General features: G+C 50.0%; 1 protein-coding gene and 1 long non-coding RNA gene across 4 annotated transcripts; one reads left to right on the forward strand and one right to left on the reverse strand.

The window, feature by feature from the left end:
- Window positions 1-36,447: 36,447 nt before the first annotated feature.
- RXRA (retinoid X receptor alpha) lies at window positions 36,448-231,597 on the reverse strand. Of its 3 annotated transcripts, none has more exons than XM_090021405.1 (11): window positions 231,310-231,597; window positions 104,089-104,354; window positions 93,964-94,114; window positions 93,198-93,377; window positions 74,608-74,664; window positions 67,618-67,787; window positions 57,380-57,509; window positions 52,165-52,297; window positions 50,815-50,906; window positions 46,821-46,926; window positions 36,448-43,056 (listed from the first exon to the last, which is right to left on the reverse strand). In XM_090021405.1, exons 1-11 carry the CDS (start codon window positions 231,335-231,337, stop codon window positions 42,909-42,911), a joined length of 1,461 nt encoding a protein of 486 aa, XP_089877531.1. In that variant the 5' UTR covers window positions 231,338-231,597; the 3' UTR covers window positions 36,448-42,908. The 3 variants fall into 3 exon arrangements, with proteins under 3 accessions (XP_089877531.1, XP_089877533.1, XP_089877532.1); XM_090021407.1 differs by lacking the exon at window positions 231,310-231,597 and adding an exon at window positions 124,175-124,253; XM_090021406.1 differs by lacking the exons at window positions 74,608-74,664; window positions 231,310-231,597.
- LOC149855309 (uncharacterized) lies at window positions 140,719-148,351 on the forward strand. Its single transcript, XR_016438479.1, has 3 exons — window positions 140,719-141,799; window positions 145,832-145,978; window positions 147,190-148,351. It is a non-coding gene; the product is annotated as an uncharacterized LOC149855309 (long non-coding RNA).
- Window positions 231,598-288,358: the final 56,761 nt, after the last annotated feature.

The raw sequence follows: 288,358 nt of genomic DNA on the forward strand, positions 1-288,358 counted from the left end.
AACATTTTACAAGGACCAGCTTGTTGGGAAGAGCGATCCTCCACGTTCAGGGACCAGCACTCATTTGCTCTTCCTTCTTCCAAGGCTCTTCTGGAACTACAGGAATTTCATATGGTATAGTGTGTGATGCCCTTGTTTTAACCCTACATGTTTAATATCCATTTGTGATTTAGGAAGATTAGTTCTGGCTGCCAGCACTGAAGCAAGAGCTGTAATGTGAGCTGAAATAGCACAGAGGTAATAGCCTGTGTAAAGAGGAATTGTAGAGGAATAATATTTTCTTCATCTGGCGATTAGGAAAGCAGAAAGGATTCCAGGGCTTTTTGGTCATCTCCACATAGGTGGCAGTATTGCAAGAAGGATTATTCAGAATTACACTAAAAATGCTTTGATGATGTGATGCATTATTTTTCATGACATGTACAGGCTGCTTTGGACCAGAGATGTTATAGTTGCCGTCGTTCCTTTAGTTTATTAGATCCTTTTAGTTCCTAAGTTCTAAAAATTGCCAAAACTGTCTAAATTTAGTAAGTTCTTAGTTTAATTTAATAAAAAACTTTTATTTCTTATATTACAAGAGGCCACATCCTCATAGCTTGATCCCCAGCATTATCTTCCTTGTCAACCCATAATCATACCCACTTTAGACCTCCTTTTCAGTACAGGGAGAAACCTAGTGAAACTAGAAGTAAAAATACCAGTCGCCCCTAGTAAAAATAATACTTTATTTTTGGACTCTACATAAAATTACCCCCACATCTCTGCTGCAAAGCCCACGTTGCATTTTTCTGGAAGGGAAGCGGCTTTGAATTGGGCTCAGGAAAGTTGGAGAGAGGCCTTAAAATAGTTTTGGTAGATAAAATATGACCTAAAACCAGTATTATCTACGCTAGGGCTGCAACTGAAATAGTAGTAGGCACTGTTGGGAATGCTTGGCGTTTAAGTGATATGCAGATTGGGGCCTTATTCAGACAGCTTCCCGTTGCAGATGACCATACCATGCCTCAGACCTCACATGCGTGTTATGTCTATGCCTAACATAAAGTATATGAGTGGTGCTACCCAAACCCACTGCAGTTAAGCACCTGTGTAGGTGTTTTCAGGGCCTTCAGTTCTGGGTACAGCTACTTCAAAAACTTCACACTCATTGTCAACAGAGAGCAAATACAATACTAGGATGACAAGCAGTAGGAATATTTTTTAAATAGGAAAAAACATTTCTATGTGTATATAGTTAAACCCCCAAAGGAAATGTTAATGTGCTTAAGTCTGCAACCATGATGTGTTCACTTGCCAGGAACATTAGAGCTTTTCTTCTGTCAGAGCTCCTGAAAAGCAAGGTTTTATCCTACATATTTCGGAAAAATGGCATTGAACCTGTTCCTTCAATTAAAGCATGATCAAAAGCCCTTTGGAGTCCATGAAAGACTCATGTTGACCCCAGTGAGCTTTGAACGACTGGTGCAACACATGCACACTTCACAAATGGGAAGGGTATCTTTGAATATGGAGTTTGAAATTCGTGCTGCATAGATCTGTTAAGTTAGGTACACAGCAGTCTTTACTTGTATCATTTGCAATTCACAGTCCAAGGACTTAACAAGGCTGAAATCCATGAATAATTATGACTAAGTCAGCTTGAGAAGACTCCATGCCAACCACAGACACAGCAAAAACATACAAGAAAAGGCAAAGATCATTGCACTAAAATATAAATTGTGAATTATTAATGAATTGCACAATTGTGGACACGGAGCTGTGAATCAGGGAACCTGGAGTCTGCTTCCATCTCTGCCAGTGCCCTGCTGAGTGACCTTGGTAAGTCATCTCCCCTCTCTGTGCCTCAGTTTCCTTTCTCACCTTTGCTTTTCCTTTTTCTATTCAAATTTCCAGATACGCGGGCCAGAGACTTTCTCTGGCTTCACCCCTGGGACCTTGATCTTGGCTTACTGTACTAATAATTCCCAATAAAACCTCGTTCTGCACAGGACAGAGAGAAGGTTTGCAAGGTGCCATGGGAACCTTGTTCTGGTTTCATTCCAGTTTGGACATCCAACTCCGGTTTGGTGCATTCAAGCCGCCAAGCAGAAGCCAATCCAAAGTTCCAAGATTTAGCTCAAAACGACAGGAAGCCATTGTATTTTACAGTTTCCACCTGAAACGGTTGTTGTGGCGAAGGCGAAGTCAAGCTTTCAGGCTAACCCACCAGGACAATAAATAGGTCTTTAAAATTCTCAAGGCGGACGTCAGCCATGTGAAATACTCAGTGCAGTGAGCAGGGTGTGAAATACCCAGCTGGGACAGTAGGCACTGCAAGTTCAAGAGGACTGTTTCCAAATGCGGTGGAGAGACATCGGATGCCCCTGCTTGGGTGAGGATTCTTTCCCTCAACTCTTTCCAATAAGTCCCCATAATTTAAGCAGATGAAGAAATCTCACTAACCTTCCCGTGTCCAGTAACCAGCACACCTCACTTGCTGGCTCGGGGGAGCTCACCTGGGAATTGCATGTGCAAAGGCATTTTTCCATACATGGAACATAATTCACAGCCAGACCGACACCTCAGCAGAGCCCTGGTTCAGCGGGGAGGGACAGGGGTGGGATGTTGGAAGATTCACAGAGCTTTTTGCAAGGTTAAGTGACAGGAAGCCATGCATTTCTTCAATGCTTGCAGATTAAAGGCTGCTATGGGATTGCCCTTGGAGAAACCACATTGTCGGACTGCTGGTCAAATCAACTGGGTGCACAAGAGAAGCGTTTCCAAGGCTCCTCTGGACAACCTTCCCCTATTCTGGAAAACCCAGAGGGCGGAAACACCAGCAAAGCAGAGAGATCTTTGCCGCAGAGCAACTTCCAGTGTTAGCCATTCCACTGCGATCACAGATAGGCCCCAGCTCTGTTCAGAAGAGCCCTGCACCATGAAGCCCAAATCCAGACCCAAGCATTGCAACCTCAGTCTAGTTTTGCATACTAGAAGCCAGTGAAATTCTGGCTTTCCCAGTTCTGGGGAAGCTCCTCTAGATCTATATTTTGCAGCTCCCCCTTCTTTAAACTAAAACTAACCAAAGGAAATTACTTCTTGTCTCCCTGCTCCTGACATGGGGAAGAGATAGAGCCTTGTCAGACCTTATGCTGTAAGCGGAACAAATGTTAATTAGCTTAGTGCTGTTCAGCTTAGTGGAGCAGTCACACATTAAGGCAAAAAACCTGCTCTGATTTCCCTGCACCTGCACAGCTATAACATGCCACTAAAGACTTGCTGAGCAGGGGCAGGGCAAGGAGCTAGGGGAAAGGCAGGCTTCCCGCTTCCTCAAGTCAGAGTGAATGTTGCAGTCCCAGTTCCTGGAAGCCACAGTGCCTCCCACCACTGCTGTGACCTGCTCTGTTCCCACAGGAAGCAGAACCAGCCAGACTGAACCAGGGGTGGAAACCATGTCACTCAGACCTGGCTCTGCTCCCTGCAGAACCAGCTGCATCTGAGCCGGGGAGGTGGGGGACACACCGCATTGTGCAGAGTTGGCTCCCCACTGAAACCTGGCTGGCTCTGCTCCTGGAGGAAGCGCAGCCGGTCAGACCAAGTGGCAGCGGGAGGAACAGTGGGCCCACTGCCTCCTGGGATATTGGAGGACTTCAACTTGGGCATAACAGCTGCAGAGAGTGGCCACAAATTAATAGAACAGGAGCAAAATTAGGTGGATTTGAGATAAGCCTGCCCTGGCATGGGGTACCATTAAGCTGTATAAAGAGTGCTTTAAGCCACTTCAAAAGGTGTTAATAACATGCACCAGGGGTTAAGAGCTTCACAAGGCTCCTAAAGTTACCGTGTAACAAGGCCCATATTAGCAAGTCAAACACAAACTGAAGGCTCTTTGGGCTAAGAAATACCAGCGTCTTACCATGCAAGGAAGAATGTGGATCCCATTAGTATCTCACCTGTTGGCTCAAGACAGCAGATCACACAATGGCATGTGGACAAAGGATGCTTATCAGCAGGGTGAAACCAGATAATGGGACTGCAGAAATCTTAGAGACGCCAGTCCGACAGGGCAAAGCTTGGGCAATGTTTACTAAAGACACCATTAGCTCAGACAAACTCGTATTTGCTAACTTAGGCAAACTATAAATGCAAACAATGCTTATTAGCAGGGAAGTGCTATGTAAGATGTTAACAATTAATGGAGAAGAGGCCAAGGCAAGGCCATGTACCTTTGTAGTTGAGTGCCCATTTCTCTCTCCTTAGGCATGGCACAAACAGGTCACTTTGTGGGAACCTAATGAAGAGATATACTTGCTTTCAAGCTAAGCCTTGTTGCCTGGTCATTGCAGCAAGGGTAGAAGAAAAGACTGAGGGTGGAGGTGCATTACCTCTTCTGACTCTCCAGCCTGAACCACCCACCTGCCTGTTTACATCTGGGTTGACTTGGGGGCAGATGTCAGCATAGGTGCAGAGCCAGAGTCAAACTCATACCTCTAGCTCAGCGGTCCTCAATGTTTTAGGCCTCAAGCACCCCTTGTTAGACTCAAGCCTCCCCACCCTCAGAAAATGCCAGCTCTGAACTTTCACTCAGTTTTTTTTTTGACTGGGGAAAAATACCAGAGCAATTCTTCTCCTGCAAAGCACTCAGGAAGACCACAACATGCCAGGATGTTTTTGACACTCTGGATTCCTATTTAAAATCTATAATATTAACATTAACCTTCCTTGATGAAGAAGCTGGTTACACTGAATAATTTAAAAATGTCATTGTTAGAGTCTCTTAGTGATTGCTCCAGGGCCCAGCTCTCCTCTCACTTAAATACCTTCAGTAGAATGATTCCTGATTAAAAACCCTCAGAGTCAGAGAAAGATGAGGCATGCCTCTCCTGTCAGCCTCACAGCAAATCATAATTCAGGGTAGGGACAGACATTGCACATAAACCAGTTTAAGTGATCAGACACTGATTTAAACCTGAAGCAGAACAAATGTTCAGCGCACATGAACTGAAACCGGTCTGAGATAAACCTGGTTGAATGTAGTATCAGAGTTAACTGATTTGGCTCAAACTGGTTTATGCAATGTCTGTCCCACATGCGTTGCTGGTTTAAGCTAAACCAGATACCCCCAGCATCCCAGCATGCTCTCTGGGCTCCACTGCAGGGTTGGCACCTCCCCTCTGCTCTCCCCTGTGCCTCCCCTCCCCTGACCACTCACTGCTGAAGCAAAGATCCCTTCCTCGTCTCTCCCACAGCATGGACTGTAGCCAGCATGTGGTCTGCTAGCTAATGCTGCGTAAGGCAGATGGGGCAGTGTCCACTTGGACCTATTTCAAGGTAATCAACAGCTCAGCTAGTCTCTGCCTTCCTTCCTTTGCCAAAAGCTGTTTAAGAAGAGCTTGTAATGAGCGAGGCTTTGTTTTCCGATGGGGTGCTAAATGCTGATAACAGAGGTAATAAATGCTCTGTTATCAACAGGGAGGGGGACCTGTCCCTAATCACAGTGTCCTGCTGGGGCCTGGCCATGCCCCGCTCAGCTCAGCACTAAAAGAGGAGGGAGGGCTGCTCAAGCACCCCCTGGCTTCCAGCCTGAGCCACTGCAGGCATATGCCTGCATTTCTGGGATGTCTGTCTGGGTAACAATCTGACTTAGCCTAGCCAGGTTAGACTAACCTGCAAAGATTGAATCAATCCAGGCTCAGGATTTTTGAATGTCTGTCCCTAGCCTCACTGGCTTGCCTCAAGTGGCATTCAAAAGGGACAACTTCCCGGCAGCTCTCTCAATTGATCTGCGTTAATGTCCAGGAAGTATCTAAGGGGAATCTTCCTCAATGTATGTGGGTATCCACTGAATGCTCTAGAGTTGTGGGAGCTTGCTGGGATACAACACAAAAGCACAGCCTTCTATCCCATGAGCTAAGGGAAAACTCCATAAGCAGCAAAGATGAGCAAGTATGAATGTATGCAGTCGAGGCAGACAGGACACGTATAAACCAGTTAGTACATGACTAGTTAGAGCAGCCAAGGGTGAAGGGAAGCATGAGGAGAAATGGTTATAATATTTCCATGAAAAGCAGATTTTTGGGTGAAACATAACTATATTTAGAAAAGTTTATTTAATGACAAAATATGTTTTTTCCTGGTGTTTTTCAGGGAAACTAGAAAAAAATTACAAACCCCAAAGGTCAGAAAAGTGATGAGTTGCAGCTGAATATTGTTCAGACACTTGTGGGGGGGTTTAAAGAAAAAAACTCAGAAGCTGGTGAATGAATATCATTAACCTCTGGGAAAAACATGGAGGTTCTTTTTTCCTCCCCCCACCTCAAGTTTTATTTGGAAATGACTCTTCAAAGAGCTACCCAAGAACATAGAGTGCTTTAGCAGCCACCAGTGACTCAGGAAGCTCTTCATTACCACCAGAGCTTTCCCAGACGCTCAACCTCCCTCAGAGACGCGTTCCCGTCCATCCCTGTGTGCTCACTCTTCCCCAGGCATAAGAATGTGGAGTATGAATCACCATGCACTCAATACCACAACCGTGCAGCCTACTGGAGAACTTGCAAAGCAAGAGAGCTCTGTGCAAAAGGGAAATGAGGGGGAGAAAAGCAGGGGACCATCTTCTAAGCTATTTATATCCCTCGGTTGTGGAATGGGTCAAGTCAAGTCAAGTTACTCCTGAGGCTGCTGCAACCATCTGGGCACCTTAGATGCTGTAACAAGCCTCCTCCACTCTGCCTTTGTGCACTCTCTGTTGAAACCCCTTCCAGTCCTTGATATTGGTTCTCCAGCTCTTCTTGGGTCTCTCTCTTTTTCTCTTCCCTCCACAGTGCCCTGCATTATGGTGTTGGCAAGGCTGCCCGGCCTTCTCATGACGTGTCCCAACCATTGTAGCTTCCTTTGTCACTCAACTTCCAACAGCAGTTCATGGGTTCCAATTTCTTGACCCGCTGCTTGACAGACTTATTGGTCCGGTGCTTAGTGTACAAAACATGCAGCAGTCTCTTAAAGCAGTGCATATCAAATACCTTGGTTCTGTTCTCTAAGGGCATATATACACGTTCATTAATGTGCTTTAGTTAATGCACATTAAATCTAGTACCTCCAGTGTGAAGTACTGTAAAAGTGTGCATTAGCCTATTTTAATGCACATTAGCAAAACAGCATGTTTCTGTGACACTTTAATGCACATTAAAATAGACTAATGTTCATTAAAGTGCAAGTGTAGATGCTCCCTAACTTCTTAATTGTCCAGGCCTCCCAGCCATAAAGCATCATAGAGATGACCACAACATGCAGCAGTTGTGACATTATCTGGAGTGTAATTGCTGCTTGTTCAGATTTTCTTTAGCTTTGTTAGTTGGCTGGTGGCAATTGCTATTCTGGTCTTGGCTTCCTTTTCAGGTGTTAAGTCATCTGTGATGGTGGCTCCCAGATACTTAAACTTGTTACTCTTTCTAGTTTTTCACTGCTGATCTTCACACCAACATTGCTGTTGGTGATCTTGGAGGTTATCATCACTTTGCTTTTCTTGTGCAATGAGACTGCAGCTTTATAGTGACTCTGGCCCTCACTCTCCTAGTCTCTGTCCATTGTGGACACTCAAAGGCAGCCCCAGGAGAAAACCCTCATTCTCACTGCATCTAAGGACAAGGTCTTGGTACCTCCACATGTTCATGTTCCATTTCAGCTAAGGGCATTCAGGGAAAAGCCAGCTCTCCCCTCTCACTTTTCAGAGGCATGGAGAAACTCTGTCCAGTCTGCCTATCTGCAGTTCTTGGGCTCATGAGCCTCTCCTTTGAATAACGTTCCCAGGGGATTTCTCCACTTCATCTCTACCCAGCACCGCTCTCTTGCTTCCAACATTTGGCTGGAGGAAAAAAAATCAAGATAGGGCCTTGGAAAGCTCATTCTATGTGCAACTCCACCAAGAAATTTTCTTTATTAGTATGGGCCATGCAAGTGTCTTATGACTGGCTCCAGGCCAACAAGGAAGGATGAGCAAAGTGGGGAAGCTGCTAATAGACAAAGAGAAATGAGATCTTAGCAGAACAACACATCTGTCTGCAGACAGCTGGGCAGTGGCAGATGTTCAGTGCAAGGGAATAGGGATGGCGAGGGGCAGGCTGCCACCATGGCTGCACGAAGGGTATGGTTATGAGAACACGCTCTTGCTAGGAATATTTTGCTCAGATTTTGGAATCCGTTCTTGACCCCAGCAAATCTGTTGATGTTCAGCAAAGTGAAAAACCAGGCTCCAAAACAGGAAGGGGAAACAAGAGGAGAAAGACACAGACAGAAAGAGAGTGTCTAGGGATGGCAGGGGGTCTCACAAGGGAGGGAGGGGTTTCTATTTGTCACGCCTTCTTGCCTGGCATGGATGGCTATGAGATGTGGATAAATAAAAACTATGTGGGCGCCCCAGCTGCACCAGCCCCAGCATGTCTCTTCTTCCAGTCCTGGCAGCAAAGCCGGAGAATCTGGGGACTGGATTTTTCCAAGGAGACGAGATCTGACTCAGGCACAGAAAATGCACTGCATTCCTGAGGTCACCCCAGCTCAGCGCTCATTCACTGTGCAACGTGGGGAAATGTCAGAGAAGCTCCCTGCCTTCAAATTTGCTCTCTCCCCTTTGGCCTCATGCAATCAGAAGCTGCCTATTCCCAGAAGACCCAACCCCTGCCGCTCATTCCCCATCCATTGGGCCAAATCTCTGAGGCTGTCAGTGACAAAGGTCTGTTTTTCATGCCATTGAAACCATGCCCATTGACACCAGCTGAGATTTTGTTTCTCTGCATTTTGGTGCATTGCCACTGGCCAATTGTATTGCTATGGCCCATTTAACCGCATCTGCTGCCTGGAGATATTTTGGTGTCAAACCAACAGATAAATCACTAGAACTGATCACAGTGAGGTTGTTAGGCCATAGAAAAGAGCAAGTCAGCTTGGATGCTTCTCTCTGTATAGAGGGATGACAGTGGGGGTAGATGGCTCCAATACATGCCAGCTCCTCAGAGCAGGGAGCATTAAAAGCTCTCTGGCTACTGCTAATGTTCAGGCACGGATGCTAAATGAAGCCTCTGTTTTGTAGGAGTGGTTTTCGATGGGAGAGTACACACATGTTCTGTACCCTAATCTGGAGCTGCCTGGAAACAAGGGCGCTAGTTTTGATGAAATCCTGCAGAAACACTTTTGCTGGCCCTTTTCACAAGAGTGCACTTCACTTCACCTATCCAAACAGGCTTATTCCCATTTACATTTGCAGAGTGGCCGAACCTCATTCAAATGCCTCTGCTCTCTTACAACTGCTCACAGTTTCTCTGTCCAGTTCACACATGATGGCTCTTGCTCAAACTGCTCAAGAAAGGTTTTTTTTTTTCTTCCTGTGGCAAATGTCGATGAAACAAAAGCATTTTTTATCTTTGGCAATATGTTTTTTATTGGGGTTTTATAATAAAACCATTTTTTCCCCCCAATATTCAGCAACAGAAGATCGAAGTTTCCTCCAAAGTCTCCAAGCTTTTCAAGTTTTAGTTGCCAAAATGTGGGAAGCATGAAGTTTTCAGCCCAAAGGGTTTAGGCTTCCCAATGCTGAAAAATAAACACACCTTTGTAGGGAACCCCCCCCCACCACCCTGAAGAGCTCATTCACATAAGGCGCTCATAGAAATGTCTCTTTTAATACAAAAAAGTCATGTTTAAATCCAAAATCTTTACACTGAATGAAAAACACCAGGTGGCTCGAGTTCCTGATCCTTTCCATGCCACGTCCCTATGTCATGGCAGGAAATGTTTGATAGTCTCCATCTAATCCCAAAGAAAAGAACAAGAATGGGCAACCCATTGTTGCAAATTCGAGAAATCATAGAAAATACAAACCTTGAGAGATCTTCTAAGTCCACCCGTCTGCCCTCAAATAGGATCGAGAGTATCTACCCTTCCTGACTGATGTCGGCCAAACCTGTCGTAAAAACCCTTCCGATAATGGAAAGCCCACAGCTTCCCTGCATACTCTATATCCATGCCCAATTACACTTGAAATTAGATAGCTTTTCATGGCATCTAATCTGCATCATCCTTGCTGCAGTGCAAGCCCATTGCCTCTGTTGTATCCTCAGTGGATTTAAAGAATGGTTTATTACCTTGTTCTTGGCAAGCCACCTTTTACATATTTGAAGACTTGCGCTATCCCTCCTTCCTCTCTTCTCTAGACTAAACAAGCCCCGTTCTTTCAATCTTGCCTCATAGGTCATGCTTTCTAGACCTCCAGTCACCGTCTTTGCTCTCTTCTGGACACCCTCCATTTCATCCATGCCTTTCTTTAAGCACGGTGCCCAAATTTGTACAGTGTCCACTCCAAGCCCCTTCCAATACTGAGTAAACAGAAGGAGCTTTTCCCATCTCTCCATCATGTTAAAAGACCTTGTGAATTAATCGCATTTGTAGCTTGACCTAAAACCAGTCTTACCATTAGCTGCCAGTGGTTTTCGGGAGTTTAATGGGCTAGGGACAGAAATTACACATAAGTAGGTGTAAGTGATTGGAAGCCGGTTCAGATCTGTAACACAACAGAAGCTCAGTGCACATAAACAGCTTTAAACTGGTTTAAGATGAACCTGGATGGATGTAGTATCAGACTGAACTGATTTAGGTTAAATCAGTTTATTGCACTTCTATTCCCAGACCATGAAGTCTTTACAGATCCCACCTCTCTAGCCTCTGAGCTACTTTGCTGCCTTATTATAAAAACAAAGGTAGTCTTGCCATTTGATCATCACTGCTCTACATGGGAAGAAAGGTCTTTCCGAGCTCCGCATCCCACATATTAGGGCCAGAGAACCAGACAGCTACACTCATCTTCTCCAGAGCTATTAGTCTAAATTACTACAGCTTTCTTTAATGACAGCAAGCTGCAGACATGATTGTATCCTTCATGTCAGCAGTTTAAATACATGAGATGCCATTGGTAAAAACAATCACTTCTTTCTTCTGGACAGAAAAAGACCCCAGGAAATTCAGGTTTGTGGTTCCAGGAGCATGTGAGCAAATTCAAATTGCAGCAGAGGACGTACATCATTTTTCTAATACCTGTTATCCTCATAAAGGGTTGCAAAGCATTCTGTAAATGATGGCCTCAACTGTATATTTGTAGTCCCATTGAGTTCATTGGGTTTCACTGGAAGCCTGCTTATACACCACTGAAATGTGGCCAATTTTAGGGAAACCTGGCTAATGATTAACAGGGCACATAGCAACACTGCACAATAGCTTTGAACTACAGTGAAGCGAAGATGACAACTGCATTGGGTGCCAAAAACAAAAAGAAACTCTCAACTCGGGAAGACAGCCCGAAATCGGAAGTTAACCTCCTTGCAAAGAATCCCTCAAGATTCTCAATTATCTGAATTTGTTATATTGTGTATTTAGATTAGGGTTGTGCCTACATGCCCCAAGACAACAGGCGTTACGCAAACCAATTGTTTTCTATCCGTTCCCCTCACCCACTGTCACTCTAAGATGGCTCGAACGCCATCAAATAAAGCTTCAATTCATCTGCACTCTCCTGACTTTTTTCAATGGAAAAGCCTGTTACATATTTCCGACAATACGATTAGTTCCTTATCAGCTCCAAGTCGCTCCCTACCCATTGCCGACCGCCTCCACTCCTGCCCTGGCCCCAGACCAAATCATTACATAGCCAAGACTCCCAAGTGCAAGAAATTGTGCTGGACGTCTCCTACGCAGCAACACCAGAAAATGTTAGACAGAGGACACGTTACAAAGGGAATCGCCGCAGCTGTGAAACAGAGCAAGGGAATCATTCAACCTAGAGCCTCAACTGCGTAGCTCATTAAGCGCTTCACAAAGGTGGGCAGTATCCAAATTCCCCCCTAGCAGCAAAGGGAAACTGAGGCACGGAGCAATGATGCAACTAACTTCAGATGCAAAGGCTGCAGTAACTAGCCTCCGATCACCGATAGTCTCTCAGCTGAGCCAGGAACAAGATCGAGGACTCCCGAGTCCCTGACTCACAAAGGAGATAGATATCAGGGCGTTCTCTCCTACCATCCCCTTGCCCACGCAGCAGTACAGGGCAGTGAGGTCGGGGCTCTGCAGGCCCCCTCGACATTTTGTTTGCTCGTTTGGTAAAAGGAGCTGGTTTTTCACACAGTGAACCTGTTCCACCTCCTAAACCCCAGGCCACATCCTCTGTTGCTGAAAATCTGCATTAAAAACTTTCACTAAAACCTCTGGCCCCCGAGGGTTAAGAGATGGCCCCGTTTGGAATAAGCACATCTCCCAGCTAGACTCCCAAGCCAGAAGTTCACCTCCTTGCTAATAGTCCCTGCTTGCCTAACAGCCTGTTCCCAACACCAGTGCCTGAAAAATGGTTATGGGTGTTGTGGGGTAACCCAGCAGAATATGATGTTTCTAACCAGCACCACGGTCGCTACACTCAGATCCGCCCGTCGGAAGTCTTCATGGGTTGGGAGAGAGGTAATCAGCCCACAATACTCCATAAAAGTCCTCCGAAGGAAGCAGTAGACTCTGACTTGGCCCTTCGACAGAGATCAGCAAGACGCAGCCAAAGTCAGAAAAGCAATAAAGAAAAAGCCCATCTGGTCGGTTCTCTTTTCTTGATTCATAAAGTTAAATAAAATGCCAGAAAGTGCCTTTTTTTTTTTGAAACAGCCAGTAGGTCCTTCATATTTTCCCACTTACATCATCCAACATGGTTTGAATCTACAGTGACTGGTAAAGCCTCAAAGGCATAATTGCAGTTGTCTTAGGAAAGTGAAATCATATGATGTTCCCAAGAATCCCTTCCCCTCCCCCTTTGCTTTTTTTTTTCTTTTTAATGTTTCTTGTGCAGCTTCCAGATGTTTCCTGAATTAAAAAAAAAACAAAAAAAAAGGAGCATGGATAAGGCTAGCTGAGCAGAAAAGGCTGCGTGGCAGCAGGAACCTGGGGTTTGGGGCCGTGGTAAAATGAGGGCACGCTGGCTGCACTGCATAGCAGAGAAATCCCCACACTCGGGCAAATTCCTATGCACTGCAATGGGATTTCTACCAGCATAAAGGACTTAAATGATTCAGCTTCCCCTTTCTGCCCCTCTACCAACCCCTCCGGGACTGGCTAAAGGCTGCACTATGCCTCCACCAAATCTAGGGGCTTCCCAAACATGGGCTGGTTTGCACAGGCTCTGTGTAGGCTGGTAGGTGAGCAAGGACTATTAGCTGAGCTGGGTTTCTTAGGGAAGGTGCAACACTACATGAACACGGCTATGCTGGGTCTGGAGCTAGCTTGTCTAGGGCTATCTCATCACGGTCCTGTCTTGTGCAATGCAGACAGCAGGACACAGTGGGCGTTGCTGGAGCTAGGTGGGGAATCTCTGCACAGCGCTGCATCGGGCCATGTGGCCTTATCCTTCATATGGCTGTGCAGGGCAGGAGTAAGAAGAGCTAGCTAAGTTAGCTTCAGATAAATCCTCTGTGCTGCAGGAGTATCATTGAAACACAGGAAATTAGGGCTGAAAGGGACCTCAGGAGGTCACATCTAGTCCAACCTCCCATTCAAGGCAAGACCAGCCCCAACTACTTCATCCCAGCCAAGGCTTTGCCGAGTTGGATCTTCACAGCCTCCAAGGATGGAGAGTCCACCACTTCTCTGGCTAGCCTGTTCCAGTGTTTTATTACCCTCCTAGCAAGAAAAGTCTTACTAATATCTAACCTAAATTTCCCTTGCTGCAACTGAAGACCGTTGCTCCAGTAGCAGCATGGGGCTTCCCATTTTAGACTAGATGTAAGGTCCCTGGGTGCCAGTTTGGACCTGCAAATGGCCCTCATTCCCTGCTAAAATCCATCTCACATTCCCGCCTTGGTGACATCAGTGTGAATCCAGAATAAGACCATCAACAGCAGTGGAATGACTCCAGATTTCCTTGAGTCTAACAGAGCAGCATGCTTGCAGTGATCATGAAGATCAACAAAAAGAGAGTTGCTCTCCCCCTGCCACTGCTCCAACCACCTATAATCAGGGTTTGGAGACAGTCATTCCCAAACTCTTATTTTAGGCATCTGCTGAATGTGCAGTCTGAGTCACGCCTGTGCTAGTAGTCACCCCCGTCCTGGTGTTAGCAGCCTTTGCATAACGCTCCCTGTAAAAGGACACACTTGCATCTCCTTTTCTGGGAGTTGCAACTTTCCCTTGCTTGTCCCTCAGCTTCTCCTGATGCTGGATGAACTAAATCAATCCTGAGAGGAAGCTGCCTGTGGTCTGGCATGTGAAGTGCAAAGACAGAAGTTGGGCCTAACATGTCAGGTACTCTAGGAATTAGAGGCCAGAGAGGGGAGACTTGATCCTGGATCCTCAATGCCGGGTACGGGGAAGCTGTGGCGATGCTGACTGTCAGGGTGTAGCCACGGCATAACTTGGCAGGACTCTGTATGCAAGGGAAGACCCTATTTTGTATCAGATGTCCATGACCCAGTACCATCTCCTCATAAATCCAAGTGAAAATCCCTTCTCTTATTTATAAACCTCCCACCTCCCAGCCCTTTCCAAGCAAGGAGAGCTTTCCAAAAACACCCTGTTGGAACTGGCTACTGGAGCATACTGCTCCCAGAAGTCCTCTCATTTTTCCCTCAGGCTGAGATTCCCATCCACAGGGTATGCCCAGCTTCAGATGGTCAAGTATGATCCAGATTCCCTCTCAAATACTCGAATTGGTTTAAACCATATTAATACCCAATGTTGGGGTCATCTTAATTCCTGGAGGGTTTCCTGAGCCATTAGGGAGCACCTGGTCAACACTTTTGTGCTGTTTTCCACAAGCACAAGGCAAAAAAACTTTCACTTTCTAAATCTAAACTACAGTGAATTTGAATCTGCAAGATATTTATCCTGACTCCGGGAGTCATGAACACTGCCCATGCAGTTCTCAAGACCCTTGCATGCTGCAGTATGCTAGGGTTACCTAGGCCAGCTGCTGGGACTGACCTTGACATGTATGTATGTCTTATTGTGCATAGTGTCACTCACTACTGCTTTTAATCCCAGACCTCAGCGCCAGCCACACGGCCCCCAGGTGGTTCATTACCTCCAAGCACCTCCTTTCACCAATATCTGCTTCCTTGCAATGTAGGCTGAGCCTCCCACTCAAAGTGTCTGCCATCTCATTATGGAAATGATTCATTCCTGCTTGGGATATCCCAATGAGGCCTTGTGCCAGAAACTTTTAAGACAGCTAGCCTGGTAGAGCTTTCCATTTTGAGAAGCTCTGGTTGGAAAGCTGACTTTGTACACTTTAACATACAGGAGTCATTGGGTAAAACTCACAGCCATCTTTTGGGGAGACCTTATTTAGCATCCAGGAAAGCAACACTTGGAGGCACTGGGGTGCACGTCACTTGTAGCTGAGTGGACTTGCCTTCTGGTCAATGCGCTGGAAATCCCTCAGGGCCTTTGTACACACCACACTTTTTGCCCTTCCATGTGCTGCAACCGTGTGTCTGTTTGCACAAGCAGGATGTCCAGATACTTTAAAAGTCTGTCTTGTGTATTAAAGTAAAACTCCTCAGAGGTAGTTTAGTTTGGCTCACTGGAAATTAAAGCATCTTGTCCATGGATTTGTTGTGTGCAAACACAAAGCCACTCAAAGATGTGTAATGAGCCTCTTTGTCCACCAGATAGCTGCAACTTTTTTGTAGTTCACCCCTTCAAATTGCTTTCACTTTTAATTGCTTCTGCTTTTTTTTTCTTGTGCAGTTTACCAGCTCCCTGTGGCACGGGGCACGGAGTGCGAGGTGCAAGGCACAGGGTGGGGGGCCCTGGGCCAGGGACAGAAGGGACAGGACAGGGGATGGACACAGAACTGGGCCATCCTGCTCTCCTGCAGTGCTGGCCGGAGACTGGGTTTAATTTGTTTAAATGCCTAGTACATGCAAACACTGATGCAACGCTCCAACATAAATGAGTTTAAATTTTATAAACCTATTTAATTTAATGAGGATTAAAATTTGTGGTGTGTATAGGCACCCTGTCTTTGCTCCAGAACCAGTTGCTGTTTTGGTCTCAGATTCAGCTTCCCGTGAAGTTCATACATGCTAAAAAAGGGAAGGAGTCAGAATGGGATAACCAGAGACTTAGAACTTGAATGGACTGTAAGACATAGTCTTCTCCCAGATTTCCCAACACTATTTCATATTCTAGATGCTTTCAGTTGGGTTGAATCCTGAGTAAGTTAGACCCCAGGGAAGTCACTCCAGATTTCCACCCATGTAACCCCAGGAAAAATTTATGGAATGGTTTCTCCTTTCACGTTGGCTCAGGCCTATATTATCCCACTGGTTTCAATGGAGCCACTGTGATTTACATCACTGAGTGGGTGAATCATGCCCTATGATCAAGGTTTGGCCCCTTCACTAGAAGCATGAGCACATCTTTTCCCAGAGCAAGACAGAGAGTTATGCATCGGGATACGGGATCATGTTGTGGAGACGGTGAAGATCCAGAGATGGCTCCAGTCTCGAATGGAGTTCCCTGCTCCTCTTGGAAAAGGTTTAAGGAGCAGGCTGAGCCCAAGGATAGCACTGGGGGAAGCCATTTGGCATAGGGAGATGCTTCCCCTGGACAGCAACAGTGGCTGGCTGGCTGCATCTGTCTAGGACAATCAAGCTCTGATATGAATGTCTGACAGCTACAGGATTACTGTTTATCCTGCAATAAACCCACAGCTTGGTGCCAGGTGAATCCATCTGGTAATGTCATAGAGAACTAATACAACAAGCAGATCTGGCCTGGGATGTGCACAGGCTGAAATGATCCACTGAGAGAGAAAGAAAGGAAAAGAAAAGAAAGCTATGGAACAGGCAACCTCACTCCTGTTTTTAAAAAGCTTCTGGGTAGAGCAGTCTTGTGGCTTAGTGTTCAACACTTTTCTCTACCTGGCATAAAACTAAGGTTCAACCTGTATATTTTCAACCAAAGGTTGTATATTTACCCTGTACGGTTTTGGGGCCCCCGCTACAGAAATGATGTGGACAAGTTGGAGAGGGTCTAGCAGAGGGCAATGAAAACGGTTGGGGGGCTGGGGGATATGACTGGTGAGGAGAGGCTGAGGGAAGTGGGCTTGTTGAGTCTGAAGAAGAGAAGACTGAGACGGGATTTAATAGCATCCTTCAACTCCCTGCATGGGGGCTGCAAAGAGGATGGAGCTGGGCTGGTCTCAGTGGGGGTGGATGGCAGAATAAGGAGCAATGGGCTCAGGTTGCAGCAAGGGAAGTTTAGGTTGGATATTAGGAAAAACTTTCTGGCTAGAAGGGTGGTGAAGCATTGGGTTACCTAGAGAAGTGGTGGAGTCTCCATCCTTGGAGGGCTTTAAGATTACACAGAAGAATGCACATCAGCAAAAACGCATTAATGAATGTATAGACATGCCCACTGACTGTCAAACAAGACTGAGGGTAGGATTTTCCAAGGTGCCTAAATTACTTAGGAGCCTAAATAGTAACTCCCCTCCTTGCTATGTTGACCTCATCAGTTATGACAAGCTGCCTCCACAAAAATGCTCATCCAGAGGTTTACGCTCATTTGGCCCGAGCCAGAGCTGAGAGAAGGTGGTTTTGGTTAAGACCAAGCTTGCTTGGAGGCGTGTCATGCAGATGCAAAGCTGGTGCCTGTGCCCTGGCCTTCTCCCTCTGCTGCAAAGGAGAAAGAAAATGGGTAGCATCCTGCCAGAAATGGCTGTCTGCCTCTGCCACGAGGTTAGCTAACCCTGGCTTGCAGGGCCCGGTCCCCTTGGTTCTCCAGGGGTGAAGCGGCAGGCTGGCAGATTATTTTAGTGGTCAACAGGGAAATCACTGCCTTATCCTAAAAATCCACCAATTCCTCCCCGCCCCAGGAACATGGGAGAAGCAATGCTGCCAACACATAAGTAAGCGAGGGGTGAGCCCAGCCCCGCAGGAAACGGTCCCTGTTCTAAATAAACCAGCCGACGTCCTCGCGGCTCCCCCTCCTCCAGAGAGAAAATCCCATTGCACAAGCTGCTTTCTGAAACTCTTGCAGCACATGGGAGGAGGGAGCGATTCTCCCGTGAGCTACCTTGTCTCCCTCCGCGACCACCCACCCGGCCTCCTGGCGCCCAAGGAGAGACGGATGCCACGGACGAGGGCCAAGGTGCGGATGCCTTTCCCTGGCAGGCATCCTAACGTTCAATCCCCAGCAGGCAGGCAAGGGAAGGGGAGACGTCACTTCATCATTGGGCGAGAGAGTGGTTATAAAGAGAGACGGAGGCAATTTAGCAAGAGTGAAGCAGATGGTTCTTCAAGACCAGAAGAACAAGCGTGGGCTGGAGGTGTGGGCTGGGAGAGGAAGGGCTGGCAGAGTCCAACTTCTGCCTACTTCTTGCATAGCCCTCTTGATTCAAGTATCACAGCACTTGAGAAGGGGTTGGCATCACTCACCTCTGCGTGCAAGAGCAAAAAACGAGGGTCGGAGAGGCAATGCAATCCGCCCACTGAACAGTCAGGGCAAGGACCAGGAACTGATCCTATGGAGCGGACGTGGGTGTCAGGAGTTTTGCACCGGGTGTCAATTGGGTGATCCCGATTTTGGAAGTCACCCGGCAAACAGTCTGAATGCGGCTTGCGTCAAGATGGAGACACCACAGAGTTTGTCAGAGAGGGGAAAAAAGGAAGCAGAAGGGTGCAACTATATCAGCCTGGAAGCCATGGAGAGGCCAATAAACAAAAGGGAATAAAATATTCTCTTAGGGTGAAATTCATGAGGCCTAGGAATAGCTGATATCCTCACAGCGGGTCGCGGGCTAGACCTCTCAGTTCAGTCCCATGCCAGAATCTGTCTGTGTTTTCTTTTACAGCCTCATTCCTCGCTGTACATCTCAATCCACGCACTATATATTGCATGGGCATTTGTGCAAATACACACATTTGCCAACACGGGTTTTTAGATGCCATGGATAGGAAGAATGAGGATAGAAAGAACAAGGAAATCTATGGCATTTCGAGATCTTGGAGCTGTAAGACTGCATTGGATATGCTAGCAACACACCCCGAGTTGCACAATCCGTCTCATCTTACAGTTCAACTGCGTTTTGGCAGCACTTCTCCCTGGTTTCCATTCTGCTTTTGTATAAGCAGCTCGTGGAAATATGGTGGGATTCGTTTAATTAGAGGTATCATATATGGCAACAGATTAAATGACTGGAAACCATGTGTCGCCACCAGGACGTGTCTGCTCCACGTAGTTTCATAGTTTCATGCATTCATCCGTCCCTTGGTCTGTTGATGTGACTTGCAGGGGAGAAGGAAGGCAACGGGTGGGAAAGGCAACCGTGATATCTATCCTCCTTCCCCAAGGTGAGAGTCTGTTGAGACTCTCTCCATTGCTTCTTTGCCCGTAAGCTCAGCGGGGCTGCGGATGTGTGCGTGCGGGGCCTAGCATCCTTGTGCTTTGAGGCTTGATTAACTTTTCTTGTTGTAGCTGTAATACAAGCCGACGACGAGGCGACATTTGTATACCGGGCCATGCCAACGAAATGAGTGAAACCGAACCAACGGGCGGGGGAGGCACAAGGGCTAAACCTAGCTGAACGTCACATCGTGACCATTGCACATGGTTAAAACACGCGAGTTTTTGAGAAGAACTGGGGGTGGGAAGGAGGGAGTCGGGGTAACCATTGCCAAAAGACGGCGTTACTAAGGAGATGTTCCCCGCCAGCCAATGAGAACAGGGTCCCTCGTTACCTTGGCAGCGGGCTGCGTGGTGCAATGGTGCCATCTGCTGGCCGGGTTTCTGCGGAAAGACGGAAGCAAAGTGCACGGCAAGAGTTTTAAGAATAAAAAAGGGTTTGCAAGAATAAAAAAGGGTTTGCAAGAATAAAAAAACCACTCTGCCGATCTGTATCCCATTGTGCGTTAACAGAGCCTGTGGTTTGCATGTAACGGGATTATTTCTGGAGCGGGCAGAAGCATCCGAGTGCAAGGGTCAGATCCTCTGCTGGGTTAATTCAGTGTATCCCTCAACACCAACGAGCCTGCATCCACTGAGGGCCTCATACATGCACCTACGGAGGGTTACCTGGTGAAGACAAGTTACCGCCAACAAACAGCAAGCCGGTCTATCGTGCTGGAGCCTCCAGTTTGGTTTCATGTGCGTGTCCAGGAGGTCTGTCTTCTTGACAGATTTATTTATTATTATTTTGCTGGCCCTGTTGGGAAGCTACACTGGAGGAAAAGCATCATTTACAAACAGACACTCATCCCACATTAGCAAGCCACAGGCTTTTCTTCCCACCACCACCTCCTGCCTTGAAGACTGTTTCAATACAGCTGTGAACTCTAACTTGTTTATGCTGGGAAAAGAAAGCCAGCGAACGACAGATGCGCCGACAAAGTATGCATGAAAAAAAAATCTTCTCTCGTACTTCCCGAGAGCTGGCTCCAAAGAGCAGTCCACCTCCCCTCGCTCCATTCGCCCTCTCAAACCATCGGCGTCCTGAGGTTTTATTTCCATCTCTACCATTTGAATTTTTTTTTTATATCTTGTTTATAATGTTCCCTAGGAAACTACCCAAAAAAAGCTAAGCTACTCTGTTTACACTACACTGTCCAGAAAAGCAATAGATGACCCCACTCATTGGTGAGACAGTCTACTCAGTTCACAATTCGGCGACAAACACCGACCATGGGATTGTCCACAAAATCACCTTAAAAAAAAATAAAGTCTTAATAAAAATAAAATTCTGGGTGGTCAGTGGGAGCCAGCAGTCCTCACTGCCACTGTAGCCCAGCCTCGCAGCCTGCCCGGGGGGTGGGAGAAGGCACCAGCTGGCAAGGTAGCACAACAGGCACACAAGATGACAGGCTTTATCCCTCCTCTTCTCTGCCAAGGCCTAGATGCCTACCTTAAAGGATGGCTTTTTATTAAGATAAGCATAAATTAGCATTTCTAAACTTTTTGTACCACTCTACATATAACTGTCTACCTAGGAACCCAACACCAAAGACTGGGCAGGATTAAACCTGATTGATTGTACAAGGATTGCAAAAGACCAGGAAGAACGGAGGAAAGTTATTGCTGCATCAAAGTGGCAGCGAGGACTGCTGGCTCCCATTAGAGAGCCAGCATTTTATTTTTATTAAGTTGGTTTTGTTTGTTTTTTAAGGTGATTTCACAGACAATCCCATATTTCACTTTTTCCACAGGCTTGTGAATCGAGTAGACCCTCATCCACAGTTGGGGTGGCCTCAGGACTGACTTGACTACATATAATTGACTGTGGTGTATATCGTATATCGGAATTTGATATGTATGCCATGACCACCCTGCAAAAATTGTTTGGTGTCTCCATGATTTAAGTAGACCCCCTATTCGTTGGGTTGCTGGAAGCAAAGCTGCAGTGAGACCGTGCACCCTGGTTGGCCTGGGTCAGCTCAGGAGCTTGGCAGGGCAGATATGGGCTCTTGTAGGTGCTCTGAGGGCGACACTGGCTGGTGCCCACCACTGGCATATCTGTGCTCCCTGCTCCTTCACCGGGCTCCCTCCACTTCCTTCATCATTACAGCTAGAAAATGCAAAAAATACCTTGAAGGGCCCACTTCTCCTGACTTGCTCTCTCCTCTTCCAGTAGGTGCAAGCTCCTTGGCTTTCTGGTGTCTTCCTAGGCCCACCTTACACCTGCTCACACCTCTGTCCGCTCCTCTTGTTCAACCTGCTTGCTCCTACTGCTCCTCAACAGCCTCTGCCGCTGCCATCTCCCCCTCCTGGCTCTCTGCCTTCCACACCTCACATGCCAAGTGCCCTCCGGTCAGAAAAGAGACTCCTAGTTTGATTTACTTGCCTCTTCCCAGCTTTATACATGTCTATTTTATCTGACCTCATGAAGGTTTAATGCACGCATTTGCAGATTCACCCAAGTTTCGGGCTGGAACGGACCTCATGAGATCATCGGGTCCAGCCCCCTGTTCGGGACAGGAAAGACTGCTGGAGTCAAATAACCCCAGCAAGGTGTGCAATGCATCCAGTCTCCTTTTGAAGATCTCCGGGGTAGGTGCCTGAGACACCACTGTTTAATGATGTTGGGACAGTTATTCCTATAGCTCCTTTCCTTTTGATATCTTCTAAAGATTTGCCATGGCATCACCTCTGCTCCTGCACGATGTCACATCCACGGATGCTGATTTTGGGGTTGTAAACAGCATCTCTGAAACCCCTGTCTGAACCTCCCTTTCCTCCATAGCTAAGTATGTGGGGAAGGGTTGCAGAAGGGACCCTTAGACAGTACATTCCTCGGGGCCTGAATCCTGATGTTCAGAGACTTCAACAAAGCTCGGTATACATAATGCTCTTCAGCCTTCATGCACCGGTCCATGTTAACACAAAGAAAAATCCTCCCTGTTGCCTGGCAAGGAGGCCTGGCTGGATAAGCCAGAGAGAATGATTTATAAGAGGCACCATATGGGAAGCTTGTATAAGAATTATAATTGATTAGAGAGGCAGAAATATTGCCTCATTACAGAAGGCAGATTGCTCAAAGGATTAACTCTTAACAGGACCTCCTGTTGCAAAGATCCGGCCATTAATTCCACGCCAGAGCATCTGGTGGTTTGCCCTGCCCTGCCCCCATGCAGCAGCCATCTCTCTTTGGCCCTGGATTTCCCTTTTCCCTAGGGTCAAGTCAGAAGCCACAGCACTGAACACTGGTTCTCCACTGGTCACACAAGGGCAGCTTGTTTCGATGGGAAGAGAAACAGCGCTTGCATCTCCACTGCTTGTAAGGAGCTAATATCCCAGCTCTGGGATCCTATGACCCCAGCTGACTTCCTGCCCTCTGGGCAGGGGGCTGGACTCGATGATCTCCCGAGGTCCCTTCCAGCCCTGATGTCTATGAAATCTATGAAATATTTGATGGGGAGTCACTGAGAGGGCAACAGAACCTGAGCTGTGCAGGGCGCTGTACAGATGTGCAGTAAGAGACGGCGCCCCTTGGCGCTGTACAGATGTGCAGTAAGAGACGGCGTCTGCCGAGTTTGCTTTACTATTTATATAGAGAATCGAGACAGAGTGCGGGGGAAATGAAGCAGTTTCCTCCACTTTAGGTGGGGCCTTCAGACACCGAGAAGCTCAGACTCAGGGTCCAAGTCAACCAGGTGCTGCAGCTACCTCTTAAATGATCTCCCAACTCCCAGCTATAGAGATGTAGCCGCTTGACAATCCTTCCTCACTATGGCCTCAGACCTGCAAAGGGAAGTTTGCAGCAGCTTTCTGTGCCCAGGCAGCAATCTGCAGAATCAAGGCCTGAATTCTGTGGGTGACCAAGAAGATACAGAAGAAAGACGTTAAGCAAGAGCCATGGGTCTTCATTAGACCCATACAGATGTTTCCAGCCATTCATGAATTGCGGAGCTAATTAGAACTGTATATTTGATACCCAGCATGAGCAATGCCCTGAACACTTTGAGGGTTTAATAACTGCAACTTGCTTGCACATTAATTGATTTGTAATTTATCTGCACATTAATTCCCCCTCTTCCAGTGCAAAGCCAGGAGCCCCCCACATGCACCTATATATACACATCATGCAACAGAGCAAACCCGCTCTCTATAGCCAGTTCACTCACCGAGCCGTCTTCAGGGTGATACACTGGGGCAATGCGCAAGCTGTAATTAGTTACTTGCTTTATAGGTTTTTTATGGGTGATCATGTGCCTCCAGAGGAAGATTAACAAAGGGCTTATTTCCTCTCCACTCAGGGCAGATGTCAGCAAAACCAAGACTCCAGAAATTATTGATTTGATTTCCATACAGTTTTGCATTCATCGAGGCTGTTATGAGTAATTGTCATCGTTCCCATTTGTGCCTCATTCCCCACCTCGCAGAAATGGCTTTTACCTAAACATGCTGAGCGGCATCAGGTCGAGCAAGTGACTCGGGCACTTGTGCTGATGTCGTGACCCCATGTTGTAGCAACAAGAGACGCTGTCGGACCTCTATCAAGTATCTCACCTGTAAGGGACAGTGGCTGTGATACCCCAGATTTAATGGCTGTAGTACTCCAGAACCAATACTGATCACATCCACCAGAATGAGACCCCATGGGTTTAGGTATTTCAGTGTGATGAGCAATTCCCATGGGATTCTGGAGATTTTCCTGGCAACCGGATGAGTGACAGAGCACCCAAATGGCAAAGACTCTTGTAGCACCTTTGAGCAACCAGCCATACTAGCAACCCCAAGCAATCAAAGGCATGAATCAAGCCCCTGAAAAGCATGAAGTTGGCTTAAAAATTATGAAATACTAAAAGAAACCTCATCCATGCTCTTTTTATTTGCCATCTGGATCCAGAGCCATTAAGGTGTACCCTGGTTACATGCTTGAGTTTTTCCCTCCAGCTATACAGGCCAAAATTGCTTTTTCCCCTTTAAAGAGAAGCTGAGATTCTTCCCTAATAAGACTGGAAGAGCAAAACCCCAAACACCACCCGTGCAGACAGAAGTTACAGAAGACGCTCAGGTTTGAAGCGTCTCCATCTAACCCCTCGTGCAGATTTTCACCCAATCGGCCATTTTTGAAGCTGTCTGCAGCCATGCACGTGTGTTTGGTCATGGCTATAGACTGCTTTCTGTGCAACCAATTGTCTGAGCCCCCTGAGAGTTGGAGACAGTGCAAATGGACACCAGGGTAAGTGTCTAAGTACCAAGGCGAGGGAGAATAGCAAGGCACAAGTAGTTGTCAAGTATTTTGAATGCTGAGTAAGGCAAACACCAGAAATGGTGGTTTATGTTTTACTGGGAAATAAATGGGGCAGCACAGTCCATCCTGGCCAGTAGAGGAAATGGGAGTGGTGTCAACATGTGAATTCCTCCAGTGGGATCTAATGGGGAGAATGACATAGGAACAAGTGCATCATGGCTATTCCCCTGGAGCTGAAAGACACGCTGGCTAGAGCCCATGGGAAAGGCAGTGAGCGCTACAGACTCATCAGCCCAGCATGGGACGCGGAGCGGCAGAGCCTGGCATGTAAAAACTCACGTTGCCTTGCTGCTATAAATAAGAGTGAGGAATGGGTTGCCATAAATCACGGCACTGCTGGCGTCCCCACACAGTTGCCACCAGCAGGGATGTTCATGAGCCTTGCTGCTCTCCCACTGGTCCCAGTTCCTGGCATGGGAAGCGGAGGGATTAGTCATTCTTTGTGTCGACTAACACCATCGCCGTTCCCGAAGAAGCTTCTCGCAGGGAGCTGAAAGCATTGAAGGTCCCTTGGAGGCTGCCCAAGGGCTTGATCCAGAAGTCAGTGGCAAGAGACCCCAGCACTCTTCCCTGCCCGGGGCAGGGGGTCAGACTCGATGATCTAATAGGGCCCTTCTGACCCTAAAATCTATTAAATCTAGGAGATTTCAGTGTGAGGCAAAGCAAGCTGTCCTCTCATATCAGAGTGGATTTGACTGGCTCCAGTGAGGTTATTCTTCACTGAGACCGGTGCAACCGCCAGGATATATCCCCAGATTGGAAGAGTTCACAATCGCAGCAAGATAAAAAAAGGTGCAGGAAGGGAAACAGAGACTCAGGGAGTCCCTTGAAGAAGCTCACACAACCACAGGTCCTGACGACAGGCTGGGGCTCTGACCACCCGGCTGGTGCAGCGTGCTGCAACTCCAGAAGTGAAAAGGGGCCACGTCCCTTTCTTTTACACTGGTCCAACTCCCCTGACTTCCAGGATGCACAGCAGCCTCGGCAAGAGCTCCCAAGGCCCCCTGTTCCTGCCGAGTGTCAACCAGCAAAGCTCCCTGACTCCAGTACAGCTATTTTCAGGGGCACTGGCTGGAGATCTGGCCTCTCGCCGTGCAGCTTGCCCCGGCTGTGAGCACGTTCTCCGCTCTTAAGTCCATCTTGTAGCTCTGAACATAAATCCCCCTGCTTTCTTCCAAACTGTTGAAAGTCTGCTCCTGGTTGTATTTTTAGATTTAAAAAAATGCAGCTGTCAAAGCCTTTGAAGGCACCCAGGTACTTTAAGAAACAAAACATAGCACCTCGCTGTCAATCATGCCAGCCACAAATGGACTCCCTGCAGCCCCAAAATACTGCTAAATTATTGCCTTTTACAAAAATGGTGGTTGGCTGCTTATTATTGGCTTTCATCTTTATTGCCTCTTCAGGCAAAATGGCTGGAATGACAACAGCAAATAGGTCCAGGTCATCTGCACCCGCCATGGACTCGTTAACAGACTGGGGTGAACCCCCAAATAAACATGATGGGGCCAGATAGTAAAATAGGGTTCAGTGGAGAAGCAGGCCAAGCTGTGCAGGATTTCTCCTGCAAGATTAAAGGCAACACTTGCAATAAGAGAGAAAACATTGCCACCAGAAAATGAACATCAAGTGCATACTTTAACAAGCTGGTCTGTACAGGTAGGGCATCGTCTGAGGAAGTCCATTAACTCGACCAAAAGGAATTTTATGCAGCAATCCGGGGAAAAGCACCAAGGTACCAGCCCAAATCTCAACTGTCTGTTCACTCGAGGTTTTTAAAATGTACCGTGATCTACAAGTGACTTTAGGGCATGCTCTAGCCTGCCAGCAAACTACTCACACAGCCCTGGGTTGAGCAAAGAGGGCAATAAATCCTCGGCCCAGCACATCGCTTTCAATGAGGAAGGTCAGTGGCCAGATCTCTATATCCACACAGGTGGTTATGGGTGGCAGGCCACTTATTCAGGAGAGCTGCTCTGCCTTGCTGCTTCCTATCTGCTCTGGTATTTTTAAGTGAGCAAAAATGCTACAATGCTTAGCAGCTTTGCCAACTCACCACGTTTTAGCAGGCCTTTTGCTGTGGGTGGTGTTTTCCTAAAAGCCCCAGCCCCTGGAGTCCTGTGGTTGATTTTCTGAACAAAAAGCAGAGAGTTGTGTGCAAAGAGAGCTTCTAGCCCTCCTGGTAGTGTGGAAAAGTTGGAAAATAAGACCCAGATATAACCCCTGGAAGATGCAATGAAACCTGTATGTACCCCAAATCCAACACGTAGCTTCATGGCCAGCAGCAGTGCCACACAGAGCTTCCCAAGTCTCATCCTTAGTGGGCATCAAGGCTTTCCATCTTGAAAGAAGGACTGTGTAAGGACTAGCTGGGGTATACACCAGTTGGCCCTTTGAGAGAAGCCATGACAAGCAGGAGAGTCAGGTCGTAAGAACAAAGCCCTGCCAGAGAGGTAGGCAGGGGCACGTGTTTTCTGATCAAGAGGATCGCCTGCATGCTGCTTGTAACCATCTCTTCTCAAATCAGTATTTTGGGGTCAGTAAGTAGGGCACTTGGGATTTTGATAGGTATAATATTTAAATGTCTCGGCCAGCTGTTCTGCTGCACAGTTAGACCTAGAAAAAGCAACCAGAGGGCTGAACCCATAGTGCTTTGATATCCTCTAGTCCTGAAAACACCCTGCAATCCCCTGTACCTTCCTTAGGGATCACCAGGCACTGAATCTCTTCCAGGAGACAGATGGGGTTCAACAGAGCAGGGGTATTTCCCATATAAAACAGCAAGCGAACTCTCAGTCCCCTTAACATGACACGAGAGATGACTTTCCAGCACTGGGAAGTCAGCAGCCCTCAAAACCAGGGTTAATCTGTACCTAGTCCCAGGTGACCCCGCTCCAGGTAGAAGTCCTGCGCATCCTGTTCTCTGCACTAATAAAGTAAACACGTCTGTGAGCAGGCACAGACAGGCCGGAGCAAGCATAGCTCGTCCCTCTGGAGTCTGACAGGTGGGTCTTGTTTCAAAAGATTAAGGAACAGCTTCAGCACCGAGAGCCTCAAGTCTTTGTCCTGCCTATGCAGCCAGTGAAGGAGGGATAGGAAAGAGCCCAGGTGTGTCTGATTGTGAATGCACTGAAGGGGTCTTGAAAAGGACAGTCTCTGCCCTTGGATTTGCATTTCTGGTTCTACAACTCCAGGAACAGGCACTGGAGAGAGAAATTAGCTAGAACAGATTTGAGGCACATGCAAGGAGAAGCCAGGCAGCCTCCGTCACAGCATCGATGCCATCCATACCAAGAAAGTACTTGCAGCTGGTCGCACCGCTTGGCTCTCTGTCCATGAGTGAATAATTGATAAGCTGACTCCAGATCTTGCAACTGTACTCGCTCTTTAGCTATCCGGATCAGAGAAGACTTACAAAGTTTGCAAACTGTCCGTGGCTACCTAAGCTCTGGAGAGGATTTCCTGTTCCCCGCATTGTATTAGCAAGATTTTTTTTTAAATCAAAAGGATGCCCAAATAATTCAACAGGGCGCTCTGAGACAAAGATTCAAGAGAAGCAAAGGGTGGGCAGATACTTGCAAAAGCGTCAGGATTCACAAGCAGCTGAACTAGGAAACACGGAGGACGTGAGTAGGCAGGGCAATAGCCTTGACGGCGGACATAGGGATTATCCCCATCTCTGCCACTGACCTTTCTCTATGACCTTGGGCCGGCCCCTTTCCCAACCCTGCTTCCTCTCCCATCCTTCGTCTGCCTCATCTGTTTAGACTGCAACTCTCTGGGGCACAGGCTTTCTGCTGGGCTGTGTGTGTAGTTAGGGCCTAACACAGGGCGTGTGATCTAGGTTGGACACTACTGTAATACCAGAAGACCAAATAAAGGGAACAAATAGTATGATCCCAGGAATCAGTGAGTTCACTAGTGTTTAAAAAAAAACAACCTTGATTGAGGTGTTTTACTTATCCACTTCAGCTTAGCAATAATCCAAGAATTACGCCTGTCTAAACTAGGTTCTCTCTGGCATGTTTTTGGTACGATTTTTTTTTTTTTCCAAAGTAAGGCTCATCTATAAAGCTCTTCTGATGACTTGGGTGAATTTCCATTTCACCCTCCCTGTGGGTTTGGGTTTTGGTGTGGAGTGAGCTTGCCTTAAAAGCATCTTTTCACTTCTCCTTCCGCAGCAGAAAATCACTGCGCCAAAAATCATACCTCACTTTGTCAGTAGAAAAACAAAATGTGAGCTTAGTGGAAGTGAGCTACTTTGGAGCGCAGGATGGAAAATGTTGCTTATAAGGCTGAACAAGGGTGTGCTGCCAGTTTTGAGAGGGGGAGAGATGCTCGATTTTTATGGCAAATATTTTTCTCCTGCCTTAGGATCTCAAGTCCTTCTGGAATATAACAAATACTCGTTTTAGGCAGCACGAAACTCAAAACTCCTTTCTTTAACCCTTTCCCAGATGACACAAATAAGACGACACTCAATCGATGTGAATGATCATACAAGGCTAAAATCAATAGGGAGTGCTATTTGATAATAGCGGCCGATGGCCGGTGAAACTCATTGCTACGGGAAGCTACTGACTTGCGTTCGGGGACTCAGAGGAATAATAGTGACTGTAACCCAAGCACAGGCTGCAGGGAATAAGCTGATCTGTTAGAAAACTTCCTAAAGGTAGACACCGTGCTGCAAGGCAGGCAGGTTATCTTGGTGGCTGACAGGAAGGTTGAGATTTTTGCAGACCGATACAAAGAAAGACGGATAAAATGCTCGCAGGCCAAAGCAAGGCAAGAGGATTGCCAAGACCTTGCACGCCCAGCGAGTGGTGTCCGCGGACACCAACGCCCCAAAGGGTGACCCCGCAACCCAGCATGTTTCAGGTCACCCGGGAGCATTTACTAGTTTAAAGTGTTTCCGATTTTTTATGCTTCTCCCTATAAAGGCAGCAGCACCGACTAGCCCAGAAGGTGGCAGCAACATCTTGCTACTAGAAACGGGGATTTCTCACTGCCTGAGGTCTCTGTCAGCTGCAGAAACTCACGGCGACTTCCAGTTGCAGCATATTTCCCCGATCAAGAGAGAAGTTGCTTTTTCTTTAAGGAGCTCCCCTACCCATTGCCTCCTGTAGAGACAGAAGCAGCTGGATAAGAGCTAGGGGAGAGGCAGAGCTGGCCTGATGATTTGGTGACAGCCAGACTATGCAGGTCTCTGGACAGCTGGGCCCTGCTATTAAATGTCTGTCTGCTTTAATGGGAGTGCTAACAAACTCAGGCACTTAGCAAACAAGAGCTTGACACCGCTTCTCCCCTTTCAAACAGCAACACAGATTAAGCGGCTTATCGTTTATCCACTGCTATACGTGGGCCAAGTAATGGCTCCGAGCTGGGAGTCCTGTTGAATATGGCTTCACTGATCTGAGCACAGTTATAAAGAGGATAGTAGAGGGCAGAAGAGATTTAATGTACTGGCTCAATCCTGTATCAGTGCTAAAATCCACAGGACAGATAAGGTTCTTGTATTAAACCAACTAAAAAGTTGGAAAAAATGTTCTTTGCAAGCTTTCAGGCACAAAACACCCTTCTTTGGGCATAGAGAGTCTGCTAGTGAATTATGCACTTTCCTGGGTAGAATAGAAGCCAAAGTGCAAGTCTGTGAAAATGCAAATGCACGGCAGTAAGGATCAAAGGGATGGGAGACAATAGGTGAGACAGATGGGAGGGGAAATGTTGATGGAATGTAGCTGGTAAAATGCAGACAGGTTACCTGGGGTTATCAGATGGCAGGCAAGTTATAACATCCCATAAATCCAATGTCTATATTTAATCCATGATTTTTCTGTATCTGGTAGATTTATGAAGTGAAGTTCATGGGCTCGTCTGCGAAAGGTGTTTTGTAAATTCCCTGTGAGAATTAGATCTGAGAGGCTGGAAAGAGAGCAGTTTTCTTGTGCAACCAACAACTCCACGGGGATAATGCAGCTGGCACAACCCAGCCCAGTGCTGAGATGTGCTGCAGGCCAAAGCTCCCTTGGTGACCTGTGGACCTCCTCACAACCTAGGACACAGTGCGTCTCATTGTACAGTTCTTCCTCAGTTCAGGTTAGGCCTTTTGGCCCCATTCACTCTGTTTCCAGTCCCCAGTACTGGAGATCTCCCTGAAGGGTGATAGCTGGTGGCACTCCAATGGAAGAGAAGCCAGCCGGGTCCTATTAGGAATATGCCTAGGCACCCATCCTTATATTAGTACCTAATTAGCCCCTGGGATTAGTGTTTAAACTAGTGTAGCTACAGGACTTTAGAAGCAGCATGCATGGCAGACCCTCCAGGCACTCTTCTACACTTAGTCATTGTCATTCATAGGTGTTAGGGGCTGGAAGGGACCTTGCAAGATCATCGGGTCCAGCCCCCTAACTTGAGTTGTTGCTTGGTAAAAGTTAGTCCTCGATCGTTGCAACTGATTTTTTTTTTTTAGTTATTTAATGCAGTTACCTTAAACTTCACTTTTTCACTCCTAATTTAATCTAATGTCTAACAACTTCTAATTTTTGGAGCTCTTGGCTGGCCCCAGAAAACATTGTTCCCCTATCCCTATCCAATATCTTTTCCATTCATAGCTTTAGTATATTGTGGTAAGTCCAGGAGAACTAGGCTTGCTCGCACAGTCGGGGCAAGACACTTAAGTGCCTATATACTTCTGAGAACTTGAGCCTTTGTCTTTTGAGTCTCAAACCCAGTCTGCAACATGTGGGTAATTACAGTGATCTGCTTCATGAGAGCATTGAGAAGATAAGCCCTCCGGAGACTGGCTGGCTCTGATGCAGCGCTGGTAGGACTCGCAAACAGGAGGGATATTGCCAGGGCATCTTTTGCTGCTCATTGATTGACTCAAGTGAAGTTACCAGAGAAAGACTAATTAGGCCCAAGCACTTATGGATCCTTGCCTGGCAAACTTGGCTATTCCAGTGTCTCTGCACCAAGGACAGGAGTCACTTTGGATAACAAAAGAGGTGGTGAGGCCAGCAGATACGTTTCCTGGCAAGGCGGTGCAGAAGGTGAAGGTCCCCTCTGAGGCCAAAGGAGTGGAGCACAGAGCAAGGTCTGCGCCCTCCCAGGCACCATGTGAGTGGGTGATGATGCTGAGGGGGTAAAGGGGCATTCAAGAAGGATCCCAAGGAGGAATTAGCCCATTTCTCCTTGGAGAGGTATCAAGTGACAGATTCTCAAAGAGATAAATGAGTAGTCTCTCTGCACTCGCAAAGTACCCATCACTGTAATCCTGAGGCAGGGGAACAGTGAGCTGTGTCTTCTCTAAGGCTCTCAAAGGACTTTCTAAACTTCAGTGACTGATGCCTCGCTTGCCCCTGGGTGCCAAGGACATGCATTCACTGACACTTTCCATTTGGCTTCTGTTTTTTATTGCTGCAGGCCTCTCTGTTTGGGAGAGGAGTGAGTCCTGGGTCAGGACTGTAAATGCCAAGATACATCCAACCATTGGCGAAGCGTAAGGGGTACACACAGGTGCACATGCACCCCCCGAGATCAGCCATGCACCCCCTGGAAGTGCCAGCCGTGAAACCAGAAGTGCACTTCCAGTTTCACCACTGGCTTGGCAAGCGGCCTCTGGGGGACCACCCTCATCGGCAATCTGGTGCCCCCCCCCCACCGATTCGGGATGCACCATTTGCCCAGGCATCCAACAACACCTGCTCTCACTTGGCCTGTTCTCAGAAGACCGGTCAGCATCCTACATCTGGATGCAGATCTGATTGTAGTGTTGCCAACATCATGAATTCAAAAACCAGACGTTAAAACACCAAATCATGATTTTGGTTTAAAACTCACAAGAAGGGTCAGAATAATATATCTGGGGGTCTTCTGGCTGCACCTTTTGAAGTGTTAGGATCCTTCAGGTGACATTTTCATCTGTAGCCACAACCAACAGGAACACCCTTTTATTTTTAAGTGAAAACAAAGTTCTTGCCTATTCATATGCCTCCAGGATCTAAGGCTTTAGAGAAAACACCCGATATTCTGAGACACTCGATAAATTTTGCAAGAATTGACCACATTATGAGCTGATACTCAGTTATGTTTAGATTCATAGAAAATCATACAAAATGAGGGTGTGAAGGGACCTCAGGAGGTGACATCTAGTCCAACCCCTGCTCAAAGCAGGACCAGCCCCAGCTACATCACCCCAGCCAAGGCTTTGTCGAGCCAGGTCTTCAAAACCTTCAAGGATTGCTCCATCCTAAAGTGCAGGACTTTGCACTTATCCTTATTGAATCTCGTGAGGTTTCTTTTGTTCCAATCATCCACTTTGTCTAGGTCTCTCTGAATCCTGACCCTACCCTCCAGGGTATCAGGTTCTCCCGATGTTCATCAACACAGAGTATAGCTCCTTGCCACCCACTACCACCCAGGCATCAGTGCTCCCAGTTCCTCATCTCTAGGCAAAAGGGAGCTTCCAAAATGAAATGTAGAAGGACAAGGCCCTCATTTCTAGGGCCCAACACCAGAGAGAAGAAAAGCCCCAACATGTGGCATTATGCAACAGATTTTATTACATGAAACAATAATCAACTGATACCAACAAATCGAGAGAAGTTCAAACCGGGCGCTTTGATCCCTGCAGAAGCCGGAGAAATGCCAATGGATTTTCCAAGCTCCAACACCTCTTGCTGTCGCCATATGCCAAGGCTGTGAGAAAGCAGAAAAGTGAACACAAACCCTCCCCACTCGGCACTGGGGAAAGGGAAAAAAAAAAAAAAGAGGAGAGATGGAAAAACTAGAGCAACTTCACAATCGAGATTGCATCACATGTGGTGTTGATCACCAACAAGCTGTGAATTGTGGGAAGAGAGAAAGAAGCAATGGTCTGGTCTGAGTGGGTGGGTGGGTTTCTTTCTTTCTTTAGATAATTGCATTTTATTTTTAAAAAGCAAATGCTTTTTAAAAACCAGTGAGCAGCTGTAGTCCAGACGTCGCCCTGTGTCGTAGGCAAAGAGCAAGCATCATGTTAAATAGGACCATCAGCCCTACCCTCCTCACTCCACCCTGGGAGAGGCAAAAAGTACAGGAAGGGGGCGTAAATATTTACTCTCCAAACACAAACTGCTGCCGGGAGGTTAACAAGGCAAATAACCAGCCTCTGAGATGGGAGCCAGGAAATATGTCAATTCAACAGCCTCTGTGCCACACCTGAGATACCGACTGGGTGAATTCCCGCCAGACAGGGAGGCCCCGTACGTGGCCTGGGCTCCTCCGACACAGGTGGGATTCAGGTGGTAGAAACGCCAGGACTCTTGTTATGCAGCATCCCCGTGGCACAGGACAAGCCCCACATAGCTCTCCAGCCTCTCTGACATGTTTTTAGCAACGGGGGCCAACCTGAAGTTGCATTTCCTTACACCGGACCTAGGAGACTATGGCCGCGTCCAGATGAGCATGGCCGTGTGGTACGTGGCGTCGCAGACACGTCTACGGAGCCGCTTACCGCCCGTTGCATTGTTCTCCATGCTGCAAAGGAGCAGAGTGGAGGGGGTTTTTTACCCCTGCTGGATCAAAAAAAACCATGGGAAAAGAAGCAGAGGGGCGCGTGCTACCAGACAGGCTAAGTGTGCCAGAGCCCCAGGTAAGGCTGCTGGGGTCCCCTACCCCACCGAGGGTGACTTGCACATGGCCAGGCATTCCCTGGAGACAACTAGCAGCGGCACAAGGTGCACCAACACTAGTTGTGCACCAACACACACATCTGGACGCGGCCTATGATGCAAACCAGCACTGATCCCAACTCGGAGCCTTCTTTTCATTTCCAGTTTGGATGCAGCCAGCACCTTCCAGGAACAGCCCCACGCGGCCACAATCTCAGCCCAGTCTCTGCTCTCTCCAGAATTCCCCTATTCCAGGCGACCGAAATCAGCCACGCCTGACACGGCCGCCTTTCCCAAGAACAGCTCGCGACGTTTTTGGTTCTGTCAAAGCTGAAACAGAAACTAAACCTCACCAACCGACCTGCCCTCCAGGCCCCATCTCCTGGCATTAATGCTGGTCTCATGCTATGGGTACGAGACAGGAGCGTTTCCACTCTCGTCCGTGTGGCTGCAACAGCAGCCTTGAGTCATTTCCAAAGCTCCTTTGGGCCCATTTTTAGCTTTTTCATCTTCTTGCCATGAATTACTACATATCTCCCCGTTAATAACCTCATAACTTCAAGATGAGAAGTAATATTGCCACAAGCTCCAATGGTATGGACCGTTGCAGCAGGACATTTTCCTAAAGCCTTGTACTGGTGAGTACAGGACTGCTAACTCCACTGAGTTTAAGTTGAACAGTGCTCCTTTTCCAAGCAGAATGGCCTTTTAAATAATGATCCACAAAAAAGTTTGAACCCCCTCCACACGTGCACGCACGCAGATCGGCACTAACTCAACTGAAGCTCTTCCCTGTTCTCCCTTATTTTATCTATCCTGTAGCTGTCGGAGAAAATTGATCTCTGCCCTAAACCCAGGAACAAGTTCAATCTTGTTTGTACCAGGCAGAAAGCTCAGGTTGGATCCGAGGCGACTGCTAACAGCTTCTGTTAACACACGTGCTGCATTAGGGATTAGTGCCACGTTCCCATCCAGCAATGTTCCCACTTAGGAGGCACACATTTGACACCGGAACGGAAAATAGGTTTAAAGGAACGACTCCCAGATCCTTAATGCCTACAGTGAACGCAGTGCTTAGCGGGAGGACCTCACAAACCTACAATGTCTTTGGCGGTAGGCTTTGCATCAGTCCCTTGCTGGTCTGGTCTACACCCAGAGCTCTTGCACTATCGGGTGGGCTCTCAATGCTGGGACCAAGCCCTAGGACACATTCAGATGGGCTCAGTTGTGATCCCCCCCGAGAGCTCCTCTGCAGCCTGAGCTGGCTCATGAAGGTGCCCTGCTCTAAGTGGGCAGGAGGGTGCCCATGCATTGCAGATGTTAGCTAAGGCAACATCGACAAGGCCTGTAGGGTGGATGGACCCTGTGATCTGGCTATGGCATGTAGCACAGTAAGCTGTGCACTGCTTCTAAGGCCAGGACTTTCCATGTGGCTGCACTCAAGAGATCCAGCTGGCTTAGCTGTAGCAGATGAGGAAGAGCCTTTTGTCTTCCTCCACCCAAAGCCAACACATCTGGAGCCCTCACAATGGTGTGCTGCAGGACAGAACATAAACCCAATGCCTTATGCCCGGCACCAAGAGAACTGCAAGGCGGGAGGCATCCAAACATCGTGTGTTATCCCCCCGAGGTGGAGTGTGCACAGGGCCGCAGGACACGGCGGCTCCCTGACTGCTGTCTTGCAACAGAGGCTGGCTATTCAAGTGAGTTTTCTCCCCGTGTCCAGGAACAGAGGCAATCCAGAAGTCACATGAACTCACCAGGGCGATGGAGCCATGGCCTCCAAGCCAGCAGCTTGTGAGTCACCCAAACAGGAAAAAATATTGAAGCCATTTCTAATAGGAGCCGAATTGCCCACAGGGTGGAGCTCTGCACAATGATTCGGCACCGGTACAAGCGAGGAAAGATGTTTGTAAGGATCTCACTGGTTTGTCCCAACCCCAAGGCTCGGGAAGCTTGGAAATGCTGACTTTGACTTCAGAGGGGACGGGCACATCCTTAGCGAACAAGTCACAGCTCACCCATTCAGAACAAAAGAGGACTTGAACTGTATTATATTTTAAAATGCTCATATATTTTTCTTTTTTTCCCCCTATTTTCTCTCTCTCTCTCTTTCTTTTTTTTTTTGTTTTTTTGTTTTTTTACAATTCTAGTACAATTGTTCATCAAAATACTGGCGCTTCCAGCAGCAATTTTTTTTTTAAGTGAACAAATAACATACGGTAGTGATTTCACAGTAAAACAGACTTGCGGGAACGCCAGAGAGACATGACAAAAGACCTCCCCCCACCCCATAAAAGAAGATTTCAGATGTGGGAGGAAAAAAATAAAAAGTTCATTCCAAAAAAAAAATATATATTTCCAAAGAGATTTCATATAAAGCCTTTAAAACACAGTCAAAACATTCTCCCTCTCCTCCAGGTGTCTGTCCCTGTGGTCAAGCATTTACAGAGAGAGATAGTTTATAACACTCTCTATTGAAGAAGAAACAAAACAATCCAAAAAAGAAAAATCTCCAAGAATATGGAAGGGATAAAATTACATTTGTACAAAAATAGATTTTTTTTTAACTTTATTGATGCTTTAGATATTTTTCCTTATCTTTTCTCTTTTTTTTTATTTCTTTTCTTTTTTATTATTTTTGTAATTCTTGCTGAATTTTATTTTAGCTATGTGTCCCATAGCTAAGGCATCCATCGCTAAGTGTTGGGAACTGCTAAAGCTATTTTATTCACACCATCTGCTGCTCCAAAAAAAAAAAAGAAAAAAAGAAAAAGGGCATCTTAAAATAGATGCATTTCCTCTATCTCGAGTTGTAAAAATCATTCAGCACTTGCCGACATGGAAGGGGCTCTGGTACAACGTACTCGCTTGCATGAAGCAAAAAGGTATGAGGGGAAAAAAAACCCAAAACAAAATAGGAAAAAAAATATAGAATCAATTTGAACAAAAACAAAAGCACAAAAAGTCTGTAATTGCTATGGTTATAATATATGTATATGTGAGTGAGGGTATTTATACAGTGTATATATCTACAGTACATACATGTATACACACGCACATATGTATCAACTTAAAATAGATCATGCACTCTAGTCACTGATGGGGACATCATCAGCTAATTAGCCACTGCTGGGGATTGGCGGGGCCAACTGTGAGTCCACAGGCTACAAGGTCACGTGTCCCCATCCTCAATCCCACTGCTGCCACCAGGTTCAGGATTGTCCACACACAGAGAGCCCAAGTGTTGCCCGGGAAAGAGGGAGGGTTGGTTCCTTTGGTCCTGCTCTGATGATGAAGACCCCAATGGATGAGCCTTTGCTCATCTTCTGATTGCAAACACTAAAAGTTCCTCTTGCTCGTTAGGGAGAGAGATGGCTTGACAACCACGGCAGACTCCGGGTAGAAGGCTGTGCTGCTGCATGTCCCAAAGCTGTCCCCAGTGGTTTCAATGCACTGATGGGTGGTGGCAGCAAGAGGAGAAATGAGCAGCCAGAGTCGGCGGACGGGATGACTGAGTATACTCTCAGCAGTTATTCAAGTGGGCTGTTGCAAAGAAATATGTTGGAGACCAGACCTTACAGTCCATTGGAGGACTCCAGGGGTGAGGGGAGGGCCAATTTCCTTTTCCGATTGTGAATCTTCCTTGGCCTTTCAGACAAAAACCAACCTAGCGTACACCTTTCTCCCCTGGGAGACTTCAGCTGGAAGGTCCATGCCTGCAGGTGTGACATAGACCGCAGTCCAACCCACCATCCAAGAGTTGACAAAGTGCAGAAATTAGCTGGGCTTTCAGGAACGAAGGGAAGGGGTGGGGGGAAATTCCTCTGTGTGTTTCCTCAATATACGACAGTTGTGAGTTTTCAAGGCCTTTCAACGAACGGATCTCCACTGCTAAGGTTCCACCTGAACTTGGTGTCGGAGATGGATGGACGGGTAGGAAAGGCCTGATAAGCTTCTTGAAGACCATCCTTAAAAGCCTTTTTAAGCTCTTCTTGTTGCAGATCCCAATTGAGAACACACGCAGAAAGGCTGTAAGGAACCTCCAGTGCGGTGGGTGGCTGGCTGAAAAGCTGATGTTTGTGCTATCTTTAGAAAATTAAAGATTGTCCCACCAAAAAGAAAAGAAAAAAAAAATCACCCTAATTGAACCAGATTTTGCACGAATACTATCATCTGGTTAAATAAAAGTCCTAGCTCTCTAGTGAATAATGTGCCTTTTTCTTTACCCATGTATCACCTCTTCAAACAAGCTTGCAGTATATTTATAATAATTATTATAATGATGGGGGGGAGGGGAATAAAATAAAAAGCCAAAGCGAAAGAAAATATAAACCAAAGAGTGAAATCCATGCAAAAGCGGGTCGCTTTAAGGCTGCTACGGTGGGTTTGCCACAGCCCAAGTGTAGCTTATGTTTGTTCTAACTGGGGAATTGCACTGGAAAAAACTGAATTGGGGGGATATTTTTTTTTGGGGGGGGGGGGAAGAGGGGTGTTGGTGCCCATCAAGGGCTGACATGGTTTATTGTTCATGGGCGTTCAGGGTGCAATAAGGATTCCCTTGTGGGCCAGAGCCGTGGCTGGTATAAATCAAGGGAGTTTTACCAAAGTCAGCAAAGACAAGCCAATGTGGTAACAGCATCTCCTGTGACAACCCTACCAATTTAATACAGCACCGTGCACATCAGCCTGCCACAACAGGCCGTTTAAAAATGCAGGCTGAACCTCACAATCCATTCTTCGGAGGAATTAGCATCATCCCCAGTGCACGGGAGACAGAAAAGCACCCAGGGTCATCCCACCTGCCAACGAACTGAGCCAGAAATAAACCCCCGAGGGCCAAAACTAATGGCGTAACCGCGACCCGGCGCTTCATCCTGGCACTATGCTGTATTTGGCAGGGCAGCATTTGGAGCTAACACTGTAGCACGTTTTAATAAGGGCAACACCTTCGATTCCAATGCTAACGTGGACGAGACAAGCCGCACGCTCCTTAGACCTCAGCTCGGCACCCCCTGCCCAAGAAGCAGCTCCGCCAACACGGGACCCATCCCGGGGGCCTAGGGTCGGCCCCGGCTTCCTCCGGTGGCTGAGGAGGAGCTGGCAGGGAGCACGCGCTCGCAGCCTAGAAAAACAAATAGCCGCTCAGACTTCCAGGCCCAAACACAGCGCCTTTCAAGCACCCAATAAAATAAAATAAAATAAATAAAAAATAACAAGCTGGTTCTGCCTGATGGAGATAAACAGTGTTCAGCGTGGGGCCAGGTCGATAGGCTCTTTAATAAGCCTTTAATATTCTCTCGCGGGCAAGCTCAGGGCGTGAATGCAGATGCATGCCAGCTCCTCATCCCCCGACTAATATTTCCACGCACTGAGTGGCAGTGGCAATGTATGGAGGGAAGAGGTTCAAAGCTGGTGAGCTCAGATCCAAGGGGCCAGCCGAGATGCGACGTTCCCACCTTGGCCTGCGACCACGGTGCCTGCGTGAGGACGGGGCTCTGCTTGCATTTCCTGGCAACCTCTATGCAGCTCATTTCTCCCGCCTTGTTTTCCTGGCAAATTCTTCCAGGGTGAAGCTGTTTAATAATATTTTCAGCAGCAGGCAGCCTGCAGAAGAAACGCGGCCAAAGCCCCGCTCCTGCCTCTACAGGTTTGTCACTTCGGGGCGACCCGGGAGTGGGTGGGGGGGGGGAGGGAAGCGATGACCTGAAATCTTTGGTATTTGTTTAGCAGCGAGAGAGGTGTATTAGCCAAGGGGAGGGAAGGGGCAAGGATCTGAACCACCAGCCTGTTTGGGCAGCACCTGCAAGGAGGGACGTGGAGTAACAGCTGCATCTCTTACAGGACCAGAGGTGAGGGCTTGGCGTGGGACTGCCTGCTCTCCCTTCACCCAGGCACAAAGCAGCTATATAAAGGGCCAGCTGTAGCTGACAGGGAAAGGCGGGGGAGAAGAAATATTTCTGGAATCTAATCCTCGGTCGTTTTTGAGCACAAATCAAATAGAAGTGGCGGGGAAGCCCTTGGTTGGGAGCCAACTGCAGGCACCTCGCTCCTGGCTCAGCCTGCGAGTTCCCCCGGTGGGTTAAGAATGGTTACTTTCTTCTGGGGGAAAAAAATAAATCAGCAAGCTCCTTCATTATTTGCTCTCCTATTTCTTTCCATTTGTTTTCTAACTTGGGCTCTTGAGACACCTGCTTGGAGTGAAGCTGGGACCCAAAAGGAAAGGCGCTCCCTTGCTGCCTGACTCCGTCCCCCAAGAAACCCCCTCCCGAGATGCTCCTGGAAATGTGCAGGGCGCCGTGTTTTGGCAAACGGACCGGGATTAAATCAAAAAGCAGCGGTGTGCAAAAGCAAAACAAACCGTCTTCCCGCCTCTCCCCCCAGAAAAATGTAAGAGCAGCTCCCGCAGCCCGAGCCAGTCGGTGGAAACTTCGGCTGCACATTAAACAGAGGGAGAGTCAAGCTGAAGGGCTGGAAAACTTCCTAAGCATGAGATTCACCAGACTGTGAAATAGCCTCCCTTCTTCTCCAGGAACAACTGGAGAGCCGGTTGCTTGGGTCATTTTAAAATGGGTCTGGACACAGCCCTGGAGAATACACCGGAGGGAATGCCCCTGCCCAGGGTTTTCTTATGGATAAAACATTGCTGCTCGAGTCAAAGCTCATAGGGAAGCTCCTGAAACCTTGTAGCCTCCCCTTGGTGGAGCCGACACGGGTTTTCTACAGAAACAAGCTGCAATGTGTGCAATTAATTTTTGCTCTTCAGGATTCCCACAGGAACACAGAACAGCAGCCAAAGCCACAGGGAAAGAGCAGTCCCTTCAGTGCACCCTCCTACCTGGGTCTGGCCAAGGCCTGGCCCGACGACCCCTCCAGGAAGGAGATGCCCCCAAGCAAGCACCACGCTTGGCTCTAGCGCAGCAATTTGAGAGTCTCTGGGAGGGGAACAAAAAGGCAGGGGGGTATGAATACTGTTATTTCTGCTTTGCAATCTCCATTCTTCATCGGTAATTTAAGATGCAACAAGCAAATCTTTATGCAACACGGCCCTCCCGGCTGACGCAGCCTCCTGCTTTCCTGATCCCTGTTGGGACCCTCATGCTGTATCATTTCTACACTGGGAAGATGGGGGAATATTCTGGGGGTAGGGGTGACCCTCTCTTTTCCACCAACGAATGCACAACGCAGGCCTGCCCAAGGGCTCAGTCGACTGCAGCTTTGCTCCACGGGCTGTCACGGCCCAGGCCACCCTAACCCGGAGAGACCCCCGATGGGGTGGGAGTTCAGGCTGTCACAACCCAGGCCACGCTAATCTGGAGAGACCCATGGATGGGGTCCGAGTTGCTGCAGACCTACAAACGCCTCCCCAAGCAGCCAGCCCCTGCTCCTACAATGCAAAGCTGCCCTCAAAAGAAACCGCTGCCCCAGGTTAGCACCCACCAGTTGGCAGGGCCAGCTGAGAGCACGTGCGTGTGCACGTTCCACCCTGTCCAATGCACTTCGTGTGTACGTGCATGTGCTAAGGGAGGGGCAGGGACCAACCAGGAGGGGAGGGATATGGGTGATTGCAACCTTAAAGCGACCGCTTCCAGACCCGCGCGTTCCAGTTGGCTGGTGTTTGGACTGGCGAGCTCCAGAACAGAGAGGAAAGTCATCTTTGGCGGGGAGGGGGACAAAAAAAAAAAAATCTGTGATGCTCCATTGCTTTTTCCCCAAAGGAAAGCAAGACTATTGCGGCGACCGCCGCCTACGCTGCCCTCCACACACAGAGGGGGCTCAGTCTCTCAGTGCGACCGGTCATCTCTCCGTTTGGGGAACGAGGTGGAAGAGGGAGGCGAGATCCATCCCGCCACCCCCTGGTCTGAACGAAAAGGAGAGGGCTCCGTGCAGAGCCAAGGTGACTCGGTCGGGGACAGCAGGGGCCCGCTCCTTTCGAGAAGGAAAAGCGAATACGAAGAGTAACAGTGAGAAAGCAAAAAAATAGATTTCTTTTTTTTTCTTCTCTTTCCAAAACTCCATCCTCTGAAAATATCCAGCTGTGAGCAAGCAAGAATTAACCACTCCCCCAAGCTCATCCAGCCCCAGCAGCCTAGCGCTCTTATGAGCAAGACCATCCCCACTTCCCACCAAGCAGCTGGGCTCCAGGGTGAGAAGCCAGACCCAACATCAAGGGCGGGCAGGGGGACGTCACCCCCGGCCTTCGGCTTGGGCTGATGCCCGTCGGTGACGGGGAGGGAGGAGCGCTGGCATCCGAAACACTCTGCCCCACTTCTCTATATCTAACATTTTAGAAGAGCCCTCCTTATCCTTAGACGCCGCGACGACAAGCTGAGCAAGGGTCCACGTGACGAGAAGGCAAGGGCGTCGGGGTGTTGCCCGGGGTCAGACGGAGAAGAGCAGACGGTGTTTCTGGCATTAGGGGGGGCAGGAGGAAGAGAAGGAGGAAAGGTGGAGGCGGAAGGAGGCTGCGAAGGCCCCTGCTGGGTGAAAGGACGGACCCAGAAGAGGTTATCTTAAGTCATTTGGTGGGGTGCTTCCAGCATTTCCATCAAGAAGGTGTCGATGGGTGTATCTCCTATTAGCTTGAAGAAGAACAGGTGCTCCAGGCATTTCAGGCCAATGGATCGGAGGGCAGGGAGACGGAGCAAGAGTTTTGCAAACCTGCAGGGTGGGACAAAAAAAGGAGAGGAGAACGTGATTAGAGGCCGCAGACTCAGCTGGAATTTGCCTACAGGACTTTGAGGTGGGACAAGCAACTCCGAACCCTACTGATGCCTGTGCGCCTACTCCAAACACGGTTGACTCTACCCTTTGGTGAAACCCTCCCTATCCAGGCATGTCGCGGAAAAAGTACCATCCGGCTCTCTGCTCTCCAAGTACATGCAATCAGTGAGAACATCCCTAACTAACTTCAGTGAAAGGTTTGCGCAACTTTCTCCCCTGCTCAGGCATTTGGTTTCCAGCGGTGCAGGGTTGGGTCCTTCACACCGTAGCAAAGGAGAGAAAAACATCATGAGTAAATTCTCTTGTTCGGGGCATCCACACTATTTCACACCAGCTCCTGTTGGGCACTGGAACTAGGAAAATCGGCATCGTAACCCCTTCCCTCCCAAAAAATCCCATCGGGCACTTTTAATGCATTTCATGAGACTCACTAGGTGCCAAGTGCCTTCGGTGAAGTAATTCAGCATCTCAAAATAGACAGCATGACATAGCTCTGCCCAGATGCCACCAGAGGTTAACACATACAGCGCACACACCTCCCTCCTCCTCCTCCTCCTCCTCCTCTCGCTGGCTTGGATAAGCACTGCTCCCTCCCCGCTTGGCTGGTGGGATGGACCGCATCCATCTGTACACACTGGCTGAAAGGAGCTCTTTCTCTTCGGTCAGCCTGGTCGAGACACTTTTCATGTTGCACTCACAACCTTTAACGAAGAGCTGGCAAGCCACAAAGGCCGTGCGCAGATTTGGAGGCTCTCTAGTGTTTTAAGAACAAGTCAGGCCGGGTAAGAAAGTCCTTCTGCAAGGACCAAACCAGGGCGGGGGGGAGGGGATTTGGACCAAATAAGTTTGCAACTGCAAAGGGCAGAGAAGCTTTTCCTACCCTGCTTCTCCCTCTCGAGTGGTCCCATCAGCTCTCTTTGCTTTTCTCCTTACTCAATTTTGGTCTTTGTATAAGTGCTGGCGGGGGAAGGGGGCACAGACAACCCATCCCTTTAATAACTGAGAATGGCTATAGGTATTTATTTTTATTGTCACTCTGCAATCAGGGCTTTAAAATAAGCTGTGCAACATAATGGCTGGATCTGGGCCGGCAAAGGGGGAAGGATCCTGTGCACTCCTATCATGCGCGCGCGCACACACACACACACACACATATATGCACAAATATATTTTTGCTGAGCTGGCGAGAACAGCGGGACAAGGGCCAGGAAAAACAAATCAGCCCTGCCATCCCATTCAGGAAGTTTCACTTTAAACCAAACCAGATGATGGCTGCAGCTTGCAGATAGGTTTAACCGTGAGATAACTGGCCTGCAGCACAATGCGCCGGAGCCGGGATTGGGAAGGGTGAGAATGGGGCTGATTACATGTGGCTGCTTCGTGTCACGTACGCAACAGGCCCTCCCTGCCAAGGGACCCGGGGAAGGGGCCGAGGGGCGGGGGCATATGGCTGGGATGCAGTTTTGTTTTACTTTGGCAGGTTTCCCTGAGCCTGGCTGCTGTGTAGGAGGCTTATTTGGCCGGTGAGTGTTTAATCGCTGTTCCTGTGAGTCGCTGCTCACGGATTTCCACCATTGCCCATTTTTTGAATGAGTCTGAAATCAAGCCTTCAGCGTATCTAAATGCCCCAGGGGTAGCTCTAGTCTTTAGCAAATGCGCTGCATGGTGCACAACTGCCGAGGATGCACTGGGCTGTGCATTGCGGTGACCACGTTGTGCCACGAAGCGCGAGGAAGAACAGCCCTTGTTATTTTGAACCTCGCTTGGTGAGTAACTGCAGGTCCTCCATTTAGGTATTGACCCTCTAATCTGCTTTGGTCCCCTGTTCGGCTCCATCCTCTCCATTACAGAGCCTGGGGCAGGACGGGGGGCAGCAGCTCCCCTGGGATTATTTTTAGGGTGGAAAGTTTTAGGCTTATTGGTGTCAGAGCGTCTGGAAAAGGCGGGTCTGATGGTCCCACCCATTCACAGCAGGAGGACCTGAGGCACAAAGGGGTGAGATGACTCGTTCAAGATCTTGAGGCAGTGGTATTGCTGGGGCCAATCCACAAGTCCAGCGGACCATATCATCCATCACAGGATGCGCCGAGTATGCCCTTCCACCTTTGGTTCACAGCAATCACTGACACAGTCCTCAGGGTCACGGGAACTTCAGTGATGTCTTGACCGTTGTCGTCTAGGATCATCAAGCCATTTGGGTCTTTACGAGATTTGGGAGGGGTGGCATGCGAAACACAGCCCTCTCCCTTTGCACGCGTGTTTCGGTTTCACTGCGGGGAGGACTGCATTCCCTGTCCCTGCGGCTCACGTTCAAACGAACCCAGAAGTCGCGAGCAAAAGACGGGTGGTCACCAGGCCTGAGCCCCACCTCGTAGCCACAAAGCTGTCACAGGCAGGTGGTGTGACCCAACGACTAGCAGAAGCAGAATAAATTCAGGTTTTGCACACACACTGAGAGTGTTCACATCAGAGGGTTTTCAAGGAAAGCTCACAGCCAGGCTTTTAAACACAGTTCCCACAGCACGAGATGCAGGGTTGGCCGCTTATTCTGAGCTGAAGCAGGCACTGACCTCTCTTGAAAAGCACTAACAGCCAGTTAAAACTGGGCCCAGTGTGGCTTGAAAGGTTCATTTTTTTTGCCCCGTCAGATGAACGTGAATTGGGTTTGGATGGAACTGAAGACGGGCTCCACCACTTAAGGGAAGTTCATGTTTTTTGATGGGCTCCAAAAAAACCTTCCCCATTGTTTTCCCCAACATCATCCCACCGAGCCCCATCACCTTCCAAAACTCGCGATTGGCAAGAGTGTTCCCCCAACGCCTTCCCCAGTTACCTGCCAATTTGGCAAGGCACGCAAAGCCCTGACCCCACACCCCACACAAGTCAAGTCATGTACTATTCAGTCAGCCTGCCCTGGTCCAGCAAATCACCTCCAAGCAATTACTTTGGCCGGTTTGTCTCCATCCTTGTTCAAAGAAATTACTGTCATAAAGGGATCCATGATTCTGAACATCCAATAAAGCCAGCTGACCTGCAAGTCCCCTTTTCTCAGCCAGTTTGCCTTGTTGACTGACCTATACACGTCCATGTGCTAACATCGACCCGCAGGCCTTTTCCAGCTTTTTCCAGCTCTGCAGCGACTGGGAAAACGCACCCACTCAAATTCTGGAGAAATGCAGGAAAGCCGTTCCAAATTCCTCCTCCCATTCCCAGCTGTATTGGGAGGAGGTGGGGAGGGCGAGAAGCTTCAATTGAGGCTTTCACTTCCCAGCAGTGATGCTCATCTGCCACTGAAAATTAACTCCGTGTGTGTCTTGTTTTTCTGTGGTTTGCTCTTGGTGGTTTCCAAAAGGGAAACGATACCCCTGCGCGTGCTCGTCCGGCTGCTGTACCTTTCTCCTGGCTGCAGCAGGGAACCAGAAGAAAGCCAGGGGATCTACTCCGGGTGCACCCCATGGAGAAACGTAGCACCCCCGTGATTTAGTTTATGATGGAAGGCGATGAGCAATGACTACCTGTAAGAAAGCAAAGGGCCTGCAATCCCCAGAAGAAAGGTACTGCATGAATAGTACTGGTATTATTCAGCAGAGGGAAGGACACCAGTGGAAAACCAGCACTGCCAAAGGGCCTTCCTTGTAGCAAAGAATCAAAAACTCTAGACCAGCCCTTTTTGGGGCTGCCACCCCTGTTTGAGTACTCACCTTCCAGGCTGGTCAGGGTATTTGTGTTTGCAGTATGCCTCTAGTGACGCGTATACCTTCTCACGCAAGGCCTCCACCTCAGCGGGGTTGGAGAGACCTTTTGAATCTGAAACATGATAAAGACCCAGATGAATGCAAGCCCTGGACATTTTCAGAAAGGCAAAAGCCATGAGCATCTCCCAGGAATATCTATTGAGGCGCAGGGTGCAGCCCGGTCTACCCCAACACGCCTAGCAGAGAGGGCTGAATGGCTCAGGACCCTGGGTCTCAGTTTGGATGCTGGCTTTGCTTTTTGGATAACCAAACAGCATTTCAGGGCCCTCAGTAAGGAGGGCTGTAGGGTATCCTCTTTGAAATGAGTCCAGGCCGACTCGGCGGGTGTATGCTCCTGTTCCAAGCCCAGACGGCAGACTAGTAGCAGTTACAGCAGGCAAGAGAATAGAAATAGAGACCCAAGTGCTCTCAGCACCCTTAGCACGGTCCTCTCCAGGTCAGGCCTGCAGTCTGGCATGAACGTGGAGCTGGGGACTGGCATGGGGGAGGTAGGAAGTTGCATCTGTGGTGCTGTGCCTGCCTTGATGTCTCCCTTACACCTTTGCACTCCACCTTCCTGCAAGGAGCATTACCCTTCAAAGCTGAGACTCTACCTCCGCTTGGAAAGCCCACCCTCCCTAGGTCCTAGCAAACCACCGGGGAACCAGGGAAGAGAAGGAAACAGCAACCAATTGATTTCGATAGCCGATTAGGCCTGCTTCCACCCTGGGAGCAGGTGGGGGTGGGGAAGCTACAAGGCCAGCTATTGTTTCTACCGTGCAGCAAACAATCCTCTTTAAAAGAAAAGAGAGAGAGAGAGAGTGTGCACTTCAGTAAAGTGAGAAAGACGGCTCCCCGGCAGCTCTGGAGTTAGTGCCAGCATCATTCCCAGGAGAGACGGGCAGCACTGGTATCAACCCCACCATGCTCGAGGGTCAGGAGTTTGGTCTCTGCTGATTAAGTCCCTGGCCTCCCTGCTCAGACTTCTGGTAAGGAGCCAACTGGTATTTTTGGCCCATTGCAAGCTAAACCCTGGCTTGTCCCCCACCCCCTTCAAAATACATTGCACGGAGAACCCTTCCCCTCCTCACCCCCAAGCAGCAATAAGCGCCAGCCGCTCCAGAGCTGGTCTGGGCATCACTTGGCCATCAACGAGGGATGCATTCTCCAGCCCAGTCCTCAATCCCCTGAGCCACAAGACTCAGCCCTGAAGTTTAAAGACAGTCAAGGAATTGGGACTATTTTAATCCTTCACCTCTTACAAGCTGCTTCATAAAAGGAAAAATGGCACTGGCTGAAGCCGTATCAGTCTCCTTGCAAGGAGGATCTGGGCACAAGACGGAGATCACTGAACTGATTTCCCACCAGGAGGAAGAGTCCACTCTTACCTGCTGCTCCTCTCTGTTGCCCATGCTTTGAGAAGGCTTAAAGCCTAAGTGTCCCCCGTTGCACAGTTACACTCAAAAGATTTCTTAATCTGAACCGTCCTCTCACCCTGAATAATTTCACATTTGGGTCTGCCCCCTTCAATGTTTAACCAAACTATCCAGTCCTTCCCAAGAGCCTGACTCCCAGGTACTTTCAGCTTCAGTGCAACGAACAGGGATCCGCATTTTCTCCGATTTTTAAAAAATCCCCAATTTTCAGCTTTAAAAAAGCAACCCTCAATCCACATTTTTCCACGATTAAAATGAAACACCACTACATCTACATCTACATCTAAATATTAGCGGCACTTCATTTTAATCGTGGAAAAATGTGGATTTGGGGTTCCTTTTTTTAATCTGAAAATTGGGGATTTTTTTTTTTAAATCTGAGAAAACCAGGACCCCTGGTAATGAGTTCTGGGAGAGCTCGGGTACCTGAATGCCCTGAAGATGGCTGTTGGCAGCAGCTACAGGTTCAGTTTGCTTGACTGAAGTCCTATCATTCCCCACTCTTCAAATCTCAAATGGACTATGTGTGGGTCACTTAGAAAGTCTTACCAAAGGCTTTCAAGCTCTACTGAAGCCACTGGTTTGTGGTTTTCATCCACAGGAGCCCCTGTAGCACAGCCAAGAGAAAAGTCTGTGTTTTGGCAGATCTCTAGGTGACTGGGTAAGGGTTTAACTTTCCCATGCTGTTCTCCTTCCCGAGCCCAGACCACAGCCCCTAGGTCTCCTGACCATGTCAAAATAGGTGGAGCCTCTTGTCTGCTTTCAGTAGGACAAAAGGACTGCCAGGGGCCTGACATCCCAGAGAAAACGTGTGATGGGAACCTTGCCAAACTTTTTCTCCTTCACCATACATGGTCAGGTTCAAGATGAATAATGAGTTACTTAAGATTAATGGCCAAAAAAAAAAAGACAAAACCAAAAAGCAAGCTGGCAGCCATGCTGGAAAAAGCAAGCTAGTCGAGGGCTGGTTACACTTGGAAATCCCACCACTCACTATGACAGTGATGGTTCACAGGGAGTGCAGGTGGGACTCATGTCATCTACTGTCCCTCTGATCACTGGGCGAAGGCTGTGGTTTGCAACCTGTGGTCCATGAACCCTTGGGGGTTCACAGACTATGTCTAAAGGGGCGTGTGAAAAATGACTATGAAAATAAAGTTTCAACTCAAAGAGGTCCACACCCCTTCATTTGAACTGCAAATGAAAAGGAGTTGAAAACCACTGGGCTAAGACATTTTAGGACTGGCTTCCAGATATTTCGAGGTCACCGAGACAGACTCTTTCAAGTCTAACCTGGGGTAATAATCTAACCAAAAAAAAAAAAAAAGTCTCTGCCTCTTGTAACCCAACTCCAGGCACTCTGGAGTCCGTAGGGTGCTCAGCATTGAATCCTGGAAGTTACAGCTGGAGAATTCCTTTTACATCATCTAGTCCAGTGCTTCTCGACCCATGGGGTGTGACCCAAAATTTGGTCGCAAGAATATAGGAAAGGGCTGTGACCAAACTTTAAAAATGAATTCTCCTTTAAAGGAGAAAAATGTGGGAAACTGTGGCTTTTTCCTTGCAGGCTGGCAGAGCTCCAGTCTGCAAGGGGATACTTGGGGCTTCCCCTGCCCCATACACCCACCCCCTGCCCCACACACTGGGGGGCTCGGGGCTGGGGGTGAGGGTCAGGAGTGAAGGGCACTGGATAGGGACTGGCCATCAGTGTTTACAAATGGGTCCTGGTCCAAAAAAGGTCGGGAACTACTGGTCTACTCCATCTCCTGACTAGTGCAGGATAGTAGCCTATACCCTTATCCAGCTGTTGTAGAAGAGTTCACAGCTGAGGCTGATACTAAATTTCCTCACTTGGTTCCTCATCTTAAAACATCCCTTTTATGGAGGCCAGCTATAGATTTCAGCAGATAACGGAACATTTTTGACTTCTAAAAACTGTGTTGCTTTCCCTTAAACGATTCGCTCTTCAGCAAGTTGGCCTGTGGGGGTGGGAGAGTCAAGGGAGGTTGATACAGCTCTGCCCATTAAGCATCAGCTGAGAATCCAGTCCAGCAGATGCAAGTGGAAAAAACTCTGCATCCGAATATGATGGAAGTAACCTCCACGTGGAGCGGTATCCACCCATTTTTACACCAAGAGGATTTTTTTCAGCTAGGCAGAATTCCTGCAAAGCTATTTCATCTATATGTGGCCAGCTCCTCTCTATGCCCCTTAGTTTGAAAGGGCAATACAACGTTTGTTTTAGCACCTGAAAAACTAGTTATGGCTAGTTCCCTTCCTCCATCAGCGCTAGACGCGATGGCAACTGCCCAGATCAGGGCAACTGGCACGGATCAGGTCAACTGGCATCCCCATCCTCAGAGCTCCACTTTCCTTCTCATTTTCCTCGCTCATCCTGTTCTCGCTGCGCTTGGTGCCTAGAGTTATTTGCACTTGGATCGTACGACCGATAAAAGAAAGAGCCAAGCTAACAGCACCACGCCAAGAGGGTTCTGGAGCACGAATGAGGGATGGGGAGAACATACCTGGGTTGAAGAGAACGATGGCCCGCAGGCAGCCCAGCTCTGTCTTGTCCATCTGCATGTCCCGCATTTTTGACACGAGTTCTGTCAGTACTCTGCAAAGGACACGGGCACACAATGGATCAGCATTTCATAGATTTTATGGACATTAGGGCTGGAAGGGACCTCAAAAGATCATCGAGTCCAGCCTCCTGCCCCAGGGGCAGGAAGAAGAGACCCATAGTTCACATGCCAGACCCTCTGCTAATGTAAACTGATGTTACCTCTGCTGAAGTCAATTTTCACCGTGTGATAAATGAATTTAGTCCTCCCCCCGTGCTATTATTACACGATTAGGAGCTTCTACAATTCCTGTGAGATGCAGTGGGGGCCATAAAGACTGGTTTCGGAGAGATCTGCCGGAGAATGTGACATTGGAGAAGGCCTAAAAATAAAAAGCCAGGTATCCAAAAGCAATTTCCTCTGCCAGTAATTTTTATTGTTCCCTTTGCTCTTACTGCAGGTGTTTGTGTTTAAATGTTTTTCACTTGCTGCCCAACTTTTCCTATTAAATCTTTCAGGGTAAACACAATCCCAATGCTGGTGACCTCACTGGAAAACAATAATGTCACCCGGGTTGCAAGGGTGATTCTCTCGCAAACTCAGTGAGGCAAACATAGTTAGTAGCCTCTTATTTTCAACACAACTGTCTCCAATAATTATCCATGTAAATGAGGCCCTCGGAATAAGTGAAGCGTTCAAAGTAATATTTCACTTGGCATGGAAATCCCATTTTGGAACAACTTTTCGGGGGGGGGGATGACATTAAAAAAAAGCCCTGAGAACAGGAACATGGAGCTGGCTGGAAATTTTTTGTGCTTTTATATTATGAAAATAATAATATTTTGGTTCAATTAAATATGAAAAAGTGGTTTCTTCATGACATTATACCCCCATGGACCCCTGGAAAGATGCACTGATTTTCACTGGGTGGGCCTTTCAAAGCTATTCTGAATTGATCGTTCCTGTGTACTGAGAAGAAAAGCACTGAAGTTACTGCCCAGAGTGAAGCCTGTTCCCATACACACAGTGTGGCTATTGCATCTCAATCCTGGCCTGCAGCTCCATCCCCTCTAGCCAAGTCCCCGCCAGCCCAGCACTTTAGATGTAGACCCCTCACTGCTACTCCAGTCTTGGGTCTCTCCTACCATGAGATGCTCAATCTAGACTTCAAGGACCCTTATGGTCTGGAGAAACCGTCTAGCGGTCACGCAGGGACCACAGAAATACAACAGGAGCACGGCTCGATCGAGTGAAGGTGGGCAGCCATCCCCAACCCCACCCAATCTTCATCACCCCAGGCCTTGGACCCACCTGTCAAAGATGGCACCGACCCCTGCGCTGTGCGCGCTGTTCCGATGGACGTGGAGGCCGGTAGCTAGGAGGATCCCGTCTTTCACAGCTATCGAGCGGTGGGAGAAGGAGGCAATGAGCAGTTCGTTCCAGCCTGGAGACAGGAAACAAGGAGGGACAAGAGTGAGTATCAACGGGTCCTGCAGGAATCAGTCAGGTCCCATCCCTGACACTAATCCCTTGCCAGAAGGGAAGAAGGATTGCAACTGAGCTCTGCTCTCCCCGCTTCATTCCTGGGTGCCTCTCCCGGGAAACACCAAGCGAGACACCATATATTCTCCCGAAAAGCCCCTTCTCCTGCTTGTCTGAAGGGACAGCACTGGGAGAAACAAGGCACTGGAAACGTATGTGGGGAATAAAGTCCCAAAGAAATGCAAAAACTCTAGGGCTCAGAGATGATACCTTTTATTAGAGCAACCAAGAAATGGCAAAAAAATTACCCTGGGAATAAAGTCCATGTTTTCTAATTGGTCATAAGACATTCCCAACCCCAATTAAGAGGGCATTCCTCTGACTGCCTATAGGCAGGGACCTGGCAGCTGCAATAAGAACAAGGGTCAAGTTATAGGGTTGGCTGTAGAAAGTGGATTAACCATTCGAGGTGAGTGGAGAATTGCAGGAATCATGCTGGCAGGTGGGAACGAGCTTCCCTCAGGTGGCTTTATCATGTCAACAGTTGGACTCTCTGCAATTGCAGGCCCAGACCTGGACCTAATGCTAGTCAGGGCCAACTTGAGAACTTCCCCTCTTCCAGCATGCAGGCCCTACACAGCTATGACACCGCATCTCGCCCCTGACCTGCATTCCCCTTCTGGTACTTGCTAGTTGCCCACACAGCTTCAAGACCGCTTTCTAGTGCCTCTCAAGCTACGACAGTCCTGGGCCTCTCAAAGTACGGGGCACAAACTGCACACGAAAAAAGTGCCATGGCTCTGTGATCTCAGCCAACGTGTGCATGAATACAAGTCTTCCAAATAGACGGACTTTGTGGGTACTCCACATAATCTCCATCACGATTTATCAGTGTTTAGCCGCTACAGGACCCAAACAAGATAGGAGACTCACTTATGGGGTGTGCCCGAAGACAAAGACAGCGAGAGAGTCTCCCTGGCCCAACAGACCACGTGATCTAAGCAGATAAGACAACGGATGGGGAAACGAGCCACTGGAAATGGATGCAGGGAATATAGTCCATCTTTTCTAGCCCCAACTAAGAGGGCATTTCTCTGACTGCCTACAGGGAGGGACCTGGGGGCTGCAACAAGAACAAGGGTTAGCATTACCCCCATTTTACAAGCAGCAATCCAAGACCAGGCTGGTTTACCCAAGAAACTTGTGTTAGAGGCGGGTATTGAATCCCCTGCAGCTCCAACCCAATGCCCTAACTACATAAGCATCACTTCCTTTGAAGACCACTAAACCTCTGTGGGGAATAAAAAAAAAGACACCAAGGTTTCACACATTGGTTTCACTTGTGAAGCGGACGTAGGCAACTATCAGCAAAGCAGTCAGCACCTTCACTCCCAGAACCACCAACCGTTCCTCCTGATAACCGCTCCGTCCTATTAAAATATCCTCGCGCTTCAAATACCAAGGACATCCCCCTTCCCCCATCCTAGTCCCCTTGCCAGCCTGCTGTCTCAAGTGTCAGGACCACCTCTGGTCACTTCAATCGTCTCCATTTTAAGCCCAAATTTGAGAAAAGTAGCAAAAAAATTCCCATGAAAGCAAGCTTCACGTGTTGGGTTTTCTTGCCCTCGAGGAAGTCTGAGAAGGACAGATTTTAAATGATTAAAGATTACGCAAGCAAGGCTGACTGTGGGCCTGTCTCGCTCCTGCTCCTCCAAAGATCTGACTTCTATTTAATTTTGCCTCAGAGGATGCATGAACGAATCCAACCGACGCTCTTAGCTAAATTTTAATACTTGAATATTTCATGGGCAGCTGTTCTCAACAGACCGTGCTCTATACTCAATAATAGATAAAGCCACTGGTTAAAAGACTTCAGGGAGGTTATCTGAGGCCCCACTTGATAGAGACACTTGGAGTTTTGATTCTGGTGGAGTTAGTCCCGATGCTCTCTTTCCCAGATCCCAACACTTGGCCTGCCTCGGTAGGACCAGCCTCTTGAGCACGCCATCAGGATACGGTACAGCAATGGCAAAGGTCAGAGCTGCAGCAGAAATAACATGGCTAAGATGCTACAGAGTTGGCGGACTGCTTTGGCTTTGCCTCCTGGAGCAGCCTGTGCAAAATTCAACACGTCTGAGCAGACACACTCGACACGGCTCCCCGCCAGGCACCGGGACAGGACGATCGAGAGGAGGCGGGAGGGAAAGGAGATCCACTGCAAATGGACCTGAATCTGGTGGCGCTTGCATTTTAACCCTGAGGACGTCGCTCCTAAATTGCACCAGAATAAATGAGAGAGTCGTGTTTATTGAAAAAGGCAATGCACCAGCAAAGTTAGGGTCAGCATCAGGGAATTTAGACCTAATATTTGAGTTCTCTTCCTATTCGGCTGGTTTGACAGAATCTAAAACCATAGCAATGACTTTTTTTTTTTAAAACTCAATACAACAGTTGTTCTTTGCCTGGATGTAACTCTTCTCCTCTGGGGTATATTTGCACAGAGATCCCATTTTGATCCCATTTGCCTAGTTGTTTTGGGGGGGGTTGTTGTTTTTTTACTCCAAACACTTCTCCAGCATGATGCTTGGGGACTGCCCCTTCAGAAATGATTCTGTTTGCTGGTTCCATCGAAGGCTTTGCAAACACGGCTTTATTAAGTCCTCAAACACCCCTGAAAACAAGGGGAAGTATTATTATCACAGTGGCGGTAGCAGCACAAGGAGCGGTCATGTGATCCGCCCAAGATCAAAAGCAAGCGACGGAGCTAGAAATACAATCCCAGAGTCCTGATTCCCAGACTACAGCTGTAACCACCAACAAGGCATGTGACTTGCTGTGACAATGAGAATTAACTTGCAGTGAAAAGAGAGGAAATCCAAAACCGATAGAAGGAAATGCTGTCTCCGCACGCATGAGTAAACCGTGGCACTTGCTGCCGTAGGGAGTCATGGACGCCAAGAATTTAGCAGGGTGCCACAAGGGGGGCGGACACGTCTGTGCATCCCTAGAGAGTGCAAGGGCCATCTGCATTTGTGCATCATGGCTCAAAATGACCCGGATTATCCTCCCGCTGCCTACTCCACAGTGCTTACACCTTTCTCAGGATTTGGCCGCTGGATGTGGGGCTCAGGTCTGAATAGCTTCTGAGCTCCTAACGACTGACAAATACATGCTTGAGCGTGGTCTGCAGCAGCATCGGGGTTGCAGTATGGCATATTTTGGAGCTGCTGAGAAGTTTTCAAAGTCCTAAGAAATCTGAAACGTGACAGTGAAAACTGATTGCTAACTTGACTTCCCCAACCTGAGCAATGCCCTGTCTATAGTGACCAGGTCCTTTCCGAGTAAGATAAGAAGAATGCAGCTGGCAGGTGGGAAATCAGGGGCTTAATACTGGGGTTTTTCTACAAAAATATACTTTGGGGAGGGGGAAAAAAAAGCATCGGAAAAGAGCTAGAAATAAATGGATCACTAAAAACTCTGGAAACCGTCCCTTGTTATAACTATAGAAAAGGATGCCTTCCATGTAAAATCAATAGCGACTCCCTTCATCGACTTCATTGAGTCTTTGGCTCTTCTCCCTTCTTGGAGATAAAAGCTTTGTTGGTATTTCTCTGCGTTGCTGACTATTAATTGTGTCATTCTTCCTATGGTGAAAGGTTATTTTCTGAGGCAGACAAAAGTGCAGCATCTCCTGGTGGAGACTGTCGCACGCTGGGACACACCACCTCTTCTGGAAGCCCGGACAGCTCGGTCCCCCTGATTAAGAGAACATTTGTCCTCAGTGCCTATATGCTTAATCCTGGTCTTTACTCCATGTGACCAGGATTCAGAGCATTGCGTAGCTAAGCAAGGACCCCATGCCTTCATTCCCCTGGCTTTCCTAGCGACCGCATTTTGAAGACCATACAAAATTTCCAACTCAGTCCTCCAGATATTATTTGAAGACATTTTTGGCTGCTAGAAACCCTAACTGAGTGGAGGCCCACTATGCAAGGCACTGTTTGTGCACACACAAGAGAATTTACAGTCTTAACAGACAAGGCAAAGGAAGCATTATGTCCATTTTACAGATGAGCAACTGAGGTGCAGAGTGGCTGAAGTCGCACAAAGATCCCAGACATGGACACCAGGTATCCTGAGTCCCTGCCTTGTGCTTTAACCCCAAGACATCCCCCTGGAGCACTACACCTCACCAGTACACCAGAGCTCTGATTTCTGATTTACCAAGCAGTAAATGCACGGTGCAGACCCATGAATAACGGCAGTCTTCTTCCAGTGTCATCCTTTTTGGGAAGCAGCTTTAATAACATAACACACTTACAAAGAGTTGGGCTTCCGCTGTTGTAAGCGGGCAGACTACTCTGGGGGAACGAGCCGAATCCTCTTTGATCGGCTTTCACAAAGTTTCGTACCCCAGCCCACACTCACCCAAGTTCTCACTTCTCGAATCTCGCCCCTTCCGTTCTTTTGTGCACAGCTTCTAGCATTGGGCTGAAACATACTTAACGGAACAAGGCATTTTTCACACCTAGCTGCTTTTGATCCCCTGAAACCCCTATCCACAGGTCCCCTGCGGCAAAAGGAAATTCAGCATGAGCCTAGAGACTGTTATTTTTTCATCTGGGTGGGTGGGAAAGGAAGGGTCCTATTTTCCCCTTTTCTGTTTCTCATTATGACCAAATACACCATTTCATGAAATTTCACAAAAATCCCACACCCGATCTCCTTCAAGTTGCTTCGGACTTGAACAGCCCACCAAACTTCTGCTAGAGTCACTTCTGCAATTGCCTATCATCATGGATTAAATGGACCGATTTGCAGCTGGCTCAACGTTTTGGACTGTGCTCGGTGATGTGTCTCTTGAGGCTTTTAATATTCTACCTGGCAACTGAATGATCAGAGGCTATAATTCAGAAGCAACTGGTGACCTTCTAGTTGCATTGTACTCGACAGAAACCTAATACAAGTCGCCAGAAGAAGGTACCACCTACCCTGACCTGTCCTGATAAGATCTCCCTCCTATACCTTCCCAGTGAGGACTCACCTGCTCTGAGCAAAATGACCTGGTCATCCAGCGGCAGCTCCGAGAAGTGGGGGATTCTCTTTGCCCATTCCACCAAGGTGAAGAGCTGTTTGTCCGCTGCTTGGCATATGTTGGTTACCGGGTCGTTGGGCTGCAAAGAAAAGAGCGCTTAGCAGGAGGCACCATGAAGGAGGAGGTTTAGAGAAGCTGCTGGGATGGATCTCCTCTCTCTGAGAAACCTTAGGAGCAAGATCAATTGTTCCATGCACTACCTTGCATTGCCCCCCTTTTGTGTGACCTTCCCAGGCTAGATGAGCATCTTAGGAAACACAGTCCATGGTTGGGGGGATGTTTAGCATGTGCCCGCACAAGCAAACCGAGGCCGGGGGTTCAGGCCCTAAGGGTAAATGCATTGCTCGTTGCATCAGAGATATCAGTTCCATCTCTGTTGCTGAGGTGTTATCACTCAGGGACCTTGAAACAGAGAAGTGGCTAATTAGACCCACCTACAAAGAAACCACCAACTCCTTGGCCCAGCCCATCAGGCTCTAAGGTGCTGAGCTTACTGGCTTCTGCGAACTTTTTTAGGCAGCATGGGGGAAAGCTGACAAAGTCCCTCCATGTCATTCTGCTCATAATGATCCATATCAGAGTAGCATTGAATAGGACTGAGACTGCCTAGCTCCAGCGCACGAGATGTCCCAGGGACAGTTTGCCCTGTAGCACTTACAACCAAAGGCAGCACAAGGTGGGAGGAGAAAGGCAGGGAATGATGTAGCTGCTTGCCCAGTGCAGGTCTGTAGTACCAGAGCAGTATCTTAGGGCATGTCTACATGTGCATTAATGTGCTCTAGTTAAATCTAGTACCTCCATCATGAGCTACTAGGAAAATGTGCATTTGCCTGGCTTAAGTAAAGTGCATGCTTTTTAAGTGATGCTTACTGTGCATTCGCTTATTGTAATGCTCATTAAGCAAAAAGCACTTTTTTTACGTGATGCTTTAATGAGCATTCAAATAGACTAATGCACATTAAAGTGCATGTGTAGACGTGCCCTTAAGACCCAGCCCAGTGAGCTGCCCAAAAGGCCCTTCTGTCTGCCAGTGATCCTCAACCAAGATGCCTTAGGTCTCAAATCCTGTGCAATATTAGCACCATTAGGTGTGAAATCACCTACACACGATTCACAAGATAAACCCAGAGAATTCAACTAGGAATCCCGAGTCAGCAACCCTCTGACCTGCTGCGGGGTCTTTTTGAGCTCTTTGCAACAGAAGAATTGCTGTGTTGTTTTTCTATAGTCAAAACCCGAGTGGAAGCTAAGAGCTGGCATTTTGTGAGCGGGGCCCTGAGTCCAATGAAGGAGGCTTAGAGACAAACAAGGTTGAGAACCGCTCCTCTAGCTGGTACAAATCTGGACCTTTACCAAGCCAGAACAAAACGAAAGAAAGGGAGGAGTGTGTGTGGAGGAGGAAATCCGCTTTCTCCCAGCCTCCTGCTGCCTGGGAGGGTGCTGTTCACATGTTCTGAGAGCCAGGATCTCGTAATTCAATAAAACACAACAATGGGGGCATTAAAACTGGAGGAAAATCCTTCCCTTTGAAATACGACCCAATAACAAAAACCATCTGCTCTTCAGTAGGACATGCAGCCTAAACAGACAAAATCCCTGTTTAAAGGAGCTGCTAACAGCTCAAGTGGGTTTGTGATTACAGATAGTCCAACCCTGATGGAAGAAGGGAAGAATTATCATCTCGGGGGGGGGGTGTACACACACCCACGAACTTCAGTTCACATCTCTAAAGGGGTATGTATGAGTCTACATGTGCGCACACAATTATAGATCTCCGTTTCGAAGCAGAAGCTGAGAAGTGCCGTTCTTTTCCTCCAGGACCTTACAACAGCGTTTACAACAAGAACAGAGAATAAGAATTTATTTTACCTTCGGACTGCATGGGGAAATCATAGTAACCCAGGGAAGCCTGTGTATGAAGATATATTACCTGTGCCAACTGTCTATTTATGAGCAAATGTTGCCACCCTTGCTGACAATGAGCTGTGTGTTGTCTATGGACTAGTCCTCATTAAAGCAACGCTGGTTTGCAGAGCAAAGCGCCAGTCTCACGGGTGCAAAACGTGATATGCTTATTTGTGCTGAATAGGAATTTACAGGATTAATCCCACTAAAGCCAGTGGGAGCTCATGGTATTGCAGTCGGTCCTATTATGAGTCTATACAGTCTGTATTCTCCATGGGGAAAGATGTCTCTTTCCCTGCCTTTTTCACAGCCTCAAGTGCATTATCAGTTTTTTGAACCTGTAACTAGACAACACACTTATTACTGACCCAGATGCACTCAGGGATGTTCCTGTCTAACAGATGAGGTCTTGAAGGAACAAGACATGCAATGCAGCAAGCTGGACCAATAACCAGAGTCTCTAACACTGTTGAAATAAAAATCACTCGGGATGCGTCTGAAGTATCTGCAGCCACCTCTTTACCACTGAAAGAGAGAATGGCCATAATAATACCTTCATGGGCCATCCCAAAAGCCCAGGAGACATTGCGTCTGGGAATTGATGCAGACCTATGAATGTACTGGGGGCAGGAAGAAATGCAAAAAGCTAGAACTCTTTGTTCAGAAATGATACCTTTTATTAGACCAACTGAGAAATTGCAAAAAACAAAAAATTATCACTTTCTGATCCCCGGGGGCAGGAATGTGGGGGAAGGATGTATAACCAGGTCCTGGCTTCAGTGTGGTATGTCCACCTGACTAGGAGGAGAGATGGGGTGAGAGGAGAATTCAGGAAGGAAATGATCACGTTTAATGACCACACAACGGCTAAGACCAGAAAGGAGCCAATTACAGAGACAGGATCCTTCGGAAATATGGTCTAAAAGTCAGGACCACAAAAAAACCAACATGGTGAGCAAGACGGAAAAGGGAAAGTGAGGAAGCAGAAAGGGAGCTGAAGGGAAGGAAAGAGCGGTTTCTAAAGCAGCACTGAGGTCCCATAAGCCAAACAGTTGTTCTTCACCTTGATTCTTCGACTCAGAAACTGCTTTAGTCATTTGAAAATAAGGATACATTGCAGAGAAGAGTGTTAAAATTAAAATATTGAAAAATATCCACTCTCCCCTGCAACTTTTTCCAACTAGTACACAGGAATCCCAGTCTTTTGACCCTCAGACATCCATGCTCTTAGCCTCTTAAAAGAAACCACGATGCCGCTCGCAAAAGTGCCTACCCTAAATTATTCTGCAGCCACATAAAAGTAAATGTTAACTTAGCACCTAGGTGGCCAAAAGCTCAAATCCTCAGTACTTAAAAATAACAAGCACTTGGCAAGTGTTAAGACACCGGAGTATTTTCACCTGTTACTTGTAGAGATGGATGGGTGCAGTCTTGGGTTTAAGTCCAAGTTGAAAGGTGCTGGGAATTTCTTAGGAGTTTTCATCCTTCTTGCTCCTTCCCTGCTTTCAGGGGCGCGCGGGAAACCAGGTAGCAGGGCAACATGGCCTGGAGGCCCGGGGCCACAGAAAGAAGTGCTCTGCTTTGCAGATTTAGGCAGGCAAGGTTATTTGGGTAAATGCAATATCTTTTATTAGACCGATTAAATAGTTGGAAAAGTTGTTCTTTGTGAGCTTTCAGGTACAAACACCCTCCTTCAGGCAGAGGGAGAGGCGCTGTTAGGACAGGCACTCTTCCTTGGAGGTGTCAGGTTGAAAACAGAGTACAGGGCTGCCCAAGGGGAGGCAGGGGAAGTCATGAGGCAGATCTCCCACGTTTTAGCAGCATCCGTATCTAATCATCCCACCTCCCCACGCTGAAAGGGAGCTTGAATCCAAACACTAGGAGCAACCCCGCTCAGCAGAGACTGCAGGATGCAGTGTGAGCACTGCCTGCCTACGTTGCCTTTCACCCAAGGTCCTGAAGTGCTTCTAGGAAGGGTTTTTAAACCCAAAAGCTTGCTAAGAATTTTTTTTTTCCAAACTATTGAAGTTGGTCTAATAAAAGATATGCCATTAGGAACAATGTCAAGCCGTATCATCCTGGTGAGGCAAGAAAAAGTGGTCCTTGATGTACATGGCAGGGCAGCTGGGGAACAGGAGAGCGCAAAGGCTACCATTTCAGCGGGGGCCAAAGATCTGGGCTATTCAACTGGAGAAGAAAATGTCTCTCAAAGCTGAACTCCCCACAGAACTCAGACAACTGGAAAGACAAGTCGTTTGCAAAAAACCTAGGCCCTGGCAGCTCAGTCCTTCCTCATGATACAAGTTGAAGTCCGAGCTGGGAGAAGAGCCCAGCTCTGCTGCACCGCGTGCAGAAATGATGGAGACGGCCCTCCAGTTCGCATGTGCACACTCAGCTGGGAGACTACGTGCTCGAGGAGACTCCCACCCACCACCCGATGGGAAATTCTCGTGAAAAAGCTGTTTTAATGCACGCAGCTTGAAAACGATGGGTTTCCCTATCTCAACAAAGGCTGTTTGATTTTGTTCTGCTTCTGAGAGCTGGGCTTCCTCAATGAGAAGATGTGCAGCGAGTTAAGCAGCTGGGCACGGCTCCATCTTTAAGAGCACAGAAATTAGCACTGCGGACTCGGGGCTTTGTTTAAACCTCCTCTCCAGGGGCTCATGGGTCCAGGGGTCACGTCCTCCGTGACCGGAACGAGTGCTGATGAGGTTGGGAGGCCGTCCCCATCATCCCATGCCAGGGCCAGAGAGGAGAGACAAGCCCATGTCAGTGTGATAGCCCTTCCCAAGTGCTTTAATTATACCTCACATCTCCATTCTGGGAACAGCCACAGTGTTTACGGGCAGAATTTTAATCACCGTAGCATGAGACGCGGCTAACATTATCGCCCTCGCGAGCTGGAAAAACTCTGCCTGCCTCCAACGAAAGCATCTGTTGAGAGCTTTTGGAAACCCTCCTCGGCCCCCGGTAAGCAAATCCTTCCTGCGGCAAATGAAACGGGCACGGTGCTGGAGCGTGACAGCGTGAAAAGGACACGCCGGCACCTGATCCTTCTGGAGAAGATGAGCTTGGAGGCATCTTCCAGAAAACAGTGACCTGAAACCCTCCCTGCAAATGCCAATTAAGGGCTAATGGGGATGAGGCCTCTCAGTTACAGGTCGAGGTGATGCTGATGCTGCAGAAGCCCGAGGCTCAGGCCCACTCCGCCGGTCGGGGCAGAACGGCAGGGAGAGGGGTGGACAGGTGGAGGCAAAATTCAGCCTCCTGCCTCCACTTGCTATGCAGTTCAAGGTAAAGCGACCAGCTTTCGTCCAACAAAATCTGGGACACCGTCCCAAATCCTCCATGGGCAGCTGAGAATAGGCCTGAACTTGACCATCAGTTTTGCAGCCAATGTCTGCATGGGGATTTTGCATGCTGGCCTTCATCAGGGCACTGCCTGGAGCCAACTTCGGACATAGCTGCTGAAATCTGGGACAGACGTCTCATTCTTCGAATTCAGTCCCAGATAATCCGGGACGATTGGCTGATTTTTAATTGTTGGGGTCAATAAATGAAGCCAGCATCTAATCTCAGGGCTGCAGGGGACAGTCAGCTACCTAGAGATGGGCAACTACCTTTCTTCTCCACAGGTGCATTGCAAGGAGAGGAGAGTCCCCACAGCAGGCACGTGCCAGGGCGGCTCAGCACCGTGGAGGATTTTCCGATACGGGCTATGTGAAACCAGGTCTGTCTGAAGTGGAGACGGGAGCTTCGTGAACTTATTCGATGTACGGTGTCACAATGAGCAATTCCCCAGCTGCCACGGCGCCGAGGTGCAATTGTGCTGCTGGTGGGCGTTTTAATGGAGAGCATTTAAACTCTGACTCTCAGAGCTGCGGCACAACACGCAGGTCTGCGCAGGCTAGAGACAGGTCTGTGCATGACTGCAGCGATGTTAGATCGCTTCCACTTGGTTGCCTTCAAAAAAGGCAAGCGGAGCATAAGGTAGATGGGTTCAAATAGCTCCACTTCTTCAGTCAATATGCACCCTCCCCCCCCATCCACACACAGATAATCCCTTGCTAGCCCAGCAGGACTGGAACTGCCAAAATGCTCCAAGCATTGGCACACATCGCTGGGTAAGACATCACCCAGTCCCATTTTCCTATGCAAAGCTCTGCTCTTCCCTGGGTCTCACTCCAGCATGCTCATAACCAGCCTGAGCAATAGCATCCTTCACCGTAGGGGGATCCTTTTGGGATGGGTGTGTCATTGCATGGACCCGACATTTTATCTGCTTAGAAAGCCAGGCTTATATGCCACCTCCTAGATTTCCTGCTCCCACAGAGGATAGGGGGAGTCCCTGGAGCCTACAGCCTCACAGGCCTGGGAGGAGATTGTCACAGCCCGACAGTTGGCAGGCAGGCAGATCAAGCCCCAGGGACTGCGATGGGAAGGGCCCTGGCATCCTCAGCCCAAATCTGGCACAACCTCGAAGGAAGTCCCAGCCATCGCGTGTGATGCCCACGTGCCAGAGAGCTGCGAGTGGCAGCGCTGAGAGCAGATGCTCTATGGTCCAGGGGCAAGGACCCAACATAGCAGGCTAGTGGGGAAGAGCTTGGATTTGACTCTGTCTCTATTAGGTGCTGAATTCGTCTGCCTTTCCATCACAGCAGCTCTCCAGGGAGGCCTGAAAGAAGGGCAGACAGACTTCTCTCTCCATCCTCGTGACCTCATCGCTGTTGAGCCACTGATCTTGTACATCTGTTCAACCTGCTACAAATGTCACCTCATTGACGGAAGCTGCTCAACAATAATAGGGCATTTCAACAAGCCTCCCACCTCTATTGAGATGCACTACACATCCTTGTTCGCAGTAATGCGTGTTGAATTATGCAGCAACTGGCTTTCAATTTGCTACGAGAAGCTGGGAGAGACATGGTGCCAGATGAACCCATTTATTTTAGCTCGCTCTCTGGGGTTTGTTTTCAAGTCGGTGCAACTCGCGCTACAACTCCCCTGAAGATTTTTTTAATCCTGATCGCCGTCACGGGCTCCTCCAAGCCGAGGTCCCAACACTAGGCAAGGCACCGCTCTGCAAGTCCTCCCTCTGGGAAAGCCAACTGCTGCTTGATGGTGATCGGAAATCTCTGCTGTTTGCCTAACGTGGCATCGACTGCCTGCCTGGGACCCACCGAGTGCAATATTGGATGGACCCTTCTATGCAGCCTAGCAGTGTGCACACATTGCAATGCACCTGCTGGGAGCTTAGGGATTTCTCTTTAAGGTGGAGAGAGTCATTGCATCCTCAGTCCTCCCACTCCAATTTCCTTTACATTTTTTTTTTTAGCTAGCATTGCTGTACACTGTGAAACCTTTGCTAAGCTCCACCCCCAACATATCTTCAATTCACTGCTTAATTCTGAGAAATACCTACTAGCATATGGGGAGGGGAAGGGGAGGCATGCTTGGAAAACAGGCTGCAGACTAATACTGCATTATCCCAGGCCCTGAAACACAGATCTGTCTGAACCCAGATGTCAATGAATTTCAGGTGTGTTTTCAGCTTCGCAGACAAATTAAAAGACACCTGGCTCCTTGTATAGAATTGCCAAGCATAATAAGCTAACAAGGGCACCTCTGAAACTTAAGACCTGAGCGACTCTATCTGCCTCTGAGCTCCAGACAAATTAGCATTGTTTGGAGCAAGTTTAAGCAACTCTGGCTTGGAGTATATAATCTGTGTGCTTCTTGCAATTAGAAGCAAAGACACGCTGTGGGCAAAGATATAGGGAGATCATTTGCCCAGCATCACCCCTTGCAGAAAAAGACCGATGCAAAGCAAAGGAGCTTAGAGAAACTGTGCCATCAATTCTAGGTGGAAAAACTACATTATCAACAGCTTCCCATTGCAGAAGGAAACTATGAACAAAGTGGGAGAGAAAAGGTAGTTAGTGACAGCACACAGGACTTGTTTTTAAATAAAAGACCAAGAATTTCTGCAAAAAGCATTGTTACTAGGTATGGGCTCAGCCCTACAATGCCTTTTGATATTAGGAATTAGTTCACCGCAGTCTCGGCAGACCTTAACATGTGGCACATTGAATAGGAAACTCTTTAACTTACAGGCATTAGTATAACCTGCCTCAGGCTCACAGTGGCACTGAAGTTACTCATTGCAACTCTGTGGGCAAGCAGCTCGTTATCATGTGCGATAGGTATTATTCAGCTGTGTGAGAGGTATTCACCTGCCCTAAACACCGAGGACTGGCAAAGCTTAACAAGAGTGAAGCTCTGCAAGTCTAGTGAGCTTTCTACCCTAGCTTGAAATCTTGCACCTTGTTTTCTGACAGATTAAACATGAGGCTCTCTTCTCCAAAGGGGCTGAACAAATTAAAATAAAGCAAACAGAAGTAGGAGGGAATACACGAGTTTCTCAGGTAAGGGTCAGTCTGTGTTCTCCATTATGGGATGAAAGAATGTGCTCTTTTAGGGTTAGACTAGTGCACAAGGGTCTAATAGAGATGTACTGGAAAAAAACAATTCTTCCCATATCCTCAATACTGCTCACCACTCCTGAGGTCTCTGCCTTCTTCATTCTACCTGCAGTTCCAGCTCTTCTCCTTCACTCTATTTTATCCTGCCATTTCTTATATGGTCTCTTAAGGAAGGTACCCACAAGTTAGACTAAACCTTTATTAATGCGTGATGAGCTGCAATGCTAGCTACCATGGGCTTCCCCCCTACACCAAGCCTGCTACAATACACAGATTCTGAATGTGTGCAGTTGATCATATCACACTTGCAGTCTATTATTTCAGAGATCTTTCATTTCTTGTCCAAATTGAACATTAACCCTCTTTATCAGCTACAACCAGTCTTACAAGCCTGACCGTGAAGAGTCCCACCACTTCTCCCCCATCCCAACAGCAACAAGAGACTGAATAATCTGGCCAGCTGCCCAGCATTTGGGATTTATATGCTTTAAGGCCCACCTCCTTACTCCCAAAAGAAACCATTCAGGCTAGGTACTTATTTTTTTTTGGAGGGGAGGAGGAGGTTTACCAAGCCATTCCACCTGGCTGGCTTGCCCATGTTAAGGGAAACATTTATAAGGAAAATCACAAACTAAAAATTCCCAACTGATAGCAACTCAAGCAGCATAGATCAATAAGTAAAATGCCCCAAACTCCTTCTCCTCCCCCCAGGTTTTCTATAATTAGAGACTTCCAGTCCTCCAGCATCCCAGTGCTCCCCTGGATATAATCCACAGCAGGGCTAGGAGTGGAGTCAGAAGCCTGGTTCTTCCCTTATAAATTTGCAAGAAATAGCCAGCTGCTTCCTTTAGAGAGCAGTCATTCCCAGAGGAGCAGGGACCGAAATATAATGAGAGCAAAAGCCTTAGGTGCCTTATAAAGAAGGGGGGAAATGTTATCTAAAATGAGGGGGTTTTGAGCAGACTGTTAGGTCATGTTTGGGGTACACACTAGATATTTGCTGTTGTGACAGGGTTTCATAAACAGCCAAACCTTTACCGTGTAGCAGGTTTGGTGATGCTACAAAGGTCTAACCACTCCAGAAAAACAAGTTTAAAATCCAAACCTTCACCCAAGTTTTCTCCAATGCCTGATAAAGGGTGTCTGTGCCCAGGAGCTTGCAATTAAAGAATTTTTTTTGCAAAAATCTTGTTGGTCTCATAAAAGAAATCACCTCTACCACAATTCCTGATTGCCTTTTCCTCTAGAGCAATACACCCGCCCCCTTCACAATGCAGCTAAACAACTTTGCAATTAGAAAACTCATACCCAGATTTTCCAGCTGGGATAGTTTTGCATTTAGCCAGAAAGGGGCAGGGGGGGTTGGGATCACTTGGAAGGTAACCTCTTCAAGTCAAGGACTGGTTTAAATTGTGGTGTATTGTATGGCTGACTGCATTACTGCAAAAGAAATGATGCTTTATGCACTTTTCTAAATCTACCTATGCTTGCACAGGCTTATCTCAGGTCCCTCCTTAAATCACAGAAGCAAATGGTTGCCATGTTATAGGTGGGCAAAATACATCTTGGGGCACATTAACATTTTGGGCAAGGTCATCTAAGGAAGCTTGTGCCAGGCATGGGAATAGAAGTTATTCCTCCGAGCTGTAGGCCTACTGCTTCAACAACACGCTGTCCTTTCCTCTAATCTACGCGAGTCACCACGTTGAAATTAGGCAGGGCAGGGTGGCAGTGCTCGGGGTCTTATTCGCTATGTAGGCCCCGCACAGATTGGGCTACAATGGCGGAGGTATTCCTTACCGAGCTGGGGGTCAAGCCCATGTTTGCTTCAATGTACGTCTCTGTCTTTGGCTCCACCGCAAGTTCGGCTTCCAAGATCTTCTCCACGGGCATGTCCTCGTTGGCGCTGCTTGTCGACTCCACCTCGTTCTCGTTGCGATCTTTCCCCCTCTGCCTCTCCTCTTGCACAGCTGGAGACATGGATGCAAAGAAGAGGAGAACATGTCAGGCTGCGGTTCCCAACTAATGGAGCTGTGGTTTTATCACTGGGATTTGGGAGGTCTCCGGGGAGCTGCAAGGTTTAGTAATCCTCAAAATCTAGAGGCGGTTTGGCCCTTGTGGCCTCAGGTAACATGAACGACGCTGCTAGGAAGGCAATCAAGTTCCCTTTGACTTTTAACCTTCTCCCTGAGAGGTTAGAGGGGACCCAGTCTGCTTGAACCCCCCCCCACCGAGGAGCACATTAAAAAAACTGGGCTGCGCATGCATCTCTGTGTAAAGCAGAAGCTTAAAGATATTTCTTCAGCTCTATCCTGGATTTCTCCTCCACCAGAGGCTGGGCAGCTGTAGGGAAGCCCCCTCCTTGGAAATAAACCTTTTAAAATGTTAAGGAGCTATGTATAAAGAGTCAAGGGAGGAATCGGATGCAACTGATGTGGTTGAGAGAAAAGAATGGGTGGCAAGGGAGGGGGAAATATCGAGGAGGCTCCTGGACAGCAGGACAAAGAGTAAAAAAAAATAAACTCAAAAGAAGAGGTTAGTCTGATGCTGGTGTCCACACTGTCCAACTTTCTTTGGAGACCGTCGGAAATGCACTACCAACAAGGTGATAGAGGGGCTCTTCTCTGCTTTATTTCCACTGACAGGAGCAGCTGCTGTAAGGCTGCTGCTAGTGCTCTTAAAATAGACACTGGACTCAACTGAGATCACGGCTCTGTTGTGCCATGTGCTATATGTGTCCCTAATAAGAGAGACTTTGCAGTTTAAACACACGAGAGAAGCAATGGCTACCAGAAGGGGAGGGTTGTACCCATTATACAGATGGGCAACTGAGTCAGGAAGAGCTGAAGAGTCATGTCCAGCATCGCACAGCAAGTCACTGGCGCATGGCTAGGACATGAATCCAAATCTCCTGAATCCCAGCCAAGTGCCCAAACCCTAGACAGCCTCCTTCCTTTCATGTAAGTCAATGATTTCTCTCTCACTACCCACTCAGTGGGAATTTCCCTGTGCTCTCAAGCCTTTTCCATGTTGTCCAGGGCTCTTCTCACCTTGGATGCATGTTATCAGACCAGACAGGAGCTCCACCCAAGCAGTGACCCCCCACTGCACATCCTTAACCCGCCTTGAACTCCATTTCCATTGAGCCACAAGTCTACTCTACAGTGGTGAGCTTTAAAATCCATCAGATGTCACAGTGAGTCATAACTTTTAGTTAAATGCAAAACCCTCGCCCCCACCACGGTGGTGTGCTAACTAGAAAGGAAAAGAAACCACCAGAGAATAGAAGATCTACTTAGGGACTGTAAAAATACACTGTCCAACCTAAAAGTCACATGTACAGTAACAGAAAGGGACAGCCTCCAGCACTGACTGCTGCGTATCAAAGGACGGGAGGCCAGCCCTCTAAAAGCATTTCAGAAGTCCTTGTCTGTGGCCGTGCCTTCCCTGTTATGTGGGTCATCCCAAAATTAGAGCCAAGGCAGCCACCAGGCCTTCCACAGACAGGCAAGACTTTTTCCCCAGGAGAGTCCTGGGGAAGGTGGAGTATATGTCCTGCCTCTGATCCAATGGCATTGCCAGCCACGTAGCAGCACCTACCAGAGATGCAGAAACCAACGGCGTGTCTGGAATATGCCCCCCTGCTTTGCTGACAGAAGGGCACATCCTAGTTGCACACTCCCTCCCAGGCTCCTGAGAAGCTGGGTTTTTTCCGTCTCGGACCTTTCCCCATTGACATGCCAAGATCCTGCATGATGCCATGTACTTCGCTGAAACATCCCTCTTCCCTTGAGAAAGTCACTGTCTAGCAGCTGGCATTTAGATCAGGGACACAGGATCCTTGCATATGCCAATACTCAGTCTGACAAAGATTTATTTTGTAACTTTGGGCTTGTTACTTAACCCTTGCCTCAGTTTCCCAGATCCCGTGCTGTCGGGGATCATCTTCCTTAACTCGCAGAGGTGCATGGCTGTGATTTAGCTGAGATGCTTTGAACCCTCAAAATGTTCCCCAGGTGGCCTTTAGTTATTACTATTAGCCCTCATCTGCTTTTGAGATGTGGTGCACGCAGTTTTACCATGCAAATGCAGCATATTTATGTAACTAATTGCATCCGCTACTTTACACCATAAAAACGGAAGAGACTTGGTTTTAATCATCTAATGGGTCTACTTCTCTGCACAGGACTGTTCCCAACACTGCCTTCTAGTTCATTCCAGTTTTGAAGGACTTGGGTAATGGAGCTTTCCACCCCTCGCCATCAGAAACTGGCTAAATGAATGCAGCTTTGTCCAGGACGTAATAAGGTACTCTGTAAAAGCAGAGAAAACAGCACTTATTAACAATTACCCTAATGCATCACCTCTTTGCTGGATTGGAATCTGGTTATGTGACCTTAATGGAAAGTGGAAGGGCACAGAGACTTGTTCCACTGAAATCGGGGCTGTTTGTGATACAATAAGGCTTCTTAGATCAATGGTATTGGCTCCATGACAGGTGCTAAAATAAAAGAATAATAAAAACGCCATCTCTCCAAAGAAACAGAGGAAATGCAAACGTTAAGAAATTACCTTCTGGAACAACACCATCATATTGGACTTGTATTCATCCTAGTACAACTAGACCTTGCAGACACTTTACAAATGGATCCTTTACTTCCTGTCTTAAGCAGTTGTGCGCTTTGCTATGTATTGTTAAGTAGCTGTCACCTCCCTGGCTGCAACTCACTGGTGGGTGAAGTCATTCTTTTGTACACATCGGTACGTCTATCTATCATTGTACTTCCCAAGGAGCTTTAGGATCCTTTAAGATGCAAGGTGCTGCATAAAAACTTGGCGGTCATTTTACAAGCTAATCTAACATTATGAACTGCACCTGTTACATAGCTGAAGGCACAAGATTCTCTGACTGGGGTATTAGTGTCACATAGTGTGAAGTTGTCCAATGGCTTAGATCCATCTTTTTCCACACTGAGGATCTGGACCTTGCCTGCCTTAAATTTTCCTGGTTTCTTTTATGTGCTAGCACGAAATTCCCAATATCCCTGCTTGGTTTTTTTTCTCTCTCTCAATTGTCAGAAACCTAGAACTTTTTGCTGCTCATAATATCAAGCTGTGGCTCCATAGCACAGAACTGGCCTCCTTTCCTGACAGTCTTTTGGGCATGTTTTGTGAGCTAGACTAGTTACCAAATGACACCACATAAGCCAAAACCCCAATCTAAAAACCTACGAGAAAGGCCAACTCTTGCCAAAGGCGGTTTTATCAATGGCAGTGAGTTGTCCAGAAAGAGACTGTGAAAAAGTCCTTTCTCTGAAAGTAACCATTACCAAGGGCTAGGTTAAATGCTTCACCCGGAGAAGTCCCTACATCAAGATCAGATGTCATCGTGAAAGCCAATCTCTCCGTCCACCAGAAGTTGTTGGCACAATGAAGCAAATGCTGGGTGAAACTCTAGGGCTGCTTGTGTTATGCAGGAGGCGATTCTACAGCATCATTTCTGGTCACCTGTGACCTTAAATCTGTGGATCCTGGCCCAAAACAACCTGCCCTCAACTCTGAGAAGTTGCACACACTGGGCACATCTACACCTGTGCACTCACTGCACAGCAACCGAAATTACTGTGCAGTACAGGCACACATCTACACATGCACACCCATGCTGTGCAGTAAAAATAGCGACTTACACTTACGTGAATGTAAATTTGATACTTGCATCATGCAGGTATCAAATTTACACCTGATCAGTTACTGTGCAGTAAAGCACGTGTAGATGCCTTACTGAGCAGTAACACTGTGTGTGTGGACTGACTTGGGACTAACTTGAGCTACAAGTCAGTCCACACACAGCAGTAATGTGCTTGAATGCCTGCACATGTAGATGCCAGCCTATTCCCGCTTGCTGCGCAGTAACTTACTGTGCAGTAAATTTAAGCCAGCATAAATGCACGTGTAGACACACCCACTGAGAGAGACCTGGAGAGAGCAGAACCTGCAGAACACGATGAGATGTGGTGGCTTTTCAACAGGATTTGCTAGTGAGGAAACTGTGACTTGCTGGTTATTAGTCAAAGACATCACATGCAGAAGAGAGAGAAGGACAGATCTCATATGTGACAATTTCTAAAGGATTGCTCCACTGGTGGCTGTTAGTGGGCAGTGAAGACTTGACTCAGATGGGTCTACTCAGCCCCAGGCTAAGTTCTCCAGGCAAAACCAGTCCTGCGAGACTGGCAAGCCAAGGCAGGAGCACCCTGTGGGCAGAAGCAGAGTTGGCACAGTCTCCTGAAACACCTCTGGTCCAACACAAAAACAAAAACCCGGGAGAATACAGTAAACCCCAACGCCAGCTCGGGCATGAACGCACTGCACTAAACTGGCCTCCATCCCAGTTCTGTGCATCATCTCCGGCTGGTGCTTTTTAGGGCTCTGTGCTTCCACGTGATGGAAGGAGAGCTGCCGACTGGACAGCTAACACCTCTTCCAAGGTCTCAAAGCCCATGGCAAAGGATGGAGGGGCAAACTGGACAAGGCCATTTCTAGCTCCCTCGGCGATGGCTCCCGGGGTGGATGCATCCCAGCAGCAATGGAGTGGTTCTCCTACACCTGCATAGTGGAAGGGCTTCCTGCGCTGCTTAAAATTAATCTCCTTCCAAGCTCCTGCTTGCATGGCAGTGCACCGAGGCTGGAGAAGGCAGGGGGTAGTTTGGGCTACGGGGGTGGGATCTGCTGCAACACAGCGCTGTCCTCTCTCACGAAGACCTGAACCCAACCAAGCAGGAGGGGGTTTCTCCCACATTCACCCATCCCCTCCGCACCCCTCCGTGAGGCTCATGGAGATGTGCTGAGCTCTGAAGCAGCAAATGGGACCTGTCTGTCATCGCTGCCATGGTGACATGAAGATCAATTCCTCATGCTCCCAATCTCTGCTATTGACTGGGGAGCTATTTCTTATCGATCCTGCGCCGGCTGGTAAAGATCCATGGGTGCGTGTGTTAGCAAGCCACCTCCCCTCCCGCTCCCCTGAGCCCATAGTAAGGAAATCATTCAAGGAAGCTCGATAGAGCAGCGCACGCACATTTTTTGGGGTCAATATTGCGAACAGAAAAATAAATATAAAAATAAATAGGAAGGGGCTCTTATGAAGCATAAAGGTAGAAGAGGGGCTCATTAACCTTGGGCCCTGTTGCCTTGGTGACCGCAATGAAGCTTTTGGTATCGCTGGTGCTCTGAACGCCCAAAGAAAGAAGCTGCTTAGGATGCTGAGGGCAGGGAAGACATCACTAAGGCTTGAACTTGCACAGAGAGTTTGCAGTGCCTGCTCCATGAGGATCACAGCAGAGATGGTAAAAGGCCTGCCAGCCCAAGCCGTGCATCGTCTGCAGGTCACAGAGCAGTATTCAGTGCGGAGCAGTGGCCTTCGGTGCTGACAGCCTACTGATGACTAGGATCAGCGGGCAGAGCCCACTAGAGCAAAAGATCCGGCCTTTTTAGGGTAGGCAGAGGCCAGAGCAATGAGACATCATCCTTTACAATGAACACAGATGAGGGTGCTGGGATGAGAAGGAAACCAAAAAGTGCAATGCTAGTAATACACCGCGCACTAATGCAAAGAGCCAAGGGATCCTCAGCTGGGCAAGCCCTGGAATTGGAGATGCAGGATCGCTAGCCCCACAGTCTTCCCTAAGGGGGGTACAGGCTTTCCAGTGCCATCTCAATCCTTACTTGCACAGACCATCTTGGAGCATGGGAGAGGAGCTGAATCTCCATCGCTTCTCCCCAACATGGCCAAGGGACAAGCTCCTACTACTGGGGGTGGTGGGGGTGTCTCACTCCCTCCCTCCATTTTGCACGCTCCACCCAGCAGCTGGTAGGCAACTTGCTGATGCCTCCACAAGCCCTGCACCCATTGTTCTTCTTTGAATCATGCTCATTAAAAATAAAGAGGATATCGAATCTCTAGGTGTGCCCTGTCTTGGAGAAACCACAGCTGTAAAATGATGATCCGCTCTACACCCACTCATAGCCTTTGAATGACTAACCTGTGGTTCAGGAGGTCAACGGGAGGATGTGAGCAGGAAAGAGGATTCCCAATAGAGCAGGGGAAGCCTGATGATGAGGGATGGTATCTCAGCCTTGGGGCGCACACGTTCCATACCACTGAGTCCTCGTCTCCACCCGCACCTTCTTGCCTTTCTTTCTCTCTCTTCCCACCCCCTTGAGCTGTATCACCCAAACTCTTTCCAGTTGTGAGCTCTGCAGTACTTGGTTTCTGCCATTACTCAACCTTGGGCAATACCCCTTCCCCGTGCCTGGACAACCCTGGCAAGAGCAAACACTCATCCTGAGAAGGAAAGGAGATGGTCTGAAGGAAACACAGGTGTTTGACTGGGGTCCTATGCTTGTTTAGTCACAAAAAAACCCCCAAAAAACCACCCCAAAACCCAGCAGGGATAGAAAAGGAGACCTGGGGTTCTGCTGCATTAGGAAGTCAAGCAAATGGATGGATTATCATCATGCAATCTGGGATAAGAGTGCAAAGGAAAAGGAATTTGGTCGTGAGGAGAGGACTGCTAGTCATGAAGACTTGGGACCCTATTCTTGAGTCCGCTCCCCACCGGCCCTTGGGCTCATGACAGGAAGAAAGGCAGCATGTGGCTGACAAAGTACATACAATACTGTACAGTTGGACTGGCTTCTTTTGGTTCGTCTTTTCAATAGAAATATTATAGAGATACAAACTTTGGCAGCTGCGTGGCAGCTTCTCAGGTAATATGGAAATGGGAATACCTTGTTCTTCCTGCCTTCCCAGAAGTCTTGTGGGCCGGGATGGATGATGCTCCATCCCTGTAACAGAATAAAATTTAGAAACAGAAATCATTACATCGTTTGGTTGTTGCTTTCTGCTGGTCTTGTCTTTACTTAGGTTGAACACAGTTGCTAAGTACCTGGTTTTGGGCACTTCCCCACTCCGGGAGTGGGTGGTGAGCATCTCCCTCCTTCGGAGGATGGGAAGGGGTGGGAAAGGACCGATTGATTCTCTAAACAGGTGTCATTCATATAAGAAAGGCCACATGAGAGTGTCACCGCCATGCTGGGTATTGACATCTCTCAGGATGGGAGCACCTATGGGAGGCAAAAAGGTTGGGATGGGGATGGACTCTTGAGTCTAGACCATACCAGGATCTCCTCAGCGCAACTGCAGGATGTCTCTCTCAGGCACGTGTGTATTTTTAACAACAAACATTATGGGGAAGGGTCTATGACCTGAAACCCTCAGCCAGAAACCACTGATCCAGCTCCTATCTTTTGTGGCTGGTTCTTTGTCTACAATCTGGCTGAACCTCCCTGGTCCCTGGGAAGGTTTTAATTCTGGCTGCTGCATCTCGTACCTTTCTTCAGTGCTTGGCGCGTCTATCACGTACCTCCCGGTCAGATACCGAGCCATCCTTCACCTTCCTCTGGGTGCAAGCCATATCCTGAAGGAGCACCATAGCCCAGCCATGAGTTACATGGCATCATCGCTGGAGGCCTGGGTGGGAATCACCAAACTACTGCATGTCAAACAATTGGGGGATGGTTCAAGAAAACGACCCCCTCCTGCAGGCTTCATGCCAAACAAATCGAGAAGGGATGTGAGGGGGAGACATTTCAGGAGGATCTGAATCCAAATCAGGCCCTAACTGTTCAGTAGCTTTCAAGGGGTTAAAACCATGGAGCAATTTGAGGGATAAAGGTTGTAGCCATGTTGGTCTAAAAGCAAAAGCAGTCAGTGTGACTGAGCTGGTATCTTTTATTACAGTGGTTCCCAACCTTTTTAGACTGTGGAGGGGCATACTGCAGACCAGAAGGAACCGGCAGCCAACCCTTTTTTATACTTGATATAAAAAAGGGTTGACTGCTGGTCACTTCTGGTCTGGCAGCCAACCCCTTGCAGCCTGGTACCAGGCCACATTGCAGGGGTTGGGAACCTCTGTTTTACCAGACCAGCTAGATAACTGTAAAAAAAAAATGTGTTTGCAACTATCTAGTTGGTCTAATAAAAGATATCCTCTCTACCACACTGACTGCTGGAGCAATTTGATGCTTTTGTTTTACTGCTAGCAAATCAAGACAGAGGAGAAGTAGAGACGACAGAAAACGCAGGGGACTGCTACTCTTAGCTCCCTGGGTATGAATTCGTGGTGCCTGAAGAAGGGTGTCTGTGCCTGAAAGCTTGCAAAGAACCATTTACCCAGCTACTTAGCTGGTCTAATAAAAGAGATCACATTTACCCGAAGAAACTTGTCTTCTCAGAATATGAATTTGCAGTCTTACAAGGGCCAGGAGGGTGCTTCCCTTGGTGCCACCACAGGTGACGTGGCTGGGCTCAGTGGCCGGCGCTCAGGACCCTGTAGTTGCATTCCTGCAGAATTGCCTGCACACCTCACCCATCTGCATATTTAGTTTGCAAGCTCCATGGGGCAGAGATTCTCCTTTATTAGTATTCCTGCAATATGGCCTAGAGCTTGAATGGGCTTTTGGCTAATCCTGTGATTCAAATAGTACGCTAAAGGGCACGGGGCTACAGAAAAAGGGTCCCCTCTGCTCTCCTCAAGTCTTTTGCTGATTGGAGTAAATGCAGCTTCCACCAGCTAAGCTGGGATCAGCAGACACGGTACAACATGCCTCTAAAGACCAAGAGCCCAGTCTCATGAAAGGAGCCTTTCATTACACAGTATTGGCAGCATAACACTCCTGGTACATGTGAGTACATTCTTGTTTCGACTCTCACGTGTGAGCGGGAACTGCAGTCCTCTCCGTGTCATACCCCTTCATCAGGGCCCTCTGTGTTCTGGCTTCCCCCATCTAACCCGACTTTTCCATCCCAGTCTTCTGCAACGTTATGATTTGATCCTTAGACTAAATGAAACGACTCTTCACTAGACATCACAGGGCTCCTCCAGCCTGCTACCTAATCAAGTAACGACGTCATTAGTCAAACTGATTTGGAGAAAATCGGATGGAGCGCACGCACCGTTACCTGGACATCAAAATGCGCAGGGAACGCAGATCCATTTCCCGAGATTTCCCTGTTGTCAAACCGAGATGAAGAAAGGACCTCAAACAATGATGACATGCCCCTTTTGGCGATGTTCTTTCTAAGTTTTGAAACACCTCTGGATTTGGAAATGTTTCATTTTGAAATTGCAGTCAACAACCCCAAACAACAGGTATTTGTGGATTTTCCTCCACAGAAAATGGAAAGGTTTTTGTTCCAATTGGGAACAAAGCTTTATTTTGGGATCTCAAAATACAGCACCCATCCTCCACACAGCTCAAGGCATCAGACTTACAGAGCTGAACTTTTTCACTGAGATTGCCTCCAACCTAGAACAAGTACAAAGTCTACCGAGACCTCCACACGGGACATTTCACAGCTGCCTACTGACACGTACGATTAGGTTTGGTTTTGTTCTTAGCTGCCAGGGAGACACTGGGAAGGAGGGAATAAAAGGTGGTTCCTAAGGAGATCCAGGAAAAACTACCCCCCCCCCCACCACCACCCCCCCCGAATGGTTTGAGCAGGTGGATATCTTCTCCCTGCAGACTGATATTAATAATGAGAGCATATCAATAAGAGTCTGTGAGGCTGAACTCCCAACCAGCAGGGTGGGGCTGAGTAATGAATTCACCAGCTGCTAGAAAAGAACAAGAGGTTCACAACCGAGGCTTTCCTTGGCACAACGGAGGATATCGGTTACAACGACAGCACCCTCAGCTCTTGCCACGAGCCTCATACTATTTAGTGGTGTTCATTAAGGCCCCACCTCCTGGAGTCATGTGAAATGCACTGGGATCGCAGCTCGCGTTTCACATGGCAAGGGCAGGATGTTCTTTAAGCTATCGGGCTTGCAGAAAGTGTGACCTGCAGCATGTCAGGGCTAGAAGGCAAATGAAAGAACGCCACGTGTATAACTATTTTGTTTTTAAATCCCCTCATTTTTAGCACCAGTTGTACAAATGCTTGCACACCAGACTCTCAATTTTTGCATGCTTGAGTTTGGCAATGGTGTGCCAAAGAGCTGTATTCACTCCCAAAGGCCGGGTGTGAAGGTGCCCAAACACCTAGATTAAAAGAGGCTGTGATGGCCAGACAACCAATTCCTAAACAGTCAGTAGTCTGAGACTGCCAGATTGTCCTTACGAGGTAGGTAGGTGTTGTTCAAAAGGGCTGCCCACCAGATACCAGTCAGCAAAGGGTGCCAGCCCTTACCTGTGTGAATGTATCCTTTAAAAACACCTGTTTGTGTGCAGTGAGGTCTGGGCAAAGCCAACAAGCCCCTTGACTGTACCAGCTGCAAATGAGCCACAGCTAGCAAAGGAAACTGGGATCCAAAGCCTCAAAGATGCGGTCAGCATGCACCTGAGCACCTTGACTGTTTTTTTTCCCAATTCAATGAGACACTTTGAAAGGCAACCACACTGGGCAGTACTCTGTGCCCACTTCCTCCATTTCAATTTGGAGGGTGCCAATGGGGCACAAAGGCAAAGTCGCTTCCAAACAGAACTGAAAAGCTCCAGCTCCTTCCTGCCTACGCTCCCAAGCTACCCGCAGCGTTTAGGCCACTTGCAATTGCAGCCCCATCCAACAGCAAGTGCTCTGTGGTCCTCTCCTGCTGTACGGACTTTGCATCGATGTCCCTGGGCACAGGGCCAGACTTACCTGCCATCCTAAAAGCTGGGGTCAATGGCCGGAGAAGAATTTTAATGAGGGGAGAAATGGGCGGAAAGCAGACCAGGGTTGCCAGGATGAAGCATTTCGAGAGCCTCCATCAGTCCTCGCATCCCTGCGTGCAGCCTGTAATTACCATCTACTCTGCACTAATACAGGTAAGCGCTTGTTTCTGAGCCAAACATCTCAGGAATAACAACTCAGGCGGCTGGTTGCTTTTTATTTTCTTTTTTTCTCTTGGCATTTCTCACTCTGGCTGGAAAACTATTCTAATGAATTTTAAACTTTCTGGGGGCTGGAGCCAGTCTGATTCTGCCTGCTTAGAAAGACACCGCGATGGCGCAGAGCAAGCCAATGGATGGATGCGACTGTAGGAGCGCATTGGCTGATCTGACTAGGAGCTTTTTGGAGGCAGGGGAGTGCGAGCCACGATGAGATATCCTGGCTTACCCCTGGTTGGAGAGATGCTTCTCCGTTTGCTTTTTCTAGCTCTGTGCATGGGGCTTTAGGGTGGAGTTACATGTTGCACTTAGGCTGCACAAAAGCTGTGGAAAGTTGGGTAAATTAAAGCATGCCGTGAGCAGTCTTGTGCTAAGGGTCACTACTGTTTCTTGCCTGCACAGGGCTGGCAAGCAGAAGTGTGGCTAGGAGCCAGGATACCTGGGCTCTATCCCTGCTGGGATGGCGGGGAGCTGGAAGCAGTGCATCCTGGGATGCTGGAGGACTGCAGATTGCTTGCTTTACCTCCATAGAGCAGACTGAAGTTACACCAATGCAAGCTACATGGCACAGCTCGTAGTTAACTCACGCCTGAAGTGGCATAACTCTGAGATGTCCAGAGGGCACTTAGCACGATTTAATGAGCTTTCATGTGCAGGCATTCCCATTTTAAGTGCCCTTAGTCTGGTTTAAGTGTAACACGTAACTTCATCCTTACAGACGTCTATCAGCATGAGGCCCCTGCACAGATGGGGATATAGTACTGCTGCAAGGCTCTCCTCTTAGCTCCAGGTCTGATTTGGACAGTGTGGGAGAGCAGCCTGGTTGCTGCATAAACCACGTATCATATCCCAGTCATTTTTCTTGTCGTTCTTCCCTGCTAATACGTGCCGACAAGCCACCGTCTTTCTATTTCCCTTCCTCTCTTCCTCAATCCCTTCCAATATAGTCCATCAATTCTGGTCACTCGTGCTGGAAGGGATTGTGACCCCACTTGAGCAAACTACTGCTTTTGCTTATCTAGCCAGGACCCAGGTCAGCACCGTCACGGTAGTGTGTGCATGGTGTTTGACCTGGAGTTGTTTTTAAACAAGCCCTTCTGTACAGCGGGACAGGAATAGGTGTGTCCTTGATGCTTGAAGCCTTCCTAAACTCCTTGGCAAATTTGTTCTTGTACCTCTCTTTCTCTTTAGCCTCAAGTCTTGATTTCCACTTTCTGCCTATATTAGCTTCAGAGCCACCACCAATGGCTTTGAAATGCCCCAGAGAGAAGCAATAGCTGCAGGTGGCAAAGCTGACTTGACATATCACCAGCTCTTTTTGTTCAATGGGACGCCAGGACAAGACTTTTTACTATCTGCCATATTTTGCAAGAGGCTGTATTTTTTTAACGGCATGTGAACCTCTGGGACTACTCCAAAGAAGGAAATTATTTGAGGCTGCTTAAGCAGCCAGAGATTTCTAGACCGCTGCAAAGGCCTGCCTCCTGGGATTTTGTTTCTGTAATGTATATATTCATCAGTACTTGCTCTCGTCCTGTATGACATGAGTCAAGTGATCTGGCTTCCACTGTTATCCTAATCATGCTGTTCTTCAGGCCTGTATTATGAATGCAGATTCCCAGGCCCATGCATTTTGAAGACATGGCTAAAAAGGTCTTGCTGAATATAGCCTGCTTGTCCAAGGCGGTTGGACTCACGCTGACCTTCCTGGGAGCTTGGACCCATTTGTCAGTCCCTTGAAAAACCAAACCAGTGCCTTTCACTTTTCTAGACTGAAGTAACCTCCAAGAATTTCATTGCATCTCATGGACAAATTACAAGGAGGGAGTGTCCCCCAGCAGGTCCCAGTCACTGGCTGACTGACACCCTTGCAAGCACTTATGAGAAGTTGTTGAGCGACTCTGAGCAGCTTGGGGAAAAAGCCCAGCAGTTAATACCTACCTCTAAACCCTCAAAAGAGGAAGATCTGTAAGCCCTAATAGACACTGGACCAAAAGCTAGCAGAATGCAATGTCCTTGCAACCGCACCGTGCACACACAGCCTGAGTCTTACTGACACGTGGTTGCAAGCCCCGTCTATACAGTGAGGATGGCAGCAGGAGGTGGGGCTTCAACAGCTGTACAAAATACTGGGGGGGTGGAAACGCTGTCATTCACTGCCTCAAATACTGCCTGCATAAATGAACACCGCTGTATACAAAGGCAGGGGTGGTCTTGGAGTGTGTCTGCTCCCTGCAATACAGTCAATGCTGCTGAAAAGCAACTGAGAAGTCCCTGGCGTCGGAGGAGACACAGCTGGAGTAAGTCCAGCCGGTCCTAACACAGGATTTCAGCCCTGCTTTCAAAGCCTGATACAATCCCCGGTCCCTGCTGCTGTGCCGTGGGGGGAAATGCTGACCTCCCGTTCGGCGATCAGTTTAACCTTGTGCATGACGGCTGTGCTCAGGCCCGGAGCGCTCGGGCGTCCGAGCGACTGTCAAGTCCGGTGCGTCTCTCAGCGAAGTCCTGAAGCTACAGCGCGCAGACAGGGAAGGCCACCCCGCTGCTCCTGTCGGAGGGAGCTTCTTTCAGCGGAGCTGCCCCCCCCGGAGCAAAATGTCACCGGAGACAAATCAGCCCCGCAGAAACTCTGCACAGCTGCGCTCGGCTGGCGGGGGGCAGGCACGCGGGGGGCAGGAAGGAGTGAGCCGCGGGGTTGGGTTTGTGCAAATGCACGCGCTCATCTCCGCTGCCCGGGTACGTCACCTCCCTGGTCTCTCCCTAGTGTGCCCCAACCCCAGTCACTAGCTCTGTGGTAGAAAATAGGGATCCACCATAAGGGGGAAAAAACCACAATCCTCCAGCTTGGGCATCCTCTCTGGAAACTGCCATCACTCTTTTTTTGAGGCACTCAGTCCCCATTGCCAGGGTGTCTGGGGGTCACAGTCCCCATTGCACTGATGGGGAGCTGTCACAGAGAAGGACTCCGTCACAGGCTTGAGGTTACAGAGCACATCTGTGGAAATGGAAACCAGGTCTCCCCCATCCCACACGGATACCTCACCCCAGCCTGTACTCCCATACAGCCACATGAATTTAAAAAAAAATGCATTTGCATTTACATTTACTGCCTTGTGGCTCCTGACAGTGGCTCTGACCCAGCAGAAATATTAGCCTGGCGAGTAAGGAGCATCTCTATCCAGAGCCCATGACTTCAGAATGGTTCCCTTGAAAATGAAAGTCATTAATAGCATCATCGCAGCCAGGCCATGAGACTCCCTTTGACCCGTCTGGGAGTGGGTGCGTGCTTTAGTTATGGGGCGACTGAGGGGGAAATGAATGAATATCTGCATTTCAATGGGTCCTGTGGCCCTTCTATGAAAATACCCATTAGCCATTTATTGAGCATGTAGAAGCTCTTGGAAAACTATTCTAATGAATTTTAAACTTTCTGGGGGCTTTCAGGTCCTGATGCATCTAAAACTTACTGAGGTGTCTCAGTAATTAATTCAGACCAGACTACCTGGTTTGGGGCTTTTGAGCAATTATGCCTCTTTTAAAGACAGAGCTTTATCTTACTGGAACTGTCCCCACCAGTAAGATGCAAGAAATCACTTGTGACCCCATTCTTGGTCCCTAATTTGAAAGTCAACGGGGGGGCCGTCAATCCCATCACAACGGCAAAAATGGGATTCTGCAATGATGCAGAAGCCCATCACAGTGATAAAGACAAGTAAAAAGCAGTCCCTTTAAAACTGGAATGGAAGCACACCCCGCACAAGTGACCCAACGATTCAAACCCGAAAGAACGGCACAATGGAAGGGGAAGGCAGCACTACTGAAGAGTCGCGTGGGGATGCAGGTGGGGGAGATAACAGACAAGAGCAGATTGAGGTGCAGGGTCTCTTTCAACTTGTATTGGTTTTTAATTGCCAGGTTTACAAGGCAAGTCATTAAGAGGATGCAAGAAAGGAGCTCGTTAAACGGAGGGGCAGAGTGCTGCATTCCAAAATTGCTCCTCCAAATAATGCTCTCTCTTGAACTTTGCTCCTGCAAAAGGATATGGATGTTGGCCTGTTTTTTACATTCGTTTGGAACAATGTGCTGGAAAACTTGAATCCCCTGTTTCTCCCTAGCCTCCTCTGGCTCCCCACTGCCCCTCCTCCTCCCAAATTATGCCAGCTGCCACTTACACGAAACTACAGGCGACAGCCCTGCTGTGGGCTGCTCTGGGTATCCTGCGAGCGTGTGATGCGCAAGGAGGTTATGCATAGTCATGGCACAAGGGGAAGGGGATTAGACACGGGTCAGTGCCAGCCGTGTGGTGACAGGAGCTGCGCTCCAAGTCATTCTAGGATAAAGCAAGAGTGAAAGTCTGGTCGCGCTGGACCAAGCAACCCACACTGAGATGGTGGCAGGACAGAAAGAAGTCATTTTCTGCATCACATCACAAGCTCAGCTCCTCCAGGGGGAGGAACGACAGGGGCGGGGGCAGCACAGTACACCGAGCAAATCACAATATGACTTATAAGACAATGCAGAGGAGAAGGGGAGTCCATTGATAAGCCAATTAGTTAGGGGGGTGTCTTTGGTCAGCAAAGCACTGCAGTAAGCATCAGTTCTGTGTCATGCTGAGAGCACCCTAGGGATCTCATCCTAATTTGCACATTGATCTGGATAAATAAAACCTAACTAGCTGCATGACTGGTGCTTGGGTTTCCTATTCTCCCTGTAGACAGGAACTGTGGGGAGAATATTTATGGTCTCAGTCGGAGAAGCAGAACTGCCTAGTTGAGTGGTCAGAGCAAGGGGCCAAAGCTTGCCAGAAGAGGAGTTGGTGCAACAGGCCTAAACCTGTGTCCACTATGTAAGGTACCTGGAGCACCTCTAAGGCTTATATCCATGCATATATAATAATACTGTAGCATGAATTGTGATGGTGGGTCCCCAGAGTTCACGTAGTTGGGATATCAGGATAGGAGAACTCTTGCTCAGCCAAGAGCCACCAAATAGGTATATCGGCTCAATGCCCTTCCAGGAGAATTAGTGAAGTAAAGGGTGATGGAAAAGGGGATGGGCTCTTCCATTTCCCAAAGCCTACACTGGGAGCTCTCCCGGGGCTGCTGGGGAGAGCATGAGAAAGGGCTCCCCACTGGTATTTCCTGCTCGCTCTGCAGCTGCAACGCCTTCTCCAGGACTGGATGGGACACAGGGTAGCAGCGTGCACCGGGGAGATGGAGAGGAACTTGGCTGCTGCTGCAGATGCTTTGCATTCCCGCGTGGCTGGGTTCTGACCCAGGTTCACCAGCAAAGCACTTCTCTGGTTTAGCTCCACGTGCAGGAGGCAGCAGAGCCACTTTCTCTACCAGACACACATCCCAGTGGCAAAGGGGTGACAGGCAGGGGTGCAGAAGCTCCACCCCACTTCATGAATCCTTATAGCGATATATGGTCCACAAGGAACCTGGTCTTCTGACCTACTAGGGCACCCCTTGGTTGCTGTATCGGACATCAAAAACAGGCTTCCCTCTGGCTTTCAGAAGTCATTAGCTACATGAGTCAAGCAGAAGTCAGGGTAGATTTGCACCTTATAGACTAACTAAAGCAGAGCTTTTATAAGCAGAGGGTTTATTTCATCAGATGCATCTGGTGCATCACATGAAAGCTCATGCTATACAGCTCTGATTTAGTTTATAAGGTGCATATCTACCCTGCCTTCTGCATTCCTAAGCCCAGCACCAAGTGAAGGTCAACAGGAGAAGAGTATCTTGTGCTTCACCTCTGGAAAAGCAACGGGCCCCATTCAGGTGGTGAAAACACAGATAGCCTCGCTGACTTCCTGGGGTCACTCTAAGGCACCCCTGTGTTTATCTGCCATGGGAAACTGAGTCACAGAGACTCACTCTCACCAGCAACCAAAGTACTCCAAAGAGTAGTTGCTCCTTCAATCCCTGGAGTCTCCTTGCCTGAGGCTGGCACCAAGGTCCCCACTTGGGTATGGGTCCGCAGAGCATTTCCCAGTTCAGGACAGACTTCTCTCACCATGCACCAAGACGTGCCCGACAAGGTTTACACTCTGGGATACAAACACCCAGGCCACAAAAGTACTCCCCGTATCACTCCGGGTCTTTGGCTGGCAACCTTTATTTGGATGAATATCTGATACTTAGCAGAAGACAGTGCACAGGAAACAAAGGCTTGTGCAACTGGCAGTAATTTCTATGGCGAACAATGCTTTCCACTAATGAGTTATCACAGTTTCTGGGTGCCAGAATCAATAAGGCATGTTCATCAGAACTGGCATCAGGACCTTTCTCAAATATATCAGCTGGAAGCCCTGAGGGGAGACTTCAATGCCAAGAGATATCTGACATTTCTATACTCCTCCCCTTCCCCCCACTTACACCAATACCATCTCCTAAGCAAAGCCTGATAGTCTAACATGTGCCCAGAGACCAGGTAATTGGGACCTTTTCCTTCTTCTCACCTCCCCACATTGCTAGTGCACGCGTTTCTCTACTGGCTTTGACACGTGAACCCTTCCTGGATGCAAATCTTTCCTGGGTCATTAAAAGCTGCTTGGAGCATGAATAGGCCTTCCCTACCTGGGTCCATCCCAACCTGATCTACATCAGTACCTCTCATGTGTTCCCCCTTCCTAAGCACAGTTCAAAAGAGGGACTAATTTGTCGGCACCTCTCATACACGCGCTCCCAGCTGCCTTAAATAAGCTTCTTTCGTTCCTCAGCCATTTATGAAATCAGGGTTTCTCTCTTCTTGCATGGATTTTCATTTACTGATATAGCTGAAGTCTCTCTTGTTCCCCATATTTGTTCCCGGAGTCATAGTATTATTCTCCATCAGCGCTTGAGACTTGGTTTGGTTTGGTTTGTTCTTTTTTTACTCCTGCAAGATCTGGAAGACTCGGTAAGAGGGTTTTACTGTACATCCATGACACATAAATACCATTGGAGCTACAGGAAAAGCATTTATTTGACAGGAATCAGGTATTTATTTAAGTAGCTATAAATTGGGTCTCTAGAGCAACATATTTTGCAATGGAACGAAGGCTGCTAGCCCGGGCTTTATTAGTAAGAAGCCGTAACAGTTTACATTAGAAAATGGGGTATGTTTAGATTAGAAGCACGGGCATCCGAAACCAGATCATGCTGTCACCGGCCCAGGACTTGAGCCTAAACTAGAGATGCTGGTCATCTTCGGGGAAACGGAGGGTTATCAAGGGAATTCGGGCAGCAGGCGAATGGCTCAGATACTGGGTCGGATGCCAAGTTACGCCGGGCAGGCAACATGAAAAGAAAGGTGGTGACGAGGTGGAAAGAAGAGGCAGCAGGAAGTAGGTGGAGGAATTTGGTGCTGGAGGGGGAGGGAAAGAGCAGGACGAGAGAGCTGCGCGGAGGTCTCAGATGGGGAATGGCACGTGGCAGAGAACGAGGCCGCAGTAGAGGCTGCCTTTGGGAAAGATCGCGCGCACATGCACATCCTTTTTTCACCCACGAAACAAAATGCTCATCTGTTCTGCTCACCGTTATTGCACCTAGACGTGCAGACTGCCCCAGGCGTCTGCGCTGGGGGCCAGGTGTGCATAGACCTGGTTCTTTGACAGTGCAAACTCTCCGCCACATGGGCAAATCAGGTTGCTAACTGCACACATCTTCTCTGTACGGGGGGCATTTTCAAATTTGGGAATAGAAGAGTGCAAAGGGGGCTCTGCCAACACATTGGGATTCAATATACCGGGGCCAGAGAGAGCTTTTTGTTCGGCCCACTTTCAACCATGCACCTCAGAACATTTCATAGAGTGATGAGTGGGGAAGTACTTTTAGTCCCGTTTTACAGATAGGGCAACTGAGGCACTATTAGCTCAAGACCGGGCATCAGGTAGGTGGCAAAGTGGGTCCAGGCCTATTACAAACCTATCTATAAATAACTCGCTCCAGGCCTCATTGTCAGCTGATGCAAACTACTACAGATCAGGGGAAGCCAACAGAGCTGTACAGAGCTACGCCGGCTAAAGCTTGCCCCCCGACTGTCTCCTCACGCCATACGAGATCTCAAAGGATTTCCCCCATATGTCCAAACCCTCCTTTCCATACACCCCACGCTCTGAGATCTGCTTGCCCTGTACCAGTGCACTCCTAGGGTTATGCAGATCCCATCTGTCACACTTTTAAATAACTGGCTGATCATTATGAATTCATTTGGTATTCACTGTGATAATGTTAATCAAAATGAATTAATAGAGTCCTCACACGGCCAGTGTACTGTATGTACTCCCTCGGGAATTCTGCCACCATTGAGAAATTAATTAATGGACCTATAATTTTACAGTGGCGCTGCCCAGGCAATTGCCGTAATTGGAAGAATTTAACAGTCACCTGATTTACACCATGTCAGCTTGGCCGGGCCAACAGGGAGAAGGAGAGAGCCAGAGCCCCCTGGACAATTTGTGGGTCCACGGCCGAGGCCCCAAACCACTGCACTTTCCCAGAGGTGATTTTTCTTCCACATTTACATCTGTCTGCTATAGCAGCATCCGCCTCCTTGGGATGTGACACTGCTGCCTCAGTTTCCCCCCGGTTTTCTACTGAAATATATGCACCCCCACACTTCTGGTCACATTCCCCTTCTGGGAGCCTAAAGAATGAAGGCACATGAAAAATGGGTCCTTTGGTCCTTGTGCATTCACCTCATTAAACTGAATACAGGTCTCTTGCCTGTTCAAGAATCCTGTTAGCAGGGCTTTCTGCTGGCCTTCATCCCACTAAGCTCTTCCTGCGCCCCAGTTCACCCACCTCCAGGACCACCACCAGTCTCAATTCTGGCCCCATCCCAAGCCACCTATCCTGCAGGCTCCTAGAGACACCCCCATGCCAGGTGTTCGTTTCCTTCCTGCTTGAAAACAGGCCCATTATATATAGCAGGCGCCAAGTCTGAGTTATGCTCATCTCATTGAGTCAAGCACAGGCCAGGATTCTCCATCCTGAACCCCGTTGCTGGCCCAGCTCCTTCCCATGAAAGCTGTAAATTCAGAGTAGAAGCACCTTTCCATGAATGCATCGTCAAGGGAAGAGCAGGCCCTTAAATAACGGGGACCAAAACCACTGGGCACCATTTTGATTCAGGACCAATTATTCTTGTGCTGAGGAGCCCTGAAGCCTGGACTGCTCGGTCCGCCTGCCACCACCTCTCTGCCTAGGGTACTTTTGCCCTGCAGCTGATCATTCACACCAGGAGCCCTGAGGATCTTACTTGGTATTATTCCTCCATCTTCCCTTTGCTCATCCATGAGGTTGAATCCCATAGGAACAGACTTCCAAGAGATGCTGAGCTGATTTGCCTTGTGTCATCCTAAGCACCTGCGCTACCCACTGATATCAGGAGGATTTTGCTACGTTTAGTCCACTTGGTTCTTCACACATTTATTTACTAGATCATCTTCACCTATTTTTTTCCCTTAGTGACCCCCAACATGCATCACAATACTGTATTTCTGGAGTCATTTGGTGGAATCTCTTCCATAATACTGACTTGGTTCCTCCAAGAAGCCATACAGAAGGAGGTGCCCCAACCTCCAGTAAAAATGCTTCACGTTCCTGAAGACAACCGCAGCCTTCGGCAGCAAACTGACGGCTAATGAAAAAAAACAAAAATTGGGGAAATCTTGTATTTCTATTCAGAATAGCATGCACCTTTGCTGAATATAAAGACCTTTAACCTCTCGGTAAGACAGCTCAGTGAGTCCAGATCACAGAGCTGACCCCCTGACTGGCGCCTTTTATCCAGCACAGAATCCAGTATCCACCAGTGACCGCTAATGGTCTCTGACAGCGTCATGGTCCTGTTGACGGCGCAGCCGTGTCCCTCTGCAGAAGGCTGCTTCCTTCGCAGCGTCACGGGCACGGGACTCGGTCCACTCGGACCGTGACCGTGCGTCGGGGTGGGGAGAGGGAAAGCTGGGCAAGGAGAGCAGACTCAGCTCAACAGGGCCTCGTTACAACAGGGCAAAGCTGCAAATGGATGCCTGTCTCCCTGCTGATGGGACTTGATGGTGCGGCATGTCCTCGCAAGTGCCCCTATCGTGCTTTTACTGCAACATGTGATACCAAGCGGCTGCCACTGTCCACAGCCAGCATGCTCTATCTGAAGGTCAAGAGCCTTTTCTCCCCATTTGCTCCATCTCCTTCACATTCCCTGCTGGTTTTGCTATGTTTGTGCTGGCTCGTGGCTCTGTCTGCTCCTTTTCCCAGCACTCAGGTCACCCCTGCATGGGAGGCAAGGTTGATTGGGGGCGTAGAGCACTTTCTCCTGCTCTCCATCGCCTGTCGGGAAATGTACCTGGTGAGCGGTCCTGCCAGGGGACACGGGGGGACGCTCCGGCCTTCCCTGGAAAAGGCAGGCAGTCCTCTTCCCTTGACTGAGGGCTGCAGTCTGCCTGTAGACCCAGCCACAGCGGTGCCATGAAACCTGCCTCCTGCTGCCGGCAGTGGGAAGGCGCAAACCCATTCCCAGCTGAGCGGAGGATATTCCTCTTCCTGACAGTCGTATTAAAATGCCAGAGCACTCACTTCCCCAAAAACACTCTCCAGCACGCCTCCTCAAAACCAACACGATCGGGGGTGGCAAGGTGAAGAGCAGTAAAAAGGAGAAGAAAGAGCAGCCAAGCTATTATCATATTCAACTGGAAGCTCCTGTTTGCTCTGAAAAAACTGGGGGGTTGGTTTGCTTCAGCTCCCATCCCAAACCCCCCTCCCCGCAGACTTCCTGTCCGAAATGCCACAGCAATGTCTTCCGCTTCGGAGGGAGAGCGCGGCTATCGGCCTTCGACGTCAGCCGCCGTAACAGCGAACAAAGCTTCTGCCACATGGCAGGACTACTAAAGGACTGTCTGCAGTGACAGCATTATTATTATCACATAATAATAACGGACTAACAACACCGCCCTTGTGTAGCGTCCAGAACATCTGTCGGAAATTTAGTCTTTCTTGAAATAAAGCCCATGATGGCCTCCCACCCTGAATCTCTACTCCAGGCACCAAAGGGTTACGTTTGCTAGGGGGAGGAGAAGGGACCCTTTGGGAATTTGGTACTCTCAGTCTTGCTGGAGAGCTACCCCCGCTTCGCCCCTGCTGAATGCCCTTTTAATCGCTCGCCTCTGGATGCTCCCAGCGTCTCGAGCAGAGATGGCTTTGACATTTGAAGAATCTACATGTGTGGGTCCTTACATAACCCCATAAATCAAGCCTGTCAGGGTTTGTTAGACGCAAGACGCGGCTCCAGCACTGCCCTATTTCATCAGTGCTCCAGACAAGACTAACTGCTCTTCCAAGAGACACGGTCTGTAGCCCGGCTCTCCTGCAACTTAGACCGACTCTGCAGCAAAGAGGGGAATGGACACATCTCAGAAGATGCAGATGTAGACGTGACCCAGAAAATGTAAGGGGAAAAGGCACCAGCGAGCGGAGCCATACCTAGGGGCTATTTCCACATAGTTACTCTGCAGTCATACGGACGCTCCAGTCACTGATGCTTTAGAGGGATGCTGTCAGGAGGTTTAGGCCCAACTTCATTTTCAAGTGGGGAGTGGGAGAGGGAACTGCAGCAGAAACAAGTTTGCCTGACTGCTTTTTTCCAATGGGCTCAAAGACTGATAGTGGAAACCCAAGCACAACATTGCCAGGCTTGTGCGTGGGAATCAGAAAGAGAATCCAGTTACTAATAGATGCTGCTCCTCAGTCCAGTTTCGCTATCGTGCGAAGTGAAGTGCAAAATGCAAGTAAAGAAACAATGAAAAATGAGCTATATTATAAAACTCGAAAGAATAAGATCAATCTAATTACCCCAGGGAAAGCAGCTTATAACATATGTGCAGCAGGGGGGCTACCGGGGCCAATCTCAGCAAGGCCCGCCCACCTGTTCTTGAGCTAACCACCCACCTTCTCGCCTGCCATGCCTTGGTCTTAATTGATTAATTAATAGATGTAATTAGGCAGGAGGCTGCCCATTTTCTGCCCCGCTGCTAGGGGGCGCTATCTGCAGCTCCATTCCTCCCCTACACCGCAGCCCAAGCCTTGCTGATGACATCATGATGTTCTCATATGTGCCAGTCCCCCACGATGGGGCCCAGAATCCTACTGTAGGACCCCACCTGGGTTCCTCCCTTCAGGCGGACTCTGCTGCCGCCATATCAGGCCATATATCACCCTGCCATCGGTTCCCCTTCAGGTGTGGTCCCCTCACTGAGACCTTCGGCTCACACTAGCCCTGGCCCACCTCCAGCCAGTCGGGACCCCAGGCCTCTGGCTCTTGGGCGTCCCTCTCGGTGGGCCTCCTTGCCCTTCTGACCCTCCTGGTCCTGGCCGCCACCTGGGCCAGTCAGCGGAAGCTCTGTCAGGCCCTGATGTATGACCCATACTCTTATCCCAGGGTCCCCCTCTGTGGGTCCTCCTTCATGGACATGGGGGGCCGGGGTACCTCACACCATGACTGGTGCCTCAGGGTCTCACAGGGAGACTCTCACTCCAACCCTGGGCAGCAGGTTGTGGTGCTACAACCAGTGTTATCTTTGACCCACACTCTGCCTCCCAACAGTGGAGGACTTATTGGGGTCAGGGCTCAGCTCTCTCTGGATGAGCCCCCACTCCCTTCACAGGGATCCACATTGCCCTCTCTCTGGGGCTTCTGATCACTGCCCCCTCTCACTGTGCATCCACAGCGCTGGCCCCCTCTCAACTGGGGCTCAGATGTTATATTTGACCGAAACTCTGCCTCCCAGCATTGGCGGACTTACTGGGGTCAGGACTCAGCTCTCTCACCCTCTAGCTGAGCCCCCCTCTCCCTTCACAGGGCTCCACACACTGCCCCCCTTTACTTGGGGTCTCGGGGCTTCCCTCCACAGGTGGGCTCAGGTGGCCGTAGCCGTGCCTGGCCCCAACTCTCCTCCTCAGGGACTCAAACCCCCACAACTACCTCCGGTGTACCATGACCCACCCCAAGGTGAGGGCTAGGGGTTAAGGCGCCCCGACCCGCCTTTCACCAGGGTGATCACTGGCCTGAGGGCTCCTGCGCCACTGGGAGCCCCACCAGGCCACCCACTCCCGGCAAGGTGCAGTTTCCAGTCATACCCAGGAGAGAGCGAGAGCTGAGCCCTGATGCAATAAGTCCTCCACTGTTGGGAGGCAGAGTGTGGGTCAAAGATAACACCGGTTGTAGCATCATGACCTGCTGCCCAGGGGGGCAGTGAAAGTCCCCTGTGAGACCCTGAGGCACGAGTCATGGTATGAGGTACCCCAGCTCCCCAAATCTGTGGAGGAGAACCCAGAGAGAGGGCAATGTTGTTACTTCTCCCCCAACAGCCCCACTGCCTCATCTATATAGGCAGGCTTGAGCCCAAAATGGCTGCCCTCCTCCGGCACCTGGAGGCTGCCAGCTCCAGGGCCTTAAAGTGGCAGGCACACCCAGTGCCCTGCCACAATATGGCTGTTTTTAAAAACATGACAGTGTCCCATTTTCCAAGATTTAACGTCATTTCAGATCAGGCTGAGTATAAAACAACGGGCTGACCCAGACAGCAATCTTAGTCATAGTCATCCAAAATAAATTGAATCCAAAAGCTTTTTACCTTAAAAGCCAGCCCTAAGTTCACCCCTTCCTACAGGCTTTACGGCCGTCTGAGAATTGGAAAAGCTTCTTTTAAAATTCATCAGCAAATGCCACTCAACAATATCTCACATTGCTCAGCCCTCTTTTGCTGCATCCCTTTGTGGTGTTGGCTTTTCTGAGGCCTGGGTTGGAAAAAGGAAAGTGCATCGCTATGACACTGTGCCCAGCTGGGTGCTACCTAGGTCAGAACAATCCAGGGATGTGGCTGCTGCTTGTTAGTGATGGAATTGGCAATCTGGCAGGGAAGAAGCTCATACAAGTTTCCTCAATAGTGAAAGAACAAAGCAAGTCACCCAGAGCAGCATCCTGCTCTTGGGCACCCATCTAGCCTCGCCATCCGTTGCCTTGTGCCAACTTTTAGTGGCACAGCTATCTCAGGAGACCTCTCACTACAACCTCACGATCTGGTGCGTCTCACAGCCTACCTCCATCATGCCCACTTATTGGTGTGTAAGCTAGCCTCCGTCTGCCCCATCGCTTCTGGGGCTAGTGGAGTCACAGCTGTGAAGCCAGAGCAAAATATACGTAAGAGAGGTGAGCAAACCCACCCTTTAGGTATCAGCCAACAGCATGATTCGGAGCAGAGATGGCCTGGAGAAATCTCTGCCACATGCCACTGGCTGCACTCAGGCTCAGCCCTGCATTGAAGTATTGCTTTGGTGCCGGTTATGTTGTAGGGATACCAAGAGGAGGGAGCTTCTACTTGACAGCCAGCCCATGGAGGAATCGCCTGAACCTGCAGCACCACGGCTGCTTTTTGGAGGCTGCTGCTCCACGTCCCTTACCTTCTCGCTTCATGCCCATGGCCAGACACTTCTGATAGCGGCAGTATTGGCAGCGGTTGCGCTGGCGCTTGTCAATCAGGCAGTCCTTGTTGTCACGGCAGGTGTAGGTGAGGTCTTTCCGCACCGTACGCTTGAAGAAACCTTTGCAGCCCTCGCAGCTGTACACGCCGTAATGTTTACCTGCAGAGGAGCGAGAGGTCAGGCAGGCTGCTTGGGCCCTGGGCCCACCGGACAGGCACCCGGCTATTCCCCCTATTCCTCTCCCTCCTTCCCTTCCAGGTTTTCATGGGCTGTGGCTTGTCTAGTATGTGATTTGGAGCTATAGGGCCGGAGAGGGACCCTGTGGCCTCAAGGTGGCCAAATGAGCATGTCGGAGTGTCTCCGGGTGCTGTGATGAGGGCGCGCGCAGGTGAAAGGACATGTCCGGAGGCTTCGTTTGTCCTACCTACTTCCCATAAAGCCTCAAGAAGCTGCTCCCAGCATCCCCACTTGGCATGAGGACCAACAGGGGCCCTTCAGCTCTCCAGGCTCAGGCAGTGGAGTTGAACCTGCTGCCTGCTCTGCCCAAAGCAGAGGGGAAGGGCAGATGATGAGATATGGCAGACAAAACTTAAGCACTGGGTTGCCCTAAGGGAACCAGGGCATGTGACCGTCCAAATGGGCAAATAAAGACCAAGGACAGGGATTCATCCTCCCCCGGGGGCCACCTCCTCCCCCCTCTTGCATCCCCTGTAAAGCATTTTTGGAGCCAGGCACCAGGCTTTACCTGAAGATCGGTCCCCGCAGATGGCACATATGTGCTTGGTGAAGGAGGCCATGGTTCCTGAGGGGTGTGCTGGCACTTTAAGGACCCCATTGAGCCCCAAGGGCGGTTTAATGTCTTCTGAGCTGCTGACAGGGTTCATTGGAGAATTGAGCTGCACAGGGGGAAGCAAAGGAGACTGGTTATGTTCGAGCAGAGAATGACCACCCCTTCTGTGTGTGCTGCGCATGCACATGGACTCAGATCTGGGATGCAGGGAAACGACACAGATGAGCCGTCTGGAGCAGGTTTGCTTTCCCTGGTGGGAGGGGAGGATGTGTGAACTGGGAAGACTGTGCTCCAGCTCTGCACCTCCTCTGCAGCTGCCACCTGAGGACGCAGTGTCCCACATAACTCTACCAATAAACCTCACCCTGACCTGACAGGCCCAGGACTTACCAAGCTGTCGGTTCACCTCCATCCAAGCCTGTAAGCCCTTGGCTTTTCCACACTTGGTTTCTATTCCCAGTCCTCATCCCTCAAATTGATCCTGGCTTGCAACCCTTTGCTACCTGACCTTTGCACAACAACCCTATCCAATAAAGAGCAGACATAATCAGCTTGCAAAGCTCATTAGCAGGGGCCTCAGAGGTTGCAGGGGGCTCCCGCCCTATCCAAGAGAGCTCTGTGGACACTGTTCACCTCTGGGAAGGGAGCTGAATGGAGGGCTGGTCCTTCCTTCTCTGATCCAAATCCTGCAGACAATGCCAGCTGGCCCCCGTTAGGTGCAACTGGGAAAGAGGTTAGTCCGAATTAACCCAACTTGAAATCGCCAGCATCCTGGGAGCTCAAGGTAGGTCTCCGGAGATCAAAGGCCTGTGCTCTGATCCCCTGCTGTGGAACAAGAGTCAGCAGCACAGAGCCAACCCCATTGTAGGCAGCTGACCTGGGCAATTAATCCGTGCAGCCGGATGACATCATGCCTCCATGAATACGCAGATCCCAGGTTCACGTTACAACCCGGGGAAGGGACAGCGGCTAATCCTGTTATAAAGCCGAGGAACTACGAAGGGCTGACACCGCTGTCTAATAAGCTGGCCCTGTAAACCATGTTCCCGGTTGATTTAATGGGCAGGCAGATTCCTTTCCGCCCACCTCCGTGGGGAGAGCCCTTATCTCGGCGCGTGAGGAAGATGCTGCCTCGGGACTCGCGGCAGAGAAAATGATTTGCAGTGATTATCTGGGGGAGGGCTCCTGGCTGTGAGGTCGGGCTTGGGGATGATGAAGACCAGGACACTACAGCCCGGCTGCTTTTACTGGGGGGGATTTATAGGCTGTCTTTTAGCATTATCTCTTGAAGGGAAGGATCCTCAGAGGATGAATTACAGGTCACCCCAGCAATAGGCCTGCTTCGTAGGACACTCCCCTTCCTTTTCCTCATGCAGGCTCCAAGCAATTCCCCTTCCCTTCTCTTTTCCAGGTCCTCTTCGTTCTCTGTCCCCATCGGGACAGCAAGAAGGGCGGAGGAGATGGTGGGACTTGCAGAAACGTGCTACGAAGCACACTCCTGCCAGGCAGGCCTGCAGCCTCGCACTTGGCAAGCTGCAGTTTCGGATCCGTTTCTGCAATATGGGAACAAGCAGCTCTCCGTGCTTTGTGCATTGCTCTTCGTGACACCCACCAAGACAGGGCAATGCTGTGCTCCCCCCTGTGTCTAGGAGTTCAGGTGCTGCCAGACAAAGGGGTAAATTAGCCCCAGGGGAGCTCTGCATTGCTTTGGTTAACCTACTCCCAGTCATCGAGATAGCCAGAGGATCTGTGTCCTCACGCCTGCCCTAACTAACTTCTAGGAGGGCATGTAGGAAACACAGCAGAGAATTTTCCAATCTGCAAGTTGTTATTCCTAGCACCGTGCAGCCATGCCTCCTATTATTATCATGGTTCAACAGGGGTTTTGGTCTTCGTCTGTGTTTTTTGCTCCGAGTGGTAAAATTATTTGATACAAGACTCCACTGGGGGAGAGACACAAGACTATCCCACACTAGAGAAATGTGTCCTGTTCTTCATGGGAGTGTCACAAATGCCAATGGAGAATAGGCGCCTCCCATCTGAGAAGCCAACCGCCACCACAACCGAGTCCTTCCTGCGGCCACTATTTTGCTCGGTCACGAATTCATGGATTCTTTCAAACAGCTTCGGCTCCTCTGTGTGGACATGTCATCTCAGGGGAGGCCCGAAGTGATGAGACAGAACATGTGTTGGGAGAGGCTGGAAGGGAAAGGGAGGCCTTCTCTTCCTATCCTTATCAGCCTGACTGCCTGCCTGGCACGAGGCATGTTTGTGGCTTTCCAATCAGCTGTGCAGGCTCCAGCATCCGAGACGCAGATTTTTAGGTGATGGCCAGATCCTACAGGCCTGATCCAAATGCCGTTCAAGTGATGGGAGTTTCTCTTTTTGGCGGCATGGGTCTCTGGATCAAGCCCTCTACTCTCCTGGTCCAATTCTGGTCTCAGTTTCTGGAGTGTGAACCCAAGATAACTCCGCTGAAGTCAACAGGATTTGCTCTGCATTTGCATCAAAATACTTGAGGACAGATTCTGGCCTAACTATGTGATTTAATACAGGGCAGGGGGGTAGGATTCTTGCAACAGAGTTAAGCGATGGTTTGGCATCCACTGGAGGTTTCTAAGACTATTTCAGTGCTCTCTGTATTTCCTTAGCTCACCAAACAGAAGTTGAAAAGGTGACCTGATCGCACTCTCTAAGCACCTATATGGCAAATAAAAATGTCCCAGGCTATTGAATCCATCAGACAGAGGTGCAGTGACCAGATACGGAAGCCAGAAAAATTCAGATTAAAATTAGGGTGACTGTTATTAAAAGGGAGGATAATTAACCATCAGAAGACCTTACCAAAGGCAATAAGGGATTCTCCCCCATCAGCTATTCCTGAATCAAGAGTGGATGGTGGTGTTTTTTTGAGAGGCCCCCGTTCATTCCCAACCGCTGAACTGGAAGCAGGAGCTAATTCAGGGAAGTCCTGCGGCCCATGGTCACAGACGCTGAGAGCAGATAATCACCAGAGTTGCTTCTGGCTCTACCCGAGTGGGTCTAGCTGATGAATAGTCACGAACCAGGGCATGGTTAGACCTACCTGCAAGAGGAACGCTTCATCCCACCCATCTCCCACCAAGGCTCCTGCCATCAATAGATGAGGACAGATCATTCAGACCCACGGGCCCAATCCCTCCAGGTCTCAAAGGTCCATGAATCTCACTGACGCGTGAGACTGGATTGAAACTTAATGGGCGCTCACTTCCCACGGAGATGAGCATGGGATGAAAGCCTAACCGAAGGGTATCGTCAGGCCAAGTTCTTTGGGTAGATGTAATGTCTTTTAACAGACCAACTAAATAGTTGGAAAGTTATATTCAAACTTTCGGTGAGGTATCCAGGTTGCAGCTGTATTGGTCCAGAGGAAAAAGCAATGAGGACTCGTAGTAGAGATGAGATCTTTTATTAGACCAACTAGACTTTTGCAAAAAACAAATTTTTTTAGCCAATTTTTTTAATGAAATCCTCATAGTGTCACAAGGATGAAGCATCTTTGACCACCTGAAACCTGAGATCCTGCTCCTGCCTTCGTTCAAGGTCATTTGCATCATCACAGAGCCTCACAACAGAGCTCAGAGACACCTTAACAACTAAGAAATGCCTGCCCAGAGGAGTTTTCCATCTATTGACTCCTCGGTGAAATCCTATGAAATATGAACTTGCATTTCTACCTGGGAGAACTTTTACAGTCTTTTCTCCAATGCCTGATGAACGGTGTTTATGCCCAAAAGCTTGCAGTTAAAGATTTAATTTTTTTTTTTTTTTTGCAAAAATCTAGTTGGTCTAATAAAAGAGATCACCTGTCCTATGAGTCCTGATTGCTTTTTCAAACTTTCGGACACAAACGCCCTTCTTCAGGCATTGGGAGACAGCTGCTGTTATGAATTTTCCACAAGGTAGAAAAGAGGCTAAAGCCAGCAGATGGATGAACAGATGCGCAGACAGACAGCGGGATTTGCGGGGTCCCACGATGACCGTCACCACCTTCCCTAGCAATGAGCTTGGAGCACGTCTACCTCGGACTGCAGCTTTGCTCTGCAGGCTTCACAGGGACGATCGAGGTGGACTTCAGGGCCACCCCCCTGCACCAGCCATCCCTCCAAGCTGAAGGCCAGGCATTTTGCTGGCTATTTGCAGGGTCCGGCCTTGAACACGCAGCAGAGTTGTTCTGACGTGCTCCGATAGAGGGCGACGGTGCTTGTCTGCATTAGCCCACCCTTGGCCGTCTCGTTTCCCTGTGAATGACCATGCACTTTTGGTTCCTCAAATTCCACCTACGGCTCTTCCCCTGAGTCAGCACAAGGGCTCTCGTGTCTTCTCCAGCCCTGCTCCACCCCTCCTCCTCCATCCTGTCTTCATTAAGACTTCCTCTGAACCGCTCCAATGTCCCCTTTTGGCTGCCTGCCCCGTTTCCTACGCAATACGAGGAAACACGTGCACGGTAGAAAAATCTCTTCTCTTCCCTCTTCGGACTCCGCTGTTGTCAGCTGCCCTTGAGAGATCGGGGAAGAGAAGCTGAAACATAAAAATAATGCTGCTGAGTGCGAGGCATCTCCTGCAAGAGCATCAACCAGAGCGTTCCTGGAAAATCTTCGGTCTCGGCTTTCTCAATGACTTGAATGTACAATTTGCTAGCCCTGGAGGAGAAGCAGCAACAAAACAAGCTGGGATCGGAGGGGTAGATATGCATTTCCCACGTTCTGCTTGTTAAATGCTTGCTGTAGGCCTCTCGTTAATCCAATTCAGAGATGAGATGGGTCCTCTGTCGCCTGAGATCTGGCTGGATGGGTGGCATGGATTCTCAGTTCATCCAGAAGTTACTGGCTTCATGCAAGAACCGCCCGACTCTAAAACCTCCATCACACAGGAGGTCAAACTAAAACGACTGCACAAGAGTTTTCTGGCAAACCATATCAGGTTTCATTTTCTGAACTCCCCATAGTTTTAGAAGCTCCTTAAAGAGCCAGGGACCTGGCCCCTGCCCGCTAAGTGTCTGCGCACCATGCTAACGTCAAAGGCCATCAGCCGCCTGTTTCATAGTTTCATAGTTTCTCGGGTCGGAAGGGACCTGAACAGATCATCAAGTCCGACCCCCTGCCATGGCAGGAAGACTTCCCTCTCTTGTCCCGGGTCCCTTACGGTCTCGTGGATCTACAGTTGCAGCAGTCCTTGGTGGGCAGCCAGGTGTTTTGAAGGTGGAGTGTTACCTGAAAGAGATGCATCTTGCAGTGCGCTCTGCAGGCCCCTGTACATACGTGCTCCATTATACCCCACCAGTTGATGTCAATCAAGCTCAGTCCTGTTGCAAGGAGACACGCCTAGTGAATGCTTTGAAAAAGAGGACAAGGTCCTTGGAGCATGAAAATGAGGACACAAGGTCCTTGGAGCAGGTTCAAATTTGGCTAGAGTACTTAATGGTATTTTGACCAGTCTTCCCTAGGAGGAACTGCCGCTGGTTGCAGCCCCTGTCTTTAAAATCGCTGTCACTAAGCGTGCTCCAGAAGGATCGGTGATGGCAATCGTGAGTGGGCAAGGCTGCGGCATGGGCACGTGGGTGCAGGGATGAGGAAGCACCGAGCGTGCATGCTTCTGGCTGCTAGGAGCACGCCCTTCCCAGAGCTGAGGATGTCAGCTTAGCCCGGGGGTCCCGCGTTTTGCTCTCCACATCAACTTGCTACTGGAGCTTGGAGGGACTAAGGCTCCTTCAGTGATCTCCACTGAGTCAAGCATTGTTGGATGGCAGAGGGTGGAGGAGTTAATGCATGCAGGGGTGGGAGGGGCTGGTAGAAATGGCAGCTCCGTGGGGGAAGACTCTCCTTTACTCACTGGGATCCGAGTGTCAGGCTGGCGATGCCGCAGTAGCACCTGCGCCTCGTCCCTTGGGTCCCCAAGCTGGCTAGTGTGCCCCAATGAGTCAGCAGGAGCCCCAACCAGCTGCTGAGTCAGTGCCCATAGATGGGAAAATGCCTCTATTTCCTCTTTCAGCAACCTCCTGAAACCGCAGCAGTGCTACACGTGCGCCTCTCGGTTCCCACACTCTCCCCTGGCGCCTGCTGCTCCTTCCTCTTGGGTCCTGAGGCTGTGAAGCGAAGGCTGAAGGAGCCATGGTGAGAGAGACAGCGAGTCCAGCCCAGAGCTTCACACCGAGTGCCTGACAGCACCTACTTCTGCTTTCGGCGCGCACATATCCGGAGGGTGCCACGGGTGCAGGGCAGCGCGGCCTAGAACGAGAACTGCCCTGGGCAGCCGGGCTCCTGGGTTCCCTTCCTCTAGCTTGAGCATCTCCTTTTAAGCTCTGCTGATGAAGTCCCATCCGCTGGCAATAGCCAGAGCTAAAGGACTTAAGATAGTCCCGAGGAATCCTCCAAAAGAACAAAACTGTTGTCGATAATCTGAGGCAACACCGAGACTACGATCGAACTCCACATCTCATGATGCCTCACCTCTCCCAGGCCTCTCCAGACCTGCTGTTGAGGGGGAAAAGGGGGTCTGCTACCAACCCACAGGCTATTGCTTCTGTTTCTGCGCACGACGACACTCGCACGAGCAAAAAGAGGGAGTGAGAAGGAGACCGGGAGGTCACTTTTCTCTTTCTTTCCAATGAAACATCTAACATCCAGAGACACCTTCTAGGGTCGTTTAAAGATAATAAACCCCACCTGTCTTGCCGTGGCACTAGTTTCAGGAACATGCCACGTGCTGTGGGTGGTCCCGACAGATGCTCCTGGGTGCTGGGCCCAGCTGCAAAAAGCTGGCTCTACAGCCCAAGATAAACCCCTTAGCCTTTCTGCACTCAGTTTTCCTATTCCTAAAATGGGGGGGTGGGGACAGTCCTGGCACCTCACGCACAGAGGGGATCTCTCAGGCTGCAGTGCTCGCAAATCGTCTTGGAGTAACTTGGAAGAGAAAACCGAGGATGTGGGGGGGGCGGCACTACTTTTCCTAAGAACAGCTGAATCGGGGCGGGTCGAGGCGCTCGAGCTGGAAGCCTTGCTTGCAGGGGACCCTTTTGGTGCGTGCAAGAGAGGAGTAACAGGGGACACGGCAGGTCAGATCAGCGGAGCTGTCTGGGGCCTGAGAACTGGAATAGCAAGAGGCACTGGAGGTGAAGAGTGAAGCCCGTTGGCAAGAGTTGGGGAAGGCCCCGGAGTGGAATAACTGGGTCACCGCAGGTCAGCAGCGAGGTGCGTCTGCAGAGCAGCATGGGTGGGACCTGCAACAGCAGGAGCTGAAGGTCAGAGCGAGCAGCGGCAAAGCTGTGCTGCCAGGGAAGCTGGCACGGCACCCGCCTGTGCTATGGCCAGCCCCTCCGCCAGCCGCAGCAGGGTCCTCAAGTTCTCCAAGGGAACCGGAGAGGAGCAGGGATGCAGCTGGGAAAGATGGCATAGCTGGCCCAGACTGCCAGCACCTTCCCCGAGCACCCCTGGCCTAGTGCAGTGCCACCGAAAGCATCCACTGGGGAGAGCCCGTGGCTTTGCACTGCCCCCCTGTGCACAGCCATCAATGCTGCCGGGACCAGATTTTCCACGGGGCAGAGCGTGCGTGTCCAGACCCCCACCCCATGGGTCACCAAGAAGAGGGCTGCATATTCCCAGCACTTGCCTTGCACACCTCAGTCCTCCCAGTGTCCTTCTGCTCGGCTGGCTTTCCAGAGCTAACGAGGCATAGCCTGATGGCAAGTGGCATCTGCCATCTGATTCAAACCACCTTCCATCAGTGCGATCTCCGCTCGGCAGCGCAGGAGCACACACTTCATTAACCCCAGCGCTTTGTGGACTGGTACCATGATGGGCAGGGGGGCCAGCTCCTGTACTCCTGCCTTTGCTGTCCTCCTCCCCAAGAGGAGGCCTCCCCTCATCCACCTATGCACATGGGACTGGGAACTCCCTCCCTCTCGAGCTGGCGCAGGTAGCTCCTTCCCGCCACTGCCAAGATAGGGGCCTAATGCTTGCAGACAGGGGACAGATGGAAAAACCCAGTAGACTGAAAACGTCCTAAATGTCTCCTCCAGGAAAACCACTTAAGACCGAGTATGAGCAAATGACAGGGACCATCAGGGCCCAGCGATGCCATGGCACTCGGTCTCCACTAGACTCGATTCCTCTTTTCCTTTTGGTGCCTGTTTATTTCGGTTCCCCTAGCCCGTGTGTCTCGGCTTCCCAAAATAGCCGCGGCTTTGCACTGAAACCCTGCCCGCATCGCCTCGCTCGCTGCTCGTGCGTTCCTACAGCTTCACATCTTCCCCCAGCCTTGGCTTTGCTCTCATGGCACTATCTGGGCAGTGGCTGGCTCCAAAGCAACGCTTGCCTCTATTCCTCTTGGTTTCCAGGAGCCTGTCTGCCCCACTGAGCCCAGGGTTAACTCCGTGCTGGGGGCAGGAATATGTCTGGGTTCACACGGCATTGCACTTGAACTCTGGAGATGGGGAGATGCAAGGATGCAAGAGAAAGGGAGCATGGCAAGCACCCTGGTGATTTCACAGCCTCACTATGCCCCATCAGGCCCAGCCACAGGCCCTGAATAGAGGCAACTGGTTTTCCTCCCATCCGTGACCCTGCACCCAGGTGCTGCCCAACCTGGTCCCGTGCCACTGCAGCAACTTACAACCCGGTAGAAGCAGCTCAGACTGATTCAGGATGGGCTCTGCCGAGGGACCACTCCTATTGCCCCACATTATCCGTCCTCCCAGGCACGCACAAAATGTCCCCTAGTGTGTTAGCCCTAGAAATAAATCAGGCTAATACAAAAATAAAGGCGCCGGCAGGTGTTTGACTCCCAGAGCAGCTCTGAAATAAATAAACCAGCAGCGAGCGGCAGGTGGGAGCCAATTCCTTAATCTGCCCTTTCGCTAAACATGTACCCCATAGCCAGCCAGCAACAGGTGGCAGGGCCCCGCCAGCCCTCCCAGCGCCCGCTATTTTTAAAACAGGCTTATCTCTTTATAGCTGGAGGTTTTTACATAATCTTCAGTCGGCAGAGCCCAGCCCCTCCTCCACACCACTCTCCCCTGCGAGAAAAGGGAAGCGAGTGCAGCCAGGGAGCGAAGGGGGAAGCAGCGTAAAACGGCCCCGGGCAGGGCAGAACAAAGTCCTGGAGAATGCCCCTGGCATAAAGAAAGGTCCCCTGGTCATCTTACCGCCATTGGAAAGGAGCTTACAATGCAGCACAGGGGGAGAGGGCCGCACTGTACTACATGCAACCCATATTTTACCTGGGCCATAGGGCTTACTGCAGCAAAGGCGCAGTTTAGAGCAGCCTGGGGGCTGCTCCGATTTGTATCAGGACAGGGAGGATCCTCAGCTTATCCCAGAATACAGAGAGTCATCTTTTCTCCTCTCCCCTGCTTCTTTGCTGCCCAAAGACAGGAAGCCCAGCAAAGCAGCTTGTGTCCATGACCCTTTGAAGCGAAACCCACCATTATACATGGGGTCTGGCACGCCTCTCGTTTAAACAGGGAGTAACTCCACTGAAGTCCCGGGCCTTCCAGCAAGCAGAACGCAGAGGGAAGCCAGGCCGCCTGGTTCTTAAATTCAGTCTCCTGTTGCTGCCTTGGTTAGAGTCCCCCAAAATTCAGGCACAGAGTTGGGGTGCGACACAGCTGACTGCACGGTTGTTACTGTGCAACTCGCATGCACAAGTGCTAAATGCCTGTACAGGAACTGGGGCTACTGCTCGATGGGGTCCCCAAACAGCTTTTCGGTGACTCTGACTGCACACGAGCTCATTACTACTGCACAATAAGTATCACTCGTTGTGCCACGTGATGCTACTGCACAGCAGTAACGAGCTCCTGTGCACTCAGCGTCCCGCGTAGATGCAACCCCAAGGAACTTTTACTAATGTTTGGAAGGACCTGAGAAAGGGATGCCACTGGCATGGTTCAAGACAGGTCTCGCCACCCCTCCAGTTTTGTGGGTGGGGGTAAGATCACTGCTCCTTTCCCCAAAAGAAACCTGCCAGCCATTCCTGTTTATTTTTCTCCCCTCTTGCTTATCCATAAATCTTGTCTCCCCTGCCTCCCCCTTCCTGGCTTACCTGTGGGCTGCCGGTTCCGAACCCCAGGTTGGGGGTTGAGGGGACTGACATAGAGTGAGGTCCCATGGGGGAGCTGATGACGGAGAAGGGTGGGCCCATGCCATTGATGGGGGAGCTGAGGGTGCTAATGGGGGAGTGGAGCTGGCCCGCTGAGCCCAGCGAGGAGCCGATCCCCGGCCCGATGGATGGATGGAGGGAAGGTGCAGCCATGGGCCCCCGGCTGGTTGGGGAGTTCAGGGAGGTGGAATTGACTTGGCTGGAGAAATCTGCAAGACACAAAGCAAAGGCCAAGGTTAAAACTCCCTCCACGATAGTCTAGCGATGGTGCCAAGCACTAAGGTGCCAGCCCCCAGCCCCACTCCACTCCCCACACTCAGCCACCCACGGCTTCCTCCCAGCACCTCTCTCTAGTGCAAAAGTCAGTGCAGCCCCTACATCGGGCACCTTCCACCCCAGCTTGATATGGCACCATCTCTTAAAAGCCTCTGACAACGACTGGGCAACTGGGATTGCTGCATATGACACAGTTATCACAACCATCTCCTTGGTCGTGTGTTTTACCACAAGTCTGCTCCACGTCTGAGGCCTCTAGATGCCAACTTTCTAAGAAGGAAAATAAGCAGGACTTGCTACAGGATCTTGAACCTAGGATGTACTTCTGAATCTCTGTGTGGGGGTATAAGTGTAGTCCACGTGGGTTGCAGACTGTGTGTGCACGTTCACATGCGTGCTTGAGAGTGGCAGGGTGCATTTCTGCACCCCCGTGAGGGGAGCACATGCGTTGTGTATTTTATGCTTGCAGAGGGAAGCGTTTGCATGTCTTTGAGGGGGAAGTGAGATGTTTGTAATCGGGAAAGAGTATCCCAGCTTGTGGCCTGTGTCCATGTGTCTGCTTGGGATGTGTGTGCCTGGAGTTTATATTTGTAAAGGAAAAGCAGGGGGAGGAGAACAGGGGTGTGGTGAGTATTTCCCAACTTGCGTGCATTATTTTTTGTGAGTGGGGAACTGTGTGTGTGTGTGTCTGTGTGTATGGAGAAGGGTACATGTTTGTGGGTTTGTGAGGAGGCAGCTGCATGTCTACACTGGGTCCAGGGAGAGGAGGATGCCCCGCTCCCTCTGCCTTGCTTCACGCCGCTTCAGGTCTCCGAGCTGGAATTCGCTTTTGCGGAGGTGTTTTTTGCAAGCGGCAACCGCCAGGCTGCGAACCTCCCGCCTGCCCCCCTAACTCCTTTGCAGGCCCAGGGTTGGGGGGGAGCAGGGGTTTAAAAATAGACTCCAGCTCTCTCTAGAGAGGAGACTCGGAGTCATTCCTGGCACATTTCCTCCTCATCCTGTCACGCTGCCTGAAAAACAACCCAAAGCACTGGGGAAGCAGGCTTCTATAATGGGCCTTTGCAGAGGCTGCCAAGAGGAATGGCAAGACTTTCGGGGCTCTGGGCTGCAGGGGAGGGCTTCGCCTGCCCCCACTCAGAGCTGTGCTGGGGTGGTGACAATTAGGGGGTCCTCACGCTTGTTCTCTCTCTTCCGTGTGTCCCACTGCTGTTGTCCCACTTCTGCAGAGGCCTGAAATTCAGAAGTGACTATAGGCTGGCGGAGCCAGACCCATTTTGCAGGGCTTTGAAGTTGGCAGGGGCTTTTGGAGGGTGGTTTGCCTGAGGGTCGATGCACCAAACCCAGCAGGTCTCTGCCAGGCCCATAATACCTGCTCCATTGGGTTACTGCTGATTTACTCCAGTCCTGTGTGATGGGGCCCTGCTTGAACAGCTAGGCAATGCACTGGGCCCAAATATGACCCCAGGAAGAACAGGGCCATCCCTCCACCTTCGCAGGTAGCAACCAAGAGCATCCTTTGTCCACAAATAAATCCAGGGGAGCATTGATATCATATGAGGGGGGCCTGAAGCACTGAACTGCAGGCTCACGCACGTGAACAGAGAGGCACGCTTGGAAAGAAAGCGATGTGTCTTTCCAAAGCTCACACACCCAGTCTGCTCCAGGGCCTGCAGCATCCCCATCCCAGGCACTCGTCCCGGAGCTTCCCAACAGGTCTCGTATGAGTAGCGTGCTAAACTCAGATGCTGCCTTTGCCTCCTTGCAAGGCTGTCCCGCTGGCCGCTTCACCGGGCACGTCTGCAGGCCTGCTCGCTGCGGCAAGGGCTGGGGAAGTGGCAGCCTCCCTCCGCAAAGAGGCACCAGGATGGGGGGGACATGACATATCCCAAGCCAGGAGATGAGCGCCGGGAACGGGCCAGACAAAGGGCCGCTGTGTCGTCTCCGCACCGAGCGCTCCGACCACAGCTCGTAATCCCTTGTAGGCTGGCGGTGCCCATTGTGTCTGGCAGGCAGCGCGCTTTCCGTTGGCTTCCCCAAATTGTAGACATAACAGGATTACAAGGGCTAAGAAAGAGGCTCCCTCCCTGAGGAGATCACTCTTTAAAATAGGCTCTTTGGGGGAAGGGGAAGGCGAGGGCGGAGGAAGCCTTGGACCGCTAAACCAAGCAGCACCCACAAGTACAGCCCAGCCTAGACCGACGAGCGGACGTATACCCAGGCAAGCAACAGGGGCCCGGGCAATGCTGAGATTAGGGGGCCAGTGCACACATCCACAGGAGGCCTCAAATGCCTCTACACCAACGCTCGTAGTATGGGGAACAAGCAGGAGGAACGTCCCCTCCTGCTAGCTGACACCAGCCCGGGCACAGTGGGGCTCACTGAGACGTGGCGGGACCCAACGCACGACTGGGCGGTGAGTACCGAGGGCTATCGGCTGTACAGGAGGGACGGGACAGGGAGGAAAGGCGGGGGGTGGCGCTCTACGTCAAGGAGGAATACCCATCCTCCCCAGGTAGCACAGGGCCAGAGGGGGGGCACACGGGCGTGCTCTGGGTTAGGATCCAAGGCCATCGAGGGGAAAGAGACTTGATGGTGGGGTTGACTACAGACCCCCCGACCACGGGGAAGAGCTCGACCAGGAATGCTTCAGCCAGCTCACAGAGGTTGTCAGGTCCAAGGATGTGGCCATCATGGGGGACCTGAACTTTCCAGACATCTGCTGGGCAGAGCAGTCAGCCAGGTCTGACCACTCACGTAGGTCCCTAGCCCGAATGCAGGACCTCCATCTAACCCGGGAGGTGCACCACCGCACCGGGGAGACGCCTTGTTGGACCTGGTGCTGGCCACGGGTGCGACCCGGTGAGGGGGCTCGGCCACCTGGGCCACAGCGATCATCGCCTGCTGGGAGTCACCATCCAGCGCAAGGTGGCCAAGGCCGGCAGCAAGGCAGCAGCCCTAGATTTCAGGAGGGCGGACGTCAATGAGCTAAGGAGACTAGTCGGGGAAGCGCTGAGGTCCCGGAGGGGGGGGGGGGCCGGGTGTCCAAGGAGAGTGGTCGCTCCTCAAGGAGACGATCCTCCAAGCCCAAAGGGAGGTAATCCCAACACGGATCAAAGGGAGCAGGAGGGCGCACAAGCCCCCGTGGCTCACCAAAAGGATCCGGGAACGTCTCCTAGCTAAAAGGGAGGCGCACCCCCGATGGCAGGGAGGGGCCACCCCCAGGGAGGACTACACTGCGGTGGCTCGGGGATGCAGGGGGGGGTCAGGGAGGCCAAGGCGGAGATGGGACTGGGACGAGCTTCCCGGATCAAGGACAACGAGAAGTCCTTTTTTAAATACACAGGGGGCAAAAAGAAGGCACCAGGTAATGTGGGGCCCCTGCAAGACACGCTGGGAAATTTGGTTGTCACACCAGACAACAAAGCTAGCCTATTTAACAACTTCTTTGCCTCCATTTTCCTGAGCAGGGGCCAGATCAGCCCCCCACCGGCCCCCCCCAGGCCCCAGGGGAGGCGCACCCAGGCCCAGGGTCAGGGCAGATCTAGTCCGGGAGCATCTGGCGGGACTGGACGTGTTCAAATCAGCCGGTCCGGACGATCTCCACCCCCGAGTGCTGCGGGAATTGGCCGAGGTCATTGCGGGACCCCCGGCACGGCTGTACGAGCCCTCGTGGGGCTCTGGTGTGGGGCCGGAGGACTGGAAGAGGCCAGCGTGGTTCCCATCCTCAAAAAGGGGAGGAAGGAGGACCCGGGAACTACAGGCCAGTCAGTCTTACCTCGATCCTGGGCAAGCTTTTTGAGAGAGTTATCCTGGCGCACGCCCACGAGGGGCCGGGGGGAGATTATGCTGAGGGGCAACCCACACGGGTTCATTCGCAGCAGGTCCTGTCAGACCAGCCTGGCGGCCGCCTACGACCAGGTCACCAAATCCTTAGACGCAGGGGGAGCAGTGGACGTCGTCTTCCTGGACCTTCGGGAGGCCTTCGACACTGTCTCTCACCCCGTTCTCATTCAGAAACTGGGGGCTGCGGTGTCGACCCCCGCACAGTCAGACGTGTTGCCAACCGGCGGGAGGGCCGCACCCGGAGAGCGGTGGTGGCGGGGCATGTTCGCCCTGGAGGGACGTGGGCAGTGGGGTCCCCCGGGGCTCGGGCCTCGGCCCGCACTATTCAACATCTTCATCAGCGGCTTGGACGAGGGGGTAAAAAGCACCTGTTCACATTTGCTGATGACACTAAGATGTGGGGGGACATGGGCACGCTAGAAGGGGGGAGTAGGCTGCAATCGGACCTAGACAGGTCACAGGGGTGGGCGGAGGAGAACAGGATGGGATTCAACACCGACAAGTGCAAGGTGCTGCACCTGGGGAGGAAGAACCAGCACCATACCTGCAGGCTGGGATCTCCCTTCTCGTCAGGGCAGAGGCAGAAAAGGATCTGGGAGTCATCATTGATGCCAAGATGAACATGGGCTGGCAGTGTGGGGACACGGTCAGGAAGGCCGACCGCACCTTGTCGTGCATCCACAGATGCATCTCGAGCAGGGCCAGGGAGGTGATCCCCCCCCTCTATGCGGCACGGGTCAGGCCGCAGCTGGAGGACTGCGTCCAGGTCTGGGCGCCGCACTTCAGGAGGGACGTGGACAACATGGAGAGGGTCCAGAGGAGGCTGCCCGCATAGTCAGGGGGCAGCAGGGCAGGCCCTACGAGGAGAGGCGACGGGACCCGAACCTGTTCAGCCTCCGCAAGAGAAGGCCGAGGGGGGATCTCGTGGCCTGTGACAAACCAGTCAGGGGGGATCAGCAGGCATTGGGGGAGTCCCTGTTCCCCCGAGCACCGCCAGGAGTGACCAGGAATAACGGTCACAAGCTGGCGAAGGGTAGATTTAGGTTAGATATCAGGAGGCACAACTTCACGGTCAGGGCGGCTAGGGTCGGGAACCAGCTTCCAAGAGAAGTGATGCAGGCTCCTACCCTGGGGGCGTTTAAGAGGAGGATGGATGAATACCTTGCTGGGTCGTTTGACCCCAGTACTCTTTCCTGCCATGGCAGGGGGTCAGACTTAATGATCTGCTCGGGTCCCTTCCAACCTGACTAACTATGAAACTATGAATTCTTGAACCTCCCAGACAAGAGCCAGAAACCAGATCCCAGGGGGCTCAAACACAAAAAGGGAAGGGATTAGGTTCAGAAAAACAGGAGTGGGAAGCAAAGTTGCAACATTTTCGGAGCCAATTTCCTTCCCTGCTAGGCAGGGTGATGTTGCAAGGCCACAGGTTGCGCGGCCTGTGGCATGAATGCCTTATTTTTTACCCAGTTGGAAATATGTGGAGCAGAGCATCTCCTTTCCAGGCTCCCTGAATGCCCTGGGCTCACAGAGAGTCCCCAGGTCACCCTGAGGGTCTGCACTGTGAACTCATGTATAAACCCTCCTCTGCTAAAGCACGGGGAGGAGAACAACGCCGGTTCCAGGGTCTCGAATACAAGAGATGCTGCAAACATCCCGTGTGGCCCCAGGGAAAGAACTAAGTTGTAGGTATGTGTTGGACACCGTGAATTTAGCAATGGTTTGATGCACACAAAAAAAAAGCATCAGCTGGTCCCAAGTCAGCCAGGAGCCCTCAGCAAAGCCCTCTGTGTCACTTGGCCCGAGCAAGACATTTGCAACAGAACCTGAACACCAGCAAGTTTCTTGTGGCTTCGGGGCATTTAACGTGGATCACGGCTTGGCTCCCGCGCTCCCGGCTACTTGGTTCAGAAAGAGTTCACAGGAAGGATGGTCTTGTGTTACAACCCAGGCCAGGGACTTGGGGCGGCTGCGTTCAGCTCCTGGCTCGGAGACCGCAGCGGTGGGGACCACACGTGGACAAATACCTCGAACGACTCACTCCACTTGAGCATCCCTCCGCTTCCCCCTGGCAGGGGCCTGGCTAGCAGCATCTCCCGTCCATGCAGCAGGATGCTGAATCAAAACGCCCCCCGCACGCGACCCAGGATGGAGCGCAGGGCCACTCCGTTTCCTTCCCCGGGCTCCATCAGCTTGGCTCCCAAAAGCACCGCTCTCTCCACAGCGCAATGAGAGAATAAACTAGCCCGAGGAAAAAGCCAGAGGGTTTTGACTGGCCCGACGACAAAAGCAAGCATGGAAGGACTTGCATGAGCCCTCACGAAATGCCTCCCACCGAGAAGACCCCGTGCTCTTTAGCAAGTGATGGGACCTTGCCGTGACACCAGTGGAGGTGTTCCCCACCGCCAGTACCACCCAGCATCCCTGAATCATGCGAGAGGAATCCCCACTCCATCTGGTGCTCCTGCTTCTGGCCGTCGGAGCAGCTGTGATTACACAAAGGATTCCTGTTCGGGTTTAGCTATAAACCCTACCTCCCCCGCCGTCTCTTTTGCCCATGCCCGCCGTGTAATAAACTGAGAGGGTCTCAGACCCACTCCCTGGGGGCACAAACACAGTGGCATGAGCTTGCACGTGCAGTTTGCACTCTCTCTGCTGCTCCAGCTTCTCTAACGACTGCACGGTCTATGCTCCGTCAGGCTAACTTGTGGTCAGAGATATTTCAGTAAAGAGGCAAGGATTCAACAGGATGGCACAGACCTGTCCTTCAACCTCAGAAGATATTTCTTCCCTCCTGGGCATGCATAAGCCACTTGGTGGGACAGTGCCACAGTCACCTGCTCTGCTGCTGCCTGAGCTGCATCCAGGCTGAATCTAGGCATTAAGGGCAGGACAGCAAGAAATGGTGACCAAACGGGTTGAATGCCCCAGAGATGAGGAAAAAGCAATCAGGTTCGTGGCAGAGGTGATAGCTTTTCTTAGACCAACTCGATTTTTGCAAAATCATTTCTTTAATTTTTTTTTGCAAAAATCTAGCTGGTCTAATAAAAGGTATCGCCTCTAACCACGAGTCCTGATTGCTTTTTCCTTTACACCCATACGGCTACAACCTGGGTACCAGAGATGAGGGCTAACTCACGATCCCCAGCTGAAGGAAGCAGGGCTGGAGGAAGCCAGCTGGACTGTCCCACACCTGTGCACAAGGCTGCGCTGAAGAAATGGATGCAGAGGCCCTGCTTGAATCTCTTCCCAGCAGAGGTGAAGGGGGGACAAAAAGGCCTGTGAACGGGGAGCGAAGGAAGGGAACCTGGGGCAGGGGCAGGGAGGGTCTTTCCTTTGAAAACCCAGGTCCTGAATATTAAAAGCAAATGCACTAAGGGGGGAAGGTCGCAGGAAGGTTAGACGACACCAGCCCACACCCAGCAGCCCTGGAAAGCAGCTGAAAACAAAGGAGGTCCACGGCCAAGCCTGCAGCCCAAGGGTCTTGCCCTGGGCGTACAGCAACTTATAGTAAAATTAGAACCCACGGCAAACCCGTACATCGGGCGTGAGCACACACACATGCACGTGGATGTGCGCACACACGCAGACTCCTGAACTGGCTGATATTACTCATCCTGTTTACATGCTGCACTCTCCAGGCAGACGCATTCCCAGGAACTGGGCGTGAGCTTTGATTTGGGGGTTTTTTGGAGGGGGGAGCTACTCTTGCAAAAATCCTCCAGGCAAAACGAAAGAGGACAAATCTTTTGTGCTGGGCTGCGTCAGACGGCCGCGCCACTGTGCGTGCCTGGATGCGTGCGGGGGGAGGGAAGTGGTAATCCACAGGCATGCTCTTGTGTACGCATGCAGGTTTTTAGCGGAGAGGCTGCTGGACCGAAGTCCCAGGATTGAACACTCCCAAATTTGAACCTATACCATTTTTTTCAATAGCAGCATGACCTTCACCCCTGAGCCTTCAAAACCTAACACAAACATCCTCTTGCCCTGCGCTGTCTAAAATGTAGCTTTAAATCTGTGAGTATACGACCGGCAAAATGTATAACAGAAATAAAATGCGACATAGAAAAACCGAGAGCAAGAGAGCTTCTAGGCCACAACCCAAATCAGTCCTCATGTTCATGCAGGATTGTGACTGCAGCTGGATGCAGGGCTGAGATGCATTTTGCACCGTGGGGTTTGGGGTTTTTTGTGGCCGCATGATCTCACAGTCCCTCCCCCAGATAAATAAAAGCTTTGATCTCGTGTGAACCTGCGGTATCCCAAACCTTCTGGGTGTGATGAGAGCTGAACAGCTCAGGGAGTTGGGAAGGAGCCTTATCCTTGTTGGTCGCCAGGTAGGGGGGCAGCGAAGGCTGTCCTCTTCTCGGTGACCCACGTGCAGTGGGTTTGGTGGGTCTTACATAGCTCAGCCACGGCAGAGGAGCATCCATGCCACAGAGTAATCCGCTGACACTAATAGCCCGCAGTCAAAAAGCCGAGGGCTGGACAGACCCTCAGGATTGAACTCGCTCCTACGTGGCTGGGTGATGGCACGTGGATGTAGAAGCTGGGCCATTACCGCCCTCCACATCCATACAGGGCTGGTCACCTCCAAGGCAGTCAGGCCAGCATCCTTCATGGGTGCTGAATTTACAGAGACTCCAGACAAATGAATAAATGAAAATCTACTCAAGATACCCACCCCCCACACACCGGTATTGCCATCCCCTTGGCTCTAGCACAATTGTTTCTCGCACCTAAGTTCTGTCCTGGGAAAATCGTTAGTCAAAGTGCCAAGGAAGCTGGAGGAGCAAAGCTGTGTGTGCATCTACAGCTGACCTGGCAAAACCCTGAAGCAGCTTTCAAAGTACATGTCTCATCCAGAGAAGCCCTTTTTCTCGTCTTGGGGCGAGGACGCAGAAGCAGCAGGAGGAAGAGAAGGAAAAATGGTCCCAGAAGCTCGACGTTTGTACATGCCACGTGCACCAGATGGTCACGGAGGAGCGCTGTGACCTGAAGGCTTTGATTTGCACTGGGGGAAGGAGCAGGGAGCTGGGGAAGATCCTCCCTTGCTTCTTCCCCTGCCACCTTCGCTCAAAGCCATCAGTGCAAAGATGCTTGAAAGGACTCTGAGCTTATTAAAACCAAGGGGACGAGGGAAAGCAAATGCCTTCCCCCTCCTTCCCCGCCCCCCCAGCGCACACAGCTGGCTCTACTAAAAATCAAAAGGGGAAGGGAGAGACGATAGCATGAGAAATTAACCCTTTCTGGACTACACCTTTGCATGCCGGGGCCTTTCTTTGACATGCTGCTTGCTCACTTCCGAGGCCCAAGCAGGCTATAACAACTCTATAATAATACACAGCAGGCCCAACCGGGTGACCAGGAACACACGGATGCCCGAGTGCCTGCATCCTCGCCCTCTCTTTCTGGTCACTCTGCCCCCTCTCCCCACTTGTGCAAAGTTAGCCCCATGCAAGGAGAAGTAATGCACAGCCTGGCACGCAGAACCAGATGCAGGCGGAAACTGGAGATGTCCCTGTTGTGCCTGCTCAGTTGACTTTTGCAGCTGGCCTTCACAATAGGGTGCCTGAAGACTCAAGTTCTGCATCAGCGCAGCCGCAGGTGCAAGCCCTTCTTAGCCTACGTCCTTCCGGGCAGGGAGACACCAGGCCGGAGAATGAGCTCCCAAGAAGCATAACCAACCAATTTTCATACCAGACACCGGCACTATGACAAACAGCTCTGCTTTTCAGCCTGATTCTCATCTTCTCTCTTCCTGATGGTTTCTTCCCCCTTAGATTATTGGCCCTTTCCATCCCTCTTTTGTTTCCCACTCTCTCAACTGATTTCTCCCCACACGGAGCCGTCAGAACGCAAAGCCTCTGTCCTGAAAGTATTGCACTGAAAAGAAACCCATTTAAACATATAGAGAGGAAATCTATTTCTTCAGTATCACTACAGAGGGCACATCTCCACGTTCATTAATGTGCCTTTCCTACTGTGCATTAAGTTTAGTACCTCTAATATGAGGTACTACATAAAGGCGCACTGGCAAAGGTGAATGTTTTTTGAAACACTTCATGCACAGTAGACCAATTCTCCTGTGCATTAGCACAGCTTTTGGCATGACACACTGATAGAATAGTATTATGTATTCCTAGCCTATATTTTTATTAAGTAATAGAACTGAATAGTCTTCTGCGCATTACAGTGTCTCATGTAGACGCGCCCAGGGGGAATCAGCGCACCGCAGGGCTTTAAAACAGATATTGCTCACCTGGACTAGATTAGTTTGCCTCTTGCCATCCCCAACCCTGGCCACATCCTGCTTGGTTCAGGGCAGCATTCTGGTGGGGACAGATTAGTTCTTGTGACCAGACATGCACCAACAAGTATAGGCTATGTGAAAGCAGTTGCATTCATTCATCACGTCAGGGTCCCATCAAAGGAAGGTGCAGCAGTTAGGACGATGCCGTGAGACCAGGTGACCAGCCTTCCTGTAAAACCTCGAGCAATGATGAAACCATGTAACTGAGTTTGGACAAGCACACAGGCGATCACATACCCTGGTGTAATTTCCCTTGCTTCTGTAAACCCATGTAAACGACCTTAGGCTCAGGAACAGGCAGATTTTCAGCTATTTCAGAAGAGCTTATACAGTGAATGGGTGCTACTGCACCTTTTTATTGCAGGGAAACAGGGTTCGCCTTAAGCAAATGGTGTTCTAGGGGTGGACATAAACGGCACCTATATCAATGCGATTTACACACGCAGAGTTTGACTCAGATCTTCTCAAGGATAATTCTGCATAAGGCAGGACGAGATGACCCTGATTTTCAGGCTTTTTGTTGTCTGTCTGCTACTCTTGTCCCCTGGAGTAATACCAATTACAGCCATGCAAATATGTTGCCTGTCCCTACTTTCAGACATAAAACAAAAAAGGAACAGAATTCCAGATTTTAAAAAGTCCCTAAAAAAGTGAACGCAAAACTGATGGGTGCTGTCTGGACTTCAGTTAAGAGGACCGGGCAGAGGGAACATTCCCAAAGCACATTTTGAGTTAAACAAAGGAAATAGTTATTCACCTGGTATGCACTGCTCGTTTTTCTTATGGAGTTTTGTCATTTGAAATAGTCTTGTATGACTAGTTTAAGACCAAAATAAACTCTGTGTTGGGTATGTCTGTTTCTAAATTGGAAGGGAAAAAGAAAAGAAAAACACATTATTGAGGCATTTTCCCCTCTCCTCCCATTCTGAAATTGCAACTATTTTCCCAGACTCTCAGTTTTCCTACACTGAGTACAGACAGTCTTCACATAGTCTCAAAGCACCCGCTGATAGGAAGCCAAACGTGACGTGCTGAAATCCTGTTCTTCTCACCAACCATGAAGCCATGTGCTGCAAGGTGCAAATTGGCTTTTTTGCAAGGTTCAAGGATCCAGAAGATTGGATCCGGTCCACTGCAGAGATCAAGAACCTCATTCTATGTATCTCAAGTACCAGTATGGTCCTTAACGCACCAATATCCAAGCACCTCATAATCAAATTATACTTAGCCTTCCGCCACCCTTGAGAGGAGGGCTTGTGGCAATGCTATCATCCCTGTTTCATAGACAAGCAACTGAGGCACAGAGATTGGGATGAGGTCTACACTATGAATTTTTGGTGGCACAGCTATGACGGTGAGTGGCAAGGAGTGACTAAAACAGCTGCCGTCAGCAAAAGCCCTTCCTGTAGATGCAGCACCAAAAGCATCTGGGAGTAATGGCTCTCACGGTGATTTTTCCATGGCATTTTCTCATTTTGGCGGCATGGAGGTGTTTCTTCTTTTACTGTGTGCATCTGTCCTGCTGTGTCTCTCTGTATCCAAATTAGCCTTCTGGCTATCCCCCCCTCTAAAACTTTTGCTGGGTTAGTATTAAGGCTATGATATGGCATTTTTTTAGGAAAAAAACATTGGTGTGGTGGCACAAGCCTGGGCGCAGTTGTAGTGACCCAACGGTGCATTGCCCTGCGCAGCTGCACTGGTGACTCTTTGCTGGAGTGGACCTGCCTTGAAGCACGGGTTTTCGTCAATGGGCGGCTGGTTTTGATGCATGCGAGAGAGGAAGTCAGCTCAAAAAATCGAGTTGCAAGAGATGCTTGTACCTGTGCTTCTGGCTGCTGGGGGCAAAATCAGGACTGCACATCACAGCAAGGACAGAACGGCTTTGCGGTGCCGCACCTCAGGCGGGCAGGCAAGTTGGGGGGCCTGTTTAGATGCCCCACGTGCCCACTGCAGATTTGGAAAGCGGCCCAGAGCCTATCTCAGCACTTCCTCTTTTATTTTTTTTTCCTCCCTGCCTCTCTTCCTCCTTAATCAGAAAGCAGATCAACTCTGGGTAGTCACTAGCAGGAAGTGCTAAAGTTGGGTTGTCACTCCCCTGCCTTCACACCACTCACTGCATTGAGCAGTCGCAGCTCTAGGGACCAAATAGGCAGTCACCACCAGAGCCAGATTTTCAAAGCTAGTCAGGCCGGTCCAAGCAAGCAGTTCTTGCTGGGACATACTCAGGTTTTCAAAACAGCTCGGCGCCATCATGCACCCAATGGACCGAGCTTTCCAAAATCCAGCCCCTCCTTGTGGGGTCTCTGTGGGGAGCTGAGCTCCTCTTGAACGCGGCACATAGGAAAGATCTGTCCATAAACCCACGCAATCCCATCCAACTTTTCCTAGCGAACCGTTCATCTGAAGAGCTCAAAGCAGTTGGCAGACTTTGCTAATGGGCATGCAGGGATCATAAGAGCCACCTCCAAAATCCAGGTGCGGCGAGGGTGGAGCCTGGCAGCACGCAGCATCGTTACACAACGGCGCAATGGGGAATGCTGTATGCCACTGTGAGAGTTTGGGGAAAGTTTAGGCCACCTAGAAAGCAACCGCTGAAACTGAGATTTGGGTCAGACATCAGGGCAGACTAGCATTCATGCAAAAAATGCCACAAGATGTTAGTGCTTTACTTTTATCCCTGACCACAGACAGCAACAAGGAGTGAACATGGCATTTTAAATGGCTTCTAACCCACAGGCTATAGCAGAGATACTCCTTCCTGGCGCAAAGTCCATCACACCCTCTCCTCTCTAGGCACTGCAATTTCTCCTAGCCCTCTCAGGAAAGCTGATCCCATCCTACCAGGAAAGGCAGACGTGGCTTTCTCCATGGCAATAAGGTTACAGTTTGCAATCTGGAGCCTGTGCCCAAACCCTGCGTGTGCAAGAGAAAGGCATAGATGCTGACTAGCCTCTGCCCTGGTATTGCTATTTGTATCCCACCACCATGAAGAAAACCAGCCCAGGAGAGGAAGGGACATCCTGCATTTGCAGGCAGTCATGTGCCCGAATCCCCTATATAGCCACCTCATCCAAACTGTGCTGCTGCTTATCACCGTAGCTGGCCGTTTACCTACAGCCCCAGCTTCTAGGATTTCGCAGAAATCTGCACTCTTATTTTTTTTTCCAAGTACATTTCTAGTCCTCCTGGTTGCAGAGAAGAACTTGAAAATGAGACCTCGGGCTCCATTAAACATCCATCATCCACGAGGCAAATGAAAAGAATGTGCTCAGTGCTTCTTTAAAATCTTCTTGATTCCTTTTTTCTTTTAAAATCCATCTCTCGGCGTATTTTGGGAGCCTGACTCCTAGGCTGTGAGTGCCCAGGGCTGACTGGGACTTTCCTGGGTGCAAAGTTGTGCAACATTTGCACAGTGAGTTGCATTCACCAAAACACTGATTTTCCCTGCATTTGGGGCTAGATGGGTTTGCCTCACAGCGTTTGACTGTGACCAGGGTTAACCCCAAAGCCAAACACAAATGCAGCCACAGTGTCTCATCTAAAGCCCCTCAATCCAGCCCGAAAACTTGGCTCCGGGGTCATTCAGAACGAGACTCGGTGAACGTGCCTAAAGCTGGCCTGAATTTCGGGACTGTCACCAATAAAAAGGCTGGGTCTCAGTGTCTGGCCAGGCTCGAGGAAAATCACCCTTCACTTGGCATCTCTGGGGACTCTTTTCCTCACTACGCAGCACATGGTACCCTCTCCCTGCTAAGACACCCCCACTGCAAGTGTTTTAGTTTCAGATGGCTAGGTGACATGACAAGGGACATGGATTGAAATCACAGCACCGATTAGGAGCTGCTCCACTGTAAGGCTGCAGGCTAATCCCTGCCCAGCCCAACCCCTACCCCCCATATAGGTTCAATGAAACATCCTGCTTTCCTCCAACAAAAGAAGCCAAAACCTAAATGCATCTTTTTCCACGGTCTGGATCGGGAAGATTTTTTTGCCTTTTTAGCCAGCATTTCCCACAGAAACTCCAGGTGGTGAGAGATCAGGCAAGCTGCGGGCTCCGTACCCTCTACCATGGCCCAGTACAGTGGCTGACGCGTCGGCCCATCTGGCTTCGGCGCTTGCTTGCACTCCTTATGCTCTTCTTGACGTCCCGGATATAATATAGGGCCGGGAGGGCCCGAGCGAGTAAAATTAGAATGGACCAGAGCCCACAGGAAGGAAGACCTTTGTGGTTAAAGCCCAGGTCAGGACTCAAGAGACCGCGGGTTTCTTCCCAGCTTGGCTACAAGCTCGCTCAGACACAAATCTCACTGATTTCCAGTGCTTTGGTTTTGGCAGCCCAGCCCAAGACTCAAGGGTCTGATTTTTCCAGGGGAGCTAAATGCAGTCCCTGCTGACGAGACAGGCACTCGAAAGCAGGACACGCTGGGCAACACGGCTCCTTTTGTTTCTTGCCTCAGTTTCCCTGCCGTGAAACAGGAATCCTTCCTGCGAGCGAAGCATCCCGGGCAGCCCGTGCAATGGGAGCTGGAAGGTAGGTCCTAGCCGTGCATGTCCATGGGAACAGGCTGCAGCGCAGCCGGAGAGGAAGAGTTCATTGCAGAGCAGGCTGGAGGCTGCTGTCGTCACAACCCCGTGGGAGCCCACGGAAAACCCTACCCTGTGCCAGAGCCGCGGGTCCAGCAGGAAGCCTGGAGGGGCTATTCCCATCCCCGAGTGGGAACGTGGCAAAGACGAACAACGCGGAAGGAGGTCGCTCGGCGCTTTCCAGCGGCGCGGGGACATTCTCGTGTCCCATCCTTCCCTCCCCGCGCTGCCCTGTCAATCACGCGCGGATGTTACCGACTTCCCTGTTTGGCTCTTCCAAGCAAAAAAAAAATAGTCTGTGCAAAAAAAAAAAAAAGTGGTCTGTGCGCACACTGCATTTCAGCACGCTTAAACCCTGGATCCTTGTTCTCATCCCAAGCATCTCCACCCATCCTAACCTACGGGATGCTGTGACATCCTCCGGTGCTTTCAGTCTGACTCTCTGCCCCCTTCCTCGCGCTTCCCACCGGTTGCTTTGCTTTTTCGCTGAACACTGAGCAAAGACGGACGGTGCCCAGGGTGACACGTTGGGTCTTTCCACCGGGGTAGGGGCTGAGTAAATGAGAAGAGACTCTAACCCCAAAGGACTGAAGCCCTGCTCAGTAGTGGGGTAGGGGGCTGCACGGTGAAGGGCAGGAGCAGGAAACATGAGCACTTCCCTCTGAAGCATGGAAAGGGCGAGGAGTTGAGAGAGAGAAGGGAAATCGAAATGTTAACGAAACAGGGGAAGGGGGCGGGGGAGAGCGAGAACGGGCTTCAAAACTTGGCCCTTCCTAAGCGCCGGAGCATCACGGGAAAAAGCCCAGGCCAGTGGGGGAAGGGAGGGGGCACTGAAGCAAACAAGGATTCTGCTGATAAAGCAAATGTGACTCAATCACACGCTTGTGCAAAGATGTCACAACAGCCCTGAAAAATTACAGGCTCCTATTTCAGGCCTCCGGGCCGGCGCTGTCCTCGCTCGTACAATGCGCTCTGTTCTGCTGTCAGCGTCTCTCAGCAAGTGCCCCTAATTTACTGGCTGGGAACCCACTGTCGCAGGAGGCAATAATAGCCGCAGTGTAGTGCCGGCTACCAGCAGCTCTTGGGCCAGCAGCGGTTTTTCAGTGGGTAAATGCGGGGACCCTTTCAGGCCTGACTTGCCGTTGCTGCTAGTGGCTGTCTGGTCATTCGGAGCCGTTGGGCCGTCTCCCCCCGTGCATCCCGGCCACCCCGGGAAATGAGAAGCTGGCAGTGCAAGGCCCAGCCTGTGAGCACCGGCGAGGCCAGCTCTGCCCGTGGTCAGCACCGTGCAACAGCATCTCAGGATCTCTACTGTACTGATCCTAGGTCAGGCGGCGTCACCGCTGAGACACCGGCTAAGTGACTTGCCAGAGGGTTTCCCTGGGAGTTGGTGGCAGAGAACGGCCCCAACACCCTCCCTTGCACGTGCTAGACTGGGTGCTAATAATCTCAAACTGCTGCATCATTTTATATCTATTTCCGCTCTCTTCCTGGGTCTGCTCTGCCAATGCTGAATGCAGTTACACCCAGGGATGCATTTCCTTGGGGCTGTTGTCCTCCAGCGTCCCACAAGGCACCACAATAATCTGCATGTGAAGCCCAAACCACACCAATGCACGGAGGAAGAAGACAAGCTGGCAGGGGCAGCTAGCAGCAGACCAGGTTTTGGTTTTGCACCAACCTCTCGGCTTGCGCCTGCTTTTGAACACAAAGCGAAGGAAGTAGGAGATCCCAGATGACCCCCAGAGCCTGGCCCGGAGGAGCAGCCCGGTATGGCCACTTCCATCCCAGAGCAGTGTGTGGAGGCAGGTGACACAGCTAGGGGAAGCCGAGGAGCCCATAACTTTGCCTGGCTTGCAAAGCGCAGGGTTTGATTCTTCATCACCGCGTTCCTGCACCGCTGCTGTTAATCCCTCCAAACGGCAGCCAGGAGCAAACCCAGCGCGGATGCCAAATGGGTCACCCGCCCCGAGACCAAGCTGCGCCCGAGGGGCACCTCTTCCGCCTCAGCTCAAATTATCCCGTGGAGCAAAGAAGAGGGTGACGGGCACGGAGGGATGATTGCCTACCTGCCCCTGCAAGAAACCTGGAGGCAAAAAGGGGGAAGAATGGCCCCGAAGGTGGCATGCACTCCAGCTTCCTGCTGAAGCTGAGTCTGGGGCGGGGACGACGCAGAACAGACAGGGCCTGCAATGCAGAGCATCCAGCCTTTCCTAGGGAACAGGCAGCATCCGCTAACGGCGGCCGCTTGCCCTGCAAGGAACCAGCAGAGCGGGATTTGTTTGCACTGAGATGGCGTGCGTAGTCCAGGCTCCCCCTCTGAGCCCTCGGCAGCCTCCGTGGCTGCCGGCTGCGTGGCTGCTCTCGGAGGGGAACGCATTGCAGCCCCACAGGTCACCACAGATGATTATGGCCTTTTAATTACACACAACAGCTCTTCGATGGGCTACAGGCAAATTAGAAACGATCTCATTGCCCTTGCTATGCTCGGAGCAGATCAGGCTTCAACGGGCCGTGTTTCCGAGGGGGAGCTGCAAACGGGGGGTCGTTCTGCCGAGAAAAGGAATAGGATTCGGTTTTGCGCTGCATGTCCCAAAGGGCCTTGCGACAATGAGACCCACGCGTGCTGCACACCAGCCGCTGCAGCAATAAGTCTGCTTTTCTCTTTTTGGAAAGGCGCCTTTCACTTCCACCTGGAGCAGCCATGAGGCTTGGGTGGGACAGCTTCGATTAGCCTCCCACCTTCCCCCAGCCGGATGCCCTCCTCCAGAGGTGCATGGCCTGCCGCATCGGCACTGGGGATGGGGCCAGGTCACTGCTCAGTTTTTGCATTCATTTGCCGAAGAAGTGAATGCCGATCCCTCCAGGAAAGCAAGTCTGTGTGGGGAGGGGGCTTTGCAAGCTGGGCTGGGGTAGTTCCCAGCTATTTTAGGACCAGCTGTCTCCAGCAAAGGAGCAGGTTGCCTTGGGGCTATTTCTCTACAACAGAGGCATGGAGGGAAAGAGGGCTGTAGGGTGAAGGCGTGCCAAACTGGAAGAGCTGGGGTCTGCTCTGGGCCAGGAAGGAGGCTTTGTGTCCTAGGGGTCACTCTTTGTGCAAAGCCCTTTGGAAATCTGGCCTTGGGTTCAGCACAGAGGTCTTCTGAGCAGCCCGGTTGCTGTGTGCCTCAGTGTTCCTTCTGCAAAATGGGGAGATTCACCCTCCTTGTCTTACGGGATCGAGCTAATCCATTAAATTGCAAGGTCTTCAGGGCACTGTTTTTAAGGTGGGGGTGTAGAGCACCAAGCACAAAGTGACTTCGGTCTGGGACTCTCTATGCCGCTGGAAAATGGATGAATAACCGTAGTGATCTGAACGACGAGGAAGGTGGCGCAGTTGCTATATGTCTCTCTGGGGCCGGAGCAGGGCGGGGAGGAAAGCTAACCCTCTCCCACATCAAGCCAGCGGTGTTGATTTAGCAAATCAAGGGTAAACTTGGCCCAGACCTTCTTGACCTCCTTCTGCCCAGCCCTGGTCTCAGCATTCAGGCTCCCTGTCTGCAAACAGATCCATTACAGTAGCAACCAGTGCAAGGGTGGCTGGTGTTAGTGAGCTCTCCGACGGGTAACATGAACTGCTAGCAGCTAGGGCAGGGGGTGTTAACCCTTTGAAAACACTCAGTCTTCCCACTCCTCCATGCTAAGGCAAGTCGGAGCCAAGATGCTGTCCATATTTTCACAGAGGACAACCCTCCTGGGGCCAGACTATCAAGGCCAGGATCACCAAGAGGTGGTCAAACTGCACCGAACGACAAGGGTTGCAACTGGCTGCTGACGGATGTCAGTGGCACTTGAGGCCTTTTTGGGTGGTGAAAAGCACTGCAGGAATCTAAGGGATTTTTTATTAATAGCAGACATGGATCACATTCCCTCAGGACTGCCAGAGACGCAACAAAATAATATTTACAGCATCCACGTGGCAGGTCCAGGCTGCCACGAACCCAGACCGGCCCCTTGCCATAGCGCAGGGTCCACTCTGGCATTTGACCTCCCACCTGGCACAGAAGTAATGCAGAAGGCCACGGGGGGAGGTGGGTTCACCTCATCCATGCACCCTTTGGGCTAAAGCACCCGTGGGTGTAAGTCAAGAAGCACCCAATCTCACTTACAGAGCCTTCCCCGTGGTTGCCTGTGTCCTGAATCATCCTGTGGGTCCTTTATATACAGCACTGATCAGCCCTTACTGCCAAACGTGCGTGCCCAGATGGATGATGGAAGCTGCTTACTTACAGATGTCTTATGTATGGCCCGCACCCGCGGTATTCTCCCCTGGTCCACGCTGACCGCCATATAGGGCCTACAAAAAGCCAGGATTGCCATAACGCAACGTCAGCCCTAACCTGTGGGTGAGCATGACTCCACACCTGCACCCACCAGGGCTGAGTTTGGCCCAGGCTACAACGAGGCTTGTCCCACCCTGCTTCCACCCCCACTACCATGCCCATGCAGTGTGAGCAAAAGCAGCAACGGGGATAGGAGTTGGGAGAGATATTGCCTTATTTTGTGGGGTTCCCGAGTCTGTTTTCCATGCACAGCGTCCTACAAACAGCTCCAGCCAGACGGATTATATTACGGGGCTGTGTGCATGCATTAATCCAGATTTGAGATAATTACAGTCATTCACTTGGCATAATGGGGTTTAATTGATCCAACATGGCTGGCGTTTGTGCCTGTCACCAGCACGCAGCTGGCATCAAACGCCCTGCAAGCTGCTTTCCACCGGCCGCACCGCAACTTCCAGCACAAGCAACAAGGGAAGCCCACCTGATGCAATAATATCGCTGCCTCCCTCCTGCCCCACAGCTCAAGTATGAGCCCCTTTCTCTTTGCCTCCATCTTCCCGTAGCCTTTCGAAGCCACCCCTGATGTGGCTACAGGGCCAGGGAGTTTGGTGGCAGGAGCGGGGGCACGGTGTCGAGCGTGGAGACCGAGTCCTGCTGGCAATCCCTCGGATGTCAGCTAACTGTTACGCACCTGGGTGCCACGGTTTGGAATCAAATACCAGGTGAGCAGGGGAAAGAGGCAGGTTGCTGACACCCAAGAAAGCTGCTCTCCTGGCCCAGATCCTGGTCTCCTTGGAGAATCGGTGACCTCTGGCATAGAGAAAGCATCGTCTCTGAAACCTAAGAGAAGCACCACCTAATTGGAAACAAGTGATCCTCTATTCTGTCTCTGGCACCGGACAATTGCAGGAGGGACCGCACGGCGGTCCTCGCTCCTCTCCATCGCTGCAGCACGTTGCAGAGGCCAGCCTCTTACCCTCACCCTGCCCATCCGCTTTCTGCACTGGGGCAGGAGGTCCCGGGAGAAGCAAGCTGGCTGCCTACGTGCTGCAGGATGAGGCCTGATAGCTGCCAAATCCCGTTCGCCTTGCGTAAGAGCCCGTTCCCCCCTCGAAACCTGCTTTGAAAGAGGCAGGAGCTGATTCTGCCATGGGGCAAACATGTGGATTTCCCTGGACGGCAGAATTGCACCCCCTGTACCTCCTTCAAAGCACCGGCAATGTCGTGGGGGGATCTGCCTTGCTCCATCTGGCTGCCGGCTCCTGATCCCCGCCGAAGCCTAAGAACCAGAGGGGCTTGGAAATCCCGCAGACCCCGGGCACTTTGCAACCCTGTGGGAGTGAAGGACGTTCTGTGTAGAAAGTGGCCTCTAGGCTTGCATTTCTGGATGCGGTCCAGGCTTAATTAGGATGCACCGAATCCAATCAGATAGCCTCAGTTAATTGAGTTTGGCAATGTCAGGTCAATGTCCAGTGGACTCCAGCATTCCTGGCATTCAAGGCAGCCTCCAGATAAATAAAGAGGTCCGGGGCTGGGAAGGGGAGGAGGATTTGGATAAAAGCTTTGGTTTTCGGACCTTTCCGCCGTGGAACAACAGGCTTAACCCCTTGTGTGCTGTACCTTGCGTTCACGTGGCCTAACCTCCTACAGCTCACGAAGCCCAGCCCTGGAGGAAGACCCCAAACAGGTAGCCAAGGGGAAAAGTGCCAGAGCAGTGAAAGCAATAGGGGAGCATCCCATGCTCGGCTTCCCTTAGACCCCCTCGCTCTTCTCAAGGGCTGGCAGGTTGGATATTGCAACAGTGCGATTTCCGCGGCGCACGGTGGTAAAGGCTGGGATCCTCCTCATTTCAGCCTTTGCGAACAGTGGGGTTTTCAATATCCAACGTGGTAAGACTGGGAGAGGCCAAAACCCTCCGGCAACTCGCAGCTCCCACCTCCCCAGGGCACTGCATTTCTGTATGCCGGACCCTTGCCAGAACCCAGCAGGATCTGATTCACAGAGTCACCGAAATTTAGGGCTGGTGGGGACCTCGTGAGCCCATCGGGTCCAGCCCCCTGCTGAGCCCCCCGATGCTCCTGATCTACAGAGGAGAGAATGACACTTCGGATTTTGCAATGCATCGCCTACACTAGAAATAGGGGAAGAGCACCTGTCCTGTCGGTGCAAACAGGGAGCCTGAGTCAGAGAGTGGGGAAGCAGTTTGCCTATGTTCACAAAGTTGGGACGAGGCCCCAGAGCCACTTCTGCCCCGCCAAACGCTCGGCTTTACATCCTGCTGCCCCTCCTTCCCCGAGCCAGCATGTCGAACCACCTTGTGGGGCTCCTCACAGCCCCGGGCTAGGAGCCACAGGCACTTGGGGAGGGTGTGTGGCTAACTCGTGGCATACCTGCCCAAAAGGCTGGTTCCAGCTATGCTACAGGAAGGGCCACAGCAGCCCTTAATGCTGTGAACTTTCCAGCCTTAGTGACCTTACCTGAAAGGAAACCCCGCCATATGCACACACAGTGAACTACCTACCTACTTACCCTGGATAAATGGCTGGGTCGAGCCTGCCTGCAGTGACCGCGGGGTGGCAAACCTTTACCCTGAATATTTGTGAGTGGCTTCCCCCTGCCATTTTCACACTAGCAGGACTCCAAGAACAGCCAGTTTCATGATGAGGTGCATTCAACACAACCCGGCAAGAGCAAAATTGTCCTGGAAAATACCCCATGCGAGGGAACCAAGCTAAATTCGCGGCAAATAGGGACCTAACAAACAGCTCAATGAAAATGGTGCTGAATGCCCGAGCTGAGCTAGTGTTTAATGTGATGTCCTCCCTGCTATCAGCACCCATAGCCAATGTTCAGCCACCACATCTAGATTCTGCTCCTCTAATTAATAAGCTCTCCCTACGATCCAGGGCACTCTTCAGAATAACGTATCTCATGTAGTATTAGCCACTTATCTCCTCCACACTTTCCAGCTGATTTACTCCAGAATAAATGGTGTGGAACAGCTGGAATAGAAGCTCAGTCACTGGAAGACCCCTTGTGAAAGTAACCATTGGCCTTTTTTGGTTGCTCTCATTTCCTGCTTTCGTGAAGATGATTTAGGATGCGTTGCCTTCTTGGGGTCACTGTCTCTGGCTGACAAGAGTGGGTGCTGTCCCCTATATGGTTTCGAACCTGGTCCCAAAAAGTACCTCTATAAAGGCATCATCATCAAGCGCGGCTTGAGCATCTCATGTAGACTCACGTGGAGCGAGCAACACCCTCAATCTCTCAGTGACCTGGGAGTCGTGCAATGCCCACGTGAGCAGGCAGGAATGGGCTTTGCAAAGTGGAAGGTGGCGTGTGTTTTGCTCCAAGACACGAACAAGCAAGAGACTGGGAAGCAGAAGTGGGATGATTGTTAGCAGCTAATTTCATACCACATGCTTTCCAGACTCGGAGCAGATCTCCTTGTGGTCACCGTGTCTCTCTGCATTTAAACTAGCACCAGGAATGGCCCAAGCTTGGCAGATGCCAGCTGAGCATCGCCTCCAAAATCCAGATGAGAAGCTGGGTAGCTACTGGAGCAGTCGGCAGCGGGTAGAAAATGTCTCCATATCGGGCTTCATCCTCCTTTTAAACCAGCTGGGGTTAGACATTCAACTGGCATAAACTGACTTGGCAGTAACTCCGCTGGACCCAAAGCAAGAGAGACCAAGCTGAGTGAATGACTCCGAGATCTGAATGCAAAGGCAGCATTAGGAAAGGGAAAGGAGGATGGCAACCCAGAGCTTTGCTCGGGACCAGACTCTCCGTGGAAATGCCAAGCAAAAGCCCTGCCCGTCCATCCCCTTCTGCATCTGGCTGCTGTTGCTAAGGCCGTCCCTTTCCAACTCACAAACAGACGAGATGGTTCATTAATAAGCCTCGGCTTCTCCTCGCACGTCTGATTATGATCTCTCAGCTCAGATCCGTGCTCGTGTTACACGCTTCCCTCAATAATTATTTCTTTGCTCTTTAAATCCCCCACTTACCTACTCCTCCATGTCAATAATGGAGGGTGTCCCTCCCTTCCCCACCTCCCGGGCTCCCCTTGCTCTCTCCTTGATCACCTTTTGCAAATTTGCACGGAGGGGTGAGTTATTTAAGTCACAGATAAGCAGTATGGGGGGGCTCATCTACAGACCCATGCTTTCTTTTTTTCTTTTTTTTAAACAAGCCGTCTGAAGCTTTTTGGTTAGCAACAGACACAAAAGCCCAGCAAAGTCAATGGGGGGGGAAAAATACTACTTGCAGCTGGCTTTGGATCAGATCCAGAACTTGTGGGGGGCATTATACTTGCCACGGGGCAGCCGATCCTTCTGCCTTTATTCAGATAACACCCAGCAGAAAGGCATAGGGAGAGCAGAAAAGGGAGGACTGGCTCCTGAGCTGCGGCAAAGCAGAGAGCAGGCGGACCCCCTTCCCGTCATGCCACTGCCCTGTGGCAATTAAGGCAGTTGCTTGCATGGAAATGTAATGATATTAGGAAGGTAGTTAGTAATTTTTTCACTGTTCTGCCAGTGGCTCAGCTCCCTCATAGCTGCTCCCTCCTCCTCCCATGCACCAACAGCGACAGGCAAAAGATGCCCAGCTTTTCTTGCTTTTTGCAGATGCCTTGAAGCCAGAGGGTCTTAGCGGCCGGTTGGGAACGGGGAGATCTGGGGCTGCTGCCGCTCCATTAGGCAAGCGTGAGCGAGTGAGTTAATTTATTCTCTGTGCTGCCAAGTCTCCTTCAGCCCTTTGTCTGGCATCCCTTTAAGCTGCAAGTTCTTTGGGGCAGAGACTGGCTCTCGCCGGCCAAATGTCAGGTACCTGGAGCGATGCAGCCACTTGTTTGGCGGGGCCCTGCAAGTGCTACTACAGGCATAAATGAAGAGTGACATCTCTACATCAGGAGGCAGCCCCAAGAGATCATCTAAGGCCCCTTTCACATCCCCAGAAAGCCACTTGCAGACTACAGACTGCAGCAGGACATCCAGGGAAGTGCCCCTTGCGGCTTTTCTGCCCAGCTCGGAGGTCAGGCGTTTCTAGGATGCAGCAGGGGTTTCAGTGCGTTGTGAATCATCCCATGCACGAACGTACAATTCGTGCTGTATTGCCGGGGAGGCCAATGGCAGAGAAGCGGCTCGCGCCGAAATGACTCGCCTGCCAGACGGGGATCCAGAGGAGGAGGGGTGGCTCAGCGGACCCCCGTCCCCTGCGCCCCGAAGCTCAGCATCGGGGTCCCGTTGTGCTAAGCAATGAAGACACTGCTCGGGTCAAACGTTCACCGACGTTTAAGGGCTTTAGGAGAGCAAGCCTCCTTTCCGCATGGGCCTAGATGTCGCTGTCTTCCCATGAGATTTAGGATCGTGTGTCGCTCCCCAAATGTTCCCAAGTTTGGGAGTCATGTTCCAAAGTCACTTAGGCCACTAGGGAAGTATTATTATCCCTTGTCTAAAGGAGCTCACAATCCAAATAGTCAAGGCCGATGGAGGGAGGAATAATGTCCCCATTTTACAGAACTGAGGCCCAGAGAAATTCCACCTATTCTGGAGCCTATCCAAGTTTCTCACACAAGGTCCCACCAAGGGTTCGTGGTCCCCCCCGGGATTTGAACTAGGAACGTCCGAGTCCCTTACGCCCTGAGACCATCCTCCCCCGCGGGGGCCCTCTGCTCCAGGGCCCCTCGGTTGCAAAGAGTCACGCTGATGGGCTCTCGTCCTCGGTGATCCCATCCGAGACGTCGCCAGGATGCCCATTGCCTCCCCTTCCCTGACGCACGACCCAGCCTAGCCTCACGAGCCCCTGCACTGTGCCTTTAAGCGTCCAGGCAGGGAGGTGCAGAGATCGGGGCTGTTTTCAAAAGGCACACGGATTTGCCAGGGTCACATGTTTCGCAGCTGCAGCCTGGCAGTGATTTATAAGGCTCCGAAGTTCATAAGAGGAAAAAGTACTTTCCAGGCACACGTCCCCCCCCCACCTGGCCTTCCTTCTCGACAGCGAACGCCACCCATGTCCAAAGCCGCTCCGAAAACCTAAAGGAACCGGTCATCATCCCAACGTGTCATTTCCCCTGCCACCGCCACCGAAACTGGCACCCTCCTCGTCTGCAAACTAAAACAAACATCCTCCCGTTTACCGACCCACCAAACTGGCTACTTCTTGGATCCTGGTCCGCGTCCCCGCCTCCGCCCCACACCCAGCCCCGAAAGCCAACATAAACCACATGCACAAAACAGATCTCCCTTCCCCCACTCCACCCCCTTTCCACTGTCCTACAGGGAGGTTCAAAAGTTCAAGATTTTCACATTTCCCTAACGTTATTTCAGGAAATTGCTGGAGAAAAGGAAAGACTGTGCTGCCTAAAAAAAAAAAAGAGAGATCTACATAATTCGGAGAGGGAAAACTTTCTGTTCTGGGCACGCTGGGCTTAGCACAGCGCCACGACAGAAAGCAAAAGCACGAAGCCTGCTTCCTGATATCTTCTGCCGGTTTTAGACGCCGGGGTCCGGTGGAGTCTGATCAGGATCAGGCCGGAGTTTCCCCGTTAATACACTGTAATGCGGAAATCAAACCTATGCATAATACCATGGACCATTTTTACATCTCTTTGTAGGCCAGAATGAAGCCAAATATTTCCTTTCGGAGCATCACTATCTCTCTGGTTTTATCTAACCACAAATGCACATGATTTACAGTGGAAGGATGGGTCCAAACCAAAACTGATCCAATGCTGAATGCTGGAAAACTTTGCATTACATTGCAAACGTGAGCCAGCTTCTGCCTTTAAGGCTCAATGCTGGAAGACTTTGCATTACACTGCAACATGGTCCAGCTTCTGCCTTTAAGGCTCACACAGACCCAAACTCTGGTCAACTCCAACTCAATTTTGATACTGAAGAGAATCGATGTGCCAGTGCCCGGGTATTTGAGGAAATTAATCCTAAATCCTGTTTGGCCCAGATGTGCACAACCTGTCGGGTTGCCAACTCTGAATCTATTTTGAGAAGTTTCCGAAACGCCATCGTGCCCGCAATACACAACACGAGTGTGCCTGCGTACTTCCATATATTGGGTTACGGTGCGTAGATTTTATATCAGGAAGGCAAATTCACATTATTACATTTTCAAAACCCAAATAAATCAGATTCAACATTTAATATTTATTTTAATGAATGCCCTACCATTTATCTCCTGGGTGACTCTCAACAGTCTCCTGGAGTTTTATATTTAATTCCTGGAGACTCCTGGAGGATCGACAACCCTAACAACCTGGCAATCTCCGAGCTTCATGAATTCAAACATCTTCCACTTTGGTCTGCGTCTTTTCCTCCCAAAACTCCTTTGCATTCAGGTCTGGGCTTGGAGTTCGAACAAAACTCAATGTTCATTCAAAACTGTCCAACTGCCCCTTGTTTGGCATCACACATGGGCTAAAATACAGACTCTGCACCCTCTTGCTAAAGTTCATGGGAGAGGTTCATAAAATTACTGAGACTTCTGAAGGGCCTGAATTTGGGTTTGCAATGAAACCTGAAACCCAGCACCTTTCATGTGGTTTGGGGTTTTTCTTGCAAACATTTTGTGTAGCAGCGCTGTTATACAAAGACTGAAGACTAACAAGACCATGGCGTGTCTTCCACAGCAATGAGTTCATGCATCAAAACAGTATCAAGAAGACAAATTAGTAGCTTTGGTTTGCCACCCCCTAGCTCTGGTTTGGACCCAACAAAGTGAAAGCCTCCTAATTCTGGTATGCCCAGGACCTCAGGCACCTTCGGATAAATGTCTCAATAGCTCTGCTGATCCACTAACTTCACAATATGATTGCAAATAATTTCTTCCCAATGTTTTTTATACTTGTCACACCATGGACCCTGAAGGGAAGACAATTCTTGCAAGCAAGCTTTCACAATAGACACTACTTGGCTGCTTTTGACCCAGTCGAGTGGGAGGCACAAAGGCCAGGAGGAGACGGTTGAGTACGTACCACTTTGAGCCTGAAGTCCCTTCTGGAGCTGGTCAAAAGATTTTCACCCAAATTTGTTCTCAGAAAAGACTGGGTTGTTAATAATTCTCTTTTGCAAACCGTGCGTGTTTCCTGTGGAAAACGTCTGCATTTTGTTTAAAAAAAGAAATGCCCCCAATCAGTTATGTTTTCAATGGAAAAGCAAAATATTGGGATGATGGTTATATCATGGGATTGTCTTCACATCCTTGTTCCCCTCTGTGGCTTTTGTTTCACCTCTCGTAGCTGCGACACAGTCATAGGACTTCTATAATGCACGCATCTAGGGAAGGATCCTGAGTGGTATCATGGGAGACGTGGTCCAACCACTGAGCCGAGCCTACAGAGAAGAACTGGAGGTTGAGCTGCCCAACTACAATACACACGATGCTCGACAGCTGCATTTCCAAACAGTAAGATTGCCACTTGGGGCTGAAACGGTCCAGTTTTTGATACTTGGCCCAAAAAAAAAAAAATCAAAATTTTGAAGAGGAAAACTTCTGCTCAGCTTGAATAGCCACCTTTCAAAGGTGACTTCTTGCCTGCAAGGGCAGCTGGAAAGGTCTTTGACCATGGAGGCAACAGGGAATCCAAATAAAAATGGATGAGTCCTCCAGGCTCTCAGTAAGGAGACCTGAAGCAGAGAGCAAAAGGCAGGGATTGGGTTTAGGATGATGCTTGGGGTTGGGCTAAATTGGCTGCCACAGGAGCTAATTTGATCATTGACGTCAACCGGAGCGGACTTCAATCATAGCTTGGGGACTGAAAATCCCACACTTAATGCTTCTGCTATGTGGCACCCTCTCGTCACGAGGACATAGCTATCACAAACCAGGTTTCTCGCCTGGCTTTCTGACAGAAGGGAAGCTTTCAAGTGTGGAGAGCCACCTCCACGGATGATAATGGCACCAAATCAGGGCTTGGAAACCCTGAAGCCAGAGCATTGTTTTATTCCTTCCAAGCATAAAATGCCAATGTATAAAAAAATAAAAATAAAAAGGGGACAATATTTGTCCAAGTCCTTTGATGTACATTGTAGTTTTCTTGCTTCGGTTCCCCAGAAACTGTTCGACTGGAGAAAGCTGTTCTTAATAAAGTCAACACATAAGGCTTCTTTCATAACGCTCAGCAGCGAAGCATGACCTTCGCTGCTCGAGGCTGGCTGGTGCTCAGCCCCCGCCCGCCGTGACGAGTGACAAGTTTCGGGGCTGCGATTTTATAACCCATTCTCGACAGCATCACCAAGTAATTGTACCCCGCTCGCTGACTGACGTGGACTCCCGGAGCAGGGTTGGCAGGGCAGGGAATAGGATTGGAAACCTACCGCCTGCTAGCCCTCTGCTTTTGGGGAATCAGAGAGAGACCGCGCAACGAAGACCCGGACTCCTGGAGTTCCTGCAGCTTTTGTCCTAAATTTAAGACCCATTTTAGAGAGCGTTCTGCATTCGCTCCTCTCCAGAGTTAAAAGGAACGATTTGGGACTTAAGGTTTGGTTTCATTTGCACAGGCCCGTGCTTACAGTGACTTCCCCAAAAAACCCAGAACCCGGGGGTTTATTCATGCAAACACACACACTTGCAAATTTTGCAGGCCTGATTAATTGGGCCTATTGAAAATTAGCAACATAAGCCTCCCAGAGCTATCGATTTCCTCGAAGAAATGTGATTCTCACTGATTAGTTCTTTCCACGTATCAGTCATGCCGCTATCCATTGTTAACCTTTTGCACTTGCTACCTTCTCTGAGGGTCGGTGGGTTGTTTCTGTGACTGAAATAACACACCGAGCCTCATCCCAAGGGTAGCACCGAATTCAGAGAATGTGCAAAGACGGTAAACTGGTTACGGAAAAAATAGCCGCAGCTGGAAAGCTAAAGGATGGGTATCCCGGCGTCCCCCTGACCCACTGCCCTATCCAGGTACGTGCGAGGAAAAAAGGGACAAAGACGGATCAATGTCTGCATTTTCACACCCACACAACATCCGTAATAGGGGGAGAGCTGCAAAGGTGCAATCCCCGGGACAAGCCGCTGGCGGCAGGCACGGAGGCAACGGGCAATTCAATAAAGCTCGAGACATCGAGCATTTCTTCAGCGTGAGATCTCATCTGAAACAACAGGGAGGGATGCAGTGGCCGGTCACACAGCAGCCAGTGTGGGGGCCTGGCAGTCGATCCATGGCGGATGATTAGCTCCATGGGAAGTTAATAGCAATCACAGAAATGTATCAGTAGGTTAGGACACAGGCACCCTTTGATCACAGGATGAGGGGAGAGTGGGTCCTTCCCTTTTCAGCCCATCTTCCCCCACTTCATCTGGATGGGTGCACCCCTCTACACAGCACTGTCCAACCTGACCTACAACGTCCCTCTTCATTTCATTTTTGGGACTGCAACGCACCGCAGACCATTCACACCCTGGTGACCACCACCGCTGAGCGGTTCTGGGGGTCCTGCGCAGGTCGACCGCTTGGTCTCGCTCTGTCTGCATTGCAAAGCTGCCACCATCCCGGTAGCCCGGCACCGCCAGAAAATCTGGAACTTGACATCCTTGAGCTTTATGGTTACGGTGGAAACCATCTGGGACTCGGTTGGCTTCGGAGGAGTTCTGCTCTGACTTTTGGGATCCGATAAAAACCGAAGCTCCGGGGATGCGAACCTACGCAGGCTGCAAGCAGCGATCTGCGCAAATTGGGCACAAACTCCAGTTGCGTGCGTTTGCAAAGAAGAGGCAAAGATTTGGATGCGCCCTCCCGGTGCCTTTGCTGAAACCGCACCACGCAACTTATAAAAAGAAAAGAGGCAATTCTTCGACGCACGGCATTTCCCAGCAGACCGCTCAGCCAAAACTCAGGCTGCGTTAGACAAAGCTGCTTATACGCCGGCGGGAGGGAAACCGGCACTTCCCCCCTTATCAAAACATTCTTCACAGCTTTTCTACAACCCGGCGCTGCGTGAAAACCACTCAAATCCCTAGAAGCAGGGGGCTGGGCAGCTCATGCAACTGGGAACAGGATACGGGTCATTCTTTGACTATGGTCCAGCCTAGAGAGGGACTGGAAGTCAGGCATATCTGAGCAACAATAGCCCGAACGGTGTCCAATTGTATTTTGGCATTATTTCAATATACGGCAGGCCTGGTGCGCCGGGAAAGGGAAGTTTTCAAAAATGCCTGAATGATGGCCCCCGAGAAGCATGTCTTGTATTTGAAAGTTTGAATGTCTTGCATTTGCAAATCTAGTTGGTCCAATAAAAGAGATCACCCATGCCTCTCGTGTCATTCCTGGACCATCACAGCTACACCATCATTCCTAAGTGACTAAGGCTCATTTTCAGAAATGGGCAAGTACTTTTAAAACAGGGACGTCGGCTCTGGAGACTTAAGTGCATTTGAAAACTTTAAATTAATGAATAAGCAGCAGAGGCACCCCTGTACCCCCCTGTAGAAGCTGCTGTTTCCCTGGTCGATAGTCTCGCTCCTGCCCTTAGACAGCAGGGACCCTCGGCACAAAAGCACCAGCACACATTAACATCATGGGGCAACATCAGAGTTAAAAGCCTGAACCAGAAACGGAGAAGTGAACCGTTTCCAAATGCATCCGTGCCCCAGGAGCGCAGGGACTTAGGGCCACGTATCAACCGATGTCTGGGACATCGCGTCTTCATAGATCGCAGGGCATGCTCCACCCAGGCTGACGTCCTTCTCTGTTGGTACGTGGCGTTCCCAGCAAACACGACCTTCGTTATTGATTTGGACTCATTAGTCATTTTTTATAACTGGACCGGCCTTTTTACTGAAAGCTGTGACTAATTTCCCTACCCCAGGCCAAAGGGGTGAGGGCATGTTTAACTCTCTGAAAACATGATCCCCAGATTATGCTTTAGGGCATAGTCCAGGGACCCAAAAGTTCCCTCAAACCTAGGAGAGCGCACTGAGAAGCGGCAAACCTCCCTCATCCCAATCAGGGCAACCCAGAGTAATTCCAGTCCCAATCAGGGCAACCCAGTCAGGGCCCACACTAAGGTTTCCACCTCCGATTTCCTCCTTTTCAACCACGCTAGTAGAAAAGCAGCAGCAATAATCACTGAGATCATTTGTCCTGCCATCCCACAGACCTGAGAAACAAAGTTTTTCTTCCTGAAAACTTCAGGCCAAAGCAAACCATCACCCCAGCCTGCTTCAGCTGCCTTCTGCACATTGTTTGGAAGTGCTTCCCTTTGCCCGGTGGTGTGGGGTTGTCTTCTGCGGCTGGGACTCTTTCATGTTTCCTCTGTAGATATAATGAGTAATAGAAAACAAAAGTAGTTGGCCAAGGGGTTGGGTGTGACTAATTCCCTCGGTGAAGTCCCCAAGAGGTTGCCTGAGCTGCCCGACTATTGCCTTCCACCACCTCTGAGACAGCCCTCAAGCAAATAAGATCTCTTTGGGCACCTACAACTCTCAAGCAAATAAGATCTCTTTGGGCGCTCATAGGCAACCTGGAGTTTGCACACAATATGTTGAGACGCACGGTTTCCGCCGAGTGATTCAGGCGAGGGCTGCACTTTCTCTGACGCTGCGCAGATTTGCATCGAGGGGCAATAATAGGGTTAGCCTGTTGCTGAAGCTGTCACATTCAGCCTTACAACTGCAGGTGTGTTTCCAACCCATCCCTCTCTGTGGGTGTAGAAAGGAAAGGTTGCTGGACAAGCCCTAACCAATTTTGTCGCTGAATTGTGCCTCCTGGTATCTGGCACAGAAGTACAATCCTGGCACGCCATGCCGCCTCCAGTAGCCAGCGAGCGCAGGTCGGAGGATCCAAGAAAATGGCCCAAACCTGCTTCTCTCAGCAAGTGTCAACTCCTAGATCTCTTGTCGGGTAACGAGGCCGGCCAGCCAGTGCTAACAATCACATCCCGGCCTATAATGGCCTCAGTGATGCATGATGAAGAGGTTGCCCTTAACAAGGGTGTCAGCAGATTGCTTCTCCGCCCCCCTCCCATCCCACGATACAGCTGTAGCCAGCCCAGGAGCCACTCATCTGCATCCAAAAGAGACCTCCTCCCCGATGGAAAAACAAGCCAAAAAAAATCAAGAGCCTCCTTCGGAAGCCAAGGAGGGGGTGTCCATAGACGACAGGCTGCAGCTCAGCGTCTTGAACGCTAGAAGCTGAAGCTATTCGTGCGGAAAGCCGCTCACACTTCACCTTGGGCCCAATTCATTCAGAAAACGTCAACTTATGCTTTCGGAAATTCAGTGAACTGGGAAAGCCTTTCGCACCTCTGTTCCCCGGTGCAATCCAGCAGCCAAGCGGAGACCCTCCCTTTCAGAGACGCGCGTCGAGAGCGGGCGAAAGCACGGTCCGCTGTCTGGCGAAATGTGACGTTACGGCTAGGAGGGCGTTTCAAACTAAGTAACCCCACCGCCACTGCAAGTTGGCTGGTGTCAGACTCTCCGTACCTACCCCCACCGTGGGCTGACATCTCTGGTATCACAGCCAGCAAAGCCACGGCTGCATCTAAACCTCTCCCTGGACTCAGTGATTCCCAGGCTATCAACGAGATCCACTTCCATATAGTGATCCCTGACAGCCAAGAGCTCCCGAATCGATAAAAACACCAAAGCGCACAAAGATAAAGATACGGACGCTGTTTTTGTCATACAAAAGACGCGATTCCCCCATGCACTCACTTTGTTAAGCATGCGGAGACCGTCGGGGGCAGGAACGGCACCGCGTCTATGGGAAAGTCTATGAACCCACTTCTGATTGCTTTCACTCCTGTTTTACAGCAGTAGGAAGCAGATCTTTTAGGACTCCCCTAAAGGTTCAGCCTCTTTAGGGCCAAGGACCCCCAAATCCCACCCAAGCAGAGCACTGAAAAAATGCTATTTAATAAAAGCTCCCAGCCCCAATCTCCCAGTAGGATCTCACTCCCTAATAGAAGCGTAGACCCGTATCTACTGCACAAATCCAAGTGCTAGACTACACCAGAAGCCTGCCTAATTCAATCTATTTCCCTCTGTTCCCTCCCCTGCTTTTGGCATAACGTGAAATTAAAACGATCCCCACCTCCTTTGGGGGCATGAGACATTCATCATCTATCCAAGCCTGTGGGCAATGGGAAAAATAATCCAGTGGGCTGAGCGAACTCCCCAGAAAGCCCCTGAACAATGGAAATTTGGAAGGGAGACAGCAGGCTGGATCCACTCCTGAACGTCTTCATACGTCCAAAAGCACATTCTCAGCAAAGAGCGTGTTAGGAGCCAACTTCTACGGGGGGGAAGGCACATGGAGTTAAATGCTGCCCATGGCATTTTCAAAAGGGCTGGAAATGCTTAGTTCTTATAATGACATCTGTAGCCGTGCAAAGTCAGAGAAAAAAAAAACCAGAGCTCATGCTTCAGGGCATGGGCTGTGGAGTACACGGGTCAGGAAGGAATTTCTTTTCCCTTGCAAAGTCATGTATGAGCAGATCCACGCACCGCGGGAAGGGCCGGGTCCCTGCTCCTGAAGCCCCTGGTGCTTGTCCACTTCAGAGCCGCTCGGCCCCTCTTCACACTTGTCCCCTTAGCTTGGCTGCTCCAACACGGACCTTCCTTCTCCAATACCATTTGCTCCTAATTTCACGTCTGATGCTTAATTCCTTGTCCCGTTAATATCTCAGTTATGGCCTTTAGGGTCCTCCTTGGTGTTGGTAAAGTACTATGCCCACCTCTGGCATTATTTAAATACTAAGCCACAGCAGTGAGACAACCCTGGAAAGCAGTTGCACGGAGAGAAAGGTGGAAGGGGGAGGAAAGAGCAAAAATTGCTAATTGCACCGGCACAGATTGCAGGTCCCTTAGCCGGGGGGGGATCGAATCACAGGCGAATCTGTGGGGAGTGACACCATGTTCTCGCGAATCGCCAAAGCCGCGTGGCTCTCCCCAGAAACGAAGGCTGCTCCTTTTCAGCCCCGTCTTCTTCCTCCACACACAGCACTTCTTCGCCGCAGAGCTCGTTTCGTTCGGGACTGACCCAGCCACAGCGAGGGGCTGGCGTTTCAAGAGAAAAGCAAGCAAACAAATCAAAAGATCTTCGGTGAAGAGTGTCTACGGGGGGACCTCGCTGGGCCACGCTTTGCCAAACCACACACTTGAGCATCGGAACAAGTCATTATTGGTCTTTTCCTACTGCCTGGCAAATATTTAACAGCAGGCTCTTTCTTGCAAAGGGCGGCACTTTCAAACAGGGCTTTGTACGAGTCTAACACGGCTTCCCACTGTCTCCCATTGATCGCAACAAGATGAAAATTAGGTCAGTGCCAAGCACCTTTGGAAAGCCTCCCAGTACTTGGGTCCTTGCTGACTGATCTGTAGCACGCAGAGCGTAGTCGCTGGCAAGCAGCGTCCCAAGCGTGCACCAGTTAGCAGGGGCCCATTGCTGGATGGGTAGGGATTTTCATATAGGGGCACGCTGTAGTAGGAATAGGGCACATCTGCAGTGTGCGTGCGCACACGCAAAGACACACAAACAGATGCACAGGTGCGCTACGCATAGGTGCCTGTGTCTCTGCATACAGTCATGGCTTTTATAGGCGAGTGAAGCAGCCTGGATTGAGTTGCAGCTTGCCAGGGGAAAGAATCCAAGGTGTGAAATCTGCTTGCATGTGGATCAACCTGTCCAAACCTGATCCCCAAAATCCCGAGGCTGAGCCAACAGACATCAAAGCAGGCGCAGAAAGCCTCGGAGCGGGCCGCATAGGAGCAAACACGCTGCAAACGAAGGGCTGTATTGAGGGGCGCCGTTAAAGAAGCCTGGGGTAATATCCCCCCGGCGGCAGATCGCTGTTGCCCATGTGGCTGCCTCTCGGATGGCCACAGGGATGGGGTGAGCTGGCACCCCTTCTCCCAGGCTGAGGAGCAATGGTTAGGAGTAGGAAAAACAAAGCAATGGGAGAAATGGCAGGAGACAAGTGGTGACCACCAGGCATCTGGACGGTGGGATGAAATGGAGACGACGAGGGGCTGGGAATACATGCAATTAAGGGCTGGGGTAGAAGACGGCTGTTGCAACTGGTTTGAACTGGGAGTCAGGATAGTGGGACTCTGTTGCTTGCAAGCTCCTGTCCCGACTCCCTCCATGCCCTGCATTTCAACATCAGTTGGGAGAGCTCGTCTTTGCCCCCTGCTATGCCGTGCTGCCCAGGGCTGCTGGGGTATCCAGGCACCTTGGCAGTGCCAAGAGAAACTAACTGTGAAAGCCTGGGATTAAGTTGGGCAACAGCTTCCATCACCACCTTGGAAAGGAGAAGTCCTAGTCCCGCTTTCTGCCAGCAACTGCCCACGCAGCACCTTCACGCTGCAGTGCCAGAAGAGCTCTGGCATAGGGAAGGAAACAGCCCCATCCGAGATCCTTCCCCAAAGGCTTCCTCTCCCATCTAAAAGGACTGCAAAGAGTCATCCCAGAGGGCCTGTTCCTACCCACGCAGAGCCGCCGAGAGACTCAACCAGGGGCTGCACAAAAACAATCACGCTGGTGTTAGCTGGCTGGGAAATTTTCATCAAAAAGGGATTTTTTTTTTTTTTTATTTTACCAGAAAATGTCATTTAAGCAGATTCCTGGTTTGGCAGAATTTCCCCATCTGGGGAATTAAAAAAAAAAACCAACAGGTTGGAAATTGTCCAAACCTCCTCTTGCAAACTGTCCATGGGGTCTAAGCGTCTGCAAACCCAATGTGAAGCACCTGACTTTCCATGCACGGCTGCAACCCCAGCCAAGGCTGGAAGTCAGTCCTAACGTGCTCAAAGATGCCCTAGCAAAGCACCCCCATAGCGAGGCACTCAGTGGGCGCGTTGCCCATTTTGCCTGCGCGGCTCCAAGGCGCATCCCAGAAATGAGACTCCCTTTCCTTCCCCCATCATCTCTGCTCTCACACTCTCCCCTGGTTTCTATTACAGCAGTTAAATCTGCCATTTGCCACAAGTCACTGACTGAATCTGCTTCAAATTACCAAAACAATGCTGGGCCCCAAGCGGACATGTAGAGTGTCTCAAAGTTATTGTAATTTTAAGCCATTCCTAAAACTCCGCAGACATTGCTGGAATATTTCCGCCTTCTTTAAGGCACTGTGATGACTTTGCAACCCAGTAAGAAAGAGGCAAAAAGCAAGGGATGGGGGAAGGGTTGGGGGGGGGGGATGACTGAATCCAGCTGGTTTTCATACCGGGGGTTTTGTTTGGCTTGCCGGCTGTGGTGGGTTAGATGAAGAAAGCAGCAGGATTCCCAGAGGTGAGAGGCAGTGGAGGGTAGCTCTCCTGAGGGTATAAGGTGAAGGACAGGGGCAGAAAGTGCATGCAAGCCCAGGAGAAGACTGCTGCATTATACTTCAAGCAAAGAAAAGGTCTGAGAGAGGCAGAGGGACTTTAGGAGACTCTGACAGAAGGAGGAAAACCAACAGTTTTCCTAGGGACTGGATTCAATAGAGATCCTCCATCAGCAACGGTCCTGCCAACGGAGCCACGATCTCCAGCATCACAGCAACCGCCCTCTTGCCTTGAGCTCCAGGCTAGCGGCACTACCCCGCGAGGGGATGGTCCTTCTTGCACGCTCAGCTACTCCATCTGCACCAGCCAGAGCTCGGTCCTTCTCTGGAAAGGGGAAAGATAGCTCTTGGTGTTGATTTATTGCAGTCCTTGGATACAGGGGTAACGGATGCCTTCGCTTCTCTGGCAGCTAATTATTACTACAGGCGAGAAGCAACTCCCCCCATCCCAGTCTCGCACGAGCCTTTTCACCGTATGGGCCTCCCTGAGATCTCCATATGTGATCACACATCCTAAAGCCCCAGGGCCATGATGAGGACTGTATGGGTGCAGGACCCCAGCAGAAGCCATCCTGTGTCGCTGTACTGGCAAACCTGGGCACTAGTGACCCCTTCCTCTGAGCTGAACAAGTTAGTGCAATGCCGACCTGCTGAAATAACCTGGATCGGGACCCGGGGCTTCTCTGCAGAGCAATGCGAGTCCGAGAGTGCACCACGCCATGCGCTCAAACAAATAGGCCTGTGCCAGTGGAGCCTGGAGTGTGGATATAACCAAAAGCTAGTCGCTGCTCGACTGCCTTAATCCTTGGCCTCAAGTCAGCATAATATTGTCACACACAGACTTGGGAAACTGTATGAGACTTAATTGATCACACACGTACAGCAGCTGGAAGTTGCCAAGCACAGATTATGACCTTTTATTAGATTCTGTAGATAATCCATTATGCACCGATTGGGCGTGAAGAAGGATCTTATAGCCTTAGTCTGATTCACGAGATACCCTGGATACTCCACTCAAACCGGAGCAGGTGAGGTTACTGTTCTTTCTTCTAATCCCACCCAGACTGTGACTGCTAAAAAGCTTTCCAGGCCTCCGGGAGATCCTGGAGAAAGGGGCACATCCCAAATTTTGATGCAATTTGGAACCATCGCCCTAAATGCTGCTGGGCTTGGTGGGAAGGTCTTTCCATGGAGCTGAGGTCAGGAAGGGATAGTAACAAGCCGAGGAATGGTACTCTGTCCATCCATCACTGTATGGTGGAAACTTGGCAATTTCTGTCTTCTGCTTCTAGTCTCATACCAGGCTCAACCCACAAATGTGAACCCAAAAGGGGAAGCTGCATATGTAGGGCCTCATCCAAGGATCATGGGTTTTGGATTATACCCCTCACTCAGCCTTTGGTGGAAGCCCCAGAGAGTGTGTCACCAATTGTCCCTACTTCTGCCCGATTGCTGTTCACAAACAAAACCAAACCTGCCTGAGACTAGCCCTGAGCTTGCTCCAAACTTGCCCAAAGGCTTCCTGTAAATCTGGCCCAAGTTTCTGGTTAGTACCATAGACTCGCAGAAAATCTGGGTTGCATCATAGAAAATTAGGGTTGGAAAATTAGTCGCAAAACCTGAGATCCAGGCAGTGGGATTCCCTGTGGAAATGGGAGTCACTTCCTCCTCACTGAATGTATTTTTAGCATCTCTTCATCCTTGCAAAGGGATTTTAAAAACCAACAATTAATATTTTGATTCCTTGATTGTTTTATTATCGTTCCTGGTTTTGCTCGGGTTGCCAGCTCCTCTAGGGCTAAGTACAGATAACCAAAAAAGTCTGAGGCTGAATCAATTCAATCTTCGCAGGTTAGTCTAAGCTGCGCAGATTGAACAAATAAGCAAGTGAACAGACATTCACTTTTGATTCTGGAAATGCAGCCACAGGCCTGCAGTGGCCCAAGCCAAAAGCTGTGGGGCACTAGAGCACACCTCCCTGCTCAGCTGGAGCAGACAGCTTAGCCAAGGCTAGCCCCCACCCCTTGCAAAGCATCCTGGGATGCTGGGGGACTGTGAGTTAACTTGAATCTGGAGAGGATCTGGGACAGAAGTTCAATAAACCGATTTAACCTAAATCAGTTCAGTCCAATACTATATACATCCAAGTTTATCTTAAACCAGTTTCAGCCGTTTTGAAAGCAGTCTATGTGCATTGAACTTCTGTTGTGTTACAGATCTGAACAGGTTTCCAATTGCTTATTCCGATTTGTGTGTCATTTCCATCCCTAGCCTAGATGGGCTGCACGTTTTTGGAGAGTTCATTTTGAAACAAACAAAAAGTTCAAAGCATTTGATACAAACTGTCTTCAGGATCCTCAGAACTGGGGGTGGGGGAGTGGATCAAAGTTGGAAGGGACTGCCAGCTTATAGTGTCCGGCCTGCTGCATAGAACGCAGTGATCCCTGCTTCGAGTCATTTACAGTGCATTTGCAAGCTGTTTAGCTTGTGCCTTTTTTTGGAGATTTCAAGGCATTTTACCTAGGAAGGACCATGTCAATAGCTGCATTCTCCAGGGGCTCAGGAAGTTGCCATGGCTTAGCCAGAGCTGAAACAAGAACCTCAGGGTGCATCTACACGTGACGTGACGTGACGTGACATGTCCTTAATGCACATTAAAAATGGTGAATTTAGGCTACTCGCATTTAAATTTGATACCTACAAATGCAGATATCAAATTTTGGCGCAAATAGTTAAAACGCTTTAATGCACGTGTAGACACATTAAAGCAATTAATGCTGTGTGTGGACTCACTAGAGACTAAAGTTAGTCCCAAGTCAGTCCACACACAGAACGTTCATGAGCTTTAACACCTGCACGTGTAGATGCCTGCTTAAACCAACTTAATGCACATTAAGCTAATGCGTACTAAATTTAGGTGCACTTAAATGCATGTGTAGATGCACCCTCAGTTTCCCGAGTTTCCGGCCACTTACCCAAACTACTGGATAGTCTCTTTTTTGCATCAAGCCTGGCACAAGCTATCCCGTTAGGCTCTAGGGCTTAGAAAAACAAGTTGGAAACTCCTGGGAAACAAGCTCTGTGTGGAGGTTGCTAGCACGCCAGGGCCAGGTGAGATCCAGGAAGTACATCCAGGAAAGCTAAAACTACGGATTGATTTGATCATTAAAGAAAAAAAGGGGGCAGTTTGCATTGCACTGTGGGAGTCATTCCAGGCTAGTCTTTATTTTATCCCTGACTGCCCTAATTAGCAGTAGTATCACACCAGCTACCCCAGTCCCCCGAGGTGGAGACTGTGCCATTAGTTGCGCGAGGCATGTTTGTAGCCAGTCGAAAAAAAAAAAAAAATAATAGATGGCTGCAATCATTCCTCCCTGCACCGAGGAACCAGGCCTTTGCTGCTAGCTCAGCCGCCGGGAGGGCAAAGTGTTAAGAGACATCAGCAAGAGAGATAGGCCTGCCTGGCTGAAGGGAAGCAGACTTCCTCTGGAGGAACAAGAGCTGCGAGAGGAGAGCCCCCTCCGCCTGCCTGGGTGGGTCCAGGGGTCACCTCCCCGAGGGAAAGGTCGTCTCCATAGGTTAGGCTTCTGCGTCAGCATGTCACAGTAACCAGCAGAATGCCCTTTGCTATGTCCCTCAGGGCTCGACATGGGGATGGCTGCAGAAAACAGCAGGCTTCTTAAAGGGGCAATTACTCAGCTTGTACAGCAGCCTGCGCGCGCTCCCTCCGCCCACTATGAATGCTGGTGTGTCAGGGCAGCGGGGCTCCGATCCAGCCCCCCAAAAGCTGTGCTGAAGCTCTGCCATTATTCCCTCTGGCAGTGCCCAAGCCTCACCCACTAGTGCTGGGTTGGCAGGTTCACTGCAAAGACCGTCTTTCGGGGGTCTGTTTAATGTGGCCAGAGAACAGCAGCTGTAGTGTGGGAGGCTGGTATTTACACTCCAGACATCCCGATGGGGCTGCCGTACAATAGTAAGGGAAATTTCTTCCTCCTCACCTTCACTAGAGGTTGGCTCATCCCCGAGCGCATGAGCATTTATACACCACCCAAAGCTTTGTTTCTTCCTAATCCTCTTCCATGTAATTACGTGAATCTAATCCCCACCAAGAAAAGCACCTAATCTTTTTATGAAAGTTGTTGAGTTCTTGCCTCAATGATACCTTGTGGCAATGAGTTCCACAGATCAATGATGGATGTGTTGTGAAAGCAAGAGTGATGCAAGAGGAAGATCACCTTCCCCCAACTCCAGGCCTTTAAGACTCAAGCGGGGGTTTGATTTTTCAATCCAAAGCAAACCGGTTCATGATCATACTCCAATTCTATCTTATTTCTAGTCTGTTATGCTCATCAGCATAATGTCGGAGCACCTTCTGGTTGTGCATTAAGCAACATAGCTAACATCTGTCACCTGTGGTTCATTATCTCTCTCAGTCGTTCTCCAGGTGGAAAATTATATATTCAGAGGAAGGTTGGAATGGGGGTGACTTGGTTCTTTCCATGTCTGTCTTTATATTTCTCGAGCACACCTGGCACTTGGGGCATTTATGCACATACTTTTTGGTCCTGCGATGCACTGGAGATCCGCCATTTCAGAGCAGACTCAATTAATCGAGCCTATTCTGCATGACAGCTCACGTGCACCGCGCTGCGTCGCATGCAGTTGTATAAGCGGTGAAATGCATGTCAGCATGCAGCAAACGGCCACAGCGTGCTTTTGAAGTAAAGCACCTTCTCTGCGTTTTAGTTCAAAAGCGCGCCGCCGCCACTTCCTCAGTGCTGACGCGCACTTCGCCACGTATACGACTGCATGTGTCGCAGCGCCGCGCGCTTTGGAAAGCCCCAGTGCAGCAGCACTTGCATGTGTAAACACACCCTTGGAGAGCAAAGCAGGGAAGCTGGTGATGGCCCTTCCCATGGGGAGTTCATTTTGGAGCCTCGTGCCAGTCCAACAGGGAGCACTGAACTCCTGCACAGTTCTGCCTTTACGTTCGAAAGTGCCACTGCGTGGAGTCGATACCCTCAGTCCAGAGCTTTGTCTGTCTTTTATCTACATGGCAGCTCTTCTGACAACCAGGAGGCGACTTCAGTTCAGGAGAGAGAAGCAAACTGGTATGAAGTAGATGCTCACCCTGTTCACTTGGGGCTGGGGCTCTGCAGTCAGCACTACCCTCCGCTGCAAGTTTTAACAACGGCAGACCATGGCAGGTATGTGTGTTGCACCACAGACCCCGACAGCCCCGCAGGAACAGGCATGTCTCTCAGATAATAATCTCCATGCACGCGGGCCCGGCTCTCTATTGACGGTGTGCCTGTTGTGCAACTTCTGTACAGCCAGGCCAGGGGTGTGTGCATTAGGGAGGGATGAGCTGAGCTCCCAGCTGACATGAGCTGGAGCAAGGGGACTGCTGGCTTCCAGAAGGAACATTTTTAACTCTAGTGTCTTCTCCCCCCCTGCGGTAGTTGCTCCAGAGGGAAGCTACAGATTCCCGTGGCGGCAAAAGTCGAACCCTGCTGTCCTGGCCTGAAGTGCTTTATCCCCCGTTAAGGGCAAAAACATTTTCAGAATACAATCCAATATATAACGGGAAGCAATTTGCAGCATTGAAAAGAGCAAGGGCCTTTATGGTTTCCCAACGCCCTTTCTCTGCCTGGAAAAGTCCTCTGGGCATCTGCAACTCGGGAAACTGAGGGCGTGTCTACACTTGCATTTAAGTGCACCTAAATTTAATATGCACTAGCTTAATGCGCATTAAGTGGGTTTAGCCAGGCATCTACACGTGCAGGTGTTAAAGTGCATTAATGCTATGTGTGTGGACTGAAGTGTCCAGCCCTCCTACCATCCTATCCGTCCACTCTCCTTCCTGCAGCTCTCTGCCACCTGCTATTTATGGCTCAGGGGGCGTGTGCCTCCCTCATCCCCTCTCTTGGCACAGCCTTTCCTTACCCCCTCTCTTATTTCAATAGCACCACTGCTTTCCTTTGCTTCTGCCTGCTGCGGGCAGCCATAGTAGCTTGGTAGCTCTCAATTTAGAGCCCTATAAATAAACCCTGGCGGAGCAGCCCAGGCTCATCTCAGCTGGCAGCTGTGCATTCTGGGTCTCGGCTTGTCTGTCTGCACACAGGAGTACCTTTTCCACTTGGCACTTACTCTACTCCTGTCGTCTCCAGAATTAAAAGCAAACCTCCCCTGATTTTGCAGGCAGGGTCTATTGTAGCGCTAAGCCCCAAGCATCATCCACGGAGAAAGCAGGTATGAAACAACTCTCCCGTCACTGAAATAATAGACTAGAGCAGATGTTGAATGAAGGGAAGAACGGTATATCTCAGAGTCCTAGGGTAGGCTCAAGGCTTTATAAGGCCTCCCCTTCTTGCCCTTTGATCGATAAGGAATCCTGACACTCTGATTTCTTTTTAAGGCCTCAAGAGACTGTGATGATGATGAGCCAGAGCTCCCACGGGACACGGGGTAGAGGATGCAGCCCAGAGATCCCCACATCACAAACAGTTATTTGGGGTTGAAGTAAAGCCTGTCTTTTCATCCGACATCCAACCCTGGATTCAAACCTCTCCCTGCTTTGCAGCCACTCAGGGCATGTTGATAGACAGACAGATGGACAGGCATGCATATAGCAAGTGACGGCAAGACAGAAAGAGCTCTGGAGTGATAAGGTTTTACAAGCCTAACCCTCCCCTCAGCCCACTTCCTGACCCGTCTTTAATGCACATATCTTGCATGTCAGAATTATTTCCAGATTTACGCTGTGACAAGTGAATCTTTCCAAGCACTGGGGAGGCGTGAGAAGCAAATCATTTTAAATCTCTTATTTTTACAGCCCCGGACGACAAGTACGTGCCACGCTGCGTGCCATGCACAAGGCCTCATTAGGTCTGAGCTAACAACTGTGATCTCGAATGGACTTACCCCTGTCCCTTTAAACCAAAAGCAGGAAAACTTCCTTAGTTATTCACATTTGCCATTTCTTTTAGGCAGGAGAGCGGTCTTATGTCCAAGTATCTCTTTATCCACGAGATATAATACCAATGAGTGTTTTTTTCCTCCTACCTGTTCAATGTCATCACTAAACTATTGGGATAGTATGAGTCATGCCATTTCCTTCCCCCTTTCAATGCGTTAGTGTCACTCTCCCCATGCGTTTCCTCCGGGGCTGTGAGCCCAGGCGTTTTTCGGCATGGGGGGATCACTTGGAAGGACGTGAATGTGGGATCTTGGCACCCAGGACGCGGCCTGGGCTCAACTGCATGGCAGCTACTGTTTTCAAATCTCCGAACACAAGAGCACAGGTTGGGAAGATGCTGGGGGCTTGGAACAAAAATCTGCCTGCAGGCAATAGGGGACAGTCCCTTATGAACTAACCTCTGTGATGATCAGAGGCAAGGCTCCAGCTGCAACCCACAGACAGAAAAGAGAGTGGGGAAGCATTAATTATTCTAGCATACAAACAAGCCCTAGCACAGGACATGCCCAGGCACAGAAGCAGAACCCCTATTTCCTCCTGGCCTGATAACCTCAGGGGTTAATCAGCATCACGAAGGGACTTAGGAAGCAGGGAATGCAAAGCAAGGAGGGTGGGGTGGGGGCAGGTGGAGGGGAGGGGAGGAAACCCTCCTGAGATGATGCATAAAGCCCAAGAAACCAAGAGCGCAGAAGCAGGGTGCCTGCAGTTTCGCGTGAGCTTATTAATCCTGCATGCTCGTGACTGCCTGCGTGCAGGATGAAGGAGATTTACTGCCCATTAAAATAAAGCCCTCTCTGTCATTTATAAACAATCTCACTGCTCGGTGGGAGGTTGGGCAGTTTAGTTCATTAAGCAGCAAATAATCTCTGTCACTTTTTATTTTTAAGTTTATTTACATGTCGCTTTTTTCCATCCCCCACCCCTCTCCACCGCTCTCCTCCTGCGGCCCTGACAGCAGCAGGCTGGCTTGTGAGTGAACCATAATGCAGCGGCGACTGCTGAACAAGCGGCTTAATGGCCTGGCTCCAAGTGCGCACCCCCCTGGAGGCACTGGCTGCTGGGATCCTCAGCTATTTACTTATGAGACTATTGGCCAAGTCATTAAAATACCCTCGTCCCCATCCCCTGACCTGCTAAGACGGGTGGTTACCGGTTGGTCCTCAGTCATGGACGCAGCCTAACAGGTCTACCAAGAGCCAGGAGCTCAGTTCATCCTTTGGGGTCCATCCACCAAAGCCAAGAGAGTTAGGATCAGATGGGGTCCCACCCATAGGGACGGTCCTGGGGAAGATTGCAAAGGGCAAGCCTGGACCACGGGAGCAAGAAAGCGCCGAATGCATCAGAGCAACCTGCCCACGGGGATGTGGGCCTTATCATTATCAGGTGGAAATGGAGCCAGAGTCACTTAGGGAAGGGTAGGTCAGGTTACTCTATGGAGACTGACCAAATGCCTCTCCCAGCTCCAACAGCCTGCCCTGCCCCAGCTGCTGCACAGCTGGCGTGCATCCCATCAGCCTGCTCTGGGCATATCTATAATGCAGCCCGCCCTTGGGAAAGGACAGTGCCCTGTGGGGGAGCCTTACTATGGAGCTGGGACCCCGGGAATATTGGGAGCCAGAATCCACCACCAGCACCAGCACGGCAAAGCAAGGGCTGAGGCTTTCATACCAGTGTCATGTAAAGTAGCTGAGGCCTGCCTGCTCCTTAGTTTCCACTGCTGCCGTCACTGGTGCGGGCTGCACTGAAATCCAGATTTTGTAGAGATGGGCGAGCTCCCTGGTCAGGGGAAGAAGCTCCTGTGACTCCTGGCAAGGAGGAGGCAAACAACTCCCTATCCTTGTTTTACCCATGCTCACATACGAGCCATGATATCCTGCACTACTGCATCTCCCCTGCAGTTTTAGTCTGATGCTACATCATTTATCACAGGTTATCAGGGCATGTTGCCACTCTTGGCTGCAACAACTGCCCTGATTCACCCCAGAGCTGGCTGCACTTCTGGGGCGGGCGAAGTGATGGCAGGATCCAGACAAGCGAGTGCACAAGTCATCGTGTCAATCATTCACCAGGGGCACTGACTGACCACCCCAGAAGCATGTGTTCCCATAATAAATCAAAGAAATAAAATAAGAGATGATGCGTTGAACAGGGGAAGGGGGAAAAAATAAAGAGCTTACGGTTCCCTGCTGTGTGTCCCCTTTAGATAACAGATGCTCTCTTCTTAACCTCTCACTTCATCAGATCAGCTCCAGCTGTGTTTGGATCAAGTGCACAGCCTGGCCAGTATCCAGCCTCCCTGTTTCCTGGGTCTAATGCCAGCTACATCATTTGGGTTCAGACTCAGCAACCAGTCGCTGGTGCTGAAGGGGTGACAGGGCAAGGGAAAGAGGCTGGGCGGAAAGGTGTGGGCAGGTGGGAAAGACTGGGGAAGTCATGCCTCTTCCTCTAATACAGCCAACAACCCAAATCCTGCCTTAAGAATGTCCAGCAGAGCAGAAAGGAGGGCCTGCCAAGACAGAGCACCCTGCGTGCAACCAAGATGCTTCAGAGAAAGGTGAAAGCAGCTTTGCAATGCGTATTCAAGGCATCCCCTCCTCCCAGCAGCTCATCTCTCTCTATCCCTGCCAGCTCCTAGGCCAGTCTGGTTTAATAGCCAGAAGCTGACATCCTCAGTAAACACTTTCAATGGGCAGCGCTTAATGGCTTGATATCATCTCAGGCATAAATCACAGGCCCACCACCTGGAAAGGCCTCCGCCTCCCTGCTCCTGCTCACACCACCCACCTCTCTATTTATTTGGAAATGTCGCCTCTTCTCCGCCCTTTGGCTCCTGGCCCAGAGGAAACCCCCTTGATTAATTGGACTGTAACGGCACTGAAAGGGGATCCCTTCCCGCAGAGCTCTGCCAGTGCACTGATGGGCAAATGCACTAGGATCAACCCCCCCACCAGCAGCTTGTTGCTCCCGTTGATCTTATTTGCCATTGAGCTGCAGCCTGTGCCAACAGAATTGGATGCAGTTGCTTGCTGGGTATTACCTGCATCGGCTTATCATCCAGGACCCATCTCCACCCGTACCATGCTAGCCCTATATAAACACAGTCCTTCCATTCACCCCTGCAGAGAAGCCTAATGAGCAAGCGGGAGCTGCTAGGAATGCAACAGGAACATTGGATATGATAGCACATGCTGCTGCTGTCATCGTAAGACCGAATCCTCTGCTGGGATCGACGGGAAATCTCCATTAAAGTCGATGGTGCTACATCCACTTCCACCCACGCATGTGCATGGCGGAAGATATTTAGTGCTAGGCTTACAGCAGTTGACACCAGGCATGTCTACACATGCATTTACACCGGCTTAAATTTACTGTGCAGTAAGTGTGAATGGGTCGGTGTCTACAAGTGCAGGCATTAAAATGCATTTAGTCCCAAGTCAGTCCACACGCATGGTGTTACTATGCAGTAAGGTGTCTACATGTGTGTTAGTGTGCAGTAATTAATTGGGCGTAAATTTGATGCCTGCATGACACAGGTATCAAATTTATGCTCAAGTCATCATAAGTCGCAATATTTACAGTGTAGTATGGGCATGCACGTGAAGACGCGCACCCATACTACACAGTAATTTTGGCTACTGCCCAGTAAATGCACACTTGTAGATGTGCCCAATGTCACCTAAAATCTCTCTTCCCAGTTTAGATCTGAGGCCGTGCGCACAGGGTGAATGCACTGTGCCTGCTCGACATGGGCCTAAACTGGAACTAGGGTAGTTGCATCCACACAGCACTTGAAAAGAGGGACTGTGGTGTGTCAAAGCCAATTACTCCCGCCCAGGAAGCAGCCCACACATATCCGCACAGGCTGCCTGAGGACAGCGCAAGGAAATATGGGACTGTCTGAGCTCTTCTCTTGGCACCAATTCCAGGACTACCCTTCTGATCCTTCCTCTGCCCCTGACCAAAATAGGGAAGGCCCCACAGTTGAACCCAATGCCAGAAACCGGGGGAGGCAAAGCAACGTCCCCCTGACCAAGATGATAATATGCCTCGTCAGCCAAGGCCCTTAGCAGAAGTAAAGCCTGAGATAGATCCCAATGCTTCTAATTCCCCAACAGCACAAAACTAATGAAGTGTTATCTCATCAGAGCTTTAACCCAGTAATTACCCAGCGGGGCATCTTAATAAGAAAGAGACAGCCACCTGCCAAAGAGCACTCCAGACTGGCTCCTTTTCAAGCACACAACACGACTGGTGGGGAAAAGTGGTCCATTTGTGGCAATCAGGACTCATAGCAGAGATGCTGTCTTTTATTAGATCAACAAGATTTTTTGCAAAAAAAAAGGCTTTAATTGCAAGCTGTCAGGCACAAACACCCTTCATCAGGCATTGGAGAAAAGATTGTAAAACTTCTTCTGGGTAGAAATGAAAGTTCATATTTCATAGGATTAGCATTTATACCCCTCTTCCCACCCTCCACCCACCTCAGCCAGCTGCCTGGCTAGAGGTAAGGAGTCAGTACAGCAATGCAAAAACCTTGCCACCTCCTCCTTTTTAGGGCTTCATGGGTTCGTGGAAACTAGAGTCTGATACAGCTGCCGGTTGCTTTGTGCAGCCAAAACGGGAGATGTTCCCAACTGTGAATGCTGATGACTTCCCACCCCCTCCAGCCCTGAGTGGCACCAGGCTGAGGGCAACCCCGGGGAACGTCTCGAGTAAAGCTACCTCTGGCAGGCAAAAAAGGTTGTTAGCCAGCTCATCCTCTTCCAAAATCCAACAAATCTCGGTTGGCTGATTGCTTCTTTTTTCTGTGAGCGGAAGTGATTTTTGAGTCACCCTAGAGGCTCGCGGAGGCACCCGCCCTCCTCTGCCTCCCCCCCCGGCGCGCTCGCACACCTCGACTGCTATCATTTCAGCCCTTCAACCACCACCACATCCTTCCTGTGTTGGGGCCCTTCTCAAATAAACATGACAGGCAGGAGAAAGTGAAGGCCTGGGGCTGAAGGAGAGCCATGAAAAGGGGAGGCCCCACATGCTTTCTGGCACAGACGGGACGCCCCTCTGCCACGGGGCTCCTCCGGGCTCCTTCATGGCAGCCTGGATCCACCTGGCAGTGCATCTCTGCTGGCACTTCGCAGCCAGCATTGGAGACAGGGATGGGGCACAGCAATTTTGAACCCAGGTCCAGGTCCCTACTGCTGGAGCCGCAACTTCGGCAAGGCGGGGAGGTCGTTACAGCACATTTAAGGAGATTACAGATGCCAAACAGCCTGGTCCCAAAGCTCTTCCCTGGGTTGTGTCAGGTATCCAGGATATAGCCATATTGGTCTAGTGGCAGAAGCAATCAGGACTCATGGTAGAGGTGATCTCTTTTATTAGACCAACTAGATTTTTGCAAAAAAAAGGCTTTAATTGCAAGCTTTCCGGCACGAACGCCCTTCATCAGGCATAGGAGGGTTGTCACTCAAGCTCCTGTTGGCAGCTGGTGGGACTTGAAGCCCAGGATTTTTCAGAACAGATTTTGATTGCCATGACTTCCAGTACCTGACTATAATGAGCTTCAAGAGGATCGATTTTTTTTTCCTCCCCCAAGGCATAGCTGCACTAGCCTTTCTGCAAACATGGCCTCCTTTAAGCTATTTCCAATGGGCTACCTGAAAGCAAGAGCTCGTTTTTGCAAATCTTGGCCAAGGCTTGAGCTGGCAATCCACACACGCACATTGAATGTCACTTCAGCATGAAAAGTGAGCCAAGCATAGACCAGAGCTCTTGGGTTACCGTTCAGAGCGGCAGCCTGAGGAGAGAGCCTGGAGCCTGTGACAGCTACTGGCTACTCTCTGAGCTGTGATATCTTGAGATCTTTTACAAATAAATATCATTGCTCATTATCTCAGCATTAAAGTTACATGCCAGGTAAGATGGGCACTGAGCTTTCTCTCACTAATCTAAAACGGATGCCAGGGCTTCTATTATTAATCTCCCCAGTCTCACTCTTTCTCCCTCCTGCCTCCCGAAACTCTCAGACGAGCTGTGATAATGTGGCCGATAGCTTATTCCCCGAGAGGAGCCGAGCATCCACCTCCAGCTCTCGCCGTCCCTGTCCTTTCTTCCCCTGCACAAAGTACGAGCACCAAGACATGCACGCACTCCTAAATCCCCCAGCCTTTGTGGTTACCCGGCTTAGCAAACTGCTCCAAGCACCACACACCCTCCTCAACTCCCACTCACTGCTGCACAGAGGGTCTCTGGGGAAAGCTTTCTGAGTTTTCAGTTTTCTGTTGCACCCGTTTCTGAACAGGCTCCCTGAGCTGTCAAGCACAAGGTCCCCTGGTTACAGCACCACGGGGCTTTCAGATGTGAACAAATGCAAGAGCAGCTGCCAGCTTTAAGTCATGACCTGGGATAGCAAGGGACTATATACTAGACCCAAAATAGGCCTGCATAAAAAATAGGATATATTTGCATGGTAGACCTAGGTCCACTGCCCCCCACCTCTCCCAGGGGGCTCAGGTGGGCAAGCCACAGTAGCTAGGGAAGCTCCACACTGTATCAGTGCATCATGATACATCATGGGCAATTCAAGCTTGTAGTGAAATGCTCAGCACTGGGGTTTTACCCCCCGCCTGCATAGCTAACAGAGTCCTGATTTGTGCCAGAGCTGCAGATCTTGCTCTGAAATCTCCACGTCAGTCTGAAACCGAGATAGGAAAATACAAAGGGTACCCACGCAATGTTAGACTTGTCAGGGGCCATGAGCCTTCCTCAGGACCTCTTTATTTGGGCTTGATGTTTAAAACACACCTCCAGTGAGCCTGAGCACTCATCAGGCCCCCATTATCAGGGTGTAACAGGCTCTCAGTACCCAAAACGGCCGTGTTAATAAGGCCAGGCTTAAATCCCCAGGCAGACAAGACCTAATACCCTCCATGTGCTCCACTGTGGCTTTTTGCCTCAAGGGCGGTACAAACCCGGGGAATGCATTAGACACAGTCTGTGCCTCCAAATACACACATGAACTTGTGCCTCCTAGTCAGGCAGCACTGACAGCTGGGTATAGCTGCAAAGCCAACAACCCTTCTGAGTTGGGACTCGTAGAATCACAAAAAATGAGGGTGTGAAGAGACCTCAGGAGGTCACATCTAGTCCAACCCCCTGCTCAAAGTAGGACCAGCCCCAACTAGAGGGCAACGAATATTAGGGGTGTAACTGATAGAGATTTTTTGGGCTGATACCAATGGCCGATTTTTAACAAACCATCCTGGCTGATACCGATCCGATTTTAATATGCAATCGGGCAGCTTGGAGAGCAGTGCCTGGCTGGTAAGTCTGTTGGGATGGAAGGGGAGCTGGGGGGGTGGGAGGGAGGATGCAGACTGAGGCCCGTGCAGTGAAGGAGGGAGTGGAGCTGGGGCTGGGGAAAGTGCTGCCCAGCCGGGGCGCAGCATGGGACGGAGTCGTGAGTGGCTCATCTGGGAGGCGCAGGGAGAGGATGTGCAGCTCCTGCCACTGCATGCACCCCGGGAGGGCATGGGGAGCATGTGCCCCTGGATCTGCACACGGGGCAAGGGCGGGCTGCCACTGCGGGCTGGGGCCAGGGTTGCGCCAGGCTCTTCCCAGTGGGGGGCTGGGCCCGGTAGTGCTCGGGACAGACAGTGGTAGCACTTGGAGGGGGGCTACAGGGGGGTCTACAGCCACCCCAAAATTCACCATAGCTCCCCTGCAGCCCCTTCCAAGTGGCATCACCACCCGCCTCAGGCACAGCCCAACCCAGCACCCCCACCAGGAACAGCCCAGCACCGCCCCAGCCCTTGCTCACAGTGGCAGCCCGCCCTTCCCCACACACAGATCTGGAGACACACACCCCCTATGCCCCCCCACCCCCCAGACAAGCTGTTTGTGGCTCCATCCTGCACTGCCCCTGCCTCTGCCCTACTCTCTCCCTCACTGTGGGGGCCTCAATCTGCACCCCCGTCCAAGCCCCTTCCCCCTTGACAGACTTAGCAGACAGATGCTTCTCTCCATGCTGCTGGGCTGCACTCCTGGCCACCTGCATGCTGCACTGTGGCTGCGCACACACACGGGGCATTTATCGGTAACATTATCAGCCACATCAGCCAAGAAAAGCTGATTGCCCATACTGACAATTTTCCTTATATTGGTGCCGATCCAATATGGGACCGATGTATCAGTACACCTATAATGAAAACAGTTAGAGGCTGGGCACCTGATTTGAGGAGAGGCTGAAGAAACTGGGCTTATTCAGTCTGGAGAAGAGAAGACCGAGGGGGGATTTAATAGCAACCTTCAACTCTCTGCAGGGGGGTTGCAAAGAGGATGGAGCTGGACTGTTCTCAGTGGGGGCAGATGACAGGATAAGGAGCAATGAGCTCACATTGCAGCGAGGGAGGTTTAGGTCGGATATTCGAAAAAAACTCTCTCACTAGGAGGGTGGTAAGGCCTGGCTCAACAGAGCCCTGGCTGGGATGATGTAGTTGGGGCTGGTCCTGCTTTAAGCAGGGGGTTGACCCCCCAAGGTCCCTCCGAACCCTTATTTTCTATGATTCTGTGATTCTACATCATCCCAGCCAAGGAAAACCTGGGGAAGGGTTCTTCAATTCAGTTATTCATCTTCCACATCACATCTCCTGCAGATTTCAGGCTGCACGCAGCATCAGCTGCAGAGATGCAGACCGAGACAGTCTGAATACTTCATAATGGGCTGGATCAGGGTAGGCAGAGGCCTGTGATAAGACCTGTGACTAATTTGGACAGAGACATCTTTATTCGTTCATTCTCCCTCTGTCTCCAGTGTCTATTCCTGGTCCACAGGCTCCCTGTGGCTGCTGGGGGAGCGCCACACAAGTCTGTGGGCTGCGAGTGAAGAACAGCCCTGCTTCCTTCTGTATTTCGGTTAATTCAACAACCACTTCCTCAGAAGCCAGGGGACACTGAGTCACTGACACACAACCACTTGAGTCATGGGCTGGGCTTGGTTTGTCATTTTGTTCCCTCTCTGTCTCTCAAACTAGAACGGCCTCTTATCCATTTGGAAGGTGTGAACTTGGAACGGCCGGGCTATGGGAGATGGAGAGGGCGCTCTGATACCAACCGGCACCAGGCATGCTTAAATCAACAAAAATTATCATGGATCTTTGCAATCACCCCACGCAGTTTTATTTATTCTTTTCATTTGCCACCTTCCACCAAGCCCCAGAACAGCCCGGTTGGCTAGGGGTTGTATATACAAAACGTAAGAGAGACTCCCTCCGACGGAGATCTTGCAGTTTAAAATAGACACGACGGGTAAACCGAGGCAGAAACTGAAGCACCGTTCTCATTTTACCAGTAGAGGCGGAGGTACAAAGAGACAAAGCAACTCGTCCAAGGGTGCACCTGGCACAGAAAGAAACTGGATGGGGTCTCCCAAGTCCCAGCACTTTTAAACCCCAAGCCATTTGCCACCAAGCCCCAGATCACCACGGGTGGCTAGGAGTCGTATACACAAACTTCTCCTAACTGTGAAGTTTACATCCCATAGTACCTGGAAACTGTATTTTATCACAGAAGCATTTTTTTTTCCTCCTCGGCCCACCTACTAGTGATTTGCAAACCCCTGAAGTCAAGATCCTGGGAAGCCGGCAACTTACCTGTAGCACAGCTCAGCCCCAGAAAAGTAGACATGAATCAATACGTCCTCATCAGGATGAGAGGTCTCGTCCTCTAGGTGCAAAAACACCTATTGCCCGTTCATTTGAGGTCAGGAGATTATTCCCGAGATGTTCCCCAAGGCCCGGCCCTACCAGCCGGGATGTCTGGCTGTGCTGCATTGCATTCAGTGCCCCGTAAGGAGAACTGTTGACACGCCGAGCTGGGAAGTAGCTGTGTGTTTCGACACACTTTCGCTCATCAGCTGTTCATTTCAACACCCCGCGCAAAGCTGTCACTCCCTCGCAATCCCTCGCCTGTTATCTCGCTAAATACGGTGACATCAAGGAGCTGTGTTTGTCACCTCTTGATAAATATTTATTAACCAAATTGCAGGTGTCTGTGCTCCCTGCCTTCTGTGCTTTCTACCCAACACATCTCAGTCGCCCTGGATCCAGTGTCATGCTCCGTGCCTTCAAGTGGCAGTGGTGCCAGTACACATTTCTTCAGCCGGCCTTGAATTTGGGGTTCAAATCACATAGCCAAACTCTGCCCCTGGTTAGCAGATTGCAGGACATGGGAAGTGCCCAGTGATACCAGATCTAAAACCAGGACTTAGCTGCCCCGCATACTCCTTCCTTAAGTACCTTGGCAGGATGCTCCCGACAGCCACTTTCAGGTGCTTTGCAGATACAGGACACACAACCAGCCATGAAGGGTGCCCTCCAGAGCAATGTCACCACCGCATCCCTGGATTCAGCATACGTGGGCACGTCTGCATGAGAAGCTTGCTGTGCATTAGCCTAATAACACTGCGCGGTAGCACATCACGGCACAAACCGTGCTAATAGCCTCCTGCGCGGTGTTTGTAGGCTGATGTGCAGTAAGCGTCACTAAATAACTGTGCACCAGCACTACTGCGCAGTAACTCTAGGTGCTGCAGTTAGTCAGTGCTTTATGAAGAAGGTACTCAACTAAATATGCAGTATCTAAGGTGCATTAATGAACATGTAGATACATCCTGCGTCGCTTGCCAGGGCAGGCTAGGAACACGTTGCGGATATACTGCAGGCAGAGAGCCAAGTTGCAAGCCATAGTGCACAGACTCCTGGCCAGCCCTGTGCTGTGTCACCCCCATACTTTGCAACTCCTAATAAAAGCCTGGCACACAGATCTCCTGTGCACCCTTCAGAGAGGAAGCGTGATCCAGGGGTTAGCGCTCCCATCCAGGACTTAAGAGACGTGGGTTCAATTCGTTGCTGTGCCTCAGACGTCCTGCTGTGTTATCTTGGATGGGTCACCACGTGCCTCCATTTATATGTATGCTGGGGGGACTGGCACTAGCCTTGCTAAAACGTGTAAAATGCTCGGGAACTGGAGACACAGAAGTGCCACAGGTAGTCAGTGGCCAGGACCCTCCTGCCACGAACTGATCCTCACCCGCTGCGAGAGGCATATCCCCAGCATATATTGCATCGACTTTTGTAGACATGCACCTCTAAAATAAATCTGCCCTTCTTCAGCCTGAGCGCCTTTCCCCTAGCTTTTCAGTCCTTTATTCGGGAGCAATCGCTGCTATTAAATTGTAACACCTTCATTTCCTTGCAAGTTATAATCCTCCAGAATGTGCCAACATCTTAAAGAGAAATTCCTGGCAGGGAAAGACCCATTATGTCAATACCTGCCACCAAGTCTAGGCTGTAGGATGCTGACTTAAATAGGTGCAATGCTTCCAGCAGCGCCTCTAGCCTCTGCTGGGCTTTAATAAACACCGCCTAATTGCCTTTATGATGTGGAGAGCAAAAGTGACCATGCTGCAGAATTCAGGCCTGGAAAAACAGCCCCTTCCCTTCCCTAAGATCTCCATCCTCCTTCGCTCAGAGGGTTTTATGTCTCAGGCACCATTATCTCCCTATTGACTCTGCGTACAGAGTGATACCATGCTCTCACGCATACACACAAGAGCCTTGCGTGCTTCTCATTGCTTCCAGCTCTCTGCAAAGCACAATAGAAAACTTGTCAGCGCATCGGCCAAGCCGCGGAGTTACTAGCGCCCTGCATTGTCTGCAACGGTGCCCGTTCAAGGAAAGCGCACGGTCTAGAAATCAAAATGCTGCCTTGAACTAAGAAGCATCTCTTTTACCAACAAGAGGAGTCCAAGTGCTACAGCGCAGCACACAAAAGGACCACAGATTCTGGTAAAGGAAGTATTTTCTACGGTTCAAACGGGATAAGCAGAGTCTGAGCTCCCGGGTCCTGTTCCCGGCTCAGCTGTAGGCTGGCTGTGTCACCCCTGAGCAAATCATTTAAGACCTCCGTGGCTCAGTTTCTCCAGCTGTGAAATGGAAAGGAATCGAATTCAGACGTTTGCAATGAGGCAAGGGCAGATGAAAGCTCTGAGCTGTGCCAGCTCTCTTGTAGGTAACTCCTCTGTCTCTCCCCCTCTTTTGAAAACTATTCCACAAAAAAAACCACTAAAGCCACTTAAACCTCAGGCAGTCTGGCAAAATCCCAGTCGGTGCCTTGGACAGCATCACCCATCTAGCTTGCTGCCCGGAGCAAACATTTTCCAGATTGCCCATTGGAAGTGAACCGCTATTCTTCTGAAGCCTGGAAAAATCGCTAATAGGTCTCCCCTTGTGCCTCGAGCCTTGCTGAGCAGTTCTGCTGAGGCCAGGGAAGGGTTTGGGAAAGGCAAATCCAGCTTGTATGGGATCCAGATCTAGATTCAGTTATCTAGTTCAGTCCTATCTCCAGCACATTATGTTCTACAAAATCCAGGCAGGACAGAGCCGTATTTGTCTTCCCCAAATACTATACCCCCCACCACCACCACCACCGCCATATGCTCATTAAAAACCAGATCCAGCTCCCATTGCAAATTGTCAACGAATCCCTAATGGACTGGGAGATTTGAGTTTAACTTTGCCGACCCGAGAAGTCGCAGCATGGAAAGTCTATCCATCATTCCCAATGAACCTACAGCTTTGCTTGCTTAGCAGCTTGTGTGTTTTGCCCAGTGAAAAATGTTTCCTCCTTTTTTCTTTTTTTCTTTTTTCAGTTTGCCCTGATGGTTTTTATCAATTCTTTGTCCTGGGAAAGTCAAAGAGATTCGTGGAAACGCCAGGCAGCAGTGTTTCGCTCAGGCCTTTAATTGAACGGAAGTCTTGTTTTGTTTCTTTGCCACTGGTAATCTCACAAACACACTGCTCATTTTTTAAAAGGCTCAGGTCAAACAGTCCCAGAGCTAACCAAATAATAACCCAGCTACTTGCAATGGGAAAGGGTTTGAGCAGGTCAACTGCTTTCCTGCCTCAAGGAGGTTCTGAACTAAATGCTTGGTTAAACAAAATAGCCGGTCGGGTGGCGTGTCAGCTGGAGTTTCACAAGAGGACACGCTTGCTGCCTTGTCTCTCCCCCCTTTTCCCTGCCCCTGGACTATGCCACTTCAAAAAATAAAAAAAAGTCAAATAAAATAAAATAAAGTGAACACAATGGCCCAGATCCTGTTCTACTGATTAGGTGCCTAGCTGCAATCTTATCCCACCCCAGGCTTATCCCTGCCAAACGATTAGTGAGTCAACTTTTGCTGTGAGCCTGTTTTTTAGCCTTAGGACTAAGTCACAAGAAACAGCAGAGGCGGAAGAAAGAGAAAACCCACCCTCCTCTTCTGCATCCTTGGATTCACAGGGGCTCAAGCAGGAGGGAACGGCATCAAGCACTTAGATACTTAGGTACCATGCACATGCCTAACAGGAGTAATCTGATCTGACCCAATATATATATAGCTTAAGTACAAGTGGGTGGGTTGCTTTCTGTATCCTCCACTGCAGGTCTGTGTGCTGAAAGGTACCTGGGGTCTCACAATAAATCTCTGCTCTAGTGTAGCTGTGCTGCATGCCCATTTTACAGATAGAAAAGTCGAGGGACAGAGGGATTTGGTCCACAATGGGCTTCCTGTATCCTCCACTGAAGGCCTGTGTGCTAGCAGATACCTGGGCCCTCGCAATAATTCTCTGGTCTAATGTAGCTGTGCTACATGCCCATTTTACAGATAGAAAAGTTGAGGGACAAAGAGATTTGGTCCACAGTGTGCAGTTCCTCAGTATTCTGGATGCCAGACTGTGTGGTTACTTCTGTCATGCAGGCCTGGGCTTTGCCCAGGACCCCGGAAATGAGAGTCTGGCAGAGCCAGGATTAAACCCCACATCTCAGTTATACAGCAACCTTTCCCTGCTGCATGCAGCCAAGGATGGGAAGCTTGGCTCCAGGCTGCTGGGATCGCATCTGTCTCTCCAGAGCTCAGAGACACTCGAAGCCATACTGTTGGCAAGTGACATAGGAGAGGCGCCTGAAACCATCCCCATGCACCACGCTCTTCAGCTGGGGAGGGGAGATACTGAGATGCGAGAGACACTGTGGCTGGTACAAGCACTGAGCCAAACTACTGACCACAAATGGACTGTGGCTGGAGTGCCTGAAGGACACACAAGGTAGGGCTTTGAGCCGTCAGCAACAGGAGGGTGCGAACAGCAAGCAGCGGCTTGCCATCCTGCAACCGTCCTTCCCCTCTGGACACGAGCTGTGACTAATGGCACAACCTTCTCTTCCAAAAACTAGCGAGCATCATGAAAGCAATGCACAGATCAGCAAGACCAGGCAGTGTTTGATTAAGATAGAGCTGGGCTGGCACGGTAGGGAGAGCTGCCTGTGGTGTGCATTGAGCTGTAGGTCTCTAGGATAGGCCTATATGGACTTGAGGGGCAGAGCGGGATGTCGGCGTGGTGGGAGAGCTGACCGCCGAGGGCGAGAAGGCCCGAGTGTGTCCCTTGGAACGAGCTAGCAATCCCTCGCTCCCAGAAGCGTGGAGTTCACCCAGGCGTTCAAACAAGAGACAGCAGAGCGGTGAGTAGCGGAGGAGGAGAGGCGAAAGGAGGCGGGTGCGTTCCAGGGGTGGAACCAGCCCAAGAAAAATGCATTGGAATTCGTATAAAAATGACAGGATTTAATTATCAACTTGCTTTGTTGGCAGGGCACAGAGGTGTGCTGCGAGCGGCCTGACTTGCCTTTTGCAGCCTTCGGCCAGGCTGCACTTTGCCCCCTCCGGGTCCGGTCTCAGGCCAGGGACCGGTGAGTCCCACTGAACCTCTACCGTGAACGGACCGCAAAGGCTGCAGAGAGCAACTCGTCTAGCTGCCCCATCCCACCGGGCATGCATGAGAAAGTCCTGACAGACGCTTCCTGGACACCACGATCTCCCCGCAGTGCAGCCAGTGGAGCATGAATGGTAATAGAGATGTCTTTGATTGCCACATATGTGGATGGCTGGACTTTGCTGTCCTTGAAGCAGGGGGTTCCTGCACATTTTCTCCCCCCTTTCCTTCCCCCTTTCCCCTTCACAAGCCATGATTTGAAGTCCTTGAACACAGGGACCATCCTCCTGGTTGCAATACCCCACTGCTTTACTGGCCAGAATGGGAAGCCACTGGAAAATAAACTTAGTCAAGCCAAGTATTGGGTTAACAACTTCAGCTCTGTACTGGTTAAATTGGCTGTCCACTGCTCTGAGGTTACTGGAGACACAAGCGGGAGGCTTGCAAGGCACTTGTACATGCTTGCCTTGCACATCCAGAAAACACAGGAGGGGGCACCTGAAAAGTGCAGCTGAGATGGATGGATGCAGACAATTGACCTGGCTCCGTAAAATTTGCAGCGTTGGAAGATTCCCAGACCTCACTGTCAGCCCGGAAATCTAACTCCGGGATGGGTCCAAAAACTAAGGTCGGGGCACTGCAGAGTCCAAAAGCGAAACAGCAGTAGGCACAGCGCCTGCAAACTTGAATGAACATGGGGCGGCACTTCTTATGCTCCCCGGTGGGCCAGTCTGTGCCACTTCCCTAGTCACACTTTCCTGTTCACACGGCGACCCAGAGGAGAGAGATTCAGTCAACAGCCACATTTTCTTTCACCCCCCTTCCTGGATTCAAAGACCTTTGCCCATTTTATCCATCCATAACATGCCCATCAGCTTGGCAAGGAGATGTCAGGACCCTTTTAAGCCAGGGTCAAGAAGGGGGACAGAATTGCTGGGGTCCATCCCAGCTATGACACAGGTGCTCTGTGTTATTTCAGTCAGCTCAGTTAAATCCTCGGTGCCTCCCGTCCTCCGAGACCCTCAGCAGAGGGTGATAGGAGCATGCATGCATGATGCCGGCTGTGCTGAGGGTTGGAGGAGCCCCATGTCTGCACCACCATTCACTTACCTGATTTTCAGGGGAAGCGTGTGCGTGCATTTTCAAGCCCGCATTACTGTGCCCTACATTTTGAAGGTGCAATTAAAAAAAAAAAAAAGCAGAATCACCCTGCTGCAACTTTGGAGAAAAGAAGCAATACTGGGAGCATACGCCCAAACCTGCCATGGTGTCTCTACGCCATGGTCTCCACATGGGCCCCAGGGTGGAGGCCCCCACCCAGCTATAACGTGGAGCCCCCCAGCCTTGCAGAAGGCAGCTCAGCTCCACATGGCGAGGGGAGGAGGTTACACGAGTTCCCAGACCCCCCTGGCCAGCTCCGTCACAGTTCATCTCCCTGTCCTGGCCTAATTGGATAAATGAAAAGGGGGGGAAAAAAAGAGGAGAGTCCAAAAAAGACTAAAAAACAACCCCGGGGAGGTTTTTACTGTGGGAATGGAAATCTTCCCAAACCGCAGCCTTGGGAGGCCGGGAGCATCAGCCCTGGGACAAAAGAGAACCACAAAAAAAGGAGGAAGGAAAAGGAGATTTAGAGCCTGGCTGCAACCAGGCAAGATGCACGGCCCGGTCCATGGCACGGCAGGGCGCCGCGCCGGTCGTGCCTCACCGACCCCATCGCTGCCGGTCCTTCCTCCGGAGGAGAAGGCGAAGGGCTTCTCCCCAGCCCTTCTTTCATGGGAGGACCAAACCGGGCAGCGTTTCGTTTCGAGGCGGCTCAGGAGAAAGGCGCACACTTTGTATCCTCGGGGTGTGAGCAGAGTCCCTGCCCGCAGCCAGGGCCGCTGGCATTTTTCAGATTAGCACGCATTGATCTTATCCCTCTGCGGAGCTGGCATTGATACGGTCATGTTTGTTTAACAACAACTCCCATTGATCCGCAGCCTGATCTCTGAAGTCAATACGTGTGCGAGCCGGGAACCTAGGATCAGGCTCCAGAAGGCCCCATCCAGCCAAAATGTCTGTGTGGGCTGATAGGATCAGCTGATGTCAGTACCGCTCAGGGAACCATTCGCTTTAATTAGCTGATGAGGCTGGAGAGTCCGCCTAAAACACTGAGTTGGACTGATCCCTGGTGTAACGCTGTTGACAATGGAGTTACGGCAGGGATCAGCCGGGCCCCCGACATGTCTGCCGTCTCTATAAAACCGGTGCCATTTTCAGCTTTGTTTGGCTTGACTCTGTTTTAAAATCCCCTCGGGAGACGTTCCGCACTTGAAAAACAGCTCAAAATGCAGGATGCCGGTAGACTGCAGGCATCCCCTCTCTGACTCCCCTCGGTCATTAAGGGTGATAAGTCTGGGAACATTTAATAACTTACAGCCCGTGGTAGAGGTGATCTCTTTTATTAGACCAACTAGATTTTTGCAAACCAACTACCTTTAATTGCAAGCTTTTTGGCACAAGCACCCTTCTTCAGGCATAGGAGAAAAGGCCTCTAGACCTATATGGCTACAACCTACAATAACTTAGAGCCACTTTTATTAAAGGACCTTAATGTGCTTCAAGCGAACCGCGCACACCTCCTTCTCAGCCAGGTTGGATACCCCTACTTTACAAGTGGGGAAACTGAGGCACAGAGGCATTCCTTTCCACATGCCCTTCGTTTTAAGGGCCTGTTAGTCCTTTCCAAATGTCCTGCCCTCCACACAAATGCAGTTCCCCCTTCACTAATTTAGGGTTGCATTTCCCTGAAAATGGCAAACATGAGGAATCGAGGTGACCGATATGCCCCAGAGGAACTGAATCTCGTTCCAGAGCATTCAGTTTCTTGCAAAAGTAACTGTCTTTCCCCAAAACCCTTCTCCGCGTTATGCCGCACACTTAGGTTGGGAATTGCACTCACCGAGGAGCTAAGCAACCTGTCTGTGGTCACACAGAGCCCATCAGTAGCAAAATTTGGGACGGGGTTCAGGACCCTTGACTACTCCGGCATCCAATGTAGGTAGAAGACGAGGCCATCATGCTTTTAGAAACCAGCCTTTTCCCTACCCACTATTCAAGCCTATCCCAGGTGAAGTAAATCTGAAAAGTTATCGATGGCAAAGTCTCCAGGGCAGTGTCTGGCTGGTGGATGTGCCTGGAGGGAAACCCCCTCTATGCTGAGCCCCCAAATACGGGGCATGATCACAGCGCCTGTTGCTCTTGGGTGCTGATTGAAGTTGTAGGCATGAGGGTGTAGGACTCAGCAACCCCAGGGCTGCTCTAACGACAGACCCAGAAAGACAGTATCCATCCAGCAGAGCTGAGCCCGAATGGAGAAATCAGGGCCCCTGTCCAGATGAGCCATCCACCCAAGATCTCCCCACATCCCCGCCGGGTGACTCAGCCGTGGGCCTAGTGTGGTCTAAAAAGTGCATGCCGGGACTTAAACCACATTTGGAGAGACAAACCGCATCGCATTGCTGCTGTGCAAGCTAGATAGGGATCTGGATCCAGAGAGACCTCCAACTTCTCCTCCATATACCCCGGTCCTCTGTGGCTCACTCAGCTTGTCTCTTGTGCCTCTTCCTCCTCTTCCTCCTCCTCCCGGGCTCCGGCAGAAAAGATAAGTGAATCTGGGCTTGCAAACTCAGCTCCACGCAGAGGAGAGCTAAGGGGGCAATGGCAGAGAGATCTCCCCCGCTCTCCCTCCCCTTGATTTAATTCAAGGGAGTGAATGCCAGCCGTCCGGCTCCGACGGCTTGACACCCTGGTGTAACACTTTCCAGATGTGGCCGCAGGAAGACAGAAGCAGAGCTGTTCCCTGCTGAGGAAGCTGGAAACGGTTTGAGATAATGTGGAATTCCTGAACGGGAGCCAGGGCCTGCCTGGGCCGGGGAAGGGAAGACAGCGAGAGCGCCCCAGCCGATACAAGAGGGCTCCTCTCTCTTTTGTGCAGCGTGTTGTATTTCGGGAACGCTGCATGTAAAAGCCCTTAATTTATACGCTGTGTGGGTTGATGGTTGTACCCGGCAAAAGGGAACATTTTCTCCATGCCCTTCTGTGTGATAAACAGCCACTCTGGAGAGGCAGAGAAAAGAGCCTTTTTCTTCCTGGTGACAAATCCGCTCCCGGCAGCTCAAAGTTTCTTGGCTTGGAGATTTGTCGTCATTATGATCCCGGCCTTGTCCTCGGGGCTCGTGGACAGCGCTGAGCGCGCTGTCCAACTGTAAGGCGGAAGGACAGGGCGACTGCGGAGGAGAGGGGACATGGGCTCACGGCTTTTGCCACTGACAGAGCTTGAACAAGTCACGTCTCCGCTCTGTGCCTCAGTTTCCTCATCTGTAAAATGGACACACACACACACCCCCATCACACGGAGGCTGCACCTGTTCAGGTATGCACAGCACAGCTTTCAGGGGCAGTGCCGCAGCACCAAGTTGGCACGTGCTGGCACGTGCAGCCATGCACTCGCCAGCAGAGCTAGCCTACTACCGCGGACAGACCAGCGTTCACAAGCAAACCTTGCCGCAGAAGCAAACTGGGGATAGTTCAGCGCGTGCATGATTGCAACAGGCCAGCAGACACCCCTATTATCAATAACCAAGGGTGGATTAGTTACAGCAGCACACTGGGTTACAGGTGTGCAACGGGGGGGAGATGATCTTTAGGGAACTAACCGGCATTTCCATTTTCCTGCTATGAGGAGGAGGGAGGGCGGGATCCCCAAAAATATCTCCTTTTAATAGCAGCATGGAGCAAAGCCCTGTGTATTTACCCGTCGCCATATATAAAAGCACTCAACAATGCAACGTGCGTTCACCTGCCTGCAGAGCAGAACAGGTGGGGTGCCTGCTGCAGGTGAAGGGGAAAACGTGACCGGCACGACCATCCATCCCCACGGTAGCATCTGCTCCCAGCAGAGAATCTGTACAGCGATCGGACACGAGGAGGAGTCCTCCATTCGGTCTTGCTGTCTTTGATTATTTTTCTCTGATAGGGATCGTGCAACGCAAAATGACTTCCTTCGCTGCGTGCACGCTTCCCCTGTTTGCACAGCCGTTCCTGAGAGGCGGCCAGTTAAGCTGAGGATAATGGACTGGCCTGGGAGAGCAGGGGAATAGGAACGGATATTTGCAGGGAGCGAAGGGCCCTCCGAGTCAGCGCTGTGGCCACAGACGAAGCAGCCGCCCGATCCATTACGGCCAAGAACTTCAGTAGCAAACCCTCAGTCAGGACCACCCCGGGTTTTGCACAGCTGGGGAGCCTTTGTCAGGTTTTGCAGCCCGTGCTGACCTACATGCTGTCCTAGTAAAACTCCTAGCAGGGCCTAACTGGTGATTCAAAGTCTGCACAGGTTCATCTGCACAAGCTGCAGCTGTAGCAATGACTGCCGTGTGAACCTGCTCTTGTGCTGCCTGCGACCTGCCAAGGCAATACTCTCTTCCCAGAAGGAGCTAGTGCCGTTCTCCAAAATGCTCGGAGCGCCTCAAGTCCAAACCAGAAGCTGGATCACAACTATTTTATACGGGGGATCAGTGCAATGCTGGCTTTGCTCAGCTGTCCACGATGCATGGAGGCACGGTATAAATTATGCCACGGATTTATTACTTGGGGGTTACTCCCAAGCCCCGTTCTGGAGGAGGGATGCTGCCCCAGAAATTATACCGAAGGCTTCCTCAGATGTATCATCACTGTGGTCGTCTCCCTCCCGTGTCTGCCAAAGCCACATGCTAGGTTTTCACAACAAAGGTCTCATTGCCTCTTTGTACTATTTGAACTTTGTGGGCTTGGAAGACAGGCTAGAAAGCCGCGCTTTTGTGTGAGGTTTCTGGCACTCCGGCCAGCGTGGATACCTCCTGTTAAGGGGGTTTTCCATAGCGTTACAGAGTTTTCTTTCTCCCACAGACCCAGGAGCTGGCTGAATGGCTCCCATTGACTTCAGCCACTTTGGATCCAACCCAAGGGAAGGACAATAACACCAAGGACAATCAAAGGGCTTCAGGCTCTGCTGAATGTCACAAAGAGGTTCATTTGGGTTGCCGTTTCGGGCAAAAATCTGAGTCACGTCTCAGCGGGGTGGGGGATGCTCACCTCCCTGGTCTGAATGATTCACTTGTATATCCCATCGTCCAGGCACAGGCACGCGAAGGGGATATGGCAAAAGGCTGTGTGCCAAAACGGCATCAGAGCCAGAGACTAGCCCAGGGACCTCTCTATGGCAAAGCTGAGAGCAGGAGGGAGGGGACTTCTTGCAATGGGGCCTCCCAAAGCTGCCAATGCTGAAAACATCAGTAATATAGAGCAAAGGTTGTCAAATATCTCCATATCACTCTCCTGAACCTACTGTGACTCTAACTGGATTGTGGTTCATTAGGAAGGTTGGTGACTAAGCATGGTTATAATCCTTGAAACAAATTCAGTTGCTACGATGGCTTCGGTCCTGAGCTTCCTCGCGGGAAGGACGCGTGGTTTCAGGTTGGCTGGGACAGAGATGACTGCACGTGCTCTGCATTATTGTGGTCCCTTCCCTCGGGGTCTGCCTCTCTAGCCCCGTCTAGTTGCTAAAGCAGAGGACTAGGTTCGGGGAGACCAAAGTTTCCAACCTTGGCTCTGTCTCTCATGTACTGCATGACCTTGTTCAAGTCCCTTGACCTCCCCCCTGCCTCCTTGACCCCATTTGCAAACTTGAGACTTGACACCACCCTGTCTGGTGTGAAACCGGGTCCGTGTGTGCATGCAAAGCACTTGCTGAGGTCTTCAGATGAGAAGCGCTGAGCATTAGCATTGTCATTGATAGTAAAAGCATGCTGCAAGAGGGATAGAAAGACGGTCCCTGAAACAAGTAGGATGACCCCCCAGCAGGAAAGACAGACCCAATCTGGATCCCCTCTGGTTTTTGAGAGCCAACAAAGGAGCTCCACAATGCCGATTGGGATGGCCCTTTCTGAACAGACATCTGAATTCTCCCGGGTCTCCACGTTGGAGGATTGCTGCGTCCCAAAACTTCACGCCGTTCCCACCTGCCCCCACAGCTGAGGCAGCAAATGGGGCCAGTCAAGCAGGATTTCACCTGGCTCTGAGATACAAGGAGGTTGTGCAGTTTCTTCCACCTACTTAATGAGTGCTTTAACATCTCCGGAGGTGAGATGGCTCAGGGGATAATGGGGAGAGGTTGGATCTGGTCCACAGGGTGACTCAAAGTCATTGAGATCTAAGGACCATCTGATGGCTCTTTTTCTGTGCAATAAGTCTGGCTGAGGACTGGCCCTCTTTCTGGGGCAAAAGTCTGCATATGGCAAAGCCCTATATCTAGCTGCCCAGCCCTCAACTCCATCTTAGCAAGGGAGGACAACGAGTGACTCCGGCGGCGATTCTCAACCAAGCTGCCACGAGATCCTCTTAAGGGCCCCCCATAATATTGGTGTGCAAATACCAACGTGTGAATCACAAGATAAATCTAGAGATTTCAGACAGGAATCCGCTGTGTCAAAAACCCAGATCCATCATGGGCTTTCTGAGGTCTCTGCAACAGAATTGCTCTATTATTTTTCTGTAGTTAGAGAGAAAGCTAAGAGCTGGCATTTTCCAAAGGGGGGCTTGGATATACGGAGGGGTGCCTGGAGTCTAAACAGGTGGAAGACCCCTGGACTAGGGCATGGAGTAGGAATCCCTCCATCCCTCCTGAAGCATCTCGGTCGGGAGCGGGGCCGGCATCTGCCTCTTCTGCACCTAAACAGAGCACCTGATCCTCTACTTCAGTCTCCCTCTGCCTGTCACTAAGTTCACTGGAGAGTTGAATGCTTTCAGCATGCCTGGGGAACAAATCCCAGCCCCACCATGCAGCCACACAGATGTGCGCACACATGCACACCTCATCCCTGGTCATCTGAAGGCCAAATTCTCCCCTTCATTACATGGGGAGCGTCATGCCCTATCAAACCTGTCAGTGTGTTGAGGCCAGCGTCCTGTTTCTCCCAGCAGCCTGGACCAGACAGCCCAGGGGGCATAGGATGAACTCCCCATCACACAGCCCTCCCTCAGAAACGCACCTTGCTCCTTTTGGGTCCTGAGAAAATTCTGCTACCCCTTTTCCTGGCAGGTTAGACCCGGGCAACCAAACTCCCCCGCCAGCATACGCCGGGCAGTTGGGAGCAACTGCGAGGTCAGAGAATTGCATGCTGTTTCTGCAAACTGAATTCACCCTGCTCTCCTTGATGCAGAAAAGATCTTGCTTTTCACATTTCAGCCCTTATTATCCTGTGGTTCGAGGGTGACCTTTACTTCCAGACACATCACTTTCTTGATGCTTAACATCCTGCATCCCACATCAGGCGAAGGCAGAACGCGCTTAGTCCCATGTTTCCTTCGCCGTGGCACGGGCAACTCCTCGCTGCAATGGAAATAGGGGCTCGCAAGCTAGGAGTGTGCCGGGTGATCCTGACCCCCTCAGAAATTCCCTTGGTCCTGTGCATTATTTCCCATGCAGGCCCCTCCTTATTTCCGGGAGACACAGGCGGGTCAGGATGCCTCAGGCCCTGGACATGTCCGCGCCGCGGTTATTCCTCTATCAAATTGCATTTCAAGCTGTCGCAATGCAATTTGCTCCTGTGTTTGTTTGCAAGGGGGTGGTGGGTGGCAGGTGGGTGGAGGCGGAAAGGGGAGGCTAACGAGCTTGTCAAACTGAAGAGGGGATCATTAATGATTTTCCCAGCAGATCAGAGCGCTCCTCTTTTAATCAGTTTTGGAGCTGAAGTCCCAGAATTGCACAGCCCTGCCCCCAACTCCTCCTGATAGACCCCCTGCCTCCTAAAAGCTTTCCTCCCTTTCTCCGCACCTTCTCCCCATCCACACTTGCAAGCAGACCCATCAGCTCATCTTCCTAGCTGCAGCAGCCCCAGAAGAGCTGGTCCAGAGGCTTTTCCGTCTTGCGGAGAGAGAGAAATGCCAACTGAGGCTTGCAGGCCTGAGCGGCTTAGGCTACAGGCTGCCCTGCCTCCTCCCGAAAGCAGGGCGGATGTTTAAATGCAGCAAAGCTGATACTAATGGGCATGAAGGTCAGCGGAGAAACAAGGTCGTCTCCTCCGGTAAGACCCAGTCACCCTCCTGTGCCCCGGGAGGGAGCACGGCAGCACGTGGGGTCCCAGAGGGCTCGCTGCGTTGAAGGCATCCCTTTCCAAAGAGGATGCTGGTGGCAGGTTTGAGCAGAGCTCCTTCCATGCAGAAGCAAACCTTTTAAACAGATCATCTGAAAACCACATCCACATTTACCTCGTTCTCTGCACGGCTGGTTCCCATAGTTACCCCGCACTTTACTGTCTCCATGGTTCAGGCAGAAGAGGTCAGCTCCTTGCCATCTCCGTTCCCCTCCCGTTCACGCGCGGTCCATCCCCTGCCCACTTCTCCACCGCGGGGTTTGTGGCCTGAAGCTTAGCTGGAAGGAGCATCGCTGGGGTGAGGGTAGCGTTTGGATGGGTTTGCACCGAGTGCATATCAATGTTTGTTCCCAAGGAATTGCCACCGCGTGGGTTTGGGGGGCTCTTTCTCCGATACCCACCGAGGCTTCGGGGCGAAATGGCCTGCAGTGCAATTTTAAGAGGCGCACACTCCCTGCCTCGAGGCAACCCCTGGCCATCGTACCGCAATCCTCGGCCGGTGGTCCCTCCATGCCAGCTGATCAAAAATGCTTTGCGATTAGGTGATGGCCGGGATGAGCTAGCAGGAAGGGAACGCAGAAAGCCTGAAGTTAGCAGGATTGCTCGCGTGAGTCAATACCGCAGGGTTAGGCTCTTCAGTAATTCAGGAGGGGAAAAACGAGTGACCTTTGCATAACACTTTCGCTGGCCTGGCTCCACCTGGGAATGTCTCAGGACGGCGTACCACGAGCTGTACCTCTCTAGCACCATATAAGCAGGCAAGCTGGGCCCAGAGATGAAAGTCAGGAAGAGTTTTAGGTACACCTGCCCCTAAGCCCCTGGGGAGGACGTGCCTACTGTGTGAACGAAAAGACGTCAGAAGAGTTCCCTCTGATTTTAATCCGTCCATGCAATTAGGGGATACAAATTACGGTATGGAAAAGCTCATTGCAAACAACTGGCGTGCGACAGTCGTCAACATTGTCCGATGCCTGACAAATCCGCATGTGTTAGAAACACTTAGCAAGCAGCAAACCCAATTCCTCAAAACTCATTTGTCCAACTTCCTTCTTTCCTCCGTCTTTCCCCCTCCATCCTGCTCTCCCAGCAGTGACAGGCACCGTGGGAGGCTGACCGCCTTGGCAGGTCATCCAGAGGGACGGTGGTTTCCCTCCCGCCCCGGACACAGACCCACTTCAGCCGTGGGCGAGCTGTGGGTTAGGACGGGAGGTCTGGGGCTTGCTCCATGCATGACTCAGTGCTGCATGAAGTCATGGGGCAGTCCCTCTCCTATGCCCTGGGGCGCGGAGGAGGTCACAAGGTGATAGGTAAGCATCAAAGCCTTTAGTCCTATTTATAGGTCAGAGGCAAAAACAGTTTCCGCTCAGCCGTTTTGGCCATGATTCACTTTGAAATGGGGTAATGCAAATCCCACACAGAGGGAACTGGAGGGAAAGGGCTGCATTTCCCCCACGCTGAATGCCAGCAGCTTGACCTTTCTGGGAAGGAAGCTGGCCTAGCTAAAGCAACGGGCCGGGACTCAGGAGAGCTCAGCTGAATTCCTGGCTCTGCCACAGCCACCCTGGTGCGACCTTGGGTCAATCCCTCGATAATAATCCCAGCTTTGCCAATGGGGATCTGACACCCGGGGCGACACAGGGTCGCGCATGAGCTCCAGCATCCGAAACTAGCCCTTGCGCTGCAAAAGCCACTGCTCCGCTCAGCAGCCACACTGAGCTCTGAGAAGACCTCAGAGGAGGAGAGCAGGTCCGTCCCTCACCAGGATCAGTATGACGTGGGCTCAACCCCTAGACGGAAAGCACCCGACCACAGAAACCCAACAGCAGCCTTAAAACATCAACGCATGGGTCTAAACCCAACAGGCCACAGCATGCCCTGAAATCTCCGCCAAGAGCCAGTGTGCTCCTCCATATATTGCTGAAACAATTTACCCAGAGAGGTTGTAGCATCTCCATCCTTGGAGGTTTTTAAGGCCAGGGCAGGCAAAGCCCTGGCTGGGATGATGTACTTGGGGCTGGTCCTGCTTTGAGCGGGGGGTTGGACTCGATGTGACCTCCTGAGGTCCCTTCCCACCCTCGTTTTCTATGAGTCTGTAAAAGCCACCTACCCTGGTTGCTATTTCACCAGCTTTTTCCCCCTCCATAAACAGCGGGTGTGATGCTAAAGCCTGCCTTGCTTGCCAAGAGCCTGACCAATTAGCTACCTAAAAAAAAAAAAAGAAGAAGCAAGAAGCAGCCATAATCTCCTTTACAACATCTGCTGCTCATAGTTTATTCTCAAGTGAGTGAACCCGTCATCTACCAAACACAAGAGGAGTAATTCAAATTAATTGCCTCGGTTCCTGAGCTATGTGCATTAGGGTGGGTATATTTGGGGAGGGCCGGGAATGCAAAGAAACTCTTTGGTGCTCCCGCTAGCGTCGAGCCTAGAATACATACATTATACGTATAAAGGCAAAATAAACACATGCGGTCATGACAGGAGGCCCCTGGGCGAGACGTTACTCATTTTCCAGCGTTGTTCCTGTGGGGCAATGTGTTTTTGGTTCAGGCTTAAGAGGCGTGCAAGCCGGCAGTGGGTTTTTGCTTTTATGCATGGAGAGAAAGAGGAGCGGTGAGTGAGAGGAAGGCAGCCGAGGGGGGGGCAAGGAAAACACAGGACAGTAGCTTGACATGAGAGGCCGAAGAAAGGTTTGCTTTTCTGGGAGGACACAGGGCAAGGCAGCATTGAAAGACGGCTGGGATCTTTGATGGGAGAGGACAGGGAAAGGCAACAAGCTCAAGGGTGCGAGGGGTCCACTTTTGATGCCAATTCAAGGAGATTTAGATGCCCCCGACTTAAGCCGGCTGTGCCTCAGTTTCCCCAGCCTGAACCGGAGGCTCACGACCCTTACTTCATGAAGTCCTTTGGAGGCCCGGGACTGAAAGCCAGCCCCTGGGCATCAGTTTAAAACAATCTCTCCTCTTTCCCTCCCCATCCTTGGACAAGCCAGTGTGCGACTGAAGGGGACTCCAGCAGAGCGCACGTCGCTGGTGATTTATGGTGTTAATTTTTCAGGGCAGGAGGAAGGGTGTCAGCGGCTGGGAAAAGCCATTTCTAGGCAGGCAGCTCCCAGGGCCGGAGCTGAAGGATGGATCCGAGGGCTCGGCGCTGGGACAGAGGGAGGGAGAGAAGGAATCAAAGGGAAGCTGCTGGTCTCAGGCCGCACCACCTTTATTAATATTTTGCCTCCTCGATGGGACTGTCGCTGAGCTCGTTGCAAAGCGCTGGCCGTTCGGAGACACTGCTCCCCCTCTTCCATGCCAGTCCCTGAAAAGCCACTGAGCTGATGTCCACCGTCTCCCTAGCATGTCTCCAGATGCTTTCGGTGGTGCCCAGGCATCGTGCCTCAAGGATGCAGAGGGAGGCCGGTTGCTAAAACTCAGCAGTAGACCAGAGCGCCCCGTGCACGACCACACAGCACGGTGCAAAGCTGGCTCTTGCTCAGGATACGCCCGGTTGCAACAGGGATGGGCATATCATCTCCTGCTGGGCCTGGCCAAAATGCAGTGCCCTCGGGGTCCTTTTGGGTCCCCTGCCCTAATGCACTCCAGACCCTCCCTGCTTCCCTCCCCGCCGTGACCTGCTCCCTAGTTCGGACCCCGCACAAAAAACCCAGGCCTTCCCTTGGTCCCCCAGCTCTCCTGTGCATGGTCTTGCTCCCGGTCACCAACCCGCCAGCTTTTCTCCTTTGGTCCAGAAGAGCTCGAAAACTCCCACCGCTGTTGCAAGAAAGAGCGAGGGAGAGAAGGACTGCCTCTGTTAAAACTGAGATGCATTGCTCTGTCCTGCAGGCATCCCTCTTCCTCAGGTCAGCAATTACTTGCGAGGATATAAGCAGAGGTCAGAAAGAGCCTGCATCCCCCGGGGCTGCATCCTGTCACCAATTCCCCACGCAGAGGCCCAGATCCAGCGCTTGTCTCCTCTGACTCGGAGGAGGACATACCTGACAAACAGAGGCTTTTAAGGCTGGCAATCCTTGAGAGGCTTAAAGACAGGAATATCTTGATTATCCTGACAGGGGAGCCCTCGAGGGACTCGCTGGCCGCTGGAGCGGCTTAGGGGATAAGAATATCGTCTCGACTATTCACAGTTGTCCCCTCCCGCTCTGCTAAGGGAGCAGCCAACTTCAGCCTCTCTCACACACAGACACGCTCTCCCTCCACTCCAGTTTTGAAGGGAAAAAAAATAATCCCCCTAATTGCCGGCTCTGTCCTCCTCCCCAGCCTGTTTCGCACCTTAAAACTGCAGTGATGCATGTGTAATTGGTGATGGGCCTGATAAAGAGTCGGCGCATGGAGCAAGTAACATTTTGCTGGGAAAAGGGCAATTTAATTATCCCATCTTGTGCTTCGTGACAACATGGGAACATGCCGCTCAGACACAGCGAGCGCCGTGCAGACAAATAGCATAATTTAGGGCAATTTTAGTTCCGCCGCTACGAGGAGATGGATCCCTGCTTCTGCCGAGGATTGCTACTCGCCTCCTCTGTTGCAGTTGTTTCTTGGTTGTTTCACCTCTTCCTTTCCTTTCCGTGGTCATTGGAAAACTAAATGGGTGAAGAGATGCAAGTTTTGGGGACGAAGGGAAGCTTTACATCCAGCAGGTCCCTAGGAAGAAAAACCTCTCTAGCTGTAGAGTCAGGGCAGGAGGTGCCCCTCCATACTGCAACAGGAGTAATAAGAGCAAAACTGAAAATCTGGGGTAAAAAAAGCTTGAGTTGAATCAAAACAGAAATTATTTCGAATTTTTCAACCAGAAAAAGACTCCAATAAACCTTCATTCAGGCCAGCTTGAAATGTTTTGATCAACCCTAAAGTGAAATGCATCCTCTCCTTTGTGGGACAATCAAGCTCATTTTAGTGCCCAGCTTTTACTTAAAAAAAAAATACACAGAAAATGCCACTGCAAATCAAAAGTACTGAACATCTGCCAACAAAAAAAACACAAAACCCCTCAAATGAGATGTCTCCGTATTCCTGAAATGAAGTGGTTTCATTTGGAAAATCTCTAAAGGAGAACCTTTGTTATTTTCTCAAAAAATCCCCCCACAAAGTTTTTAGTCAAAATGATTTTCTCAGTTCAACCTGATTTGGGAAGAGTCCAACACCAAACTGCATTTAAGACAAATTTGAAAGGAAAATTGCCCGACTCTAATTGCAAGTGCGGGGGAAAGAGGGTTGCAGTGGGGAAATGGATTGTGCAAATTTTGGTTTTTTGGATACTTTCTGGGCAGAATACCTGGGACCCCGGCTGCGGGCCCGGCTCAGCCCCCACCTCTGTGGCCCAGAGCAAATGGAAAAAAGTCTCCTCTGGGACATGCCTGCTGGGCTTTCCCCCGTGGGGTTAAGGGTGAGATCACGGTGAGCAGGGGGGGAGCACACCAATGACCAGACCTGGGTTTGTTCCAGCTCCTGCGAACCCCAGAGAGGCCAGAAAAAGCCGCACGACTTGAGAGCAGGCAACAAGGCTTAGGAGTGGGTTGGCATCAAGACAGCATGAAGAACAGCAGAGAGAAAACACTTCTGCTCCCAACCCCGGCTGGAAGTGGAAGGAAGTGGAAGAAATGATGTTTAAAAGGCAGGCGACGAAAAACTTCCAAGGAGTGCATTCCCACGCGGGTGAAAGTCCGCACAAACACGCCTTCAGCTAATTAAGACGCACCCACTTACTCAACCGAGGGCTAGCACATTTCAATGAACCTCTTTTGTCAGCAGCCTGGACGAAAAGGAAGTGTCCCCGAGCCTTGATCGGTCTCTAGTGCAGACGTTACACATAAACTGGTCTAAGTGGTGGGAAAGGGGTCTAAACCCATAACCCTACAAAAGTTTGGTGCGCGTAGACCAGTCTAAAAATGCAGAACCCGGTTTAAAATAGACCTGTCTCAATGCGCACCCAAATCTAACTGATTTAGGTGATACCAGCAAATTGCACTTCTGTACTAGGTCTCGCGGTCTGCAAGCCCCCAGCTGGAGGATTGCATGGGGAAGCCCTGGAGTTTTTCATCTGGCGGCTGCCTTTGAAGGAGACGGGGCAGGTTAAAGCAGGAAGCTTTCCTTTGGCAAGAAAAGCCCTGCCAAGTTCTCCTCCTGCTTCACAAAACAGAACAGCGCTTCCCCGAAGGCGCAAGACAAACCAGTCAAGCAGCTCCCGTCCTCCGCCGTGTCCCAGTTGGCCTCAGCCAGACTGGTAGAGAGCAAAGGAGAGGCAAAGGGTGCAAGAGGCTCGGGTGGCCTCGTCCCCTGCTCCTGCCACCTCTCACCGCTGCCCCGAGGACAAGGCCGTGCCGAGCCCGCGAGGCGGGACACCCCAGCGCTCAACCCCGAGCTCCCAAATCCGAGCGAGCGGCGTGTGTGGGAGCGAGTTGTGACAGCTTCTCTATTAGCACACAAGCCGCCTTCCCTGCCTCTCTCACAGGCAGGCGCACCCCTCCCTCAGGAAGCAGGAGAGGCACCCTAATTAGTACGTTAATCAATGCATTCGCTGGGAGACGGCAGGTTAGGGGGAGGACGCAGACGAGTCCCCCAGGCACGGCGTAACAAAGCAGCGCCAGGCGAGGGGAGAAGCCACGGTCCATGAGATGAGGACTAGGAGATGTCCTGGTTTTTCTCAGGTGCTTGTGCAGAGCCTCCTGGGTCCCCGCCTGGCTCCGGGCAACACAGAGCAATGCACCCCTCCAAGCACTGGGTCCCTGGACTTCACGTCTACCCCAAATATGTGGGCCCATTCCCCCTCTCAATCTCACCGTGCCATGCACTGCTTGGCAAACGGCACCGGGCAGGTTCATGCTCTCCCCCCAGACTGTAATGCAAGCCAGGCAACCACAGGCTCTTCCCAACATCTAGGAGCTTTTTCCCTCTGCAGCCCCAAATCACCCTTTGAACTCAGTTAGTCCGAGGCTACCTCTGCTGAGCCTTGAAGGATTCACACGTGCCCAAGACTAGTTGTCCAGAGCTACCCGGCTTCGCAAACCATACATGCGGGTGCTGGGACAGTGCGTGTCAACACAGGGACAGAGCAACCCTCGGCATGGTACACAGCCTTCTGCTCCAGCTTCCCTCGTTCGGACCGTCGCTGCCCTCCTACCTGAGCCCACGAGACTCCCAGCTCGGAGAGGAGGGAAAGCTAAATCCTGGATAGCTTGGTGAAACATTATTCTCATTTAGCTTTCAGGGCAAAAGCAGGTCCATGGGGAGCAGCAGGCACACGGTGAAGACACCCCTGTTACAACTTGCTGCAATGGCCCTGCTTGTCAAGACCTGGAGATCCCAGTGCAATGCACCCACCCCGTGCAGGCAGGGAGGGGTGATCCCCCTCTTCTCAGGAGTCAGTGCTAGTCATGACACCAGAAGGACTCAGACCTTGGCACGCTCCCGCGCTCTTTGGATGGCAGCCAAGTGGCTGTGCACCGATCGACACGGGGACGCACGTCTCCATGTGCTGCAGGCAGAGGTTCAAAGCTTCACTGCCATTTACCTGTTCCAAAAAGCTGTTATCCTCCCTCCGTCCGCACACCGCCAAGCCTGCAAGCCCCGAGGTACTTCCCCCGACAAGTCACCACCCCACCCATCCCGTCTTGCTTGTCTGGAAGATTAGGTGCTTCCCTGGGAGAGGAGATGCTTCCAGGGGAGGAAACACTAAATCTACCGCAGGATTTCACAGCTCTCCTGGCCCTTTTCTGGCGCTAGCGTGACACGGACAGCGGTGAGACCCCACTTGAGTTTCTCGGCCCCATGGTGACTTGCTACCTAATTGCAGGGCTCAAATGATGAGGATCCTACAATCGGCCTAATACTCCAGAGAGAAAGAGAGAGAATATGCAAAAACAGCTGGAAGCGAGCTGCATGTGTGGCATGACAGCCTGACCGCAAGGCCGCGGCTCCACCTCGCTCACTGCGCGTCGTTCCAGACGGTCAAGGTCCTTTGCATGTCCCAGGTTCAGCGTCCTTTGCAAGACCGAGCTACGGTGATAGTATGTAAGCATCAGACGGAAAGGGACTTCCCAGATAAGAAAGCTGCTCTCCTGCCAGAGGTGGGGAGAGAAAGAAACACCAGATTTCTCCCCCTACATCCTACTTCCACATGGAAGCTACTGCGGAAGTGAAAACACTCATCACAGGGCTACCATGGGACACCTCACCAATGCTGTGCACGGGAAGCCTATCAGCTTTTCACTCCATTATAGTCCCAAGAGGGGAAATGATGCTGTGACCAGATCCTGTCCCTATCCTGAGTCTTCTCGGACCCCCTACCTACCCCAGCCCCAAATTTGGGCCCTAGATGCAGAGCTTGCTGCTCAGGTCTGTTTGCCCCGCAGCCCCACTGCAACCTTGCATCCAGGAGTAAATCTGCATGGCTTCCCGGGCACTAAAAGCAGCAATTTGTACTCGGTGAGCACAGGGGGTCTGACATAACCTCCACACCCAGCACTTCTCTCTATATGTAGGAGATGTGTGAATGTCCCTGTGAGTGTGTGTGTGTGTATACATATACATATATACATATACTTATATACATATACATATGTATGTATATGTGTATACATATGTATGTATACGTGTATACATGTGTATGTGTATATACATGTGTATGTATATGTGTATACATATGTGTATGTGTATATGTATATGTATACAGGGACATTCAAACATCTCCTACCCAAGTCAGAGGGCTGCTGCTGCTCCTCCTTCTCCACAGAGCACAGCACGGGCCCTCCCGAAAGGCGCTTGGCATTTATGACTGGCAAACCAATGTCAGCCCCTGGAAACATCTGGAGCAGGCGAGACAGAAAGAACATGCTTAAAGGCTCCTGTCCCCGCACTCACATGTAGCTGCTCACTTCAGATCAGCAGTGATAATCGACCGCAGAGCTGCTTCCCCGAGTACCCAATGTGAAAGAGGAGGCCCTATAGCAAATGTCTGATACCAAACGGGATGACAAAAGGCATTTCTCTCCTTGGAGAAATCTGTTCCCTCCTGTCTGCTGCCTGGCTCCACCTCTTGAAGCGCTGAAGCGGCACAGACCGAACTTACTCAGGCACAGGCCCCTGCTCAAACCCACCGAGGAGGCAACCAGGTCTGCGTGCTGTGTAAGCGCAGGAGAGATGCTGAAGGGCTATGCTCTTATAAGAGGCTCTGGGGCGCTTGCATGCGATCTCCCAAGGGGCAGCAGCGTTCTCCTCCTGGTGACCGAGGGTGACGCTCAGCCCAGCTGTGCACCTCTGTTTGCCCAGGTGCTCAAGGACTAGGAGCCAGCTGCCTTGATGGAGGCAAGGTTGACCCCTGCACCCTGGGTAAGCCGGGACCAGGCTGAGCTCTCCGTAGCTCATGCTAACTTGCTCTGACTGCAGCTTCTGAACACTATCCCTGGAGGAGAAACCCTGGCTGAGCGCACCTGGGCTCCTTTCCCGCTGAGTCAATCCACCAGCTTGCACTTAGATGCAAAAGGTTAGGTCGTGTACCTGAACTCTGACGTCAGCCCTGCAGTGGGCTGTGTTGGAGCACCCCCCTCCCTCCCCTTTGGGGTCTCCGATGATGGGGAAGGTGACAGCAGGTAAAAGGAAACGATTTTGCCGGAAACTTGCAGGCCTGAATGATGCATGATGCCTGTGACCTTTTCACTGACCTGCAATCAGCCAAGCTGAGACCTCCCAGCCAACACCTGAGCATGTCTGATCCTAGCTGGAAGGGGACAATGGCATAATTACCCCACATCCACTGCATTAGATCAGGTATGCTGGGATGCAGACATGGACAGTAGCCCAGGGCTACGCTTCTGACCATTTTTACCGCAGAGCACATCTACAACGAAACACACACACACACACACACACACACACACACACACACACACACACACACACACACCCCCCCTATCAGCGCATTGTGCAGTTCCCGCACAGTTCTGGCTCTGATGCAGATTAAACGGAGATATCGGGGGTTTCATATTCTCCGGCAGTAGCAAACACAAGTTCATTAGCCTGTGCAATGAGGACTGATTCTGAACTGCATTGAGATTGGATTAAGATGCTGAAGATTGTTGCTGCTCTTTTCCTTTGCATTAATGCTTTACACACAAGATGGCCAAGGAAGCATGGTTTCCAGGCATTAGTCTTCACCCCTACAGCAACAAAACCCAGATTCAGGAAATCAGGACTTGTGGTAGAGGTGATACCTTTTATTAGACCAACAGGATTTTTGCAACAAAAAAAAAGTGTCTTTAATTGCAAGTTTTTTGCGAAAAAATCTCATTGGTCTAATAAAAGATATCACCCCTACCACAAGTCCTGATTGCTTTGGCCTCTAGTGTAGACCATTATGGCTACAACCTGGATACTCAACTGCTCCTGTGGAGCTTTTCTTAAATGCGCACCCATCTGTGGATCTGCTCCAATTTTTATGTAGACCATCGTTTTGTTAATAAGCCCCCTGCTTTACCCCAGGCACAACCTTCATCTGCATCTGCAAACATCTCTGGGCCGAGCAGAGTTGGGATGAAGGAAGTAGTGTTGTACTCCAGTGACATTAGGGAGAGAGGGCTGTTCCAAAAATTAGGTCCTTTACCACTTCAAAGCAACGCTGAGACTGTGCTGTTTGATCGGGATGGGAGCAAGAAAACGGGGCCCAGCGGAGTCCCGAAAAAGGAAGGAGCACATACAAATCATACTGGCGAAGATCAAAGCAGCGCAGGGAAAATGCTCACGCTTCAAAAATTAACCAGGCGTGAAAAGTTATTATTCGGAGAAATTCCTGTTTTTGTTTTGCCTTCACGAAGGAAGAACCTGAGGAGAGAGCGCTTGTCAAGCAATTGAGGATAATAACAGCCATGGAGCAAACGCTTCCTGTTCCAACAATGGGAAACAATTAGTGCTAGTCAAGTTGAGGGAACGTGTTTTAATCTGCTCTGCCCTGTTATAACAACAGAAAAAAAAGGCTTAATGGGAAGGAATATTTTTTTGGTGAAACCCTGCGGATACAGGCGCTGCTTTGCCCATCGGGCTGCCACGGTACAACCTCAATCGCGTTCCTGGGTGAATTGAATGTTAGGCCAGGACTCGAAACACAAACACGTCAATACTTAATCTTGCTAAATTTTTGCATGGTCGCAAGAAAGCAAACGAGATCTCCTTCCGAAGACAGCTCACGGTCTGTAATTCACCCCGCGCACAAAGAGGCAAGCGCTGAACTCCCTTCAGGAAAGAAGGTAGCAGAGCCACGGCCAGTGCAAATCCAGCGAAATGCAGCTCCGGGAGAGCGGCCCCGGGGGAGTCCCTCCACGTCAACGGGAGCAGCGTGCCCAGCGCACCAAAGGAGTCGGCTTTTAAGGGGGGAAGAGGTTGAGTCCACTCCAGTCTCTGCTTACAGACGTGGCCATGTTCCTTCCAGCCTGTTTGATCTTTTATCTGTGCTGCAATTTTTGCCAGTCTGAGGAAGGAAGGAGTTAAAAATAGCACCACCACATCAAAAGCATCTTTGTGCCCAAGGGTAGGGATGGGAATCACATTTACGCCAACAAATCCACCCGGGGCCAGCCATGGAAAGGACCCAGGAGTCAGTTCTTTGCAGGCGGGAGAGACGGAGGCTGCGTGTCCATGCTCACCAGCCACAGGCTCTTTGTCTTATTACTAGAAAAAGACTTGCGAGGAGCTCCAAAATGGCACTAATGCCCTTGCGTGGCAGGTGAATGCACTTCTCCCAAGCTGCCCTTTATCCATCCCGTCTTACTGGCTCCATGGCTTTTTTTTCTTAATTTCCTAACCATGGCTGGCAGTATGCTCCCTGCAAAGCAGCTTCCCCGTGAAATGCAAACAAGGCTCGCTCCATCCATTGAGCTACTTGGGAGCTACATGCCGACAGAAGCAGGGATGCAGAAATCAGGCACGCATCTTTGAAAGAGCTGCCTTCTTGACTAAGGGGCATCCCAAGCATCAGATAATCGGCATCCACCTCTCATGCCTACCGAATGCAAAAGAGGACAGGAGTGCAAGGGGTCAGCCCCCTGTACCTGTATCTCAAAGGCTGTGTAGCTCTCAAGATGTCCGTAAGAGAGAGAGTCTCATGATCCAGCTCCATGCCCCGCTGCCCTACCCTGATGCTCCGCTCTCCCAGTTTATCCCGTGGGATCCAGGTGGGATCGTGGACTACCAGCAACCTTTGAGAGCAGCCTGGAAACCATCACCAGCAAGCTGGTCTTCTGCTGTTGTCTTCGCATTCCCGCTGTCAGAAGATTTCGACTCCAGTTGGAAAGGAATAAATCATGGTCACTAAGTCCTGATTCCAAGAATTTGCCCCTTTTCTTCTTTGAGGTTGTACTTTTTTCCCCCAGACAAAGAAACGTTGTCCTCAAATGAAGTCCCAAGGGCCAGAGTGGAATAAGGCAATACATTTCCTTGAACCTGGCATCATGTTGGGAGAAACCCTGCACTAGCCCATGGAAATAGCTCCTTTGTGCCATATCTAATTCCTGAGTCTGTATCAGACTTCCAGGAAAACTGTCTGCCTGGTGACTGGCACTTATCCTAATTTTCCCTAAGACCAGTGGGGATATATGGAGAAAGATGATGCTAGCTAATGCTTCTAAAGGCCTAACTCCCTGGTGTTCAGATCAATCTGAGTGACAAAAATATGAAATCTCCATAATCTACTGGGTTGAACACAAGGTTGGGATCCCAGAATTGCTGATACCTCTGTGCTAGACATTATGACTCACTGGACGACCCTTTGAAAGCCGACTGGCATCTTCGCATTAGCTTCACTGAAAGCAGGCCCTAAATGCCAGCAACAAGTTACTTACCTCTTAGGCCTCAACTCCCCCATCTGTAAAATGGGGGCACCAATACTGACTTACCCACCTCACAGGGATGTTCATCTGTGACCCCCTGCAAAGTGCTAAATATCACTGTTGTCATAGAAACTCTAACTCAAGCACTGTCATTTTTTATTCCTAACAAGAAAAGCAGTTGCCCTTCGCTCTACAGGTTGCTCTCATCGCATCTCTCATGTGCATTAGCGGAGCTCTGACTCAGACCCTGCCCCTTTAAATCAGTCCATTGGAAGCACAGGAAGAAACACTTGCACTGAAAATCCAACCGTGCGTCATTCAACTCCCATTCTGATGGTTAAAAATTCATTAATGAAAGCAGATTGGTATTATATCGCTGCCTTAATTAAAGAGGGCTACGGAACAGCATTTTAAATAGCAATGTCATTTTCTAATTGACACAGCTACATTATAAAGAAAAATACTTAAACAGAACTTGAAACTGAGCTGGTTTCTTCTGAAGGCAGGGTTCATTTTGGCTTAAATTTTTAATCTGCTCCTGAAATATTTATGGGCAAGGAAAGGGATAATGTGTCTCAAGGTGTACAGTTCCTCTCACCCCGGCTGAGTCCCCTGCACCAGGAAGGCTCCCAGGGTATTGTTGCAGGGGGTGCTGCTCCCTGGACATTAGCTGGTCATTTGTGAAGACGCTTTTGGTCTTCTATGCCAACCTAGCACCATGGTTTTTCCATCACGTAGCAGGAGTGCTGCAGCCGTCAGACGTTCCCACCGCCAATTAGGAATTACCCACCTTCCCTGCACCCAGGAAACCTCATTTCTCTTCCGCATGTGCCTAAATCCCCCAGATTTCCTCAGATAAATGCTCCATGATGGCTTTCTCCATCAGATAACCCAAGAGTCCAAGGCTGAATGATGCTGAGAGCTTCCCCCTGTGGCATTTCACAGCAAAGACTGTTGGATGAACGGCTCTCCTTTGCCTTCACTGCAAGTTGCAGATGAGCAGCGTTGCTCACTCTGGCTTGAGAGCCATCTGCACTCCTTGCCAGCACCATCCAGAGGCCAAACCCCAGGAGAAAACACATGCGTGCGCGCTTGCTCCTCAACTCCCCACCTTCCCCTGCCCTATCCAAGATGCTTCAAATGCTCCAGCCCCTCCAGCTTGCACGTATCACACATTGAATAGCCAAGCTACCTATACAACTGCAGGGAGCTAAGTCGTGCATCGTCTGTGCATCTTAGTTTTCCCGTCTGTAAAATGCTCTCTGTCCATCCCCCATCCAAATAAATCACTCTGACATCTGTAGCCCAACCTAAGTCAAAGGTCTTCCTAAGCCGAGCAGCCCACCGGGCTAGCATAGCATAGCAAAGGCATGCCGGTGTCTGCAGATACAGTGTGCAGAGGTGCGATGTGGCCGGCACCACCTCCGGCTGCCGATCCAGCCGGGTCAAGGGGGAGGGTGCCTTCCAGCCAGCCTCTGGAGCAAGGCACAGACTCGCACCTCTGGAGTTGCAGCCATGCACCCCTCTGCAGCCCCCGGTAATGGCGAGGGTGCTGCGGGGACGTGGTCCGAGGTGATCCGCGGGGTGCAGGTCCAGTCCGCGGGCTGGAGGAAGTGCGGTTCCACCTGTCCGTCTCTGTTTGCCGTGACGCGTGCCCGCTTCCCCCCCACCGCTGTCTCCCCGCTGCCTCGTCACACTCTGCCTTTTCACAACTAATAAGACCGTTCAAAAGCAAAAATGTCAGCAGACCGCAGGGTGGGTTTGTGCTCTTAAGAGGCAGAAGATTTGGAAAGGGGGGGGGGAGAAGAGGAGGCTCGGCTTCATCCCTGCTCCTTCTGCGTTGCTTCCCAAGTAACCAGGGCATGCTCCCCGAGGACCTGAATCACGGAGGCGTTCCTGGTACCCATCGAGAAGCAAGGACGGGGAGAAATCAGCATTTTAAGCAGCTTTAGTGCCGGGTTTTGAGCTCGCTTACAGGAATCGGCAGCAACACCGCAGAAGGCCAGGATGATTTACTCTGGCCTCACCAGTCAGGATGTGTCCCTAAGCATGCATGGCTTTGTAGGCACCTGGTGACCTTTCATCTGACTGATGGGTAAAGCAGAGGGAATTCACCAGAAACCTCCAGGTTTTTGGTTGGTTTGTGCAGAGGAAACAATAGGAGATGCTCTCTGCAGAGGAGCCCCTTGGAAAGGAGGCCAGGAGCCACTTTGGAAACCAGAAGGTCTCTCTCCGCCACGTCCAGTCCCACCTACCCGGCGCACGGCTTCGCCTTCCCTCCCCCAGCGCCTTCCCCCGCCGCCTAACGCCTCGCATGAGCCTGCCCCTTCCTTTTCCACCCTGTCGCCAAAGGTTGAAATCGTCCAGCTGGCTAGCGGGGGATCTGGGCAGGCTGTTTAATCAGAGCGAGCGATTCGGCTGTAATTTCTTCTGATAAAGTATTACAGATGCTGCATTTGTAGCCATCTGGCAGCAGTCCGCGCTTCCTGCTTCTCTGCCTCTCGCGTTCTCAGGAGGAACGGGGAGGCGAGAGGGATCAAAAATTAATGGGAGGGCGGGAGGAGCCGGGGCGAGCGGGCGGAAAATCCCACCATGCCAAGCAGTGCCTTGCCCCTATTTCTTTGTCCTGGGTTTGCAGGCAAAGCGGCAGAAGACCTTGCTACACTAAGGCACGGCCGAGACGCCAACTTGCGGCACTCGACCCTGCTAACCAGGCGAGCCGGCTGGTGTTGCAAGGCAAGAAACCCAACCGGAGGAGAGAAGTTGTGTAAATGGGGCATCCTGTCTTAGCTCTCACTTCTGCGGCCGTGCGTGCACACACACACATGCGCACATGTACACAAATCCAACGTAAATCGCTGGATTCGTTTTACCGGGGTAATCTTCTTAGATTCTGTTTCCTGAAGTAGCTCTTAGGATCCTGAATCATGAACCGTGACTCCGTGGTGCTAGGCACGGGGTGAATCTGGAATAATCGGGTACATATGCCCTTCAATTAAACTTAATTCAGATTTGCACCGGGGTAAATGAATCCCCGTGCCATTGTGTGTAGGCCCATGAGCGAGGGCGGCAGACCCTTCTTCAAGGGGTGCTTAGTCTCAAGACAAGACAGACCAAGAGACGAAAGATATTGCCTCCATTCGGCATATGAGGAAATGAGGCACAGATGGTCAAAAGTGACTGGTATTTTGGGGTGCATAAGTTTTGCAAGGCCCAACTCAAGACTCCTTTGGTTAATTAAAGAGGTGTCTTGATGCCCATCTTGCTGGGGTCGTCTTTCCTGCCCAAGTGCAGGGGGGCTGAACTCGATGATCTATAAGGTCCCTTCCAGCCCCTAACAACTATGAAACTATTAAAATAATTAACTGGAGCTTAACAGGAAGCCTCAGAGCAACAGGCACCCCAAAATAATGAGTCACTTCTCCATGGCTGCAGAGAAGTGACTCAAGTGAGCTCGCCCAGTGGGACCATGGCAGAGCCAGGCACTGACACTAGACCTCCTGAGTCTCAAGTCAATGCTTTCAGCACAGGAGTTTTACTCTTGGACTCCCCCGGTGCCAAAGTGGCTTCGCTGCAATCAGCTGAGTCCCATTACTGGGGTCAGACCCATCTGATGCCATTCAGGTGGTCTGGATTTGCATCTCCATCACTGAGATCACAGACTGGACTCCAGCATCTCCCTGGAGATATCTCATAAGCCTCACGTGCTGATCTCTGGTGTGGGTAAGTGCCAACCTCCCCACTTTACAGCTGGGAAAACTAAGGGACCTACTAAAAGGCCACCCAATAAGCCACTGGTCATGCAGACTGGGGCAACAGTCTCATGGAAGCATATTAAGCTGCCAGTACACCCAAGGGTTTAAATTTGGGGTTCGGCGCATAACCGTGATTGTGTTTCACTCTCTCCGGTCAAACACGGGGGCGGTACTGGACCAGAAGGAGCTACATCCCGTCTTGACATGAAAAAGGACTTCTCAAGTCCTGGAGATGACAGCATGCATGGAGGAGAGGCAATGACAGGGATGGTCAAAGCAGGCAGCACAGCCTGTAGGAAAACACAGCACAACCCACACGGACCAGCGAGCACGAGAAACACTTCAGTAACTTCGGCATTTTAGGCTAAATCCCAAACTGCAGATGCTGTCACTGTTTAGATTAACCGACCACTGGAAGAAGGCACCTCTTCTTAGGCTAACAGGACAGAGAGGGGCCCAGAAACCGATGCAATGGAGCCCATCAAGCCTAATAGCCTCAGGAATAATGTACACAGAGATGATCCGTTCTACAGCTCATGAAACCGCTTGGAGGTGGACTCAGAAACAGGGCGGCACGGGGTTGCTCGCCCCTCTCCTTTGCAAACAAAAGCTGGCTCTCCTATTTACAAGAGCTGGTGCCCAGCCATGGCAGGCTCGGTGCATTAAAAATAACTGAAGAGAAGGGCTCTCACTTCATTACTTCCGACAGAACTGGGTCTTGGTCCTGCCGACTGCTTGCTTTAGAGGAAGGAAGGGGCCGTGTGCCACGATTTCCTCCCGCTGCTCAGGTAGATAGCAAGCACCCCAATTCACTCATCTGGGCCTCAGGGGCTTTTGTTGCCCTGCAGTCGCAGCTCCTTCTCTTCAGCTAGAGCTCACGCCAACTTACTCAAATGCACACTTTGTGTGTGCACGGCCCTGCTCCCACCTCTACCCGGCCACTGATGCTGCAGCCCCTGGCCAGCCACCTACCACCTGATGCTGCCTGCCAGGATACCACCACAGAGAGGCTTTGAGGTTTGGTTTCCTTCTTTTTCCAAGTGTTTCCCTGGATGACCTTGCCACTAGAAGAAGCACAGTGGCATGGATAGGGCTAGCCACGTGAATGCAGCAACATGGGGACCGCTGTACCGGAGTAGACCAACGATGCGCTTAGTCTACTACTGTCTCCGAGCAAGCAGGCCACAAATTAAGTCCCTCCGGGTGCCACTCCAGCCCCTTTCCCCTGCCTAATCTGCTGCAATGCATTCTGCTCCCTGCCTGATCTGCTGCTCTGCTTTTTGCTCCATGCCCTATCTGCAGCTGTGCTGCCTGCCCCTTCCGCCACGTGCCAGCCACGCCACCCCTGCTTCAGAGAAAGGCCCAACAAACCCTCTGAATGAACAAGCATGCAATAACTTATCCGCTTATCCTGACCCAAGCAGTCAGAGGTCGGCTTGTGCCCCGGAGCCTGGGGGTCGTACGTGCCAATGTGTGACTGCAATGAAGCCAAGAGCGTGCATTAGTTAGGATGACTCCTAATAGTTAAGTTACCCTAATGTCCCAAATTAGGCGGGCTAGAGAGTGCAATTCATTGTCACTGCCTGCGTGTCAGCCAGGAAGAACGAGAAGTGGGATAGGGTCCAGAGCTGTGGCCAGACTTCATTCAGCTCCATCCTCACTGCTGAATCGATAGAGAGGAATCAAAGGACAACTGTCCAGAAGCCCGTGCGGAGGTCAGAGCCCCACTGAGACGGGCACGTCTGCCTACATGCACAGCAATACCTGACAGGCCCTGCTGGGAAGAGCTTCGTCGGCCTCTCCCAGATCGTGCGACGCTCTCACGTTACCTTGTGGCGACAAGTTCCACGGGTTCTTCACGCACCGTGCAAACAGCCGTTGCCTTTTATGAACTGTACAAACTTCCCTCCTGCGATTCCACCCTGGCATCCCACTCGTGAGCCGCTGCACCCCGCTGGGCAAGCGTGCGGTTGACCGTGAACGTCACTGGTGAAAAACAGCATCCCCCAGCCCCACCGCGCGCGGTGTATTTTCTCAAAGCAAGGGACCAGGCTCATGACCTTTTGCAGCACCTGGCAATATCGTGTCTTGTCCCACCTCCCTCATGCCACGGGCAGATTGGGCTCCTACGCTTTGGTCCTGAGAGGCATTGCCCAAGACCATTGCAGCTGGAGTCAGATTTTCCAAAGTACTGAGCTGGGAAAGTCAGGCCTCAAGTGCCTCGGTGTGAATCTGAGCCCTTTGGACTATCCGGTCCCAGTCTTGGGAGCTGAGGACATGAAAAGCTGGCCTTGCACGTGTCTGCTGAAAGGGCTTTGCTGCACTGAGTACCGAACGAGCCTCCACATGCACCAGCAAGCATCTGAAGGTGAAGGCATGAACACCTATGGCATGGCACGGTACCCTTACACCACGTCAAGAATAGATAGCCGCACGGGGCACTGGAGCGAGTCCCCAAGGATCCACCACCAGCAGCCATTAATGAAAATGAAGTGCACCCCTCTTTCTTCTCACTCCGGTGTGCACCCTCATGCATCAAGACACACCCATAAGCACAGGCCTGGAAGTGTAACTTTTCACACTCACGTCCTATCAAGAGTTGGGGGCTTCAAGCTGGTCATAGCCAGCCCATTCAGAGACAGACTGTTTTCCCCGTTCCAAACAGGATCATTATTTTGGCTCGATTCAGTAATAACAGAACAGCAAGGTCGTCCCTCCTTTGTTACGAAGTCCTTGCGCCCAGCCCAGCAGAAGTCACTGTTGCTGCAGCACAAGCCCGCACCTACCTCCACGCTGGGACGCTGCCCTGGTCCGGGGGGTATGGTTGCCACTACACCAGGCATTCAGGTTGCTCGTAAAGGGAAGGAACAAAGCTGAACCAGTTTCATGCAGCCTCCAATTAATCTTGATCAACACCATCCAGCACGGTGAGTCATCCGCCCCAAGTCAATTTACATTTTTATTAAAGCATACAGGAAAATCAGTAACATTATTACTTCTCGCCGATCCAATACGAGACCTGAACTCCCTCCCCAGTTAAGGTGTGGGGAAGCATGTAGGCTTTCACATTTAACCATGCCTGACCCTCGACACTGCCTGGGAATACAGCAAAAGCCAGGCACGTCTCAGGAGGCTGGGGGAGAAATCAGTTCTCTCTCCAGAGCCAGGTAGACTGTACGCAAGATCAGCAACCCAGACAGGTAAACTCAGTAAAAGGATGGGTCTGGCACACCTTAAATAAATACCTGAATCCAGATAATAGGCTGCATCAGATCCTAACCACCCCTGATTATATGTTATACACCTAAACTGGTATATCCTTGCCACCCAAGGATCTGTCCCATAAAGTTCCTTTAAACATAAACGCAGACACATGCACCACACGGTAATGGTGCAATCAATACACATTTTATTTCCATCCTTAAAACCGTCCCAGGCTGCCATGTCTAGTGTGTGCAAAATTATATCATCCTCGCCGCTACAATGCAAGCATCTCCATCCAACATCAATTTATTTATGGTCTCCACACAACATGAGCAAATCTGCAAGGAAGCAGGAAATGTATCTTATGAGTAAGATAAAAAATCTGCGCAAGAGTGGGAGATTAGGCGAGCTCTCTATCTGGGAATAGATGTGTGTGTGCGCGCATGCATATACTGCTGTACACTTTTACATGAGTGTATACATATTTAGCAGTGTGTTTAAACTGGAAAATTCTCTACAGCTACTATTATTATTAAATGTTATTTGCTTTAAAGTAGCAGCTACAGCAGCTGTTCCCAATCTTTTTTTTTTCGGGCTGCAAGCTCTCTTTTAGGCTCACAATCCAACTCCCCGTTTGCTCCAGACTGACTGTGATGCCACTCAAGAGGCCAAGCCCATTCACCTACCCAAAAGTGCCCTGACCCCAAAGGGGCTTAGGAGCTCCAGTTTGGGAACTACTCACCTACAGTCTCCAGCTGAGATCCATGGGTTGAGCGACCGCACAAATGTGCAGATAGTCCCTGCCCTGAATAGCTTCCAGTTTGGAAGGGGTCAAAAAACATTTCTCAACCCAGAGTTTCTTCGGAGAAAGCTGTTACGACAAACCCACCATGGTTTGCCAAATCCTATCAATTCGGATGTTATTTCCTGTAGTGGGAGAAAACCTTTCAAACAACATTTTCCACTACAAGTGTTTTGCATTTTCTGTTTTGTGGGAAACTCTGGAAATAATTGATTTTGTTCTGAATTGGGAAGTGTGTGTGGGGGTGGGAACGAATTTCAAAGACTCCAAATTTGGTGTGAAATGGAAAGTCCCAGCTTCAACCGGCACTGCTGCCAACCCAATTCACCATTTCAGGGAGAGCAAAGCGAGGCTGGCTGTCTTGCTCAAGGTAAGCTGAAGCCAAGCCAGGGACAGAGCAGAGACCTCTTGGCGGCTCTGTGTTGAGCACAATACCACGTCCCTCTGTTATCGATGGGTACGACTGTCCACCGCTGATCTCAAGTCATTGGAGGAGCACTGTGTGCTACAGCTTTCCAAACCATTCAGCCTTCAGGCTGAAACTTCCCAGACTTGGTCATATAAAGATCCTTTCTTGGTTTAAAAAATAAAGCCAGGTGTGAGGACGGAGGGAGCCGCGGACGGGAATCTACTTTGCCTGGGTTAAGCACCAACAAAAAGCAGCAGCTGCAGCAGGAGCTTTTTTATAATAACATCTCTTCCTCAGCTCGGGCTGGCATGCTGAAATGTGGCATTTGGCTGGAAAAGACCCTTCACCGGGAGAGGGTTCGTTCAGAGCGGGTTGATGCCTGTGCGCTGCAAACTGCACAGAGCACACGGGCGGTCTCGAAAAGACCAGGCAGAAATCCCAGTTAAACCAACAGGAGTCTTTCCAGTAACTTAAATGGGCCTGGGATGGAGCCTAAAGCATCTAATTACAGCAGGTCACGCCAGACAAGCACATGGGGTTAGGTTATGGAGCCAGCCCTCTGTGAAGGGGGCGTTTGCAGAGGTAGCACACGTGCCTGGTGAAAAAGGTAAGGCCCAACATAGGTGCTTAGCTCAGCGTTGGTCAGCCCATGGGGTGCAACCCAAAAGTGGGTCACAAGAATATATCAAAGGGTCATGAGCAAACTTTAAAAATAGATTCCCCTTTAAAGGAGAAAACTGTGGGAAGCCGTGGGTTTCCCCTTGCAGGCTAGGAGAGCTCCAGGGGCTGCTTGGAGCTCCTCCTGCCCCAGACACCCACCCCCGGCCCCATACACTGGGGGCACGGGGCAGCAGGTTGGGAGTGAGGGGCTGGCCGGTGATGTTTACAAATGGGTCGTGGTACAAAAAAGGTGGAGAACTGCATGTTTAGGTGATTTTAGGTGGGCTTACCACTGAGCTTCCCGGTCACCCAGCTGAACAAGCCGCAGGTGCGACTTGGAAAGGTTGCAAAGGTAAATGGACAAGATCCTCAATAGACCCAGCCAGCCTTAGAGATCCTCAATACAGTCCACCCACATCCACGTAGATTCGCTTGTCCTGCCTTCTGGATGGGGAACCCGTTACGATAACCAGCCGAGATGCATTTTCACCCTGTCTCGATAATGGGGAGCCCACTCCTTCCCACCTCTCTGCACACTCCTCCCTGCCACCTCATCTCTTTGCTGCTGCTTCACCAAAGCAATGCTTGCCCACCCCTCCCAGCCCTCTCAGGGAAAAAAAAAAGTCAAATATAAGCTGCCAAACAGGGTCAAGAGGGAATCCCCTTGCAGGAGAAGGTGCCCGAGATGAGCAGCAGGGACGTGGCGGTTGGGAACGCATTCAAAGCAGGGCCAAGGGCGATTTCTAACAGGAGACCGGGGAGAAAGAAAGGATACAACTTTGAATTTCCCAAGCTGCCTCAAACATCCTTTTGTGAATTCCTTTAATGCCTTGAGCATTTCTGAAGTCCTGTTTTTCCATTCCAGCTACCACCCCCCCCTCTTGTTTTCCTTCTCTGGCTGCTGACCCAGATTTAGTAATGAATGAATCCATGCAGCGCTGTTCAGACTTTAATTATTTTTTCACTTTTTCTCATCATACATTATGCATCAATACAAAAAAAAAGAAAAGAAAGAAAAAAAAAGAACCCAAAGCACAATTAATTTAAGCTTCAATGAATGGTTAACTCCTGCCTGTCACTAATAGCAAAAAACAGATGGAAATTGCAACTCTTGTCTTTTCAACCTGGCATGACAGATAGGAGATGAAAACAAACATTACTAAGAGGCCGATGCAGGCAGGTAAAAGCAAAAAGATGGTCGTGTTTCTTTCTAAAGGTTTATTTTTAAGTTGTTGTCTTTTTTTATTGCAATAAACTGGCACGTACCTGCTGCTTCTGCCCTTGTTCAATAGTATCTCACTAAGTAGTTGGCTCTCTGGGCTACGCAGGAAGTCAAGTACGACTCAAAGCTAAATCTAGCCCCGGCTGCCTCCTTTAACAGGGTACCAAATGCATCCTTTAACAGACAGCGCTCTCCTTATTCCAGCTCTGCTCTCCATATTTGGTGAACCAAACAGCAGGCCACACTTGAGAGGCTTCGTTAACCTGTTAGGTCTTTACTTAGGCAAAGTTCCCATTCAAGCTGATTGGCAAAACCCTGAGCTCGGCTATGCCTCCATCATTATTTGGACGCAATTTCTACCGGCTTCCCCAGGAGCAGATACCTGCCTGATGTGCTCCTTCCCCACGTTTGCCATCGGTGAGAGCAGCGGCACTCTGGAAGTGGCTCTGCAACAGCTGGATTTAATAAGAGTTTTACAGGCCCGGTGGACTTGGCATCTGGAGAGCTCAAAGCCATGCTTAACGAATGAAGCTGGGGGGGCAGAACGGCTACTATTAGCAGGCTTAGCGCTGCAAACAATACACTGCAATACGGTGTCTTCGAAGGACACCGACTCAGTCTCTCTCACTGCGAAGAGGGGCAGCACCTGGGCAGTGGGCTTGGCCAACTTAAAGCCAGAAGTTCAAATCCCTGCTCTGAGCTTTGTGAAATCAGTGCCCTGTGTATGGGTTGTGGGGGGGGGAAGCCATTCAAGACCTGAAACCCTTGTCTAAAACTCAAAGTGGCTGAAGATAGCTGCATCGGGATTATCCAGGATAGTCTCAAATGGTAGGACACTTACATTTAGGGTATGGTAGCCATGGGGAAACTGAGGCACGGGGAGTTTAAGTGATTTGTCAAAGATCACCTGGGGAGCAGTGCGATTCAAGCCCTCTGCAGGGTAGGAAATATGGCCTGGATGCACTGGCCTGGAGTTCAGGGGTCTGGTCCCATTGCTGCTCAGCTGCCTCCTGGCAAGGTGACCTTGGGCAAGTCACCTGTTCAAGAGGGAGCTTCTGCTCTCCCGCAGGAACGTCGACATGGCACCTCCCAGCTTTACGTCTGTGTTGCACCGAACAAGTCTGCTAATGGCTGGGAGGCGTTTGTGTGCGGGAAGGAAACAGCGGGCAAGATGCTGAGCAGAGTTATGGCCCCGATCCCTAGTCCCCCATCACCACCATGGCATCGTCTCCTGAGTGCGGGATGCCGCAGTAATTAAAAACACCTTCAAGACACAGCATTAGCAAAAGGCAAGATTTCCCCGTCTTCTCCGGGCCCTTCTTGCTGCTGTTTATTCGGCTGCTGTAGCCAGGCTCCGAGTGCAGTCAGGCAGACACCCACGCCTCTCCCAGAGGTACAGTAAAGCAGCGATTGCAAAAAGCATCCGAACCCCAAGCCGGCTGAGCATTAAAGTAATGGCTGGCTCATCGGATCAACTTAAAAGCAATGCGGTGTCATGAAACAGGCCCCGCTCGGAGAGGCGAGGCAGAGACCGCAGACGAGGGGGGAGGGCACAGCTTCTTTTCTTTAATTCTGCTTCTGATTCCCTGCTTGCCACCTCGTGCACAGGTTTATTGCTCATGTGAGAGGCATGGAGGGTGGAGGGCAATTGATTCCCTGAAGGATTAGGCCCCTGGGTTTGAGGCACTGCTAGGAAAGACGCCTCTCCTGCTCGGCTATCGGCCTCAGCATCTTCTCTCTGAGCTGCTCCCCGCCGCGCACCCCCAGCTTATCAGTACCGCGCAGCTGGCTCGGTGGTGCCTCACCTCCTCCACCCCGTGCGCTCTGCCCCCACAACACTGGTCAAGTTTTCAAAGGACGTAACAACCCTTTCAGAGCGACCCTCCGGCGAGGCTACCCAGGGAGTGGGAGTCGACGGCTACTGGGTTAAATGAGCCGGCACAGCCAGCTCTTGGAGGACCTCAGCATCTCAAAATGCTTCCTTGGAGGCCAGAGGCACACCATGGCACTGGACTTGAAAAGCAGAGGCAGCAAGACAAACTCAAAATCCCAACCCTTATATCCCTTATTGTGGCTCCTACCAACCAGCTGGAAGCCTACAGTAACCACTGAGGGTGTTTTCGGTGGACCAAGTTGAGTGGATTTGGTGGATTCATTCAGTTCCTGGTTAACAAGGGAGGTTGAGGTTGGATATTAGGAAGAATTGTCTCACTTGGAGGGTGGTGAAGCACTGGGACAGGTTACCTAGAGAGGGGCTGGACTCTCCATCCTTGGAGGTTTTTGAGGCCCAACTAGACAAAGCCTTGGCTGGGATGATGTAGTTGGGGCTGGTCCTGCTTGGGGCAGGGGGTTGGACTAGGTCCCTCCCAACTCTTATTTTTTTATGATCCTAACAGAAACCATCCCAGCAACTGAAACCAAATGTCCCGACTAGCGTCAGACTCAGCAGACAAGTTATGGTCTCAGTGGGCCGTGAAGAGTGAATGATCCCTTTACCATTACGTGCAGGAAAGAAAAGGCACGTTAAGTAGGACATGTGAAAGGCCACACAAGCCTCTCTCTGTCCCAATTCTGCAGTCCCCAGCTGACATCCTGGCTCTGCTGACATCTAGCCGAGTTTCGCATGGAGTTTAACAGGACCTGGATTTCACCCTCCACTTTCACAGCCCCAGTCCGGCCATGTATGCATAAGCATCAAATCCCCTTGGCAAGGTACACATTGGATAAAAGCAAGAAATCCTTAAATTTGAGAATATCCCTGGGTAGTAAAAACACCTTTCACCTAATTTTCCACCCCTCCACTTGGAGTTTACGTTCTCTGGGGTCCAAAGGATTACTACTAAAATAGACAGGCACGCATTAGCAGGGCACATGCACTTCCCTGCCTAGTGACATGCAGTTACATGAGACTTTATCCTTTGGAAAACTGCTACCTGCTTTTGGTCTGCTCCAAGGACTGGGGAATTGCTGACTGAATTGCTTTGCGGTGGGAGCATTTTTGTGAGGCCAAACTCCCCCGGCAGCCTGTGTGAAGGTCTCTCCATCTTCTCTGTCCCTTAGCAAAAAGGGAGAAAGACCAAAATAGTCCACTGTGGTCCTAAACTGCCTCTTCTCCTGGCAGTCCTGCCTCAGCCACTTCCAAGCCGCCTGTCTGCATGCCCGACGCCAAAGGCGCTGCATGGAGGCCGTGCTTTCCCGAGTTTTAGCATCGGTGCCTCTCCATACTTCGCGCATGCCGTGCAGCACGCAGAGAGAACGGGCTTTGCAGCAGAGGAGGGAAGGGAGCGTAAAGAAAATAGGCACGCCAAGTCATAACAGCAGTGCTTGGGTGTATCTAATTTATGCAAAATGGATCTAATTTCATGTTATCATGCGATATTAAATCAACCTACTTTTGAATCTATTCCTGAGCACAAAATAGAAGACAGAAGCTAGGCGAAGCATATGGGGAATATATATTAAGTACAAACAACCACCTACTACGGATGAGTTGTTATCAGCACAACTCTATCCAAAAATGGGGAAGGAGCGCAAAAAGAGTTTGTAACCACAAATAGGCCTGCCCCTTTTTTACTTCCAAAAGCAACCGGAGTCAGTACGGTCCCAACTAAAAGACAGTCCTGCACTTCCGCTTCATTTGGCAATTGAGAAGAGGTACATGCTCCCTTTCTCTTTTTGGTTCATTTGTTTTCAAAGGGGATCATCAGATTATTTTCAATGCAGTCTTTAGCACTCTAGTTCAGTTTTTAAACATCCAACTGGGATTGGACACACCGCAGATCGCTGTGTAATGGAGGCGTGCTTCGTTTGAGGGGAGGCTGCATCAAGATGAAGCAACACAGGATGTCCTGGGTGTTGCTTCTATGTTCTGGGTCCTCCTACCCTTGAGCAGGGGTTCAGCTCCGACATCCTCTGACTGTGTCAGCACCTTTGCGAGAAGTTTCCTAGGGAGAAAGGAGATTACCAGGCGCTGACACATTGATAGGGTGCTTCCAGGATGCCCTATTAGCTGTTGGCTAATACTGGAGCCTGTTTCCTCCTGGATTTGAGAATAATTCTGCTCAGACCATGAGATACACAGAAAGTGAGATTCAATCGCTCCTGGATCTCACTGCAAAAGCCCAGTGCAGCCAGCTTCTGAAGGACCTTAGAAAGCAAGAGAAGACACCGAGAGACACAGCAGCAAAAGGGGGTTAAGGACATAATGGGCTAAGTCACCTGGACCCGCCAAATTTGATCACCCCTCCTGGCAGAAGGAAAAAATAATCCTTGGGGAAAAGATGGTTTTGGAAGCTGCTTGATTTTTCTTGGCACTGCTCAGGGTGCTTCAATTCGCAAGAAAATCCCAAGCATTTTAATGTAGCCAGAATATTTGCTTATGGAATAGTTTGCCCTCTGCAAAATGGTTTCCAGCCTGAAAGGAGCCAGTCCGGTGAGAAAACCTCTCTTTATATTTTGACGCGTGGGCAGAAGGACACCAGGAATGAAACTCTGAATTGCCTCCAAAAGCAGTCGTGTTGGACAGGCTGTCACAGTGATTCACAGCCTCTGCGTCTGGGGGAATTTGGGGCTGGGATGTGGGATGCGGGGGGTGACGTTGAGAAGATTTGAGGTTGACAAGACTGCATGAGCACCACCCTGTCGGCATAGCAATGGACCATCGCTAAGATGCATGAAGCCACCACATCCCAACACTTCAAATTCAGAGAGGCACTGCCATCTTCCAGATTAGTAAGACACGAGACAAAATACCTGTGCAGCCCTATAAGTTTCCAACTTTAAGGAGGCATCAATGAAATATCTGTGTGCAACAGGAGCTCCTGGGAGAAATACGCAACTCTCCTTCCACTGGCCTGGCGAACGCAGCCAAAACGCTCTCATCTTGCTCTTGAGTCCACAGGTCACAAGACACCGAAGTGGAGTACGACCCCCAGCAGGCTTCAGGGGGAAGAAACACCCGTTGTCGTAACCAACAGAGTCGCATGGGAGAAAGTTATGGCAAAGAACCAGTTGGTTGGAGCAGAGCAAGCACAACAAAGTCTCCTCGACAGGATTGCGGTCTGACCGCCTGTTGTCAGGGCCGGTTGTTCCAGATGCCTGAGCAGATAAGCAATGTTATTTGTCCCAATTCCACGAAGCTCCAGTGGCAAACGAAGAAGTGGTGGAGGCTTCTACAACTGAATATCGTCCAAGCCTCTGCAGGCAGGCGAAGGCGCGAGAGCAGCAAAATCGGAAGCAGAGCGAACGCCGCTGATGCGTGTCCATAAAGCCGTGGCAGGACAGACTCGTCCCTCCTCCAGGGGCTGCCCACACATGCGACTGAACCACACGTGGACAACTCACAGATGACTCCGGTGCCTTTTTTTGGAAGCTGTTCTTTACCTTGGTTTCCTGGTGGCTGCTTTCCTTCCACAACAGCGTGTGACCTCGCATGATGAAATGGTTGGTCTATGTTAGGCAGTGGTAATGAATGGTCTAAAAACACCCAGGCTTAGGCCATAAATCCTGTGGCCCAAGGAAAATGTTCCTCTGGCTGTTTTATGCAGCACTGAGCACACTGGTCTGGGACCGAAGTTTCATAAACCGGTTTGACCCAAATGAGTTAAGTCTGATCTCCATTGGCGATGCATAGGAGTGCACATGGGTGTACACCCCCCCCCAAGATCAGCTGTGCACCCCCTGGAAGCGCCAGCCACGAAATCACCACTGGCTCAGCAGTCAGCTATTGGGGGACCCCCTCCCCTGGATTGGTGATCAGCCCCCTGTCAGTGATCTGGTGCCCCCACCAGACTCAAAAGGCACCAGTCGCCCATGCTATATTCACCCAAATTTGTCTTAAACCAAATTCAGCTGTTTTGAAACTGGTGTATGTGCGCTGAACTTCTGTCCTGTTACAGATTTAAACAATTTTCTGACCACTTAAACTGGTTTATGTGTAACTTCTGGCCCTAGCCTTACAGGTTTAAACCAGTTTCTCTGATCACTTAAATCAGTTTACGCGTAACTGCTGTCCCTAGCTACCGACAGTGCCGCTTCGTGTGTAACCGTGATCATCATGGGACCAGTCATGCAAAGTGCTCAACAATCTCCACATCCATTTGATTTCAAAGAACAAGGCCAGGAAGTAGGTGCAGGGTGGGGAAAGAAAGGAGGCTCCTTATTGCCTTGGAAATGGGAAGGAAACTGGATTACAAGATTATTCTGGCCGTGATAACCCTGACAAGACGCTCAAGTCTCATGGCGGTGAGCACAGGACAATGCACGGCCCAGTTGCTCCAGGTATCCGTTCCAGTACTTGGAGACACTGCCCAAAGAGCCCTGACTATTTCCCCATCAGTGAAGTTCCCCCAACCCTATACCTAAGAGGCGTGCCCATGAAAGGGCAGCAATTTTGGGCTGCACGTGATGGCCGGTTAGCACCGTCTAGAGCAGAAAGTTGCTCTTCTATTCTTCTGAGACCTGTGCAAGGAAGAGAAAGCACTCCTCAGACGCACATATCCTGGGCAGCCCTTTCGGTCCTCAGCCCACCTCTAACAGAAGGACACTGTGTAGTTGAGTTGACCTTTGTAATCTGCTGAAACTCCAGAAACCCAACCACCTTAATTATCTTTCGGCCCCTGTGGCTACAGATGCTCCGACCACGCCGTTGTCATGTCCTCGCTCTTCTTTCCATGACACACGGCCCTTGCAGTAACCTTGGCTCTCCGGCGTGTTGACTTTTGGTTGACCACCTGTGAGGTGGGCCCGAGGATGAGACACTGATGTAGCCAGGCAATGTCTGCCAAATATTTTCTCCTGGTCATGGGGGAAGCCTGGTTTCCTTTCATCTATTTTAACATCGGGGAGCTAAAATTAGCTGTGCTTACACAATGGGCCTCTGAGTTTTAAATTCTTCCACGCAGACATCAGATTAAACAAGTTTCTCTACGAGGTTTTAGATAAACAGCTTATGCCACCCCCCCCCAAAAAAAAACAGTAACAACCTTTGTACTACATAATTCAATCAAATGATGTTTGAAAAATAAATCTATCTGCGGCGTGCACACTGTACAACCATTGTTATGTGCCTGAAAAATATTAATTTAAAAAAGGCACTTTTATGTATGTCTTTCGTTTCCTAAGGATCCCAAGCACTTTGCAAGCCCTAGGCATGTGACAACACTGAAATGCAACTGCTTCTGGGGTGAAGGGTGAAGGGAATATTTTGCAAGGGTATAAAAATAATCCCCTACTCCCACAGAAAGTCACATGGGATCTGTAATGTCCCGGGCAGACAGGACCAGCCTCTGAGAAATGAGGATCTCGGTTTATGCCTCTCAAGGACAAACAAGTGAGTCAAGCCAGGTCAGGGCTGGAGTCAACCCTTCCCGAAGAGCCGGGTCCTTCAGTCATCGGTGTCTACAAGAAGCAAACAGGACAAGCTCGGACTGGAAACCCCCTGACACTGTGGACAAGTGACGGCCTCGGTTTCTCCATCTGTGCACTAGGGATAATAATCCATCCCCGTCTCCCTTACAGTGAGCAAATGTGCTGGTGCTTGTCACGTGCTCTGCAGTTAAATGCTCATCCATTAGCCAGATTTGGAGCTGGTTTCAAATCAGGACTTGCTCTGCGGGTGGAAATGCGTTGAGCAGGCCCCGTCTGGGCACACACGAAACAACATCCCCCCACCCACCTCCAACGCGGTTTGACTCGGCATGGTGGGGAGCAAGCCCACGGAGGGGAGCTCGAAGGGACCGATTCATGCCGGAGAATCACAGCGCCAGGAGGTATTGCAAAAATGGGCAGCCCCCGCCGGCACGGTGAGCCGGGTCCTGCACTCGGGAGAAGGGGAGGGCGCTCAGCACCACCTCCCAGCACTGAGCTCTGGGTTGAGCTGCAGCCAGGCCCCGGCAGTGCATCCGATGCCTGCCAGCGTTGCACACACGAGAAGAAATCCAGGGGCCGGCCGCGTTATACGAGCTCCTCTTTCGTGTCAATATTGATGCCATCTGATTCCTCCGGCTGGTGTTTGCCCCAAAACACTGATGTGTTTGCTGTACACAAAGACTCAGAGCCAGCAGCGAAAACACATCTCCGCAGTGAGGCCAACGGGGCACCAGCCTCCAGCTCCAGAGCAAAGCCAAGCAAAGGGGGAAAGCCCCTCGCCAGCACCCACAGCTCCCTGAACGGGCACGGCCTCGCTAGCCGCACCGCGGGTCCCGTACAGGGGTCTGCAGCCTGTCTGGACAGTGCTTACGGACTGGACGCGGCACCTTGCATCTGACCGTGCTGGAGGCCCGCACACCGTGCATGCTAGATGTTTCCATGGGGGGTCCGCAAAGTGGAAGCAAATCCCCATCTGGCACTGGAGCATGGCCATATGCTCCTAATATTAAAGTGTCTGTCTCATGCTTAGTGCAGGGAGGAGGAAGGGGGGGACCCTCCGGTGCTGCAGCTCGCTCCTCTCCCTGCCATCCGCCCTCCCACCCAACAGCCTTTCTTCCAGCGCCGGCTTCCCAACCAACCAAGCGCCCTCCTTTCCATCTCCCGGTCGTTCCTCTGCTCAAAACCACGCTGGCATCTCACCTACGGCACATCGCTGCCAGTCGCAGTTCCCTGTCTTCAGGAGCGGTGCAATGTAGAACAAGCACGTGATGGTATAAAAACCATCTCCAGCTGGGGACCTGCCCACCCCACATCACCAGACATCCTGAATCCTGGACTGCAAAACTCTCAGGACCTATATCCTGGAGCCCTTCATGCTGCTTTCATACGTCTCTATTTTTGCCTTCTCAAATATATCGTTGCTGTTAGCTTAGCAAGTCCCCAAACCCCTGCATCAGTCATCTAGTGTGGCTAGTTTTCTTGACTACTCGTATCGTGTCAAGCCCGTGGGCACCACTGAGCGTGCGTGCTTCCCCTGACAACAACAAACCTAGCTGTCCCACCGACCCTTTTTTGCGACGGACCCTACAACAGCAACCTGTGTCCCACCAAGCATTCAAGATGCATCTCACGATAACGCCCCCCAGAATACCACCATCCACACAAGCAGACCAGGTTCCTTGGGTAGATGCAATCTCTTTTATTAGACCAACTACATAGTTGGAAAAATTGTTCTTTGCAAGCTTTCGGGCCCAAACGTCCTTCTTCAGGCATAGGGAGAGTCTGCTGTGCCATCCACACGTGCTCAGCTCTACCATAATGAGCCAACATGTACCACCAGGTACTCCGGATCAACCCCACCACAACACATCCGTGTGTACCGTTCGGCCAGGACCAGCCCACGAAGTGGAGACCTCCGGCACAATCCAGCAATAACAAATGCATGCACGGTGGCAGAGAGAAAAGGATTTGGGCAGGAAATAATAGTCCCCCTGCCTCTGCTGAGAGATCGTGATAAATAATGAGTGCTTTAATTCTGAAAAACACATTAGGATTTCACGGCTAGGTGCAAGAGCTCGTGTCCACTAACACAGGAAGGAGAGCTGGACGCACGCTGACAGCAACCCAGTGTTGCGCACTGCTACCTCTTATTCATAGATAGCTCATTTCTCTGGTCCTTCTTTCACCCCTCTATATTAAATGCCTGCCTACCCTACAGGGAGCCAGGGGATCCCATTAATGTGTGCAAAGTGCTCACAAACCCCTTGTACAGTGGGAACAAGGACTGAGCCAAATTCTCAGCATCTGACTCAAGTTCCCCGCAGCCCGTACCGAGGCAAGAACGAAGACCGGGAATCGATGAGGCCCAGATCAGAGCTGCGATCCGTTTGGCCCCATGTCCCGGCTCTGACAGTGCCCAGCGGCAGACGGGTCAGAGGATGGAGCAAGAAAACTTCTTGTTTAGGACAGGCATGAGATGCGGGCAATTCGCTTCCCCTCCACCCTCGCAGTTAGAGGTCGAGGTACACCCCACAGTATGGTCGGTTTAGCCTTCCAACCCTTCTGTTTTAGCATTTACTAATATAACTCCGGGTATTTCTTATCAGTATAAATGTCCATGCTCTCTCCGAATCTCATTGAGCTCCTGGCATCCAAGGCGCCCTACGGCAGGGAGATCCACGGTTCGACCCAGCGTGGTGAGCTATCACCTTTCATTAGGTTGAACCCGGCGGCTTTGTTCCTCTGATCGCTTCTGCATTCGAAAGAATTTGGGATTTGGCCCTTAGCAATTGTTGGGGTTGGTTTTTTTGATCCCCATCTCCTGGAAACCACTGAAAAGCCCAGGCAGAAAGCAAGAGGCATGGCCAGCAGAAAAGGACGCCAGGCAGCTGAAGGCAGAAGCAAAGCACAGACCTCGGAGCAAAAATGAGTCCCCGAACAGCAAGAAAATCGGGGAAACATGCGGCAACTCCAGCTGGTGCCAAAATTCCCGTCACGGTCCCTCCCTTCCCTGGAATCTGATGAGCAGTCACAAAGGACGCACCAACGTTGCTTTATTATTAGGGTTTTTTCCACCCACTCAGCAGATTTTAGCTTTTATCTGAAATAAGCTAACAGCCGGGACACGCCGGAGTGTAGGGATTTTATCCAGTTCTCCAGACGCCAGCTTTGGGAAGCCGGAGAGTGGTGCAAAGGCATGTGACTCGCTGCAGGAAACCCAGCTCTGCACTCCCTGAATTGTTTCACTTTTCTTTTTTAATGAGGTGGCAGAAATTAGCATCCTTAAAGACCTGGTAGAGCACTTGCCAGAGCCTGGGGCTTGGTTTCCTGCCCTGCAGCAGGCTCCCCTGGGCTAGATAGTCATGTTGTGCCTCAGTTTCCTACCTGTCAAATGGGAATAAAGGCAGTCTCCGAACTCCTGGGGGTGCTGCAGGGATATACCCACTGACAGCAGAGGGGCTCCAATCCTGCAGTAATGGGGGGATGGTTCTCCGTGATGGACAGATGAAATCAGGCAGTGACTGTTCCCGTGCCAGCTTGTGCAGAAGTGTTCCCTGAAAAGGGGCCTAAAGTACTTCCTCCGGGTCAGTGTTAAATGGGATAAGTAATGTGGCTTCCAACACCTCCCTTGGAGAGCCTGTCGTCCAGTTAAAGATCCCACCATCAGGAATATGGCTCCTGGAGCTCATCCCACTCTTCCCTTTGCTTGTTTTCATCCCACAGCAACTCTCACCGAGCGCCCTTCTGTCTCTCCTTGCTAGCTGACCTCTTCCATCCTTAAGAGATGCTCCTAATGTGCCCTCTTTTTCTGGTGCGGTATTTAGTACTGCTTTGCCTGCCTTGACAGGAGACCTCCAAGTCCCGGGGTCAGTGCATTGAAAGACTGATCTGCTTCCCCTGTCAGGAAGGCTACCAGGTGACTTCCCAGGTATCTCCATACCTCCTTCCTCGATAGCATGTGCCAGGATGGGGGGTACAGTACCGTCTCCACCACTGCCGATGCTAGAAATAGACTCTCATCCTCTCTAACTGGGTAGGGGGCTAGCAGAGGACTCCCAGGGTCTTGTCTGAATGCTGGCACTGATTCAGTATGTAGCATTAGGCCAGTCACTTAACGCCCTGGTGCCCCATTCCCTTTGCCTGAACATTAAGGGGGACTGATCCTTCCCCGGGTGTTGAATGCTGCGTTCATTATTAGCATCCCTAAAGGAGGGGAGATCTTTTCACGAAACATCTCAGGGCTCCCCGTCCCGGGACTCTGCTCTTCCCACCTACACCCAGAATGACCAGTCTGCGCATTCCCCATTTTGCACAGCTGCCTGCACAACCAGCGGTCTCCCCCTCACCACACTCGCTGAGCCACCGGGCTTATTCACGGGTTACTCGAAATACTTTCCCCCCCACCTGGGAGAGCACACTCTGTGTCAGGCTTGTCAGGGTAAAATAGAGGCCGGTGCATTGCAGACTCTGCAACATGTCATTTAGCTCAGCTGGTCTCTATCGAGCCTGCAGGCCCTTTAAGTCTTAGGCAACTTGCTTGTGGCCTGATGGATGTCACTGGGAGACTGGTTCATTCCCAAAGGCAGGGGGCCTAGCAGGAGGCACCGTGCAAAAGAAGAGCAGATTTTTTTACAGGACAGGACTCTTCAGTGGCCAGGCAGGGAGATACCTCTTTCGATTTGCCCCAGGCTTTCCGGTGAGACCCTGCTGATGTCTAGCAAATAGGGTCTAGCAAATAGGGTCTCCCAAAAGGTCACGACAGGAGTCATTGCAGCGCGTCTGGTCCCCAGAAGTTGCAATCGTTTTTCCTTCCCTTGCATTGAGGAGTAGCTAACACCCACATGCTCCTCCAAACTGAGCCTCTGCATCTTCTCGTTTTCACCTGCAATGACAGAAGCCTTAAACGCAGGTTGGGGGGTTGTGGCGAGGAGATGCCAGCTAAATGCATGCTGGAGTGGGGGGGCGTTCATATGCAATCAACAGCAATTAATTTTCCTAGTCTTCTCAGACACCCTCCACTCCAAGCTCACAAAGCAGTCAAGAAAACTAGCTAGACGAAATTACGGATGCAGGGCTGAGGTTTGAGAGCTTTGCTGATAGCTACAGCACTGAGCGCCCAGGGTTGGGGCAGATACCCGGTATTACTCTGAATGTAAAAGAAACGGAGGCACGGGGCAATTAAAAGATCTGCCCAAGGGGGCAGGGCTGCACGAAACCGGGTGTCCTGATCCTTCCTGCTTTAGCCACTACGCAACAACGTGCCCTCTTAAAAACAGGCATGTCCCAGTTCCCAACCAAACAGAGCGACTGAATTTCCGAGGCAATGGCTCAGCAGGCAGCAAAAACCCTGAGGTTTTCTCTGCAAAGCCTCTGAGACTTTCAAAAACTTCTCTAGGCACTCACTGCCCTGCCTTGCCTTTTTTTCAGAACGATGCCCATAACCTACCATTTCCCCGAATGACCACGAAGCAGCAATAGCTGCCGACAGCAGGGGGAAATCATAAGGATAACGATGGTAATGCTGCGGCTGAAAAGAGGCGCGGCGGTGATGACAATGCCAGAAAGGAAAAGGTCGCTAATGGAAAGGGAGGCCCAGCTTCTCAGACTCTCAGGAGGTGGGAAAAGCTATTCAGAGCTAGGTGTTTTCTTATTTCCTCCTGGGCAGACGGTTGCTGGTGGATGGAAGGTGTTTCCTACAATCCACCCCCTTGATGCTTCTCTAGGAGACCGGGGAAGAGGCTGGGTGTGCTGGTAATGGATGGGACTCCAGCCCATAAGAACAGGGTCCATTCACACTTCTGCCACAGGCTTCCTGTGTGACCCTGGGCAGGTTACTTCTCTCTGCGCCTCGATGCTCCATCTGTAAAATGGGGATAGCAATCCTTCCCTGCTTCACAGAGGCACTGTACGGATCACGTGGGGCCAGACTCGGCCAGTATAAATCAGCATGGATGCATTAAGCTTCTCTTGGAGGCTGCAGGGAGAGAGATGTTGTAAGCACACATCTGGAGAAGAAGCCTCCTGTTACAGCTGCTTCCTTGTAAAGCCAATCGGTGCCTCTCAGTTATTCAGGAGAATCACTGTTCGTCAGCCTGGGGCACTGACTTCACCCCATCTCAATCCAGAGAGCCAGCGACCAGGCCTGAGAGCTTGGCTTCCCCAAAGGCAATACAGAGCATCAGACGGCAGACCTCGGTGTCAACCCTCCTTGCATTGCTATCAGCTTTTGTCATCCCAAGGAGGAATTACCGCTTCCAAGTCAACTGACAGGCTCTGTTTTTATTCCCAGTGATCCGCCGGCTAAGGGATCTGCTTTTCATTCCTTTACATGCTATTTAATTATAGGTATCACAGTGGCGCTTTTCTTTTGCAAGAGCCACAAACTAATTTCCTGATCCCCTTTCGATGAGAGGGTTTTATGAGTCACTTGCTTCTTCTGTATACAAACAAAGGAAGGGTGGGCTTTTTGCCCAAATATGCCAGATGAAACGGCCTGTGGTCTACTGGGATTTCATTCTTACATCTTTTTCCAATCAAAGGATGTGCAGTTATCTTAAAACACAGAAGTTAAGAAGTATATTTGGTACCCAAAAACTTCTCTATATCCCTCCCAACTATACCGTGGTGCATTCATCTGCCCACCCAATAAAAATCCTGGCCTCTTGCATTTTTCCAGGACCATCCTGGCTACATCATTACCCCAAAACTACTTGAAATATGGGGTCATGTTGCCTCCCCTTTTGGTAAGAAAATCAGCAGTCAAGTGGGATGTGTGGGTAGCAACGGATGGGGGCAAAGATATAAAAACATAATACAAAAACACACTTTTCATGAGGACACGCTATACCCCATCCACGTGCTTCATATCTTGGCCAGGATGGCACCATTCTCTAATAGGAAAAATAACAACAGTTTTGCCAGTCTGCCTACAACTCTTCTAAAGTATGGATAGTAACAAATGGAAATTATGGTCTTTTTTAAGATATAAAAGCTCCCTAGAAGCTTATAAATGACTCTAACTTGCCTCAGCCCCTTTTGTTCTGAAATAAGCCCTCTCCTTTACTGCTATCTTCTGCCTTTCAAAATCAGCAGACAGCATCACACAACCACCCATCAAGCCCAGACCTAGCAATCGCCCACCTGAAATTAAATTCATACTTGCCCACTGAACCAACATAGGACTTACCCACCACTTCAACCCCAAGTGAGGTCTACATGGTGCTTCAGGGCTGGTGTTAACTCCCCTGCGGAGGGGTAGATTTCAGTCCTGAGAAACTTTATGCAACCCCACACCACTATGAGGTCCCTTTCCTAGCGGGTCTGCATGCTCCAGCCCTCTAAATAATACCCCCTTATTAATTGTGTCTGGACTGATTCTGATTAAGGCTGTCAGTTATATCACTGCTAACTCTCATCTGCTTCTCCAAAGCAAATCAAGACCTTGGGAGAAAGAAGCTGGTCTGCAAGCCTGCAGTGTTTTTGGAACACCATTGGGTTTGGTTTGCTCTTAATCCAGTTCTAAGCTGGGCAAAGACTGCCAAATATCAGTCAGCAAGAAGAGCAGAAGAAACATCTCAATTGAGACCAAGAAAGCACATGACGGATGTGGACTGCCTCCAGTTCTCCTGACCCGGTGATCTTTGCGTGATGGGCATGGCTGTCGCTGGTAAACGCCAAGAAAATGGTGGCGTGTTGCCCCTGTCACGGAAAAGTTCACGCAGTTTTCTGAGCCAAACGGAAACAGTCACTTTCTACAAGGGGAACAGCAGCAACGCGTGCTTCTGCAGCTTCTTCTTGCTTGCCTTTGAAGAGGGAGTTGTCCGGCAACTCTTACCAGCCTTTATAAAAGGGCCAGGAAGTGACAGTCCTCCTGCATTTCACATTATCGAGGCCGAACGCTCAGCGGGTGATAGGCCTGAATGTTTGGTTCCTGGCCACAGCATGGATAGGCTTCGATCTACCGAGGAGGAAGCTGCAGGTACACAGACTTCAGCACTGGCTAGCAACCTGTACCCAAGGTTGTCAATCAGGGTGCATCTACACGGGCACTTTAATGCGCATTAGCCTATTTTAATACACATTAAAGTATCACGTGCTTTTTACTTAGCGTACATGAAAATAGGCTAATGCACATTAAGCATCACTTAAAAGCATGTGCTTCAGTTAATGTGCATTAAGCTAAGCTAATGCACATTTTCCTAGTACCTCACAATGGAGGTATCAGATTTAATGTGCATTATTTAAAGTGCATTAATGCATGTGCAGACACAACCTAAGTGTGTACAGCCTGCAGAGAAGCGCTGGTCATCACAGCTTCACGTGGTGGTTGTTCGATTTCAGCTAGCACAGAGGTGCTTGCCCATGCTGGACTCATGCCCCCAGCACCCGTGCAGAGAGACCCTCTGTGGGGAAGTGCTGGGGACTGCGTTTAGTCCGGGATATAATTCTCCACTGTGCAGAGCTCACACACTGACATGTACGCCCCAACATGTCAAGCCCTTAAGGCATGTGCTGGCTCTGTCCTGGCCCCATTGAAGAGACAGGGGGGACTTTCACTCGCCGGGGGAGACTGCCGGGAGGCTGAGTCCCACCCAGCTGCAGGCTGCATGACAAAACAAGGCGCGTTTCCATTCTTCTTGCATCCAAATGTCCTGCTGGGACAGAGCCACTGTGCAAAGAAGTAGCGTCCGAACTCAGGCTGCAAAACCCTGGTCTCAGGGACTATTGGGCCTTCAAGTGGGTTTTGAGCTCCTGGGTCCCTGCCCTGTCGGAGCTGATACAGGGTCTGCCAGGTGCTAGCCACAAGCAGCGAGGGCTCCTGCATGCTCAGCATCGCCTGGGCCCGTTTCCTGGCCCAGCCCAGGACAATGGCAAACAGGGAAAGCAAATCTCTGCGTCTCTCCCCCGCCCTGGCCCGGAGAGGAGTAAACAGCTGTGTGGCAGGGCTCAGCCAGCTCCGCTCTTATGTAAAAGAGAGGATTGAGCAATGCCTGCCTCGCCAGAGCGAGAGCAGCCTCGTCCAGAGGTGCCCACCCGCGAGGGCTCACCGCCCACCGCGGCAGCCTGGCCAGAGCCCACCGTCCCCGGGAGAGCTCCTCCATCCCCTGGGTTCGACTTGGCTCTGACTCCAGCCCAATTGCTCCTGCGTGACTTTGCAGCAAGCTGGGGGAGGGGGGGACCGTGCCAGTCTGCTTCTGAGTCCCGGGCTGGCTGCCCTGCTCCAGCGGTCCCCTCTCCCGGGATTAGACACAGGTCTTTTCTCTCGCTGCTTTACAAAAGGAAGGCTTTTTATCACGGTTGATCCCTTGAGGAAATCTCTCTCTCTCACATGCTTTTCTCGTTTGGAAGCTGGAGCAGGAAGTTTTCTTTCATCTCTAGCAGTGCTCTGTCACACACGCACGCACGCACGCACACAGCCTTGCACGGGCATTACTGCATTCCCCACATTACTGCATTTCCCTCGCTCTTCCCCATGCATCTGTGCCAAAATAAATCACAACCAAAGCACTGCACACACACACGCACACACACCAATGTGAGCAGGTGTTGCCACACTCGCATGCACGCACATGCCCAGGAAAGCAAAGATCACAACTCTTGCAGCAGCACACACCAGGATATGTGAGTGTTACACCATTCATACACACACACACTTGCATGGGCATTCCTGCCTTCCCTCGCTCTTCCCTACACATCCATGCCAAAATAAATCACAACCACCAAAGTACCGCGCGCACACATACACACACACACCAATGTGAGCAGGTGCTGCCACACTCGCATGCACACACATGCCCAGGAAAGCAAACATCACAACTCTTGCAGCAGCACACACCAGGATATGCGAGTGTTACACCATTCAAATCAATATACGCACATACACATACACAGAGCCTTGCATGGGCAATACTGCTGCATTCCCTCGCTCTCCCTACATATCCGCGCCAAAATAAATTACAACAAAAGCACCGCACACCCACATGCCAATGTGGGCAAGCATTGCCATACTCACATGCGCACACATGCCCAGGAAAGCAAACATCACAACTCTCGCAGCTGCACGCACCAGCATATGCAAGTGTTACACCATTCAGATCAATACACGCGTGCACACACACACACTCTGAACCAGACCGTTGTGCCCACGAGGACGGGAGCCTTGCTCCAGGATTCCCAGAGCTTTCAAATCTCCCTGGGAGTGATGATAACATGCACCTCTTACAACGGACACAGGGTCCGAATGACAAAGTCTCCGCGCACCTCGCATGGTTTGCAAAGCAACTGCATGCACCTGAAACCTCGCCCGTGAGACATTCTGATGGGGACCTGCCTACAGGTGTCGTCCCGATTCAAAGGGGGTTGCAATGACACTGTCCTTTATTTTTATTTTCTTTCATGGATTTTTCTCTCCTATGCTGGAGACCCAGCCAGACAACCACAGAAAGCCAGGCTTCACCCCTGCCCCCCACCTACCTATTACTTTTCACGGACCCCCCACATGCATGAGGCTAGACATGTGCCCAAGCATTTGCAGATCAGGGTGTAATCAACTACAAAGAGAAAACAGTAAAACTGACTGCACGTGAAATGCAGTCGAACAGAACGGAGCGGCGGAGAAGTAACGCTGTTTTTCCCCGAAAGAGAGAGCTGGGGGCAGCTGGGGAGCATGACCAGGGCCATATCCGTGAGATATGAAGCTTCCCCTGGAAGTCTCGACTAGTGCCCTGAGCCACGATATTGTCCAGGGCAATTTTTTTTTTCAAACCTCTGGTGTGGTTTGTAGTGATGGCAGATTTGGAAAAAAATTCCCAGTGAGAGTGTGATTATTCTCATTTTCAGGCCCACCTTGAAGCTCGGGGGGAGATTAAGGCATGAGACGTGTGTACAGTGGCCTGTCCGTTTGAGGAAGTGAAGTGGAAAGGGAGGAAAAAAAAACCCCGGAATCCTAATAAATCAAAGATAATCAGAAAAAACTGGGCAAGCCTCCAAAGCAGACAACATAAACTGAGGATAAACTAATCCAATCTCTGCCCACCAGTAAAAGATTTCACATTTGGTATTTCTCATTGTAAAATCCACCCCGCTCACCCAGTACCTGGCAATAGGGTGCTAAACCTTTCCCTTCCAGAGCACGCACTCGAGGTGAGGCGGCACTAAAACGCCAGTACTACCATCTTGCAGCTGTTATGAACGGGCCCTGTCAAGCAATTCTCAGCCTCTGCCTTAGTGCAGGGGCCAAGCTCTCAGCTGGTGTAAACCAGCATAATTTGATTGACTTCAATTGCACTGGTTAATACCACCGAAGTCTCTGGATGCAGGTGTCTCCACACACTGCACAGCCCAGCTGGATAAAAGGCTATGATATGGTACGAAGCTAACGCCTGATCTACCTCCAGCAAATAACTAGGATGAAAAGCAACATGGCTTTGCCCCTCCGCACCCCGTTTCTTTTTAGACTGGACTTGGTACCCACAGCGGTTAACAGGAGCTTCCCTCCTGACTCCACAGAACACCAGCTTTATAGGAGAGCAGAGAGAGAGAGGTATATACACACATATACACACACACACACATACAGATACATATACGCCTATATACACACACATACACACACACACACACATATACACACACACATACACACGTATATACTCACACATATATATACACACACATACAAATACATATATATACACACACATACACACACACATATATACACATGCACATATACACACACATACACACGTATATACACACACATATATATACACACACATACAGATACATATACACATATATACACACATACACACACACATATATACACACACATATACACACACATACACACGTATATACACACACATATATATACACACACATACAGATACATATACACATATATACACACATACACACACACATATATACACATGCACATATACACACACACATACACACATATATATACACACACACATACACACACACACACACATGAATATACACATACACACATATATATCAGCAGCTCACAGCACTCTTCAGGGAGGTGGGGAGAGCGTCTCAACCTCATACAACGTGGATTCCCGGAAAGCTCCAGGCACCTGGGCACTTCAGCGGTAGCAATAGCAGGGTTTGCTCCGTAACAGCCCCAAAGTCACCCATTTCACCTGCCTTTGGCCCTTTAAACGTAGCCTGACTCCTTCCCACCGGAGCTGCGGCGCCAGTGAAGGCACGCAGGCATTCCCAGCTGCTGCAAATGGATTTATTCCCCTTGCTATGGTCAACCCAACTGGCCACAGCATCAGAGAGAAGCAGCCTTTTGATTCGGTTCCCTGGACTCACTTGAAACCCTTTCTCCCGCACGCCCACTGTAACATCTGCCCGGACTCCCGAAAGGCTCTCCAGGACCACGTTCCCAGTCTTCAAGGAGTCCTGCTCCGGAGAGCGCTAGGCGCTGCTGCCCGTAACCTTGGTCAAGGCCTTCAGTGGTCCCACCCAGCGCAAACAAGGCCGGCGGGCCACCCCTTCCATATCCAGAAGAGAGGTGTCAGGCCAAAAAGGAAGCGGAGTAAAGGTGCTGCCGTCACAACCCAGAAACGTCACGTCCTGTAGACGCAGCGCTGGAGGTGTCCAGGGACCTGAATAACAAGGGACCCCAATCCTCGCCCCTGCCTGGATGCTCCCCAGCTCATGTCAAAGCTGGCAGCAGCTCGCACAGATCATGCGTTTGCCCCCCAAATGCCAGGCTTGCCCCTCTCACGCCAGTCGACCCACGAGTGAGAACAGACATGCATCTAACCCACTTCACCTTCTGCTACCACCACTCAGCGACAGCCGGAGGAAGCCCATGTAAAGCGTTACAGACCCCCCCCAGGCATTCAAGCCGGGGGGATCATCTAATTCTTGCCCTCCTCCACATTTACCCCTGGACGCTGCAGCCCCAAAGCGGCCCCTTTGTTCCCCGCCAGGGCTGGGTGCAGGGAGCACAGAGGCGAGCGGGTCTTGACAGCAGCAAGCATGCCCCAAAGTCCAAGGGGCGGAAATAAGCTGCGGACAGACTCCTGCGGCAACAAGAGGCATTCCTGAAGCTGCCTGGCCTGTTCCCTCTCCCTGACCTGACATGGTGCAAGAGCGGAGACTCGACCTTAATTACCTCCCTTTTCACAAGCTCCTAATGATAGCCCGGAGCAAGGGGCTGACCCCAAAGGGAGGGCACCAGCTTGTTCTTTCTCTGTTTGCTTTTTAGGAGATTGCCATGAAACACTGAAGGAATCCAAGTTCAGGTCTCTCTCTCTCTCTGATCAGGTTAAAAGTCCACAGGGGACACTTTCCTGCCATGGACTTTAGCCTCCTACCCAAGCAGTTTCTGTTGACGGCACACGCGGAAAAAGGGACCAGCCATACTAAAAGAAACAGCTGGCAGCAGTTTGGGGGTGTTACCAGGGCCGAATCCAACCACCCCGACATGAGTTTAAACCCTATAGGGCTACTAAATGAAGCGCTGGGTGACATCCTGGCCTAGGGGACCAGCAAAGGCATCCAGTGGGAGCTTTAAATCTCAAAACCCACAAAGCCAGAAAGGGCTGCCGGGCTCCCCTCATCTGGCCTGCTGCACGCAGCTCTCCACGTCTCGCCAGCCCCGGTCCGGCATCGTCCTCTGCCCTTGGAAATCCCTGCAAGCTCTGCTGAAGCCAGGCACGCCAGCTGAAAACCTGGTCCCGAAAGTCAAGTCTGGATGGCTGCTCCACAGCTCTTGGAGAGCAAGTGTGAGGCCAGGGGCTGAATTTTGCTGCTGGCGGACACCTGTCCGCACCCCAAAAACCACTGGCGCAGAGTGCATCCCTCCCCACTATCCCTTACTGGAGGACCGAGCGGAGAGAAATGGCTGAGTTAGGAGATTTTATTTCTTTTCCGACCTTGGGGATACAGGTCCTCCATGGCAGGTTTGACTGGACACCGAGACTCATACCTGCCTGCCCCCTGCTTCCCACTGCCCCGAGCTGGGGATAGAAAAGAAGGCATTTCTCTCAAGGGTCATCAGTCTATCTCCTTCCACTAAGGTGACACACATGGTAAGAAGGAGCGAGTATTTACAATGTCGAAAGCATCTCCAAGCTCCATCTCTCTCCGCTTCCAAGCACACTGTACTCATAATACAATAATTGCAATGATGAATAGCCCAGAACAGCACTCCACTTCTACAGCTAACCAACAGGGCCAAGGAGGGATGGAAAGCCCTATTAACTCATATTCAAGACACACGCTGTATTTCACCCTTTTTTCCCTCCAATGAAATATGCAATAAAAATTACAATAATAATTAGTCTTCTACGGAGCATTTCAGATCTCAGAGCATTACCAATTATTAATTACAGCCTCCCCATCCAAATCACTGTCTCGAAATTCGAGTCGGCAAATCACCGCGGGTCAATTGCATTTCCTAATTAGATAGATTCAAGCTTGAATCAATTGAGTCATCACCGCTGATTTTAATGGAGTTGTCCGGGCTTACACCACCCTCAGCCGCTGCCGAATTCGGTCTCTGTGACACGTTAAGCTCTGAACTGCTAAAATGTGAGGCCCGGCAGACTGTGCCGGGAGCCCACGCGAGGGCAGTTGCCCCTTGCTTTGGCAATCAAGACTCGGATTGCAAGGCATGACATCCTGCAGGTGTCCGTACTCGTAATTACACGGGCAGCGGTGCACTATTTTTATATGCTGGTGGACTCGTCACGACCTTATTCGTTTGCGAGGGCCTGTTCAGTCAGATGAATGCATTTTCTCAAACTGCATTTCCGTTTTCCTGTGTGCTTTGCTGTTAATTATCATCTAATTATCTACAGCGGGGTGTAGGGGCAGAGGAAGTGGTGTGCCCACTGTCACACGTGCAGTCAGGGCCTTGAATGGTGACCGGCATGGTTTGGGTCACCCTGCTCAGGTCCAGAGCGGTGCTTGCCAGAGACCATGCTCGCACGTGTGCCTCCCGTGCTGCAGACGTGTCAGGCCTCTGTGTCTCCCTCTTTATAGCATGGCAGCTCGGTCACAGCTGGCATCCCTTTACTGAGCTGCTCCCAGCAGCGAGTGGAAAAGCAGGCTGCCCAGGTGGTTTGTTACCTGGCCCTCAGCGTAGACCAGAGTAGCCTCAGGGTTGCTCTGACTCGCAACATCCCCAAACTAAGGATGCCCACAGCACCGTGCCCTCCAGCCAGGTCCCTGACATGTCCCCTCCTCTGAGGTACATAAATCTGCAAAAGGGGGCAACTGCACCTGCCAAAGCCTCAGCATGACTGAAACTCAGGCTCTTTGGGTGTTTCAGAGTAGCCGCTCCATGGCAGACAGAGAAGGCCACCGAGTCACATTGCATGTTCAGTCCTTTGAAAAGGAAGAATTAAAGTTTATTCAAGCGGGAGATGGGTGCGGACTTCTATATAGTCGCTGGATTTGTTGCAATCACCTGGCCATAAAGCCGTTTCCTGCCCGTGCCTAGAGGCCTGAGAGCCCAGGCACAGCTCTCACCTAATGGCACTGGCCCTTGCACCCCTTCCTGTAACACCTGCAGTGATGCTGCGAGTGCCCGAGCTGTGGCTGTCCAGAGTCGGATAATGCAGCCAGCTGCAGCAGTGTCGGTGAAGCAGATGTGAGCACATCTGGAAAGTAGCTCGAAGAAGGGGTGCAAGGGCTTGGGCACAGGAAGAAAACTGAAACAGAGGCCAAAAAAGCAGCATGAGCATGGTGTAAGCCTGGCATCAGCCACTAGCTGCTTTTATTTGGAGGACTGGACCTCAGAAACCGGTGACACACAAACCAGTCTGGCTGCTGGAAGTGAGGGTGAAACACAAGCGATCTGCATTTTTCAGCCCGCAAAGATGTTCCCACTGACGCCTTCTCCACTGACTGTTCTTCAGTCCTAATCCAGAACCGGCTGAGCAGGCACCTACTGGGGATGGTTTAGCATTAGTGAATCTATGCAGGAAACTGGGCCAGGTGACCCCCATGGTCCCTTCTCACCCTGTGGATCAATGATGCTCAACTGAACTCCCACGGTGGGATACGGCATTCTTCTCTCCCCAGCCTAACCTACTGAGCACTGCTGCAGTGTGTTGTCAAACAGGGCAATGCAGAATGGGCTGCATTTCTAGGATCAATGAACAGTGGTACAAATAGTCGCGGACATGAAAGCAGGCCCCCATTTTTCAGAAGAGCTTGAGGTACCCCGATTTTCAACGGGCTTATCTCCTTCCGAACACCCAATGCAGGGGCCAGCTGGGTGCATGCATGCACAATAGGTGCAAGGCTCACTGGAAAACCTGCAAGAGTCCGAGACACTAAAAAAGATCAGTCCTGGCCTTCTACAACTACAGGAAGGCAAAAATAACTCCAGGGCTGCTAAAGAGCTGCTGCGGTAATGAACTGAGGAGTGCAACCATTAGTGCAAGGAGGGATCTCAGTAAAGGCTGCAAAGTGGCAGTAAATGGCTCATCAGTACATGTGCTAACACACCACTGAGCGCTGCTTCCAGAAGAGGTAAAACCTTAAAATGACACGAGTCTCAGTGACCCTAAAGCACATCATGAAGTCACTCAGCATCTCAGTGCATGGTACCCACCGGGGTTACAGTCCATAAAAGTGGGTGCTTGCATGAAGGTCCTGGCCCACCCCTTAAGCCTTTGATCTGAATTTCCCAGTTTGCCTGGAGTGAGTTGTGTTTTCGGTGGCGGATAACAGGAGCCCACCCAATCAGTAACTTTTCTCCATACCACAGGCCCATTATCTTCCTTTCCTTTGAATGGGTGTTTGTCTAAGGCCTCTCTACATTTACAAATAATAGGCCTGTAGCCTGCTATCTCTGGTGGGGATCTTGCTGGGTCTCCCAAGGTAAGCAAGGTCAAGCCTCCTTCCTGCTTGAATGGGAGACCTCCCAGGAAAGCGCAGGTAGCAGGGATGCTGGTAGTTGCAAAGTCCTTTTTGTGTTGAGGCCTGGGATCAACCAATATGGTCCCCGTGACTTCAATAAAGCAAAGTTCGTGGATGCCAGAGCCCCTGGGTCCCTTCCCAGAGCAGCTGTGGTACTACCACCTACATCCTGCCTCCTCCATTCAGTCTGAGCATCCTCGGCTGCCCTCCAAATTATTCTGCTCTGTTAAACAGCTGCTACACCCACCTTCAGAGGTGGCTGCATCCCAGGAGGTGGGTACAAATCATCGGCAGGGAGCTTTTGGGGGGAAAACTGCTCTCTGCACGAAGGCACTGCGAGCAGGAGCTGGTGCAGCTCGCCTGCCCCATTTAGCACATGGAGTTTAGCTGAGGTGTGCAGAAAGCGTATGCCTGTAACAGGTTTATTCTTGTAACAGGAAGGCAGCCTGGGTGACATAAGCATGTACAGGAAAGACATTCATATCTCACAGCACAGCTACATTTCCTCTGGATTTCTTTAACCTTTCACTCCGCGCCTGATTTATGCCACACGCCAAGGCTGCATGTGTGTAACTCCACGGCGCTGCTCGTGATTTACACCGGCGTAGGTGACAGCAGGGCTGTGCCTTTCCTCCGGGAGCTTGGGAAGATCTTGGCAGGCATTCCCCACCCAAGACCCCATCCTCAGCAAGTCTTTGAAGAGTCCCCTTGGGTAGACGGAGAGTTAAGATGAGGATAAAATCCATTTCTGCTGCATCCTGTGTGCTGAGCCACTGTTTACTTTGGGGGAGAGCAAACAACGTGCGATGATATACAGCCAAGGGGATCTGCCTTCCTTGCATCTGGCTGGGGGGCAGTGGACAATGCTCCCGGAGCAGTTAACGGGGGACCTGAGGGAATGGTCTGATCAAGGGGAAATCAGAGCCTGAATTTTACCCTGCCTTGGAATGCAAACAAAGATGAAAGTGAGCCTGGACACGGGCAAACAGACAGCATCTGAAATAAAGGGCTAACTTCTGTGATGATTAGCAGAGGGAAACTCTGGATGCAACTGCAAGATGCCAGCCCGGTCCTCCCCGTGCCTGACGAAGGGAGTTTGTGCTCAAAAGTTTGCCAAAAACTTTTTTCCAACTTTCTGGTCGGTCTAAAGTTATCACATCTACCCCAAAAACCTGAACGACCTCCTCCGAATGGCAGATAAGTCCAAGCCAGGGGCTCAGAGGTCAAGAAGGAAGAGCAGAGACCTATAGCTCAGAAATGGGCTCAGACCACCAAGCGGTGTAGGACCCACTCCTCCCCTGTCAGAGCATGGGGGGCAATGGGCAGCACTGACATAAAGCAGCTGAAGTGAGCTCCCAGTGTCTTCGGTGGGAAATAATGCCAAGAAAAGAAACTTCAGAAGAAATCAAGGCCAGACCTCAGCTGGTGCAATCCAACCACAGGCTATCAGTTGCTGTTGAATGATCCCCAGTTACTCAGATCTGATCTACTGAGGTCAAAGGAGCTGGGGACTCAGCACATTCACTTGAAGAGCTGGCCAGTTTTCACCAGAGAAGGATTTGGCCCTTGGCCTGGTGCTCCGCTAAGCTCCCGAGTTCCCTGGACCCAGACACTGGGACCCAGCAACATTGCTTTGTTTTTACTGAATTTGGGGGTTGCACCATCATAAGCGTGCGGTTTGAGATTCTCCATTTCCCCATCACGGCGGGTTTGTGGGGTTGGTCTCTTAATAGCAAAGACACGGCTGTTTCCAACCAAATGCAAAGCTATGCCAAATATCACGCCTAAATGCCTTGGCAGCACCCTGGGTCAGCGTGAGCACCGCCACCTAGGAGGATGCACAACGCAGCCCGGCGGGTGGAGCCACGAAGTGCACAGCGGTGTAATTGGTACAGCAGGAGCCAGGGAGAGCTGGAAACACCCCTCGGTGCCAGAGAGAGCTCTGCGGTGGCGAAGAATGGGGAAGGGAGGGCCGGATCCTGGCTGCGACTCCAGGACTTTCACCTAGGGCCTCCTGGGTGGTAAGATTAGCTGCTGATTTCCATCCTTGGACGGATCTCAAGCATAAGGAGGAAAGCATGAGACAACATCAAGAAACACAGAAGCTTCCAGAGGAGCTTATGCGGGGTGGATAACATACCAGCATTATGGTTAAAAGCAATCCCTTAGCTCAGACAGGCATGCACGTGAGCCCAGCTGGAAACCAAATCTACCCAAGTATGTCTCCTCCGCTCAGTGCTCCCCAACAGATGTGTCCCAGGGATCGGATGAGGGTCTGTGACTGGTCAAAAACTGCAAATGGTCTGTGCGCTAGTAAGCCACACCGTGTTTGCAGCCCAAGTTGTCATCTTGCATATGGATCTGTACAGGTCCTAGCACAACGGGGCTCTGATCCATCGCTGCGGTTCCTTGGGGGTGCTTCTGCAACAAAATAATTCATACTAAAGGACCACGCAGCAGCCCCCTCTCCCACCGAGGGGAAAACACTGCAGTGCAGCGTGGTGCCTTTGTCAGGCAGGGCTGCAGCCGAAAGCAAGCCGAGCTTAGTGCAAGCCTCCCTGCGTAAGGCAGGTAGGAGCAGGAGCGGGGACCCCGTGGGCTGCATTGATTTGGGATGTTAACATCACGCCGCAGTCGGCCCTGAACTTCCAACAGGTCCATTGATCTTGTTAGCTACAGTTTGCCGCTGATCACGTCTGCGCTGGGCTGGCATTCATATGGATGCGCGTGCTCCTCGCCCTCCCCCCCCAGAGTCCTACGTACACAGGGTCAAATTCGTGCCTGACACACACGCACAGCCAGATGCATGGCCCCATTACCCACACGGTGTGAGACACGCATATACCCCCAGGGCCACAGTCACACGCTCTGCACCCCATCTTCGGCTAGGGTGCACCAGGTCTTGCTCCACTGCACTCTACAGATCTCCGTGTCTTTCCTCCAGCTGCTAGCCCAGAAGAAGAGGCAGCAAACCAAGCCAGCATCTTAAAACCCAATTTCCACTGGGCTGGGCATGCCACCACTAACTGCCACCCACTCCCCCAGCAGTCCCCGAGTCCTGAGCTGCAGCCGCAGCAGAAGGGAAATGAAGTCGCAAAGGTTATCGTTTGAATGTTTGACTGAGCATAAAAAATTCAGCCCAGAAAACAAACCAAAAAAAAAGGATAAACAAGAGGGATCAGAAGGACGAAGAGATGCTGTAAACGGAATGACTCGCCTCCAAAATGGGTTTTCCGCTTCAAAAAATAAATAAATAAATAAACCCAACCAAGCCCTCCACAAACTGAACTCATTCCAATTTCCTTAAAGAGTTCCCTAGAAAAATAAATGCCAGCTCCGCTGTAAAAGTTTATCTGCGTGCGTGCGTGCGTGCGCGTGTGTGCGGCTGCATCTGACTCCGGCATATAGATGTCATTATTTTCATGCATCTGCCTTACCCAATTTTATTTAGTTGCTTTCTGCACCATTTCATGTTCATTCTGCTGCTGAGCTAGACAATTGCTTTATAACTCTAGGGTGCAATTTCACTGTCTGTGAGCCACACGCGCGCGCGGGTTCTGTGCTGGGACACAACGGAGGATAACAGGCATGCTTTCCTTTCCCACCCCCTCCCACCTCCCGGCCAGAAGATTTTACTTTCCATTGCCTCTTAAAAGAAAAAAAAAAGTAAGAAAATTAAATTAAAATTCCAAGCCACCGTCCTTAATTCATTACGCTTCAAAAGGGGAGAGCTGAGAGCGGAGGGAGGTAGAAGGAGCTATAGTGAAGAAATTGGGAGGATGCATTCGAGAGCAATTTCCTCTCTCACGCTAGGCCAATTCAGAGGGGAAGAGACTGAGACATGCTGAAGGGCAACAACCCGGGGATTCGCATTTGATTTTTATGATCAATTGAACATCATGCTGGAATAAGCGCAGGTCAAATGCTCAGGCTGGATGGATATGAGGTGCCAGTGCCCGAAGTCTCAGCCAGGCTGCTGAAGACGTGCTGGACCTAAGACAGTTTGGATCTCCCTGGATGGTTTTGCCAAGCAGCTCCCCTTCTGCAGCCCTCAGCTAGGGTCTGGATGGGACACCCTGTTCCCATCATCATCCCTGGCTTTTCGGGAAGGCTCGCTATTGGTCCGTCGTTCTTATGCAACTCCACTGCTTCCCCGTTCGGGTCAGGATCCAGTACGAGAAGCCTTTCTTGGTTATACCACACTCCAAGGATCTCCTCTTGCCTGTCTGATGGGTTCTTCCTCGCTCCCACACATTTCAAGTGACTAATACCCCGTGACTCTTCATCCCCACAACTCTACACGCGGTCTCCAACGCTAGCGCACGAGACAGCCTTCTCCCATGCATTTCGCGGAATAGCCGAGCTTGAAACTGTCAGCTCCATCAACTCCCCATCTCACCTGGAGCTGCCTCTCGCCGCTCATGCCAAAGCCTTGCCATGCCTCCCGGTGCCATGAGTAGCCTCTAAAGGTGCATCGTGTTGACTCGGCCATGCCTTTGGGCAACACGGAGCCGCTCTACTTCCAATGCAGTTGCATCTGAGTGGCCCACAGAGCAAAAAAACTTTCTGGTTCAGCCCAAAATGGAATAACAGCCCAACACCTGAACCTAGCCAACGCGACTGCATCCACCCATCACATTCTTGGCAGCTCCGAATACAAAGGGACCTCTCTCTGCTGGCTCTTGTAAACCTCCAAGGGTGTGGACACTTCAGGGACGGAGTTTTCTCCTCTCCCTCCGCCCTTCCCCCCTACCCCTATTTTTCCTTTTAAAGTCTATAAATGCTAATAAAAAAGCCAAGGCTCTACAAAGAGAAAGAGACCATGAAAAGTAACAACCAGCTGGGAATCCCATTACCCTTTTTATTGGTCGCAAAAACCAGCACTGCACCTTTTATCTCTTCGCTCTGCAGCATTCACACAGCATTAGCTCAATACAAGGGAAAGGGTCACGGCTCAGATGAGACCCAAATCCAAATATGCAAACCATAAAGAAACCTGATCGCTAGCTGGGGCAGGGACCCCGTCCCAACACACTTGATTCGGCCCGTTCCTCCGTGCGTCCCTGCTAGCCCTAGCGAGCAACTAGCCAGAAAGGTCTCCGAAGGCAGGTTTCCTCCACTTGTGGCTGAAAAGAGGTTGAGATGAACCTACAAAAATCCCGTGACACCTGATTAACAGCACTTGCCTTCTCCCCAGGTATCGTCCAGGGCTTCTCTGCTCCATTAACTAACCAAAACAAGAGTGGGCTGACCACCAGCTCCGCAGCGGCCTCGTGAACCTGACTGTAGTGCGACCGAGTCTTTAAAAACGATGTCAGGCCCCAAAAATCAGGAAATTTTTTTTTTTAAAAATGGGGGTTTCCCAAATACAAATAACATTGGTTGGGGTTTTTTTTTTTCTTTTCCCTCCATGTATTGAGCCTTTAAGTGCCCCTTCGGGCAGAGGTTCACCGTGAGTGATGGAACTTGCTGTCGAGGAAAAAAAATGCAGCCTCACACGACTCCCCAAAAATCACACGACTCCAGAAGCCGGGTGCTTAAGCAATGCATCAGATACCAGGGGGACCACGATAAACTCATGAGAGCTGGCAGGATTGCCCATCCGGGCACCAAAATCCATTTATTTTCCCAACGATGCAGAGAAAAAGCTGGACTCGGACCCCAATGTGTAGCTTTGCCTAGCTTGAGCTTATTCCTGCCTGCATACGAGTTCACAGTCAAAATCCACATGTGTCCGGGGTCCACTGAGGGGTCTAGAAACCTGATCGATACATGTCCGTGGACTTCAGCCAAGCTAAGGTGAGGAGCGGTCCATGACATTTTACTTGACGGTCTAAGAAGAGACTCATCTGCGCGGGACTTTGCAGGAGGGGTACAGCTGCGGGAAGGCAAATCTCAGAGCGTTCACCCTGATGCAGCAGAGGCAGCATTTAAAACGGGGCTCGAATAGCAGGCTGGCCTCTTTCGAGGGATAAACCTCGTTCCTCATCTCTTCCACTCAGCCTCCAAGGTCTCAGCCGTGACACTGGGCACAAAAGCCCACCTGCAGTGACCGGGCTGATGGGCAGGGGAAAAGCAAATGCTGCGATTTGTGACCACTATTGCTAGGGGAATTAAAAAAGACCAACCTGGTCCCAGCCACCACCAGACAAACCCAAGTCCCCGCGAGGCTGCTGAACTGATCTTCCTTTTACGCAGGTAAAGCAGCCGATGTACCGCCCAAGTCCTTGGAGTTTATCGCACGCTCCAAAAAGAAAACCAGAGTAAATGCTGAGATGAACCATCATGTCAATCAGGGGGAAAAAAATGGTTTCTGTTCAGTTTCTTTCTTAACCCCCCAAAAACCACATCCAAATGGACACAAAGACCCGCTTCTGACACAATGGCATTTTCAAAATGTTTCGGCTGAAATTTTCCAGGTAGCTCAAGCTGCTGACTCAAGTGGGGAAATTTTGGAAAGTTTTTAAATTCTTATGTACGATTAGTCTTTCAAGTGCTTTGCCCGCCCTCGATGTCAAGAGGGCTTTGGGGAGAGACAACCGAGCCTCCCTCCCTCTCCGCTCTCCCTCCAGGCATCCGCTTTTCTTTGAGAAGCAGGAGGAGGGGGAGAGAATAAGAGACATGCAAAGAAAATGTCAGAAAGCTGCTTTTGTTTATGTGTGTCAAATGTTCAAAGTTATCCCACAGCCCAGCCTTTAAATGTAATAAAAGACGGCAACTACTGACAAAAACAATTAGAATAAAACCACCCAGGGAGCCTGCCCATTACTTCGTAGTTATGGTGAGGTTTAAAATCCACCTGGGCCTTTTAGGAAGCATTAGGGGAAACTCTCCGGCTGGGCTGGATCCTGCCTTGATAAACGGCCTCGTTCTGCAGAGCACCTTTCTATTCATGAAATCGCAGACCCCGGCCAGGAACGCAGGCTTGCGCCTAAGGAACTGGAGAGGTCTGGGTTTAATTACCGTGTCGACCTCAATCTCGGTGTGAGACTTAGGGCAAATCAGTTAATATGGCTGCACCTTAGGTTCCCTAGCTCCAGAATCGGCATACGGCGAGCTCCTTGCCACGCACGGTGCCGTGCCCAGGAAATGCGCTGAATTGACAACGATGGAGCCACAGAACGGGGAAGCAGAAGTCCTGCGAGGTCACCAACCAGCGCCCACTGCATTGCTTCATTCAGCCCAATTTGAAGTATACTGGCTGCCGAAAAGGCGAGCGCAGCTTAGGACCGGAGTCAGGATTCCTGGCTCCGCCACTGCCCTACTTGCGTGGCCTTGGTCAAGTTCCTCAGATCTATGTTTGCACAGCATGGGGGGGCCCTGACGTATGTTGGGGTGTCTCGCCACTCCTCGAGTGTCAATAATATCTTCACTAACTTCCAGGCCAAGAACACATGCAAAATTTTGGGCTAACCATAAGCTCCAACAACTCCCCCAAAGAACCTTTCGGCCTCGAACTGAACGCCTGGAGGTGCCCAGCGTAGGAACCCGCTCCTGCCTCCCAAGGATGTAACACGAACCTAACGTTTGGAGAAGTCCACACCGCCCGCATGGGTCTCAGGGGTGGTGACACCCGCCGGAGCCCGGAGACCTGCTCTCCTCCCGCTACGTGCACGGCGCCGACCGTTTCTTGTGTTTGTTGATTTTTGTTCGCGATGCCGTGAAAAAATTCAGACGGGTGGCAGAACCGCGGCCCAAGGGAATCCGCCCTCCCCTCCTCCCATAAAACAATACTCGGAGGAAAAGTATTTTTTAACCCATTTCTTCGAAAATATTTATCTTTGCATTCAAAGGTCTGTGGGACAAAGCTGGAGTATGTTTCTCCAGCGAGATGTTTTGATTCTCCTTTGCTTTGACAGGATCAAAATGCCAATAATAATATTTGCAGTGAATAACTAACATTCTGCGGCTTTCTCTCTCCCGCTCGCTTTTACATAAATAAAATGCCCTAAATAAGAGACGTGCAGATCCTGCTCTCAGAGAGTAAATATATGGAGTAGAGCCACCCGTAGAGCTGGCGCGGTTCTCTCCATCGCCTATAGCAGAGATCACGGTCCAGATCCAGGGGTCTTACAGTCAGGAAAATACCTTTCCAGCTGGAAACCTTTTGCACGCGTCAAGCGTGGCCCGTTTGCCCGCATCAAGCGTGGCCCGTTTGCACATGTAAAGCCAGAAGGCACTCGAATAGCGCTGTCCTGGGTTTTAACCTGAAAATCTCTCTCTCATGTTCCTCCAGGACCTGATCCTATGTCTCAGCAGCCCTCTCACAGAGATGCTGAGGACACCTCAAGTCCCTGGCGTTTACAGGGAAGCGCAAAAGCAATTACCGGCATCCAGAATGACACATTTTAGTTGCCGTTAGCAAAACAGCATTTTACAAGAACAAAAATTCGGTGAAATATCGGTTTCCTGGCTTTTGTCCCCTCAGCTAAATTCTCCCCTCCCCGCCCCCTTATACCCTATTTTCCCTTCTAACTTTCCTCTTTTTCTTTTGCCCTTTTTTAGTGGCAAAGAGAGAAAAAAGAAAGAAAGGGAGGAAACTAGTAAAAAACCAAGAAAGGAAAATCAAGGAAAAAAACAATTCCCCGGGTTGTGTGAAGCTGGCTCTTCTCCAGCGCTCGGAAAAAATCTTTTTAAATGGTCATCCTTTTTTTGTCATCTTTCTCCCACTGTTTATCAGGCCCGAGTCTCTGAAGTTAGGACTGGGCTGTTGTGTCGTCCCAGTCTCCAACCCGAGTCGGGCTGACGGCTCTCATCCAAGGTACCTTTGCATCTGTACAATGCAGCCTGCCACAAAGTTGTGCCCAAGGCCCAGGCTCAGCTGCACTGTGACCTGGGACCAGCTGGGCAGGGATGCAGATGCCCTCCAGAAGTCGGCGTGCTGCTCTCTGAGCTTGACCTTGCCAGCGTCTCGCCCACCCTCATCCCGTGCAAAACAAACCTAACTCACGTGTTACTTCTCGCTGCTTTTGATTCTGCAGTTTCTGGGACGGCCAGGTCTAAGGCCACATCCTGAGCAGCTGTCACTGTCCCTGGCAGAGCAGTTGAGTCGGGAAAAGCGACTTCATGAACACCGCCACCAAATGAACCGCCTGACTCGGTGACCCCAGGAAATGTGCAGCCTGGGATTCAATGACCGGCTCAAACGCTGATTAACTGTTTCTTTCCTCGGACAGTTTGGCACTCGAGTGCGAGCTCCCTCTGTGCACCTGTTCCACAAAAGCAACTACGAGTACCTGGGATGGCTCGAGGGATCAACACATAGAGGATGAAAGCAGGCACCGGGGTGGTCACCAAGCAGAACAGACCAAGCCAAACAGAAAAAGAGATTCGTTTTGCATTTCTATTCTGCTTATCAAACTCTGCCTATCTTAGCACAACCCCAACTCATGCCGCACGTGTATCTGTAATCTCGCCCCACCAGACTCTGAGAGCGTGCACAATAACATCCTCTTGGTTTTCTCCTCCGGGGCTTATGCAAGTGACTGGTCATTTAATGTCCTGTAAAAGCCGCGGCCGGCTACTGCGGGGGCCAATATGAAGAGGCCGTGCGGGGACGGGGAATGGAGAGACACACTCGGAGAGCTTCAGGATGGTTAGAAGATCCCGCCGCACGCTTTGGACTCCCTGAAGTTTCTTCCTGATGCTTCCCTTCAGCTCCCCGGACCGGAGAGAGAAATTAAATCACAGTATTTAAAGAACCTAGCTCCGGCCTCATGTATTCCTGTGACATCAGTGGGGTTATACAAGTCTAACCAAGGGCAGAATTTGGCCAGAAGCCTTTACTTATCCTCTTTAGGCCAAAGTCAGTCCCGGCGAGATTTCGATGGAGCTACACAGTAACTGAGACATGAATTTGGCCTTTTCCCAGCCTGCAAGCATCCAACTGAGGTCCCTACTGGTTTGCAGGGAATACAGGAACTGCACGATCTGATTTTCCATAATTCACCCTCAATTGCAACTGCCAGCTTCCCCGGCCATCGCTCGAGTTGCCAAAACGCTCTCGTGCTCCGCGGTTAGAAGTCAGTCACTTTCCCCTCCTTCGTACCAATCAGACCTCCAATAACGACAGACGCCCGCGTGGCCCGGCCAGACGCTCTGCAAAGACTTGGGGAGGTTTCTCCCCCTTTTTTTCCTAAGCCCCTTTTTTTGAGAATTCAGGCTGCTGTCCATAAAGGGAGCCAGTCCAAGACCCGTGACGCTGTCTGCTATCCTGCAAATACCGCAATTTTTTTCTAAAGGGGGGTGACAAAACGCCCCCCCACCCCCAATCAAGCTTGGAAATCTCTTGCATCCGCACGTAGCATCGCTCACGCGTGTGAAACAGCTCCAGAGAGCAGCTAAATCCTCCAGCAAACAATAAGGGCTTGCTTTTATTTCCCCCATTTGCCTCATTGAGCTCGTGCTGCGATTTCCTTCCAATGTCCGACGAGGCCGACCCTCCCTGCTCTGCTGACAAGTGTGTCGCCAATGCCCGCAGCGGCAAACTATCCTACTTTTCCCCCCATGGGTTTATACATCACCTGTTTGTCGTGTGCAAAATAAAAATCCCAACACAAATCACCAGCTTGCTTCCCCCACCCTCCCCCAAAATTCAAATCAAGGACTAATACCAAAACATGTAGTGAGTACATACAGTTCTCAACTATAAAAACCTCTCCGGTACCACCAAAAACATTTATACAGATTTATGACCCCACGGAAAGCAAAAGCAGTTTCGACTTTGTCTTCACCAGGAGGATCAAAGGAAATATAAATAACATACCAAGCCGCAAATAAAATGAAGGTACAGGTGTAAAGATAGTGCCGTGGTATCAGCGGAAAAGGCTTTTCTGTATGGTTTCATTTGACCTGCCCCAAAATGAATCAGTCTGAGTGAACGCAGGGTGAGATTTTTCTGGGTGCCGAGCTGCAGAAGAGACGGTGCCACCCAGCACAGTAACGTCAGCCCAGCGGCATTTTTATCTCCCGACAAAATCAAGAGAGAGTCACAATAAAAATGCAATGGTTTTTAGCAATGCAGCAGCGTGTCTAGAGGGCCTTCGCGGAGCCCTGGCCCGGCTGATTCCAGTCTCCAAAATTCCCGTGCCCTGTGTTTTTTCCCCTTGCTTCTTGGTATTTGGCAGTAAATGAACAGAAACTTGCATTACATGTAATAGTGTGATAGTAAGCAATGCAGAGCGCGCCCATCGCAGCCACCCAAAAAAATCAGATTTGGACTACCACGCTCATCTCAACGCGTGGTGCTGCGGTTCACGTCAGATGCCTGGCGAGCCCTGGCATCCTGTGAATACCCTGGGACAACTTGCCAGCAGAGGAGGGCTGGAGTTGAGGTGAGTTGTAGCTAACTTTTTCTTTTTCCTTCTTTTTTTTTTCAAATGCTGCACTCTGGGAAAAGTGCAAAGCCGCCACGCTTGTGCTGAAACGGAGACGCGGGGCGGCCTTTAGCCTGACAAGCCAAGACTTGACTCGGTCCCCGAGACGCTGGCAACCTCCAGCTGGAAATACATTTAAAAGACGCTGCAAAATAAGTAAATCAATCAAAACCAGGCCAGGCCGTCAGGTGCGGAGCGCTCCTGGCAGCCAGCAAAAACCAAGGCGGATGCCCCCGCCGTCCATCCACCTTCCAGATCCCAGCTTTGCTGTCAAGGCGTACGACGCGGGCACCTTTAACCTTACCGATTACATTTATCTCTGCCAGACTGCACACTGGAAATGCCTCCAGAGGCAGCGGGGAGAGCGAAAGGGGGGAAAGTACCGGGGGGGGGTGGAAAAAAGAAAGGAGGGGACCAACCCCATCACTAAAGACAAGGGGGGAGGGAAAAATGAAATGTCCCAGGGGGCATCATGACACATGCAAGGCCAGCGCGACACAGAGCCGCTGTGCGCTCGCCTCCAGCCAGGCACCTTGGAGCTGAGTCTCAGCCCCCACTTCTCCAGACGGCTTCCCTGCTCTCCCTTCTCCGCCGGCTCTGCTCCGCTTCTGCCCACCTTCCCCTCCACCCCCAGCAGCACTTTCTCCCACCCCCTCCCTGGAATCAGTAAAGAAATAAAAGCCCCCACAACTCTCCCCCCCGCTCCTGTCCACCCTCCCCAGCTGGGCAGCAGCATAATCCGGGATTCCCAGCTTGCAAAACCCAGTGCAGCTCACTACAAATGCAGGCAAAGCCGGGAGGCTGGAAGAAAGTCCCCCCCTCCGCTGCCCTGCTCCGTCCAGCCAGGATACTGCCACCAACTCCCAGCTGCTCCCTGCCCCGGGGCTGCTGCACCCCCAAACCCAGCACTTCCCCCTTCCCCTTCGCCCCCAGATTGGCAGGCGGATCGACGCCAAAAAAAAAAGAAAAATCAAGGAAAAATAACCAAATATCAAGAAATAAAATTCCAGAAATTAAAAAATAAATCAAGGAAAGCTTTACAAAGCGACTCACCCAGTGGCAGGAAATGTTTGGTGTCCATCGCTGGTGTTTAACTCATGCCAGAGGCTGGGGGGACAATGGGGAAGCCCAAAAGGGGGAGGGAGAAATCAAAGCAAAAAAAAAAAAAGAGAGAGAGAGGAAAAAATAAAAGAAGAAAGGATCAGAAGCAAGAGCTGGAAAGCAAAAGGCAAAGGGGGAAGAGAGCAGGACACACGCGCCTAGAAAATCCAGTGACAATGCGTGGAAGGCCAAGGCAGAGGGAGTTGTTTCAAACTCGCCCAACAATGTAACTAAAGTACTTGTGTCTGTGCGGCTCTCTATGCCAACTACAGGAGCTGAAATGCAAAGGGGACCCCGGCAGGGGGGAGCGGGACGGCCAACCCGCCAGCAGCGACAGCTGCCCCTGCCCCCAGCCCCGGGAAAGGGGCCGCGGCCCCGCCTGGTCCCCTCTGGCCTGGCACGGGGGTGGCGGCGGGGTGGGCATCCCCCCGACGATGCCGCTGGCATGGCTCAGGCTCCCGACAAGCCCCAGGACAGCAGGCAGCGGCCCAGGCGGGCGGCGCGCCCTGCAGATGTGAAGAAAGGATTAGGGGAAGGATAAAGGAGAAGATTATCAAGGGAAAAGGTGGGCGAGGGGCCAAGATCGCAGACCCCTCTGTCCAGTTAGAGACCTAAGCGCCAGGGCAGGCGCGCGGGACAGGAGCAGATGGGGGCTGGTGCTTTTGTGGGGTCGGTTGCAAGGGTATCGGGCAGTCCCGTCCAGTTTGCAGTCAGGTCGTCCAGCCGGGGTGATGACTGTCCGCCCGGGTCCGGAGCCAGCAGCTAGCGAGGGATGGGGTTGGCATCTTATCTGCCCACCTGTGACCCCCCCAGCCCATCAAGCCCAGAGGCCCAGTTTGTAATGCCTGAGCCCGTCTTTCCCCCTGGACCTCACCGGCATGGCGCCACTATTTCGGTGGGACAACTCACACGAGCGAAGGGCACGAGTGCCCATCAAGGCATTGCATGCTCGTGGGAATGCAGGGCTTTCCTGTTTGTCAGGAAGTTTTGGAAAAACTCTCAGCCTTACGGGGAAAAACAATGGGTGCAGAAGTAGATAAGACACCCTGCGTTGTCCATCCAGTGGTTATAGATATGCACGCACACACTAGAAACCCTGCTGACGTCCCAACGCAAGCCATGAAGCTTGAAGCGAAGGAAGGCACCAGGTCCTGCCAGCCTGTGAATTCGATCTCTAAGGGGTTTCAGTTTTGGGCAAAATCCAACTGCTCTTTGAAAACAGTTTATTTCATTTCCTGTAAACCATATACAAGTCAATAACTGTTTGCAGGGGCGTGCGGTTTAGCTGAGAACTCACATACCCACGTGCCACTGTCACAGCCTTTCAGGTGCAAACTCCCCTCTGCTTTTAACTGTGTCTGCGCCGTGTGCCTGCTAGCCAGCTCCCAGAAAGGATGCCCAGCCCTTCCAGCACATGTATGAGCGGCTGGATGGACCAAAAGCACTTTGCTCTGCGTTATGCATGTTAAATATCATACTGACCCCTTCCACGGAGGGCCACAGAGCGTATACCAAGTAGGCTTATTCCAGGGGCTGCAATCACTCGCAGGCTGTGGGGACACAGGCATGCAATGAGTGACATGAGAGCACACAAAGCCCAAAATGACAGAGAACAGCTGCTTTGTCTGAACTCAGGCTCACACCGATGCGTTGGGTGGGACGTGGTCTCTGAAAGCACCACAGAGATCTGAATCCAGGACCCCCAACCCACCTGCCCAGTTTTCGTGCAACAGAGGAGAGTACTCAGAGGAGGGAGGCTCTGTGTGGGAAGGACCGTATGATCCAGCCCTCGCTCGGTGAGGAAAATTTGCTTAATATACAAGTCATAAAATCATAGAAAATGAAGATTGGAAGGGATCTCAGGAGGCCACATCTAGTCCAACCCCCTGCTCCAAGCAGGACCAGCCCCAACTACATCATCCCAGCCAGGGCTTTGTTGAGCTGGGCCTTAAAAACCTCCAAGGATGGAGAGTCCACCACCTCTCCAAGTAGCCTGGCCCAGTGCTTCACCTCCCTCCTGGTGAGCAAGTTTTTGCTAATATCCAACCTCAACTTTCCTTGCTGCAGCTTGAGCCCATTGCTCCTTGTCCTGTCGTCTGTCCCCACCAAGACCAGTCCAGCTCCATCCTCTTTGCAACCCCCTGCAGGGAGCTGAAGGCTGCTATTAAATCCAGCCTCAATCTTCTCTTCTTCCCACTAAAACGAAATAAATTCAGTCCCCTCAGCCTCTCCTCATTAGGCATGTGCCCCAGACTACAAACCATTTTCACTGCTGTGGGTGGTGCCACTGCCTGTCCACCTGCCTATCACCCTTGGCACCCTGCTTTCTGTCCGTCTACCCTGTGCCCATCATTGTGGTATTTGAGTCTCTCTAAGCGAGGATAGGGAAGGGCCAAGTTAATTTACAAGTCCAGCAAAGTCTCCAGTGGGCTTGTGTCCAGGGCAGGGACTTGCCCCCCATCTGTGCAGAGTAGAGTGGGGGTTGAAATCACAGCCATGCAGTCACGTATGGGGCAGAGACCTGCCGAACCCCAGCAGCATCCCCACCCAGACAGCTCTAGAAGAACATCCTCCCCCTCCTTCTCCTGCCCAACAAGTAATAGCAACACCTTACAATTCATCAGCTTTAATTACAGCAGGAATTAAAAATACCAACAGGCCCCCTTCCATGTCAGAAGCAAACAGCTGCAAAGTGACACTCATTCAGAAGTTAAAGCAAAGTCAAGTACCTCAATCCTTTTTATCCTCTGCTCCTGTAATTTAAGCATGCCCAAACAGATTTTGGTACGTGTGTGTTTATAACCAGTAACTTCATTTGCTCCCGGGCTGGGACTTTGCATGCCAAGTTTCATCTCCAAGTCAGTTTTTTATGGCTGAGTTATTTTAACTCCTGGGAAAAAAATTATAAATGGGTGGTAGGGTGTTAGAGAAACTCAAGTTCAATGCCTCTGTCTGCTGGCGGCTGTTGGAAAGTCAGTGATTAAGCATGTGCATGTGTTCAACACCCAGCCATGCAAAAGCAGAGATCAATTTAAATAAATCTGAAGTAAGTTATAATCAATTGTGTCTCCATGCACTAATATAACAAGGGTTAAACTAATTTATATGGCCAATGAACCCCTGGCCTTCTTTGGAGCGATGAAGGAAAATGTGTGTGACTACAGATAGATTCAAATTTCCCTTTCGCTGAAAGCACCATTCCAGTCAAAGGGGTCACGGCGATGCAAGAGAAAGAGAAATCTGAACCAGTGTGAATTTGCATGTGTCCGTGTAGATGGATGGAGGGACAAAGCGGGAATAATGGGCCAAACCATTGGCTGGCATCAGTAAGATTCATCACCATCACACAGCAGCTGAGGATCCGGTCCCAAACTTCATCCCAAAGCAGAGAGCATATGCACACACACAATGTACACGGATCATTAGACTCCCTACCGAAAATACACCTTCGCAGGCTAGAAAATATGGAACTACCGTAACTCGTGTATTTCACGCTCCCCTCCTGCCAAGCTGTTAAGATCAAATTAAATTTCTCCCTAACCAGCCTGTAAGAATTCGTGTTAAATGTGGATCCAAATGTTAATTGCAGTGACGAGCACAGGCCTAATCCTGCACGTTTTACTCGGGTGAAACTCCCAGAGCAGGCAATGGGACTTTGGCCCCTGAATGAGACAGCTGGATGAGGTCCCTGTATTTGCATCTCTCTAGGATGCCAGAAGGTATCAGGGATATTTCTCTAGTTACAGACCTTTTTTTTTTTTTAACCCTCACCTGTGAATTTTAATGTGCCTATTACTTTAATAAGCTCCACCAGGTCCCTGCGCACCACACTGAACTCTGGCTTTGTATTTCTTAGGGGAGGACTTAAATAATTTAAAAAATAAGCTCACTTTTCTAAAATAATTTAAAAAATAAGCTCGCTTTTCTAGGTCTTTGGCTTGTACGTCTGCTTGGCGCTGGGGCGTCTCGATGCTCTGACAGGGCGCAAGAGGAAGCTGGCCTCTCACATACGGCCGGCGCTGCTTGCTATCTTTGCCCCTTCTTGGCTCTCTCCTAAATAACTCGAACGTCAGAAGCCGCAAGGATCACATACCGCAGAATAACAGCTCCTACAGTGGCTCTTTGCTTATGGTTAGGAACATCTTGTTCACCAACAAAGTGAGGGAAATGCATTCTCCCGCTGTGCTTAGCTGCGAAACCTTGCAATGGCCGAGGACGGGATCAGTAGATGCAACCCTACCTGGCACAAACTCTCTACTCTCTTGCCTCTCTCTATGTTCTTGATATTTAGGGTAAAATTCAAAAGAGGGATTGGGTGTCCAGATCAATCAGGTGGCTTTGAACAGTGCAAGATGCTCGGGTGTCTTGAACATGAGAAAAGATGGTATTTTCCTTAGCGGGATGGAGGCGAACTAATCTATAACCCTGTCGGAGCAAAATCAGAACCTGGGGTCGTTCTACCCTGTCCTACGTCCTGGTGACAAGCTGGCTCTCTCTGCGGGGAAAAAGGCAGCAAAAGAGAGAACAAATATATAAAGTCTCCCTGGGATGAACCTGGTGTGGGGTCGTCTCATTTATGGAAATTATTCTGGTTTCAAAGATTTCTGTGGGGTAGTACTCATCGAGATGAGGGCAGAATTTGCTGGGTTGCTAGAACTGGCCCTCTGCCATAGCCGCCCAAGGTAAACTGTGCTCGGAAAGGCATCCTTCTGGTTTCTTCTCATCACAATGGGGCAAATATCTTGCCGAGGCAAGACCAGTACTGCTCGAAGGTGTAGAGCTCTACAAACGACCCAGAAACAAAACGCAGCAGACAGTGAGATGACTGCCTTTCGACAGAGGCCCCCCAAGCAGCTTTCATCTGTAGCTACCATCAGGGCATTTCCAGCCACCAGTCCAGATCTCATCTGCAACTAGATCCTTGTTGTCCTGCAGAAGGTAATGGGGTTGTAAAGGCCTTTGCCCAGAGTTGGTCCCATTGCCTTTAAAATGGACCCCATTATTCTGTCCAGAAAAACAGAAGGTATCTAGAAACTCCTCCAATTAACCTTCAGCAACAAAAGGTACCCCAGAGACCCTCGCACTTGTAGCAGACCCCAGTTATCAAACTGAATGGGCTTCCATCAGTCCATTGCATCCTTCTTTCTAGACCCCTTAGACCCATGCAGTACAGCAAAGTACCAGCTGTGCTGGGGTGCCGTATCTAGAACATCTGCTTGCCTTCCCCCACATTTTCTGTCTTATCTAAGGGGTAGGGTCTCCAAGGCACGGCATTTATCACACTGTCTGTCCGCACAGCACCCAGCGCAGTCCCTGGATATTAGCTAGCTGGAGTGTCTAGGCTGTATGTAATACCAGTAATAAATGATACTAATAAACTCTGATGTCTACTAAATCCAGTGTCTGGTTCCTATAAGAGGTGTTGTTAATGCGAAAGGGAAAAAAAAGAAGAAGAAAGCAAGCAACCATCTTAAAGTCATTTCCATAAGCCTCCTAGATTCAAAGTTATCGTCTTGTTTTTTTCCCAGAACCATTTAACAGGCAGACGATGTTTGTTTAGAAAGCAAAATGTACATGATTAATTTGATCTGTCTGACTCTGGGAACCACATTCCCACGATGGACATGGGCAGAGACACTGCGCTCTCCTCCGTTTTGGAAACAGCTCGGTCTGAAGAACAAGGCAATGCAAGAGGCATTGTGCTGAATGGTAGCTGCTGAGCGTGGGATGTCAAATGATGGTTATAGTCTTTATTATAACCTCGAAGCTATAAAGAGGCATTTGTCCTTGTCTGTCTATTCCTCGATGGTCAAAGGGTTCAAACAGATCTGGGGAGTCAGGGCTCCTGGTTGGGGACAGGATGGCCTCAGATAAGTCTCCTAACTTCTGCATCCAGGTTCCTCTCCCCGGTAAAACCAGGCTGACACGACTCTAGCAGGAGTGGGAGCTGTGCAGATTAGCTAACTGACAATCACTTGCTTGGACAACCTTGCAAAAAGATTGGGAGTCAACATGAGCCCGATCTGTTCCTACCTCTTACAAGAGCTGGGGATCCATCTCTAGGTCTGATTGTCCACGCCAGACGTCACCCATCTGGAGAGAAAGAAATGCTCACTCACCAAAACCTGAATGTGATGCTGGAAACATCAGCTTCCCTCAGCCTTCTGGGGAAAGCATTTGGGGCATCGCTTTCCCAGCTCATCAGCCGGGGTAAATCGGCCAGGCCAATGAAGCAACTTTAATTCACTGCGCCAGAAGACCTGATCCTGTGATGTCCGAACCCCTTGTTTCACTAGCAGATCCTGCAACAAGGCCTGAACCTCAGCTGATGTTAATTTGCTTATTGGAAAGGAAGTCAATCAAGCTACACTGAGACATACCCGCTGAGCATTTGCCCCAGCCTGCTTCACTGTTGCTTTCTCTTCCAGCCTTTTCCTCCTCTCTGCATACGAAACACTTTGCAAATGAAGTGTGAAGATAATATGCTTTATCGGGGGCATTTATTACCAACGATTGTTGTATAAATCTCTCCCCATACACATACATATACATAAGGTGTATATAAATATGCAGCCAGTATTCAGCAGAACCCATAGCCTTTTTCAACGATGTCAATGCAGCCCCTATAAAGATAGTGGGAAATGATTCATAATATTTATATGACAGACATGATATGAACCGTAATAGCCTGTTGGGATTGAGACTATCCATAGGTCTCTGTCAGCCGCAAATGTGATTTAAATATTATATATGTGGCAACTGTAGCATTAGTAATATGATAGCTGTTATTGATAGTGGTCATAAAATGCAGTAGTTTTGCACTGAAGAATGTGAAAAATAATCTAGTGGTTTGCCTAATGGTCTTCCCAGCAATGCATTGAAAGAAACTATACTTTCAAAAGGCTCTTCTCCCCCCCACCACACACATACACACGTTGCCATCAAGTTCTATCAGATTACTGCCAGGGTCATATTTTATTCTGCTGATGTCAGTTTGTGGCATCCCAGCTGAGCAGCCCCTCTCAGCGTGACTGCAGCTGGCTGCACAAAGTTTGCAAAAGCACAGAAGATCTCCGAGGACTTCCCTCCCTGGCAAGGAAGTGTGTGGGCAAGGTTATAGAGAGGTTACCTTTGTGCAGTTGTGAGTGGATGTGGGCGACAAGGTGTTGAGTGGGCAGGCGAGTTGTCTGGGTCACACACAACAAAGGGGAGGGAAGGATCTGTCTCAGGGAGCAATGCAAAACCTAAGGAGGTCTGTCCATCTGGGCTTAAACAGCCCCCAGCGTAAGAGGGGAGCGGGCTGCTTACCCCCAGTCCAACCCGGCTCTGGGGCAGACGTGCACAGATGAGAGGAGTGGGCGTCAGGGGGTCCTGTTCCCATTGCAACTCCCCGTCGGAGAGGAAATTTGCCCGGGTGTAAGCAGGTGTGTAGATGATGTCTCCCAACACATTGGTCCTGCCCTGCATGTTGCCGGGCGAGATCTGTGCCAGCCCCACGTGGTCCAGAGTGGAGAAGGGCAAAGGAGAGAGGAGCTGAGATTACACGGATCTCATGATATTTGCACCCTGCCAATATTACCATCTATAGCCTTGCAGAGGCGTCCAAAAGGGCAGAGCAGCCACCCACCTTGCCTCTGGGTTGCCAGGCTGTGTTTCATGCCCCTGACATTTCCCTTCCGGAAACCCGGCTGTCCTGTCCGGCGAAGCAGCTTTCAGGCAAATCTACGCATCCCGGTGGGACTGTCTTCAAAACGGGCCCAGGTGGGAGTCAGTGGCTGGAGATCTCTGCAAGGGGCAGCAGGTACCACTAGCAGCAATGAAACTCTGCTGGCTGTCTTGAAAACCCAGCCTTGCTATTAGTCCTCCCCCAGCTGCCCATCCTGCCCACATCTCTGTTCCCAGCCTTTCCTGCAAGGAAGTTAGAGGTCCGTCTGGAAAACCACTAGGATCCATGAATGTCTGACGAATTGCTCAGTCATTAATTACAACAGGCTCTTGCTTTTCTTATTAATAGGGGGCTCCTCTCTGCATGGGGAACTCAGTCTGGCTGGGCTGAAGGCACCTCGCCAGGAGAAGGACGCTGCTCTTGCATGTAAACCGGTTGGAGGGGCTGGGCTGAAAGACTGCTTGGAACAACAGCAGCGAAGCCCTGGGAGATTTCAGGAGGTCATTTTTATTCAGTCAGTCGCTCTTTAAAAATGTAAAGGGTGGGAGCGAGAGCAAGCGCCAAGGGAGACCTCCGCTGACCTAGGTGCCTCTTTGGGGCGTAGCTGCGTCCCACCGAGAAAACATCTCCTTTCTTGCAAGGCTGGAGTGAGGGAAGTCCCAGCTTGTGGACCAAGTCACCTCACTGTCCCATTTGTACCACGCTCCCTTTCTTCCCACTCTTGGAAAGGTCTTGGGTGCAAAACCTGTTTCTGCTCTATGGGTGCGCAATGCCCATCATAACAGAGCTGCGACCCTGATTAGTGATTTGGGATGCAGTCCTACAAATCACATTAGTGATTTGTAGCAGTCCTACAAATCATGCTGGCAATTATTTTCTGTATACATATGCAATCATTTTCCCAGGGTATCTCCAAAAGTCTTGGGCACACATGATACTACTCTCCCTAATAGCATAGCCCCATTGGTTTTGATGGGACTTTGGCCTCTATAAACACAAAGTCCAAACTAAGGACACGTTTCATTCTTAGCGGTGGGATTTCTGGACATGTCTAAGGGGTTTAGGAGCACAGGTTCCAATGAAAGCCAATGGCAATCGCACTAATAGAAAGACAGAGTCATTTCACTGACGTCAGTGGAGTTGCTTTTGATAGCACCTGTGTGTCAGAGATTGGGTAGGAGAACAAGGACTGCAGGGTTTAACTCACAATGTTGAGGATATTGCTGCTATGAGGGGGGAGTCTATGAGCCAGGCACCACATTGCCTGTTATGCCCCTGATCCCATCACAGAGGATAAACCAAAGAAACGATATAGCCACCAAGCAAACCAGGACAAAGAACAGCTCAGCCCTCAAGTACATGGCCGTAGGAAATAAATGAACCAGAATTACATGACAAGAGCCTTGGAAAGGGCCCCAGTTGTAACCTAATCCTGAAACGCGCAGCCCCACTGCTGATCTCTCCTCCTCTCTCCCTCCTTGTGTCATGCTATCTTGCAGGCAGGACTATCACTTGCTAAGGGATTTCATTTGCAAAGGTTACATGTTAATATTTTAAAGCAAACAGGACATATATTTCAATTTAATGCAAAGCAACAGATTCTTAGCAGGCAGAACTGGGGCGGAAGGTGACAGAGATGTCTACAGATTTAGAAAGATACCAGGGGGGCTTGTTTTAAAAAATGAACAAGTGGGTCTCTCTGAATTCAAAGCAGCTAGGAAGGATAGAATAATACTTCCCCGAAAAGCACACCAGAACTGAGTCCCAGCCCTGTCCGGGAAAGTCCCGTGATAAAACTGGGCATGGGGCTGTCCTGAATCCTTGCCCAAGGCCATGCATGTCATGCTTTGTTTCATAAACATGGGACGTTTCATAAAAGATGGTGAGCCTATATTTAAGGCCTAATTGCAATTTCACGCCGCTTTTACATTAGTGGTACTTCAGTCAATTGATTCCCATCTTATGCTACCGGGTGCAACCCAGAAGTAACCCCACTGAAGACAACGGGACTTCTTCTCCTGTCATTTGCACTAGCATAAATCAGGCGTTAACTCCGTTGAAATAAGTGGAATTGCACCAGTATAAAACCAGTGTGAGACAAGAATTACGCTGCTATAAAACCAGCATGCGATTACAATTGCCTTCAGTCGAGTTACAGAGAAGGTAGAAGTCAAACCTAGGGATATTATTTTTTTTTTCAATCTGAAAAAGGAGGGAAAAAATCATTGTGATTTCCTGCTGATTTAAAGAAATCTAACCCTCAAGGTACGAACTCTGTCCCTCTTCTTTCCTCCAGCCACTGCCTGAGAGTGGGTATGGAGGATAATTTTCACAGCCTGCAGTTCCACCCAAGCATTGTATCTCTCATTATTCCTCTCTCCAAGCAAAGCGGCCGCAAGATGGTTTGTATGATGATGCCGTATAAAAAGGAATGGACTTGAATGAGCAAAGCAAACTAGAGTCAGTTCTTCTCATTAGTGCATTTGGTTCAATTATTTGGATGCTCCAAAGGAATATTGGCATCACTATTCTGTCAATCGCCACAGCTCCTTTTTGTCCCAGCAGGTGATCCTCACCTGTTTCTAATTCACAGTGGCTTTAAAAATCAATCGGAGGCAATTTTTACATGGCAATCCACTTCTTGGGCAGGCTTGGATTAAGCAGTGACTTGCTTCAAGTTGCAGCAAGTGACAAAATTATGGAGAGAAGCTGGGGACTTGGATCAAGGGAAGGGCAATGAAATAAGGATACAAGGTCTGAAAGATGAGATGTGCAGCGGTGGCACTGTGATTTGTCCATGGCAAGTTGTGCAGCAAGCACTGACCCACCAACAAATGCAATGTGGGACTCTCACATCTGATGGAGACTGTAACAACTTTCAGCTCCAAATTGGATTTCTTTTTTTCACCTAAAATTAATACGCTTCACAGGAGGGGGTGTCTCTTCCCCCTTGCGTAACATAATGGGTTCCTGGTGGCTATTGGCATCTCCACTTGCTATGATCATTCTCGTCTTCTTTCTGCGTTTGTGGTTGGCACGTATATTTTGCTCTCTCTTCCGGTCTAGTTTTCTCCATCTGTGCTTTTTTGTCAACTTTTCATGATTAAATATTACTGTGAATCTTGTTTATTCCAATGGCACTTATGGACCAGCTGACAATAGAGCCCAAATGTGACAAGCAGCTAGAACTAGAGAGCCCTTTGTCCAGGAGTGACACCCTAGAAACCCAAATTCCCTGGAACTTCACTCATTTCAAGTAGTCACTTTTAAATTTTGGTGTAGGGGGCCATGTGAAGCAGGCCCACATTTTGGTGGCTGAGCTGACTCTTCTTCAGTGGACACTTGTATTGCCATTGCAAAAACACCAGATAATGCTCTGTTCTCTGGCTGGGGAAGGGATCAGCCTTGCCAGGAGGTAGTGCTGGCAGCGGCCGAACTAACCGCATTTGGAGGCCTGTTCTGATCTTTTGTGCTCATGTCCCTTAGGATCAACATGGCACAAGGACATGCCCTGAGTGCAGCTCGCTGGACATGAGACGTGCACGTGCCCAGGCTGGCACAGAGCCAGGGCTCTGGCAGATGCAAGAAAGACCCTGAATTTCAAATGTGGACGTGGGGATTCCCTTGATCCTACGAGCATGCTAAGCTCTGCGTGCTCCACTGGCCCCAGGCGCTCGTCAGAAGCAGGGAGAGTCAGACCTTGGAGGAGGAGATGTTGCTCCGTCTTCATGCCTCCGTCTCCTAAAGCTGCAAGGAAGGGTGCGGACTAGCAGAATAGGGAAGCGTCACGGATCAACGTGTGTTACTGCCGACAATGACCGGTGGCAATGCAGGTTGTCAAGCTGAGGAAAAAGCATTCTCATTGTGTGCTTAGGCTCAATATCTGGTATCTTTTATTAGACCAACCCAAATAGCTGGAAAATTTCTTCTTTGCAAGCTTTCTGGTATAAATTTCATTTATTTCTTCTTTGCAAGCTTTCCAGTATAAATTTCATTTATACCGGAAAGCTTGCAAAGAAGAATTTTTCCAGCTATTTGAGTTGGTCTAATAAAAGATATCAGATTCACCCAAAGAACCTTGTCTGCCGATGTCCTTAGACCAACACGGCTTCTGCTTATGTCCTCAGACCAACACGGCTCCAACCTATACCCCTAGGGGCACAATGTGATTTCCCCAGGGGCAAGGAAGGAAACAATTCCTCCTGAATTGCTGAGGATGAGGAGAGGTTCTTGCCTTGCTCAGAAGCACAGGGTGTGTTACAAATCCAGCTCTCTGCCCCCCACCCAAAGGATCGGAGTCTGTTACAGCCCTGACCTGAGAGCTGTAGCAGCTCGTGATTTTAGCCATACTTTTAGCTCACTCCAGTCCTTGGCATGTCAGTCGAGATGGTGGCTACCACGTAAGACCAAAGGTGAGGGTGTTACACCTGAGAGCTGAGCTTGCAAACTGTTAACAGAGTAGTCCCAGGAAAGTCAATAGCTGAAAACGCTGCTCCCATCAGCACTTCCTACTCTGATTATATAGGAGGCTCCAGCTGGGATGGAGAGAAGTGGCTCAGAGAGGACTCCCTTCGTGAGTATATAGCCATTATTAGCTTTCCCCATCTCCCTTTCCGAGGAAGGCGAAGGAAAAGGGGAGCCGAGCGAGTCGGATGTTTCTCATTCCAACACGATGTACAATATGACCGGGGATGGCAGAGAAGCTGAATGTCCGCGGCGACACGCGTGCTAACATCTGGTTGCCTGTTACCTGCCTTTATAATCCCATCGCAGGTAGCATGCGGGTCCTGGATTGGGGAGCTCTTGGCTTTTGAGGGATGGCCTTCACCCCAAGTTTTGCTCTGCCTATTCTGCTCACAGCATGCACATCTCCCTGCTTAGCTGGCCGGCTTCCCACGAGGCGGCCAGGGTTTCAAATCTCCAAGTGCTGACATTGCATAGTTCCATAAGAGAGACACATTGCATGGATTTCCAGTGTAAATTATGAGACAATCCAGGATAAACATTACGAAAGAGATGGCAGAATAGAGGGGGGGAGGGAGAAAAGTCTGTTTGGGCTAGATCCTGCTCTCCCCTGTGCCCGCAGCACCGCCACTGACTGCCGCAACCTTTCAGTGGAGATAGTCGGCCTCTCCAGCGGAGTAAATGAGAGCAGGATCCGACTCGCTGGGTTCATTCCTACCCACGGTGGAGCAGGCGAGGGTAAGATCTCAAGTGATTCTGCTCCAGAAAGCAATCTGTACAAATCAAGCTTCATGCATCTCTGCCGAAGGAATGAGGTTGGCCTCCCTTCCCATCTAGATTTTCTCTGATTTCAAGCATGATGCGAGTGGGGGTAGGAAAAAAATTCTTTCATCAGTGGCAGAGAATTAAGTTAGAGTGGACTGCCAAGTCTGAAGCCTGGCCTTTGGATAGGAAGCCACTGAAGAAGTGTGATTAGATAGTCTCTGTGAACATGCTCCTTCGTGGAGCCAAGCCTTCCCAGGCTAACATTAGTTCCCCGAGGAGCTGTACACATTTATACCCTCGCCTGGAATCGTTTTGCTCCGTAAAAGCAAATTCGGCTTCAGTTGCATTCGTGCACGCTGAGAAGCATTTGGCACTGAAATGTCAGACCTACGTGCTGATGAGCAACACAGGTAACATTTTCTCTTGGCCCTTCTGGAGCATCTGTTTTCGATCCTGTTTCAAGCCGTTTTAGATACCATTGTTATGAATGTCACAGTAATGCAATGAATCAGTCAACCACGTTTGAGGAAATACGTTATCTTTTTTTCCTTTTTTGTTCAATGATCCATGGTAAAAACACACACACACACACACGCACACACAGAGATCTGCAGGATGCAGGACTTACTGAGCACAGACAGTTCACAAAGCTTTGCTTTTTAGTTTGCAAGACTTCTGTTCATGTGAAATATTCTCCTGGTTCTTCCTACCTTCTGCTGCCAGTAGTGCTCGATTTCCTCTTAAAAACCTCCAGCCCTGGCTTTACAATGGAAGTGCACTTTCTAAGTGGGCAAGAAGGCTGAAAGTTTTGCTCTCATGAGGATGTCTTTGAAGCTGATGGTACTATTCACAATACATCGCTAGAGTGCCTGTATGAGGAAAAGGTGACAGGATCAGATTGCAGTTTTTATTTTAGAAGAGGACCCAATTCCTGATGGCTGCGGGAGAGTCTTCTGAGTCAGGAATGCTTCTGTTGTTTAAGGGGTTTAGTTGATTGCTACGATAGGGTATGGTACAATAATAACCGCGGCCACTTTATTTCTCCTGTCCGCTTCTTTTTTTCCCCCAAGGACAAACACATCTCCAAACATTTGCTGCAGTGCACACGAGCCGTCTATAAGTACAGCGTGGCTTTAAACATTCAGCTGGGGGGGAAGACTGGCCGGCATACAAAGTCTCAGCAGGGAAATGAATTTCAAGTGGGTTTAGATGTGGTTCCAGCCATCTCGTAACTCCCAAATGGTTTTGATTTCAAAATTAAATTTGGAGTTTATAGCATGCAGCCATTCCATAAGGCAGTCGAAATACCTTCGGTATTCAAAACCTGACGCGTGATCCAGGCCCGATCCTGGTGGGTGCTGAGCACTCCCATCTGTGATTGAGTTTGAAGAGAGTTAAGCCCTCAGGACCTTGACTTTCATCCAAAAATGCTCTTAGCCACGGGCTGCAAGTGTGCAGTGCTTTGTGCTGCAGGGGGAGAACTCATGTGCTCCAAGTCAAGGGCATGCATAGGTGTCCTCTTGTATCAAGGACCTTTTAGGACTGAGGTTTAAACATCCACAGGGCTCTAGATAAAGAGCCAGTGTCTTTTCACTTAAAAAGGTAACTTTTCCCTGTGAGTTTTCCGAAGGATTTTAACTACAGGCAGCACACCTGCTAATTATATTATTGCAGAGACTGAACTGGCCCAGATGTTCCAGGCTGTTGGGTATGTTATGCTACCTAATTATATACATACCCCTGAGAGCACCACCAGTCCTCTCATACATCTATCACATGCTTTCTTAAATTTTGTTCATTACTCGTCTTGCCCGAGTCGCTCAAGTTTCTCCAATGAATAATGCAACTTCCAGCAACTAAGGTGAGCTCAGAAGAAATCATTGGCCAAGGCCGGGGGGGAAAAAACCCAAAAAAACACCCCTCCACTTGTTTCGTGAAAAGAATCGGGGTTTAGGCTCTAGGGGCTGGGTCCAATATTGAATGTTGTGGTTCTCTGAGCGGGTGTCTGCCTGGGTGTCTGGTTATACTGAATTCATCCATGACCATAAACCATGCTCTAGTCCCTGAAGAGTAGGTGCTATAAAAATCAGAAGTTGTAATTTTTTTTTGCATTAGCCCTCTGGTTCAAGGCAGATCACCCCCCATTTCTTTGCCTTCAGTGTGAATGGACAGAGTGTGGTGCCTTGCAGCCCCTATGAGCTCACTCAGTTTAACTAAAGTTTATGATCTCTGGCAGATTCCTGACACCTGCAAACGAGCAAGTGAGCAAACGTGGCAAATAAAACCATGCCAACTCTTCCCTCTGGGGTAAATCAGCATCATTCTGTCGCCCTCAGTGATACCAGCTGAGTATGTCTGGCCCATTAAATCTTCTAAATTGCTGTATGTATTTGTCCATTAATGTTGACAAATTTAGGTCTCATTTTGCAAGGTAATGCTTTACTGCATGTCAATGAATGCGCGGGAGTGCATTTTATAAATATAATGAAGTCTTGGTAATATAAGCCCTCAGGGTTTCTGTAAGTACTAAACAAAATATAAAATATTATTGTAAATAATAATGATGTTTATGAAACCCATCGACAATGCCAATGAAAAGTGCTGTGTAAGTGCTAAGTATCTTTATTATTATTATTATTGTTATTATTATTATTGCCTCCTTATAGTGCCTTCTCTGCTATTATATCTTCGGTGAGCTGTGCCTTTCACAAGAGGCTCTGATCCTTGAGTGAGATTTCAAGGCACGACCATAACATTACTAATAACAGTCGTTACTAGTGGGTTGATAGCGCCCGAAGAGAATGAGCAGGTATGTGAATAGCCTCAGTGAATACTGGCAGCATTCTCCCATCGAGGCACATACAGTAAATACAGTAAACACATACAGACAGACACGAGCCTTACACATACTGTAAACTGTTTATTTAGACCACCAAAAATCCAATTACATCATAATTCTAACATGCGAGTATATGACATGAAAAATGGATGAATTTATATTGCATCTGGGCCAGCTATCTGCAGCCTAGCCACTTTTTCTCACTAGGTCAGCTAAGATAATCATCTCTGGCCTGTATTACGTGCCGAAAACTCCTGTGAATACTGACCTCAGACACATGGAAAAATGAAATAACAGGCTGCCTCGAACTCCTGTGAAAGTGATTCTGCGAGGAGTTTTAATGAGACAGGAAGGTTCCTTCTGTTAGTTTTTTTTTTAGTTTAGCCCATATGGAGTGCTTCATCCAGCAACGTCCACATGTATTCAGTCATATCCACAAATGAAATGGAGCTGTTTGTCAATTAAAAGTCAAAGGGAACTGAGCACTCAGCTCTTCATGTCCCGTCCTTTACGTCTGAGTTACTGCATGGATATATGGGTATATAAGCATGCATATGTGTGTCTGTGCATGTAAATCTGCAAGATCCAGATATACATACAGTCATAGACGATGTAGATACACTTGTGATTGTGTGCGTATCCACATATCTACGTAGATACACCTGTGATTGTGTGTGTATCCACGTACCTATGTAGAAACGTGTGATTGTGTGCGTATCCACATACCTGCGTAGATACGTGTGATTGTGTGCGTATCCGCATACCTAGGCTTGTGCAGTTTTATTAGCATTATTTAAAGATGTGATAAAAGTTTGGTCATGTCATGTCATATGCCATGAACATGACCATCAGCCACAGCAATGCTGTCTCTAGACCTGCAGGCCAGATTCTGCTCCCCATTAAACCATTTCAATCACCGGCTGCCAACACAGTCATTCCTGATTTACACCCACCCCACAGCCACCCGGTGCTGCCATCCGTTTCCCCCCCGAGACAGGCGGGGCGTCTATAATTTATAAACTATTCAGAATTTATCGCTGAGGACAAACAAGGACGGCAGAGGGGTTTTAAATCCTTGTTAAGTATTAAAGAAGAAATAATAGCGATTGTGCCACCAGAGGCAGTGGCTGCCCGGGGCTGCGGGGTGGACCGCGCTCGTGGCCTTCTCGGGCGGGCTGCCATCTGTCCCCACGGCGGCCGGTGGGCCTGTCACAATCCCCCCTCGGCGGGGGACCTGGTGTTTTGCTTTCTTTCTTTCTTTCTTTTTTTCCCCTTCTTTTTTTTCCCCCCCTCCTCTTTAGGCCTCTGCCATTTTGTCGGCCCTACAGAGGAGTCGCAGGCAAAGCAGCTCTAGGGCCCGCAGGTCAGGGGCGGGTCAGCGGCGGAGGTCAGTGTCCAAAGCCAGGCAAAGCCCCACCGCTGCCACCACGTCAACCCTCCCCTGCACGCTGCAATGGGGAAGCCACTTGCCTTTCCGCAGGGGGTCCGGGCTGTGCTAGGGAGGAGCTGACAGAGCCATACAAAAGCTTGTCATCTGTCTGGTGACTAATAGGCTTCTGCTGACAAGAACTGATGGAGGCTCTTCCAAGGCTGATAAGAGAGAGGAGAAAGGGAGGTGGTGATCATGGTGCGAGGATCGGAGCCCGAGGTTGGCGGGAGCCAACGAGCTGGGCCAAGAAAGGCGACATGGGGCCCTCGAGACAGGTCAGGCCGATGAGGCCAGGAGATGGGGTGCCGTCTCTTGGGGAGCCGGGCAAATTTAATAACGCCACAGCGTCCTCCTCCTGGAGCTTTGCTTAATGGGATGCCGGAGACGCCAGGCCCGCCGCTGGCTGCTCATTCCCCGGGCCTGGGGAACCATCCATCTTGTTCTAACCCTATTTTAAAAAAATATAAAAGGAAAGAAAGGGAGGTGGAGGGGGTGGGGGAAAGAGAAAAATGATGAATTTGCTCCGGTCTTTTGTTCGCCTGCGATTCCTGTAAAGGACAAAAAAAATGAAATAAAAGCGAGGGCCCATTTTTTTTTCCTCGCTTGATGTTGCCATGGGATAGCAAGCACCCAGCTCTCAATAGGGTGACGCCTTTGGGAAGGCAAAACTCATTAACGTGATGAGTTGCATCTGTTCCTGGGTTTTGATGTCACTTTCCAGCCCGCCGGCTCTCCCGTCGCCCATTGATGTGGATCTTCACTCTCCTGAAAATCAAAGAGACTATCTCTGTTGCTGTGCTTGGCCTCCCAGAGGAGGTGCTTCACTGCACAGGATCAGACCCCGTGGCATATGGATCTTCTCCCGGGCGTACGAGGCGATGCAAAGGGGAAGCGAGGCATGTCGTTCCCCTGGGTGCTGATCCCAACATTGAGTGCGTGTGATCGTTTGGACAGTATGGACGACTGGAAACTCCACTTCTGTCCCTGGATGTCATGCTGACTGGTTGCGTGCATCTCAGCAAAGCGACTCGTCCCCCTGCACCAGCTTCCCCATCCCTAAAAAGGTGCCTAATCATTGCATATTATCTGCACGAGGAGGCAGCGAGAGTTAATTATCCTGGATGCTCCTAGGAGGAAAGGTTCTGTAGGATAAATAGGATCAGGCACAAAGATATACTCCCTTTATATGTGCATGCACGAAAGGGCAAAAACACTGCTCGCCCTGCCACTTGGGTCCTGCCAGCTCCAAAAAAATTAAGAAACCCAACCCAGTAAATCTGCTGCTGCTGTTTGTGCTCCGTTCCCAAGTCTTGCTACACTCAAGGAATTAGCTGACATGCATGTTATTAGTACCCAGTGGGATTTACTACATCTAAGGAGGGAAAAAGCAATTCTTTGATGTCACACGCTGTAATAAAAACATGTTTGTACAGTAGAACAGACTCTCTCAAAGACTCCAAGGAATGAGGGAATTTGCCTGCTATTTCCAATTGCATGTTATAAAGTATGTGTGTATAATCGACTTTATTGGAGCTGCGCGCTAGAATACAGCAGGCCTTGTAGCTCTGGGAGCCGTAAAGCAAAAAGCTTTACAGTAAGAGACAATGTAAAAGGAGCCAATGCAGAGGGCACTGTATTTTCTTATCCAGCTATACGGGGTCTTTCTGCCCTCTCTCATTTCCCAGGTATTTATAAATGAAGTGCCTGGCCAAGAATGGCCATTGCAGTCCTCTGAGCCCAGCCGTGACTCTCCCACGTGGCATTGCATGTCCCTGAAGAAGAGGCACACGCTCATCGAGAGCATGATGTATCTGTGACTCCGCCTGGACTAGGCAGGCACATTTGTTCGTATCTGCGCAGAGGGGAAAAAAGGGAGGCACTGATATGAATTTTTGTGTACACGCCAATTATTTCTGGGCCCCCGTGCTGCTCTGTGGCTGCTCCTTCGGGCTGAAATGTGTACATCATGCTAGTAAAAGCTTCCAGAGGGGCTGGGCCCCATCCTCTTCTCGCCCTCCTAGCTGAGGGCTTGATTTTGCCCCTGCAACAGCTCTGGGTAATTCAGTGCCCATAAAGCTACCGCAGGTTTCTCCAGCTGAGGATCTGATCCAACAACTTTTAGATTAGGATCTGAATTTGGAGTAACCCTGCTGATGTCCCTGGAGCTCCTCCATGGGCTTGGCTGGATTTTCCCACCATAAATAGTCACTGCTACCCACGTGCTACATTGCCACACTCCCGTTACGCACCTGTCTTAAAAGCACCGAGTCGCTGAGGAGTACCTGAGATAATGTATCTCCCTGCTGCTGGAGCAATAGCAGACCACAGATTAGCTTCACAAGCAAGCACGTTTGCAACAAAAAAATAAATACACCTGAACAGCAGGCAGGATCCCATACAGCTCAGACCTGGTGCTATAGTTAGCTTTCAGTGGAAGTTGCTCAGCAAAATATCGAACAGCTTTCCTCATAAAACAGCAGCCAATAAAACTTTCCCACTCCAAGGATGCATGCGAAAGCTGGTAACTTCAGAGACTTCTAATGATCGGGAGCCTGATTTGCCTCGCACATGCGGACGTCAGGAAAGAAAGCTGCCAGTTCAGCATCGGTTCAGTGCAAAACGCAGCCCTCGGAAAGAAATCATGGTACCGGACAAAACCTTTACTACCATGCACTGCAGCTCTTTTGATTTCAGGACCTTATTTTTCACCAGCAGAGAATCAGTCCCCAGGAGAGCACACCCATTCCCATAAAGGAGCAATTTCATTACTGAACCAGATCACCACTGGAGCAGGCTGGCGCAGCTCAGCTGCAGGCTGTAGGACCAGGTCTGGTTACCCCAGGTGAAGAACTTCATCAGAAAGGTCCAACTCAAGCCTCGTGTGACTCAGCTGGCGTCCTTGGAGTTCGTATTTTGCCGTGTGAAGGTGCCCATTTCGGTTTTGCAGTGCCGGGAGGAAACTGTACTTGGTCTGAAAGTAAGTGATAAAAACAGCATCTGAAAACTTGAATGCAAAAAAGCCACTTTCCCAGAGACAGACATGGTTCTTTGGGTAAATACGATCTCTCTCTATATATATATATATTTATATATATCTATTCATATATATAAAATACATTTTATATATTCACATGTGTAATAAATCTAGATATATATTCATATATCTAATATTCATATATATAATAAATATTTTGTTGACTGTCTAATAAAAGATACCACATTTACTCAAATAACTGTCTCTGGGACAGTGGCTCTTTTGCATTCAAAAAACTAGAACTCTTGGTTCCAAAATGATGCCTTTTATTAGACCAACTGGAAAATGGCAAGAAAATTGTCCTTTTCTGCAAGCTTTTGGGATCAAAGTCCTGTCATCAGGCTCTGGGAAAAGTGGAGATGGTACAAGGTGGTAAAAAGTCCCCATAGGTAGGCAATAAACTTCATTTTTGCACAGAGGGAGCTGACATTTTCAGATGCTTGTCTGCCTATGCCCTTAGACCAGCACAGCCACAACCAGCAGCTTTCCCAGAGAAGCTGTTTTGCACACTCTGGGGATAATTAAATAACCCCAGGATTTGTAGGTATCAGTTTACTGGTTTATGTGTAAAAAGTTTGCCATCGTTATTAGAAACGCCGTGAATAGGTCTGTGGTTCTTCTTTGAATTTAGGAACAAAAGGCTGTTTCATATCATTAAACTTGAGTTTGAGTCTCTCTGTGACCGGGTGTCTGGATTTTTATGGGAAGCCCGGACTTTCAAAAGCTCCTTAAAGGTTCATTTTGCCCTGAAAACAAGGGTGGCTGTGCCTTTGATCATCAGAGCCAGGCATTTCTTGCAGCTGAAGTGAGAGAGAGAGACGGACCAATCTCAGGATTCATTTTTTCTGATGTTAGAAGCGTCTGCAGGAGCGATGTTGTGTGTTGAGCAGATGAACACTTTCCGGCGGAAGCTGGCAGGCCTTTGAGAGAGATGTCTGCTGTGTCATTTTCATTGCTCTGTTCTGGTGCTTGGAGCTACCAGATCAGACCCGCAAGGCAGCTCAGCTCATCGGATGCACCGGGAACATCCTCCCTTTTGGATGCTCCAATTAAGTCTTTAATGACGTCTTCTTTATGAGGGATGTGCAGGCCACACACTGCACAAGAATGATTGAATTACATCCTCTACAACCAGCTTTACAGATGCCCTGATCCCAGCTCTTCCTTTTCTTGCATGGGCATGTGAGGCTGAGTTAAGAAATTGTTCTTTCCCAGGATTTTCTCTTCCTTCCTGGTAGCCTGAGGAAGGTCATTCCTATAAGATCCACTGGGTCATTTCTATAAGATCCTTGGGGCAGAGGGGACCTGTTGAGAGCAGGTAGAGTGGGAAGCTGCTGTCCTCCCTCAGGGCATAAAAGATTTGAGAGAGGACATTAGTCTAGAATTAGCACTAATACTAGCTGAACACGTCTGGGTGTCCAATAGCCACCAGAAAATATGAAGCTGGGTAGAGGTGACGATACCCTTTTGTTGCCCAAGGTGTTTCCTTCCATCCCCTTGACTTCAATAGATATGGCCCAACCCACAGATGTTACCCCTAGGCGGCAAGACACAGGCCTTTGCATTGCATTTCTCCATTTGCTAAATTCCCAGCCCTTAATCTCAAACACGCTCCTTGTTCTGGCCAAACACCCGCGCGCACACTTTGCTCATTGCCTCTGAAATTGTTTTTCCACTGGCACTGGGTGCATAATCCCAAAAGAAAGCACATTTCAGGTTCAATTAATGACATCTCTACCCAGGGCAGTTTGTCGGTTTGTGTACACCGATATGTTTGCAAAGATAAGTGTGAGTGTAACCTGATGACACAAGTTGCATGCTTTAAAATGTCAGGCAAAGTTCATGCAGCCCATGTGAAATGAGTTAAAATTTAACAAAAAATCTGCAAAGTGTTGGGCTGTAATTGAATCCATGATGTGGACGGGAAGGCAAGCTGCAGCACGTCCAGAATTTGACTAAACCATATCATTACTCTTGAAAAAGACCTATTTAAAGCAAGCTGCTGGCATTCTATAGATGCATGTATATTTTTTCCTTCTTTAAGTTAAAAGCTCTGTTCCGAAAAGCTCTGAGTCATCCTGCATCAATTTTGATGTGTCAAAACTGGTTTAAAAATCATGAAGTGTTCAGCTGAAGCAGAAACAAGGAGAACACAGCTCAGGCATAAACAGATGAATGCTAGCTGGTGCAATGCTGAACTATGTTGCAATCACTGCTGAGAACAAGTCAATTAAATCGTACCCACACATTATGGTGGGGAGGGGGAAGACTTTTCAGCATCTTGATGCTTAGATGTGGGTTTGTGTTATTTTATCCTTTACTAACAGCTAATTTTCTTTTTTGGCCTGGTATGGTAGAGTGCAAACTACTGAAAGCTTTGAAAATAGAAAGTTATCTTGTATTTTTTCCGTTTGCATATTTATTGCAGCTAAATTGTTTTACCTTGTAAAACAAAGTGGGTTTTCTTCTTTAGCATCGCAGTAGGAGCTTTAATGCAGATGAGCATCACATGGCTTTGTGAGATCTAGGGGCAGTTTCTGGCTCTGCTCTGTGATTTTTAGCAAATCACTTCATCTTTCTCCAGGCCTCAGTTCCCTGTCTGTGAAATGGACATAATCGTACTTCCCTGATTCACTAAACTATTGTGTGTGAGCTTGGGAAATGGTCCAATAACTTCTGTGATATGGGACATGGTAGCAGATGGATGGATGAATGTATCCAAATATCTAAGATGTCCATGATAGCTCCAGGATCTAGCTAAACAGATAGAGTACACATCCAGAACCAGGGCCAGGCCCCAAGGTCTTCGTACATGCCATTTTCTCCAACCTCATGCTTGGACCCATAGAAGTTACAGAGACTTCCCAGCTTATCTAAACCATGCCTTTCGTTCCATGCAAGATGACCGCCCACGTGTTTTCCAAGCCTTTGTTCAGCCGAGCTTTAAATGCTTCAAGGGATGTGGAAGCTTTCATATTCTTTGGGAGACTGCAGTCTAGTCTGGGGGCAGCCTTGGTTCCCATGCCATTGTAACTTGGATGCTGTCATGGCCCAAGGAGTATCAGGAGAAAGAGCTGGCACCTACTCTATGGCTAGGGACAGACATTACACATAAACCGGTTTAAGTGGTCAGAAACTGAACAGATGCTCAGTACACATAAACCACTTTGAAAATGACTGAAACCAGTTTGAGATAAACCTGGTTGAATGTAGTATCAGACTTAACTAATTTGGCTCAAGCCAGTTTATGCAATGTCTGTCCCAGGCCCCTTGCTGCTTTAAGTTAAGTCAGAGACCCCCAGCATCCTGGCATGCTCTCTGGGCTTGCTGGGGCTCTCTGCTCCACAGCAGGGCTGGCCCCTCTCCTCTGCTCCCTGCCTGGAGCTCGGCACAGACTTGCAGGCACATCGGGGTCTGCTGGCTTCCCCATGCCCCGTTCTCCCCGCCTCTCACCACTCACTGCTCAAGCAGAGATCCCTTCCTCCTCTCTGCCACAGCACGGTATGCTACATGTGGTATGCTAGCTAATGCTGAGCGGTGTCTGTGTTTGTCTCTCTCTCCAATTTCACTGGGGCAAGCAGACAAAATAGTGACCTCTTAAGGCTTTTGGAGCTAATCAGCAGGTCAGCTGGTAAGCTGTTTAAGAAGCTTGAAGTAATGTGGAGGGAGGCTATTGTTTTACTAATCAGGTGATCACCAGCCCTCCCTCCGCCGGCCCCAGCTGGCTTGCTTGCCTGGCAGTTTGCTGAGACAGTATGACAAAGCAGGGAGGGAGATGGAAAAGCTCTGTATCATCAACAGATGCATGCACTGCACCACCACCCCTTGCCTCAGAGTGCTAGCAGGGGGCTAAGGGCTGGCAACACTCCCAGCCCTTGAGCAGCCAGCAGAGAAAAGCCTGGGACCGTGCAGGCAGACCTTCCTAATGAGAGAGTCCTGCCGGGTCTGGCCATGCCCTCCTCAGCTCAGCTCCCCACAGAAGGGAAGGGAGGGCTGCTCTAGCGCCCCCCAGCTTCTAGCCTGAGCCACTGGAGGCATGTGCCTGAATTCCCTCCATCTAGAGAGAATATCTGTCCAGTTTCAAACCGGTTCGGCCTAGTCAGGCTAGACTAACCTGCAAAGATTGAATCAATTCAGGCTCAGGATTTTTGAATGTCTGTCCCTAGCCAGTCTAGAGCTGGAAATGAACTTTGGGTGTTCGTTGCCCTAAGCAGATTTGCTCCTGTCTCCCTCACGGATAGGGACTGACCATTACACGGGGTTTTTGATGCTGTATTAGAAATAGAAGAGCAGCCAGCAATGTTGCCTGTACCTCCTACAATCCTGAGTCAGTCCCTCACAACTGAATCCCCCACAGAGCAGATACACATAGACTTCTGCAGAGCACGATGCAGGAGCTGATAGATGGTGGTGTTCTTGCTTTGCCATTGATATATAAGCCCAGTTCCCCTCTTGCTAACTGCCTTGTGTGTGACTACTGCCTTGAACGATTTTCACTAGTGTACAAGTCAAGCCCCCTTCCAACCACCCCACATGAGCAGAAGGAAGGTGGGAGCTGTAATCACTGATCGCCACAAAGGGCTGGCAAGAGATTATTACCTCTCCTGAAGCACATATAGTATGTGGTCATTATATCCCTTCACTTAAACTAATGATTTTCATTAGCTGCTATTCATTTGAGTGATAGACTATTGAGGGGGAAAAATTGTCAGTTTTCTTTCTCTCAACTGCTTCGAATCTTTTTTTTCCCCCGAATACCCCGGGCTGATTTCTGATCGCTGTTTTTCTGATGGATATCGGAACGGACTCTTCACCCAAGTCCATGAAATGACCGTGGAAAACAGATTGTGAAAAGGAAGAAGGAATTATGTACATGGGCCGAGTATCCCCCTGCTTCTTCTTCTTCTTCTTCTGTGTCTTTTTGCAAGGGACTGTCTCCGTAGCAGAGTCTTATTACACAGCAGTAAGTCAGCTGCCAGCATTTAAAGAACACAAGATAATAATTCTCCAGCTCTGCTCTGAAGAAGCCGAGAACAGCAGTAAGCTGTTCGGCGCTTATCAGATGGAGAATCAGGTAGTGGAAAAGAGCCCATAAGTTGTAAAAGGCCTGGCTCCGGCTGCAAACTTCCTCAAAGTTAACGGGGTGTCTGGGTCTGTGGTTTTGGTCTGGTTTGTCCTCTCTCTCTTCCTTGAAGGCTTATTAAGCATCTGTGGCACTCTGTAATCCTAATGATCAGTGCTTCATTTGATCTCATGAATGCAGCCAATCTGCACGGCTCACAGCTGGCTGCAGGAGTCTGGGAGATGAATAAGCTGCAAGGTATGACTGAGACTGTTGTGTGCTTTGCTTTGCAAAGGGCTTTTCATAAGCAAGCTAAAAACAAATTTAGCACTTAATGCTCTGAAGAGTAAACACTTAAATGCCCTCTCATCTGCCCAAGTGCTTTGTTTATTATTCAGAGAAGCTCCGCTGAAGCCGTTTTCCATGGAGATGTAGTACCTCCTTCAGATTATCCAGTTTAATTAGATCCTGGTTGCACAGTGCTGCATGCTCTGAAAGAGGTGCTGATGGGTGAAAGCTGAATGACAATTATTTCCAGATGCCAAGTTCTCAGCTGCCAGTGCTGTCTGCTCCATCCTGCTCCCCCGTGCAACACACCATCACCCTTCCTCGAGTATAGCCACAAGGCAACTGGTGAAACTGGGACATCTCTTACATCAGGAATTCCAGTTAAAGGCCGACAGGTTAGCAGTCCAAGGCCTGGAGGACTGTGATGCACTCAATTCTGGGTGTGGATGAGAAATTGGGAGAATGATGAGCCTTGTTTTGAGCCACCCTTCTCAGCTTCAACTGAGAATTGCAATTGTGTCTGCAAAATGACTGCACTCTTACATTGCATAGGCAAAGCTTGTAGCTGTGTGTCTGGGATGGGCAGCTGGGCACCTCCTTGGCTACATGGATTTCCTGGCTGCATGTCAAACATACCAAGTTGGCAGCTGCTTCAGGCTCATTTCTGACAGACCTTGCATGGTTGCATAGCAGACCAGGAGAATAAATAAGGAAGCTCACAGTGGACAGACACAACCCATGTCCAGACAGTTTAGCGTGCTGTATGGAAACCAATTCAGAAGGGATTGGACAGTCAGGGCTGGTTGAAAACCTCTGGATCCAACTGTTTCAGGCAGAAAATTGGGCTCGGGCCAAACACAATTTTCCAAGATGTTTGAGAGCCTTGTTGAAAAAAAGAAATACCTGACCCCCACCTCCAAATTTATTACAAAACACTACCACCAAATACCCCAAGAGCTGGAGCTTGGATGTTTTATGCCCCCTTTCTCCTCTCTCGGCTGCAGCAAGGCACCATTGCCAGGGACTTCTATGGGGCACAGAGGGAGAACATCATCCTAAACGGAGGAACAGTCCCTGTCTTGAAGGCAGAGAGGTCATGCCACAAAGCGGGGGAAAAATACAGAGCATATGAGCAGCACGTTAGGAACTGAGGTATAGAGAAGATGTGTGACTGACCTTGGGCCATGCAAGCTGTCATGGCAGAGCTAGAAATGTAACCCAGACCTTCTGCGTCCTGACTTGGTCCAAGAAAAATGTTTTCATCTGATATTGTGAGTGCAGGGGGAAATGTGATACTGCCGATACACCCGGGAGACAGTAGCTATTGGCAAACGCCATTCTTTTAACCGCAACGGCTGTGAGTCACAATCCATAAAAGCCAGATGCCCAGATTTCTAGTTATGTGCTATCAAAGCAGAAACATCCCATCGTGGACCTCCTAAAATGAAGAAGACATATGCTGAAACTGGCCAATGCTGAAACACAACCACAGAGCAAGACACAATAGCAGACAAGACACAAGGAGGATATAATGCACAGAAAAACTGGAGCAAAATTTATGTCCCGGGAGATTGCAAGGGCATAATATATCACCTCCAGAGACTGGCCCTGGATGGCAATACTAGAGTAGGCCTCATCTTCCAAAGGAAGCTCTCAACAAAAGCCACCTTCCCAAAATATAGCCCTGGTTTGGAAAACACTGGTGGCACTGGTCTCAACACCCAGAGGGTACAGTGGTTTGAATTGCACAATCCCCATCTCTGCTGAGTGCCTGAGGAATTTCTCATCAATGCAAGAAACAGAAGAGGCGTGCCAGACGTTACCTGCCAAGCTCAGGAAAGGGCAAACCACCTCCACAGTTGGGTCCCTGCCTTTCGACCTGCCGAGGTTCACATACAGGAGAGGGTGTGTAACACAGGGCCAATGAGCGAGACGCCAGGTCCAATATTCATCCGAGAGGCATGCAGCATGGTCGGATTCCTTCCTCTGGTGTCACTAACCCGTTGTGTAACTCTGGTTTCATGATGTAGCACAAGCCACTTTCAGCAATAATAGCGAGGGGGGATGCTCGGCGTGTGGTATGGAGGCAACTGGGGACTCAACTTAACCGATTCTTCCTTAGGGACATGTCAGAGGTATCTCCAAGCCCTTTTTTCAGGATGGACTTGAGAATGAGCTGGTTTGGTTGCAATGTCCGTGAATTTTCTCCTTGCAAATAGATGCCCTTTCCAAACTTTCTCAGGTGCCCCCAGCAATAGCAGCCTTAGGGGACAGCAAACCGAGCCCCTCCACTTTAAGGGGTTCCAAAATTTTGCAACAATTTTTTTTGGGGGGGGGAGGAGTGAAGTTTGTGCAAGGAAGTGGCTCCATTTGCATTTTAACACTCAATTATTAATCTAATTCAATCCCCAAAGAATATTAAAAAGATCCATGATACAACTATGGTGGGTTAATATTTTACCTGAGTACATGCACCTTGCTTCTTGAAATCGAAAATGTTGAACTTGCTTATAGGTCATCAGAACTAAGCCTCTTAGGGGCCGCAAATGACTCTCTCTCCCAGGGCCCCAATGAGCCTAGGGCCACCACTGGCACCAGGCCAGGTTTGGGTGAAAACAGGACAGTTCACGTTAACAGAGGTGGCTTTGAAATACTAAAGTTTCCACGTTTCAGTTATTGCCTACCTTGGAGGTTAGTAACACTCATTTGGCAGAAAAGGAAAATGATTCCCTGCCACTACCCCCCAGGAACCGAAACAAATGAGTGCAAAATTCTAGGGAAAAACCACGTAATCCGTTTTGTACGTCTTTTCAGCTGGCAAAGCCAGGTACAGCTGTGTGTGAGACAAACAACCCTTCCTCAAGGCTTTCCCCACACAGCTGTGCTACTGCACCTCACACTTTGAACTACAGCAACACCTGCTATTCTAGGAGCTCTGTTGAGCTCCGACTGTCACATCGGCTTGTAGTTTTGGTTGGTGATGCACTCCAAGCGCTCGCTTGCTCCCGGTCTATTTGTGGCATTCAGAGCTGCTAAAGCAGGGCAAAAAGTGCTGATGATCAGAGAGACACAAGGCCCCTGCTTTCTTCTTCTGCCTGCCACCCCCTTCCTCCTCCATGAGGGCCCACACACAGCAATGTGGGTAAAGGGCTACATGACCTCTGGGAATGGCAGATGAGGATGTGAGCATCTGGGGCCTGACACTAACTCACAACAGCCTCGTCGGTCCCTGATGCAATGATGTAACCCGTGGAGCTCTGCTATTAACGATGTTAATGCTAACAAGTAGCATTGCCTATTGAGTTAGGTTGTGAGCCTGTGCAGTGTCTAATGCCGGGTTGGCATCTATGGTACAACGTGGCAATGTGTGTTAGGCATTTTCGTGTTCTTAGCCATAATACAGAAAGCTGCTATATTGCTCAGTGCGATGATTTGCCCCTTTCTCCCACCATGCACAAACTCATCACAAACTGATCCTGATTTCTGATTTGTTACTTGCCACCTTCTTTATATAAATTACTTCCAGCCTAAGGAACATTTTTTTTTCCTGTAGGGATGAGATTGTTCGCCAAAGTCACATTTTTTTTCCCCTTCTGCTCTTTGATGCAAAGGCTGAACAAAAGCCTCCTGGAATCAATGAGAGTCTTTGCAATTTACTTTAATGAGCTCTGAATCAGGTCCTACACGATGGAAACTTTTTAAACAGCAGGATAACATATGGCGATAGCATGTAACACGTAGCAAAGGCTCTTACTCATTACCATGTGAGCATAGGTGTTCAGAGGCAGACAATCACATGAATAAAAACCCGTTCGTCAGCATCGGCATTGTTAGCAGTAGTGTAATGGGTGTCCACGGAGGTCGGGGAAGGATCGGGGCCCTATTGCACTTGGCGTTGTATTCAAGATAGTCTCTGCCAAAGGAACTAACAGTTAAAAGAGAAGCCAAGAAGGAACAGGCGGATGCAACCAGCAGATGCGGGCAGAGCCAGGCGGCAGTGAGAGGATGAGTCTTGCAAATGTTTGCAAATAGCAAGGCATACGACTATGGTACAACTGAATAGCCATTTCCTGCAGAAACAAATGCTCACAAATAGCGGGGTTTGCAGTTATCCTCTCAGCCCTCAGGAAAAGAAGGGTTACTTATGAAGTCAGGAGTTTTGGCTCAGTGCTTTTGGCGAGAGGGAGCCAAAGGCCAAATCCAGTTACCATAGCCCAAATAACAAATGACAATGCATCTACGATTACGATCTGGAAGAGGTTTCCTTCCCACCAGACGAAACAAAACTGGATAAGTAAACAAGTACCAGCTCCTTTGTGCATTGACTCTGAGCTGATGCACTTGAATTACTTCATATGCCCTGGTCTGAATTACTGTAGATGGAAAATTTATGCTGACTTCATATGGGAATTGGACTTTTCTATACTGTCTCTCTTATGTTCATCCAAGTCACAATAGCTCATTATGAACTCACTGTAACAGTAGAAGGGTGTTCCCCCTCACTTGAATTTTGTGTAACACAAGGGAACAGGACTTTGCTATCTTTTAACATTAAGCTATTGAACAATCTCCCTTTTAACATGAAAGGCAAGCAGGTAGCTATTGAAAACTGGCTTCCCTGCATGCAACATCACACATACGACATGCGCAGGAAAGCAAGGAAACCTTACAGAAGGCTCTTCCCATTTCGTGGGCAGTAAACAGAAATTTGAAGCGATTTGCCCAAGATTCATAGGAAAGCTGGGATCGGAGCTCAGGGGTGTCCCAGTCCCAGTTTGTTCAAGAGTGTTGGGGTTTCATACTCTGCATAGAGTATCTGAGGTCTTCTGATGTTTAACGGTAGGTTTTAGGGCTCAAAAATAAAGGTGCAGAGCTGCATCCTGACTCCAAGCGCCAGCGCGACAAGGCCTTTAACCTGAAATGTGGAGGGGTTTAAGCTTCTACGTAAGGCAGAAGGAACTGCAGCCGAAATAGAGAGGTCTTGGAGAAAGCAATCTCAGGAGCAGCCGTGTGCCTTTCAATGGGCATGATGGGAATGCCACCTGCTTAAGCATCCTTAGGCCCTGCTTACTGAATAAGCAGATGCAAAGGAACTGAACTGGTTACAAGGCACAGCATCAGTTATTTTGGTTCAAGGGTGTTCAAGGGTATTTTGGTTCAGCAGTCTTACTTCAAACTACGAGTTACTTCCGAATAACTGAATGCGGCGTCCTATTTAGGCACCGTGACCAGGTACACAAGCTTTCAGTCGACCAGACCCTGCTGAATTTGAAAGCTTCTTGCTTCTCTCTTGGGGCGTGCTAGCAGAAGTTGGGCAGGTTAGCCAAGGTCTGATCTCTGGCCCTTCTGCCTCCTCTGGTAATAGAATAGGGGCAAGATGATTTCACTGCTGTGTGAACTCACCACAATAGCATCTCGGCCTTTACTGAGTGCTCCCCTTCGTGGACCTTATTTGTCATCAACTCCATGGGGACTGGCCTCCCGGCCTCTACATGCAAAATAACAAATGCCTTTTTTTTTCTCCCAACGCCACAAAGAAGTGCCTATTCTGCCTCCCAGCCTAGAGGCCATCGGTAGAAGCAACCCTTCCATCCCGTCTCCCCCCATCTTCCCCTTTCTCCACCCCTTATCCAGAGATATTGCATTCATTCATCTCAGGGACCGCCGTGTGCTTACAGGCTGACAATACATTATGGTGATGTAGGTCTTCATTTCATGCTGTCAGGGACTATAACAACTGTATCTATTACCCAGGAGGACTACCGGGGCAGTATCCAGGGAGCTCGTTTGCTTGGGCCAGGGCTAACTTGACCTTTCTGCAGCTGGCTGCTGGGGGGCAGTTCTGTTATTACCCCTTCCACCTTGTGCCTCCCTTTGTGTGACCGGTGGTAACGTGGAAGGGAAGAAGGAGGCAGGCCTCTGATGTTATCTCCGTTCTGGATTGAACAGAAGGGAGCGGTGAAGTCAAAAGATCAATGGCTCTGCGCTCAGCAAACACAATGAGGTAATTCTATTGAGCGCAGCGCCATCAATTCCTGGACGCCACCGCATCATCCGTGGCGGCCGTGCTCCGATACAGCGTGCCTGGGCTATAGCCCAGGTGTGCGGCTGTCACTGAGATAAAAGAGGCTTAATTAAGATCCAATAAGCTAAGTGATTTGTTATCTCGGTGCCATATATTACTCCGGCCTATCGATCCCAGAAATACGCGCGTGTCAAAGAGACACCGACGAGGCCGGATCCCTTGCTACAGGGAGAGAGCTCCTTCCAGCTCATCAGCACTGGCTGCACTGAAGTTAATTGGAACAAGAACACTCACAAGACTTTGTCCTTCTCTTTTTGTTGCCCACTGTGGCCCCATCCTGGATGCTAGCTCCCTTTGCCCTCACACACAGCACAGGGCTTCATGTGGGTACAGGCAGATGGTTCCAGTTTCAAGCCAGGCGCCTATATCCGTTATATCCTTGCCAAAATCTCTGTAGCTACGGAGGCTTCCATGTTTGCACATGAAACCAAACCTCTTCCGTTCCAAAGGCGGACATACAATAATAGGGGTTTGTCATTAGTTTGTTTAACATGAGACTTATGTCCTCTGTAGATTCTAGGAGCACTCAACACCGGCCTACCAGTGCTCCCACTGAAATCAGTGGTAAAACTCCCAGTGATAATATATTTACCATTTGCATCAAAGCAACCAAGAACTAGGACTATTGTGCAGGCTAGGAACAAAGGAGACAGTCCTTGCCCCAGAGAGGTGGCAGGGATGCAACAGACAGATAAGTGAGAAAGCACTTGGTCATAGGTTTGGAGGAGGAAGTCACAATTTAAGGAACAGAGTTTAGCAGAACTCTGTTTGGTCGGTGAAGCCAATGCTGAGCCCTTGTGCTTATCCCACTACTGCATATTAGAAGGCACAGAAATGGTTGTACACCAAGCCAATCTGGCATTGCACCCAGCAGAGAGCAGCATCTCCTGCATGCATGTGCGCTTGCACATGCACACACACATACATGTGTATGCCCACACCATTACCTGGCATGTTTCACAATAGCAGTTGCCTTGAGAAAGCATCGCATTGCTTCTTAACTATCAAAATGATCTCTTTTATGCTGAAAACCCCCCTGCTATATTTCTGCAAACTTGAAGTTGGAGTAGGAAAAAACCCAACTCAACTTCTGGCTTTTTAAACGCTAAACCACTAAGAGCCTCCATGCTCCCTTAAAGTTTTGCTGCAAAAGTAACACGATCCTATCACTGATTTAAGGAGCCTCCTTCTAAGGACAATGCACAGATGATACCTTTTCTGCCTAGTGCCCAAATATCCAAGTCTGAGGAGCCTTTTTTCTTTTCTTTTCTTTTCTTTTCTTTTCTTTTCTTGAGAATTGCACCCCAGGGCTTCATATGCGATTGCACAACTGCTCTAGTTCCAACAGAGAATACTCCACCCAACAGAGGTCAGAGTCATAGGTCTTGTCTAGAAGAACTAATGGCACAGGTTTAACATCAATCATTTGTTAAATTAGTGCAAAGGACATTCTTATTTCAGGAGACAGCTGTCTTATTTCAGCCTAGACTAGGCCAGTTCCTGGTCACTGGAAACTAAGCCAAAGCAAGCCAGGTTGCACGCATAGATTTGCACCCGTTAAGCTGAGTGGGTCTAAAACTGCACTTCGGTGAAGTCTGTGCGGTTCTGCTGCGTGCACCAGAGCTCAGGCACCTGAAGAAGAGACACAGAGACCTCTGCTGCACACACCAAGGAAGACAGAGACTATTTGAAGCTACTGCTGAATGTCAGAGGCCATTGCACAGCTGGAGAACAGTGGGGGTTGTGGGAGGTGGGTGTCTGTCACCCCAAAGTCCTACTTAACTAGCCCTGATGTTGGCTTGGAAGTTTAACAAAGTATGTACCAGCTTTGAGGTGACCTCAGCCATCAGACAGGTAGGAACATAAAATTTGTGCCCCAGAGCACATATTTCTACTCCTTGGCCTTTGGCTGGCAGCAGTAGTGGGAAGTTATCTTTCATAGACCAGCCAAGGGATGGCAGAGGCATGATGCACTTTAAAAAAAGTATCACGATAGCCTTAGAGGTGCTTGCAAAGGCCACCTCAAAGCTACATGCTTTGGTACATGCTTTCTTAACCTTCCAAGCCAACACCAGGGCTAGGTAAGTAGGACTTTGGGGTGACCACAATCCCCTGTTGTTCTCCAGCTAGGGGAAGTCTCCACTCTCCTCCATGCTGAGCTCTGGAGCTCTGAGCACTTTTGGAAACGTAACCATCCACGCCTCCTTCTCAATAACGCTGAGCATTTTCATTCCCAAAGCTCTCTGCTTTCCCCCCACAAATTTGGTCTCCACCCTACTTTCAATGTAGGATTGTACATCAGCAATAAAGTCAAGGGAATGGAGAGATGCCTCCCACTAAAGGCAGCTACCCCATGGCAGTATCTACCTCCTGCCAGAGCAGTTCTGTGCCGTTCATTTGGGCTCTTCATCTCATGGTAGGTATGTCTACACCACTCATGTGCCATGGCCCAGGGCAACATTAAGAGGCATGTCCCATCCAGTTACCCCTGCTCCAGGCACACCAACTCCCAGAAACAAAGCCATGCAGCCACTTCAGAGCAGCTCTGGCTGTGTGCCCTGTCTCTGGTCAGGATTATTGACACCTTAGGGCTGATACAAGGATTCAGCCTGTGCTGAGTGGCAGTACCTGTTTTATAGGGACACAAATTAGAAATAAACTGGTACAAGTGGTTGGAAACCGGTTCAAATCTGTAACAATGGAAGTTCAGTGCATGTAAACAACTTTCAAAATGCCCGAAACTGGTTTAAGATAAACCTGGTTGGATGTAGTATCAGACTGAACTGATTTAGGTTCAATCACTTTATTGAATGTCTGTCTCAGACCCCCTCTAGATTCAAACCATCTGCTCCAGCAGACCCAGGAGGTGAGCTCAAGTGCTCCCCAGCTTCTGGCCTGGGCCACTGCAGGCCTGTGGCTGCATTTCCAGAATCAAAAGTGAATGTCTGTTCACTTGCTTAGCAGTTCAATCTATGCAGCTTCGACTAACCTGCAAAGATTGAATTGATTCAGCCTCAGGCTTTTTGAATGTCTGTACTCAGCCTGGAGGAGCTCTAAGATGTAACACAGAGCCAGCATACATAAACCCATCGGGTTTGGACCTGGCTGTGATGTCAGGCCACCCTCAGCAATACTTGCAACCTCACGGGCTGGGCAAGGGGAATGGAGCCAGGGCTGTCTGTTCACTAAAAGGCAATCAAACCAGGACAAGCTTGCCCGGGCTTGCGTGCACTAAAGCCATGCCGGCTTACAGAGGGGCTGCGAGAGGCTGGTGAGAGCTCCCTATCACTTCACTTGCATTTTCTATCATCCAGGAGTAGGGGGGGAGGGGGGGTGCTGTTATTTTTCTTTTCTCATTAAGGAGGTCACACCCTCTGATTACATAAACCATCAGCAAACTCTCTGCAAAGCAAACAAACTTGACATCCCTGTAACCTGCTGCATTCACTTCAGCAGGGATTATTAAGTCATTAGAGCCTCTTAGCAAATTTTTCCCAAATGCCTTTTGCTTCTTCCCAGGAGCACCTGGATGCCTAATGAACTGGAAGGGTTGGCAGCTCCTAAGTTCCCTCTTGCAAACAGTCTTGGGGAGATGTTGGCAGAGGGTTGTGCAGCCCAGCCAGGCAGAGAACAAGCCTCTTCCACATCCCGGTGCGGGGAGCACTCGCCCGCCCTGCTGCAACTCTCACTTGACTTCTTCGCTTCCTGCCCCAAACTCTTGAGTGCTGCAGGTGGGTGCCGATCAAGACCTGCTGTTGCAGCCTATGGGCAGGGCAGAAGACGCCGGGGTTTTGTCATCTTCTTCATCATCATCCCTGACCCTGTGGGAAAGCTGGTGAAACCCCCTCCCTGCCTGACATTATGAAAAAAAATCTTCCCCTCTAATGAGCCAGGTTCATGCACAATTTGCATGATGGGGAAAAGGAACTCAGTCCAGGCCGGGTAAGAAAGGCTGGTTTTGCGCTCCAAATGTGAGATTCGGCCCTCGATGTAGCGGAGTCTTAAAAATCCTGTAGGCAGCTCCAGCTCTTCGGCTGCCTTTGCCACCAGCTCCTTTGTATTGCTTCCTTGGATAACAAACGCCCGCCTTTCTCCTTCAGTGAGCTGGCAGCCCAGGGCAATATTTCTAAAAGGCAAGTGTATTGCCTAACTGGAGACAGAATAAAAAATAATCATAAAAAACCAGTCAGGCAGGCCAGTTAAGTAGTGAGGAGACATGTCTCGCCCACCTGCCACTGACTTTGTCCTCTTGTTCCAGAGGCTGAACGGCGTGTACATCAACAGGTAGGTGATCTGCATTTCTGGGGATGTACCGAAGCCCTCATGCCTCCTCTCCGGGCCCTAAGAGCCTGTGCGCTCAGGACCTGATCCAAAGCCAGCTGCAGTCGAGCCAGGGGCAGGCTTTCATGGGCTTTGGCCCAGAGTCTGAGCTTTGCAATAAAGAGATTATTTTTCCACGCAGCGATGGAAAGGCATGTGCTGTGTCTCACCAAGCAGCCTGCATTTAGCTCAGTGTTTCAGTGGAAGGCTGTAAGAAGAGGGGAGCCAGTAGTACCAAGTATAAATAATAACGATACCAGAATTTCAGAGCATCGGGAGCTATCTCAAACACAAGCAGGAGAGGATGTGAACAAATGCCCTACTGTGGATTGACATCTATTGCAAAGGCCTCTGAAACTTGGGGGGGAGTGGGAAAAAAAGCACTAAGGGGCATTTTTCAAGGTGTTATCCCACCCCAACAGCAGGAAGGGTGGAGAGGAAGCACGGTCCTATAGCAAAAAGCACTAGCTGGGATTTAGGCCATTTGGTTTCAGCAAAGAACCATGCCACCCACTTTCCTCTACAAGTTTGCGCAAGCTTCACCTTGTATGACAGGGGCACTTCCCTGCCTCCCTATCATAGTTGTCGGCAAGATTAATATATTAGCATCTGCAAATAAATGAAAAGCAGCCAACATCTCTTTGGACACGGTGAAAAAAATCAATGAGAACATCTCAGTGTTGCCAGCAGTCATATATTTACCATTTTGCTGAAATCCCCTGCTTCTGGAAAGAAGGGATTTCATGTAACGTTTCATTAAAACGAATAAATAAATCAAGATCTTAACCTCGCCACCATTATGAAAACTCCAACCGTGTGACCCAGCCATGCTGGGAAAGCTCGGGAAACCAACAGCCAGGTAGGAGAAAACCCCAAAATGGATTGTAACAACTTTTCGTGATTGCTCAGCAAACTCATGATCTTGGCAGGCGTGAAGTATTTTGGATGGGTTGTCCTGATACGCTCAACATACATTCAATAAGTCTTTGCTGAACAACAGGTCAGTTAATAAAATGTGAGTTAGGAAGTCTCTACCCACCGCATCCTGCAACAATTAAAAAAAAACAAAACAAGTTTAGGCAGGCTGCTGAGGACTAGTTGGATCATTAAGTCTGCACATAACTTGTAGCTCCGAAAACTTTTTTTAACACATCGGGACGGTTTGGTTTGCAGCGCATGCCACGTTTGGTCCCAGTGGCCGTGCCTGCATGCTGTAGCGTTATTCGGCAGGGTGTACCTAGGTGCGTTCTCCTCCAGGTACAGAATGTACAGTAATATAATCCTCACATTCCTAAAGCTGCCTATAGCCACAGGTTAAATATCTCAGCCCACAACTCCTCTCTCTGTTGGCTTGGAGGCAGGGAGGGACCTGGAACCGGGGAGTCAGGAATGCTTTTGACGAACAAGCCCTCTGCTCCTGTGCCATGCAAGACGACACTGCGGCGCTGGCTGGGCCACCTTTGCCACAGTTGAGAGCCCACCTCTCCTACAGAAGCCCTCAGCCTTCGACCCCTGGCCGCCGGCTGTAGTTTTAGAATCGTCTTTACCGAAGCATGAATATGGCTTAATATAATCGCCCATTATACAGCTGTATTACATTACAAATATACGTATATTCTATTACCAACATGTATGTTTGCAACAAGGCAGCGCCTAGAGCCCAGCAGCATTGGGCAGGCACAGGTTCATCGCGGCTGCACGAGCCCAGAGGAAGAAACAGTCTCTGCCCCAAAGCGCTTCCAATCTAACTGAGCAAAGACTGGCATTTTCCCACCCTTCTGGGTGGCTTTCAGCCTTGCGTTTCAGTGAGACCGAGGTGCCTAAGTGACTTAGGTACTCTTTGCAAATTTCCCTTTGCTAAATAATGCTTCCCCTATGCTACTGATGGAGGTCCCTTTGGTAGGGTGTACATTAGAACCACCACGCTTTAAGGCCGTGGAGGTCCAGATAGGAGTCTCCAGTCAATGGTGCTCGTTAATTAGGGATGAACCTAAAACAGGCAATGAGAATGGAAGCTAATGCTGAGGATCTCAGGTCTCTCTGTAGGAGTGCAGAGCTCCAAGAAGCCGCTGCTATCCAGGCAAGGCTGTGATTGTGTGTGCACAGGGTGATATAACCTGCTTGCCGTAGGTGCCCTAACTTTTCGAGGCGTTGCTTACTTGAACCAACCTGTATAACCTGATTCTCTTTCATTTACACCATTATTCAGCACTGATTTCCTCGAAGCTGCCCAGGACCAAGTCCTGAGCATCCAACCTGATCTGAATCAAGCCCAGTTGCTGGATTCATATCAGCACAATCTGGAGGACATTGCTCCTTGCCTGACGGCAGGAGAGACAGAGCAGGGGATTGCATCTTCTCGCATCATGAGTCATAATTTCCCTGTCTCTTCACTTGAAAAAGTTACCAATTAAAGGACACTTGTCATGTCAGGCTATTTACACTGAAATACAGCTCCCTTAAAGGCAGGTAAATCTATAACAGAATCTCTTAAGTTACCCTAATGCGGCATTAAACTCGAGTGAGGGTTATATTCCTCCAGCAATGCTAGATGGGCTTTACCTTCCTTGAAGACAGGAAGGATATTTAAACTCTAATGGGTTGATGGAGCCCTTTAGACTCTTAATCTAATACCTTTGGGTTGGGGCTTATTTTTTCATTAACTAAATAGATGGGTTTTACCTGCAAGTTTTCTCCCTGCCATTGGGTTTGGGGGGTGCACTGTATGCGAGGTTTTAGTTTTCTCAGTGGAAAATAAACTCCATCATTCAGAAAGGGAGCCAAATGCCTTTCTGAGAGCATAACCTTTATTCTCTGGATAAATGGTTCACTCAGAGAAATTTGCATGCAGGAAGCCAGTCTAGAGCACACTAAAAAAAAATTAAACCCAATATCAATGTAGGTCAAGACGCTTACGTCTACTGCTGAGATGACTTATTTGGGGCTTGAGCGAGGCAGCAGAAAGCAAGATAAAACAAAAGGGAGCATTTCTGCTTAGGGCCGAGTGATCGGTTGGTTGGGTGAGTGAGCTAATCCATAGCCGGTCCAGATAAAGGGGTGAGCGAATACTGCAGATTGATATATTTTGCAAATGCGTCCCCTGGCCCAAAACCCAATATCACACTCCAGCAGACTTCCTAGCACAGGCCAGGTTTTCAGAGCCAGCCATCACTGTGTGCTTAAGCTTCCACTCTTTCTTCTATTTTGATTTTAACTCAATAATTTAAAGCCATAAATAATCACAGGGGACCAAAGAGAAGAGTTTGTCATCACAAGGAACGCTCTGTACCTGGCCGGTCCAGCTACCTTCTCCCTCTCTCGCTAGGGTTGGGGTGTTGCTGCAGCCATAATAGTCTAACAGATGTGAGAAGAGAGGGTTTTAGTGACCTCTTTTATTGAACCAATGTATAGACATTAAAGCAATTTGCTTTGGGGCACAAGATGCCTTCCCTTCAGTGGTATCACCAAAAACGCTGTGTTTCTCTCCTCTCTCTGTCACACACACGATTCTCCCTGCGGTAACTACTCACCGTCCCTCCTCCAGATGTTCCCCCCTCTTCGGACACGTGGGACCAGAGAGGTGCAGCCAGGACAACTCAATGGTCCAAGGTCCCCTGGGAAATCTGCCCCAGTAGCAGGACCTCAGCTTCAGTTTTGTAGACCTCCCCACGAACCCAACTTCACGGAGGCCTCTGATGTCCTCCCACACAGGGTTGCACCACATCCCGCATGCCGATCAAGGGAAGGGACCCCAAAAGGTACCTTCTCCCCCCCAGCCATGTACTCCCCACCTCCTGCTTTGTCAGGAAGGCAGGACAAAAGCCTGAGAAACAGCCCAGAGTTGCAGACAGCAGCTGCAGCAGAGACGCGGTGCCAGCGCCAGCGGCTTGTTAATGATGGTTAACGTGTTGTCTCATGTACGCACCTCCAGAAGGACGCTGTAGTAGCTTGATAAGTATGTAACACTTGGCACGAGGGGAAATTCCCACTTAGCATCCCTCAGAGCTGAGCTGGGTGAGGTAAGTGTGGTGCAGACTGGGTGAAAGCGAGGGCAAGGAGGGAAACCAGGGCAGCTGGTGGCATGGTCCCAGAGACAACTGATGAGGAAACTCCATTGCCGTAGTGTTAGCACTGTTAAAAATGGCTTGCGGTTTCTGAGCTCTTTGCACTATGCCTGTATGTGTCCAGTGGTGAGACTTTATGTGCGGTATATACATCCGTGGTGATCCCCAAGCTGCAGACCTATATGACCAGACAAGAGGGCTGTTCGGCTGTTGTCCAACTACTGTACACTTAAATGCTGATAGCAGGGGCAGTTGCAGTCAGTGGATATATCCCATGACATCACAGAAATATTAATTTTGTATAGCCCTAACACACTGGTTGTCAACTATATTTCATTTGCAGACCCCTAAAAAAGATTGGAATGGAGGTGCAAATCCCTTTGAATCATACATGCGGGTATTATTCACATACTTTTGAGTGATCAAAGTCTCTTCCATGGATCCCTGAGACACCATCTGTGCACCTCCAGGGGTCTGCAGACCACAGGTTGAAAACCACTGCCCTAACCCATTTCCTTCCACTCCTTCCACGAGCTCTTCCATGCTTACCTGTTTCCTGGGGCCCTCCAGCTATAAGGACCCTGCCTGCTTGTCCTGGTTCTGCTCCCTGGCTCGTACCCGCTTGCGTCTCTACATAGCACGCCTTTCTGATTTGTTTTGCATGAGTGCTCTCGTGTGCTGTGCCTATTGTGATGGCTCTCAGCCAGGCTGGACATCTTCATTTTGACTGCTGGCTTCTCACTCATATTGCTGGGAAGTATGGCCCTTTCTTCCTAGGCTCCAGAGAGCAGGAGTGGAGAAAATGACCCAAATCATCTCCTTCATGAGCCTGATGCCCCTGGAATCTGTTGAAATCAATAGACTGATGCTGATTTGTGCCAGCTGGGTATCCATCCAGCTCGGAGCTTCTTGGCTATGTGGTCATGGAGAAGCATGAATATTTTCATTTAAGAAAATGCAGGGGCTGGCTGGGTCTTACGTACCCAGGGAGCCACATTGCTTGCTCTGGGTGTAGACAAAGCACGAAAAACCTCTAGCAAAGCTTCCCCTATAAAATGAAACAAAAAGTCCTGATCTGACTCTCTTCAGAGGCAAGACTCCCATGGACATGACGGGAGGAGTTGTGGAGGTACAGAGTGGGACATAAGCCCTTTTTTCTTCTTGTTGCGCCCACACCAGAGTGAACTTGAAGTCATGATGGGACAGCAAATGCTAGTCATTGTTTTCATCTTTGAGATCTTTTCTTCCCTTCTTCATTGCATGGAGCTGTGAATGTATAGACCCTTAATTCCCTTTTCATTAGCAGGCATATTAGCATCTGCCATAGGCTAAATGCAGATCAATCTTTTGTTTGCAGTGAAACCAGTAATTATGATTCACTATTAGGTCAGAGCAGATGACTCAAGAGAGAAAGCACTTGTGTTTCATTCCCTCCAGGTCTCATATGCAGTGCTTAGTCTCGTGTGTGTATGTGTGTGTGGGGGTGGGGGGGGCTTTATTTAGGGCTCTTCATTAACTACTTGGGCAAGAACCCACAACCAAGTTGCAACTGTCTATTTAAGGTGCTTTCAGTTCCTGGGAGTACCTGGCAGTGGGTGCTGGTGAGGAAAGTTTTCTTCCAGGACACTCCGCGCATCAAAGGTGAGGAGCACCTGGCCTGCAAATAACCTGGCCAGCAAACAACCCAGGCTTGTCCAGCAAATGGGTCTGTCCATCCAGTTTGCACTAAGGTACCCAAGGCAGTGAGAAGAGCCAGTTACTCTGCCCAAGCAATGCAGCTCCGTCAGACTGCCCCAGATCCCAGCTCTATGGAAAGCCGGTCCCCCAGGCCCTCAAAGCCCAGGGAAAAGCAAAACCACCCAAGATCGCTGGAAGATCTCGCTGCAAGTAAGGCAGGATGCTCTACCTCGCCGGTTGCAGGAGCAAAGGGTTGGTGCCGCACGGCCGGCCAGGCCGACCCCCTTGGGGTGGCTGGTTTTCCTGCACAGACTCCCCTTCCTCCCAAAGCGAGCCTGCACCCATGTGGCCTTCTAGTCCAGATGGGAGCTGGATTATCAGAGGGCATGCTTTAATGGACACAGAGGGTCTGCTTGTCATTGGAGGCTTACTGAGTAATTTGCTCCTTCTGATTCCCTGATTCCTTCTTTAGCCCGGTTCCTAGCCTTACTCTTCCTTTTATTTTAACTCCATCTTCCCTCCCTGCACCCCCTGCCAAAAGCCTTTGTTCCTTTTATAGGCATGGTTGGCTTTGTTTAATTTAAAGGCCTTATGTGCTACAGGTTACAGTGCAGGCAGGTTTGGCTAGGGCTGGGGCAATGCCTCAAGGTATTCCCCAAGTATGGGGGGCTGGCCTGTCAGGAGCAGGTGGATCATTTTGCCAAGGTGCCGAGGCATCCAGCAGAAGTGATCTAGACCTGTCACCCCTTCTGTCTCTCCTTCATCGCCCTGCCGGAGCTGAATTTACATGAGATGAGGGCACCACACAGTGAGCTTTGATGACCATGAAGAAAAGGGATGTGGCCTTCAGTCCCAGGATCCACTGGTGGGCTGCTCACTCAGGTGGGAGGCATACAAATGTATTTGCTGTCTTGGAGGATCAGCATGATCCTGAGAGGCAAATGACACCCGTGCGAATGTGGGCTTACTCCCATCACCCCCAGTCTCCCGCTGCAGCCGAGAGCTCGAGAGGCTGGCTTGTTGCAGAAATCAAGCTAGGGATTTACATTGAGCTGTAGGCTCTGCAAGGCAAGGATTGCATCCTTGGTGTTTCTCGAGCACATGGCACAAAGGGATTCTCATTCAGAGGGGTCCTTTGGGTGTGACCATAAAACAGGTCCTAAACACTGGCGTCTGTGTGTGTCCCAGAGTTTGTGTGTGTGACACCCGCAGAGCAGTGAGAGTCTCAGTGCCGCACTTCCTCCGATGTAACCCAGGGCTGTGAATTCCCATAGCCCCACCGAGGTCTGCCTTAGCAGGTCTCTACACTGTTGTGATTGCCACTCAAGTAGACATTTTAGCCCTAGCGATAGGGAATTCAGGATGGGCTGCAAAAACCCATCAGGGAAACTAGGGAAATACTCAGTTGGATTGCCTGGATGCAGCAGATACATTGCTAATTCTTCCTGGACTAGTGACTTGGAAAATTATCTTCTTCTTCTTCATCATGTCTCCAGTCCAACCTTTCTATATGGCCTGCTCCCTGTATCGTGCACAGGCCACTGTTCTGGGGTTGGTGTTGCCAAAGCTTGTGGGGTGCACTGTGGTGCTACAGGGCATCTCAGGAGATGATCCATGGTTTGCTTCCCCTGACAAATACACGGGTCAGGTGCATAGAGGCCCCATGACTTCATGAGAAAGTTGTGTCTGCCAAGACCCACGCTCAATCTGTTCGGGCTCTAGCGTGCCATTTATAATTGGAGACGGATGCTAACTAGGCATAATTCCTCACCGGCTCCATCCAGCCGCTTGGCCACCTAGTTTCTCCTGTTCTTCTAGCCAGAGTTTAGTTTAGCAATATGGGCAATGGTATGGTAGAGGACAAAGAGCTATTGCCAAACACCAATGAAACCTGAAAGGGAGTTTAATTATACTGATGTGAGCTGCAGCTACAGATCTGACCACGGCATACACATGCCTTTAGACTGTGCGCCCAGGGGTATGGACCTCAGGCCGTGGCATGGGGTGCCAGGGGCCCTGAAGCTCTTTGCTTCTAAAAAGGATAATTAAAGCTTTCTGCACAACATGCATGAGCACAACATTGACCCAAAAATTGGGAGAAAAAGGGAAGCAAGGGCTGTGCACGTGCAATAAGCCTCCTTCAGCCCATACATTTCTTTTTCTTTAATAAACAACCCCAAGCGCTTGCAATAAGGGGCAAGGGACTGTCACATTTCAGTTCAACGTTGAGGAGATCAGCCTAGCGAATGCAAGCCTGGGTTATTCTTAAAGCATGCAAAACCGCAGCAAAAAGACTTTGTTTACCGTGCGTCCTATAAACTGCTTAACCAGTTGAAAAGGAGCTGACAGCTTAGCCACTCTGCAAAGCTGCAGCCAGATGTGGTTTCAAATGATCGAGTTATCCACCTCTGAAACATGAGGTTTATTAATGGGAGTGACCGTTGAACCTGAAAGGGTTGTTGTAATTACCGCGGCTGCAAAGTTCCCTGCTCTTTGGTGGTGCGCTCTGGGGTGCTGGGGAACAGCTGCGAGTGCCCAATGTAGCAGACACGGCATCTTTTCGAGGTGAGCAAATAGGTTAAGGTCATTCCCCACGATGACAGGTCTATGGCTTCATTGAATGGCTGGATAGAGATAACAAGCCAACAGGGGTCATCGGTGATAAGAAACGAAAAGGCTCTGGAGAAGGGGAATAATTGCGTGTGAAGGGCAGCGCTTGCCTTCCAATGACAATCTCCCCGTCAGAGGCCTCCAGTGCTGAAGATCCTGTTTAGCAATGGAGTGGTCCACGCGCCCATTCGAATAGCGGCGCTTGTCTCTGGCAGGGCTGGGATGTTGTGGCTGGCTGCAAAGGCGATACTTAATCTCAGTGCTGGGATATTATCATGTGAAATGCCTCCTGCTTCTTCCAGCTCTCGCCGCAGGAAGGCTGAGAGTGGATCTGACTTTGCTCCATCTATCCCAAGAAGACAGGCTTTTCAGGACCCACTTCTGATCTGTTCTTGGGCTGACATGTCTCTCACCTTCCTGCCCCTGGGATATGGGATAACGCCTTCTTTCAGAGTCCGAAACAAGAGAGCCTTCTTCTTCCCCCATGGCCGGGAGAAGAGAAAACATTTCCAATGCATCCCTGAGATGCAGGCAACCCTGAAGGCATTGCATTGAGCTCTTCTTGGGGACAGTCACCAAGCACCTGAGGATGGCCAGGCGGTCCTCTGGGAGCTGAAGACATGAAAACCCAGAGTGGAAGAAAGTCTTTAGAGGGAAAGCAGTGAACCCTCCAAATACCCGGGCACAAACCACTCCAGCGCACAGAGGATGTATACTTTTCCCACTCCTTCTCAAGCAATGTGATCATGAAAAATTGAGAAGCTGCAGCAAGGCCGTGAGAGCAGGAAAATACCCGCTGGGAGCTTTTCACACCTGTTTTTGTCTCTTGACGTTTCACACCGTGAGTAGCCGTGACCTCGGGAGTGGACAGCATCAGCTATATTTCCCAAATATCAGCAAATTGTGCCAGAGAGATATGCTAAGAGGGCAGACTGCTCAAACCATTATCATCCTTCTTAGTACCACTTAGCTGAACTGTTAAAAAGATCCAGGGCTCCCAAAGACAATTAAGCTCAAGGGAAGCCATAAATCTCAATAAACATCAGGCCAAGTTTTCTTCACTGCTTGAAACAACAGATATAATTTCATTGGTTACTGAGCTCATGCTCCCAAAGGGATTTCAGATAAAAAGCCACTTATTCAAAACACCAAGCCCAGGCTTCTCTTGTCTTTCAGGCTACTGAAAGGTCAGGTTTCCCAGCAAGGGAACATGTGCCCTGCGGTGTGTAGAGGTTGAGAGTCACTGTGAAAACCTTGCAGATTTATTACATCTGTGGCACGAAGCCATGTGCCAGCATCAGGGTCTCTCCTCCAGATACATTTTGAGGTGGGCCATCTACCTCTGAAGCCCTAGAAGGCATCAGGAATGATAGCATCTCTTTTATGGAGGCTGTCCTCACTCTTCACAGCTGCCTTCATTATAAAGCCATGGAGGAAGGTCAACAGGGATGTCCCCTTACCCCACGTGCGTCAAAGGTTTGTTTCCAAAAATGGGATTGAAGTCTAAGATGCGCTCCAAGTATGCGTTAGCCAGGTTGACCCCAACCATAGTATTTCTGGCCCTGGTCTTACCCAGGCAGCATGGATGCCCCTGCTTTTCAGAGGAAAGGAAACCTTAGCTCTCCAAGCAGGTCTGGGTGCAATGTGGGAACTTCAGGCACTGCGAAGCTGCCCCTTTGCCTCGTGCAGATGCCGTCAGTGCTGCATGCGCCAGGCGTGAGAGTCTGGCATCACTTCAGTGAGGCTCCCTCTTACAAGATTTGCCCCCGGCAGCACTTCTCAATGCAGGCAGTACAATTTTTGGCAGAAGTCTCTGCTTCTGTGCCCAGGCCAGGCCCCAGTTTCTGCCAGCTAATTGCTTCATTCTCAGAGCGTTGCTTCTCCGTGCTTTGATTTAAGCTCCTGCATGCTTCTGGTATTGATTTTTCTCACAGGTATTTTATGGGGAATAAGCACTCAAACCAGAAGGCCAAGACCTCCTGCCTTGCACACAGCATAGTAATAGATGAGCTTCTTCTCCCTCCCGCCCTTTCAATCCCTTCTTGTCTGAAGCCTCTGCAGGATGCACAGGAGCAAATGGAGAACGAGCAAGTGCATGTGAGTACCTCTGCTTTAGGCATAAAGCGAAGGATGAAGTTATTGTAACAGGTAGCATGGAAGTGAGAAGCCTTCTGCTGGGGTGAGGGTTGGATTTGGTTTGTAGTATACTTTTACGCTTTGGGAATATCAGATGGGAGCAGAATTATTGCCTGGCCCAGTTACAGGCAGGTAGCAAAACAAATTGCCAGCATGCCAACAGGCCAGCGAGCATCCCTCTGGGCTGCTACCTAGTCTCATAGTTTCTAGGGTCAGAAGGGACCTGAACAGATCATCAAGTCTGACCCCTGCCCTGGGCAGGAACCCGTGCTGGGATCATAATACCCCCGCCAGATATCTATCCAGCCTCCAGAAGGCATCCTTACCTGAAGGCAACATGGTCACCAGTCAGTAGATTTGCATTATTTTTCCCGACTCAGCCACTAGTTTTGCGAGAGTCAACAGGTCTTGCATCCTCCGTCTGCCTTGCTGTCCCTGTTTGTAAATGGGAGCGAGCATCTTTGCCCCCATTCCCATCTGCTGGATCCAAAGGCCACTGAAGTTGATGGAAAGACTGCCATAGAGGCCACCGCTAGCTTTGAATCGAGCCCTCTGAGCTTCACGTTCGACATAATCTGGAAGGTCACAGTAGCAGCAGCAACAGCAAGGAGACTGAGACTTGATCACCTTTGAAAATGTGAAAGGTACAGATATACAGGCACCAGGTCAAATAAAATAAAAAATAACCCAAACTTTTGCCTTGATCTCAGCCTGAATCTATCCCACTTTTCAGGTTCAAATATGTTGAGCTATTTTTTTTTAATCTGCATTTCCTGGAATATGTCTGGGACCAAGTGTACCAGAATACCAGCAAGAAGGATGCTCTGGCCTTTGGGACACTTCTGACCTAAAGAGAATTGGGACGAGCCATAACTCTCATGTTCTGTTGAGAGGTGCTGCCTATTGAAGGATTGGCAGGAGGATCCCAGTGTATCATACCGATGCTGGCTACAGCTAGCGGGATGCCGATGGTACAGACGCAGGGCAATCTTCACCTCTAGGCAGAGAGCTGTGCCACTTATGTCACATTTGAAGCATGGTCCTGAGTGAGAATTAAGACCTTCAATACGAGTCATCTGTAGGAGGCATCGAACCATTTATAAACTAGAAGTAAACTTCTTTTACGTCACTGGTGAGTCTCTTGAGCAGTCAGGGCTGCCAAAACAATGCAAGTGTCTTAAAAATCATGGATTTGAGGTTACATTTTCAATTTCCCTCCCACGCAACCAAGAAGCAAAATTTTTTTCCCACTGAAACATTAACGTGCTTTTAAAGTAGAAGCTGAGATTCACACCAAAGGATGTGCCTCCGGGACCTGGAGCTTCAAAAAACCGGTATGTGAAGAAACCCAGGATAAAACCCTGAGTGTTGGCAATGCTGCTTGATTTCCTTTTCACTGTTATGCTTCAGTTCAGCTCAGTGGCTTGGGCCCCAGACAAGACATTAGGCTCTTCTAAATAAAGCTTATATACCCATTTGGATTAAAGACTTTCTAATGTAGCCTTGGAGTATAATCCCTCTGATTTGCATCTCAAAGAAACTGAGTTAAAACCAAGTAAGACCCATACACAGGGTGAATGGCATTAATAGGATACATGAACTACTCAAGAGCTCCCATGTGGATTGTGGTGCTTTTGCTGCTTACGTATTGTGCTCTTTTGTGTTTCTGTGGTTTTGGCCAGGCCGGGGAGGCTTGAGGACTTTTTATGTGTGGAGAGCATGGCTGGATCTGCTGTTGTTCGGGACTTGAGTTTTGCACCAGAGGAAGGAGGGATGTTGGAGAGGCGTGTTTGGAAGTCCAGGGTGACAAATGCAGCTGCTGTAATAGCAAAGCGTGACTATTAAAATATTCCAGATTTAAATGAGGCTCAGTACGACACTTGTAATTAGCTCCTAATCAATATTTTTCATGTCGCAAAAAATCCCTTGGTCTTTGCTCAGAAGACACCCAACAGCTCTATCGCTAGAAGTGTTGCAAGCAAGGACTACAGCACACTGACCATGCTTTGGGGGAAGCCTTGTGCTGGGTGGTCCTTATACAGTACAAAGGGGATATTCTTTCTTAATACACATGCATGGCCTGGTTTAACATTAACAGGTGCACTGGATTCGGCAGGTCTTCGTGGAACTATTCTCTAGACTTCTGAGCAAGGGCCTGGGTGCTGATATTCTTGGGATCTCTTCTTGCTAACCCATCACGTTCTGCAATCCTGTGCGAGTCCCATAATTGCTCCATGGCTGAATTAACGTTTCTGACATTTCCTGGTAGAACGCTTTCTCAGAGCATTAGGTGTTGCTCTTTTTGGCTTTAGCCCCGGGTCTTGCTGCGCAGTGCTCTGTGAGCTGGCTGTTTCATCAACTCACTTCACAACAATCTTTGTAGAAGGTGGTATGTGCACTGATAAAGCGTGGAAATTGCTGCTAGTCAGTCTCTCACTTCCAGGAGCAGCCAAATCTGGGGGGGGGGGGTTATTGATAAAAAGAAAAGATGAAGGCAAAAACCCAAGGCAAACAGTAGCTGCCCCTTGAATAGCTGCACTTCAGCTGAAGTGGGTAAGCGATATGAAAGGCGGCTCATCGCACCGGCAGAGCAGATTGGGTTCTTCTTCAGTAAGGACTGGGTCAGGGCTAGGCAATTATCTCTCTCACTTTAATTGTTCAGAAACACCCCTCAATAGCTCAGCCAAGGATAAAAGAACTCCTTCGCTTTCTCTCAAACCAGACAAGCTGGGGAAGAGAACAGATATGAAGTACAACGTAATGCTTAGTTATCATCAAGCTGGGAACAGCGGGGCAGGGAAGTGTGGAGACCCAGCTGTGATGAAGAGGAGCCCCACTTGCATACAAGGGGCTGGACTCTGCTCTTTGAAGCTCCTAGCCCGTTATCCCAGCCCAGCCAGAGGCATTGCTTGTGATTTACACTAGAGAGGAAAATTTGCCCCGCGGCATCCTCTGCCATTTTCCAAAGGCTTTCCCAAATCCCAGCTCCATGAAGGCAGCTCCAGAGGTTTCAGGTGTAATAACCATCCCTTTTTCCGCGGCTCTGGTGGTGGTTTGCTCTCTCTCCCTCTGTCACCTGTGGAGCACAAGTGAGGGAGAGCACCCCCGAGCATCATCTGGGCAAGATCATCTCTTGGCCCAAGTCATCCGGAGGGCACCGGCTTCACCTTGCGACTCCTTACCTCTTGAACCCCTGATTGCATGGGTAATATGATTTGTGCAGACTGCTTGATTTCACCCTGGTATGGCCAGACACTTCATAACCTCTCAGCACCAGAAAGGCAGGGCAACGCGCGCCGGCCTTCCCCAAGCAACCTCCTTCCCCAACCGTTGCTCTCAGTTACCTGGGCAGGGGATGGGGAGAGGCCCATCACCCAGAGGAAGGGCTTGAGTGTTGCCTAAGCTGGGGCTGGAGTTGAGCTCTGTGTCAAGCACTGCTCCCTAAGGTAGGGTTTGCCCTTATTCTCTTGCCTGAAGGATGCACAGACTAGTGAAGCCTACCTTTGCCAGCTCTAACCAAGAACCTGGGGACTTGAGCAAAAGAGAAAGGAATCAGGATTTCCCCCAATCCCCACCCCATCCCCAGCCTTCCTGTCCTTTGCTGGAACCAAGATGTTTTCAGATACGAGGCATCATGGCACAGGGCGGAGATAGCAGACTTATGTGAGCCAGCACTCTCAAGACAGTGTCACTTTATCACCTATAGCAGAAAGAATTGGGGTACTAATAATGCTACCCAGCTCTTATATAGCACCGTTCATCTCCAAGCACTTTATAAAGAAGGACGGCATCATTATCCCCATTTTACAGATAGGGAAACTGAGGCACAGAATAAAAAAGTGACTTGCCCACAGTCACCCAGTAGAGCTAGGAGTGGTAGTAGTCTAGTGCTTTCTAAATGGATCTGTCTTTACAATGAGCCCAACCAAAATCCTGGATCCATACCCTAGATTTAGATGTTACAGCGTAAGCCCATCCCTGATAGATGTCAAATTTTTCTTCTCTGGTTGTCCTTGGCTGACTGTGGTGCTTCTCACAGTCTCGCACACACACAGCACAATTTGTAGCCCACCAACAGGCATCTTTTCTCTAAAGGCAGCCAGTTGCTTTCATATTTTTCCTGAACAAAGGGCAGCAATTACATTTACCCCAAGCTTGCACTCTGCTGCCTGTTCTGAGTTTGCCCAGGGTATGGCACCCTGGGGTCCTGGCTGATGCCTGGGTCTCTTAGGTGCTGTGGCAATACTACTACTACTTCCAGTAATGCCAAGAGAGTACCACTCGAACGGGTATACAACAGAGCAGAGTCTCAGTACTGTCCTTTAACTGAAAAATGCTCTTTTCTCTGCGTTGGGAGACTGCAACGACACGTTATTTAAGACCGGGCAATAGAAGCTAGCTGGAAGTAGACCCCAGAAACTAGAGATCAAAGGATAACTTCACCATCAGCCATTGTCTTAGCAACCAGGACTGGATTAGAGAGCTGTGGAAACATTACAGGACCATTAAAATCCAAATTCATTTCCGAGGCTCTAACCGGCTATCCATAATACAGGATCTGCTCATCTGTGACTCAGCGTGGCACCTGAGCTGGGAGGTTAATGATACAGAGATGTCAGCAACCTTAATTATATTCCCATTTTTCTAGCCTTTGATTAGTTTTAGAGCTGATCTAGTGTCAGAAATTTTGTGTCTAAGCTTTGACAAAAGTGTTTCATTATGGCTTAATAAACGGGCAAAAGGGGAGAGCGTATATAGGTTGTAAAAGCTTTTTTCTATTTAACCTCGCGGAGGCTGCCTACCTCATTCCTCTCTGGTGCATGAATCATTTGACCCGATGTCTGTTTCAGAGCTTAGTAACTGCGCCTTTCCGACGACATGTCTGCAGTACAATTCAGTTGCCTGGAATAATTTCTGCCTACTTGTGGCAAAACCCTAGTCCATGTATTAGGTTCCTAAGTAGATTTAGGGATCTGAAGTACAGGCCTATTCTGCCCCGCTGGGTCTGGAAAAGCCAGTTAACCCAAAAGGTGCAAGGGTCTTCTTCCTGCTCGCGGCTTTTTGCGATTCACTTAAGGGGAAGGCATGTTACAAAAGTAAGCACAGTAGTGTTTTTTTCAGGGAGTCAGAAGGGCAGAATAAAATTGCACTTAAGCATCTCATAGGCGGAATAGAGCCCAACCCTTGCGGTATGCACCTTGTCTCATCACATGGTCCCACCATTTCTCACTAGATAGCAATCTGGGTTTAAACCCGGTCCGTAAGACACCAGGCTGCTGTTCCCAGGGCCAATTCACCATTTATTATTTTTACATCTGCTCATAACCTGCCTCAGGCTAAATAAAGTGGCAAGACCCTTCCCCCAAAGGCCTGAAAATCGAATGCTGAAACATAGGCCGTTCCCCAATGCGATGCCTCCTACGTTCCTCCGTGGTTAAAGTACGTCCTTAGATAAAAACATTAAGAACTGCTGTTTACAGGGTCAGACCCTAGGTCCATCTTGCCCAGTCTCCTGTGTCATGAGAGTGGATGCTAAAGGGGATAGGGACCTGGGTTTCTCCCCCTGTTCCTCTCCCACTTGCAGCTCTCAGCATTTCAGGTCTAGGAAGTTCAGATTCAGAGACCGTGCCTCTGTCTCCCATTCTCAATAGCTGCTGATGTACCTTTCCTCCAAGAATTTGTCCAATCTCTTTTCAAATTGGGTTAAACTGTCTCACCGATGGCAACTCCGAGAATGAATATGGTATATTTTATTCCTACAGCTCTCTACAGAAATGTACCCACTCTTCCCTACGCATTGCATGTCGCTGTTATGTGCCTGATCATTAGAAAACAGCTGTTTGCTTCTGCTCTGCCCCAAATAGACTTAGGCTCAGACCTTCAGAAGGATTTAGGCACCTTTCCCTGTTGATCCCAAAAGTCCCTGCTATTAAATTGTGGTAGTGGATCAAAAACATTGCATATGTATGGATAAATTAATTAGAAAATGCTCCTAAGAAAGTCAAATTACTTAGGCTAGGCACAGACATTCAAAAAGTCCAAGGCAGAATCAGTCTACGGTATGTGGTTTTCTGTAAGCGGCATAGTTTAGATCAGTAGTGAGCAGAATACACACTTGCCCTTTGGTGGTGATGGAGGACTCTTAGACTGGGTTCTGCCATTTTTAAACCGGTCTATGTGTGCTGAACTTCTGTTACAGGTGTAGACTGGTTTCCGAACACTTATACCAGTAAAAGTAATGTCTGTACCTGGCCTCAGTGTCTATATGAGATATTTCTAAAATATCCATCTTGGTAGTAGTTAGGTGCTGGAAATGGCTATCCCTTGTGTGTATGGTGGCACAGAGTAGATGATACCTTTAATTAAGTCAGTAATAGGATGAGGAATAAAACCCAGGAGTCCTGAGTTCGCAGCACCCAAGGGCAGCACTTAGCCAATGTACAAATCTAAGTCAATAGAGCTGGGAGGAGTTATACCAGCTGGGATCTGTCCTCAGTGGCTTTTCTGGAGAAAAGAAATCTTAGAACTACTGGGTAAGTTTGTTTAATTTTTTAAGACAGTATTTTATCATTGTTTAAGAAAAAGAGTAATAAATTACTCCTATAACTGCTGAGCTTGATGGAAAGGATCTCCCTGCCTTCCCTGCCTGTAGGAGCCGGCTGCAAAAAAGTAGGAGTTAGGTCCAGTTGACTCTTAGGATGCGACCGGCTTGCTGCTCATCTCCTTTCTGGACTTTAAATTCTTCCTGGTGATTGCTAAAGCTCAAGGACATCCCTAATGGCTTTGTCCTTGACCTGCGTTCATTTGCAAACGACAGAAGTTTCCAGCACTGGACTGCTTAATGTTTAACTTTTGTGGTCGTTTCTGGAGCCTGATCTATGATATAATTTTGGCTTTATGAAGACAAGCTGCCTCAAAGGAGCTGACGGCAAATTATTTGCAACACGGTTCTCACCCCCTGCTCCTGGCTTTTTAATTGCCATTCAGATTTCCATGAAACGTTCGCAGCAAAAGCTGCAACCACGTGAAACTCGCCCGGCTTGAGGTTTCGTTCCGGCGGAGCTAAGCATGATAGAAACCAGGCCGATAGTAATACAGTCCCTGCCATTATCTTCAGGGGGGTCTCTCTCTGGTGTGGATGGGAGCAAAATTTGACTCAATGTATTGAACAGCCCAGAGGTGAAGAAGGAACAGCATCTGCTTGTAATTAAAAGTCAGAGCTCAGCTGAAAGTGCTCCCACAGGCTGAGATAAGGACCATTCAACACAGTCACCAGGATCAAATCTCTCTCCTCTCTCTCGCTTTACGGATCCATTCAAGGTAGCATTGTTCACCATAGTATCTGCACGCCCAAACACAAGAAAATGGGACAGGCAAGATTTTTGAATCCGAGAGACCGCCCCCGCAACTTGTCTCTGTACTTGTTCAGGTTTTAACTCATGCCTCTATCCAGGAGTGACCAATGCAGGAGAAAATGCCCCTCCATACATCCTTGGAGCTAAATATTATTTACTCAAAGAAACAGCTGGCAAGAGGAGAAATGACCTTCCTCCATCTCTTTTGCTGCCAGAAGCAGCTGGCAAGGCTAGCCACAAGGCTGCCCTGAGGTGGAGGAGACCCGGGAGGACGTATCTGGATGGAGCAGGGACTCCCTGGCAGCACAGATCGTAGCTGCCTCCCCACTAAGAGCAGAATTAAGGATGCTCCCTTCAGAGTCCGAAACACAGCTGGTTCCCATCTACTTCTAGCGGGGGCTCAGGCAATGGGCGTGCAAAGATTGGATGCAGCGCCATGGAGCGCAAGCTAAAAATAGCGTTAATTAGACAGAGAGCCCAAGCCCTTCTTCACACTGTAAATCTCCATTAGCAATTAAACTGAAAGGCCCATAAAAGGCAGTTTACAATGGCCCCACAAGGCAACACAGTGTTGCATTCTTGGCTCCTTCGCAGCCTACAATAAAATCGTCTTTTATGATAGCCTATACTCTGCCCTTGAGATACGAGACAAGGCCCTGGGCTTCCAGAAGAGAGGCTGCAAGGCATTGGATGCACTTTGGTTCGCTGAGAAACAATGCGGGGGTGAGAAAAGGAGGGGCTTTGACAAATCCGAACATTTGTGCTCCCTTTGTTCCCTGGATCCAAGCAGAGCACTGAAGCCCTGCAGATGTGTAGCCCTTGGTAATCTGACACTAAGCAAAAATCCCTCCAATGAGTGCAAAAACAATTTGCAGAGGATAATAATGGTCATTTGGTGAGCAGAGTCACAGGCAGGAAATTATCAGTCTGGTGAGCTGAGTTTTGCAAGGTTCATTCTTAAAACTGTTGCTTTTATTTGTAGTGGTTATGAGCAGATGATCCTGAGCACGCCAGGAATGGGAACAAAGCCATTAGCAGGTATGAGGCCCCTGCTGAAGATCTCCCAGTCCCAAAGTCCCGTGCTAGGACAATAAGTAACGCTCCATGATTGCAACTCATTCTATTTCCGAACGAAGCCACCCACTCTGAAAAAGCACCAACTGGTACCAAAGGCAACAGCCGATCTCCCTAGCAACACAGGTTGCCATGAGCACGTCATCCCGGTGATCCTCTTTGCATTGGTTCCCTGCTGAATACAGAGTCCTGCTTGGAAGTCCATGTCCGGGCCAGCTAAGCCTTTGATGCTGGCATGCTGCTCTCTGAGAGTCGGCTTCTCCCTTGCATAGCCCGGATTTGCCATCGCTTCACCAGAATAACTAATAACCAACAGTAGGAGGGAGTGTGGGAGACAGGACTGTACAACTTTTAGCAAACCATTTGGAGGTTGTGTATCCAGACCTTAGAAACTCTGTGAGCTTCTAGGGAGGAGGTCTCCTCTCCTGTGCCGCCACGTGCCTCCTATGCTGTCCCTTCCAACGGTGTGTTTGGAAATTACCCGTACATGGCAAGCCTCGGTCCAAATTTTCAAAGCCATTAATGGATTGAGTCCCTGCTGTATTAATAAGGGTTGGACTAGATGACCTCCCGGAGGTCCCCTCCAACCCTAACTTTCTGTGACTCTAAAAACTGAGTTTTAATCCATGAGCCATGATGGTGGCTCTTTTGGGACAATGCACATGACAAAGCCCAGGATGAAAAGGATGAGAGCAGGGGATGCAGCAGTCCTGTTATGGGACAAACCTCCCGAGATCAGGCTAAACCAGAATGTGTCCAGCTCCAAGTGCAATGCCCCCTTCTTCCAGCCCTGCTGCCACCATAAGAATGAAACGCCCAACAATGACACTCCCATTCCCCGCAGACAAACCAACACAAACGGGGAGATGAATCATATCTAAAACATCAGTGCAAAAGGAGCCCAAGCTGTTTTCATCTCAAAAAGGGAGAAATACCAGATGGTCCATATCGTCCACGAAAGACCCGGCTATTGCTATCAAGAGCTCCCACATCCTATCATGAGAGGCAACAAGATAAAAACTTCTGAAAGACAGACACAAGTCCTGAGGCTGCAAGACCCTTTGGGAGGAAATGACAGGTTCATTCAGTCAAACTCAGTCTAAAGATGCTCCAGATGACAGTATAACATCACTGGGCTTTTTTTTATTAGTTTATTAGGTCTGATTGTTTTGAACTCCAATTCAACCCTATTCTCTTATATATCTGGTAGTGTCCAAAGTAGTCCGTCTCTCATCTCTGGAACCATTTCTTGGTAACTCGTGCCCTTGCCAGGGCTGCAGTGTTTAGCTGGAGGGTTTTGTATCTTTGGGACAGCCACCTGTCGATTATCGCTTACTTCTATCAATAAAATAAATGTGCTGTGACCTTTGTGGATGCATAAAAGCATAAGGATGTCTATGTGTTTGAAATGAAGTTGATGGTGCCAGACTAGGGAGGTTCAAATAGATTTCCCAGTGAGTTCCTCACTGACACCAACACCCTGGTTTCAGTTTTTCTTGAGGTTAAAATTCAGTTTACTGGTGTCCCTTTACACTGATTTCTTGTTGCTGGGGTTGGGGAGGGGAATGTTTCCATTCTTGCTATGGCCAGTTGTGGGGGCACATTTTTCCCTCAGTGATACTAGTGAAAATCCACAGAGGCTGCCAAAAAACCAGATCAGGCCAGTGGTTGAAGTTGGCTGATACCAGGCACACAAGAGCCCCTATCCCTTCTGGAGCTTTTAGGTGTCTTGTTCTTCACTACAATAACTTTGGATGCATTTGCTATCTATTTAAATGAATGATCTTCCTCACTTTGTTTTTGTTTGTTTTTTTTAAGTCTCAGGATCCATAATCTCCTGGGGCACTGAGTTTCATAGATCAGCACTGTGTGGAAAGCAATCTCCTTTCATTTGTTTTAAATGCACCTGATTCTTCTGGATGCAGGAAACCACCTGCACCTTTGTGTGCACTCATGCCCTCACTCCACATCCTTACTTCACATCCTTACCGCTTTGACTTCACCTCCCCCTCGCCTGCCACGCAGCCTCTTTTGTTTCACTGTGCAGGTTTGAAATAACTTCTCCCATCCCCATCCTTCTCAAGCATAATGCCTCTTCTTCTTCAACTCTAGAAAGTGCAAAACCTCCAACAC

The sequence above is a fragment of the Crocodylus siamensis genome, chromosome 11, assembly GCF_052110815.1.
Source record: "Crocodylus siamensis isolate JL-2025a chromosome 11, ASM5211081v1, whole genome shotgun sequence".
Taxonomy (NCBI): domain Eukaryota; kingdom Metazoa; phylum Chordata; order Crocodylia; family Crocodylidae; genus Crocodylus; species Crocodylus siamensis.

Excerpts from the sequence above, each read along its gene's own strand:
- RXRA (XM_090021405.1), bottom strand. The coding sequence starts at position 231,337 with ATGGACACCAAACATTTCCTGCCACTGG. Across the intron at positions 74,665-93,197 it reads CATGGGCATGAAGCGAGAAG|GGATGGAGCATCATCCATCC; the intron begins GTAAGGGACGTG and ends ATTCTGTTACAG. Across the intron at positions 46,927-50,814 it reads CATCGTTCTCTTCAACCCAG|ATTCAAAAGGTCTCTCCAAC; the intron begins GTATGTTCTCCC and ends ATCATGTTTCAG.